Source organism: Pogona vitticeps, chromosome 9 (genome assembly GCF_051106095.1).
Source record: "Pogona vitticeps strain Pit_001003342236 chromosome 9, PviZW2.1, whole genome shotgun sequence".
NCBI classification, from domain to species: Eukaryota; Metazoa; Chordata; class Lepidosauria; order Squamata; family Agamidae; genus Pogona; species Pogona vitticeps.
The window spans coordinates 26,122,458-26,366,250 of record NC_135791.1 but is presented as its reverse complement, the minus strand read 5'-3'; the positions used below and the strand labels follow the sequence as shown (position 1 = coordinate 26,366,250).

Sequence of the window (243,793 nt, the reverse complement as noted above, 5' to 3'; positions counted from 1 at the left end):
ATTGAGACTGCCTGCATCCCCGCCTCCCTCCAAGCCCGCCTGGGGCTCAGCCCCCCCCCCCACTCAGCGTGCACGTGAGGACGGGGTGTTTCGGTCCGGGCGCAAGGATCGGGCGCGGGCCTGGGGGCGGGCGGCCGGGGGGTCCACAGGGGCCTCCAACCCGGGGCCCGGTCACCGCGGAGGCGCCAGGGAGACCCACGCCATCCGGGTGGCACCTGCGGCCCGTCCAGCCCCTCCCGTCCGGCGGCCGGTTCGCTGGCTATTGGCTGCGAGGCCGGAGGGGAAGGCGAGCCGGGGTGGGCGCCCATTGGAGGCCAGCGGAGGCCAGCCCAGCCCGGCCCGGCCCTGCGCCCGTGCCGCTGCCCCCTCGCCGCCGCCCCCCAGCCCCGCCGCCGCCGCCGCCTCTCGTCTGGGCGGCCGGTGCGCCCCGTCCACGGCTGGCAGGATGCGGCCACCGGCGCTGGGCGCGCTCTGCCTGCTGGGGACGCTCCTCCTGCTGCTGCTGCTGACAGCGGCGCTGGACGCCCGAGCCCCTCGCCGCCGCCCGGGGGGTTCGGCGGCTCTCCGCCCGGCCGCCCCGACGACCCCCAGCGGCCCTCGCGGCGGCCCTGCCCAGGAGAAGCGCAGGAAGAAGCCGGCGGGACGGGCTCCTAAAGCCGCCAGGTACCGGGGAAAGAAAGAAAGAAAGAAAGAAAGAAAGAAAGAAAGAAAGAAAGAAAGAAAGAAAGAAAGAAAGAAAGACAGAGAGAGATAGAGGGGGAGAGAGAGTGGGAGGGAGGGAGGGAGTGGGAGAAAGAAAGAAAGAAAGAAAGAAAGAAAGAAAGAAAGAAAGAAAGAAAGAAAGAAAGAAAGAAAGAAAGAAAGAAAGAAAAAGAAAGAAAGAAAGAAAGACAGAGAGAGATAGAGGGGGAGAGAGAGTGGGAGGGAGGGAGGGAGTGGGAAAAGAAAGAAAGAAAGAAAGAAAGAAAGAAAGAAAGAAAGAAAGAAAGAAAGAAAGAAAGAAAAAGAAAGAAAGAAAGAAAGACAGAGAGAGATAGAGGGGGAGAGAGAGTGGGAGGGAGGGAGGGAGTGGGAAAAAGAAAGAAAGAAAGAAAGAAAGAAAGAAAGAAAGAAAGAAAGAAAGAAAGAAAGAAAGAAAGAAAGAAAGAAAGAAAGAAAGAAAGAAAGAAAGAAAGAAAGAAAGAAAGAAAGAAAGAAAGAAAAAGAAAAGAAAAGAGCCTTGGTCTCGCCTGCCTGCCTGCCTGCTTCCCCTCCCGGTGCCTCCAAGGGTGCCCACGGAGAGATCCTGGCTCCCTTCCGTCCCGGAGAGGAGCATGCTGCCATCCCCTCGGAGCATCCAGAGCCGGTCCTGGCCAGAGACGCGGAGAGGTCCGGCGGCGTCCCTTGCTCCCGAGACGCGGCTGTGCCAGCCAGGGGAGCCGAGGTGCCCGGGCGGGGGCATCAGCCTCCCTCCATGACTGGAGGGCAGAGGCGGGCCGCCCCACCACCCCCGCCCCCCGTGGCACTGGCCGCGCGCAGGCACCTCTCCTCCCGCCCGCCCGCCCGCCCGCCCGTCCGCCGGCGCCTGGTCTTCTCATCAGGGCCGTGGCGGGGGCAGCAGGGGCTGGAGGCCTCATCTGGAAATGTCAGCGCAGGCGGGAGCGGAGGCAGCGGGTCCCCAGCCAGCCAGCCAGCCAGCCAGCGAGGCCGCCAGCCAGCGAGCCCGGCTTTCCTCCATAACCCCCCCCCGCCCGCCCGCCCCACCCAGCCGCGGGCCGCCTTCCACGCCAGGAACGAGTGCCGCCGCTGGGCACCCTTCCTCCGGAGGAGCACGTGCTGGCCCCCTTCCTTCCCACCCCTACCACGGGCCAGCCTGACTCCCGTTTTCCAGGTGGTGGGAATGGCGCCTCCGTCCAGATGGGAAGAGGCCAAGCGCGCAGCCTCCTGCCACGCCCGCCAGCCCTTCTTCTGCCAGGCTGGAGGTGCCCGCCCGCCCGCCTGCTGGCCAGGTGGCGAGGGGGCCCGCTTCTCTCCTCCCCGCTGCTGCCTCGGATCCGCTCCCTGCTTTCTACTGGGAAGGCTCCCTGGGAAGGCTTGAACTTGGGACCCCAGCGGTTCTTGGACTACACCTCCCAGAAGCCTTCACCTGCCCCCTTCCTAAAACAGCAGCCTGGGGCCAACGTCTCTGGGCTCAGTCCCGGAGCACAGTTGACCTCCCAAGGGTGAGAAAGGGCACGGAGACAGGCAGGCGGCGCCTTGTGAGTCAGAAGGCCTTCTCCAGCATGCTTGTTGTGGTGGAGAGAAACTCTGTGTACGCTCAGAGACTCGGTTACCGTTCTCGCTGATTCCTTCCCGGAGCTGACCTCTGGCCATGCCCTGGATCCGAGCCCAGTGAAAAACAGCTAGGGAGCCTAATTCAGCAGGAGCTGGAGGCCAAGGGGCTGGCTGTGGGGGGGGGTACTCAGGTCTATGGGGCAATCTCTCCCATAGGGCCTCCGTGGGGGGGGTTATGGTGGGGTGTCCCTCCCCTGCAGGCAAAAATGTCATCTGCTTCTGCAGATGCTGAGGCTGAAACCCCAGAAGGAGTTTTTTGGGGGGGGCTAGAATCTGCTCTCTTCTCCCAGCCCCCCCAAAAGATCCTGTGGGGGCTGTTCAGAGTTCTCTTCTCTCCCCCCCCCCGCAATACTTCCTCCAGCCCCTGCTTGGAAAGACCCTGAGAACAGATACTCTCACCCTGGGCTGCAAATCTACTTAGTAACTCAAGTCCCGGTCAGATCAAGAATGTGAGGAATTAGATGTCTGGGGTGGATTGGGGGGGGAGGGAGGAAAGAGGAGCCTGGACAGTGTGGGGGTGCGTTGCAGGGGGGGCAGGTGGTAGTGAAAGCACACTTCATGGCCTGGACGGAGGGCCAGCCCTGGGAAGAAAGCATTTCTCAGCACATGTGGGGACCGGCAAGAGAGCGGGAGAAGCTTTCCTCCGTCTGATCATAATCCTAGAATCCAGTGGGGTCCTCCGTTGAGGCTCGAGGGCGGGCGAGTCTGGAGGCCTGAAAAGAAGCTTTTGTTCACCCTGTGCGGGTCTGGACGGTGGGATTCACTGCCCCAGGAGGCAGCCAACTCGGCTGGCTTTGTGAGGGACAAGGGGCTACAGAAGCCCAGGCCGGGAGTTGTCCAGGTGGCTCGACCCCCCCCCCCCCAGTGGATCCCCTGGTTTGGTTTGGAGAGCAGTTTGGGACTTTTGAGCATATCCTTATTCCCCATCCAGTCTGGGTCCGCTTAGCTCTGGAATTGAATCTAGTTGTTTTGTCTGAGCCTGAAGCTTGTACAAATCAACCCGAATCAGGCTGATTTGGTGGCCTTTTGAGATTTGTCTGGCATTCAGCTTTAGTGCCCACTGATCACTTCCAAAATCAAAGTCAGCGTGCCACCGTATATATCAGCTGATGGAAAGCATGCTCTCTCTCTCTCGCTCTCTCTCTCTCTCCTCTCTCTCTGTGTATGTTGAGTTTGTTTTGCTGGTGGGGAACACAGTCCAGGGTTAGATGGAAAAGTCCTGGGGCTTAATCCTGCCTTGGGACTTCTCTTCTGCGCAATGCCTTTCCTTCCCTTCTTATAGGGAAGCCAGTGGCCATCCTATAGAGCTAGGGAAGAGGTGGGGCAGGGCCCTCCGGCTGCGGGGCCAGATTTCAGAGACCAGTCTGAGCTGGGGCCTCTGACTTATTCGGAGCAGGTCGCACACACAAAAGGGTGTGAGAAAGCAGAGTCAGTGTCTGAGAACCTGGAGGGGTGGGAAGGCCAGGAAGCGGGGGGGGGGGGAATCCTGCTGATACAACCTTTCAAATACATGGGATCCCAAAAAGACATGAAATAGAAGCCAGGGATGTGAGAAGTGTTTTGGGGGGAGAGCAAGACCTTCTGCTGCCTGTGTCAAAGGGAAAGGTGGGAGCCCCCCCCCCCGGCCCCTTCTGTGTCTCCCTCCACCCTGGCACCACCCTATCTGCTTTTAGCCCTGGTGCAGGAATGACATTCCCCACTGACGCAGGGAAGCCAGTTTCCCTGGCCCAAGGGCCGTCCACAAAGCATCCATCGTTCTGCCTGCCACCCTCCATCCTCTGCTGCCTGAGGGAGCCATCTCACTCCATCCACCCCGTTCCAGAAAGCAGCTGGGTCTGAAGCTTCCATGGACCCCCCCCCCCCCGAGTGCCAGGAGGAGCCTAAAACCCCAGAGAGAAAGAAGGTGGCCAGAGAGGCCCATTCGAAGAAAGGCAGGAAGACCTTGGTCTGGAAGATGTTGGCAAGCCTATGGACTCTCCTTGAGGCTGAGCACCTCTTTACTGAGCCCTCCGCTGGGCAGGAGGTGGCCTTCGAGAGCCCCCTGGGTGCCCTGCGGTGCCGTTTGCCTCCTAGCAGGGGTGGCGGTGGAAGGGGGGCTGTCAAGCTAAGAGGTGGGCAGGGGGAAAGGCCCGGCAGCCTGTCCTCTCTCTGTCCTGCTGCCCTCTGGGTCATTCTGGGAGAAGGGCACAACGGCCCTCCGGAACTGTTGGCGACATCAGGTGAGGCCGGGGAAGGCAACCCACTGCCCCCCCCCACTGTCCCACTGCAGTGGCTGCTTTGGTCTTCTTCTCCCTCCTCTCCCCTCCCTCATTGAATCCCACCCCGCCCCTCCTCCTTTTCCACCAATGGGATGGCAGCTTCAGAGCCATCCCAGGGGGAGTAAGGGAAAAGGGGTGAGTGGCCCTCCCCTCCCCCCCCAGAAGCCTAAATTCATTCATTTTATTAAATGGACGCAGACTCCGAGGTGTCTGCTGGTGGGGACCGTGCAGGCAAAGGATATCTCAATTTGGAGCTTGGCCCACGGACCACCTCTGCCTGTCCTGTTTGCTCCTCCCTCTCTCTCTCTTTCTCTCTCTCTCTCTCTCTCTCTGTGCGCACCCCTGTGTGCATGCACATGCATGTGGGAACCTCCCTCTCCACCCACACCCACCCACACCCCACTGCTTCTCCTGCTGCTTTTCCCTTCTAGACCCAACACCTGTGGAGAAGCCTGCTGCCCCGGCTGGGCCCTGGCGCCCAAGACGGCCAAGTGCACGAAAGGTAAGGTGCCTTTGGAAGGGAGGGGGCGGAGTGTGTCTCCCTGGGCAGGTCATTCTTTCCTTCTGCTTTAGCGAAGCTGCAGGATCCGAGAGAGGGCCAAGAGAGAGGGCCAAGGGCGGCTGTCTCCAGAAGGATTTCCAAAGGGACCCGGGGGGGGGGGAGAGACAGAGACGATGAGGCCTTTTGGGGGCCCCAGAGAACACCTGCATAGACTGGAGTAGGCGACCCCCTACACCAGGGGGGGCAAGGAAGCCAAAGCAGGATTCCTGCTGGTGCGGCTTCCCCAGAAGCTCTGGTTCGGGGCCAGCGTGCGGCTTCCCACGGGGTGCAGAAGGTCCCATTGTGATTCTGATGCAGCCGCAGGACTCCTCAAAGGATCTCGGGCTGCGCAGCCGGCACTCTTCCGACATCGGAGGCAACGGGCTGCTGTCCACAGAAAAGCCATCTCATAAATTAAAGCTGAAAAGTTGATTTGTTGGATGGGTCAATTATACCTTGAGAGCAGTTTCCTACGATGGGTTCCCCTGATGGTTTGCTTTGGCTTGACTCTGGTGACTTGGAAGGATTGCCCGGATGGAGAGAAAGAGAAAGAGAGAGAGAGAGAGAAGCCAATGCAAAAGAGAAGGAGGAAGGGCCCTGGGATAAGGGATCTGGCCCGTGGAGTTTGAGCTTAGGTGAGGCGAGCAGATGTAGGTGCGTCATTAAAGGGGTGCTGAAGTAGATACAGAAGAAGATAAAAGAGAGCGGGCGCACAAAATGGGAAGGTTTCTCAATGGATCCTCACTGGATCTGCCGCAAGAGCATAACACAGCTGCCCTTCTGGGAATTTTTCCCAAATGCAGGATGAGGCCCAAATGTCCTCTCTCTCCGCCCCCACCCCACTCACCCCCAGCCGCCTGCGCTCTCCTCTTCCCGGTGCCCTAAGCTGCCTTGCATGCCCACCTTTGGTCTGCAGGGGGCAGCCGTCGCCTACATCCCGGCCACCTCTTCCCTGGCCAAGGCTTCCCTCTGGAGAAAGGAGCAGTGTGAAGCCAGCGGCCTCTGCATACCCCTGCCAGGCTGCCCTTCCTCCAGCTAGCCTGGGGTTGTCAGCTACTCCTAACGGGCAGAAAGGGGTTCAGGGTCTCCCGGAAACAAGCTGGGCCATCTTTGGAGGGGCTGGCGACAGGCTTCGAACTCGGGGCCTTCTGCATGCTATGACAGTTGAGCTATGGCCCTTCCGCCCCCCAAGGACCTGTGGGCTCCTCGGCCGGGTGGCCAACCGGCGGAGGGTTGGAGGGCTCGGGGGGGGGTCTTTCAGAGGGACCCTCCTCCTGACCTGTCTCTTCTTCCACAGCTGTCTGCACGCCTCGGTGCCGGAATGGGGGCCAGTGCAAAGCCCCCCAGCGCTGCACCTGCCCGGCGGGCTTCACGGGTCCTCGCTGTGAGCACTCTGTCGCCACCACTGCTGCTCCCGCCACCCCAACCCAGCTCCCCAGGGCTCCCCTGGAAGCAGTGGCCGTTCGCTGGCAGCCCTTGACGTGAGTGGGAAGGGGTGGGAGGAAAGAGGCTGCCTGACTCCCTCTTCCCGCATACATCCCCGAGGGGACCCCTTAGCTTGCTTGGGGTGCCCCCCAGGGGAAGGAGGAGAGGAGAGGAGGCACTCTTGTATGGGCTGCTCAGGGAAGGTTCTCACTGGCAAACAAACCCAGAGACTACGAAGGACGGTTTTTGGAGCCGACCGGTAAACGGAACAACCAGGTGCCAAGACTGGGTAGCCTTCGCCTGCGGAGTTCTAAACAAACTTGGAAGGGAAGTGCTGCCTGTTTAAAGGAAAACGTGTGGCTTATTGCTACCATCTGCTGCTTGGCCGGAGGACTGGGTACGTGGGCTGCTCATGTACTCGGGACAGGCAGGCACCTCACCCCAACATTTCTGGGTCTGCTCCCTGTCCCTGTTGCAAGCTGTCCTTGAGTGAACATTAGCCAGTGGAAGGGGCCCTTCCTGGCCTTTTCAGCAGGGAAAGGGGGGGGGTTTCCTACCCCGTGACATCACAGACTCCTAACTCTTAACCCTTTCTCACAGGCTTGCTGAACTCCAGGTGGTGCTTCAGAGGCGCAAGGCTTTGGGTCCTTCAGAGAAGATGGCCACGATCCTGGCACAGCACCTGGCTTCCCGACCCGATGGCGGTAGCAACGGCCCTCCCGGACACGGACCCCCAGCCACACGAAGGCCCCATGGTACAGGGTGCAGGGTGAGGGGCAAGGCCCAGGGCGGTGGGGAGTGGGCTTAGGGGGTGTCAGAGAGGATGCGGGGGCCCCTGCTCTGTTAGGTAAAGGCGAGCAAGAGGGACACGGTCAAACAACATTTCTTGGGAGCTGTGTAGATGCTTCTTCTTCAAGGTGGAGAAGAAGTCTTTGATTCTGCCAAGGGCACCGAACTTTTCTAAACTTTGCAAAGGGGGGGGGGGTTGAAGGAAGGAAGGAAGGAATGAACTCAAAGTGCCATGGCTCTAGGCACCTGGAAAAGGACAAGCGAGCTCAGAGAGACCACTATGGTCTGTAGCCTTGTCATTTTAGTGGTGGTGGGGAATGTGCCCCCTTTGCCCAGTCTCAGGTGTGGGGAGAATCTGTGGTGTAGAGCTCCCGCCCAGCTGGCTTCCTCTGCCAGAAACTGAAGTATTGGATGGGTGGGTGGTGGGTGGGGTGTGGAGAGAGGTTGCCCCACAAAACGGCAAGTGAATGGAATTGCAGGCATGAGCTTTGGAAGACGTAGATTTCCCCCCCCCCCCCGTGCTTTGATTTCCTCCTCTCTCTCTCTCTCTCTCTCTCTCTCTCTCTCCTTCTTCCTTCCAGCAGTTCCAGTTTTTAGAAGGGTTCCCATGTCCGGCGCAATCCCCACCCCCCTGGATCCGGCAATTGTTCTGTGCACACCCCACCCCCACCCTTGGCCAGCTCCTTCCAGATGATGTCAGGCTGGGTTGAGATGAGAGAGAGAGAGAGAGAGAGAGAAGATGGGGAGGAACAGAGGTGGTGGATGGGGGGGGAAAGAGCTCTGCTTTTTCACCACCTCTTCCCCCCCCCAATACACGCACACACACCGCCCACAATCCTGTTTCCTCCCTAGAGAGGCCATCGGGGAATCTCCGCCTCTTTTTGCTGCCTGGGCCTGCTTTCCAAAGGCCATCCTGGCGGGAAGGGAGTGCGATGCAGTTTGCACACACAAACACAGGCAGAGACCCAACGTTTCGTGGAGTTCCCTGGGAAGGGGGTCCCACCAACAGCTTCCTTGCACCTCTTTCCCTCCCCCCCCCGTTACTTTTCCCATTTGGGGAGAAATCTGCCTTTGGGGAAAGGGGAATCATTTTGGGTCGGACAGGATTAGCCCAAGTTGGAGAAGCCCTCTCTGTCCGGCGCTGGGCACCCTCTGCTGAGCCTTTTCTCCCTTTGGCGCAGGGGCTGTTTCTCCCCACCTGTGCTGGCTGGGGTTTTGTTTTGCGGGGGGGGGCGGGAGGGAGGCTTCTCTTCGACTGAGAACAGCTGTTTTGGGGTGGGGGAGAGCGCTGGGCGATCTGGCCAGAGTCCAAGGGAAAGCTGCAGGGAGCGGAATCCTCCATCAGGCTGGAGGGAGGGGAGAAAAAGAGGGGGGAGTCCCTTCCGTGGCTCACCCCCCCCCCCGCTTTGCAGGGAGAAAAGTGCCTTTGAAGTCCCGGCACATCCCGTCGGAGGGGGGGCGTTTGAGGAGGGGCCTTCCAGGCAGCGACGGGAGTGGACCCCTGTTTTTCTTCCCGGTCCTGACGGTCGGTGGGGAGGCACAGCAGACCTTGGAAATGAGGATAAGGAAGGGCTCCCCGCAGGTCTCCGCCCCAGACCTTCTGCAATGGGGGAGTCGCAGGCAAAATGGGTGCAGGACCTGCGGGGGGGGGGGGAGAGACTGGACGGGACGGGGAGGGGAGGGGGCCGCCTCGGCAGCGCGCGTGGCAACAAGTGCAGCGGGAGAGCCCTCGCGAGCCACCCGGAGCAGGAAAGTTTGGCGGCTGGCGGGGCGAGGGAGGAGGGCGGGCGCGCGACCAGATGACCCCGCCGCCCGACGGCTTCGCCCAGCCTTGGAGGACGGGCGGCGTGGGGGGGGGGACTTCGGCAGAGGCCGCTTTCTCAGAGGGGGGAGGCACCCGGGTTTCAGGAGCGGAGCGGGGAAGCGCCCTCCTCCCCAATGCAGGGAGCCAAGGCAGGCAGAGCGGGTCGGGACCCTCTCCTTCGAGGGCTCCGGGAGGAGAGGGCGAGCGAGCGAGCGAGCAGGCGAAGAGTTAACCGTTCCCGGCTGTGGTCCCTCGTAAACACGGCTGTTGGCCCCGTGCCCGTCCCCCACCCCACCCCGCCCCACACGCTGCCCGGCGTCGCTGCTTTCAATTAGCGGTGGGTCCCAGCCTTGCTCGCTGCGGGCGCCGCGCCGCGCCTCCCCTGCGCCCTCTCCGCCGCCGCCGCCGCCGCCGCCGCCGGCTGGGGTTCCTGCTGGGCGCGCGGGCCGGCTTGCTGGGAGCCATGGACTGGGGCTGCCCCCGTTGCCGCCGCCGCCGCCCCCAACTCCCGCTGCTGCTGCTGCTGCTGCCTCTAGCGTCCCTCTGGCTGGGCGGGGGGCCCCTGCCCGGGGATGCCCAGCGGGTCAAGGTCCGCTTCACCCCCATGGTCTGCCGGGTGCAGTGCCAGGAGGGGCGTTGCACCAACCACTGTGAGCAGGGGAACGTCACCACCTTGTACAGCGAGGACGCCCGGCCTGCCGAAGGGGCCCCCGGATTCCGCGTCTGTGAGTATCGGGGCGCCTCGGGCCCAGGGAGGGCGCCCCACCTCCGCTGGAGCCGAAATGCTGCTTGGCAGAGCCGGGTCAAAAGGGGGGGGGGGTGGTGAGCCTCTATCCTCCAGGGTGGGGCGATGCCACAGGTCAGCATTTTTTTTGGGGGGGGAGGTAGTTATGTGATGCTGGGTGTGCTTTCCCTTTGGAACAAGTTCCCAGCCGCTGACCCCCCCCCCCCAGTTGTGCCAGTGCCTCGGGGAGTTTTCTCCTGGGTGAAAACCCATGCGACTTCCAGATGTGTCCAGTGGGGGCTTGGCTCGTCATATTTTGCCTGGGGCTGGGGTCACGGAGGGGACTTGACCTCCTGCCGCAGAGAGCTGGGGCTGGGGCTTTGACCCCTTCTCTGCTGCCATGCAGGGACCGGGCACGTCCCTCCCACCCTCCCACCCTGGCTTGCAATCGAGAAGGAAGAGGGAAGGCTTCCCTAGAGGCAAGGGGGGGGAACACCGACCCCCTCCCCTCCTCTGTTGATCTGGAAGGAGATTTCTGGGCCCTTCAGTATCCTGGCTTCTGGGGGATACCCCCCTCCCCTGGCTTTGCTGCTGAACCCTAAGAGTGCTGGTGCAGGAAATGTGGGTGAGGTCATGGCCCTTGCCTGTGTGTGTGGGTTGCCAAAAAATGTGGTTCCCAGGTTAAGGCGTGTGGAGGGGGGGGTTACACAAGAAACAGGCAGGCACATTCCAGGGAGGTCAGGCCAGCAGGCTGTCATTTCTCCATCATGCTTGGATGGAGGGTTTGCAGGGGGCCGTTCCGGAACTCTGTAGGGAATTGTTAGGTAATATGGTTTAGGCAGCGGGGAGCCGGTGTGTGACGGGGGTGGGGGGTGGGGGACGGCTGCTAGCCCTGAGATGCAAAGGGCTGTTGGCTTTTTCTTCTCCCTCCCCACCCCTGCTTTCTCTCCAGTATGGTGCTGCTCCAAGCCTTTTTATAGGGGGACGGATCCATCCTGGGAGCTGCTTGGGGTCAGGGCCGCTCTCCTGTCCCATCCCTGTCCCCCTGCAGGCTCCTCCTCCTCCTCCTCTCCTTCTTTGCATCCCCATTACTGACCTGGCTTTCTTCCGGACCCAGATCCAGCCAGAGCCTCCTTCAGTGCTGGGGCTGGGAACTCGAAGAATAAACAGGAGGCTGGCATCCTGCCACAGCCAGATGGGACCAGCTGCCTTGGGCGGGCGGGTGGGGAGCCGTGGGGGTGGGGTGGCTGGATTCCACCCCCAAGCCGAGCCGCCCTGTTGCAAGAGGACAGGGTTCGCCCCCGCCCCAGCCCCCTCCCCCAAATCCACCCAGTGGGAACCCCGCTTGGGGTTCAGGAGGTCACTAACATGGATGATTCTTGGATGAGATGGGGGTGTGTGTTTTCACCACCACCCCTTCCCAGTTGTGCTGTTTGTTCCACTTGACGTTACCCAGGCCTTGCGTGGGTGGGTGTGCAGAACTGGGAGTGCAGACAGACTTGCTCGCTGATACACACACACACACGCACACACACACACACACACACACACAGTGCTGTCCAGCTGAGCCATTCTTTGCATTTGGGTAAGGAGGGTGCCACAAGGACCCTGGGCTGACATATGCAGCTGGCACCCCACCCACCCATCACAACACACACACACACACACCCCAGATAACTGGGCGCTGCAGTTCCTTTTGATCAGGCTGCTCAGGAGAACTCAACGGGGCCAGATCTGCCTTCTTTCCTCGCTCTGGTTCCATCGTCCAGCAGTGGCTGCCGTGGCTGCTTGTCCTGGCCCTTCACTGCTCTCCACGGCCTGTCCAGAGGTGCCCCTGTTCCGCAGCCCACTCCAGCGCCATCACTCACCCGGCAATCTAAGCCATCTGCAGAGGGGAGCTCCTTTCTTTCCCATGCATTCACCCTCGCTGCACCTCCGAATCACGAACCACACCTAATAGCCAGATGCACCACTAAAGGGCTTTGGAGGGAATCTCTCTCTCTCTCTCTCTCTCTCTCTCTCTCTCTCTCTCTCTCTCTCTCTGTGTGTGTGTGTGTGTGTGTGAGGGGTAGAGGAGAGGGAAAGACTGAAAGAGCACCAAGATCTGGGGACTTGCTGTCGTCATCACCCTCTCTCCTTCAGCCATTAGCGCCTGAAAGCTCACATTTGCCTGGAAGGCTCCTGCAACCCCAGGGGGGGAATGTGTTCTGGGTGAGCTGGGACTCCCCACAGCTCCTTGGCCGGAGGGGAAAGGTGCATTTTTCCCCTTGGCGCCATCTCCAGACCACGTTCCCCCCCCCCAAGGAGGCACCCGATGAGCCTTTGCTCCATGAAGGGGAGCGGGCATTCTGGGCTCCCCATTAGGCTTCTGAGGTCCCCCAAACAGCATATTTTCAGTCTCACGTTTGGCAGACTCTGTGTGGTGATGCACCAGGAGAGAACAGCCCTCTGCCTATGTTTTGGGACATTCCTCACGGTCTGCTTTGGAAACCCGAATATGCACCAGTCTGCCATGCAGCTGCCTTGCTAGGCGCCCTCCCCCAAAGTTGGATCCAGACCTCATGGTGCTTCTTCTACTCGTCCCGACTTGAGCAGGGATGGGTCTGAGAACCCCCTTGGACTGGCTCACCTCCGAGCTGCCTCTGGGTTGGCCTCAGCGCCTGCTGTCTGTGCCCCAAAGGTGGATGGGGCGGCTGGGAGCCCTGCCTTCCACTGCTTTGAGAGGAAACCGATGCCTCTTCGGTGTGTCCTTCTGGCAAGCAGGTGGGGAAGCGAGCAGCTGGCGGGGCCTCAGCTGGACAGATGGTTGGAAAAGCCATGCACTCTTCTTTTCTGGAGGAGCAGGGAGGTTTGGATGCCAAACAGCCATCGCTTCTAGTGACGCAAGAGAGACGTCGGGAGGGGAACGCAGTGCTGCCAAGCTTTAAAAGTGCACGGGAGTGAGGAAGAGCAGTTTCACAGTAAAGGTCTAGCCTAGAAGCATCGGGAGTTAGATCTGGGCAGGGCAGGGGCCACAACAAAACAGGCCCTGTTGGCGGGTGGCGTGCAGTCCCCACCTCCTCTTGCAGATCTCTTTGGGTAAGGATGACTGGCCATATGCAGGCACCCTCCGTTGGCTCACTCTCCTCCCTGCTGGATAGCTGAGTGGCTTAGGTGCGGAGCCAGAGGTTGGGGGTTCGATTCCCCCAGGGCGCCTCCTTGACAGCAGCTGGACTCGATGGTCCAGAGGGGGTCCCTTCCAGCTCAGAAGTTCTAAGATGATGATTTAGCTCCACAGGCTATTGTCTGAATTTAGGCACAGAAAGCAGCGTGTTTGTTCCGGATTCAAGCTGGATAAGGTTTGCACAGGGATGTGTGCTATCTTTTGGATGCCCATGTACAGTAGCTAGATGTTGCTGGCATTCAAGGCAAAAACTCTGCCCTCTTTTCTAACCGACAGGGCCAGGAGCGGCTCCTCCCTTCCCAGAGGAAGTGGGACAAAAGTGTCTCTCAGTCAAGTCTCTGCTTGTGGGGGTGGCTTCGGCTTTTGCATGCCAGCACAGAGCCGTCACCAAAACGGAGTTAAAGGCCACTCCCCGAAGACTCCAGGAGCAGGATCTCACATTTTTAAAATAAACAGACCTTTAAGTGTTGAGCACACACACACACACACACACACACACACAACACATTTCCCCCAAAGGGTAGTGAACCTCCATTTCCTTCTCTGTTCATTGAAGGTCTCTGGAGGGGACCTCCATGTTTTCAAAAATGGCCCTCAGGCCTGCCGGATATCGTAGGCTCCTGGGGTTGGAAGGGCCCTCGAGTCAATGCCTTCGTGTGAGAGGGGTCCCTCTCCTGTCGGCTCGGGTTTGGGGGCGGCTGCTTCAAACCCCCATCCCATGATGGCTCCTGGATCCCTCAGACCCCGCTCTGCAGGGCTGGCTTTCCTCTGGCTGGCTTGGCCTTCCTCTGACCGTGACAGCCCCCCCCCCCAGGCTCCCTCCCGAGCGCCGGCCCGAGAGACCCACTCCAGGAAGCCAAGAACAACCGAGACTGTCTGGCCAGCTGCAGCCGAGCCTGAGAATGTGTGACAGGCGGGCTTCCCTCCAGAGGTTCTTGGCGCCTTCCCAGTCCCACAGGCCTGGCACGAGAAGGGTGTGTGATGAGGAGGCATCCTCCTTGGTAGTGGGGTGGGGGTGGAGGGGTCAGAGTGGGGCTGTGCAAGGCCAGCCCTGACCTCCATGGAGGTCTTTGGGGCTCTTGGTCCCCAGTGGGCAGGAGAGAGGGCAAAGGCTGATGCCAGTCTCTGTGGCATAAACCACACTTTCCTTCTTCTTCCTCCTGCATTGATTTATGGCCCCTCTGGGTATTATCTAAAAATGGGTTCTTCTCGCAACATGGTTATTCTCCCTCTGCCCAGGAGGTGAGGGGTTTCGTGGTGCGCTCAGCAAGAGAATCCTAAGGACAGTGGCAGTGAATTCTTATGTTTGTGCAAAAAACATTAGCATGCAAAACAACAAAGGCTTGGTTACATGGACTTTCAAAATATTCCAAGCACCATCTGCCTACCAAGGCCATTCTGGACAGTTCACATTTTTAAACATTTCGCCCGTCTTTTTTTGTGTTGGCTTTGTGTGTGTGGTTTTCTTCCTCAAGAGAAGAAGGAACACTTTTCTAGGTAGAAACTTTTCATGTTGGCTAAGGCTACCCTAGGGGTACATGTCTTGAAGTGATTTTTTTTTAATGGAATAATTAATTGTGCATCTGATAAAATAGGCAGCGATCCTGAAAGCTTATACTGAACATGACTTGTCTGAGATGGTATAAAACTGTAGGGTTTGGGTTTTTTTTTTTACATTGGACTAAGCTGACCCTCCTCCCCATTAGTCAATTGATTACTGTAATTACAGTTTGCTAAATGCGCTCTGTAGTCTTCAGTACCACCTTCAGTCACTAGGTGGCAGACTTCCCTTACCAAGTAAGAGGAAGCTGCAGTCAAGGCTGGGAGAGCCCTTCTTCCAGAGGGCCTCTGGGCAGTTCCATGTGGCAGGGAAAACAACATGGGAACCCCCCCCCCCCGTCTGATGCTTCTCTTTTCAGGGCCCCTGAAGAGAAGCAAAGAGAAAGAGAAATTTCTGTTGCCTGTTAAAAGGTGTGAAGACAGTGAGCAGAGACAAAAAAATGAAAGAGCGGCATGGTGTGGGGGAAAAGAGAGAGAGACCAGTGAGGAAAGACTAGGAAGAAAAAGTGAGGTGGGGGAATAGGGAGAGAAATAACAGCCGGATGGGTAAGGAGATAGAAAGAGCATTTACCTCTATGAGATGATGAGAGAGCCTGCATCAGGGTAGGTGGGTTGGTGAAAATAAAAGAGGAATGCCAGGGTAGCAGGAGGGGAGGGGAGAGAGACAGACCCTGGTGTAGCGGGGGGGGGCAGAAAAGCACCAGGGAGCAAAAGGATTTCCTACCTCCGTGATTGATCTCAGCACTTGCCTCCAGGCATGGCGATGCCCCACAAGAGTCCTCTCTCCCTCTCTCTCTTGCAGTCTTGTGCCCCCTCATCTGCCAAAACGGAGGCGTCTGTCTCAAGAAGGACAAGTGTCTTTGCCCCCTCCACTGGACCGGCAAGTTCTGTCACATCCCGGCCCTCCCTCGCTCCCACGGGCAGAGCCCCATGCGCCGAGAGACGGACGCGCCATCGGGAGGGAGAGCAGAGGCCCTCACCAAGTCGGTCTACACCCTCCCGATTGCCAACCACCGCCACGAGCATGACGGTAATGTGGGGGAGCAGGAGAGGGATGCTGGGCGTGCACAAGGTCGGGGAGGGTGTTAGAGGAACCCCTGGCGTGTGTGTCATCGGAAGGGAAAAACAGACAAAGGGGGTCTACCTGGTTGTGTGAGAGAGCAAAAAGGAGAGGGACCTTCTGACTCCCCCACCCCTTTTATGGCCCAGGGAAAGTTTGGGACTGCAAAGGCATCCCCGGGATTTATGAAAGAACTCTCCGTGTATCCCCTGAAGTGCTCGTGGGTTGAATGGAAATCCAGAATTATCCTGCCTCTTGGGGTTTTTTGGGGGAAGGAATGACAGGTCGGTGCCCCTTTGCGAGTGAGCTTTTCGGTTGTGGATGGATGGTTTTGCTGATCAGTGAGCTTCCAAGGGGCAGGTGATTGGATCTGGGGAATAAAACACCCAGCCGGTGGATCAAGGCCGAAGTGAGAGAGGCACAAAGCTACACTTTCTTACACAGAGTTCTTGAGGCAACTCCTTGCAGTGGGGCCCGATCCCCACTGGGCTATGCCAGCCTAAAGTCCTCTCCGTGAGTTGCTGGTGCTGAGGCCCCTTCCCTCGCCCTCTTCCTCTGCCCAACGACGATGTAGGATTGTGCCTCTTTATGCTCTTTGTTCTTGGCTCTTGATAATGCGAGGCACCATTGTACGTATAATTGTTTCACCCTTTAAACATTGTCTTCAAGGCTGTCGGCTGCCTTGGGTCCTTCTCAAGGAGAAAGGTGGGGCCAAAGTATTTTAAGTGATTAAATGAATTCTTACTCCCTCTCCCAACCAGGGTGATATTATGAGGAACGATGGAATCAGGGGTGTATGAGGGAGAATGAGGTCTGGGGTTGGCCCTGGCATAACGGGGGGGGGGGGACGTGTCTTTCTTTCTCCTTCCTCCATGCCAATTCTGCCCTCTTCAGGTGTGGCATCGATGGCAGACGTCCACGTGGAGCACCCACCCGAGGCCTCGGTCACGATCCACCGGGTAGAGCGGGTGAGGGAGGAGCTGCCGGGCGACACCAATGCCCTCCCGCTCTCCCGCCCTGCTCTCTACAGCGTCCTGGCCCAGAGCAGCCCCGGGGAGCCTGGCGGGGGCTACAGCGAGACCTCTGGCTTTGGCTACTGCTTCAGACAGCTCCGTGACGGAGAGGTACCCTTTGGGACACGGGCGGGAGGAGGAGGTGGGGGGGCGACCTTGGCCAGTGGCAGGTCTCAGCAGGGAGAGTGTGCACCCTGGAGTCTGCATGGATCCCGCCCTCTCTCTGCTCTCAAAGCTACCCGGCAGGGAGCGCAGTCCTGAAGCTGGGAGCCGCTGGGGGGCAGCAGACTCCTCTCTGGCCCCACCAGGGCTGGCTTGGCAGGAGGCAAGGGCTGGGGCGCCTTCGCCAGCGCTCTTAAACCTTGCCCGAGAGAGCTGCCGCAGGGATCTGCTAAAATCCGGAAGCCAAGACTCCCCCCCCATCGGGCGAAGGGGAGGACTTGAGCCCTTGGCTAGCCTGAGGCATCTGGGCTGAGCCAAGAAGCAAGCCAGCTGGCCGAGCGCTGGAGGCTCCCGTGCAGTGGGGCAGGGTGGTCCTCGTGGACTAGAGACCCCCAAGGGCGTTTCTCATTCTTCCCCACCCACAGACCAAGCCTGCTCCCAGCCCTTCTGGGCCAGAGACTCTTTTTTTTTAAGATGTCAAAGGCAGAGGGGTGTGGGTGTGCTCCCCTCTCCTCTCCCAGATCCCTTTGGATTGGGGGTGGGGGTGGGGAGTCCTTTGGGTGCAGTCCCCAGAAACCGTCCTTCTCAAACTGGGTTGGGCAGAAATGAAGCTGATGGGGTGGGGAATGGATTAGGGTGTCCTTCACAGGGTCAGCAGGATGGAGAAATGGGGAAAAAGTGCTTCTCCCCTTTGGCACTTGAATTATCCACGCCTGTGCCGAATCCAGCTGGCTGGAGAGCTCTGTGGCTTCCGTCTCTGGCTGCAGGGCTGGAGGCTGGGAGTTCGATTCCCCCACGGGGCTTCCTGTGAAAACAGCCAGCCCGGGTAGCCTTGGACAAGCTGCAGAGTCCCAAAATACAAACACATAGAAAGAAGAAGGGGGCGGTAAATCACTTCTGCAGATTCTCTGCCTGAAAAGGGTCGTCATGAGTCAGAACTCAAAACACACCCCTCTCTTGGCCAACTTTCTTTGGGGTCTACCTGGGCACAGAGCATGCTTGGATTGTCCTCCCCCCCCCCACCTCCTCAGGGCACTTGTACAAGCAAGGAAGTGAAGCTTTTGCACACACACCTGTGACACACCAGCCCAGGGAGGGGTGTTCTGCACATAGATGGGAGGAGTGTGTTGGTTTGCATTGGCAGGGAAATTGGGGGGGGGCGCTCTGGGAAAGTCAGGGGGCTGTCCTCACTCTGCTCCAGCTTGCTGTGCAGCCATGGGGCTTGCGCCCACAACAGTGCCATTGCCCGCTGGATGGGAGGGGAGTGACCCAGTGTTTCCCAGCCGGCCCAAAGGGGTGTGTGAGCTGCTCGGGGGGGGGGGAAGCGTCATGGCTGGGCCATGGTCCCGACAGCTCCCACTGCCTTCTGCTCTCTTTCAGTGCAGTGCCCCCCTGCCTGGCTTGCGCACCCGTGAGATCTGCTGCCGAGGGGCCGGCCTGGCGTGGGGTGTCCATGGCTGCCAGCCTTGCACCAATGGTGACCTCGGTAGGTGGGGATGCTGGGAGAGCCCCTCCCCTTCTGTCTGCCCCAGGAAGGGACGGGCATTCATCTGGGGGATGAAACAGGCGAGGCAGCGCCCCGGCTGGGGCCGGCTTCCCACTCTCTCCTGCCTGCCTTGCTCGCTGGGAAGCGTTTGCCCTCTGTCCTCAATTCCAGACCACGCCACTCCTTTTCCTCCTCCACCCTGGCCCATCTGCTGGTGCCAGATCTACCGAGGGTTGGGCATGATTCAGGGCCAAGCGATCCTGGGGGGGACTGGACAATTTCAGCCTATTGCTTTTGGCCCAGACCTAAACTCTGGCATGGGGCTCAGTGGGGAAGGATCACTCTGTGGGGAGGCGGGAGGTGTCACCCAGCGATGGGGCCTCCTTCCCATCCTGTGTTCTCTCTGCCCCAAGGAGATTCTGGCCCAGTGGGGAGGAATGAAGTCCCTTGCCCCAAAGGTTTCCAGCGGAGGAATGGTTCCTGCATAGGTGAGTGGGGATGGTCATCTCCTGTGGGGGGGGGGGGGTGCCTGAGCTGGGGGGGGTGGCTTCTCCCATGTCTTCCCTGGGGCTCCTCCTTCCTCTCTTGGGTGGGCTCACAGGCACCAGAATGCCCACAAGACCCAAACCGGTGCTGCTTTTGGGAGGGGGGGGGCGTCTCCGTCTCCCTGGCCCTAGAGGGCAAGCCTGCTCCCGTTCTCCAGCTCTTTCTGATTCCTCGCCGCCTGCCCTCTCCTCTCCCCAGACATCGACGAGTGCCAGGAGGGGAGCTTCTGCCACAACGGGGAGTGCACCAACACCCGGGGCAGCTTTGCCTGCGTCTGCCACGAGGGATTCATCCTGGACTCCTCCCGCAGCAGCTGCATCTGTGAGTCTTTGGGAATAATGGGGGGGGGGGGAGCCAGCACGGGGCAACGAGACCCCTCTGAGCTGGGCAAGAGGTTTAGATGCCAAGCTTCTGTTCTGGGGTCTTGTGGCCTTCCTGAAATACCTCCCCCCTCCTCGCTCACTTGTACGTAGGGTGGCTGGATCAGGAGCAGCCCAAACCCTGGGTCCCACGGGTGGACTTTTGCGATGCCAGCTCGGTTGGGTGGGTGGGTGAGGGTTGGGATTCTTTTCCTGCTGAGCGAGTGAAGGTGGGCTGCCTGGCATTAAATCCGCCTCAATGGCAAACATCCATTCATCTCTTCCTTTGGGGGCTCTTTGCCCTCTCCTGCGTCTCACGGCAGACCACCGCGTTTTCCCAGAGATTTCAGCCAGCCCACTGAGACCCGGGCACCTCGCAGCCTTTCCATGGGACCTCTGCCTTTGGAAATGACTTCTCTGTCCCCCAGCTCCACCCTTGCTGGTCAGTGGCGGTCCAGCCTGGCTAGTGCTGCCATCTGCCGGGCGTTCATAGTAATAATTTCTCGAAAGAAGGTCTTGTAAAGAAAGGAGAACTGTCACAGACCTGGTTTTTATTATGCAGCTACCTTGCCCGCTTATGTGATGCCGAGACACCATGCAACCCTCTTGCATTGTTTTTTCCACTGCTGCTTTCTGTCTTTCCCCTCCTCTTACCACGAAACACATTAAAGAGGGAAAGATGGGTATTAGGAGTCATCTTGAACTCTAGCAGGTTATGAGTCTCCATGCTTTCTTGTGTGTTGTATGAGTTACAAAGCGAAAATGTTATACCCTTACAGCCGTGGGATTACAGGGATTCAGTGGCCTTCTGTCTCACGATGGGTTGTGTCTGAGACAAGATGGGCCATCGTTGAATTAATCGGCCCAGCTGATTAAATTTGGTTCCTTTTGTCTTGGACAGTGGGAAGATCCAGGTCTGGGGAAAAGTTCTGCCATGGATGAGACACACCCATGGTGTAAAGGAGTACAGTGTATAGGGTTTCTCCCAGTAATGAGTTTCCAGGCACCTAGTGCCACCCCTGCCAAGAAGGACATCAATGGTTTGAGAGCTTTTCTATCAGATCATCCTCTGAGCCAAAGCAAAGTGTGGTGCTTATATACCACCCCATAGTACTTAAAGCACTCTCTGGGCAATGAACAATTTAATTATGCAGGTTACACATTGCCTCCCCCAATCTGCAAACTCAGTTTACTGACCTCAGAAGGATGGAAGGTTGACTCAACCTCAAGCCAGCTACCTGGGATTGAACCCAGGTTGCAAGCAGAGTTTCGGCTGCAGTGCTGCAGTCTAACCGCTGTGCCACGAGGCGAGCCAGCCCTTCATTCCTTGACCTCTGCCTGGCCAAGGGCTGGCCTCTCCCTCGCCCGGCATCCTTCTCTCCCCCCATCTTCTACCCACAGCCCACCACGTGATCTCAGAGGCCAAGGGCCCCTGTTTCCGGGTCCTTCGGGAGGGCGGCTGCTCCCTGCCCATCTTGCGCAACATCACCAAGCAGATCTGCTGCTGCAGCCGCGTCGGCAAAGCCTGGGGTCACGGGTGCGAGCGCTGCCCTGCTTTTGGCTCAGGTGAGGAAGGAAAAGAAGCCAGAGCAGCCGCGAAGGGGCTTCTGGGGGGCTTTGTGTCAAGGAGAGCTGAACCGAGGCCAGGGGCAAGTAGGCCTTTAAGAGCCTCCTAACAGAGATAAGGCTTCCCTTGAGCATGCGCAGACTGCTTTCTTGCCACTTTTTACCAGCCCCCATCTGGGATTTAAGAGGGAAATCTTGGAGGGCCCACTGGCTGCTTCCTCCAGGTTCAGGGTGGAATCAAGGGGAGAAGGGGGGCACCCCTCTTGCCTGCCTCTCTCGAATGCCCTTGTTCTCTCTGGCAGAGGGATTCAAGGAGATTTGCCCAGCTGGACCGGGCTACCACTACTCGGCCTCTGACCTCCGCTACGACACACGCTACCTGGGGCAGGACTTGCCGCGCGTGCCCGTCAGTCGCCAGCCGGGGGGACGGGGGCCTTCGGCCAGGCCTCTTCGGACCACACCAGCCCCCGATATCGGTACGTGCCCAGAGCGGGAGGATGGCACACCCCCTCGGTTTCCCTGGGATTTTGGAGGCCTTCCTGGCCTCCCGGCTTGGATGGAGGGGGAATCCTTGATAGTACACCATCCCCGAGCCAGCTTTTGCTTGGAGACCGCCTGCCTTGGGCTCCTAGATCTGTGGTGCTCAGGACCGGGGCAGTTTCTTTGTGAGAAGATCCCATCCTGTGGATGATGGACCACTCCCTTTCTGAGCTGAGGGTTGGCACAGCACGAAATATCAGCCACCTGCCGAATGGGTGGGCTGGCACCATTTCCTCTCCTGTAGACTGGGTGGGGCTGATGGGGTTTCCCCACCCTTGCCCTCCCGCCCTTCTTTCGTCACTTCTCTCTCTCTCTCTGCTTTGCAGTCCGTTGGACCCCCCCGCCCACCGTCCTGCAGGGGCGTCAGCCTCCCCGGCGTGTGCCCACTTCTCCCCCTGGCCCTGAGCCATCTCCATCAGGTAGGAAAGGGGTGGGCATCTGTCTGGAGGGATCGGAGAGCAACAGCAGCCGATACCCGGGTGGGGGGCAAGGGGCTCGGTGAGATGGGAGAAGGCAGGAAATGACCGGCGGGGGGGGGGCATCCCTCCTTCCTCCAGAGGCTGCGCAAGGCGTGTGTGAGCGTCGTCCCCAAGTGTGCGGGCCAGGGCGTTGCATCCCCCGCCAAGGTGGCTACACGTGCGTCTGTGACCGTGGCTACTGGCTCAACCCTCAGGGCACCCACTGCATCGGTGAGTGAGGCGGTCAGTGGCAAAGGGGGGCAGCAAGAAGGGAGGTGGGAAGCCTAGATGTCACTACTCTTGAGGAGGCAACCCAGGGCAACCCAGAGTCTCGCCTGGATTCAAGCTTCTCCCCAAATCCGCAGCTCATTATCCTATTTTTGGTTGGAAAAGCACCCTGCGGATATTCCAAGGCCATCTTATAAGCTGGCATTTTGCATGCTTAGCATTCAGACTCCCAGCACCTACCGGAGCTCAACGCGCCACCTGGCTCCTTTCACAACTAGAGATGGGCACGAAGCGATTCATCTCACTTCGTCAAAATCGGTATGAAATTCGTACGAATTTTGACGAAACGAGATGAATCGCTTCGTGCTCATCTCTATTCACAACTTGTTGATCCCCAGAGGTTGGAGTTTGGCTTCATCACCCTTTTCTTTCTAGCACCCAGTAGGTTTGGGCAGATTGGGGCCACGGGGACCACTTGGCTGAGCCGGATTGGGGCCCCGCTTGGTCCGATGAGGCCAGGACGTCAGCAGTGGGTTGCATTCCTTCCCTCTGTCTTTTGCTCCCCGGTCCAGATGTGGACGAGTGTCGGCGGAGCCCTCGCCCCTGTGCCAACGGGCGCTGCGAGAACACGGTGGGCAGCTTCAGCTGTCGGTGCCGGGCTGGCTACCAGGTTGACCCTTCAGGAGTGGAGTGCCAGGGTGCGTTTTGCAGGCCTATTGGGGTGCAGGAGGCCTCCATCAAAAGAAGGGATGAGGGGGGGAGAGGGGGCTTGGCTCACTTTGTCCTTCGCCCTGTGCCTGCATCTCCTTCTTTCCCTTCCAGACATTGACGAATGTGCCAAAACGCCCCCACCCTGTGCCCACGGGCATTGCCACAACACCCCTGGCTCTTTCAGCTGCTCCTGCCCCAGTGGCTACCAACTGGACCCGGCTGGCTTTGAATGCCGAGGCAAGCAGAGGTCTTTTGGAGGAAAACTGAGTGTGTGTGTGGGGGGGGGGGGTGGATGAAGAGGGAGGGGGCCGCCCCTTCTTTGCAGCATGAGGCTTACTGGGCTTGCATGCTTCCTGTGTTTATATTTGTGCCATGCCAGTTCAAGAAGGCTGGCGATGAAGATGTTAAGGGGGTTCCCAATCCACGTCTGCAGGAGAAGCACCCAAAGCACAGAGAAGACGCTAGAAGCCTTTCTTTGTCCAGCTTCTCCTGTTTCTGAGGTTGTTGCTGTAACTGATCGGCTGAAAGTGGGGGGCCCTGGCCGCCCCACTCAACTCCCTGCTCTCTCTCTCTCTTCCACTCTGCAGACATCGATGAGTGCGCGCAGAGCCCCCCGCCTTGTGCGAGGGGCCGCTGCCAGAACACCCCGGGCTCCTACCGTTGTGCCTGCCCCACGGGTTACCAGCCAGGCCCTACGGGGACCGAGTGTCTGGGTGAGAGCCTCGTACACCTTGGTGCACCCTTCTCAGGAGAGCTACCTGTGGTGGTCCTGCCTGCAGAGAGCTTCCACCTGTCCCGTTTTCAGTCCGTAAGACCCAGGCTGCCTGCTGGCCTGCTCAATAGTCAGCTGGAGCCCTCTCCTTTCAGGAAGGGTCTGGGCAAGGGGGCGGGTTGAGAGAGAGAGAGAGAGAGAGAGAGAGAGAGAGAACACCACAGCCATGTTGCATTTTTCCAGACGTGGACGAATGCTGGGAGAAGCCCCATATTTGCCAGCCAGGTCGTTGTGAGAATGTGCCAGGCGGATACCACTGCACCTGCCCGATAGGCTACCAGCCGAGCCCACAGAGGACCCACTGTGTGGGTAAGTAGGCCAAAGAAGGTGCCAGGAGGAGGTGGGCAAGGAGGAGGTCCAGAGTCTCTGGTGCTCCCCTTGCCGGACCTGTGGGATGATGGCCTTCTGCCCCCAGCCATTAACGTAGTTGAGATGCAGAAGGGGATCTTTCAGGGCCAAGCAGAGGGGCCAGGGTAGAGATTCTGGGTCACCAAATATATATACATACAGCAAATGTTGCCCTCTCTCTGTCTCTCCTCCCTCTCACCCCTCCCGCACAGATGTTGATGAATGCCAACAGAGCCCCCCACCGTGTGGCTCTGGGCGCTGCGAGAACGTGCCTGGCGGGTATCGCTGTCTCTGCCCCATGGGATTCCGCGCCAGCCTCACGGAGAACCAGTGCCTGGGTAAGAGATGAAGCTCCCTGGGAAGGGGCTTGGGGAGGGGGCTTCGGACCCCCCTCTTTCTGAGCCCTCCCTCCCTTCTCGGCAGACATCGACGAGTGCTCAGCGGGGTCCCCCTGCGGCCCCCAGGGGCGCTGCTTCAACACCGAGGGCTCCTACCGCTGCCAGTGCGGCCGAGGCTACCGGGGAGACGGGACGGGCTCCGCCTGTGTGGGTGAGTCCTCGGGGCCAGGAAGGGGAAATGAGCAAAAGGGGGTATGTGTGCACTTTCGAGAGAGATGGGGCTCCCCACGCATGGGGGCTCCTTTCTTTTGCTTTCGGGAGCCTTTCCCGCCAGCCAGGGAGGATTGCCAAGGAGGCACAGCCCTGGCCGGAGGCACTTCGGAAAGGTTGCCACGGGCACCTCCGGGAAACAGCCAGGTGCTGCTCGGATCGGGTGCAAGGGCACGCCTCCCCGCCAAGCCCTGGCCTGCCGGCCTGGCCTGGCCTCCAGGGCTGGCTGGACAAAAAGACCCCCTTCTCCGTCCCCTCCCTGTCTCTCCCCCCCCCCCAGATGTCAACGAGTGCCTGGAGGGGGAGTTCTGCTTCCCCCGGGGCGAGTGCCTCAACACGGAGGGCTCCTACACCTGCCTATGCGCTCAAGGCTTCACCACAGCCCCCGGCGGCGCCTCCTGTGTGGGTAAGGAACCTTGCCGGCGGGGGGGGGGGGGCAAAGACTCAAGCGTGGGAGGCAGGATGGAGCCACCTCCGGAGGCGGGCGCGGCACCCCAAGGCCAGGACCGTGGGTGGTTCTGCAGAGCCTGGGCATTTCCCCCCTGGGGCAGCCCCCCCCCCGGCTGCAGTGACCTCCACCCTTCTCTCCCTCTCGCTGGGCAGACATTGACGAATGCCAGGCCGGTGCCGTCTGTGCCGGTGGGCACTGTGCCAACACAGAGGGCTCCTTTGATTGCTACTGCCCGCCTGGTACCCGCAGCAGCTCCGAAAAGTCTTCCTGCGAGGGTGAGTGGCTGAGGAAGGGCCCCAGTGGTGCTGGGAATGGGGGGGGGGTGAAGGATGGAAGGGAAGGCCCCGGGGCAGAAGCCCCGCTTGGCTACAGGTTTTCTGAAAAGCTTCCTAACCCCCCCCCCCCCAATGGTTGTGATGAGTGGCGTGGTGGGTGGTTCTTTCACCCCATCCTCAAGGCACCGCTTTCCTGCTGTTCCAAGAAGATAGGGAATCCTAGGGACGTAGATCAGGAAGGGTTTCCCCTGCAAGGAAATCCCTGGCTCGCCTCGATCCCCCCCTCTTCTCTCTCCCCCCCCTGCAATCAGATATTGACGAGTGCCAGGAATATGGGGCAGCCCTCTGCGGGACCCAGCGCTGCGAGAACTCTGCCGGCTCTTACCGCTGCGTGGCCCACTGCCAGGCGGGCTTCCGAACCAGCACCACGGGGGACTGTGTCGGTGAGTGACCCCCTTGTTTTGCTTCTATCCAGAACACCCCAAGAGACGGACCAGTCCTGGGAGTGTGGGGGGGGGGGCTTGGACATTAATTTCTGCTCCTTCAATCTTCGTCTTTTCTCCTGCCCCCCCCGCACCCTCCCCACTACTTCTGGGGCCTCCCTGCAGACATAAATGAATGCCAGGAGTATGGGGCAGGGCTGTGTGGGGAGAAGCGCTGCGAGAACACCCCGGGCTCCTACCACTGCGTGTCCATCTGCCAGTCTGGCTACCGAGCCACGGCCACGGGAGATTGTGTGGGTGAGCGCATGAGCGGAGGGGGGGGCTGGGCTGGAAGGCAGCGAGCACCCCTGGCCCACCAAGCCGGGGTGTGTGTGTTCCTGGACCCCTCAAGGGGAGAGTGCCTTTTGCAGTGGGGAGTAGGGGCTGGAGTTCAAAAGAGGGCTCTCTCTAAGTGGCTGGACGTGGCCCCTTGCAGATGTGGACGAGTGCCGGAACAGTTCGTCGTGCGGTGCCCACGCCGTCTGCCACAACCTGCCCGGCTCCTTCCAGTGCATCTGCGACCAGGGTTACGAGAGCGCCCAGGATGGACGGCACTGCTTAGGTACAGGGAAGCCCGCTGGGTGTGGAGACAGCAAGGGCTTGGTTTGGGGATGTGGGGGGGGGGGGCAGGAATGCTTGAGACCATGTGCTCCCCCGGCAGGAGGAGGGGAGGTCGTTGCATGGGGCTGGCGTGAAGGAGGCGAGAGGGGGCAAGGGGAGGCCAGGGGGTCCCTCTTGTGACCTCTCTCCTCCCTCCTCCCCCTCCTCCGTGCAGACGCAAACGAGTGCGAGACGATGCAAGGGGTGTGCGGATCTGCGCGCTGCGAGAACGTAGAGGGCTCCTTCCTCTGCATTTGCCCCCGAGCGGGCGAAGAGTTCGACCCCATGATCGGCCGCTGTGTTGCTCCGTCAGGTGCCGTGAGAGGGAAGGAGGGAGCGCAGGGGGTGGGTTGAGAGACGTGGCCTGGTGGCAGGGAGCCTTTGGTCACAGGGGCCCCCATTCGGTGCAGCCCGGCCAGCCTCCCTGCTTTTGGGGGGCTGCTGGCCACCAGGGGTTGGGGAAGAAGAGTCCCTGAGGCCTGACTCTGCTTCCTGGACAGCTACTATGTCTCATTTTTTGGAAGAGCTGTAGAGATGCCGGCGGCTTCCTTAATGCCCCCATGGAGTTTGGCCCTTAGCTGGCGGCCTGTACGACCTTACTGTATGTCCACCCTGAACCCCTTCGGCCCTTCAAACCGGCGGGACTCGCCCCGAGGAGGCCTGGCCCTCCCCCTGGCCTCTGCCCCCCCCTTCCGATCCAACCTGTGGACTTCAGAGAGCTCTTGCCTTTCAGCGCATCTCCCGGCCTCGCCCCAGCGCCCGGATGCTTCGCGACCTGAGTCCCGACCCGCTGTGGCCAGCGACAGCCTCCGCCAGGAGTGCTACCACGACCCCAGCCACGCCCAGGTCTGCGACCACATCCTGTCCTGGAACGTCACCCGTCAAGAGTGCTGCTGCAGCCTCGGCCACAGCTGGGGCCTGGACTGCCGCGTCCAGAGGTGCCCCCTTCCGGAGACAGGTAAGGCTCGCCGGTGGCAGAGGAGGCTCTGGGAGGGGTCCCTTGCCTCCCCCCACACACATAGCAAGGGTTCTGGGACCAAGGGGGTTTGTGTTTTTTGAGGATTCTGCTGAGGCTGCTTCAGTTTGGAAACATGGGCTCTCTCTTCCCTCCAGACGAGTACCGTGCCCTGTGTCCTCACGGAGAGGGCTACGCACCCGCCATTACGGGAAGCGGCTCTTCAACCTTTGCAGGTGAGCGAAGTGGCAGCGCCCCCCCCCCCCGACCTGCAGGGTGGGTGGTATTCTGGACCAAAGATTTCCCCCCCCAGCAGTCCGTGTCCTGCCTGTGCCTTGGCGATGGGGTGGCTGGACACGAGGAAGAAGCCGGCTACGTCAGGGCGCACGCAGGACCGGAAACCAAACCCCCTGGGGATTTGCCTCTGCAGTTTGGACCTTGGAGGACTGGTCTGCAGGGGTCCCTTTCTGACCCCCCCTTTGTCTCCCTCCCTCGCCCTCCCCCCCACCAGATGTGGACGAGTGCTCCCTCTTCAGCAACCAGGTCTGCAAGGGTGGGGTCTGCGTGAACAAAAGCCCCCATTACACCTGCTACTGCCCCAATGGCTACTACTATGAGGAGCTACACCTAGTGTGCATCGGTGAGACTCCCCCTCCCTCCGTCCCTCCCTCCCCAAAGGGGGCTCAGCCTATTCTTAGCTCCGCTTTGCTGGGGCTCCTCGTAAAAGCGGGGAGTCCTCGGTTGGCCCCCTCTGAACACTGACACCTCCCCCCAGATAACGACGAGTGCCTGGACGAGGAGACAGAGCCTTGCGTGGGAGGCCGTTGTATCAACACCATCGGCTCCTACTACTGTTCCTGCGCTGCCCCGCTGGTGCTGGACGCCTCCCAGCACCGCTGTGTGCCCAATGACAGCCAAAGCTTGGGTGAGTAAGTGCTCGGGGCTCCTTCCTCTTCCTCCCCCCCTCCCCCCAGGAGAGGCTCACCCCCCCCATCTCTGGAGGTCTGCAGAAGGGGACCTGATCCTGCAAAAGCTCACATTAAAATGTGGCCAGTTAGTCTCCAAGGTGCCACCATGTTCTTGTCTTCTCTGCTTTATTTTGTTTTAATGTTTGTTCTGCTCATGCCTGACATTCTCAAACTCTGAGCTTTCCACCGGGAGATTTCTGGAGGGAGCAGAAGACGAATTCAGGGCGGCTAGACGTCCGAGACCTGAGTGAGACCCGTCGAGAGCGGTTTTGCGGGACTCAAAGGGACACCTTGTGCTGATGCAGACACGGGTCATGGTGGACGAGCTGGTGCTGAGATTATGGGATGGAGCTGGCTCATCTGGATCAGACGTGAACACCCAACTTCTCAGCCCCCCTCGGCTTCCTCTGTTCTTTCTCTCCACATTGCTCGTGCTGCCCCACCCCGGTCAAAGGTTCTCCCTTTTTCAGGGTACCTGTTCCACCTTGACGAGTTTAGAAATCCAAGGGTTTGTGAGCAGGCAGGGAAGCCCCAGGGCCTGCTTGCTCCCTGAGCCCCTCCCTTCTGCTCCTCCTCCCCCAGATGACAACCTGGCCGTCTGCTGGCAGGAGGTGGGGCCCGACCTGGTGTGCAGCCGCCCCCACCTGGACCGCCAGGTCACCTACACCGAGTGCTGCTGCCTCTTTGGGGAAGCGTGGAGCATGAGCTGCGCCTTATGCCCGACCCGGGACTCGGGTAAGTCCTCCGCTCCTCAGCAGGAAAAGGGAATCCAGTAGCTAACCCTAACCCGCCCTCTTCACCACACCTGCTTTCCATCCTCAGATGACTTCGAAGCCCTCTGCAACGTCCTCCGGCCGCCCAGCTACGGCCCCGTGCGCCCAGGAAGCCTGGGGCTGCCTTTCGAATATGGAGGGGGAGAGTACCTGCCCTACGGCCCAGAGATCTTTGCCCCTCTGCCCCGGCCCGGCCCGCGGCTTCCAGACTACGACCCTTTTCCCCGCGACTCCCTCTACGGCCCCTCGCCCTACGAGGCCACCGACTTTGAGGATCTTTCCTACACGGAGACGCGCCATGAGGACCCGGTCGAGCATTCCCGGGGTGGATACCGGCCTCGTAGCCCCCCGGAGTCAGACTGGCAATACCCGTCACGCGGACGTGGGGGGACCTACTTGGAACGGCCGGGACGGGCTAGTGAAGGTTACGGTGAGTAGACCCCCCGTGGGGTGGAGGGTTTGCAATGGCCTTCTTTATATATATATAAAATCCCAAGCAGGTTGAAGGCAAACAGCATCAGCCTGTTCCAGAGGAAAGAATGCCCAAGGGTCTTCTGGCACCTAAAAGGCCAGTAAGTTTTATTTGTGCATGGTAACCCGCTTCTTCGGATACGCCAGATTAAGCAGGCTGCTGCGCACAAAACTCTACACCAGATAAAACTGGCTAGGATTGAAGATGCCGCCCAACCAATCTTTGGATCGCTCAGCGGTTTAGGGCATCTCACTGCAGAGCCAGAGGCTGGGCGTCTGATTCCCCCCATGCTGCCCTTAGGGAGAAGAGCCAGCCTGGGTGGCCTTGGGCCTAAGTCAGAATGGATTTGACAGCCTGGGATCATTATGATTATTATGGGATGAGGCAAGGGAATGGGGGAAGCTGAGAAACAGCAGTCAATGGAGAGGCTTCTCGCCACTGCTGAGCGTGAAAGGGTTGGGAAGGGAACCTGAGGCAGGCATGGGTGGGGGGCCTCCTGCTTTCTGATCCCACCCAACCCCACCGCCTCGCTGCTTCCTTCCACAGGCCGTTTCGAAAGCTTCGGGGACCTCCAGGCTGAAGAATGCGGGATCCTGAGTGGCTGCGAAAACGGGCGGTGCGTCCGTGTGGCTGACGGATTCACCTGCGACTGCCACGATGGCTACCGCCTCGACCCAACCCGCATGGCCTGCGTTGGTGAGCGCTTGAAACTCCTTTCCAGCTCCACCCCTTACCCCCCCAGCCCTGGCTGTCTCCTCTGACCCCTTCCTTGTGGGCTTCGGCTGTGGCCCTGCCAGCTGCTTAGCCCACACCAGTGTCCTTGTCTTCCCCAGCCTGTCCTCTGCCCCATAGCTCCTGACCCCCCGCCTCTCTCTCTCTCTCTTTCTCTCCCCTCGCCCACAGATATTGATGAATGCAACGAGATGGAGGGACTCTGCCCGGGCGGCCGATGCCTCAACACGGATGGCTTTTACCAGTGCTTGTGCCCACAAGGCATGAGGCTCCTTGGCCAGCCCCCCCGCTGCGCCCCTGCCCCCCGCAGCCGGGCCTGAGCTGCAGCGGGTCTGGGGCAGTGGCGCAGAATATTTATTACTTTGTATAGACTGGGAAAGGGTAGGGAAGGGAAGGTGGGGCACAGGGCGCTCCCCAGTTCTCCCGTCCGTCCGTCCATTTGGCAGGCAGGTAGGCAGGCAGGCAGGTGGAGGGGGCGTGTGGACAGACGGATGGATAGATGGATGGGAGGTGCTGGGAAGGGAGAGGGAGCACCAGTGCCGAAGCAGAAGCTGGGGAAACACTGAAGCCAAAGGAAAGGAGGAGTGTGTCCCCTTGAGTTTGGAAAGGGAGGAGGTTTGGTCCAGCTTCATACAGATAGCAAGGTTGTGGGGGGGCATTGAGGGGCAGAGCATAGAAGGGGTCGGGGCCAGGGCAGCAAACCCCAAATGAGATCCAAACCAGGGTAGCTCATAAGACAGAGAATTGCAGAGAACGGGGGCCTCCCTTGCAAACTAAGCTGTTCCCCTCCCTCTCCCACACACACACACAGACACACCCTCCACGCACTACCCCCAGGATTTTATATGTATTTTTTACAGTATTAAAAACAAAAGCCTCCTGACACTCCTCTGACACTGGAAGACATTTGGCCTGGGGTGGGGGGGGGGGACACACAAGTGTGATTCTTCTCACCATCCCTGCCGTTTTGCCATTAGAGACCTTTTGCCTCATACGGTAGGACGGGGAGTAGAAAGGACTGGCATACCTTGCATGGGGTCTGTTGCCAACCCCTCTCCTTCCAGCCACCCAGAATATCTGCAACCTCAGAGTCCCCAAAACCTTTTTTTGCAGCTTCTCCCTGGATGCTCCTGTGCCTCCCTGCCTCCCCACCCCACATGTCCCAGGTGCAGGAGACCAAAAAGACACCAGCTACTTCCCTCTCCCTCTACCCCCTGCCCCCCCCGCTCAGGCCCTGCACAAATAAAGTGGCTTTCCCCACCCAGAGCGCCCCAGACACCCCCCCACTCCTTGCCCTCCCCCCCCCCCGTGCAAGCAAATGCTGCTGGGTAGTAGGAGCTCAAGAACGCCGCCAGACTCCATCCTCCTCGAGACAGACCCCCGAGCACAGCCCACTCCAGAGGGTCCACAGACCCTCCCCGAGGACCAAGAATTATAACTAGGGCAAGTGAGTTTGGCTGGGAAACCACCAGGATGTTTTTACCTGGGTTTGGGGAAAACACAATGATAGCCCTGCACCTTGTTTTATTGCAAAACCACCATTTTGCAAGGGAGGGAGAAATTAATTTTCTTTTTTAAAAATAGACTTTTTTATGTCTGGGGGGAGGGTCAGGGGGAGAGCCTACTCAGAGGCCACACCAAAGACGAGGGTTCTGCCTTTTGCCCTTTCCTGTCCCAGGCAGAGTTCTTTGCTGGAAGCATGGATCGGCTCAGATCCCTCCACCTCACCAAGAGTTCCCAGTCCCACCTCTCTTGGGAAGCTCCTCCCATTACACCAGCCAGGGTTTAAACCTTTCCCTGCCTTGCTTCCCCCCCCCCACCGGGCACCTCCTCCCCCACTGGAAAGGAGAGCCATCCTTTGCCAAAGGCAAAAGACACTCGCCACCTCCTTGCCAGTCTTGGTCCCGGGTGGGGGAAAAATGGGGCTTCCCAGATCCCTGGGATACGAGGAGGACCAGCGTGCCGTCATCACCGCCTCACTGCTGTTACTGGAACAATAAACATTTTCTACCAAAGAAGGGAAGATTGTTGTCTCTTGGGAGGAGACACAAGGGGGAACCTGGAGGAACCAACCGTCCATGGGGCCCACGTTGGGAATCCGAGAAAAAGCGAATTCAGGAGGTTTCTTCTTCTCCCACCCCAACCCTCCACCCCCTAAGAATCAGGACAGCGGCTCAAATATTGTTTTCCATTCATTCCACACAGTATTTAACCGTACACTTGAAAAAAAATGCTTTGTGTTGCTAGGAAGATTGAACACGGTGGACCTCTCGTCTCCCGCATGGGTTCCTGGCTTACTCCTTCATTTGTGTTACCCAACAGCAGCTGAGCTCCTGACATAGAAGGCATCAGCTCAGCTCTTGCAAAGCTTATCTTGCTTGGGGATCACTTCATGCAAGGATAAAACCCAGTTTTGAAGCTAGGAGAAGAGGCAGAGGTAGAGAAGAAAGTCACCCTCACCTGCGGCATCCTCTCCGCACCACCTCCCGCTAAAGACTCCAAGTGAGGAAACAACCCACCCTAATGAGTGGTGTCAGTGTAGTAAACCTTTCTGGCCAGCAACGCAAGTCACCCTTTAGGTCTCTGATCATCCCTCAGACTGGGGGAGAAGGGGAAGAGTTTATCCTGCCCTTCCACAGCTGTAGAACGGCCTGTTTTCCTCTTTCAGAATTAAACAATGAGAAGGGCCTGCTTCCATTTGCTTTCTTTAAAAACAACAACAACATTCCTGCAGAGATACCAGTGGAAGAGGTACAGGTGCCCCCCCCCACCAGTGAAATGGCTTGATTTTCTTCTGCTCTGAAACCCAGGTAGGATTTCACATCCCCAAAAGAGCAAGAAATGGATCAGTGGAGTCAGGCGCCTGGCCATTCCCTGAAGAAAAGCTGGTGGAAGAGGCGGAAGGAGGCCCACCGCAGGCGAGGGCCAGCCTAAAGTTAGTCACCTAAAAAGGTTCTCCCTGGTAGCAGCGGAGGCAAAGAAGCTGGCCCTCCACGGAGCTTTTGGGGCTCGACCCGTAAGTTCCTCTGGGCTGCTCGAAGGTTCCTTCAAGGTTATCTGTTGATCGAGGAGTAGCCGGCATGGGCCGTGGCGCTCGGCTGCACAGGCGTCTTCTCCGCTGGCCCTGGTTCGGAGGAGGAAAGGCTCTGTTCCTCGAGGATGCGGGCATGGTCTTCCTCTTGGGGTGGGTCCCGGGGCGGCAAGACTAAGTCGGAGAGGCCGTGTAGGTCGGCCAGCTTGTGGAAGGTCTGGAGCAGGAGCAGCATGGCCATCAGCCCCAGGAGCAGGTACACTGGAGGGAGGAGAGGGGAGAGTGTGGCCACAGAACCAAGCTGGGCCCCTCTGTTTTCCTCCTAACTGGCAGAAACCCACCCACACACCCACACAAGGCTGGTTACCCCCTTCCTTCCCTTTAACTTCAACCTGTGACTGCCTTTAGGACTTCAGCCTGAGAGCCGAACCCCCCCTTTGGAAAAGAGAAGAGCTGAATGTTGGGAGGTGGGAGGGCTGTGACTTTCCTTCTCCATCACCACCAGCATCACCTCTTCCTCTTTTCACTTCCTCACCCCTTCGTCCTCACAGCCGTAGCCCCAGGAGGCAGGGACAGACTGAGGGAGGAGGACCGACTCAGAGCCATTCGGTGTGTTTCATGGATGGGAGAGGTTAGTTAAGTCTCCCACTCCCTGGGGCATGAGGGGCAAAATCTGAAGGGGACAGGCTTCTGAGGTCATGAAAACCAGGCAGGCAAAAATAGCACCATAACCCACCCAACCCCCTGGATTTTTACTGCTGTTTCTGTGTTTCCACAAGAAGACTCGGGAGTCACGATGCTTGTGGTCCATTCCTTTCCCTCCTCCAAATGGCACAAGGAGACCAAAGGTTCGTTTTCCAGAAAGCAAGGGATGGGAAGAACAGCTGGGGGCAAACAGCAAATAAACCCTGGCACCCTCTTACACCGACACCAAGACTTCTCCTTTCTTCCAATACTGATGCTCCACCAGCCTAAAAACCAGGAAGAGCACAGCAATTTCACAGTCTTTGGAATTCCCTGAGACCCAGACACCCTCTGTCGCTCCAAGAGTCCCAATCAAACTTCCTAGCCGTACTCCCCCTCCCCTTTCTGTGCACTTGGGGTGCAGCAGAACCAGGCCTGAGAAGCCCACCTTTCCTATGCAAAGGAGAAGTGACTCCTTGTTCCTCTTACAAGGCTGGTGGATGCAGAGGTTGGTGGGGCAACACGGCCCTGCAGACCTCTGTGCCCAGATCAGGTGGTTCCTGCCCCAGCCGGGAGGCTTACCTGTGATGGAGACCTTGTAGAGGGGGCGAAGTCGCTGCCCCGGCTGCTCTCCGGGGACGTAGTCCCCAAGGCCGATGGTGCAAAGGGAGATGAAGCAGAAGTAGAAAGCATCCAGGTAACTCCACGACTCCTCCAGCCAGCTGAAGATGGCAGCGGGCACCAGGAAGAAAGCCACCAGCACCGCCGCCAAGAGCAGCAGCAGGTGCCCCCAGGATAGGGCCCGCCGGTTGTACCCCCACCGCCTATCCAGGTAGTCCAGAGGCCCAGAGGTGAAAGTACTGACTAGGCGTTGCACCGTGGCGGTCAGCACCAGCATGGTGAAGGGGACGCCCAGCAGTGCATAGAAGATGCAAAACGCTTTCCCGGCGTCTGAGAGCGGGGTGGTGTAACCATAGCCTGTGGGGAAGACAAGGGAAAGGGAGTGCCAGTTGGCATGAACGCCAAGAGCAGATGTGGCAGGAATCACAGGCAGGGAAGCACTGGGATCTCTAACCCCCCCCCCAATTGCCCCGGCTGCAGGGGGGGCCTTTGGCCTTCTCATTCCTTTAAAAAAAGAAAGAAAAATCAAAGTGTCAAGTTGTAAACCCAATTGTTGTACATTTTATAACAACTGGGTGGCACCTCTGAGAGCCAGGGTGGGGTGTAGGAGTCATGGGGGGGCAGGACTTAACAGTGCCTGGCTCCCCTCCCCCCCTGCAGTGGCTCACGGAAAGGGGGGGGTGGCTTTTTCTCCGAGCATCCCAGCACACAAAAGGCCCCCGGTAGGTGGAAGACCAGATCATATGAGGGAGCAGCTGAAGGAAGGGAGGTATTTTTAGCCTAGGAATGAACAGCTAAAGCTCACGGTGGAATGTGCCAGAGATCCTCCCCTGATCTCCGTTTGGGCTAAACGTTAGCAAAACTGTCAGGAAAGCAGGAAGCCAGAATTCCCTTTCTTTGGCAGATGCAATCAGACAGGGACCAAAGGGAGGGCTTTGCACGCTTCTCGCCTGCCATCTTGCTTAAGGGATTATAAACCCCTTTTCCATCTCGCCTGCTCCCAAGATTTCCAGGCCTTGGGTACCAAGTAACCGGACAAGAAGAGCCAGCGTAGTGGCTCAGTGGCTGGAGTACTGGCTTGAACCCGGATCTCCTGACGCCTAAAGGTCCCACTGAGTCCTGGAACTCATGGGGCAACCGTTTGCCAGTCACGGTCTCTCACCCGGACTCACATCATGGGGTTCTTCCGAAGTTCACGTGGGGAGAGAGATGAAAAGATGGGAAACCAGCTTGCAGGATGAAAAGATGGGAAACCAGCACCGGGCCTGACCCAGCGCCGTGGCCTTTTAAACTGGCCATTTCCTAACAGCCTCTGTCTGTCTGGGGCAGCCTAGGAATCACGAGGGACCCCCTAGACTCAGTTCTCATCAGGAAACACACAGCTAAGTTGGGGTCACCCCCATCTCGCAACTGTCCCTGCAGAAGCACTGGAAATTGCTGGCTGGTCCCTGCTTGGATGGATCCTGGCCCTCAGGCAGTCTGTTAGTTCCTCCTGCACCACTGCTGGGGATTCCCCTTCCAGCAAGCGAGAGAAGAAAGGGGAGAGGGTCCGGGAAAAGGGTGGGTGCATGCAGGGCTTCCTCTGGGCTGGCTGCAAGCCCCTCTGGCACCTGCCACCGCCTGTCGCCCAGCTCCTGGGCAGAGTTGACACTGTGCCAGTCAGGAATCCTTGATCCTCTTGGGGGGGGGGGAAACAGCCACGTGCCAACCTCAAAGGATTCAGCTGCAAAGACTTTCCCTGCGTCAGCAGCACTCAGCATCACCACTGACTGCACTGTATCCGGACGGGGCACCTCCCCGAGCCGCCGCTTCCCTCCTCTTCAGGCAGGACGTGGCACAGCCTCTCCCACAGCCGCTGAGAGATGGCAAGCCAACACAGCCTGTGCGGGCTGCCAGCAAGAGGCCACCGAGGCTGTCTGCTGACTCCTTGATGTTACGGAGGATGTGCAGGGAGAGGGAAGGAGATTTTCCTGAAAACCCTCTAGATTTTCCTGACCCAACCACACCAGGTCACAAAGGCTGTTCGACAGCCTGGAGGATATCTGGAAGAATGCAGTGCCAAGAGGAAGAAAACATGAGCTTTCTTCCCCTTCCAGAAAAAAGAAGGGGAATGTCATTTCCTCAAAAGAGCCTCAGAAGAAGAGCCTTGCTGGATCAGGCCAAGGGCCCCTCTAGTCCCACTTCCTGTATCTCACCGTGGCCCCACCAGACGCCTCTGGGAGCCCACAAGGCAACTTCAGATCAAGTGGAAATTGAGAGGCTGGATCCGGGGGGTTTAGCAGCAGCAGCAGCAGCAGGCCTTCGATTTTTCCAGTCACCCAACAGTTGAGAGAAGGGGTAGAGCAGAGATCACCAACGGCTACCCACGGTCAAGCATCAGAGCCTTATTAATCCAGGTGGAGCGACTGGGACGTTGGCGGTGGTGGAGGCTGTTGAGGAACAAGCTGACAACAGGACAGGAAGACAGGCAGACCCTTCCCTGGGCTTAAGGCCACAAAACCACCGTTTGTGTTTATGCAACACCTTTTTCTGTGAGCATACATTTCCTGCAAAAGGGAGAGGGAAGCAGAAGGAGAGGGAGCCTGGGCTAGGGTGTCTGCCCCTCTAAGCCCGAGGGCGAGCAAAATGGACATGCTGAAGCAGTGTCCGCTGCTCCCATCCCACCAGGACCATTCCCGTGGGGGCAGGGGGTCCATCCTTCTCTGTGAGAGGTGGCTGAGCTGCTTAGGAGGTGGGCTGCCCCAGACCACCTAGAGGAAGCCCTTCGTGGGAAACCAGCCAACACAGCCAGGGAGAGTATGAAGACCCATTTTAGGGCATGTTGCATTGTTAAGTGTCATCCAGATGAGTGGCAGGGTCTCTTTTCTGCCCCGTGTTGGTATCCCATCATTTCCCCCAACCCTGGTACCCACAGGACCACAACCTCAGGGCTTGAGCAGAGTCGGACCACCAATCAGCTCCATGCCTGTCCCACCCCTCTAGACAAAAACAGGATGCAAGTGGCTGGGGACGGCGGGCCTTCTGCTCAGCAGCAGCTGGGTTCCCTGGCAAGCGGATCCAGGAGAGAAAGCTGACACAGCCCTGAAGGAGGGAACTCCCTCTCTGCCGCCCTGTATACAAACACTCTCACTGCCCCAGCTGGCTGCAGTTAACCCTTCCAGAACATGAACCATGTCCCTCTGGAAGGTGGAGAAGAAGAAGAGTGTGTGCCGCCATCAAGGGCACTGATGGGGGGGGGGGACAGCAAAAGCTTCTGGCAAGGCAGACCCCAAAACAAATGTATAGGCCTCATTAACTCCATGTAACCAATGAACATTTAGATTGTGAAACCGATATTTCATCTACATTTCATTCTGTTTCTTTAGATCTGACGAAGTGGACCATGAAAGCTGACATTAAAATGCAATGGTTAGTCTTTAAGATGCAACAATGATGTTTCTCCTTTTTAAAGTGTCTTTGTTTTGTGTCCTTTTTCTGCATTTTGCCTGATACGCTTGCAAGGTAGAAAGCGCGTCAGAGGAACCACCTGCCAACCCTCTTTTCTACTGAGCCATAGCAGCCAAATGGCCAATCAGGAACCAGCAAGTTGGCCTTTCCTCAGAGGCAGCCAGTAAGGTGCCCCGTGGCCTTCAATGGCCAAAGGGCAGATACTCCCTGGGGATGGCACATTATCCTGGCATGTTTGCTTCCATCAGGGACTGGGGGGGGGGGCCTTAATAACAGTGCCTGTGCAAATTACAGCCCTCCAGATGTTCTGGAATTGCAACCCCATCATCCCTGACTGATGGGAGTCAGAGGCCAGCACATCTGGAGGGTCCTAGGTAGCCCAGCCCTGTACTGAGAAACATTTCCCTGCCAGATACAGGGGGAATTGAGCGCCAGGCTGGTATTCTTGTTTTTATCCAGAGCCAAGGGAAAATGCTCTTTAAGAGATTATCATTTTTCACATTTTTGCCCTCTTGTAGGGCAGCTTAAAATCTCCCCCAGGGGCTTCCTTAAACTGAAGGAAATGGAGGAGCCGTTTTCTTAAGAGGCTCCCCGTCCAAAGAACTAGTTAACAGAAAAGGAAGAAGGTGCCGGGAGGGAGGAGGAAAAACAACAGACCCAGGGACCCGGTCACATACATTACGATCAGTTCTTATGATCAGACAGACGGCTGAAGGGGAAACAGTCTGTGCAAGAAGAGGAAATGCCCGGTGAAGCCGAGGGCGGACTGGCGGGGCCCAGAGTCACCCCAGTGCGCCAAAAGCCGCCCACCGAACGGGTTTCTTCATTTCGAATACCCCGCGCACTCTCCCTCCCTCCGAATTTCTGCCCAAATCTGGGGCGCACCGGCGTTCGTCCCAGTCGGGGGGCGCAGACCCGGGTGTTGTGGGAGGGGGAGAGAACCGAGGAGTAACACACCGGGACTGAAGCGGCCGAGGGAGGCCGTCTCGCCGAACACAACCTCGGGGCGTCCTGCCAAAGCAGCCACACAACCAGGTCCGGGGAGGCCAGGGAGAGCTCCGGGCTCCATCCAGGAGGCCGTGGCCAGTGGGGTTCCGGGAGGAGAGAACCCTCGCCGCCGGTCAGGGAAGGCGCCGCCCCCGCGGCCGCCCCGGGTGAACTCCCTGCCGGGTACTCACCGACGGTGGTGATCAAGGTGCTGGAGAAGAAGAAGGCCGAGGCGAAGTCCCAGTTGGACGGGGCGGCCGAGCCGTTGCGCAGGAGAGCCACGCCGTGCCGGTTGGCGCTCAGCACGGCGCTCAGGAAGCGCTCCAGGGCGGCCTCGGGCAGGCAGGGGCTCTCGCGCAGGAAGGTGGCTTTGAGGGCCCGCAGCTCGGCCCGCAGCCGGCTCTCGTAGGGCCGCTCGACGGCCGAGATGATGAGCGCGCCCAGCAGCAGGTAACCCGCGAAGCCCAGCGCAAAGCACGCCAGCACGGCGCAGCGCCGCATCGCCGCCCAGGAGCCGGGCCGGGCCGGGAGCCTGGAGCCGAGGGGAGCCGCCGAGCTCCAGAGGCAGGGAAGCGAAGCGGCGCCGAAAGCCGCTCCACCCCGTTCCGGTCCGGCACAGCTGCGCCCAAGCCTCTTAGGCGGCCGCGGCCAGGCCCCTCCCGCCCGTCGGGCGGAGCCGGGACTGCCTCCGGCCGCACCTGGCCGGAGCCGGGGCCCCGCCGACGCCGCCCTCCGCCTTGCCCGCAGCCCCGACGGAAGCGCCGCTTGGGCACCCCCACCACCTTCCACAGAGATCAGGCACCCGGGGACCTTGGCTCAGAGCGAGTGCTGCTGCGCACTCTGCGTATGTTCAGGAGCGCTGGACCTGTTGCGGGTCTGAGTTTGGAGAAGCTGAGAGAAACGAGGTCGGTGGGTCGCAAGAGAGAGCCTCCCCGGGAGGGACTCTCTAAGCCAGACCCTGAAAAGGAGAGAATCCAGCTCCTGCGGTCCCCCCACCACACACCCTCCCGGAGTCCCACAAAGAGCAAGAAAATAGAATGGTGACCCCCACCCCACCCAGCTGGACGCTTGGGAAGATGGCCAGTGCCCAGGAATCAACACAAACAGTTGTGATGGAGCCACCTTATGCAAAGCCATTTCATGGGGGGGGGGCAGGGATGTCGCCACTGACCCCAAACCTGTGTTGCAGAGCAGGGTGCCCCAGACCCTCCCCAGAAAGACAGACTGGCCTTCCCCCTTAGGTCACTTGCTCCGAGAAAAGAGGAAGCCGCAGGATGTACCCTAAGATGACAGTGCAGCAGGCCAGAAGCCACTGTGCCAGACCAGCAGCTTCCTAGGCTATAATGAACTCAGAGGAAACCCAGCTTTCCTTGGCATGAAAGCTCCAAACCTTTATGCCAAGGGCACCTGGGGTAGTGAGAGACACACCTAGTCTCACCCTGGAACACCTGGCTCAGAGCAGAAAGTTGAGAATCTAGAGGTATGACTTGAAGACCCCTGGTAGGAGGTGGGCTGAGACCCAGACCCAGTTGCCTGTTTAATAACCACCTTTGTGGGTTTTGCACTATCCTGGATGCGCTTGATCTTGGTCGGGCCAGCTCTAGTTAGTACCACGATGGAAGGCCCTTGAAAGAACTGTCCTTGGATGCACTCCTGGGGAGGGTCCATGGCTTTGCTGGCAGAAGGTCCTAAGCCCAATTACAGCACTTCCCCCAGGTAGGGGGTAGAAAGGAACAGGTGGGAAGGACCGAAGGTCTGACCCAGTCAAAGGCAGTTTCCAGTGCTGCTACAGAATAGCTGTACTGGTGGCAAATAAGTGGATAGGCACAGGATAGGCAAGGCAGGTGCACCCTGGCATAGAAATAGAGGCCAAAATCCTGTTGCTTAGTTATGCCTGCAGAATGCAAACGGTATGACTTACTGCAGCTTCTTACCAACAATGAATGAGTCCCCCCTCCATCTTGGTTTTCAGGGGTGAACCCTGAAAAAGAATATCAGACTAGGGCTCACCTGAGTTTAAATCCCCTCTTCTCCAAGGACTCTCACCAGGGAGTAGCACCAGTTAAAAAACACACCATATCTCAGGTACCTTGAAAACCTTGCTAGGGTCTCCCTATGAATGCCATTATTCCAGCTTGGCAGCACCTGGCAGATATAGTGGACGGTGTGCTGCACTTACAGTTTGAGACTGGCATTCTTTTGTTATCTAGAGTTAATTTAGTTCTGCAGTTCTAAGATGATTCTGCTCTGCTTCACGGGCGGGGGGGGGGGTCTCAAAACCCACTGAAAGGCACTTGAAGGGTCCTTAAAAATTTGGTGAGAATTTTAAACTCCCTAATGCACCAATGAATTAGCGCACCAGGTGAGGAAAGCTGGAGTTCTCTCACAGAGAAGTGCTTTTGGCCACTGCCTCTTGCACAACCCCCCCCCAAGGCTTGCAATCCAGGGATCTTCCCTGACAGCTGTGGAGAAAAGGAACATTGAAGGAATCACGGAGCAGCCTCGATGTTTCCTACTGGTGCTCTGCTTTAGCTTCTGTCCTCTCTGGGCCCATGCAGATTGGCATGCACTGGGGAGCACAAGGGGTCACTAGCCAGGATTCTACTACTGTATGTAGAAAACTCTACAGATCATATTGGGGGAGGGGGTTTAATGCCAGAGACATTCTGCTTCTGGTCTTCTGGCCTGCCATGGGAGGGGGGGAAGTCACTTGAACACGAGACTCATCAGTTTTACAACTTGAGAGGTAAATCACGAAGATAAGCTGCAAAGCAGATGTTTGCATCAGATAATGATGTTTATCATGTATTAAATGCATCATTTATCATCAGGATATAACAGGTTTTTTTTGCCAACAACAGTCTATGCCCAGTGTTATAATGTCACCACTTTTATACCCACTTTCACCCTCATCCTATCCCCAACCAATCATGCACACTGGGCATAAACCCTGCACTTCCAGGGTTAAGCTCCATGCTTCCAAAGGAGCAGGCTGCAAGCCACAAATGCCCAAATATAGCTGCTGCCATAAAGCAGTTTTAAAGGTGCCCCCCTCGTCCTTGTTTTGATGCCACAGAGACTAACTCCCGGCAAGACTTTTACAAGAGCAAGAAAAGGACTCAGAAGGAGCTGGAGGAGAGGAGAGAGGAAGGAGAAGGGAGCGATGAGGAAGACGGAGGCCAGAGATAAGCAGTCACTGTGACAGGGTGACTGGCCCCACAGCCAGGACAGGAAAGCAGCAAGGAACAGATAATTCCACAGAGGCCATGGCCCTGACATGGCCAGGGTCCTCTTTCCATGGGACAGCACGGCAAAGAGGCTTTCGAGAGACTTTCCAGGCCAGGGGAGTTCGACAGTCCAACGTCTATTGACAAAAAGGCATCAGCAGAGGAGGAAGAGATTGGTGGCTCAGCAAAAGGGGGCACCAAGGGCGGCAGACAGAGCACAGGTACACACAAGCACAGCATGTTCCTGACACAGGTCCCCCAAACTGGGTTGCAGCTGGACTAGGGCACTACCCTTCACAGTCCAAGCCAGCGTGCTCCATGGAGGGGGACCGGCATGGACTCCCGACCCCTCCCTGTAGCTAACGGGACAGAAAGACATCAACAGTTAGAATTTCTACTATTTAAGAATACAATTCTCTCTTTTTTTGGAAGGCAGGGGGACGGGATAACCTGCCTAATCTTAGAGGCTATAAGGAGATAATGATGCCAGTAGAAATACAGGTTAGTAGAAGAACCTGGAGATATAATATGTTCCACTGGGGTAGAAAAACTGGCTGCTCACTCACTTGTGATGCGTCCTGTGTAAATGTGGGCTGTTTCTAGCTCCCTGCCTGAACTATTTCACCAGTTTGTTCTGAGAAAATAGTGAGGACAGACACAACCAGAAGAAGCTCCTTAGAAGATGAATGATACGGCAGTGATCAACTCCAGCATGCAAAGTCACCAGGGACCACAGCTGCTGAAAGATATTTGGGGTGGTTCTCTTCAGACCCTCTGGAAGAGATTTGAAACTGCCCAGGGGGTGTGAATAAAACAGGCCTTTTGTGTTTTCTTCCAAACATGTGCATTTTCTTCAAATGTTATCCAAGGTGAATTTACTGTAGTAACATATCAAAGTAAAACAAAAGCACACACACAAAATGTAACACAGCAATTTTTAAAAGCACATCAAATTATATTGTTGCAAGGATGCATAAACAAAGCGAGAGAAAAACAAACAGAAAAGTACACCAAGAGTAAAACAAAACAAAGCAAGCCCATGCAAGTTAACCCTACAGGGCTTTCTGAAGTTCTTTGTAGACACTTCCCAGGCTTTAATCAGTTAGGATTATGGGGCAAGATGGGGAGGGTTACTAAGAAAAACACACCCACCCACCCACCCACCAATCATCATCATCACCATGAGCCGCCAGGTTAATTTTAACTTATGGCAACTCTATTTTAATGTCTATCCTTCTCTTCTTCTGAGGGCGCCCTGGGACTGTGCGGTTCACCCAAGGCTACAAAGACTGGCTCTTCTCCCTGGAGGCCCCGGGGGGGGGGGGAACCAAGCTCCCAACCTCCACTTCTTCAGCCAGATACCTAAACCAATGAACTGCCTAGCCATCAAACAAATAAACAACCAGAGGTTTACAAGCCCTACCAGACTTCAAAAGAAAGCCCGAAGACTGAGTCACAAGACCAGACAAATGTGCTGTGATCAATTCCAGACAGAAATCTGGTGTTGTTGGGAAGTTGAGGTTATAAAACTACAAGTAGTGCAGGGAAATCACCCCAGAGGGAGACCACAGCTGCAATACAAGGATATCTGCAAGTGGGATCTGAAGGCCTTAGGAATGGACCTCAACAGATTGGAAACCCTGACATCTGAGCGCTCAGCCTGGAGGCAGGCGGTGCATCACACCCTCTCCCAATTTGAAGAGACCCTTGTCCAGCAGGCCGAGGAAAAGAGGCATTCAATGAAAGCAGCAAAATCAGGGAGCTAGACAGGGTACAGATTGTATTTGTCTTCAATGTGGAAGGGATGGTCACTCTCGAATTGGCCTTCTCAGCCATACTAGATGCTGTTGCAAGTCCTCCATACAGAGCACAATACCAGTGTCTCTCGAGACTGAAGGATGCCTAATCTAATCTAACTGTGGCCAGGAGATCATCCTGTCCGGGTAAGGGTGCCAGTGGCAGTAAAATGGCTTCGACATGTTCTAACTGGTGGTAGTTTGTAAAGCAGGCAATGAACAGCTTTTTTTGCTATGACAGAAGGATTACAAGTCAGAAGCAGAGGAATGGAATGCCCCCCTCATGCCCTAAGGCTTAAGTAAGCACACTCTTTCTCCCCTCCGCCCCCCCCATTTGAACTGGACTTCACCCAGCACAAGCATGGGGTGTGACAAGCATCTTTGGGCACAAAGAACTGCCTTGTTGTGTCCCATAGCTTCAGGAGCCAGTCCGGTTCCCTCCCCATCTTTCCCGGTAAGGAAGTGCTTCTAGGTAAACAAGTAGAACTGGGGAAGAGGTGAGCGGCTTGCTCCAGAAGACGAGGCAGGGCAGGATTCGAGGCAGGGCAAAGGCTGTAGGCCGGGCTGCAGATCGTTGCCCTGGAGGAGAAGGCAGCCAAAGCTGCTTGGCTTGCAATCATCCTCACAGGAAGAGATGGGGAAAAAAACAAGTCAGCAGTATCATGGCTGGAAGGGCAGAGGAAGGAACAAAACCTTACAAGCATTGCACACACTCCGTCCTTTACGCGTGGGGAGAGAAACATCGGCATAGAGCTCCAGTAGTCTCCTTGTTGGGTACAAACTGCTTTCCTCCTTCACACCCGGGTAAGCCAGAGCCCACACATTTGCCATCTTTCCCCAGGAAGAAAAACAACAGCAACACAGAAGCTGTTTAGCGCTAGACATCGAGTCACTGCCCAGACTGCCATTCTTAAGGAAAATGAGGGAAGGAAAGACCCCAATCTCTCTCCCATGAAGGGATGACAGTCAGTGAACTAATGAAAGCTGGCTCAAGGGACCACCTGGGCCTCAAGTAGCAAAGCTGCCTACCTGAGTGAATGGGAACACCTTGAAAGGCTTCCCATACATGGGAACAGCTCAGGAATTTAGGTCTCTGGCTGCAGAGCCGGAGGCTGGGGGTTCAATTCCCCCTTGGTGCCTTCTTGACGGGAACTGGGGCGGATGATCCATAGGGTCTTTCCCAGCTCTGCAATTCTAAGATGATGGTGGTGGTTAGAAACTCCTACCCACAGCACCTCCATTCAGCTTGGCATTCAACTTCGGCTTATTTGACCAGGCACCGGTTCAATACATGCAGGGAACCTCTGGAAACGGAGCTGAGTATCATCTGAACGCTGAGGCCGGACAAGGCAGAAAAGGTTAACCCTACATTTAATGCGGGAGGTGGGGTGGGGTGGGAGGAAGAGAACCCCACAGAATCCAGTCTCTCTGGGATCACACATGGTTTTTAGGTTTTCAAACTTGGGAGGGCTGAATTTTTCTGGCCCTTCTTGCCTTCTGAAGAGGGACTGGGGGTAAAGCTTAAAACCATCACACCGCTACCTAGATCCCCGGGAAGCCACTACTAGGGGTGGGAAGGCTACACGGGGGCCCTATCCTGCTGCCCCACTGCCCAACCCCCCCATTTCCCTCTTAACCCCCCACCACCACCAGGAAGCCTTGATGGGTCCGAAGGAAGAAACTGCAATCTGCAAAAGAGCCCTGACATAAACTGGTCTGTTCCACAAAACGTAGGCTTTCGCTCTCGTTCTACGCAGGGCGCCTTATTTTCAAGGCAAATCGCGCTTCCTGGTGTCTCAACCTGCTTAAAACAAGGCGCGTCACCCCCGAAGAGGAGACCCGAAGGACCCGAAAGCTTACATATTTTCCCTCGCCCTTTTTTTGCTTGGCCTAACCCTTCCCTAGACGAGCCCCGTGACGTCACTTCCGCCCAGCGACTCCCCCTCCTCCTCCTCCACCGCCGCCATTTCCCAGAGGCGAGCGAGGCACCAACATGGAACCGCGAGGGCGCATGCGCCTCACCCAGCCACCCTCCTGAAGAGAGCGTTGGACCACGTGACCTAAAGCTCCTCCTCATTCTTCATCTTCCTCTTTCCCTCGCTCTTTCTTTCTTTCTCTCGCTCTCTCTCTCACACACACACACGTCTCTTAGCAACCACCCGCCCAAGCCCCGCCCCCCCCGGTTTCAATTCTTCGGCGGCGGCGACTTAGGGAGCGGCCCGGCGGCGTTCCCGTGACGTCGTCACGCACGCGAGGAGACGCGGGGCTCGCCATTGGAGGGCCCGTCCGCGGCGCGCGCTGATTGGTCCTCGGACGCGAGCCGGGTGGAGGGCTCCTCCTCCTCCTCCTCCTCCCTTTCCTCTTGGCTGCTGCCGCCGCCGCCGTGAAGATGGCGGACGGCCCCGGCCCCGCCGCGGGGGTCGTAGGGCGCATGCGTGAGTGGGGCAGGGATGCGTGTGGGGGGGAAAGAAAGAGGACTGATTTTGAGGGGGGGGACCCTTGACCGGCTTAACCGTCCGGCTGCTCTGCTTCCCTCCCTCCCTCCCTCGGCAGCCACCAAGCGCCGCCCGCCGGCCTCTTCCGCCGCCCCGGACCCGCACCGGCTCTTCGAGGACACGAGCGCCGCCCGCCCGAGCGTGCCCGGAGGGAGCCCCGCCAATGCCGCTTCCCTCTCCGGCCCCCCGGGCCCCTTCCTGCCGGACCCGGTCTCTAGCCTCGCCGCCGCCTACGGGAGCAGCCTGGCCACCCAAGGGAAGGAGCTGGTGGACCGGAACGTGAGTGGATCGGGCCCCTTGGGGGGGGTGGAGAAGGAGAGCCCAGGACGGGCTGGCACCCCCTCCCCCCCCACTACCTCAAGACCCCCCCTTGGCATTTCCCCTGGGTCGACCTTTGCATCCCCCACACACACCCAAGGTGGTGGTGGGTCGGTGGGCGGGAGGGCGGGAGGGTGGAGGGGCCCCTCGGCCCTTGGACTCCCTTTCCTTTTCATACCCCCCAACGCCACTGATTTAAAAAAAAACATGGCTAAAATGCAGTCAACAAAAGGAGGAATAAAAAATCATACAACACAAATAAATGACTCTTCCCTCTGGGGATGGTGCTGGCATGGAATGCTGGCAGTCAGGAAGGGCCCAGGAGGAGAAGACATAAGACATAAGACATAAGACATAAGAAATTTATTTGTCATTGCGCTCACAAGTGGGTGCAACGAAATGAGGTGCTCTTCCCCAAGGTAAAACTGGACAACACTACAAAAAAAAGTTAAAATATACACAACGGACAAGAAGACGGACTTGTCAAAGTGAACCCCCCACCACCACCCTAGAACATGCGTAGAGTGCCAGGCGGGGCGACAGGACACATTTCTGGTCATTGCTCACTGCCTTTCATTGATTCTCTCTCTCTCTCTCTTTCTCTCTCTCTGACAGATCGATCGCTTCATCCCCGTGACCAAGCTGAAATACTACTTTGCGGTGGACACGGTCTACGTGGGCAAGAAACTGGGGCTGCTTCTCTTCCCTTTCCTGCACGAGGTGAGCTGGGAAGTGGGTCCCGCGGCTCAGCAAAAGGAACACAACTGCAATTGCAAAAACCATCACCGGTGTGCGTGTGTGTGTGTGATTTAGTCCACAAGTCTGAACTCACATCTCCTGCCCTACCTGGTAGATGCGGGGGGGGGGGAGAAACAGCCACCACACCCTTGAGCGCATGTGCCTTTCCCTTTTGCTCCCACCCACCACCGCTTCCCCGGTGCCATCTCACTGTCCGGGTGGCCCAGAAGCAACCGCGGCACACAAGACAGCAGCTTCCAAAGCTTGTCTGCCCTGTTCTTCACTAACGGCTGGCTCCTCTGGAGGCTGGCAGGTGTGTCACTCGGACTCTCTTTGGCAGGACTGGCAGGTGCAGTACCAGCAGGACATCCCCGTGGCACCACGCTTCGATGTCAATGCCCCCGACCTCTATATTCCAGGTACGGCATGTTGCCGTGGGCCGCCTGGAGGGAGGGAGGCAGCTGTAGATGGCTTTGCATGACTAGTGTTAATGGCTGCTTGGAAGCATGCCCTTTTGTGCTGCAATGTGGAGGAAGCATTAAGAGTGTTTTGTAGAGTTGTCTCTTTCACGAGGGAGTCCCTGTGATGAAGCTAATGGGTTTTGAATCTTCCACAGTCATGGCGTTCATCACCTACATTCTGGTGGCAGGACTGGCGATGGGAACACAGAACAGGTGAGAGCTAGCTGGGGACATACCTTTCCCGTCTGATTACCTGGGCTGTGACTTGGTGCCTTTTAAGCCCAAGGTCCCAGCTTCTGTCCCCTGGGGGCATCTCCAGGAAGGAACGGCTTCTCTCTTAGCATGGCCACCACATCTGTGCAGGTTCTCCCCGGACCTGCTGGGCTTGCAGGCGAGCTCAGCCCTGGCATGGCTCATCGTTGAGGTCTTGGCCATCCTCCTCAGCCTCTACCTCGTGACGGTCAACACTGATTTGTCCACCATAGATTTGGTCGCCTTCTCAGGGTACAAGTATGTGGGGTGAGTAGTTCCTGGGGTAGGTGCTGAGGACCTGCTGTGGCCAGAATCAGCTGGGGCAGTGGTGGCTGGCATCCTGCTGGGCTGTGGCGGGCCTCAGGGTAGAGACTGGCACCTTGTGTGTGACCTCTGTGGCCTTTTTTTTTCTCCTTTGCCAGGATGATTGTGGGCCTTCTGGCTGGGCTGCTCTTTGGAAAGACTGGTTATTACCTGCTGCTGAGTTGGTGCTGTCTCACGATTGTGGTGTTCATGGTAAGAGACTGGTAGTGAGAGAGGGTGGGTGTTGCACTTACTTTTCCCTCTCCTAGGGGAAATCATGGCATTGTGGGCACCGGGATGTAGTCTGAGGCTTTCCCCTAGGTTTATTAACATTCCTTCACACGTATATCCCACCTCTCCTCTACCGCACTGGCCGTCGTTGCAGTATTTTGGTGAGGGAGCCCCCTTGTATCCCTCCCAAGCTCAGTGCATCACCCTCCTCCCTTTTTTAAAACCTCTCCTTCCCTGCCACCTCTAGATCCGGACGCTGCGCTTGAAGATCCTGTCGGAAGCGGCGGCAGAAGGCGTGCTGGTGCGGGGCACCAGGAACCAGCTCCGCATGTACCTGACCATGGCTGTGGCTGGCCTGCAGCCGCTCCTCATGTACTGGCTCACCTTCCATCTCATCTACTGACAGTTCCTTTGGGGGCTGACCTGCTCCTCGGTCCACTGACTGCTCATCCCGGTGCAGCCAGGCTGGGAACAGAAGTGGTCCTGGGCACCTGCCACTCCAGCCAGACCACCGTGCTCTCTTGTGTATGTTGGCATGTGGGGAGGACCTATGGGCAGCGGGGAGTGTATCTGTTACGTCTGTGGGTAGGTGGGAAGGAGGTGGCATGTGAGCAAGCATGCATGTGGGAAGCAGGCATCTCTGGTGTAGCCACCCCTTGTTTCAAGAAAAGAGGGAGCAAGTGGTGCCTACCTTGCTCCCTCAGCTGTGGCTTGCCCCCTCTGCATGCAGAACACGCACCCTCCCGGGGCTGGCTTACTGGGCACGCCTCCCATTTGGTTAAACCACCTATGTAGCCACTGCTCCCACCTTCAGGACCGCTCTTGAGCCTATCTTAAGTACCTACTTGTGAGTGACTCAGTATTATTACAGTCAGGAAGGTGACTCAGTATTACTACAGTGGGGAGACATTGGGGGTGCGGGGTAGAGGGGAACCGATCTGCCCTCCCTTAGCCCTTAAAAAGTGCTTGCTTCTCTGTTCACTGTTAAGGCCTCCTCCTGTGCTGTGCCCACAACAAGCAAAATAAAAAGGTAAAAGCTGCATTGTGCCCTGTTCTCTGCCAGGCTGAGAGCTGACCCCACCCCAGACAGGAGCTGCCTTCTGGGCCACGGGGGTGGCGCTTCATCACTCACTGTCTCCTCCTGCTTGCCCCACAAGCTGTGTCTGTCTTTGGTCAGCATTTGTGCAAAAGGGGCCTGGCAAGAGCAGCCGCCTGGCCTCGCTGGACCACGGTGGGGTGGAGAGGTTGCAGGCAAGGTGGGTGCTCTGAGGAATGGGTCTGCCACGTGTGCATGCCTCCAAAGGAGAGCGCAAGCATGCTTCGCTTTTCTCCACCCTGCCTCTACAGCAGGACTGAATCTGTTGCACTGACTGCAAGAACCAACCCCACGCCAGTGCAACTGGTCTCGCTCCCGGCCCTCTTCTTCGGCCCGGCCCAGTGATCCATCACGGCATTGCAACGCCCCTAGTGTTTTATTGTCAGCAGCAAGATGCCAGAGCATCGCCCAAAATCAGTGCCAGTTCAGCCGCGTGGGGTCCATTTGCTTCCCCTACGGCTGGGATGGAGGCTCCCGGAAGGAGAAGTGAAGGGAAAGCGGGAGTGAACGCAACCCTCAGTGGCTTTTCTTCTTCATCTTGGGTTTCTTCTCCTTCTTGGGTTTGCGTTTCTTCTTGCGATCTGTGCTGGGGTCCTGCAAAGGGGGAGAAGAGAGAAGCACGCGTCAGGTGTGGATGGGGAGTGCTCCTCGGCCTGCCTGGGGAGTGCTCCTCCTGGCCCTTTGGGGCTGGAAACTCACACACACACACACACACCCAGTTCAGGCTCTGGGGTGAGCGACTCAGTCCCCTTCGGCAGAAGCCAAGGGCAGCCCTGGGGTGGTGGTGTTTGGGGATGGAAGGAGGAGGAAGGCCCCTCCAGCACCGTACAAGGCATTGCTCCCCCCCCAGCTTGGACAGAAAGTTACGGGCCCCACCTGGGATAGAGGAGGATTGGCTGATCTCTTCCCCTACAAGAAGGGTGTGGCTGGCCTGGAGAACAGCCTAGAGGGAGAGCTGCCTTGCACTCTGTACTCCACCTATTTTGCAGCTGCTTTTTCTTTGATCAAGGGGCTTCCTGCCCAGCAACAGGACCCATCGGTTGTGGTTTCACTACAGTTCCCATCACCCCTCACCGTGGGCTACACTAAGCATGTGGGGTAAAATCCAAAGAAAGGAAGACAAAAAACATAGGGCAGGCAGAAAGTCGGTTCCCCTCCCTGGTCTGCCCTCTGAGCTCCCAGCCAGAACCCTCCAGCTTCCAGAGAGCAAAAGCTGAAACGGGAGAGGGGGTTGATCGGGGTGGAACTGGACCCCAAAAGCTGCCCTCTCCCTGCCAGGTCTTACCTTTCCCTCCTGGTCACACTCGCTGGAGGAGGAGGACGAAGAGGAAGAGGAGGAAGAGCGGCTGCCGCCCTGCAAAGGGAGGGAAGGAGAGCTGCAGTTCCTGCCTGCAGTTCTAGGGCTGGGGAGGGGGCTCTAGGTGTCAGGGACCCCCGGAGCTTCTGGGGCAACGCGTCTTCCCCCCCCCTCCCGGGACTCCGGGACCTGGAAGGGGAGGGAGCCCCCGCAGCCTCCCCCTCCCCCGGCCACTTCGTCCCTACCTCGGGACCCTCGCCGGCGTTCCTGGCTGCAGGAAGGGCACTGGGGGCAGGAGGCTCTCCGACTTTCCCCTCTTGGGGGGCAGCCGTGGCGGCGGCGGGAGGGACAGGAAGGTCCGGCTTCGGAGCCTCCGGTCCGAGGGCTGCGGGCGGAGAGAAGAGCGTGAGCCGAATAGACGGCGCGGAGGACGGGGGTGAGAAAAGGGGGACCCGGGCGGCGGGAAGGGATGCTGAGCTGGGGGACGGGGCTCGAAAGAAGCCGAGGGGTGGACGCCCACCCCCTTCCCGGCCACAGCTCGTCCAGCGCTGGGTGTTCCCCCTCCCTTCCCCCAGGGACGAGACCCGAAAGGTCTCTCCAAGACGGCCGGAGGTGGTGCGCTCACTGGGAGCCTGTGCCTGGCGCCTAGGGGTGGGGTGGGGTTGCCCCTCTTCTCCCACCCTCGGCAGGGCCTCCCTGCCTCCGGATCAGTCCCGAGCGCGCCCCCCCCCGCCCTTCTCTCTCCCTCCGGGTCCCTCCCCCCCAGGGCTCGCTCACCCGCAGCCAGGTCGAAATCCATGACGGCGCCGCCCTTTCCCCTGCTCCGCTTTCGGTGGCCGGGCGGAGGCGGGCTGGAAGTGCCCCGGGGCAGGGCGCCACCCTTCGTGCCCGCCTTCCGAGGTGGAGGCTGGGCGGCGCTCCGCCTTTTCCCCCGCCTTTCCTCCGCCTCCTCCGGGCTCGGGCCGAGCTAGGAGCGCCGCGGCGGGCGGGGGACGAAGCCCCCCGGGGGGAAGGCGGAGGCGCGGCTCTGCGGGGAGAGGGACCCCCGGCCGTCCAGCCGGCCACCCCCTCGGCCCCGGGGCTTGCTGCTCTCCCCTTCCCAGCCCGCCCCCCCGCCTCTATCCCGGCGCCGCCATGGGCTGCGAGCTGCTCCTCCTCTCCTCGGTCTGGCTGCTCTTCGTCGTCTTCTGGATGGAGACCCTCAGCGCCTGGCTCTTCCTCTGCCACCTCGCCCAGGACCACCGGGCCGCCTTCTTCTTCCACGGAGCGGGCGCGCAGCGGTGAGTCCACCGGCGATCCGGAGGGAGGGAGAGGGAAGCTCCGCAGGCGCGCGGCGGTGCTCCGATTCCTGGCCTCTGCAGGCGCCCCCCCCCCGGACGCCTGGGTTCCCCCTTAACCCCGCCTCCTCTGAAGGACAAGCGCTGTCCTGCCAGCCCCCCCCCCCTTGCAAAGTGGGCGCAGAAAACCTCCCTTTTCGCCAGGACCGAACCCAGGCCACGGTTCCCCCCCATAGTCCTTTCCCTGATCCGGCCCTGGTAGCTGATGCAGATTTTTCCCCCTCCTTCCGCAGGGCCTCGGGCACCGATCCTCTCTACCCCTTCCACATTTTCGTCAGGTGACCCTCACTCGGAGCCAGAGTCTTGTGCCCTGCGCTTCTCCACTGAGACACCTCTTCGCCCAAGGTGACCCCCAAAGGTTGGAAACCCCCGAAGGAAAAGAATCTTCATCAACACTTCAACAGCTGGATTTCAGGCTGATCTCCTCCAGGAGGTCATCCTTTGCTGTAGCTGTATGCCTCTCTCCCTCCCAAGAGGAGAAAGCATGGTTTCTGCACATGGGTCCATATTCTCTCCCCTGGAGTCAGCCAGGGTGAACACAGCCCTGCTTCCTTGTGCTGGACCGGCCAGTTTGGGATCCAACGTATGCAGCAGGAGGAGGAGGAAGACCACCGCAGCTCAGCCAAAAGATGGTCAGTGGCAGCCACCTGAACAGTGAGGAAGGAGGACTTGGCCTCTGGCAAATGAATGGATCCTGCTTTTGGTGGTGGTGTTTCGAAGACCAGCTCACCTGGCGAAATGCTGTCAGCCAGGTGGACCCCAGTGGGCAGGCCTGGAGCCTGAGCATGGAAGAGCCTGCCTATGGCTGAAGCGCCTTAGGCTGCAGCTAGTCTTTCTCCCCTCCTTTTTGCCTGAGAAGGAGGGAAACCCCCCCTGCTCCAGAAGGGGTGCCCCTTTCGTCTTCCACATCTTACTCTCTCTCAGGGACATCACTCTCCCACCCAGAGGGAGGAAACGGCCGCCAGCATCTGCTCCTCTGCCCTGGAGGGGGCCTCTCCTTGGCTGGCCTGCACGAGAAAAGCTTTCTCCTGCCTTCAAGAGGCAGGGGGTCTGCATAAATAAAGCTTTGGTGGTTCAGCCTCCCTGAGCTTCGTTCGTCTCTCTCTGCCCTTGCCGTTGAGGTGGGGGCAGGCCACTGTATGCAAACAAGGAGGGGCACCGCAAGACTTGAGAGGGCACCTGCATGGGAGAAAAGCCCAGGGTGTGTGTGTGTGCGTGCATGCTCAGAGTCTTGTTGACCAATAGGAGAAATGTGGTCTTGCAGGCACGTGGAACAGGCCAGCATCCCAGAACTCGGCCGCCCATCCCAGCAGTTTAGATAGCTGTAAGGGTGCTCTGACAAATGAATCAGGTCAGCGGGCTAGTTTAAGCTGCCTAGCAAGAACTTCCTGGATGCACACTTACTCCCCCACCCCACGTAAATACATGTAGAGCAGAGGCCGGCCAGCACTTCGGCACCTGGTTGCCGCAGAGCGATAAAAGGTCAGCCTGACATTTTAGCCTGGCAAAAAGTTGCACTTTGGTCCCATCAGTGGAAGTTATGGGCAAGTCCCACTCGTCATCCCCACAGCCCACTTCTGTGTTTGCCCACTCTACATTAGCCTTGCTTCTACTCCTGCCAATGAGCAAACTTGTCTTCATTCGGTGAATGATTCACAACACAACAGGACCTTACATTTATTATGTTTTATTCAAAGTCTTTCCAATTTTTTTTAAAAAAGATAATTATTAAGAACCATTCCTGAAGAGAGTCAACACAATCAAGTTTCAGTGATTTGGAAAGTTTTTTTTTTAAAAAAATTTCACACATAGAATATCATACTCAGTCCGAAGGGTCGCTGCCCCTCGGAGGGGAAGGGGTCTGCCCCATAGAAGGAACAAAGATCACAGCAGAGGCACAGAACCAGGCCGCACAAAAACCTTGACAATGTGATTGGCAGCCTTCTGGGGTGGATGCTGGTCTCAGAGATGGGCAGGAATGGTTAAAGCAGCAGAAGGGAAGCGCCTCTAAACTGAAATGTACATGGGGCATAGGTCCTCTTTTCCAAATGAGATTCCGTCTCTGAAGACAACTTAAAAAGATGTCCTGGAGGGTGGGGATACAGGCACAGACCCCACTAGCTTTTTGGATATCCCCTTTGGTGAGGAGGGGCAAATCTGGGGCAGCCTTCAAATGCTGGACATGCTCCCCACCCACTGCTAACTAGCCCGAAGACAGGTGGGCAGGTAGTGCAGAGGCAGACGTTCTGCTTCCTTCTGAAGATACCCACCACCCATGTCAAGGAGAGGTCCACCTACTGCCAGTGGGAAACCCTTGCCTCTGTTAATCCCAGAGGAAACAAGAGGCTGGAGCATCATGGAGTGAAACCAGCTGAAAGGAAGCCTCTCGGAAGAAAGGGCAGGGAGTCGTCCAGAACAGCAGCCGCTCGAAAGGGAAAGAGGAGCAGAGGTAGAGATGCTCTTGAAAAAAGCATGACAAAGTTCTCCGAAAGAAGCTGAACCATGGGCAAAGCCTCTCCGTACAGCTCCCTCCCACAAACCCCCAGTGTGGAACAAGGTATCTTCACCACATTACAACTCTCTTGGAATCGACAGTTACCAAGCTACCCGGTGGAGCGTTTCCCGTGGCTTCTCCTGGAGTTCCCTGGAGCAATCCCATGTACTAGGAAAGGAGAGAGAAGAGGTGGGGTGGGCAGGAGAGGGGTTGCCAAAGCACAAGCTGTTGCCCTCAATGGCAGCAGATGCATCACACACCCCTCCCACCTGCCTTTTTCTCTTTCCTTTTGCCCCGATGTACAGCTCTGCCACCAAGAGTCTCCCCCCCTCCCTCCAGGATATCAGCAAAGAGGAATTAAGGCTCAGTAAAACACTCCGTACCGTCTGTTAGGAGGCTGCTGGATTGTTTAAACAGCAGTACCACACCCAGATACAGTGTCTCCAAGGAAAGCGTTTAGCTGGTTGCCAAGATCCATGCGAGCAGGCCTTTCTGCCCTCTCTTCCCCCCCCACCATCCCACATGCTTCCAACTCAAGTTGCACCAACAATCTGTTGGCTCACGGTTTGCTCTCTGATCTCCCCCCCCCCTCCTCCATCCTGGATTTAAAATTCTTAGCAAACTGGATTCCAGGGTGGAGATACAGAGACTTGAAAACATTACAACACCCTTCTCTCCCCTTTGAACTCTCAAGGAGAGAAGTCTTTTGACAATTAAAAAAAAAACCAATTTAAACAAACCACCTCCTGCTTCCGTGAGAATCTGCCTTAGCTGAGCCAGAGTTCATTTAAGCCTCAGTGTGGCCAGAGCTTGATTGGGGGAGGATGGCCGACAATGAAAGCTGGGATCTTTTTTAAAAAAAAAGGGGGGGGAGGTCCATTCTAGTTACAGAATGTGCCAGGAGATGGGGGTGTAAAAAAGGGAAGCAGCCCCACAACATCCCATCTCAGGGAAGAGGCTGAAGGAGCACAATTATTGGCTGAGTCCTGTTCAGGGTAGGGCTAGAGCCATCGCCAAAGGAAGCCAACTTGCACAAGAAGCCAAGCCCAGGGGACTAAGGAGAGGGGCAAGACCAGCCTCTCCATTCTGCTCCCCCCCCTCCACACACACACACACACTCCATCCTGCCTTTGGTGGACGCATCTGATAGCACGGTGCTGCCAACCCAAAGGGCACTGGGACAGACTGAACGCAGCCACCTCTTGAGGAAAAAAAAAGGACCCCCGACATGGAGGAAGAGACAATTCAAGACTTTTTCCTGCAAAGCTGGACCTACAGAGAGGGATGACCCAAAGTGGGGTGATTTCTGTCACTTTTCTATTATTTACATGCAGATGGAGCCCAAGTCGCCCTCCCAGAGATGGAGAGAGAGAGTGAGTGAGTGAGAGAGAGAGAGATGCCGTTGGCCGGGGCCGCTCAGAGGGTGTAGGCGTTGCTCATCAGGTACTCCTTGTCATCCAGGGTGTTCCACACGGTTCCCAATGAAACTCCCGGGCTCCTCCGGCACAGCTTGACAAAGAAGACCACCATGGAGCCCAGCAGGACGGCGGCCATGATGGCCAGGAGCACAGCTAGCACCACCGCTGGGGGAGGGAAAGGGTTAAAGCATCAGAGTGAGGCAGGGAGCCACAAACAAGGTGGGGTGGGGGGGCATGGCTCAATTTCAAAGGGCAAGGAGGATTCCCCCACCCCCACCCCTCTTTCATGGCCAACCAGGGGAAACCTGGACTTGAACAAGGTGTCTTTTGAAGAACGTGGGTGTCCCAGCTCTGCATTTTGCTCCTTTCCCCATGAACCGCAAAGAGGGAGGTAGGGAAGCGACAGCTCGTGGCAAAGTCCCCCTCGTTGCCACCACTGCCCGGTGGGCCTTCTCTTGGGGAGATCCGAGGGGGGGGGCGCAGCCAGCCAGGGTGCTTGCAACATCGGTGACAATTCTGACAGAGGCCCCAGTTTTGGAAGAAAAGCAAAATATTCCAAGTCCTCCTCTTTCTGAGCTATTGCCGAAGTCAGGAGGACCCAGTTCGGGGGGGGGGGGAATCTGTCTTCCCTCCATCAGACCCCCCCCCCTGTGGGCTGCAGCCCAAGGACCAGCCCGTTCATCTTCAGAGTTATCAACCTACCTCTGGTGGAGTGGACCAGGGGGCCCGCGAAGTGGTGGGAGTGGGTGTCCGGGTCCAGTTCTTCTGTAATCTCTGGAAGCCAAAGGCAGCACAGTCAGAGTTGGTGGAAGGAGAGGAGGAGGAGGAGGAGGAGAAGCCACAAGAGTTTCCACCCTGCATCTTAACCCTGACAAGTTAAAGAGGGCAACCACCCGTGGCCCCAAGGGACATCTGTGCAGGGGGAGTCATGGCATAGCAGCTGAACAAGGGCGTATCCCAGGACTCAGGCAAAGCTGCAGGTAAGGAAGGATCGGGGCCAGGTCCTTCGTGTCACCCCCCCTTGCTGGAAGTTCATTACTTTTTCAGCTCTCCTTCCTCGTCTTGGGCAAGGCGGGAAAAGTCTCCCGAGCTCCCCCCCCCCTCGAGAAGCAGCCTCCCCGGGGAAGCCAGCCCTCGGCTCAGCTCCTTCCAAGCAGCTGGCTCCCCCCCCTCCCAGGATTTGAGGGCCCCTTTCCTGGTCACCCTCCACTTACCCCCATGTCCATTGCACTGCTCCAGGCAGTGTTCCTTGAAGAGATAGTTGTTCTTGTTCCCGTCACAGCCCCCGTAGATGAACATCTTACAGGTCCGGGTCTCAATGTCGAAGTACCAGCGAGGGAAGGAGGCCCGGCAGCGTCCCACCTTATAGGGCACGGCGCAGAACTCTGAAAGCGGAGGGCAAAACACCCATGAGTGGCACACCTTGCACCTAGAGGAGAAGCTGCTGGACCCCAGAGGGCAGGAATCCCCTCTCCTCCCTCCTCCACCCTCCACCCAGCTAGCCCTGGTGGAACAGGGCCAGACATCCACAGCCGCCCCGCCAGGAAGAAGATAGTTACCTTGGAAGCCCTCCCGGAAGTCTCCTGGCTCAGGATGGGGCCCAGATTTGGACTCAGCTGTGGGGAAGTGAGAATACAGAGCAGCTGAGCCGGAGGTCAAACTAACTCAGCCTTGACCTATCCTAACAGACAGGGATGCTTTGCCCTGCCTACAAAAGGCTGCAGCCTGGAAAGAAAACCGTTGCAAGGAACAACACTGCCTGTCATTTCTGGGTTGTGTGTGGGGTGGGGGGTGGGTTACAAGTTCATATTAACAACATTTATTTGTGAAGCAGCACTAAGAACTGACAATGATGTGTGTTATCCGTTGCATTTTGAGAAGGGAACCGTATTTGGCTGTTTGGGACAATTTTCCATTTTTAAAGGCAAATTCTTTTAAATTATATATATTTTTAAAAACCCAACCCTAAGATGTCCCTTTTAAAAACCACGCATTCACTTTTTAAAAAGCAACCCTCCCCCAAAAAAAGCAAAAGCAAATTGTGCTGCTTCTATAGCGTCCCATAGTGCTTAAAGCACATGAATTGTTTAAAAGATTGTGGTTTAATTATGTAGGCGACACTTTGCCCACCCGCCTGCCCCCAGCAAGCCAGGTACTCAGTCTTCTAAGTTCTTCCAGCAAGGAGGGTCAAACCCAGCTCCTTGGATGGGAAGAGGCCACAACTTGTTTGAGTTCTTGGGATGGAAACTCTCCCAGGTGAACAGGGAGGTCCAGAACGTTCCCTGTGCCTCAAATTATAGCCAGGAAAGCTATGCGCTGCCCTTGGTGATGCTGAACATGGCCACCAAGCAATGGGTTTGGGCAGGGGCTGTCGGCCTCAGGATGGGTCTCCCAGGAGGCTTGCAAGCGAACCTACTAGAAGTAGTACCTGAACCTTCCCCTCACCCCAGAGCTTCTGGATGGAGGCCTTACCCTTTGTGGTGGTGGGTGTCACGGTTTCTTCTCCTGGCTGGTCAGGGGCCGCTGTTGCCTTCACATCTTCATCTGAAACCCAAGACAGTTTTGGTGTCAGGCTAACATTGCATGGATGACCTAAGAGCAGATGCACCTGGAGGCTTGGTCAAACCCAGAAGTGGGCCATTCCTGTGCATCTGCACAGGATCCAGATATGATGACATATTTTTTTTCCTTGTCTCTGGGCAACTTGGTTGAGCCAACGGCTGGGCAAGAGAGGCTTGGCCACACTCTCAAGCTCTCTTTAGCCTGATGAAGGGAAGGAGATGCTCAACCCAACCTTCATTCCTCAATGCTTGCACTGAGAGGAGAGGTTCCATTTATATTGGGGAAACCTTCAATTAGCTACTTACACTGTGGCTTAATCTGCCTGTTCTACCTGTCCGTGCACTGCACAGAGAACTGTTTAGCTAGGCAATCCATATGTGTAAAAATTGGGAAGCCACATGGGGCCAGTAACCAGACAGGCAATCCAGAGCCACCAAAGTGCACACAGACAGATGCATGGAAAATATTGGGCAAAAAACAGTCTTCTTCGATATCAATGGACAAGAGAGAACAGAAACCCCTCGAAAGCAACCACCTCCCATAAGTGACAGACGGCTGGGTGTGGAGAGCAGAGCAGCATGCAAGACAAGGAGACGCACACTCCGGGCTCGGTGTTCCTTTGGAGTAAGAGAGGAGGAGCAGGGAGTCCACTGCAGGCAGGGGACTTCAGCATTTGGGCAGAACCCCAGAAGGAGCTCCCCGACCACATCACAGCTGCCTCCTCAAAAATGAAACTGGCAGAAGGTAGCCAAGAGTTACCAGAAAACCATGGACATGTCTGGGCGCCGCGTGGTGCACCTTGAGTGTATGGGCACAGAAAAGAGTTGAGAACAAAAGCCCCACCCCAAAAAAAGAAGAAATGGGTTTTCCAGAAGGCCAGTCTGTCTGCCCAGAGCCTCGTGGCGCAGTGGTTAAAACGCTGTACTGCAGCTAAAACTGTGCTCACGACCTGGGGTTCAAATCCCAGGTAGCCGGCTCAAGGTTGACTCAGCCTTCCATCCTTCCGAGGTGGGTAAAATGAGTACCCAGCTTGCTGGGGGGGCAATGTGTAGCCTGTATAATTAAAATTGTAAACCGCCCGGAGAGTGCTTGTAGCGCTATGGGGCGGTATATAAGTCCAATAAATAAATAAATAAATAAATAAATTCCCTCCAGCGGAAGAACGGCAAGCTCTCACCTGGGACGCATGCTTGGCGGCAGTCCTGTTCCGAGAGGAAGTTGTTGAGGTTGCCTGTACACCCCCCAAAGATGAACTTCTCGCAGGTTTGGCTGGTGGCGTTGTACCACCACCTCTGGAAGGCAGCTCGGCATCGGCCCACGACTTTGGGTAGCTGGCAGGTCTCTGAAAGCAAACAGAGTCCATCAAAGAGAAGCCAAGTCCAAGGTCGCTGGTCAAGGATAGAAGGTCCCCATGCAGGAGATGCCACTGCGTCCACCTGTAACCATCTGAGAGCATCGGATGGGAATGAGCCTCAATGGGCCACACGGCCAGCCTTCCTAGTCTCCCTTCCTGTGGAAGCTTTGCTATGGGGGTGGAAAGGGAGAAAACCACACTCCCCTACTGGCAATCCCTAAGGACCCATCATCTACTCCAGACGGTTGATGGCTGAGTTTCAGCAGCCAAGGCAGCCACATATCCATATATAAACAACCAGAACTCCCAGCTCCTTTTGTGCCACCTCCAGAATGGCTGGGGGGGGGGCAAAAATAGCTGAAAAGGAATGCAATGATGTGTCTTTTGGGAGAACTGAAAAGCAAGACTCTTAATAAAGCTCCTGCTTCCAGAATCCCAACCCAATGAAGACAGATGTTCAATGTTACTGCCAAAAAAAAAATCAAGCAAAGAAATGGCCTAAAGTTGGGGGATCCCTCAAAATGCTTTCCAAGAATATTTGCCATCCCTCACAAAAGGAGGAAAGGAAGCAAGCAAGCAAGCACCTTATTTGTGGTTATGTGTAACCTGTATGTCCTCTTTAGTCCCTCTCCACAAAGGAGTATGTCCTCATTAGTATCAGAAATGATGCCCTAACATGGCTATGCTCTCTGCCTGGCCAACTGGCCTGTTGAAGCTCTGCTCCAATGCAAAGAATAGTGTTTTTTTGGCCACATGGGCACCCCAGGTCTAGCAAAGCACTTGCTTGGCTGGATCAAGACGTTTGCCCAACTAGTAAGTCAACGGAAGTTCCCCAAATGCAACAGCCAAGGCAGCTTTTGAGGATGACAAACCTCTTTATGGCTCACCATGGCCTGGCCTGGCGCCATTTCAGATCACATACCTCTCTAGGGTGAGGCCCATCTCGGCCTCAGGGTAGCCAGAGACTGCTCTGTTCAGAGAGCTTAAATTCCAGGAAGCTTCCTTGGGAAATATTTGGGACCACCCACAGGGCCTGAAAAAGCCTCTCCTCCCTGTCACTGCACCCTAGTTCTGCATCATTGAGGCCACATTTCTGCAAAGTGCTTTTTATCTTACAGTATTTATTTCTGGGGCATCTCCTTTAGGGTGATCACATGCATGGTATCAACCAGATGGCTTTACAGGTTATCAGCCACATACCAAACTATTCGTTGGATGGTTTGGGCAACTCACATGCACCCCCCCTTCATTAAAACAACTTCAAAATCTAATTAAATACTGACCAGGGATTCCTAACTCACTATATACAGCAATTCACAGTTATCTCTACCACCTAATGGACGGCCTAGATTATGGGCACTAATCAGCGGCTGCCTGATTTTACAAGGCTCTCCATGTTTTGACTCTCCATTGAGGCTCCTGCCACCAGTGTGGAGTTATCCCTTGAACCCAATATTCTTATTGATAATTATTTGGGACAACCATACTTGGTAACCCATCTCTCCTTTGCCTACATGTGGTCTGGCTTCACAAAGGCTCACCTTGAAATGGAACCGTACGTCTTTCAGGTGCCAAAGCTTCCCTGTTTTCTATTTTTATACACTTGTTTGTATTTTTGTCTGGAGACGACTGCGCAGACTAACACGGCTGCTTCTTTGGAATCTTTGAAATCAAAGGCAAGGCCAAAGTTGCTGGAGAGGCTTCTGCTTTGTGGCTCATTAACAGACTGCCCCAGCTGGTTCTTCTAAGTTGTGCAACCAGGGCAACAAGGAAGAACTCAGAAATCACTCTCTCCCCCCCCCCCCCTTGTCTCCTTCCCCTTCCAATCCATTATATCCACCCCTTCTCCGCTCTTATGAGGCCAGATGGAGTTGAAATTTGCTAAGTGGTGAATTTCAGCCAGAGAAGCAATCAGGGGTGAGAGAAGCAAAAACAAGGAGGGGAGGTTGACTATGAAACAGCTGGGAAGGGAAAGGGGACTGCTGTCTGGGGGCAAGGTGACCTTTTTAAACAAAAATCCAAGGAAGAGATCTTTAACATGTCTTACTTTTACTGTAACTGTTGGTTCTTAACTTTTTTCCATTGCCATGTAAGCCGTGTTAATGGGTGGCCTATAAATGGCCCCAATTAAATTCTGTGTTTGTAGCTCAGAACAAAGAGAGCTAACTAAACCCTGGGTCACAATTTTTCCAAAGAGGTTGCTGTGTCTATTTGCAAAACCAACATAGGTTCCTGCAGGCTAAGTTAAAAGGGGAAGAGAAAGGAGGCAAATGAGAACAGCAGCAGCAAAAGCCAAATCCAGTATCCGCTTAAAGACTAGCAGATTTATTCCAAAATCCACCATGATCTTGATTCAGGAAAACCCAGCCTTATTAAATAAATCAGCAAATCTTGGGAATCCCTCCGCACCCCCCCACCCCGGTCTTTTGTATTTTCTCTATGTCCTTTTCTCCTTCAATTCTGCAAGGCAGACTAACATATCAGAAAAAGGGGGTTGTGGCCCTCTTAAAGGGCAACAAGCTAAGCAACAAGCTAAAACATTTTTTGTGGCTTGAAAGCTCAGCAGGAAACTTTCCCTCAGCATCTCAAAGACATGAATGTTTTGTTTTGGCATGACTGTGTGTGAAAACACACTGCTTTTGTTCAGCCAGCTGCTGAACAAAGGGCTTTATTGAAGGGTTACAAAATCCTCGCCACCTTCCTTGTTTCAAGCATGCCAGTTTCAAGCAGGCCAGAGCCCCTCCCCTCAAAAGGGAAAAGATCCCCATAAGAAAAGTAATGGAGAAAGTTGTGTCTTCACTGGGGAGGGAAATGAATTCATGCAAAACATATTTACCCCGCCTTTCTCCTTTAAAAGGACCCAAGGTGGCATACAAGGAAAGACCATATTTGAAATTGAAAACAGTGAGTACACAATGGCGGTTAACATCATTAAAAGACAATATGTCAAGCTACAAACAATGAGTGAAGAACCATCTTACATCAATAATAGCAATAGTAAGCAAAGATCAATAAGTATGCAAAACTTTTTTTTAAAAAAGTGCCACTTTTGGCACACTGTGGAGATGCCCCAAAGTTTTGCATTTATTGCCTTTTCATTTTTCTACAAAAATGCAAGGCAAATCTTTTATCCTTCTGGAGACAATCCATAATGTCTCCAAGTCTAAACCAATTAGCAGTGGCATATCTACTATGAAACGAATGCAGTGTAAGTTCCCAAAAACATAGGTCCGGCACTGGTAGTTAAAAATCTCCTTCACAAACGGAAGGTGGCAACTAAACCACCACAACTGCTTGCCCACAACAGGTCTTGTGCTGTTCTCCATGATCCCAAAGCCCTTCAAAACCCTTCACATGGGCAGAGGCATTTCGGAGCCGATCCACGGGTCTGAGACTGGCTAACATTAGCAGAACCTGCTCCTGCTGCAAATCTGCCCTTTGAAACAATCTGCCTCTGGATGGTCTCCTCCCGAAGGGTCTCGTGGGCAATGAAGGGCGAGGAAGGGCTGCCCGTGTGGGTATGAAAACACGCCGCCTGAGGGGCAAGCCCTACACATAGGCAAGGAAAGCCTGGAGGGCCTTGGCTGCTACCTCCACCACCCTGGTCTGTGCCAAAGGCCCGGATCCTCTGACTCAGCCCTGGGTAACCATGGTGACCTCACCGCAAACAGGTCAGACCAGTCTGAGGCCGGTCACCCAACCCTGGGCGCACCCAGTTCAGTCAGGTTTCACGCTCCATCTAAACGGGGCCAGTTCAACAGGAGGGCAGTGAGTGAGCGTATGTGTGTGTATGTGTGTGTGTTTGTCACAAAGACCAACTCAGAAACATGCTCTCTCGGGCCCACCCGTGGGCTCTAGGGGACCAAGCCCCCCCCAACAGGCCCCCATTATCCACTGGGATGACCCTGCTTTTCCGAATCCAGAAGCAGAACCAGGCCTTCTCCCTCCCCCCCCCCATCTGATCCAGGAATAAGGAGCCTCTGATCTGCGTGGTTTGTTTTTTGGGGGGGGAGAGGGAGAGAGGAAGTCTTCCATCAGAACAGCTGGCTCTCGCCAGGGCAGGGGTCCGGCCACCCACCTCCTGATTTAAGCACACCGACCAAAGCCTTGGGGGGGGACGTTCTTCACCAGATGGGTGCCAACACTTAAGTCTGGAGTCAACCTCTCCCTCCGAGGTCCACACCGCCTGGACCACCACCCCCCTCCATCCAAGCCATCCTCAGGGCAGCGGTACTACACCGACCCCACCCCGCAGGCACCTCCACAGCAGCCTCGCAGCTCCGCCTGGACATCGTCCCAGCCGCCTTCTTTGGGGGGCCGGAGGGGGGCTCACTGCCCTGGGCAAAGCCTGGCCCCCCTCGCCCCCGACCAGAGGGCACCCCCTCCCCCTCCATCTTCCCAACGGGAAAGTCAGCCCGCCCCCCGGAGGGTTGTGTCCCTGCCTCTCGGACGGTGGGGGCGGGGCGGAGGGGGGCTGCGATCCGAAAAGGAATGCGCCTTCCGGGCACTCCACAGACGGGACTGACCCTGGGGCGGGTCAGCCCCCGCCGCCCCCCCCCCACACGCCGACGAGGGAGGGGGCCGGCCCTCTCCGCGCCCCTAAAGGAGGCCGAGCCGCGTGGCCAGGGGCGGAGGGCCAGGAAGGGGAAACCCCGGCCGCCCCCGGGCCCGTCCACCCACGCACGCGCTGGGTCGCTCGCGGGGGGGGGCGCTGGCGGCCGGAGCTTGACCGTGGCCCTCTCCGCCTCCTCCGGGCCAACTCGGCCTCCCGGGAGAAAGGGGAGGCGGCAGCGCAGACCTGGGGGAGGGTCTCGGGGAAGCGAGGTGCCCACAGCGCCCCGACGAGACCCCCGCTCCCCACAAGAGCCCGGGAGGGATCCGACCCACCGGCGGCGGCGGCGGCGGCGGCCTTCACGGGCCCGACAGGTGGGCGCGGCCGCCAGCCCGCTCCTCCCTCACCTGGCCAAAGCGGCGCGGGACCCGCGGCCCCAAACCTCCCGCTCGCCGCCCCCCTCCTCTCACCTGGTAGCTCCCCCGCCTCCGCACCCAGCACGAGCAGGGCCAACAGCAACGTCGGGCCCGTCATCATCCTCCACCTCTTCCTCCCGGACTCCATCACTTCCGAAAGAGCTCTGCCTTCTCCGCGGCTTCGGCTCCCGGACCCCCGCAGGTGAGCCACGCCTCCTGGCCCCCCGATGCCCAATAGAGGCCCAGGACGTCACAAGCACCGGGAGCCACGCCTCCCCCCCAGCCCCACACCTGCACGGAGAGAAGGAAGGAAAGCCGCGCCTACCCTCTTTGCATAAGCGACGGAGAGTCACGTGGTGGAGCAAAAGTTCGGACGAAAACACGGGACTACGCGCAGCCCTCGCGTCCGCCGGGAGGGGGGGGCGACCGGAGCCCAGAATGTTATATTTTGGACTACCAGTCCCAGAATCCCCCAGCCAGCAGTTTCTCCCCTCTCCCCGCTCAGGCCCGGACTTTATCAAGCCTCCCCTCTATCCCCATTCCGCCCTTCTTATTTCTTCTTCTTTCTCCGGTGGGTGGGGTGAGAAGGGAAAAGATGTCCCTCTTTTCTCACCAAGGGGCCCACGAAAATCGGGATCTCCACGGTTTGCGGGGAGGGGGGGAAGCAAAAGTGGCGAAGTCTTTTGTGAGCCCCACCCCTTTCCGCTTCTTAGTCGCCACCGCCGCGATCTTGGCTAGTTCGGAAGAGACGCAGGATCGCGCCTAGTGGCTACTCATATCGGGGGTCTCCAGGTGAGGGGGGGCGAGGAAAGGGGTGTTTCCCGTCTCCTGCGTTTGAACACGGGGGAGGTCCGAAGGATCTGCTTCTCCTGGCCGGGGGGGGGGTGGCGGAGGTCAAACGGGTCCCCGGCCTCTCCCCAAAGGGCTACAGAAAGCCTCGTCCGGAGCCAAATGTCGCAGGGGCCGGGGGGGGGGACTTCTCCTCCCGCTTGCAAGAAGAGCGTCTTCCGCTCCTGGTGTCGCGTTGATGCCTCGCTTGCTGGAACGAGCCCTCGGAGCGTTCTCTATCTTCCCGGCCTGGCTTTCCTTCCTCTCCGGCTATCTGCTCCGCTTTCCTGCCCAGTCGTGGGAGGCGTTTGTGACTAACAAGAGGTTAAACTTGTGGTTTAAAGGTTAAGAAAGGAGAGTTGAAAACAATATTTTTTATGAAATATGGGGCAGATTTTTTTGGAATATATGTTAATAAGAGGAAAAGGGGAAGCTCCAAATCAAGAATCAATGCAGTTCTGGAGGACAATAGAAGAAGAATATAGATGAAGATTACAGCAAAGGGTCCCATCTACGGTGGTGGGGAACACAGTAAAATTCTATTGTAGTTTATGTGTTATATGTTTATGTGTACAGTATAAGTATAGAAAATAAAAAAAATATTTTTTTAAAAAAACAAGAGGGTCATCATCCAAGCAAGGGAGAGGAGGCCCAGAGGGCGGCATCATCCTGCAAGACGCACACTTTCCTGCCCTCCCTCCTCCCCCCTCTGTGTGCGTGCGTGAAGCCTGAACAGTCACAATGGGGGGAGGGCGGCAGTGCCGGCCAGCCACGGGAAGGGGGCGCCTTGTGCCTGCCCAGCCTCGCCTGGACGGGGCGGCCGGGCGGAGGCGCTAGGGGGCAGGCTACCCGGCCGGAGCATCTCTCCGCCGCAGGGAGGGAGGGAGGGAGGGAAGGAAGGAAGGAGGGGCCGCCGCCGCCCCTTCCCCGCCTCCCGGCCGCTATAAGGCCCCGGGGGCCGGCGGGCGCTCCGTCTAGGGCGGGCGACTGGCCATGGCGGCGAACCGGGTGGGCAGGCGTCTGGGACGAGCTTCGCCGGCGCGCTCGGGCGGGCTGTCTCCGGGAGGGGTTCGCACGGAGCGGACGCCTAGCCCGGGCATCCAGCGGCGCCAGGCGCGAGTCACCGTCAAGTACGACCGGCGGGAGCTGCAGCGGCGCCTCGACACTGAGAAATGGATCGACGGCCGCCTGGAAGAGCTTTACCGCGGGCAGGTGAGACGCCGGCGCCGGCAGCCCCCTTGAGCCGCCCTTCCACTCGCGCCGGGGCCCCTCCCCAGGCCGGCCCGGGACCGCGGGCGCCTTTGGCGAGGAGGATGCGCGGCCGCGGTGGCCGTCAGACCCAGGCGTCCGGCCCGCCGACGGCTTCTTTTGCCTTGCAGCCGAGGCCCCGGCAGAAGCGGGAGCGAGAAGGCCGGCTATCCCCCTCTGGGTCCGGGTGGCTGAGGGCGAGTCACTCCGCCTAGGCCACCGGACAGCAGGCGCTTTGACTTTCCAGCATCGGCAGCTGGAAAACGGCCTCCCCCGCCTTTCTCTTCGGGACATCCGGGGTTAATTCTCTGTGGGGACCCCTCTCTCCCACACCCACACCCCTCCCCGGCCCAGCTGCTGCCTTACTGCCCTGGGGTTACCATCTGCCCTGCCTGGGAAGCGCATCTGGTGCCTTGAGCGCAGGGAGGAGACGGGGGGCGGGTTTGGGAGGGGTCTTCTGCTGCTTCTCTCTCTCTCTCTCTCTCTCTCTCTCTCTCTCTCTCTCTCTCTCACACACACACACACACACACACACACACACACACACACACACACACACACACACACACACACACACACACACACACACACACACACACACACACACACACCAGGTACAGTACACCCCTGAGAAGAGGCAGACTTCCGCAAGGCAAGAGGGGCAAAACCGCAGGATAATTTTGACCCTGTACACTTGCAATGGAGCCCGTGGAGGCGAGTGAGGTGGGGTTTCGGGGGGGGGGGGTCTAGACAGAGCAGGGGGTCTTCTGGTTTCTAAAGCCCGTTTCAGACCTGGTGATGCAGAGCCAGAAACCTGTCACCCCCCTGGTTCCTGCAACTCCCATCATCCCCAGCCATTGCCCATGCTGGCTGGGGTTTATGGAAGCTGTAGTTGAGGCTCCTGGGGTTACCATCTGATGGACTGGAGGGGGTTGCTATATCCTCATTTGGGGGGGCAGTCGCTCCAGTCACAGGTGACCCACCCCACTTCCTTTTGTCCCGAAGGAAATATTGGCTTAAAGGCAGTAACATTATTTCACTAAATAGAATTTAAAACCCATCAATAAAGAAAACAGAGCGTCCATTCAATCAAAAGTCCTCCCTTCTCTGCAGCTGTTACATTAATTACCAAGATCTTTCTCTTCAGGCAAGCTCTTGCCAATTAATGGGACGGTTGCATTAATAAACTTTGGCTGCTGGCGGAAAGAAACCCAAGTGAGGAAAAGGGGGAGGGGGCTTAGCCTGGCCTCTAGTGGCAGGGAGTTCCACAGTCTGCAAGCAAGTAGGCCCTCTCTTGGGATACTGCCAGGTGCATCTCTAAGGATGGCAGGAGCAAGAGAAGCAGCTTCCCAGGGGATGCCAAAACCCATCCCGGCTTATAAGGGTCTATATAGGATCACTAAGAGAGCTTATTAGGCAGGTGCATTAAGAGGTCTTTGTGCCTATTCCCCCTCCTCTGCTTATTTATTCTGCAAACTGTAACACGTTGCCACTGTACCCAGTGATACATGCTGTGGCACTGTTATCAGGCTGCTACAAGCGCTATTCAGCGCTCCTTGGACATTTCTGGATTCTGGATCATTTTTTAAAATGCAAAGCCTGCTTTTGATTCCCCCCCCCCCGCCCCCGCCTTGTATTTCACTGCAATATATCCTGAGACCATGTTTACCAATTCGATCGGTTGTGCAGGAACACGTCGGGCTCTTGGGTTCTCGTTGTCCTGTTTCGGAAGAGCCATATGGAGGAAAGGGTCTGTTTTACAGGGTTTCAGGAGGGCTGCCAGGCGCTGGTGCCAGATGGATGGTGCTGAGCACTCTCTGCTCCTGCCCGGCAGTTTTCTTCTCGGGCTGTGCAGCAGGAGGCGAGTGGTACAGGGAGATGGAAAGCAGGTTCTTAGTTTCTCTTAACCCATCTTCCTTCCTCCAACTCCCCTTCTCCCTCCCCTCCCGAAACCTTCTATGCAAGGGAAGGGACTTTGAAGCTGGTTCAGCTTAATCTCGCTCCGTTTTCCACCCCCGTCACTGTTGTCTTGGCAGCTCTGCAATCTTTCAAGAGTATCTTACTTGTCTCTTTTATCTGCAGTCCTCCAAGGATCTCTGTGGGTCCTCCCCACCATTCCCCTTAAATCTCCCCCTTAATCTTGCTAAGTCCTTTTTGCTTTCTCTCTGGATAGCTTGGGCTGGGTTAGAATTAAGGCTCTAACTCCCAGCTTGATCTCCTCTCTCCAGTTGTGATGGGAAACCGAGGAAAACGGAGCCCTTATAGCTCAGTGGTTCCGGCCTCTGGCTGTGGTGCCAGAGGTTGGGAGTTTGATTCCCCCATGGGGTCTCCTTGAGAGGGGCTGGAATCCCTGATCCACATGGGTCCCTTCCGGATCCACAGTTCAAAGATTGTTATTCGTACACTCCTTCCTTGCCAAGCTGTTTTCTCCTTCTGCCTCCCTATAGCCTGTTCTTCCCCCCCCACCCCACCAGCATCCCTGTGACTGGAACAGAGGCAGCGATGGTGGGGCTGCTTATTGCTAGCATGCAGAACTGCCCCGTCGGAGGTCCCTTCAGATCTTGACAGACTACTTTCTCACTGATGCAGCTCCTTAATTTCAGAGTCAGGATGTTATGATCTTCCAGGCTGTTAGTTCCTCCAGTTGAGAAGCACACAAGTGCTCTGTCTCTCTCAATCTCCCCTCCTCCTCCCCCCCCCCCCACTCCATGGTTTACAACTGCTATTACATTCCTGATACATGAAAGCAACAAAACCTGGTTGCTGGCCACAATTTTCTAAACAAGAAATATTTTGAACACATGCAGTTTCTCGTCTGAAATTCACTTGAACCCTAACAGCTTTATGACTGCAGGGATAAAATGGAAGTGAGCGTTGGCGGGCCCGATGTCACATGTCTGCTTGGGAAGAGGCGCTCTTTGCGATATGGGGGGGGGGAGAGAATAACAATATATTTGCAGTGAAAGAATAAAATGAAAATCTGTAAATAGATATATCCCTGGTGTAAAATGTTTGGAAAAAAAAGGAGAAGGGAAGGATGCTGCTGAGGGTCCCTGGAAACGCACACCAGCCCAAATGCTACTACTACCCCCCATTTTTTGGGAAAGGGGATGGACTTCCATGCTTGGCCCCCTGCTCATCATGCCATGACCTCCTGCTCCATGCTTGGCCTACAGCTCCTTGTCCCAACACCCTCTTCTTAGCTCTGCGATCCAGAAACAGGCGGGTCCTCGTGGCTAGGTAGTCTGCAGAGAAAGAGTTAATAGGATCCCTGGCAGGGGAAGGGTATTCATCCCCCTCTTTTGTCCTCAGGGTGGCCTCTGAAGTTTCCTCTTCTCTTCCTGCCCAGATAGGATTCCTTCCCGGCAACGGCGGGCAGGCGAGTGGGAGGACACGGAGAAGCTGGCTGATCTCTCTGGTCTCCAGCCCTTCCATGAAAGGAGCGAGTCTCCAGTCTGGGCTGCCTGTCCCAGGGGAAGGAGGCTGAGCGCGCTGGCCAGTCTTGCAGTGGCAAAAGCCGGTCTCAGCCTGGAGCACTTTGTGGCACACATCCCTGCTTCTGGATGCCTTGAAGGTGCCGGGATCCTGAGCCACGGCTGTTTTGGCCCAAAGGGGCCATGTGAAGGGCCACCCTGCCCCCAAAGGGCGCCAGTGGTGCAGGAGGAGTGATGCAGTTGCTTGCACCTCCCTCCCAAGGGCACCCTCTAAGCAAGACCCCTCAGATTTGGCCCCGGGATTCATGGAAAGGGGAACACGGCCTTTCTCCCACTCTGGGAAGGGAAGGGCTTGGAACACTTCCATCTAGAAGTTTAGGCCTCTGGGCTGCAGACCCAGAGGGTGGGAGTTCGATTCCCCGCTGGGCCTCCTTGACAGCAGCTGGACTCTATGATCTGTCGGGACCCTTCCAGCTCTGCCATTCTAAAATTGTGAAGAGGGAGACGGCTTATCAGATGCACCTAAGGGAAAGTGGTGAGGCTAGCCCTGTGGAGGTGGCAAACTCTGGAGGTGGCACCTGTCTGTCTGTGTGTGGGAAACTTCTGCTTAAAGGCTGTAGCTGCATGCTGCTTCAGTGACGTGCATACACTCCTGCCAGGATGCGGCAGCGGCCAGCGGGCGGGGTAGCCCCCTCTTCTGCCCTTTCGCTCAGAGGTAGAGCATAAGGTCAAAGGGTTATTGTAGCCAATCCTAGTTACGATTAGGTAACGAGTATCCTATCTGTTTCTCTAATAACAAACTATGTAATCATGCTAAGTCCATAGTCTCTCTTGTTCCGTAATCACCACATATGTGCAAGCTGGGCTTAAGTCTCTGAACCCCCATCCCCACCCCACCCCCAGGTCCTTCCCAGAGTGTAAAGGCTCTGCTGATGACGGGCACCCTGCGTCTGCTTCTAAGCACTGAAGACTCAGGCTTGGAGTGTTTTCACAGGTGCAAGCAAGTAGAAGCTCACAGTCATTCGCCCCATGCAGTAGCTGGGCCTCTGTTTGCAACCCTTCCTTGAACCTGGTTTCTGCAGAGCCCTGGGACCTGACCACCCCCTCCCCCCCCCCCAATTCCTCTTGCAGGAAGCTGAGATGCCAGATGAGGTGAACATTGACATCCTCCTGGAGATGGCGACGGATGAGGAAAGGGCCAAGAAACTGCAGGTGAGGAAATTGGGGGGACACCCACCAGGAAAAGCCCAATGAGGAGGTAGAGTCTGAAAAGGGCCCTGTTTGGGGACGGGTCGGGCTGGTCCTACCAGTCCAACATTATTGGGAATCAGAACTGAGGCAAACGAGCAATTCCTCAGAAGTTGGTGTCAGGGCCGTTATCTCCCCGCGGACCACTTTGGCACGGTCACGTCAACTGAATTGCAAGCAGCGTGAGAACCGAGCGAGGAACCCGGGGGAAGAGTGAGCTGCTGCTTCAGATCCGGGAGTCGGACCAGAAAGTCTGGATCTTGCCATTGAAGATTCCCAGGGTCAGAGGAGGAGGAACTTGGGCTGGTGATAAGTTTTCCTGTCCCCAACTCCTGAGCCAAGGGTATGGCTGTCTGGTCCCTGGCCTGCATAGAAGAGCTGGCCCTGAATTGTTCAGGGACCGAGGTCTAAAGGGCGTTTGCCTTTCGGTTTCAAGAAATAAATATCATGGGTGCGTAAAAGAATGTCTATGCATGCCATTGTGCGGTACCAAATGGGCTGCTAGGAAACGGAACGACGCCGGGGGTCCCTCAACGCTTCCAGGCAGACCGAGGGTCCAAGGAGGGGCCTTGGGCAAGGAGTCCAGAGAGCAGATGTTTGGGCAGGGGGTTGGGGCAGGGAGGAGGGCCTCCCGTCGGCCTGTGGGAGAGTTGATGGTGGGCCATCTTTCCACAGAAAGCTTGGGGCCAAGCCAGAGCCCAAAGACAAACCACCTCCCCCACCCAGCCCCTGGGAGAAAATATAAGGCAGACAGCTAGAAAAAACAAACTCTCTCGCAACTCTCTGTGTGTGTACCCACACCCCCCACTCCCAGGCTGCCAAGTTGGGGGGCCATGAAAAGGCTACCAAATGACTTGGCTTTTGTACATGGGGTGGGGTGGGGTGCGAGACAGGCCCCCCCGGCAGGACTACCCGCTGTGCCCTCAAAGCATGTTGCCCTCTGCCCCCCCACACACACCCACAGCCATTCCTCACTCTTCTCTCTTTTCCAGGGCATTTTGGAGTCCTGCCACAGCAACACTGAGGTAGGTGCACCAACGCTCTGGGGCTTCTCTGGCTGAGCCCCGTGTGGGGCGTGCGCATGCACCGTGTGGGGCAGAAGTGGGTGTCCGGTGAGTGGCAGAGCTTGGTGTTGCTCAGGGGTTCCTGCCCCACATTCTGTGGGGGATCGGGGTCGGATGGGGAGTTCCCATTCCATGCAGGAGACCAGCTTTCCCAGAGCCACTCTTCCCCTCTCCGGCCAGATGCTGAGCCTCCCAAAGGAGGAGGAGGAGGAGGGACCGGCTCCAGGATTCTTGGAGTTCCAATCCCAGCTGGTCATTTGCAAATAACACCACTGCCTTCTCCCATCCTGCTTGGCCCGAGAGGAGCCCGTTGGCTGAGTGGTTCTGAGTGTCCTTCCCTCCCTGTCTGTCCCACAGGGTCTGGCTGCTGATGGCACTCGGCCCTTGAAAGCCGTGGTAGCTGATGCCCACTGGTGGGGTACAGAGTGGGGCCCCTTCTTCCTTTGCATGGCATCATAAAATCATGCCATTGGAAGGGTTCAACCCCCTACTCAAGGCAGGGATTCAAGTCAACCTGCCAATTGGTTGTCGAAACGTCTCTTGAACGCCTCCAGCGTTGGGAGCGCTCACCGCCTCCTCCTGAGGTCACGGGGTTCCATCCTTGTACTGCTCTAACAGTTAGGAAGTGTTTTCCTGATATTCCATCAAAACCTGGCTTCCTGTTTCTTGAAGTGCATGGTTGCGTGTCCTGCACTCCGGGATGATCGAGAACCAACCCTACGTACGACCCTCACCCCCTGCTGTGTGGAAGGAGTGTTCAGAATTCATGAGGGGAGGGATTGTCCCATCGGCCCAAACTGTAGGAGAACCCCTTGCCCTCCAGGGTCGCTGGCCAGCTGCACGGAGCGTGGGCCCCACCCAGAACTGGGAATGCGGCCACCCAGCTCCCTGTTCAGGGTGGGTGGGTGGGTGGGTGGAGGGGACAGATCTGACTTCTCCTCCCCCCACCTCCATTCCTTCTCTGGCTTTGCAGGACTTCATCCGAGAACTCTTGGGGAAGCTACGAGGGCTGCGGACGGAACACGTCCTCCGAAGGATGAGCCCCGACAGCCGAGGGGATGCAGAGCCGGATGCTGACATCCGGGAGCGGGTGTGACATTGGGGGGGGGGTTTCGGGGGGCGCAGCACCAAGCCTGCTCCAGCAGGCAGAAGGGTGGGCAGCCAGAAGCCGCCGCTGCTGTGAGGAGGGACGGGTTTCCTTGCTAAGGGGTGCCTGGCTGGAATGGCGCCATTGGCACCAAGGGGAGGGGGGCCGTCCTGTTGCACCCCTTGGCCAAAATCCACAGCTGGACCAGGCCAGGAGGGTGTCCCGCTGGGCCTGCCAGCCTCGCTGGGCCCTTCCTGCCCAGCAGCTCGTAGAACTGGTGTCCTTCCAATTTGTGTAAATCTCTGTACCACGGACACGGTGTCTGTCTGCTTGGTTTTTCTCCTGTAATAAAAGTGTGTTGTCTTTCATGCTCGTGGCTTCACGGCTGCCTCCACCAGGGGCCAAGGGTGTGTCCCCCCTCCCCGCGCACCCGGGTTCTGGGAATGGAGACCTGCGGGAGGAGGAGGCCGACTTGCCCGCCTCTCGTCTCCTCCTGGGGCTACTCCTGGTTCAAGGCCTGGGTGTCCGAAGGAGAGTCCACAGGCTGGACTGGTCAGACCAGGTAGCTGAGAGGGCCTAATCTGGGAGCTGCCTGGGGCAGCCGGCTGGTGGAGCAATCCCCCTGGCTCAAGCAGGAGAACGTGGCACCTGAGAGAAGCACAGCCTGCCTTCCCGCCCCCCGCCCTCACCTTTTGGAAAATGCCCATCCATTGCTCAGGCCCCTGCTTGGGTCAGAAATGGCACCCTCGGCCAGTCTTCTCTCGTCTCCGACACGGCAAAGAGCACCTCCTCCAACCACCACTGGCCCAGCTGGTCCTTCCGTTCCGGTCCGAAGGAAGACCTTTCTGGACCACAGCCTTCGGCTCTGCTCGCCAGCCTTCCCTCTCCGTCCACTAGGAACTAGTGCCTGGGGAGGCTTGGGGTTCAAGGCCGGCCGGCCAGCTGGGACCTGCAAACCTCCAGCCTCTGACTCAGCCTCCAGCTGCTTGCAGGGACCCAGGGTGGCCTGGTTGTTGATGAGCGTGGGCTGGCGGTGGGGGCGGGGGGGGAACCCTCCTGGTAGACTTTGTTTACAGCCCAAGAGAAACAGCTGCATGCAAAGGATGGCTGTTGCTACATCTGTGGCCTCCGGTGACCTACAAAGGGAGGCGGCTTCCTGGCTTCCTAATGCTGTAATGGCTGGACAAAGGATGCCAGCTCTCTTTCTCACACACAAACACACAGAGACAGCTCTCCCAAATGGTCAGCACATTGCAATCCTCTTGAGACCTGAACGTTTTAAGTGCAAACGGTCCCTCGGTTGAGCCCTTGGGGCAGCAGACAGACAAAGGGTGGGGCTCGGATGCCCAGGGCCCCTGCCCTCTTGGGGTGCCCCAGGAGAGACCTTTAAGGGGGCAGAGTGCTCTGTGGCCTCCCAGGCTTCTCCTGGGCTTTCAGCTGCTCCTTGTTATTGCTCAACCTCCCTCCAGCAGCAAGGAAGGCTGGCTGGCCTTTATGGTCTCTCTCGCTTGTGTGTGATGGCCTGGCCTCATCGGTCATTTTTCCCCCCTTTCTTTCTCAAAAGCCCTTCCTTGATCCTTTCTGGACACGACCCATCTGGAAAGAGCGGGGCAGGCTTTTGGCGGCAGGAGCTCGGCGCTGCTCGCCCTTGGGAGACGTCTTCCTGGCCCTCTTTGTTGCGCTCTCCCTCTTGTCTGGGACACACACTGGCCCATTCATGCCTTGCCCCCTATTTCCCCCCCCCCTTTATTGTTTTCCTTGCCCTCAATGATGGCTTTGTTGGCCAGGCCAACCTGTGCCAGCCTCTGCTGGGATGACTCTCGCAAGATCACAGGGCGCTGAAGCAGCTCACCTCCAGAAGGACGAGCTCCCGCTTAACAGGGAGAGGCACGGAGACGAGGCTGTCCCAGTTGAAACGGCTTCTTTGCCCACCACCACCACCAGTGTACTACCTGTGGGGCCATCAGCAGCCCCCTGCCAGCCCTTGCCCCTTCCCTACAGCCAGCCTCCTCCTCCTCCTCCTCCTGCTAGAGCTTCCCATCGCTCCAGCTGTTGCACCCAGTTCTCTTGGGAGCCTGGCTTATTCCCTTATTTGGGAACAGCCAAAGGAAAGCGTATATTTCTGTTCTTCTGCACACAAGGGGGGCTGTGCAGCTGTGGGTGGGGGTGTCCCTTGATGGTCTCCAGCACCATCTTCCTATGCACACTTAGCAAAAGGGGCCCGCTCCCTGTGAGACCCCTCGCGTGGACCGAAGGGGCTGCAAGCAAGCATCCTCGCCAAGCCCCCAGAGCCCAACTCGGCCCAATGCCTGGGATTCCAGCACATTTCCATGTGGCGGCCAGTCACGAAGGAAGGGAGCAGGGCAGGATTGGAGGAGAGCCGCTGCTGAGGGAGGAGGTGGAGATGCCGTCGGAGCCATGCTTGCAGCCCTGCTGCTAGTTTGGGAGAAGGGCATGGCAGGGGGGGAGGGAGCCCACCAAGACAGACTCTGAGCAGCAAGGAGGCCAGGTCGGCAGGAAGGAGGACAGGAACATTTTCCAGAGAAGTAAACGCTGGGAAGATGCTTCCCAAAAACAAGGGCTTTGCATCCAGTCCTCAACCCCTGCAGGGGCCGGCATGCAAGTCTCTCTCTCCTGGCATAGGGTCGCTGTTTAGGGGGAAAGGAGGGAGGCAGCCACACTGTCTGTCATCCCAAGAGGATCAACGGGGGGGGGGGGGGGCTCCGGTCTGTGGCACAATAGCCAACCAGCGCTTGCCCCCTCGTGGCTTCATAAGGCAATGCAATATCCCACAAGAGGACAAGCAGGTGGAAGTATAACTGGAGACCCATTCAGCTGCCGGGTCAGCCTTGGCTGCTCTCCCCACCTCCTCCAGGCCTCCACTCCAGAACACAAGGTAGAAAGTTTGGGCAAAGTTCTGGTTTTTTTTGCAGCCCACACTCCAGAACAGTGGAGAGCATGAGCCTGGCCCAGTTTGCGAAGGAGCCCACATTATTTAGGGCGGTGAAAACAAAAAAAGGGGCAGAGAACATGGAGAGCGGATCCTCCCAGGCTGTGGCTGGATGGGCACCAAAAGAGCAAACAGAGTTGAGGGTTAAGCCATACAACTTCAAAGCTACAGTTTCACACCTTTGCTCATAGCTCCTGCCCCGGTGGTGGTTTCACGGCAAGGGCTCCTGGGACTGTGGTGGAGCGCCTGTTGTCAAGACAGCCACCAGTGAGAAAGGTAAATTCTACATTAAGATCGCGAGGAAAGGGTGCCATTTGCCCCGTCTGCACTAACTGAAAAGTCCCACAAAATTGTACAGGAAAAGACAGCCACCAAACGGTCAGCAGCCTGGTGGGACTCCCTAGAGAAGGAAGGAAAAAATGCAGCTGTTGAGCGGATCGGAAAGAAAGACAACGAAGAAGGTTCAGCAAGAGAGTTTTATCAAAGTAGCTGCAGTGTGTGTGTGTGTGTGTGTGTGTGTGTGTGTGTGTGGAGCAAAGGATCCTTTGCCCTTCCTTTTAAGGGCCGTCCAGTGAGGATGACAGCCACAGAAAAGCTAGAAGCTTTACACCAGGATGGAATTTCCTGTCTCGGAACGTCCTTTTGTCCCGCTGCTGCTTAGATGTCTTTCAGATACAGACCTGCAGAGGAGGAGTTGGAGAGATCACTCCTGCAGAGGAGAGTTGCCGTGGCTGGCCGGGTGGCACATTCACCGTCACCAGGGGACTAAATCTCTCTGTCGGCCAGACCCCGGGCAGGGGTGGGGTGCCCTGGGCAGCCCACGGATTCCCCAAGTGGGAGAGGGATCCAACTGGCCCTGGCCTGACGTGGCCACAGGGCTCCTCTCTCTTCGGACTCCTCGGCTGGAGCAATTCAGACCGGGCCTTTCAAAGGAGCCCCGTTTGGAGGAAGCAGCAGGCCAGCTCCCATGCACGCTCTGACTGGGGAGGACCTGGGATGGGGGCCAGAGCAGGTCTATTGAAACCTCCAAGCCCATTCCTGGGGGGCCAAGAGTTGACCCCAGGCCATGACTTCTTCCGGCAGTTTGCTCAGAATCCTTCCATCCCCCCAAACTACTTCTCCCTGGGGCTTCCTCGGCCCCAGCCCCATTCCAGCCACCGCTGGCATTTCTCCCCATGGGGCCACGGCCCTACGGACAGGGCCAGCCAAGAGGGAGAGATGGCGGCCCGGTCATCGCTACAGGGCTTTGGGGGTGGGCCGCTGGTACTCCTCCATGATGCGCAGGACATCGTCCAAAATGGAAGGGCCCAGATCAAGGTCCAGCCGGAGCAAGGACTCCGATCGAGACAGGTCTGACGTGCACCGGCTGTCGGCGCAGAAACTGCTGTCGTCGCCTCCCACGAAACTACCCTCGGGCAGAGCGGCCGAGGAGAAGGAGATGGAGGAGGGCAGCGGATCGTAGCGTGCCGTGGCCGAGAAAGAGAGGCCCCCGGCCCTGCTAGGGAAGCAGCCTTCCGCACAGCTGATGGACATCGAGCGCTGCTGCGGCAGGGGCTGCGGCTGCCCCCCACTCCTGGGCCTCTCCTCCAAGTGCAGGCGGGGGGGCTTCGGCGGGGCCTGCTCGTGGCCCTGGCCCCCGCCGAACACGGGCAGAGAGACGGCACTCTTGAGCAGGGTGCGGTAGCCGGCCCCAGGCGGACCGTGGCCGAACGAGGCTTCCACCGACCCCGACGGGCCACCTCGGCCGGACAAGCGAGGCAGGACGTCGTACCTGCCTTGCAGGAAGGAGAGCTCCCCAAACATGTCGCCCTCCCCATCCAGGCCGATGTGGGCGCTGTGCCGGAAGTCCCCCAGCGGAGGGCTGATCATGTCGCTCGACAGCACGTCCCGCAGGCGCAGCTTCCGGCCCCGCTTGGGGGTCGAGGTCTTCAGATAGATGGGGGTCTTGGCTGGCATCTCCGGACCTGCCAGAAGTCTTGCGATCACGGCTATTGGGGAAAGCCCAGGAAAGGGTCTCCTGGGTGCCAGCTGGGCAGCAAAGGAAGTGGGGGGGGGCAGCAGGTGCGTGGGCAGGCGTGCACACCAAGCCCCCTCTGCCCCAGTTGCGAGTCGCTCCCTTCAGCACCACCAGGAAGTCGCCATGGGCTGGCACTGAGCTTCTTTGCCCACTCAGCTGTCGCTGCGGCGCGGCATCCTGTGTCCCTGCTGGAGAAGAGCAAACCATGAGAGTCGCCCGTGCAGAAGAGCCTGCCCTGGCCCAACCCCACCCCATCGATGCTGCCAAAGGCTGAACACACCCACCCACCCCCGACCTCTTTGTGGTATGCAGAGATCTCTCCCAGGGGCCCTCGGCCACATCCTGCTCCGTCCCCTCACCACGAGCCACTTCCTGTGCAGGCTGGAGAGTGGGAAGAGGCCAGCGGTTTGGGACGATGGATGAAGCCCCTGACAGACTCCCTCTCTCGTTGCTCATGGAGGGTGGGGAAGCCTCATACCCCGCAAAGGGCCAAAGAGCACCCGTGCCCAAAGAGGGCCAGCTTTCTCTTAAAAACACGAGTGCAGTAGCATCGCCGCTAACAACGGCCCCAATGACAGCAAGACAGCCCTCCATGTAATCTTTTCCAACCCCTGTTTGCACCCCTTCCTGCCGTGCTCTACGTTATCATGTTTCTTTCCTATTCTGCCTGTTGTGTGGATTTCAACTTGCGTTGCAAACTGTCCTGCAGTGATTGATGATGAAGAACGGCTGATTTATCTAAAGGTTTTGAATAGATGCCGGCTCAGGTCAGGATGACACCCGTCTCCGGTACATCTCTCTCCACGTTCCTCCAGATTGTTCAAAAGGTTAGCTCAGAGGTGACCGTCAAGGGTTGCTAGGAGGAGGAGAAGGGGCTCTCGGGGGTCTTGGCACACAGACCAGGCTGGGCCAGCTCTTTGCCAACAGCCACCCACAGGCCAATGCAATGGCTGGACGAAGCCCCGAATATTCCTGTCCACCATCACAGGGAGGACCAGCTTGTACATGAGCCAGGGCGGAGCAGGACATCACGGAAACCGGGCTCCTGGGCAGAACAGGGGCCAAACTGGCCAACCGTTGGCTTCCCCTTGCCCTGGCTGCCAGTCTCCTCAAACGCCACGCCACTGCATTCCCCGCACAGACCCCTGGGATGCCATTCCCAGAAGAGAGACGGCTTGGCGTGCCCATTCACCCTTTGATGCCGGTCGCAGAGGCGCATCTGAATAACTGAAAGGGGCTGCACAGCGCATGGAATCACACACAGCAGGCCAGGTTTATTGGGAACCAGTCTCCCGACCACCTGCTTTCCCATCTCAACCGAATGCCACAGCTCCCCACTTGCACGGGCCCCAGGGGTGCTGCTCGCCACAGCCGCCTCTTGGCACTGAAAGGAAGATGAGAAGGAGGAGGAGGAGGAGGAGAAGCAAGGATGGGCTCCTTACATAACTGCTTATCCCATTTCCTCTGCCCTTCCTCTGCTCTTGCACTCTGAATAGCAGCTTCTTCACAAATCCTGAGTCTGGATGAGGCCCCTGTCACTCTGATATGTTGCATAACACCATGCAAGGCAGCCAGCCAGCCGGCAGGGCAAGGGAGCTAACGATGGTCAGGTCCGGCAGATGAATGCATGCATGGTGCAATTAACACTCCCACATCCCGCAACTCCTGCCTCCTTAGAGAGGTAGCCTTCCAGGGACTGTGCTTCCACCAGAAGGGTACATCTGTCCCTCTGCTCACCCCCCCCTGTGTTGCACCCCACCACCTGAGAGCGTACTTACCGGCGTGGCCACAGACGATCATTCACACCCCACAGGGAGGGGGCTACCCAAACCCAACTTTTCATCAACGAAACCTCCTGCTGCGGGACTTGGACTGGCATCTGTTTCCAGCACCGCCAGCTCTTCCCTCTGCTTTCGGGTTCTGCGTATCATCAACCCTGCCCACTTAAGCCACATTTACCTTCCCGACACCCCCACCCTGCAAAAACTCCAAGGGTCCCCGTCAACCCCCAGCCCCACCCTGCCTCGTTCAAGGGCCCTGCTATGCCAGAACCCGTCCCATTTCCCCCTGGCGGCCAACTCTTGACATGTCTCCATTCTCCCCCCCCGTGCGCCTGCACCCACCGCCCCTCTCTTCCCCTTCACGAACCTCACCTGCCTGCAGCTGCCTGGCCAGACGGGTTGCCTGCCTGCTGAGGGAGTAGGTGAAGAGAGGAACAGCCAGCTGAATCCCCAGCGCCCCCGGAGAAGCGAGCTGAGCTCCAGCCAGCCTCTGACGCAAAGCCCAAGCCCAGCTTAGCCGGCCTCTCTTCTCTTCTCCCCTCCCCTCCCCTCCGGGAGGCCTTCTCCTCCGCCCAGCCCAGCCCAGCCTCTCTCGCCTGAGCACAGCAGGGCCAGCGCCTGTCCTTGAGCCCGGAGCTATCAGGCAGGAAGCCCGAGAGGGCACGACTTCACCCTGCAAAGGAAGGCTGTCCTTGGGTACCTCTCGCCCCCCACCCCACCCCACCCCCCAATGCTTAGCCCATGGAACCTCAAAGGTGACCCAGGAGAGGGATGAGCCCCTGCTTGGTGGCAGAAGCAGAGATTCCAAACCAACCCTCCAAGAAACAGATCAGGGGGGCTCGGTGTTGCCATCCCCACAAGCTACCCCTTCCCAAGCTCTTTTTCAAGTCAGCCGACAAGCTCTCTCTCTCTCAGGTCCAGCAGCTACGGAGGGACACTTGAACATACGGATCTCAAGGGACCAGCCAGGCCAAGGCTTTCTTGACCTGTTTCATCGTTCGGCCTCCTGTCCGGCAGAAAACATGGCTCAAGCACAGGACGGTACACAATTCTTCTAGATTTTCCTGCAACCTTGCTCTGGGCCACTCGAATGGGGCTGGCGAGCGAAGCGGGCCCATCGGCTTGAATGGATGCAGGGGAGTGATCCGTGGAGCCGGGGCTCAGCCAACAAACCTTCATTAAACTGGAGAGGCTTCCAAAGACTGACACTGGAAGCCACGGCTTGCCCACTGAGCCATCCTCTCCTCCCCTCCCCCCCCCCCCGGCCGCCTGTCTCTGCTAAGAGCTTGAACAGGAGCTTCAAGACTTTGGGAAAGAGCCCAGCCTCCATTGGAACCAAACATACATTTATTGGGTAGCTGCCTTCGTTTCGCTCCAGCGAGATCCAAGACCAAAATGTGTGTCTCCTCTCCGTGTTATCCAAAAAGGGCCACCTCGGTCCAGGAGAAAGAGCCCAGACCAACGACCCCCCCCCCCCGTGAATTGCATGCCTCACAGGGGGAACGATTCATACCCTGGTCTTCCCCATGCGATGGGGATGGGAAGTGTGTTTCCCAGTATGTGCCGCCCCCCACACTGTGGCCACTCAGGATCTTAAGAAGCAAGGAGGCCCACTTCCTCTGAGTCAGAAGCCCCCCTCCCAATCATCCTGCCGAGCCATTTGAAATGGCTACTTTTGGCTATAAATTCCTTTGTACGTTATTAATATATTTTTAAAAAGCAGGCAGGCAGAGGGTTGAGTGGCTCCCACCTGCACCCTCAAGCGCAGAGCAGATGCGCCAGGGACTGAGAGGGCCGGCTTCCTGTCTGTTTGAGCCCAAGAGTCTTTTGTGAATCTTGCACGGGGATGGGGGGGCTGTGAATACCAACAGAGAAGGGCTAGTGGCCCACCCCTTTGCCTCATGCCAAAGGCCACGCCTGCCCCTCCCACTTCCAGGAAGAGCCATGGGCAGGGAGCAGATTACGGAGGACAATTTGACCCCTTAATCAGTCTCAGGAAGTAAGCCTCCTTACAGCCCTGACCCATTTCTGCCATAAGCAGATCAAGGGCTATTTGTAGCTTTCCTCTCATACACACAAGCTCTACACTCCAGGGGTGGCTCGGTTAGCCTAATGAGACCACCCACAAATGGACCGTGTCCCTGGTAAGAGAGGCAGACGCCGCCAACACACCAGAGCCTTAAATGCCCTGAGGAGGAGCAGGCACAACTTCAGACTTCTGGAAGGGGGGGGAGGCGTGACAGGGTTTACAAGTCAGAGCGGCTCCTCTGCAATTCTGCAGCTGCAGGTCACTGAACCAGCCTCAGTACTGTTCCCTCATAGGGATTTACGTGGCAACCCAGAAGCAGTAGGAAAGTGGCACAAAATAAGTTTGAGGGGTCTTCATCCTGAGGATGACATGCCACTCACCAAGGACACGAGAGGAAAACAACTGGCTGGCTGAAGATGCAAACCAGATGTTACAGACCACCTAAAGGCCACCCAGGAGAGATATTCAGCCAGAAGCTTCAGATCCCTCCCTCTTCCTGGGGAACCAGAGGAAGATGATGTGCACAAGCAGCCTTAAGAGCCAGATTGCCTGCTTGGGGAGGGGGGCCGGGGGGCTCTTCCAGACCTGCCTCATACACCAGCTGCCTTGTGAACTGAACTCCCACCTGCCTGTGGGAAGACCTTCTAGTCTTCCTGCTCCTCCTGTTGTCCTTCCTCTCAGCCCCAAGTACTCCACAAGGCCACGCCGGGAAAAAATAAGTTGCCCAGAAACACCACTCTGTGTCACATGATGTGCTTGGCCAGCTGACTGCCCCGGACCCCTGGGCCCACCACCACACAGGCTATGCAGGAAGAGCCATCCCATCCCACTAATCACTGCTGGGTAGGCTCAGGGGTTTAGGTCTCTGGCAAGCCAGAAGTTGGGTGTTCAGTTCCCCCTTGGTGCCTCCTGGACAGGGGGGCTGGACTCGATGATCCAGAGGGTCCCTTGCAGCTCTGCCGTTCTAAGATTAAGATTAGCCACGATCCTACTCAGAAGGCAGGGCAGGCGGCTGGACTCTCCCTTTGATATTCCTTGGCTGATGGAGCATGGCAGATCCTGGTGCCTCTCTTCCTTATATCGTGCCGACTGCTCCTTTGGCCGTCCCAGACCTTGGTAAGCCTTTGGTCCCAGAGTGAATCCTTCGGCATATGCTGTACAGAGCCAAGCACACACAGTGGGTGCCGAAGGTGTGTTAGGCTTGGCTGCTATGAATGCAGAGACTCTGCGAGGGGTCAAGGGCAGAGCAGATGCCATCTTCCCTTGCCACTTCAGAAACTCGCCAATGCGAACTTGTGCCCACCTTGGACCTCTCGTGCCAATGGGCACTCCTCTGCAGCTTTTCTCTCTCCTCCTGCTGAGAGATACCATCCAAAAGCAGTTCCACACCATAGCCACATAGACAGCAACCCTTAAAATCACTGCATTATTTAATGTCAGCAGTACAATGATAGGAGACTTGAGTCTGGATGACACTGTTGGAAGACAAATGTGTGATTAAAAAAAAGGAAGTAAACAGAGCCATGCAACCAAAAAAATTCACTGTAAAAATACCAGTACAATATATACAAACCCCTTTCCAAATAATATTTACATTTTATAGCGTTTTTTTAATATAAAGCTCCGCCAGAGGACTGGTCTCATCGATTAGTGTACGTTTTTAGTTTTTGCTTTCCATGGGCTACCAAAGGGATGCTTGTTTTTACAAAAGAAATCAATGTATTATACAAATGTCACTGAGCGTCTAGGTAAACTAAGCAAGCTCACAAAACAAGAGTATTTCACAAAGAACCTCTCTAGTTAAAGTTACACTCACAAACTTTACACCAGTTTAAGAGTCATAGCTTCACCAAAGGGTCCCGGTGGGAATGGTAGTTTTTGGGAGGCTGCTGGGATCCTGTTAAGAGAAGTGGGTGCTGGCAGAGCCATAACAGTCAAATGACTGCCCCCCCTCCTCACTTTGTAAGCAGACCACAGGCTGCTTTGAATTTCCACCAAGACAGACACCAATTTGCAGTTAAAGGCAGCTTTGCCCTCTTTTTCTTAAACCCACTTTTACCGTATACTGCAGAGTTCATGTTCCCAACGCAAGAAAGAAACTACAATTAAATTAAATGTGATTCTTGTGCTTGAACAGGAGATGTTGCAAAGGCGAGGCAGAAGAAAAATCCAACCAGTGAAGTAACCTGATCCCCGTTATTCTGTTAATTGAACACTGCTAAGAGTGGCCAGTAATCATGCCCACCTCATCCTCCCCTCCCTTGGAGTCCAACCTCTCACACACACACACACCCCAAGCCATGCAGACTCCTTTAAAATGACTTTTAAAGTTGTAAATATGTTTTCTAGGAGAGATGGGTCCCTCCATTTACACAAAGCCAGGATGCTGGAGTGCATTTTCTGGGATCTTCTGAGAACATCCCAGCTTTGTCCAGCAAACAAAGGGTCACCGTGCCCACCACTGTTCACAGCAGAAGGAAGGCTTGGGCGCTTCCTTTCAAATACTCCACAGCAGCCTTGCCGACATCCCCCCTAAACAGACACACTGGGCAGGTTCCTTGCCCAGAAGAGGAAGGAGCACCTGGTCTCTGTTATTCTAAATTTGAAAACAAAGCAAAACAAGACAAACTTTCCAAATAGCTGCTAACACCCTTGGTGTGAAATATGTTTTTTTCTCCCCAGACCCTCACCTCCTACGAGAGTGTTGCAGCCCCCGTGTTTCTTGCCTTAGGATCCTGCAGGGGGAAAAAGGGGGGGGGAACTGACAGCCAGGAAGGGTGGCTGAAGAACAGCAACTCTCCTGGCTCCCCACCCTGGGCTTCCCTAGGAAGGGCCAAGGCTCTGCAGAGACTCCATGGCAAGCAGAGCCCGCGTGGGGTGGGTGCTGCTAACACGGCTTCTTCTTCTGCTGGCTGGGGGACACTCGCTTCTGAAGGTGGGGCATGATTACACCAGGCAAGAGAGGGGATCTCCGGGAGGAGGGGGAGGAATGGAGGGCACAGGTCTGTTTACATCACAAAATGTTCAGGTTCTGCTTGGGACTCAAAACGGAATCAATTGGTTGGCACACGGCTATGGCACGGCCCACCTCTGCCAGCTGCTTCCACAGGCAGCCGGTGGTACACAAACAACACATCTCAGAGCACCTAGTGGGCAGAAGCCCATAAAGGTCGGCAGCAACTATAACCTGTTGGTCTGTAATTAAAGGAGTCTCAGGATCCTCTATTATTTTTGGAACCACGGCTTTCGGTGGCTCCTCTTCTCTGTGCCTACAGAAGCGGCTCTGCTTTTAAAACCTTACAGGATCCTTAGAACAATTAGGCTGGAAGTGTCCTATTATCTCATATTGGGTCTCTGGAACCACTTTCTCTTTAGGGGAGTAACAATCCTCAGACGATGTTCAGACACTGTCCATTCCTTGCTGATTTAGGGGAGAAGCACAGATGTACAGCAAAATCAGAGAGATTATTAATAATTTAATTTTGATACCACAAACTCTGTTCTGGCAGAACACATCACTTTCCCAAGAGGCCACCGACTTACACGTAGCACTGTGTTCTGGCCCAGCTAAATCCAGCAACCTCCAGGAAATGGCAGGAAAACAGGTACTTGAAACAAAAATCCAATACAATTACAAAAATAATCCAACATGGTTACTTCTCCATGGTAATTTCCACTGCACTAGATTTTTTTTCTTTTAAAAAAGGCTATGATACACACTTTGTTACAGTTTAGAAATGAAGATACACATATTCTACAGACCAGCATGGCTGTCGCTCTTTCGACCACCTCTTCTCCACCCCATAGGCGATACCTGAAGAGGGGAAACAGGTGAGATACAGGCGTGGCCCTTTTGTGCAAAGGAAAAGCCAGGGGCAGGTGAGATGAGCTGGCAGCCCAGCTTTCCGAAAGAATCTGAAGACACCAAATGATTTCAGGCAGACCTCGAAAAAAGCCCAAGAGGGAAAACTCTTGGCTGGGCATCACACAATACTGGACAGAACTACTTGAGATACTCTGATTACTTGCTTAACAATGTAGCTCGGAGGTTAACACACGGCGGCGGCGGCGGCGGCAGCAGCAGCGCTGTGTGAGGCCCAAAGGAAGCACAGACAAGGGACATGGTGAAAAGGAGCGTGGATGGCATAAAAAAGGGACAAGCACTGCTGCTTCTCTCAGACAGAAGGCTGCGCGTGCAAGTGTTTTAATACTACTGGCAGAACGGAGAGGCAGTTGGGTCGAAGCCTTTAAAAACGTCCTTTAAGGAGGCCGCATCCTGCAGGTCCCCTTCCTGCGCGGGGCTGTTGCCGGCAAACGGGCTGCCGGCCCCCGACTTGGCCGCCTGCTTCACCATGCCGTAGACGGGGGGCACGGGGAGATTGTGGACCCCCGGCTGGGTGGCTGTCTCTGGGGCAGCGGCAGGGGTGCTGGCGGTGGTGGAGGCCGCGGTGGAGGCTGCCGCCGCCTTGGGCCGCGGCCGATTGTAGCTGTTGTACCTGTCAGCGGCTGGCTCTGTGCTTGGCTTCTCTGCCTCCGGCTGGTCCAAGGCTGAGCGGTGCACAAAGAGGGGCTCCTTCCCTCCTCGGCTGTTGTTGCCGCCGCCTTTGCTGGCGTCCGGGCCCTTTGCTGAGGGGCTCCCCTCGCCGCCAGCCGCCGACTCCGCAGCCTTGCCCCCTGAGCTTGGAGTCCTGGGGTCATAGAGGCTGATCCCGCTCAGGACGCTGCTGCTCTGGCCGGCGCCTCGGCTCAGCCCTCCCGCCGTCAGCAGGCGAGGGTCATAAGGAGCGATGCTGGGCACTGTCTCGGAGCTGGTGGTCCCTGAGGCATTGGCTTCGGAGGGCTTCGAGGCCCCCGAGGAGGCCGAGTCGGAAGCTTTGAGCAGCCGCGGGTCGGCAGGGGCCTTCCGTGTCCTGGGGTCGCTGGGCTTGTCGCTCTGCCCGGGACTGCCGGCCGCATTCACGGTCTTGAGTATCCTGGAGAGCAGCTCAAAGTCTGGGAGGCTCGAGCTGCAGCTGGAGGAGGAGGAGGCCTCTGCCGGGGCTGCTGCCGCCGGGGTCCCCCGCTGCCTAGGGTCAGAAAGGCTGGCGTTGGGAGGCCGGTTCAGGCGGGGGTCAAGGGCAGGCAGAGCCTGGAGAGCGGCCGGGACTGGGACAAACTCCTGCTTGGGGACGGGCAGCGGGATCAGGTCCTCAGGGCTCCACAGGACTGTGCGGGCAAAGCTGGGCTTCAACAGGACAATGTCTTTCTTGATGTGGCTGAACTGCTGCAGCTGGCCGCGTGGGTCCCTGAGGACCTGGTTCGGCAGTGCCTCCAGGGGGATGGTGACAGGCTTGTCCCTGAGCGCTCTTTCTCCCTCCTCTTCCTCTGGGGTCGGAAGAGGCTTCTGGCCGGGGCTGAGGCTGGAATGCAGAGGGTCTGGTTTGGGGGCAGAGGTGGGGAGGTGCCGTGCCAGCCGGGGATCCATGGGGCCCGTGTCCCCGGCGCTGGTGGGAGTGGAAGTCTCCACGTTCCGAGAAAGCCTGGGGTCACGCAAGAGACGAGGGTCGGCCGGCCGGCTGCTCCCTGGAGGCTGGCTCTTTTGAAGGCGAGGGTCACCCCTGCCCCCAGCAGGGCCTGTATGTCCGGAGGGGTCTTCGTGGGGCCGGTTGGAGCTCTGCTGGCGTAACGTTTTCAGGATGGAGCTAACGCTGCTGCTGCCATCATCTTCGTCGCTGGAATACCAATTGCCAGTATCACCTGGGGGACAAAGAGTGAAAACGTGAGACAGGGAAGATGGGGTGAAGCAAATAAGATGGGAGACGCAAGAAAGCCTCGGGCATTTTCCACAAAGGGGGATCCACCTCAATGAGAAGTCAACTCAGCCCTTCAAAATCTTGCTGGCAACTCACAATCTTTTGAGGTAGAGAGACCAAGACCATCCTCAAAAATCTGCTAGCTAGGACGTGACAAATTGTCCAATGGAGTTGTGGGAAGCTTTTGCCCAAGGGGGACCTCCTCAGTCAAGGAAAGCTCAACACGAGACAAGCCTCCCTCCCAACATGGAGGACCAAGGGAAAAGCTAGGCAACCACACACACACGCACACGCACACACACATGAGCCCCTCCATATAGCCTGAAGAAAACACATGCTGCTTTCCAGCTTGTGTGATGATTACCCCAGAGAGAGGAATCCTCCTCCAAGATGAAAGCCCACCCGTTCCCCCTCCCCTCGCCAGCTGAGGATCAAGAGACCCTGCCACCACCACCACCACCACCACCACCACCACCACCACCACCACCAGACTTCTCACAGGCAGCAGGTCTGGAGCACGCCAAGGGAGGGACAGGACGGCACAGGAGAGGCAGGGAAACGGTGTGATCAGCTGCCAGGAGTTACACCCAGGACATACTTCTCTATAGCTAGGCACTATAGAGCCTGTGGCTGATCAGCTCCCACTTGCATGTCTCTTGGGGAATGGGAGAAACTGCCTAGCCTGAAGCACGGCAGACAGTGACACCAGCCCAGGAGGCAAAGCCCCCACCCCACCCCGCCATGGTCTTGCCTTCTTCATGATCCCGTTCCAGCTTGAAGCCTTCAGCCTGCCTGCGAGCCCTCTCCTCTTCCTCTTGCTGTTTGTGCTGGATACGCATATACAAGGCCCGCTGGGTGGATGGCAGGAAATCAGGAACATTGGGGGAAGGCTTCTGCAGCCTTGGGACCCCTCCATCACAGAAGTCGGGCTCCAAACTGGGATCTGGAAAGATGTTCTCCCCTGGCAGCTCATGCATCTCTTCGTAGCCCCCGTAACCCTCTGCAGTGGGTAGACAGAACGTGCAGGGAGACGGTCAGAGCAGCAGCAAACACAAGCACCCAGGTGATGATGGGAAAAGGGGCTCCTGGAAGTCAGTGGGCGACAGACCAGCCTCTACCCAAGTTTCCAGGCACTCACAGCCAACCCTCCTCTCCCAGCTGGCTCATCCGTGCCCATCGAAGCAGAGAGGACACGCCTCTGCCTATCATTCCTCACCGCCACCCCCCCACCCACCCCCTGGCACCACTTGCCTGGGCCTCCCATCATGCCTGGGTCCATCTCCAAGCCTTCTGGGTGCTGGTAAAAGTTGTCATAGAAGTCTGGTGCTGGTGGTCCAGGAGGCATGTCTTCGGGGCCAAAGGGCATCATTGGGGGCCCGGGGCCCATGGGAGGGGGTGGGTTCATTCCCGGACCCATCGGCATGTCTGGGCACATATCTGGGCACATGTCAGGAAGCATGTCCGGGGGCATATCTGGGGGCATGTCGGGGTGCCCAGGGAACCGGGGCGGAGATAGTCCTGGGTGCCTACCGAGGAAAAACACAGCAGGTGTCAGGGAAACCCCTTGAGGCCAGCAGAAGGACACAAGCAATGCTTTTCTGTCTGCTGGGGAAAGCCAAGAAGCAGCTCCCTTCAGCTTTTGCATGGAAGGATGGGGCCGGCTGGTCACCATAGGGCTTCCTGCCCTCCTGCAGGAAGCCGTGTCTGCCCAGGTGAAGAGGCGATTGGCCCGTCTCCCATGCTAGGCCTCCATCCCGACCCCACCACGAGACGGAACTGAATCCTGCATGGAACGGCCTTGTTGGAACCCTCCCCTTCCTTCTCTCACCTGCCCGCCCGCCTGCCCGCTCACTCCCCCCCTTCCCTTTCCAGTCTGCCACACACCCCTCCTCCTCACCTCACGCCCAGCTTCTCAGCCAGCTGCCCTGTGGGCCTCACCACGATCTCAAAGAGCGAGGGGATCTTCTTGTACATGTCTTGCTGTTGCTGCAGCTGCTGAGGGGAGAGGGGCTCGTGGGGCGGAGGGGGCATCTGGGGTGGTCCTGGGGGTGGGAGGGGCGGGGGCGGGGGAGGAGGAGCAGGTGGGCCTCCGGGCATTGGCCGCCCATTGGGAGAGGTTGGCGCTGGGGGTCCTGGCGGCCGAGGCGGGGTGGGCAGAAGTCCCACGCCGGGAGGTGGTTTTGGTAACGGATTGATGCCTTGCTTCTTCAGCTCTTCCACCTCTTTCTCATCTTCTGCTCCTGCTTCAGCGTCATCCGCTAACATCTGATGGGACGATTAAAACAAAACTATGGGTGATGCAAAGGGGGCAGGAGGATGTGTTGCTCAACTCACACGGACCTCCCCTCCTCTCTACAGACCCAAAGCATCCCAGCCTGCTGCCCCCTGGTCAAGGCCAGCGTCTGCCACACGAGAAAAGCCTGTCTCGGTAGCAGCAGCTGAATTAAATATGGCCCCCACTGTCTGCTCACCTTATCCAGCAGCTCCCGTGTCTCATCGGTGAGTGGTTCATGGGAGAACATGCAGTCATCACCATTGATGCAATTCCCTGTCGTGTGGAACAGCTTACAAGGAAAGTCTCCTGCGAGGCATTAAGGAAAGCAAACCAGCCCAAGAGCCCAAATGACCAAGGCCAACCTCTACTGGCCACCGGTCCTTTCTTCCCCTCCATTCAGGGCCTGGCTACCTTGCTGTGGGAGAGATCCCAAGACAGTCATCAGGAGTTAGTTGCATCCTGGATATACTTGGCAATTCCCCCCTGATTAGGCACTGAGCTCAGTACTGTAAGATGAACACTGGCCCAGATACCTGTGGCTAATCAGCTTGCCAAGTAATGAAGGACAGGCTGGGGACACAGAGTTTTTCCCTTCACCAATATCAGCCTTCGGCTATCAACACTTCCACTGAGGGATGCAGGGAAGCAGCCAGAAAGGATATCATGCATATAGGGACAGTTCTCCGCTCTGGCACAGTAACCGGTGATGTAAAACTTGCACAGTTCCCTCTTCTTTGGTAGCTCGATATCATGGCTGAAGTTGCAGTGTTCCCCCTGTCATGGAAAAAAAAAGAGAGAAAGGGTCACTTAGTCGCTAATGGGGACCTGCTCAAGGAGATCCTCAGACAACCCGGCACACAGAGGCTGCTCAACAGCAAACCTGGGGATCTGGAGCTCAGCTCAGCTCTCCAGACGTGGTCTTTTGACAAGGCGATGCCTCCCAGCAGCACTCTCATGGGTAGCGAAGGCTAGAAGAGGCTATATCACCAGAATGCCTCACTCTACCCCATCCTGTGCCTCGTACCGAGGTTAGGTTTGCTACTAAATCCCTCTGTGCCAAGAGAATGCAATAAAAAAACAGGGATCGGTTGGAACTCATGGGACCTTAAACCTGCTCAGAGGAGGACTTGCTCTGGCACTGGCATAACATCTGGCCCTGGTGGAACACACTGAAACCTTCATAACCAAGTCAAGGAGGAGCAGGTCTGTTACTCCGCCATATGCAATGCTGGCAAAATACCTGTGGGCCCCTTTTCCGTACAGGCTCAGAGCCTAAGAGCAACAGAGGGAGCAAAATTCCAACAGGAGATGGCTGAGCATTGCCTCAATTCCTATACGTTAACTGACCACTAACTGGGGAGAATTCCTAGAATACCTCGTGCACTCCCCTTGCTCCCTGACCCACCACTCACTACACAGAGAAACAGACCTCTCAGCCAGGCTCCCGCCTGCATCCCTGCCCTCTACCCTTGAAACGCCTGTCTGGTGTAATGCAGCCACCATGTCACTGAACAACAGCATGTGAAAGTTGGTAGTAAGCACTTACCCAGGTACACCTTCCTTCCACAAAATATTTGCAAATGACTTTTCCCTTCTTATCCGATTGCTGGTGGGATTTATCGTGGTCATTCCGCCGATAACCACCACCATCCTATAGGAATCACAAGAGAGGCCACTCAGGTATCTAACTGTGGCCATATGCTGCCCACTCAAATACAACTGCAGCCACAGACCAGCCTTACCACGGGGAAGACGGCTCCATGGCTGTCAGGCAGGAAGCGCTCTGGCCCCTTCAGGAGTTTCAATCCCCATCCAGATAAGCCAGTCACGACCTCCTGGGGGCCTGGAAAATCCCCACTTCACCCCCTTTCTTTGCTGGCCTATCATTGATTGGCCCTCAGCCCTTCTCAAGCACCAGTTCAGCCAAGAGCCATTGAAATAAAAGGCACACCTGCCCCACAGGGCCCGAGCCAGGCACGGAGCGCCCCCGGGAAGGCTGAAAGGCGCCTGGGCAAGGGCGCTTCCCACTCACCCCCATGTCATCATCATAGTAATCATCTTCTTCATTCATTCCCCCTCCTTTGCCCATGCCGCCTCCTTTTCCACGGTGGCCTCTTCCCCGGCCCATTCCTTTGCCTCCTCGCCCTCTGGAGCGGCCTCGGCCACGACCCATACCTGGAATAAAATCATTTTTCACAGTGAGAATACAAGTAGCACAACAACACTTGAAGTCAAGGCAGATCACTTAGTTCTGAGGACACCCCTTCCATGGGAGTGCAAGCACCGTCTGTGTCCTCCTGGCCGGCCAACGAGGCTCCCGACGGGACGGCAGCCTTGCTCCTTCAGGCCTGGCATGGCCGAGACCACCTACCTCTCCCCCTGCCTTCCTTGCTTCTGCGATACTGGTTCAGCTCTTTGGAATAGTCGTCATAGTCCTCCTCACCTGGAGGCTCCTCGCCTTCGCAGTACTGCCATCAAAAAAAAGAGGGGAAATCAGAACAAACACCCTCCTAACCAGGAGCTGCCCAGGTATGCGAGGCCCAAGTACCCGCTCACCTCCATTTCCCCTTCATAGAGTTCCTCCTCTTCCTCCTCAGGGTGGTCTCCTCTTCCCCTGCCACGGCCGCCCCTACCCATGCCTCGTCCTCTCATTCCTCCTCTTCCACGCCCACGGTAGCCTCGCCCTCGCCCACGACCACCTGCAGGTAACAAAGCAAACGGCTCAGACTCCACGCGTAGCCGGATATGGCATGCCACATTCTGTCAGTGTCCAGCGGACGCCAAGAAAACAGCGCAAACGCACCCTGTATCCCTTTTTGTGCATCTCGCACAGCAAAAGTGTCATCAAATGGCATGCAGCCAGGTTTCCAAGAGTATCTGGGCTCAGACATTTCCGTCTGTGTGGCTCTTGCTGTCATTAAGCAATCAAAGCATAACGGAAATATGACGAGAAGTGGCCATATTGGGACAAAAGGGCGTCAACTAAGGACAGTGAATAACTCAAAAGCTGATGCCATTTTGGCAGTAAAGCCGTTCTTAATCTTCACAGGCAAAAGCAAGAAGGCAAAAAGCCCCCTGGAAGGCTGAAGGGAACCTTGTCGGGAAGGACAGTGCAGGCTGCGGACACAGGGCTCTACGGTAGGATAAGGAGGACTCGTCGGATTGCCTTCCAACCAAGGCATCTAAAATGGCAAGGAAATGCCCTTCAACACCCAAGGACCTGACTTTGGGAAGCCGTGTGGATTTTCTTTTGAGGCCAACCACAACTGACAGTGTACTTAACTCCTTTCAAGATCCTTCTTCAACTTCTTTGCCCAATAACCACCCCAAGGCAATTTGGATGCCCACAGATTCTGGGATAAGAATCAGGGGGGGAAAGGACTCCTACCTCTCCCCCTGTGTGTCCCCTCCATTGCCCTTCGGTACTGGTTCAACTCCTTGGTGAAGTCATCGTAATCTTCTTTCCCCATGTCATCGTCTTCTTCCCCCTCGTAGTCACAATACCCTTCATTCTCATAACCCTCATATATCGGATAGCTCTTGCTCTCCATTTTGGAATAGGCTTTCTTTGGGGCACTGTGAGATGATGACGAGTACGGCGGGTGGGTCTGGAAACAAAGGAGCCGATGGTCAGGAATGAACAACGAGGCGGGAGCCGAGCAGGCACCTCCTCCGAAGTGCCAATGGGCCACTTCAAAAGGCCCCTGCAAACCAGCCAAGCCTTCCCACAGGGCTAGCAAAGTGCACTCACAACCCACCTGACACCTTGTTTTCCCTAACCAAGAGGTCCAAAAATCACCATCCTCCAACTCATGAAACCTTGGTTCCAGGTGGGTAAGGAACCGTAGCTGAACAACTGTTAGGGAGAGAGCTGCTGTTCCCACAGACCAAAGGACAGTGCCTGGCAGCGCCCCCGCGCGCACCCACCCACCCTTCCATCTCAATGGCCTCAGGGACTTACGGAAGAGTAGACAGGGCTGTACTCCCTGTACTTCCGGTGTCCCTTTTCACTTGGACTGAAGTCAGAGTCTTCACTGTAGTCTGAGAAATCATCGCTTGAGGAGGCATGACGCTGCAAGGACGAGAAAGAATGTTAGCAAACTTTCATACCTCTTCCTTCACTGTAGTTCCAATGACTGATGTGAGTCCTGTCCTAGCTCTTAGTTTTAAGGTGTACAGTGGTTCCGCCTTCAGTTAAGTGGGAATTCTACAAGTCCATCAGCTGCGAAACAGAACCTGAAAGGCGCACTGAAGGGTGATGCTGACAGGGTAAGGGTGAACTAACTCAACCATCTTGCATGTCAACAGCTGTAGAATATACAGGGGAAAAGCAGACAGGCTCCACTGCAGACTGATCAAGAAGGAAAGGGTATGCCTTCATGAATGAGGAGCAGGGAGAGGGAAACACAAGGAGGTAAGATTCTGAGAAAGAAATTTATTGTTAATTGGGACTCTGTTGTACCATGTATGGTACCCTGCTTTGCCAGTGAGGTTGTGGTTCTACGACTGGCAGGGGGAATGACATCTGACAACATCCAGGGTTGCTGGCATGCTGCAGAGGAGGGCTAGGCTGAGTGCAGGGACTGGCTAGGAGGCACCTGAATACCTGCCAGAGGGAAGCTGTGGCATTTCAGGGTTTTCTTCAGAATGCCTGGAGAGCTTTAGGCTGCTGCAGAGCTAGTGAGGATGGTGCCAACTTAACGCAGGTCCTTGACGACCTGTGTTAAGAGCTTAGGCCAACACCACAAGAGACTTAACTGCAACCAAGCAGTCTGTGCCACACACCCCAAGACTTCTGTCCCCAGACTGGGGCAGGATGAGGGAGGGTCTGAATCTGAAGGCTTACCTTATGCTTGGACTTCCTTTTCTTTTTTGATCTCCGTTTCTCCTTCTCTCGTTCTTTCCGGCGTTTCCTTTTCCTCCGGTGAGTCTTTTCATCGTCTGAGTCACTGTGGTGCTTCTCATTTCTTTCCTTCCGATTCTTCTCATGTGACTCGGAAGCACCGTGGGGCTCCTCACCTCCATCATCCTCCAGCTCTCCTTCTTCCAGCTCCCCATCCTCCCTACAAAGAGACACAGCCACAATCACTTGGCTGGAAGGAGCAGGCTGGGCGCGGCGGAGGAAAGCCTCACAGGTGGAAACTTCACGATCCCTTCTCAGTTGCCATTCAAATGTCACTGTCCCAGGACTTTACTGGGAAAGAACCCAGCCAAACCGGTTTCTCAGATCAGCAGCTCCCTCCTCTCTGGTGGATGCACTTTCTAAACACAACAGTGCCAACAACCCTGTTCCTTAAGGGAGACACAGAACATACACGTGCCCACAGACAGACAGAAGAGAAAATTTAACCAAAACACATAAATGCCAAAGATCCTCTTGCCAAAAAAAAAAAAGGCAGAAAACAAGGGCTGCTTTGACTGATTGTACCTACACAGAAACCAGGACTTATCCTGATAATCCTGTGACTGCTATCACTGAACAGAATATTTTAAAGAGAGATCCTTTGATCCTTGTATTCAAAAATGGCATACTAGAAGCTGAGAGAATGTATTATCTTTGGCTTCAGGACATTTCCTTGTGTCCCCTTTGAGTATAAAGATCAGGAGAACTAGCCACACTTCCATCTTTAAACCAAAGTCAGAAAACCATTCAGGGAGGAAAACACAGTATTCGATTTTACTGAGACAGACTTGGTTTCTCATTACCCTTGTAATGAGGGCTAGGATGGGGAAACCATGGGGAAGCCCGACAAGAGTTTCTGGAAAAGCCATGGCTCTAGCTCACCACATCTTCTCTACATGTGGAGAAAAACCTATGAGAATGGTGTTTTGAAAAGATTTTCAAGTGTTTTCTTGAATTCTTTGCAAATGGGATTGCTGTTTCCTACTCATGCCTGGCAGAGCAAGCCTGGAAATACGCCTTTGCCACCACGGCCTGATATTCTCAGACAGACAATGGGAGTGGAAAGCACCCCATGGGAAAGAACCAAGTGACGTCTCAAGGCACACCACTCTGCAACCCGGTGTTATCTTTGATGGCAGAAGCATCGCTGGCACCACCTCGCCTGGCTGGTTTTGTTGATACATTCACTCCTTTACCCAGGCTTAGTCATACTCACAGCAGACACGGTGAAATAGGTGAAATCAATGACACTCAGCCCAGTCACAATTAGAAGTATAGTAGGACTGTGGAATCAGGGTGTGTGTGTGTGTGTGATCGGTTGCAGGCCCCTGCTCCACAGATGCTGAAAAATGTAGAAGTATCCAACGCTATACATGGCATGGTCTTTGGCTCCTTCTAATGCCCAGTTCTGGTCATCATACACTCTGGAAATGCATATAAATACCTATTTCTGGGGTTTTAATATTTCGTATTTTCAGGCGGTGGATAAATGCATCAGTGGATCCCACACACACGGAAGGGGTGTGTGTGTCCTACTGTATGCAGATCTCTGTTTTGGATAGCAGCTCTCAGTATTTTCCAGGCAGCACAGCAAATCTGCATACCTCAAGACGTAACTAAATTAAGGACCTGACTTCAATTGGGCTTACTCTAAACACGACTCATATGGGCTTTAAGCCAAAGCTTAAAAACCAAGGGGGAAAAAACAAAAATCTTTTTTTTTTAAAGACTGACCCCATATCTACACCACATAGGGAGTCTTTCCAAGAGGCAGACTCCATGCAAGGAAAGGAATGCACTGCTGTGTACATAGACAAGTGTGGAAACCACAGAAATGCCTGTTACACCACATTTATCAGGGTACGGAAGCCTTGAATATTTGACTTCTAAATCCATCACCAGGCAAACTTTGTGATAAAAAAACAAAAATATATAATTTAAGTCCTATAGTTTAACGCAGGGACCTGAGGAACTGTCTGCCTTCACAGAGTTGAGCAGCTGAGGAACTCCCACAAATGCCTGCCTCCTTTCTAGAGAAAATCTGCGTACCCACAGGAAGCCAATGGGACTATGTGGATACTGCAACAGGCAGTATCTACATTCTGTTATGGACATGTGAGGTTTCTCTTCCTTCCACTCGCACCAAAAACCTAATGATATACTACATGTTCCTTGTGCAGGAAACACTATGAATGACTACTATTCATGACCATCATAGAATAATGAATTTGGAAGAGGCTATAAAGCCATGGAGTCCAACCCTCTGCTCAATGCAGGAATACATATCAAAGGATATCTGCCAGGTGGCTGTCTAAATTTCTCTTGAATGCCTCCAGTGTTAGAGCACTCACCGCCTCCCTCTGAGATCACTGGTTTTCTAACATCCTCACTTTGGCACTGTTCTATCACTAAAGAGAAGACGGTATTTGCTTGTGATATGGCACCACATATAGGGCAGTGTTGCATCTTGGGCAGGGAATGAGCTAAAGGTGGAAGAAAAACTCCAGAATTACTTGCAGCACTCCCACAAATGGAAAAGCCTGCAACTCAGGTTTCTAAAAACTCAACAGAACCAAATCCAGTAACAAAATGGACTAGCTCTAACTGTCCTGTTCTTGAAACAATTCAAAAGAAAAATGATAATCCAACAAATGTCTACAAATCAATTTTCTGGAAAGAAGGAATCCAAGCTAAATAGAAATATTTGGGGTAGAGAGGAGGCTGTGCCTATCTGGTATCTGGATTTTTGTCTCTGGCATCTATTCTTCGATTGTCCTGTCATTTAAATGTTGCCACTTGGGCACAAAAACATGAATTTTATCGTCACAATAGTGGTGGGGGGAGAAGGAGGAGGGAATGCCTTGAAAGCTTTGAATTGGAAGGCACCAGAATGCAATTCTGCCCATGGCCACTCAAGGGGGTACATCCTGCTGCATTCACTTTGGGGCTTACACCCTAAGGAAGTGTATTTAGGGCTGCAGCCATTTGACACTGTAAAAATGAAAACATTAAGGTGATCAAAAGCTTTGTGCTTCAAGACTGTATGAGAAGTCTTAATAAGCAAACGAGCAAAATTATTATTACTGAAAGTTACAAGGCTCTGCCAACTTCACTGTAGAGTTTGCCATTCACTCTGAGCATAGAGCAAAGCACCGCTGTTGCCATGTAGCTATGGGGCTCTCAGAGGACACTAGTGGAATTAGCTAGGCCCGTGGTTGGCTCACCACAGAACCTAACCTCTTTGCCGTCTCTGAGGAATGCTGAGTTTCAAGGAAAATATTACATCACAGTCGCCCTGTGTGACTTCACAGCTCATCCCATGACTGACCCCTGACAAAAGCAGACATGGCAGAGAATGGAATTCTCCCAGATCTGGAGCTAAACGCAGAGATACTCCTACTAATCTCCTGGGAAGGGGACATCATGGGCAAACAACCACTAGGTACTACTACTACCGTTACAAGCAGTAGTTTAATGCCAAGAGCGCCAGAGGTGGAACACAGTCTGGGCATGGAGGCTTCAAAGAGTGTAAGTTCAAGGAAAAGGTACAGAAAGAAGCACTGAAGACTGGAGCAGAGGGACTGAGCTAAGCCATGGAAGAGATCAGCTGAAAGGTCATGTCCTGGAAGCCCAGGGGAAGAAGGCTGCTCAAGGAGAGACAAGCAGGGTGTCTTGGAGGGCGTTGGGAGCTCCCCCAAGGAAGCCGGAAAAGACAGCAAAGGGGCTCGGCAATGACTGAGTTTGAAGATGGAATACAGGATGGGGCAGAAGGGGCACAGCCGTAACACAACATTCTGAGCAAAAACACAAGGATGCAGTGGATAGGTTTTAAGGATCATTTTAGCCAGAGGAGGCCACTAAAGACAAAAAAAAAAAAAATCTCAAGGATGGAAGGCTATCCAGAAAGGGTGCTTTACTGGATTAAGTGCAGAAGAACTAAGCTCCTATCTGAATAAATCATCAACCATGTCTCTCCCTTTGGGGAAATGAGTTCTGCTTTCTAACCTTGTATCTGAAGGAGCATGAGGTTTTCTAAAGAAAATCAAGCTCAGTGCCTCTGCTGCCTCCTGATGGTGAGAAAACCAGGAAAAACAACGCTGGAAACTATTTAATGGTGGATTATATTGCTCTGCAATTAAAAGGAACAAGGAAAGAGCTTCTTCCAGCCTTGCACCTCAGTAAGAGAGAGGCTGATAATCAGGTCTGTGACTAAATATGATCTCTACAGACTTGGAACCAAAGGGCCAGCTAGGCCTTGGATCTGGTGCAAAAAACTCTACAAACATAAGAAGAGCCCTGAACCAGAATGAGACCAAAGACAAGAGCCCTGAACCAGAATGAGACCAAAGACTCTCTAGCTCAATATTCTGTTCACACACCAGTCAACCACCTGTCCATTTGAAGACTGTCAAATATCAGCACATAGAGGTAAGCTGCTCCCTGTATTGGAGATCCTATAATGCAGTCCTGACCAGCACTAATGATCTTGACTTCCATGAATCAGGGTGGATAAAAATCACTGCTTTTGTGTGTTAGTAGGTTTATGTAAAAAAGAATTTTAAAAATTATTAAAAAATAAAGGCTTTTAAAAAATCAAACTGATTGAAATCTCAATTTGAATAAAAATTAAAATATTAAATATCTATTTTTAAAATTTAAATAGCAAAAAAAAAATCCAATTCTAAAAATTTAAATCATGGTTTAAATCCACCCTGCCATGAATTTATCTAATCGCCTGTTAAACTGTTCAAGGAAGTAGCTGTAATTATCTCTCAGGGAACTGAATTGAACACTTTAACTGTAGGAAGAAGTCCTTTTGTGTGTCTGGATCTTCCATCATTCCGCTCCAGTGAAATGACCTCATTGTATTCTACCATAATGAAAGAAACCCCCTCCTCTAACGCTTTCTCCATGCCACGCATAATTACACAAACATCTAATATGCGGTCTCATCTGACCTCTCTCTAAGCTAAAAAAAATTCAAAATGTTTCCTCACAAGAAGACATAACAAAAACAAAAACAAGTATTTTGGCACTTGCATACCAATACATTTATTTTACATTGAGCTCCTGTGAATTATCATCCACTTCCTCAGACATCTGAGGAAGTTAACTGGAAGTTAAGCAAGTCATGTTTTAAAAACTGTTAACCTCTGAAGTGCCATAATATTGTTTTTTACTTTTGTTTTGTTTCTAACACAGTTCCCTCTCTGAACACCTTATAAGGAAGTTCTTTCAGTCCCTTGATCATTCTCTTGTCCTTTTCAGCAAGATGCTTTCTCAGTTCCAAAGAATCCCAAGTGTGATTTCCATACCAGAAATTTGCTATAAGGCCAGTAGTGTATTGGCAATGTTACTTCCATTCCTTTTTGAACAATGCCAAACCAGTGTCCTGAAAAGCACTAGCTTCCACCCAGACTTGTGACAGGCGATGCCAACCAATATATTAACTTTAATCTTTAGGAAATTAGAAAGGCATGAGCAGTTCACAGCAAGAGTTGGCTGCTTTATCTGAACTGAACCATCAATACAACAAAACCAGGGTATCACCTAAAGTAACCATTCCACAAAATTAAACTTGCAACAGTATTTTACCCAAGCAGATTAGGTACGCAAAATATGTTCTTCTTACTTGTTACTGTATATGATCAATGCATAAGAATGCAAAAGAATAGCATAAACCTTGGCTTTTTAAAGACTGTGATGCCTTTTCAGACCAGCAAAATTACTGATCAACAAGGATTTAATTAAATAATCCAGACAAGTTAAAAAAGGAAAAAGGAAAACGTGGCATCCTGCTAACTTCCACTGGCATAAACAGAACCTTCTCACTGCTTTAGTCACCCCGATGGATTCAGTGGGTCTCCTTTCTGCGTTAAGATAGCCCCCTTCCGTCCACCTCCGTACTCAGCAATATCAGTTTTACCAGGAATCCTCCACCCAACTCAGCATGTGTATCTGCATACATGGCAGGGTTACAACACCCAAAACCTTTTATGAAGAACTCCCCCAAATGGTCACCGTACCACTGATTCAGCCTCTTTAAAGGTAGAAGCCTCTGGATTTTCTAGGGGGACAAAGATGAATGAAGACAGGCACTCGGCCACATGTTTCTCATGAAAAACCTTCCTGCAGGAATTACTGGGGTGAAACTGCTGCACCTGTCAGAAAACTCCAACAGCCCTTCCTGACCCAAAAGGAGCTTTTTGGGTTCCAAGCAGTCTGCACACCTCTCAAGTAAAACAATATCCAACAGAACTAATTGCCATATCACAGGGTGATGCATACAAGTATTTGGGAGGAAACAGTTATACCTCAACACAAGAATCATTATATTTCTGGAGAGAGACGGGACATACAATGCAGTTTTTTAAAAAAAACCCAAGAGTGGTGGAGTACACTGTATATTGTGAGCTATAATCATATTTCAGTTTATGTGTTTATTGTTAAGAGTTGTTTATTTTAATAATACTGTATAGGTTAAAAGAAGAAGAAAAGCAACTGTTGATGTGTTCAGGATGCTTCTACTCTGCATCTAAATTAAAGGAGCACCTGGGGAACTAGGCTCTACTGTCACAAAGTATTTACTGTACTAGGTCACCTAGCTTTGTAACGACAGCTCTTAGCTGCTAGCTAACGAAATTGTTTGTGTCTGAGCACCTGGCTTTTCCATATTCCTGCTGGTCATAATGCTGACTCATGGTAGTCTTGACGTCATGTGCTCAGACATGCATGTGCCAAATGCAACAGGGGACAAGGGATCCTGGGGGGCTCCAGGAATGGATCGGAACTGGAAATTTAGCAAGTGAACAGCCAGTCAGGCCTTTGCTAGCCAGAGTATTTTAGCAAAAGAAAAAAGAAGCTCAACCTGCAAAAATTACACCATTCTTTTGGCAGAAGTCTTGACAGGCAAAAGGACATACTCTGTATGGAATCTGTTGACTCTACCAACTTCAGAAACTATAGTAATAAAACATTCATATTTCCATTCCTTTTCCAGCAACATCACACAGAACTGCCAGAAAAATTATCAGTGACTTGTACATTCCAGGCAGTTCATCCTCTATTCCAAAATATGGAAAAAGAGGTTGCACACAGCCTACCTCCAACTTCCAAGCCCTATTTTGAATAAAATCCTACAAGCCTTGACTAATGCTAATACAGACACTACAAAGCACTGGCTGGTCAGCTGGCTTCCCTCCCTCAAACTCAGAAATTAAATCCATTAAATGTACTGAATATTACAGGAAAGCTCCAGATGAATCCTTACAATAATAATGATAAATTTATGGAAATAAAATTGCAGCAGTGAGAGATAGTAACCTGGATTCCAAGTTTAACCATGTGTCTCTATACACCTACTGTTGTTATCCTATTTAATTCTTTGGCTCAAGGAACAGTTACCTCCATTTCAGGGAGCACACTTCTGGTCAAAAATAGTCCAATCATCTCAACATTTTAATTTTACCGGTATTTCATATATGCACAAAATTTTAAATTGTGCAATGGCAATGCTCTGATATAAATAAATAAAGAAAAAATCATGAAGATGTTTTAGTTTGTGATTTGGATTCAAGCAGCCCATGACATCATTAGGAAAAATAAAATAAAACCCAAGTAAATTTCAAGAGTTTGCTGAAAGATCAGTCAGATGTAAAAGTGCGACATTTCAAATCAGTGGAAATGTGGACTTTCATAATGCAATTACTGTCAAACTCTTATTTTGAGATGACTATTGCATATATTGGTCACTTTATAAAATACAGGGGGGGGGGAGTTCTATCTCCTGACAAAGCTAAAAACACATTAGCCAAATGACTAAACCTATTCTGGCCAGCAGAGGAGGGCCAATGACTGGAGAATGACTCTGAGCAATTTCAGCCAAAGGAACAGTAATTGTAATTTGGAAGGGCAGACAGCAAGAAGCATACAAGCAGCAGTGTTTGTGTTAAGTTGATTTAAAAAAAACTGCAACTGTTACATTAGCTTGCAAATGTTTCCTGGGACACCTAAACAAAATCAGTATACTGTATTTTGATAGTGGAGGAAAGCATAAGGACAAAGAAATAGTCAAGCCAACATTATCTCAGGTCAATGAGCTGGTGTCCTTCCTAAACCATCTCCCCCTCCCCACTCCTCTGGAAAGCGCAGGGCCAGGGTGGATGGGTAGATGGGGGGCTGGGAATCAGCCTGATGTACACAACAGGGAGCGACTGGAATTTGGATTTACTTATTTTGTGTGATGAACAGACACGAACTTTTCACCGGTTTATACGGCTTACGAAAGGACACTGAAATCAGGGAAATAGAAGGTTACTCGTAAAGTGCTTACACCGTACTTGACTGCCTCTTAACACCAAAGGAACCTTCAACTGAGGGAAGAAGGCAGAAGAAGTGTTTTGATGACTTTGGGGGGGGGGCACTGTGATTTGTTACACTTTGGAACTGCTGATTGCATTTTTTTTAAAACACTTCTGCTGTTCATCAGACCAGATCTGCACCAAGTGCAGCGGTGAGACCACTTTTCACACAATGGGATGTTTGGAGACCACTAAGTGGAAGACCAGTTGGAAATGGACAGCACTTTGCTCAGGCAGGGCGATGGGAAGTCCACCCTGCGAACATTACAGCAAAATTTGGGGGTTTAAAACAAAATGATACATGGTCTTGGTTTCTTTTCTTTTTTTTTAAGGAAACAAAAATGATCACAAGGAGTGTGTGCTTTCGTGAGTACTTAAGTTACCATTGCCCATGAGCTGGGAAAAAGGATCACAAGGAGTGAGTGCTTCTGTGAGTAACTTAAGTTCCTATTGCCCATGAACCAATCCGATCAATAATGGGGGGGGGGGGGGACAGAATTCTGCATGTTGGCCCTCCATGAAATGCTTACTGACTTCTGGCCTTTTTTGTTTGTGGCAGGAAAATAAATAAAAAAAAAGAACAAGGTACAAATTCAATAAAAGAGGTTACTTACCAACCCAACCCCTGCATCACATATGAGAGAGAAAGAAAGAGGGAGAGGGAGGGAGAAGTCCTGAGGAAGGGGGCTGTGCATGTGTGCACTCACACGTGTGCATGCGCCCTAAGGTGCAGTAGTAGCACCAGCACCTCCTGCCCACCGACCCTTCAAGGAGTTTGGGGGGGAGGGAGGGAGAAAAAAAGGGGGGGGAAAGGCGGGAATGGCTCTCTTCCCCCCCCCCTTTCCGACTCACAGGTCTTCAGAGGCTACCCTCACTCCACGTGGGAGTGGGACTTTGTGGCCAACTGAGCCTTCCCACCCCCCCTCCCACCCCCCAAAAAAACACCACCCAAAAGGGGGGGGCTCACTCACCTTGGTCCAGAGAGGCAACGCTTCCAGAAGGGCCAGCCTTGTTGGGGGGGGGGGCTTTGCTGACAGAAAGATCCCTCCTTTCCCCCCCCTCAACCTTTCTATGGGGAGGGGAGGACCTGTGGGGGGGAGCACTTGCCTTCCCCCCCTCCCCTCCAAGCACGGCCGGCCGACCTGATCTCCCCCCCCCTTAACGGCCCCTGTCCCTTCCCCCCATCATCCTCCTCCTCCCTCCCCCCCCCGGAGAGAAGAGCGAGAGAGAGCGAGAGAGAGCGGCGGGTACTGGACCTTTCGTCCGGGCCGGGCCCGTGGTGGTGGAGGTGTTGTTGTTGTTGGAGCGGCCGGGCGCTGGCGCTGGCGTTGGCGCCGCCGAGGCCCAGGCTGCCGTGGGGGCCGTGGAGGAGGAGGAGGGAGGAGGAGGAGGAGGAGGAAGAACAAGAGGCGGCGGCGGCGGCGGTGGTGGCCGGAGAAGGGGACGGGGGGCTCGAGTGCGGGGTGCTGGGCGGGGGCAGGCCCGGGCTCTCCACCGCCATGAGGGGCGACCGAGGAGGAGGAGGAGGAGGAGGGCGACCGGGGCAGGGACGGGGAGCGAGCGGACAGACGGAGGAGGAAGAGGAGGAGGAAGCGGCGGTGGTGGTGGTGATGGTGGTGGCGGTGTTGGTGGCGGCGAGAGACGGGGCACAGTCACTGTACAGAGCGGGCCTGAGGAGGCCCCGCGCTCCGCTCGCTGCCTGGCTGGCTCCGAGGGCGCACCACACAAAATGGCGCCCGCCCGCCCGCTCGCTCGCTCGCTCACTCGCCGGACGGACGGACGGGCTCGGCGGCGCTCGCGCTCCCTCCCCTCCCCGCCACGCCCGAACGAGCGAGCGAGCCAGGCCGAAGCGGGGCCCAAAGCGGAAGGCGGAAAGGCCCGAGCGCTGCCGGAAAGAGCCGAGCCGAGCCGAGCCGAGCGGGAAACTCTCTCTCCTTCCGCCCTCCCTCCACCACCGCCACCACAGGCACCCACGCACGCGGACAACACGGGGCGGGAGGGAAAGGAAGGAGGGAGGGCGGGGCCAACGAGCGGAGGGAGGGAGGCGCGCGCGCGGAGGTCACGTGGGCGGGGAGCGGGCAGGCCCGGCCGCCGCCGCCGCCGCCATTTAAAGCGCGCCTCAGCCCCTCAGTCGGTTCGGGCCGCGGGAGCCTGGCCGGTCGGTCGGTCCTTCTCTCGCCATGGTGAAGAAGGAAGGCCAGGAAGAGCCCGGCCGAGGCGGCAGCGGCGGCATCAGCGAAGAAGAGGCGGCGCAGTATGACCGCCAGATCCGCCTCTGGGGGCTGGAAGCGCAGAAACGGTGAGGCGTCGGGGGCCGGGTCGCCTCAGCATCCCCTCCCGGGAGGCCCGCTGAGCCCGCCTGGCGGGAAAGGGCGAGGGTGAGGAGGCCTGATCTCCCTCAGGAGGAGGGTGGTTGCTGCTGCTTGGGGGGGGGGGAAAGACTCTCCGGACCCCCCCCCTCTCGCCTCGGGAAGGGGGTGGGGGTGAGGCAGCCGGGGAGCCTCTCCTCCCTCCCCTGGTGGTGATGGTGGGATGATGACCCCCGGGGTGAGGATCTCACCTGGGGGGGGGGCGAGGGAGGGAGGAACCATGGTAGGAGGGCAGCGAGCAGTTGAGGGGGAAAAGGAACTTCTTCCCCAAGTTCAAGGAGAGGATGGAGGCTTGGGGTGCTCGATCCCCTGGAGAGAGGGCTGGGGTTGGCTTTGGTCTGAGACCCCCTTGACCCCTTCTTTGACCCCTACCCTCCTGGCCATAGCGACGCCTCCCCCGTCCTAGACCCTGTCGGCCTTTGGGGTACACCTCAGATGCACATTTGCCTCCCTTTGCAGTTTTTGCCATCTGGCATCTCATCCCATCCTCACCAAGCCTGACCCCGCTCAACTTCCCGGATTCAGGGTGGCCTGTTCATCCTGCGGATCCCTGAAAATTGCACATGCCCTGTTTCCGCTACAGGTTGCATCTTGACTTGGCATATCTGGTATTCCCAAGATGACATGCAAGCAATTAAAAAAACACATTCCAACCCATCTTGGTTTGAGTTGGAAAGCAGTTGTTCTTGCTTCATTGGTTGGGCTAGGATGCAACCTGCCGATCTTGGATAAAGGCCGGGCTCCAGCACTGGGCCTCCTCTTTCTTCGTACCAGCTCTTGCATACTGGTCTCCCATTAACAGCCAAGGGTTTATATAGCTGTAACTGTAGTCATATATAGATCAGAGCCCCTAAAATTGGTCTTTTCTTCTTCAGCCTCAGGGCATCGCGGGTGCTGCTGGTGGGCATGAAAGGCCTGGGAGCGGAGGTGGCCAAGAACCTCATTCTGGCTGGAGTCAAAGCTGTGACTATGCTTGACCATCATCAGGTGAGTGGCCTTTACTTTTGCTGGAGAGACAAGGCCTGTGGGGCTTCCGGTTGCAAGGGTTATCCTTCAGCAGGTTCCCTTGCACAGAGTTTAATCCCCAACTGGTAGGACATGGGTCCTATTTCTTACTTCCCTCTCATTTCCTTTGGTGAGCTCAAGGCAGCGTATGCGGTTCTCCTCCTGCCTGCTTTATCCTTAGAGCAATCTGCAAGGCAGGTTAAGGCTGAAGGGGGAAATGACTGGTCACCAGTTAGTTTTCATGGCTGAGCAGGGATTTCAACCCTGGCCTCATGTATCAATCTTAACAGTTAAAAACACTTTGGCTTTGTGTATGAAGGCAGCATTAGTCCATTACAGCTTTGGTGTATTTTTATTTAATATGTTTATTGCTTTAATTACAATGGGTTGTGGGAATCGTTTTTGGTCTATATTCTGCCAACAGCTACCTTGAGTGTTGTGTATGTTACTAAGATAGGATATTAACTCATCAGGTAACTAAATATGTGTGTGTGGCAGTAGGGACAAATTCCCGTTCTGGATTGGTTGGTTTTTTTGGCAAACGATCTCTTACCTTTATCAGTATTTCAGTAGGATTGTGGTGTTGGGCACTGTACGTAAAGGGAAATGATGGGGACCTTCCTCTCAGGCTTCCCTAAGGAAAGGGATGTGGCGGGAGGGCACGAAACAGAGAGTGAAGGGAGCATTTGTGTGCAGTTGGGGCCAGGCTCCTCTCACCTCGCAGGTGGTGTTGCTCTGCTAGACATGATGTGGCAGCGGAAGGCCCTCCCAATTCTATTACTCCAGCAGTCTTGGCACAACTGGCAGTGGGAGCAGAGTGTTCTTTCTAATGAGAAGAGGAAGTCATCTTCTTCCAGCTCGCACACCTCTCTGGACACTGGCAGAGACCACGCGGATCATTTGCCTTTGCACTAGGATGCACAGCCTGGCCCTCAGCCTTGACTGGGAAACCTGAGAGGTCTCTGGGGCAAAGGCACTGGTGCCTGCTTTATTCTCTCTCTCTCTCTGCATGTGTGGCTGATGATGCCCCCCCCCCCCCACATTTAGAACAGGCTGTGGAATAGGTGGCATGGGAAGTAGTAGCAAGGGAGTGGGTGGGAGCAGGGAGGGGTAGAAACCTCTCAGCCAAGTACAAGGTATATGAGAAAGCTTGCTGGGGGTGGGCTCCCTTATAGAGATGCTTCCAGAGATGTTTGTCTGAGAGCAGAATCAAGGCTGGTTTTCTTGGGGGCAAAACTGCATTAATCTTGCTCAGGACAGAGAAATACGCACTTACGGGGCTGTTCCCATTGCTTCCTGTTGGCTGTTCCAACTTAGTGTTTATTATATAGTATAGATGGGGGGAAAATCTAAGCACACAGATTTTATAATGACCATTATGGGCTACAATGTAAGGTGCTGCCCCCCCCCCCTTTATTACAGTTTTTCAAACACATTTGTCAGGGTTGCTCTACTGGTGGATTTCCTGCACCAGCGGGAGATTCCTTCCAGGTCTATAATTCTGTGGCCTGGTGAGGAAGGGGGAAGTGTACCTATTACAGTGGAAAATAAACTTCATAATAAGTAGAGTTCCTCCTTCCTCATTAGGCCATAGAATTATAGAGCTGGACGGGATCTTTAAGGAATAGGACTGAGTTGGTTACACCATGACGCAACCTTTTCCCTGTAATGGTTATGTGTTGAAGTGGCCCAAATAAATGTTATTTGATTTTGATTTGATTTTTTAATTTTTATACCGCCCATCTGACTGCCGAGGCCACTCTGGTTGGTTTACAAAAACAGAATTAAACAATAACATAAAAAATAAAATAAACAGTAATGACCAAACAAAATATAAGAGCTACTAAAACAAAGTACACTAAGAACTCACATTAATAAAAGCATAATAAAGTGAAATAAAAGTTTTAAGAGTTGTGTGACAGATTTAAAACACTTTATAAAAAGCAGAAAAAAATGGAAGGCATGGATTTCTCTGCTTGAGAAATGCAAAGGGTGGAGAAAATGGATTTGGAGACAGAATTTTGTACACACATACACACACACACACACACAATGTTTACTACACTACATATGACAAAGCCGTGTGTGTGTGTGTGTGTGTATCTACATCTATATATGGCTTTGGATACATACACACAAGCGGAGGAAATATGTAACATATTTACCAATATGTCACAGATTACATTGTTGATAACAACTGTTTAAAAATACAGCAGTTCAAAGCACACTTGGCAACTGTGGGCCAGTTATCTCTCGGATTTACCTTCCCTTGTAGGATTATTCTGGGGGATAAAAGAAGAATGGGAATCTTGGCTGCCATCCCATATTCAGCAGAGAAAGGGCATGATAAGCATGCTTTAGAGAAAATCAGTGAACATAAACCAGGAGACATTCCCATCAGAAACATGTCGTCTTATCAAGACGTGTAATAGACAGTGTTTTGGAATGGCTTCTCCTTCTGTGTCCTTCTGCTGAGCAGGGAGGATGTGCTAAAAGAGGTTGCTATTGCCTGGATGCTATGATTGAATGAGTTCCCTGATTATCGCTGGTTCCCCCAAAGCGATTGAGAAAGGGTTCCTGCTTCCCTGCTGCTCAGGTTTTGCCAGAAGACACGCAGGCACAATTTCTGATCCCTGCTGGTTCGTTGGGCAAGAACAGAGCAGAAGCTTCTCTGGAGCGAGCTCGAGACCTCAACCCTATGGTTGACGTGAAAGCGGACTCTGAAAACATTGCCCAGAAGCCAGAAGAGTTCTTCACCTGTTTCGATGTGGTGAGTTCCAGAAAGGGCATGCCTTGCGCGGCAGCCAGGCCAGGAAACACGTTTAGGGATCTTCTTGCTTTCTGGGCTTGGAAGAGCCCCGGATCCCCTAATTTTCATTTCCTGATTGCCTGCTCCCGTGCCCATTACTGAGGGAGAGCGATGGGCCGGTTTGGGGTGTGTCTGTTTGCACTGGGGTCCCGGGGGGGGATGTTGCTCGCTTGGATCCCACCTTCCACCGCCTGCAAGAAGCTGACCCACAGCCTGGGTGGCTTTTGCCTTCCAGGTCTGTTTGACGTGCTGCTCCCAGGAGAGCCTTATGAAGGTCGAGCAAATATGCCAGAAGAACAATATCAAATTCTTCACAGGCGATGTCTTCGGTTACCACGGCTACATGTTTGCCAACTTGGGCGAGCACGAATTTGTGGAGTGAGTTGGTCTGGGATGAGGGGAGCAAGGCTGGATTTGGGAACTTGTTGGACTGGGGGGCACGTTTCCTGGCTTTGAGGCCTGGAAGCTGATGCTTGGAGGCCACCAAATCTCTTCTCTCTGGCCGCTGGAGGGAGCCAAAGGGCCACCTTTTTCACCCAGCAACTTCTTTCCAGCTTGCTCCCTGTCTGCTCTTTTTTGCTTTGGTGGAAGAAACCAAGTTCTAAAAGAGTTCATCACAAAGCCAGGCAAGTTGGAGGGTGGTGGGGGGAGAGGTTTAGGGTATTAACCTCTTTGCCTGTCCTGAAGGGAGAAGACAAAGGTCGCCAAAGCCAGCCAGGGGGTGGAGGATGGACCTGAAACGAAAAAGGCCAAGCTGGATTTCACAGAGACCACCCTGGTGAAAAAGGTAGGGGTGTGTGTGGAAACGTTGGTTCTTTGAAATCCCTGCCTCAACCTGAAAAGGCTCCCCATTTGCGTGGCGAAGTTGCCCGGCTCCTTCTCATAGGCGTGCTTTCCCAAAGTTCCAGATTAGTGGCCCAGCTGCTCCTGGTCTTTGTCCAAAAAAATGCCAGTGAGCTGAGCTATCTTCCTGCCTACCGGCAAGCCTGCCCTCATTCCCCTCTCAGCTGCCCAGGGCAGCGCTGTCATTGCTCGGATGCTTCTCATTCTTTGCTTGGCCTCCAGAGCCATCTCCGCCCCGAAGTGTTTAGCTAGGGATCTGTGGTAGTCTGAACGCTGCAACAATGCAGCAGAACAGGCCAGCATGTTGGGGGGGGGGGGTGTCCATGGACCCCCTCCGAGCAGGTTGCCATCTCTTGGCTGAAGGGGATTGCTTTTAACAGAGCTGTGCTCATAGGTTGGTGGTGTAGATAAAGGAAAGCAAAAACCTGCTGAAGTCAGGTGCTATTCAAGGGCCCTTCCGTCCAGGCTGCATGAATTCTATGCAAGGGAGTCCTTGCCTTCAGAACACTGTATTTGTTGAGTATATTTGTGTTGAAAAAAGACTCATGTCTTCAGGGCGCTTTGGGGGTGGAGGAAAGACCAACTGTGAGGCCAAAACAAAAAGCTTAGGAACTCCGTGGCAGGGCTGGGGGGTTGCTAGCCACTGGATGCCCTGTTCTTAATCTCTGCTCCATGCTCATGCGTATGTCGCCAGCTGATTTGTTTTCTTTGCCTCTTTCACACATGCACACACTTTTTTCCTGGTTTTGGGTGCTAGTTTCTGGGCTCATCTGTCAAGGCTGTTCGGCCGCTGCAGGTTGAAATGCCATATGTTCTAAGTCTCTTGTGGGTGAAGTTCAGTGCTAATGGAGGAGATCTCCAAGGACTGCATCCAAGGGAGAGCATGGGGCCTGCAGCATTGCGTACTCGCCCCTTGTGCTGATGCGCTTGCCAGGGTCCCCCTGTCACAGACTAAGGCCTCCAGAGATCAGCCCAGGAACATTGTTAGGCCTCTGGGTACATCCTGACAAGTCCATAGTTTCTTACCGATGGAGAGAGTCACACAGTCCCTATCAGTACTATAGTTTCTTAACCTTTCTTTGGAAATTTATTCTACTTGCTGAGATTTTCTCTCTGTGTAGGGATGGGGGCCCTTGGCTGGCTCTTGATCCAACCTGTGTGTTGTCATTTGTTCATTCATTCACTTCAGGTCTTTTTCGTCTCTCCTAGCGTGTGGCTTTCTGCCTCCTGAAAGAAGCACTGGCTCTCAGCTGGAGCAGCGAGAAGGCTCAAGCTGCTCTTAAGCGCACTGCCCCAGATTACTTCTTGCTGCAAGGTGAGGAGTCTCATTCAAAGCGGCAAGAGGCACATGCTGGGAACTAGCCCGTCTCCTGACTAAGCCGGGGAGCAGGGTTGCACCTTGTCACATGACTGTTTCTCAGTCATCACATGACTCCTGACCACAGCAGACAATGGAGCTGTGTCCAGCTGGCAGGCATGTGAGCTGCTTGTGCTCCTCCGGAGAAGCAGGGGGGTCCCAGATATGTGCAGCTGGGGCAGGCCAAGGGGCTTGGGCCCTTCTGCCTGGAACAGATCAGGCATTCATCTCTAAGATGCTTCTGCTTGGTGGCGCACGGAGCCTCCTCTTTTCCTTCTGGTGAGTGGGTGGGTGTGAATGGGCAGCAGTCAACGCTTCCCTTTTCTCTGGACGGGCAATGCTTCTTGGTCCCTAAGCAACAAGAACATGGTCCCTTGCTGTAATTTGGGGGTCTGGGACAGAATTGGTTCCCACTTCTAATGCAGAGAAGATGCCCTAATTCATGTGCAAAAGTGCTGATGTCATGCAACTAGATTATGCCACATATACAACTTTTGTCTGTAAAGGGCACACCAAGGTCTTCTGGGCTGATGCCCTATCAGCTGTTAACTGTGGGGCATCCTCCTCCTTCTCTTTATTCCAGTTAGCAGTTCTTCCCTCCTGCTCAAGCTATAAATCTCAGAAGGGACAACTCCCTGCTCCCCTTCATCAGGATGGCTATGAATGTCAGTGCAGGGCTTCCAAAACAAAAGTGCCGTGTCCCCGTGGGCAAAATGTTCCGGAGACACATAGCAGCCCTAATGAGGTTAATCATCTGGTTTCAGTGCATCAAACCACATGGGGCTTCTCATGCCATTTGCAGGGTTTTAGCAAATTCTGTGGACTGTTGGTTAGAAGAGCAGGAGCCTGTTCCCTGCTGGGATTGGGGCCCCAAGTGCTTTGATAGCTTTTGTGAAAGGGACTATAAAGGATCTTCTCTGGGGTAGTGGATGCTACTGTCTCTGCAACTGTAACCTTGCGAAAGGGGTGCCCAGGAGGGCAAGTTTGCAGGCTCCAGCTAAGCCCTGTGTCTGCTTTTTCAGGAGCTATAAATGGCCACATGAAGGAAATCTGCTCTTGGAAAGACATCCCCCTCTTCCTAGGAGCATAGAAGGTGTGGCTGCTGGCCCTGTAGTGCAATGCCAAGGGGCTGAGCTTGGCAGGGACTTTTCTGTGGTGCTGCCTGGTATTATGTCCCCCACCCACCCACCCACCACAGAGCTTAGAAATGGGCCCTGCAGAACCCCACCCCTCTTGAGAAAACTTTCTTCTGGCACAGTTGGATCAGACCAGCAAAGCTCTAGGTGAACTACTCTTTGGGAGCAAGTGGGCTGCCCTGTGTGTGAATGCATGTGTGGGCGAAAGAGGCTTGCTGATACATGGCAGGAAGGGAAGGCTCACAAAAGATTGTCTGAAGAACTACGTAGGAAAGAATGTTCTTGTCCCTCGCAACCAAGGGCTGCCTCCTGGGTAACACAACAGGGAGAGTTTTGTAACCTTTAAGGATGCTGTCAAGCATCCCTAAATAAGTCCAGAGGTACCAGTAGACGCACCGGGTGATGGGCACACAGGTTCCCCAGGCGACCTTGGAGGCCACATCGGTTCAGAAGCCTTGGAGTGGACTTCTGTGTGCACTGATGGCCTCATTCTCTCCCTCTGCCTTCTTGCAGTGCTGCTGAGATTCCGGACAGAAAAGGGTCGTGATCCTTCCCTGCAGAATTGTGCAGAAGATGCAGAGCGGCTCCTGCAGCTGCGCACTGAAGTGCTGGGGTCTCTGGGTGTGGCCGTTGACCTGCTTCCAGATGACTTTGCCAGGTGGGTGACCCTTCAGTTCTCGGTCCCGGGGGGCGGGGCGGGGAGAGCATATGGTCAGTGGAGGAGAAGGCAAACAGACAATCTTTCAACCCACACCACTATTCCAATGTGCTTCCATGCAGCCGGAACATGCTGGCCTAGTGTAGCAGGTACATCCAGTGCATCCTGAAACCCTTGGAGGGCTCTCCCCTCTTTTCACTCAGACACCCACAGCACTTTTTGAGTGTCTGGCCTGCAGTGTGCCACTTGCGGCCAAGGCTTCTGGGGAGAGAGGCACGGTGGAGCTGGGAGGGAAATGGTCCTGGGCTGCTTTTCTTAGTAGAACACCAGCCCCCACCTGCCCACTCAAGCTGGCCCTGAAAGAACAACCCACCCCTCTTCCCTGGGGGTCTGGATCAAAGACCAAAGAATCGGGGAGAGCCGTTCTGCATGGCTAGTGCTCTCGGTCGGCTCGCCCTGTCAAGCTGTTCTCCCGCGTGCTTGTCATTCTGTTCCGTGTCACTGTGGGGGCAGCTTGTCTGCTGGCAAGAACCCAGCCGTCTTCCCCTCCTCCTGCCCCTGGCCACCATATTTCATGTGTAACGGTTGCTGGATAGAGTGGGTGTTTTGTTATTCTGTGCTAAATCTTGCAGACACCCTGCTAGGGACCACGGAGGGCTTTGCTTTAGGTGGCAGGGGGTCAGCAGCTGCTGCCTCTCCCTCCCTCCTGCAGAAGGGAGAGCCAAAGGAGGAGGGTGAGAACACGAGCCCTTTTGCCCATCGGGGGGGGGGGGACTGGCTATGCTCTGCACCCCTTTCCATTGGCATGCTACCGCATGCCACGCACCGGGGGCCTGGATGCAATGGGGAGGGAAGAGGAATGTGGGCCTGCCTGGCATTGGGGGAGTGTCTTGGAGCTATCTTTAGCAGGGCTGTCTGGAGCATCTGAGGGCACCCAGCCGAAGCTGCACCGGAAGGCCCGCTCGGAATGCCCGCTCGCTGGCTGCACAGCGTGCGCTCACCACAGAGCCAGGATTAGAGTGCACTGGCCATACTGGACCAGGGATGCTGTGGTTTCCCTGATAAAGATTCTTGGTCTAACATCCTTAACTTATGGGGTGCCCCATTGCCTAAAAAGTGGCTTTCCTGTCCCTTCATGGAGCACACTAGCCAGTTCATACCTGGGGCCTGATGGCCACTTGCTTATTTCTCTCAGCTACTGCTTTTCCGAAATGGCCCCTGTCTGTGCGGTCGTTGGAGGCGTCCTCAGTCAGGAGGTGGTCAAGGTAAGGGAGAGGGGCTCACCTTGTCCAAAGCACAAGGGCCCTGGGTGGAAAGCCCTGGATTGCGGTGTGTGTGTGGGGGGATGATGGAAGTTTTTTTCCCTCTGCAAACTCAGTTCCAGCAGACTGTCTTTTGCTTATCAGCTGCACAGCTGCAGGTTGTATCTCGTATCTTTCCCTGACCCTGCCCAGGGTCTGAGCATTCCTTCGGGCAGGTCGGGGGGGGGGTCTCCATCTCTGGAGAAGCAACGCTGCCTGCCTGTTGGCTGTGCAGGTGCCCTGGCAAATCTCCTCCTCCTGGCGTTGGGGAAGGAAAGGGGCTGATCTGTGCTTGCCCTCTGGGCAAGGGGACACCCCTGATCAAGTCACACTCTCTCCTCTTTCTTCCTCCCCTTCTTAGGCCCTGTCTCAGCGGGATTCTCCCCTCAACAACTTCTTCTTCTTCAACGGAATGAAGGGTAGCGGGATAGTGGAGTCCCTTGCCCCCACCTCGGAGTCCGGGCCATGACCCCCCGACTCCTGGAGCAACGGCAGGGGTCCCACGGTCTTCTGTCAAGACTTTGTCTCACTGAGTGCCCTGACCCCACACCACCAAAGGTGGCCTCGGGAGACCTGGTCTCGGGTCCAGGCCGGCTTGGAGAGAAGTTGAGCGGCCAAGCCTCGCTTTCTCCTCCCTTTACCCTGTTGCCTCTGTTGTTTGATCTCTGAATAAAGCCTTTTTTAAAAAAAGAAAAAAAGGTCATCTTCCTCTCCTGCAATGAGTCTTTGGGACAGAACCTGCCACGACTCTTTAAGGCAGTGTGAAAGATGGTGATCCCATCCCTGCCTGTCAGTGCTCAGCATCCAAGGGGGCGGGGGTGGTGGTCCTTGTTGTCCTACTGTGAGAAAGAGGGCTGCAGGGGGCCAGTTTTGTGTTTCTGTAGGAGCAGGATTCCAGATCCCCCCTCTCTCTTTGGGGTGGCAGCTGCAGGGAGGGATTTAGCTGCCCTCCTGTTGCAGGAGGAAACCCCAGAAAGGCTTAGGGCTCTTGGTTCTGTCTGGGTTTCCTTGGACTGGGGGCACCTGAGAGGGTCACACTTTGATCTGGGCCACTGAGCTGGCCGCCTTGAACCCTGTCAAGAAGCCAAGGGCTTGATTGCGGTGGAGAAAACTAAACAAAGTGAACTGGAGTGTCTTGATCAGCCCCTCTGCTGGCTTGGGGGCAGGAGGGCACAGAAACACCTCAGACATGCAGTTTCAGACTTAGTCCAGTTTTTATTGAAAAGGAAACATAAAAAAGGTCTTCTCCCCCCCACACACACCCCACCCCCAGGTCCAGGCAACCCACCCCGTCAAGTATATACAGGCAGCACCAAGCCCTCTTCTGTACAAGAACAAAGAACCCGTATTTCTATATACATACAGCAGCAGCTGTACAGTTTTCCCCTCTGTACAAGGCCCGGGCCGACCCCTATTTATAGTGGCGCAACAGGTCCCGTGTGCAATGTTCCCCCTCTCCCCCCCTGCACCCCAAAATCCCTTCTGTACAGGCTCAATTAACAGTATTCACATAGTGCTAACTTGCCCCACGCCCACACCTATGAGCAGCTCTCCGTAAGGCACTGCCAGGCAGGGGGCCACATCACCCACACTCACGCGCACCCACACACCCCAAGGGCGATCCTGCCCCCCCCCTCCCGGGCACTTTTCCTTCCCGGGGCGTGGTTTCTTCTCCAGTCCAGCGGGGCTGTTTTTCATCCTGGCCAGCAGGAGAACTCCAGGGCCGCCACTGACACGGCGCCGCTGCTACCCTCTTGCCGGCAGGTTGTAGAGGACGCCCAGCAGCTGGAAGACCAAGTGGTAGAAATGGCCCCAGAGGGCACCCCTCTGCGGCCTGTGCTCCTGGGGGAAAGAGGAAGGGAGGAGAGATGGGAGTGAGAACCGGAGGAGCAGTGCGGGTGGAGTCCCCCCCCCCATGTCCGCCCCACCACCACCACGGCGGTGGGCTGGCCAGCTGTTCAACGTGTGGCATCCGGAGCCTCGGCCGCCCTCCTCTGCCTGCCTGCCTCCCGCGCCCGCCGGCTCCTGGCTGTGCCCTGCCTGCGCCTTATATCCCGAGGCTATTTATAGGCCATGAGTCAGCGGCTGGGCCCTGCCCAGATCCCTGAGCAAACAAGGCAGAGGGGGAGGCGCCCGCCGGGGTCTTTGTGGGCTTGGAGGAAGAAGTGAAGGGAGAGGCTGGGGGGTTTCCTCAGGGAGGGGGGAGGGAGGCCTCATCCAGACAGGCTCCCCCTAGGAAGCAGCCCCCCCACCCTTGAGCAAACGGCTGCTGCCAAAGCATCATCCTTCTCTCGCAAACCAGAGAGATGACAAACGAACCTGGCTCCCTGCTTTCTCTCTCTCTCTCTCTCTCTCTTCTGGCGGGGTGGGCACTCAACTCACCCTTTGCTCGTAGTCCTGCTGGAACTGGTCTCCCATTAGGCGAAGGCGGGCCCCGATGGCCTGCTCCAGGGTGGCGCGTGGGATCCTGGGGAGGTGTCCGTTAGGCTCTGCTGCCCCCTGCTCGGCTTGCGTGGGGGCCACCACCTCTTCTTCGCCTGCAAGGGGGGCCGTGGCTGGCGGTGGAGGCTGCAAGGCCCCCGCTGCGGAGGAAGGAAGAAAGGGAGGGAGGTCAGGGTGAGCAGTCCCTTCCCTTCTCCCCCCCCCCACGAAGCTTGGGGAGGGGGAGGGAATAGTGGGAGGAGGGGGGAGCGCGGGTCCCGTATCCTTGGCAACTGCAGCCTGTTGCAACCAGGGAGATCATTTCAGGACACAGATCCTGCTTGCCTGCCTGCCTGCCTGTTGGGAAAGCCGTTCTCTGCCGCTCAGTCTGTGGGCCTCTGCCCCACTCCCCGGGCAGGTTCTCCCTCACTCCCCCCACCCTGCGTTAACCCCACAGGTTGCAACACCACCCAGAGGTGGAAGTGTGGAGCATGGTTACTCCCTAACTCTCCCCTCCCTTCTGCCTCTGCTGGGGGAGGGGGGGTTGGGGGCAGGAAGGAACTCCCTACTGTCTACTCTGTTCCCCCCCCCCCCAGTATTTTCTGACATTGTAGGGGGAAGGGCAGGCGAGCGGAACGATCGCCTCTTTGGCCGGCAGGTCTTGAGAAAGCGATGCCATCCCCAAGCCCAGGAGGTTGCATCCGAATTGGGGGGGGGAGGGCACCACAGCACGTGGGGCTGCTCTTTGGGGGGGGGGAGAGAGGGCGCGGGCTTGGCGGGTCCTGGGAGAAGAGACGGTGCGGAGGGGCTGGGTTTCAAGCGCGCCCGGGGGTCTCGACCGAGGTGGCTCCGCTCGTCCAGCCGACCCCCTCGGGCGCCGACCCCTGCCAATAGCGGTGCTCGGGAAGGAAGGGAGGGGGGCGGTCGGAGGGCTGGTCTCGGCTAGACAAAGCTCTGCCTTGGCCAGCGAGTCGCGGGTTCCTCAGTCGCGGTGCCAGGCTAGCCTTCCGGGAGCGGTGCCCTCCACGAGGGTCGGCCATGCAGCCCAAGACCGGGGCGGGGAGGTCTCCTCCCCTAACCTCGCGTAGCCTTATTTTTCCTCCTTTCCCTGGAGGGGAACGTGTGCGATGGGCGACCCCAGGGGCGCCGAGGGACCCGGGAGGGACCCGATTCCCGGCAGCTCCTGAGCCAAAACGGCAGGGTCGGAGGAGCGCCGCAGAAAAGGAGGAGGACTGCTGCTCGCCGAGTCTTTCCCCAGCCCTCGTAGAAAGCGCCTGGTTACAGGGCCATGGAAAGTTTGGTGCTCCGGGGGGGTCTCGGGGGTGGCAAGGGTCGGAGAAGGGGGTGGGGAACCCAGCAGGACCAACCCACCCCACGGGGGGGGGGGGGAAGAAAGCGCCTCTTACTCACCGTGCGCACCGCTGGAGCGCCGCCGGGGGGGCTCCTGCCCTCGCCTGCAGCGAGAGACGCCGTTCAGCCCGGGTGCGAAGGCGAGTGGGGTCCGGCAGACGGAGGACGGCAGGGCCACCGTCCCCCCCACAGGGAAGGCTGGGCTCCCGGACACAGCTGCTGTCGACTCGGCGCGGCGGCTTCCGTCCTGCAGTGCTCTGGCCATGGCGCTCGGGGGGATCTGCCCGGGAGGGGGAACAGGACGAGGCGGTCAAGGCACCGGAAAGGCGCCCGCGCCAGGTGCTCATCGGAGGCTCCCGGAGTTGCGGCCACCCGGCCGGGCAGGGGTGGGGGGGCGGCGGCGGCGGAGGACCAAGCCTGCCGCGCCGAGCGCAGTGTTTGTAAACAAACCCGCTCGTCCGAAGGGGCCGCCCCGCCCCAAGCTGGGGGAACGCCCCGATCCAAGCCCCCTCCCCGCCGCCGCGGCGCCCTCCTTTCCGACGGCTCGGCAGCGGCCACGTGCGCCGCCCTGCCCGCCTCCCGCCTCGGACCCTCCTCCGCCTCCGCACTTACTGCAGCTGCATGAACCCTCCGGGGGCGGCTCGGGGGTCGCGGGGCAGCGCGAGGGCTCCCAGTCGGGCTCGCGGGACGGGGAGGAGGGCGGCGGCTCGGGCCGGCGGACGGGCGGGCGGGCGAGCAGGCAGGCGGGCGGGCGGGCGAGCGCGCGAGGTAGCAGGAGCTGCTGCAGCGGCGGCGGCGGCACGAAACTCGCGGCCAGCCCAGCCGTGGCGCGCGGAGAGCAGGCAGCCGCCGAGCCCGGGCAGGCCCCGCCCTCCGTGACGTCACCCGCCCCGCCCCCTCCCCAGGCAAGTTCGGGCTTGTGCAGGGGCCGGGGATCCCCCTGCGGGAAGGCAGGTCAGGGGCGGGGCAGAGCCGGGCTTCACGAAGCCCCCACCCCTTCTTGGCTCGGCCCGCCTCGCCTGGCTCCCGTGCGCCCTTCTGCGCCCCGTTGGCCGGGCGGGCAACTGAGGCTCCAGACCGCGACGCTCGGAAAAAAATCCTTGGAAAACACCGGAAGGATCGGGCCTGGGGGGGGGAGGTGCCCTCTTCTCGGGGCACAGGGCTTGCTCCTGTCGTCTGACCCCAAAGACCCCCTTCTCGGTGCCCCGGCCTCTGCCAGGACAGACAGCACCCTTCAGCGCAACCCCAGTGGCCAGCAGCCTTCTCCCAGTGAAAAGCCCCTGTGCATGGCCACCCTAACCCCCAACCCCCACAGGGCGCAATAGATCTTTAAATCAGACGCACACTCCAGCTGTCTTTGCCGGGGGGGGGGCGAGGGAGTGTCGCCCAAGACAGGAAACCTGGCAGCGATCATGGGGATCGGGACCCATCCGGATAAGGCCAGGGCCTTTAGTGACTCCGCTCACAATGGTCCCCGGGCGGGGGAGGCATTCCTCGGCCAGCCTCAGGCCCACGAAGCAGCGGAGAAGCCCGAGGCGGCGGGGCGGCGGAGCTGAGATAGCGGGAGTCGCGTCCTCCGTGATGGTGGGATGGGGTTGGGTTCAAAAGCCTAACCCCAGCAGGAGGAAAAGCAGCAAGGGGCCCGGGCGCCGTTTGCGCCGCGCCTGACTTTCCGGCCTGCCTTCAAGGGCAGCCCTAGGTGAAGTGCCGGGTGGCAATCTAACCTGGCTTTAGTGAGGCTGGGCCCCGATTCCTCCAAGAAAGGGCCGGGTGGAATTAGGGAAAGGGCTGTAAGGAAGGGTCGGATCCAGGCGCAGGGCTGGGTCTAGAATCTTAACTCCAGAGAAGGGCACCCACAGCTGCGGAGGAAAACCGTGCGCACGGCCTTCTCTGCCAACCGGCCCTGCGTCCGTTTCCTCCCTCCATCTCCTTGCGGTTTGCTAACCAGGAGGAGCCGGGATCACCCCGAAATGGGTCTCCTCAAAACTCAAGAGGCCGCTCCATCATCTGCGAGGTGGCTGGTGGCTGGAAGCGACGAGGAGGAGGCCTGGCCGACGGGCCAAGCTGGGCGGCTTGTGTTGTTGGGCGAGGCCGCGGGGACCCGGGCGGGCGGGCGGGGGGAATTCCAGCCGCTGAGCCTTTGTGCGCCGGCGGTGCGGGAGGGGTGGCTGCGGGGTAAGGCAGGGCCTTTCCCCCATCGCAGGGCCTCCGCGCAGGGCTCCGGGTCAGCGGGTCAGGCCGGAGGGAGAAGAAGAAGAAGAAAGAAGAAGGGGAGGGGGCGCCTGTGTTCATCATCTGTTGCCCTGGCCAAGAGAGGCAGGGGGGACCTCCCTGTCCGTGTGTAACCTGGGCATCGGGGCTTAGTAGTGGGACACTCCTACCTCTCAGCAGACCGGGGGGGGGGACGAGTGGGGCCCGGCGCCTGTCAACCGGCCGAAGACCCTCCCTGGGGCCTGGATGGAGGAAGAGCAGGAGGCGGCCGGGGAGGAGCACGTGGTTATGCCCACCCCGCGGTGCCCTTCCCGGAACTGCAAGGGCGCTCAGATGGCCACGCGGGCATCTAAAGAGCATCGCCCCCCCCTTTCCTCCGTTTCTCTGTGGACGTCCTGATGAAGGCCGCTTTGGGGCATGTGAAGAGTGTCTTTGCGCCCCCTCGAATGAGCGCCCTCCCTCCCCTTCTATAGCACGAACTTCTCCCACTTTGGAGGCATGGGAGGGAGGGGGGGGTTAAGAGTTTTGTAAATCTCTCCTGAACAGTTGATAATGCCTTCCTGCAACAACCCGAGCGCCGGGGGGGGGGGAGGCGGGGAGGGGGGGCGTTTTCTCCGCCGGGGGCAGCGGGGCGGGCAGGCGGGCGGGCTGCTGAGTCCCGGCCGGCCGCTCCCCGCCAATCCCGCGCTGTAGCTAGCTCGCTGGCCGGTTCTCTCTGGCTGGCTCGCCTGCCCACCGCCTGCCGGTTGGCAGGATCCGGCCGCGTGGCTGGCTGAGCAGAAACGCCGCCGAGCCAACGAGCGCGCCGTCGCCGGGACGGGCAGGCGGGCGGCGGCCAATGGCAGCGCGAGGCGCGGGGGCCGGGGGCGCGCCTCCGCCGCTGTCTCTATTGCACCCCCATCCATCCTGCCTGCCCGTCTTCTTCGCTCGCCCCCCCCCCCACACACACACACACCGCGCACTGACATCACTGGCTGTTGCTTTCGCCTTGCCAGAGAAGGCGCTCCACTTGGCACATGCGCGCGCGGCCGGGAAGGAGGAAGGCTGCTCTCCGGCGGCGGCGGCCGGGGCGGGGGGGGGCGCAACCAAGCGAATTTGCCCGGTGACAGCCACTCAGCACCTGCCCGCCTCGCGATGATGTCATCCCTCGGGGCGGCGGGGAGGGATGCCCGAGCGGGCGGGCGGGCGGGAGCGCGCAGAGCTGGACCAGGCGGGGGCGCGCCGCCTCCCCTGGCGAGCCGGGTGCGCGGCCAAGTTGCCCCGGGCCGTCCTGTGCAGGAACCCACCCCTCTCTCGCCCCCGCGCGCAGCCTCGGGATCCGCTCGGGCCCGGGCATGGCGGGGGACACGGGACGCTGCCCACCCTTGGCGCCAGGATGACCTTCCCTGCCCTGCTCCGGGTTCGAGAGGCGCCTCCCGCCTGGCAAGCCCGGGCCACCTTGCAGAACCCAGGGTGGGCCAACGCCTACTGTGTGCGCGCCGGCTGGCCCGCGGGCCGCTTCCACTTACACGTGCAGGCGACTACACGGGCCGCTTGCACATCGCGCCCAGTCCTAGCGCCACCCGGGCGCTGCCCAGGAGCCCTGGCGCGCACCCGAAGCAGACCTCTGGTTCCGGGCAGGGGCGCTCCTGTCCTCCGCAGCCCACCTTCTGGCCCCATAACCTCCAGCACGTGTCTGCTCTCCGGCCTCCGTTGGACCCCCGGGGCAAGGGCGATCCCTTCTAGGGCCTCCCGCCGGGACACGATTCCCACGATCATTAAGGCGCGCCAAGGGCGGCGGGTTCGCCACTGAGCCCGTTCCACGGGAAGTTCGGCGGCCACGGGAACAGGGCAAAAGATGGGAGGGCGGGGAACACGTCCAGTCTCCCAAAAGGGGGCAGAGGGATGGGGTGGGGCGGGGTGGCGTGGGGCGGGCTGCCGGCTGGGCGCCTCCCCGTGTCTAGGAGCGAGACAGGTAAGCAAGCCTCCCACGTGCTGGTCAGCTCTAGGAGCAAGGGAGCCCGACCCGGGGGGTCCGGCTAGCCCTGCCAAGCGGCCACCCTGGATCGGGACCCAAACAGCCTCCCCCAGCCCGGATCTGCCCCTTCCTTGCTACTCCTCCATCTCCCCCCCCCCCATGACGCGCGGCGCTCAGTCTGTTTTGCAGCCGGGGCAGCGAAGCGTGGCTAACCGCCCGCCGGATCCGCTCGGCTGCCTGCTGGACCCCCGTGTCCCCCCCCATCATCCCCCTCCTCGTGCCCCCCTCCTCCGACGGCTCTCCCCTCCCTCCCTCGCTGCCTCCCCACGCGCCGAGCGCCCTTCCCATTGGCTCGCCCGGCCCGCGCGTGGCAGCCACTCAGAGGCGAGCGGGTGCCTGTATCCAGCGGAAAGTGCCCGCCACGCCGCCCAGCGCCACGGCAACAACACGGCGCCCGAGCCGGAGAGCCCACTGCCCAGGCGCTGCTGGCGGAGGGGCTCCCCAGGCGGACGGACCCTCCCACCCCATCACGCCACCGCCAGGGCCCAGCCTCCCCTCCGCAGGGCACGGTCAAGGGCAGGGCAAGGGGCAGGATGAGAGCGGGGCACAAGGCGATGGGATGGGATGGGATGGGATGGGATGGGAGGCTCCCCCTGGGTGCCTGGACCTCTTGAGCAGGGCCAGGCACCCTCGGCCAGGTCGGCCTTGGCCGGCCTCGGTGGCCCTCCCGGATGCTGAAGGGGCTGCACCTGGTAGCTGAAAGATCCACGTCCTTGCCAGGAGGTACAGGCGATGCCACAATGGCTGGTGAGAGGTGTGCACCAAGTATAATGGTGCACCAGGGGGTGACTTCACACATACACCCTTTGACAGCCTCTCTGCCCGCACACCTCTGAGGGTGTCCTGTTCCCACTGCAGCCACTGCCTCCCTTCCCACAGCATGAGCCCCAAGGAGAGGAGCACTCTACCTGAACTGAGACAGGGAGATGGGAAGTGGCAGAGGCCCACCAGTGAGTCTTTAGAGGAGCTGAGATTGGTGCCAAGCCAGGGTTCTTCTGCCTGAGACCCCCTCCCCCCCCATCTCTCACTTGACAGCTTTGCCACATCAAGGCACACTGGATGTGCTTGGATGCTCTTCTGTAGCCCCCCCACCCCCACCCCCACCAGCATCACCAGTGCAGCCATCCTGAATGCTCCACAGTCATGGACCGGGACAGCTCCCATGCATCTGGCTGGCCAGGGAGGGTGCGTAGATGCTGGACCCTACTTGGCTTCCAAAACCAGACAGTTAAGTAGGTTCAAGGTGGCGCCGTGGTGATCTGTCAGGGACGCTCTAGTTGTGCCGGATGGAGCGGAGGGGGGAGGGTGGATTAGAGGGAGGCCAAGACTCCCAAGCCCCTCAAATTTACACACTTATAAGTTGGTTTAGTTACGACATAGCACAGTTTCAAAGACTGAATTGCCACAGATTCTTCACCTTGTTAGATGTCCACCGGGCCCCAAAAGGGACTTCCGCCCTTTGCAGGAGAGAGCAGTCAGGACTCCATCGGAGCATCTGACCGATTCTGGGGAAAGAGAGAGGAAAAGAGTGATGCTGTCCATAAGGTGAAAGGAAGCCTTTAATGCTAAGCTGCAAGTTATAGCTAGAGGATTTCACAAACTCCAGCCAGCATGTACTTGTCAAAGAATAGTTCAACCCCCTCAGTGTGGTGGATAGAGTGAGAGGCAAAGGGCTCTGGATACAAGAGTTTGAATTGCCACTCAGCCATGGAAACTCCCTGGATCGGGAGGGGGGGGGGATAGAATTCCTCAACTATCTCAACTTGACAGCCCTATCAGGATTGTGATACATCGGTTTGGACTTGATGGCACAGCCCTTACAGTTCGGGTGAAGCAAACCAGAGGGAAGCCTTGTGACTCTGGAGTTGGGGGGAGCATTTCAGAGCACGGGAGCAGGGCAGGGGGGGAACACTGATCCCACAGGGGCAGCAGAGTCTTTTTACTATTCCCAGGCCTGGTTCCCCCCCCACTGCACCCCATTGCCCACTTTCTTTGTTTTCCCAGATGGTGGTCTCACAGCGCCAGACAGCATGAGGCCAGGGGAGGCAGCTGGAAGTTACCTTCTATATAATCCCAGGGCCCACTCTGGCCAACTCCTTCCTTGGCCAACCGAGGCAATGTGGCCAAGGTTCTACAACTTCTGCCTCTCGCAAGGGGCCTTTTCACAGCGTTTATCTCTCACATTTCTGTGTGATAGTTGCCAGTCGTCTGTACAAGAGTTTGCATGTGCAATTCCACAACCGAAGCAGAGAGATGTTAATAAAAGTCAGTGTTTTGCACAGCTTTGTCCCCCACTTCCCCATATAATTAAATAAATTAATAGCCACATTTTTCCCCAGAACTGTTCGTTAGAATAGGGGCATGTGTCTGTGTTTCATAGATACAAAAGCATAGGAATACACTGATATTTTTAGCAACGAATCTTAGCCTAGTTGGGGTGGGAGGGATTACTTTACAGCCTGCAACAACATATACACAGAAAACCACATCAAAAGTACATGGCAGGGTTTATTCAATTAAAAATTGCTTAAACGTCTAATCGTTTCCTTCCTTTCTTTAAATATCTTCACCCTCTGAGCAGCCAATCAGAATTCTCGTTTTATCCTGTCAAGCCCAGAATTTGACCAATTATCATCTGTTTTGCTCCATTCCTGAAAACCTTGGCAGTTACTCGGTCTATTTGTAGAGCCGTTTCCTTCTACCCGTGCAATTGACTCTACTTGTGCACAAAGTTATCCATCTCAAGTGTCAATCAGAAGTTTTAAGGAAAGAACAGGGACATACAGGAGAGAAACCCAAGAAGTGCATTATTGGCTCTCCCTGACATGAGGATTATCACATTCCCTTTCCATTGGAACCACAACACCAGCCACGTTCCCTACATAAACCGCCACCAACCTCTGGGAACTGGGCTGTTAGTGGCTACAGAGATCCCACTCCACACGCTTCACCTGGGGCTCAGGTGCACCTGGCTTTGGTCTTGGCCCCACATGGCCAAGACATCTTGCCCAGTGCCCCAAGGATGACCCAAACATTTTTGTGTGACCGAGGACAGAGAGGGAAAGGGTGTTGTCTCCCTAGACGGGGTGTGTGGCACTCAAACCATTTTGCCCTTTCTTTTTCCAGAGCCAGGAATTTCCACGTCTGCTTCTTCATACTTCTGTCATAGTCAAAATGTCTTCGCTTGTTTCTAGCTTGGGATCACACACCAACTCAGGGTATGCTCCACTCCCATTGATTTCGGTAATGTGATCTGACTAAACCCGGACCCATTCCAACAAGGATAAATGAGCGACAAAAACTTCAATGCACTTCATGACACCGGCAGCCTGCAGTCTGCCTCATGACAGAGCCAGCCCCACCCCCGTTCAAAACTTCCTGGAGGGTGTAAATTCTCACCTAGTTCCATTGCAGGAGAATTGCTGGTTGGGCACTTTGAAAAGGGCACTCCAGAGATCCTTAGAAAGGATGATGGACTGGGAGCATCTCTCCTTGGGCGCATGTGGGGGAGATGTCGCTGTCTGTGTGACTCTAACCCTATAGATAAGCCAGGTCAGCAGTGGAGGGTGGGGGAAGGGCTGGAGGACCTCTGCTCCATTCAAGGGGCTGGAGGGGAATTCCCTGACCTCATCCCGGGGAATTTCCCGACCCTGCCTTCTCCCTCCCTCCCTGCTCCCCCAGCTGGCTTCTCCTCCCCTCTCCATGCCACCTGCTGTGCCTGGACCCCAAAGTTAAGTTTTCTCCTCCTGCCAGCAAATAAATGAAAGGCCCAGATAAACACACATGCATGCATGCGTGCGCGCGCACACACACACACACTTTATTACAGATGGAGAGGGAAGATGCCTGCCACACACCACCTCCACCAGCTCTCTTGCCTGGGCCCTCCCGTTGCAGCAGCAACAGCAACAGCGGAAGAAGAAGCCCACGGAGGAGCTGCGTTTGGGCCCGGCCTCTCCAACCACCTCTTCCATTCCGGCAGCGGCAGCCAATCAGGGCTCGCCATCCCAGCAGGAAAAGCAACTGCCATGGAAACAGAGCATCACTGACTCCGAAGCAGGCAACCAGCACCGCCTTCTCCTGCACGCCAAGCAAGTGCCCAGAAGGCTGGTGGGGGGCATGTCTGGGGCACTGGGTCCCTAGCAGCTGTGCACCAGCCAGGGGGAGGGCCGGTGTGCCATGCGGCAGCCTCAGAGCCTGGAAAATACAATTTTTTTGGTGGGGGGGCCCTCCGCAACAACCCATCACAAGGACCTCTGCTTAGCTCTACTGTTTCAGGCAAGGGAAAGGAGTCCAGGGTTGGGAGCTTGCCTGCAACTCGTTCACGAGTCTAAGAGGTACAGAGGAAAGCAGTGGGCACTCTGCTTGCGTTCAGAGGCACCCGCCTGTTCCATAGGTTTGCCATCGGCTGATAACTCCACACAAACTCTCACCGGTTGCTAGGCCCAGCATCTAAATCCCTGAATGGACCCCACATGTGGAAATGGGTCCTGGTTCTCTTCCTTTCTCAGGCCGCCCGCAAACTCTGTGTGAAAGGGAGAACGAGGACTGGAACACCATTCCGCCCCCCCCCCGTGCCCCAAAAAGCCAATTTTCTGGAACCTGGTGTTTTTTGATACTGCATCGTGGTGAGAGCCCTAACAATGGGTCAGGCCGAAAGGGGCACATGGGGTCCAGCACTTGGCTGTAAGGGGGCCAGCCGGATGCCTAGTGGGCTTCGAGGGTGCCTGGCCCCTGATGCTGACCGCAGCCACCTGGGGTCACCTTGGCTAGGGCGATTCGCCACCCTCGCAGCCACCGAGACCCTTTCTTCTGCTCCAGGACTGTTATTGCTCCCTTTGGTCATCCTAAGAAGGAACACCCCCTCCATCCCTCTTTTGGAAGGCACCTGCGTGTCCCCCCTGCCCCTCCCTTCCTGTTCAAGCAGCCTGCATTGCAAGGTGGGCCTTCACTGGTCCCCATTTCACAAGTGAAAAGTTAGGGCAGCCACAGATCTGGCAGGGGAGTCAGGGTTCGGTCTCTAGACCTGTGCTGGCAGAGAGAGGAGGGTCACACAAAAGACGGATCGGTGGCTCTCCTCTTAAAGGCTGAGAAGAGCCAGAATGGGCCCCAGACCTCCTGCTTTTTACCAAGCAAAGCACGCAGCTTAAAATGGCAAAAGCCTGCGTCTCGTATCTCCTCTCCAACAATCTTCTTCACTTCCTCCTAGCCAAGGCAGGAGAGGAATCCCGCCCCCCCTCCAAAAAAGGTGTCTGCTTGTGCTCATCTATAGGGGTTTGCGTGGTGTGCTCTGGTCCATGGGGTCACGAAGAGTCTGACACGACTTAACAAAACAAACAGGGGTTTCTGGATGGGAGGAGGTTGCCCTGGGACCCGTTGGTGTCTTTTGGCTCTCCTTCGCGAATTCATGGGGGGAAAGGTCTCCCTCTAAGTGGAGGCGGGGAGGGGGCTGCCCGGGCCGTTCTCCACGCCTGGGCCAGAGATGGGTGTCCCGCTCCGTCCCCGTCTCCCTGCCCGGCGCGCCCCGGGGAGAGCATCGCCCCTCGCCCTCCGAGGCTGCCATCTGGTGGCCCCGGAGAGGCAACCCCTGCTGGACCAGGGCCGCGGGGAGTCGGCCGCGGAGGGATGGAACCGGATCGGCAGCGCCAGAGAAAGTTGGGAGTGTCACGTTGCCCCCCCCCGCTCAAAAGAGGGCAGAGTCCCCCACCAAGCGCTGGCTACTGGCGGTGCAAGGTGCGGGATTCGGGCAGGGGGGGGGCTGGTCCAGAAACGGGGCTTGGCCGGTTGTGCTTCCCGGACAGCAGGCAGCGCCGAGGCTTCCCTCCCAGCGCGGTGGGGGGGGGGACTCTGGCTGCACGCACGGGATCCGTGGGGTTGCCTCGGTCCCGGCGACATCCCTGCGAGGTAGAGCAGCATCCGCAGCCCAGGTGGCGGAGAGGCGCGGGGCTTTGGGCAAAAGCGCTCCTCTCCGGTTCCTGGGGAAGAAGCGAGGGCGGCTGGCGGGCGGGCGGGAGGCGGGTCCGGTGAGGGGGGGGGGTGCCACGGTCCGGCTCGCCTCCTCCTCCTCCTCCTCCTCCTCCTCTCTCTGGGGAAGGAAGCGGAAACGGGACCCACGTGGTGGGAGGCGGACGGAGGGGCGGACAGGCGGGCGGGGCGCGTCGGTTGCTGTTTCTCCGGCAGGGCCCGATACGGAAGCGCCCGGGCAGCTGGCTTCTCCCGCGGTCCGACGCCTTGCCTGGGGATCGGTCGGAGCTTCCCGGGAGCCGAGCCCGGCTCTGCCCGGTCCCTTTCTTGGAGAGTCTCGGTGGCGACCTTGAAGGAGCGCGCCGCCCCCCCCCCCACCTGGCAGAGCGTCCGCCCGCTCCTTCGGGGAAGATGGTAAGCGGGCAGCCGGGGAAGGGATCTCCCCCCTCCTTGGCGTAGTCTTGGGCAGTAAGGAGGACCCTCACGAGAAATGGGGGGGGGGGGGCTGTCTCCAAGCCCGAGGCTGCTTCTCTTTCTCTCCCCCCCCCCCGTTTATCTGGGGCACCCTCGGGCTTCCGAATGTGGGCCCCGGCTTGCAAGGGGAGGGAGGGAGGCCGGGGCCCCTTCCGCCGGCCGGGCGCCTTCACCCACCTTCCTTGCGCTCTTTCGCCCCCCTCCCACGCTCCGGCTGCAGTCGGCCTCGGCGGACCTGAAGTCGAAAGAGGAGAAAGACGCCGAGCTGGACAAGCGGATCGAGGCCTTGCGGCGCAAGAACCAAGCTCTGATCAAGCGCTACCAGGTGAGGAGGAGGAGGAGGAAGAAGAGGACGGGCCGCGGGGGTGTGTGTGTGGAGGGTTGGGGTGCTGGTTGCGCAGCGCTCGGAGCTGGGAGAGGCCGGCGCCCTTCGCGGGGCAGGGAAGGAGGAGGAGGGCGGAGGGAGGGCCTTTCTCTCCGGGCGCTCTGGCTGGTGGGGTCAAGGAGCAGGAGGGGATCCTCGCGCCCCCAAGGGCCCCAGCCGAGAGAGAGAGAGAGAGGGACAGAAGGAGTGCCAGGCCAGGCCAGGCCGAGAGGGGCTGGGGGGGGGGACAGGCCGGAGCCTGGCCAGAGAAGGTCACTCCGAGGCGGCGGCCGCGGCGGCTTGATCTCCGCCTGCTTAGCGCAGGGACGGAGGGAGGGAGGGAGGGAGTCGGCTGGGCGAGGAGCGCCCGCGATGGCTAAGCCAATTAACACCGGTCACGTCCTCCAGCGAGGGCAGGCAAGCTGGCTTAAAGTGGCACAGGCAGGCTGGCCAGCCGGCCCTTGAAGGTAGAAAGCGGCCCTGCCCTGCTACAGGTGTCGCTTTCAAGAGCTCAGGGGCTCTGCCTGCAAGAGGCAGGCGGCCCTCCAACGACCTGCCTTCCTGCAAGGACCTGCCAGCTTCTCTGCCTGCAGAGGGATGAATGCTCCCCCTTGGGACTGCGCCCCCCCCATGCTTCCTCAGCCACCCACCCCCCGTGGGTTGCTGTGCCTCCAACCCCAATAGGCACCCCCTAGTATGCAAGGTTGATTTATTTATTTTTAAAACAGCTTGTGGCACACCTCCCCTCTTCTTCCCCCCACCCCCCCACCCCAGGAGATTGAAGAAGACCGGAAGAAGGCAGAGCAGGAGGGCATCGCGGTGACGGGCGGACGGAGGCCTCGGTCGGCAGAAGGGGATGTGCTGGAGAAGAGGCGGGGGGAGCTGGACTCCCCCACCCTGACGGTGCAGGTCTTGCTGGACCCAGAAGTGAGTCCCGCCTGGAGAAGGCAGGGTTTGTGTTTCTATCAGGGAGCAAGGGAGGATCTGCTTGAGGGGGGTGTCACCATTTCGGAGCTCTGTGAGAAGGCTGTGGGGCAGAGCTCCCCCCCCCAGAGCGTGGGTAGCGTGCTCTAGGGGTATCCCCGGAGGTGAGGCAGAGGGCACAAGGTCTCCACCTTCTGGTTTGCTCTTCCTCCCCAGGAGAAACGTGTGGTGAGCACAGAGAGGAAGCACATCCCTCCCCCAAAGGCTTCGCGGGGAGGTTCGAGTGCCCGCGACGGCCCCATCCGTGGGGGGCCCCATGTGCTCAGCCGCTCTCCACGAGCAGAGGGCCCCCTGGGGCAGCCCGGCTGGGAAGGAGCAGGCCCCGAAGGCCTGGGGGACAGCAAGCGAGGCCGAGGGGGGCGTGGACGGAGACCTCGAGCCCGTGGGGGCCCAGCGGGAGACGCAGGACCCGACCGAAGATCTAAGGTGAGGTGTGGATGTTGGCAGTGGGGGGGCGGGGAGAGAGGGAGGGAGCCAGTACAATACAGCTGACTCTGTGAGCAAGCCAGGATGCCCCCCCCCCTCCATCGCAAACTCTTTTCATCCTTCAGGAATGGGAAGAGCGCCGTCGGCAAAACATTGAGAAAATGAACGAGGAGATGGAGAAAATTGCCGAGTATGAACGCAGCCAGCGTGTGAGTGCCAGAGCGCTAGACGGACCCAGCTTGAGAGCAGCAGGGAGTGGGACGTTTTAGCCATGTTGGGGAGGGGGGTCCTTGTCCTGTCCCAAGTGGGGGGGGGTTCCAATGCTCTTGGCTCCCAGAGGGGGCGAGGGGACTGGGGTCCTGCCCCGCATGCTGCAGCTGCAGCCACTGATTTCTTCCCTCCAGCAGGATGGCCTTCAAGAGAAAAACCCCGTCCGTAACTTTCTGGACGACCCGCGGCGCAGCGGCTCCTTTGCCGAGTCGGACCGATGGGAAGGCAGCCGGCGCCACATGCGCAACTGGGGTGGGCCGGACTTTGACAAGGTCAAGACTGGCATAGAGCAGGGCAAGGAGCGGGGAGGCCCGGTAGGTCTTGGCATGGGACCTGGGGTTGACGTGCAGGGGTGGTGGGCCAAGGAATCTGAAGCGGTGCTTCCCCCCCCCCCAGCACCCTGATTCACTCTGGGTGTTTCGGTGAATGCAGCCCTTTGCTGCAAGACGGCACATCATTGTCCCCTCCTGATTCCAACCTGGTTGCTTTTTTTCCTGCTTAGGGTCGTGGCAGCGCCCGGCAGAGAGGAGGAGGCGGAGGTGGTGGTGGCAGCAGTGGAGGAGGAGGACCTGCAGCCTTAGACATGACGCTTTCCATGACGGGCCGGGAACGGGCAGAATATATGCGCTGGAAGCAAGAGCGAGAGCAGATCGACCGGGAACGGCTGGCCCGGCATCGGCAGCCCACGGGGGAATGGCGCCGGGAGTGGGACGCCGAGAAGATGGATGCGGCGTAAGTGCCCGGATGGTGAAGTGGCATGTGGATGCAATAGAGGGTGTATGCAGGAGACGTTTTGTTTGTGGGTTCTGAATTGGCATTGGCACTTCATTGATGAGCTTGCCAGGCGTCAGCCTAAGCTTCACCATGCCAGGGAAGGAGTTGGCTAGTTATGGTGTTGCTGGGCCTGCTGTCTTGAAGTGTGGAAGAAGAGGGTGGTTAGCATTTCCTCTAGCTTTCCTGAGGATCCCCACGGCTTAGTGGTTAAATTGCAATATTGCAGTCTAGACTCTGCTCACGACTAGGGCACAAATTTTAAAAAAATTCACCAAATTCATTCAAAAATCTGCTAATTCAATTTGCATTCATATGAATCAACGGCCCAATGAAATTTTTAGCAATTTTTGATTTGTCCTTTCATTTTGCTATGAAACGCCCTCCTCTTGGCACCCAGAGACACCAAAATTGCAGGGAAGCTTCATCTGACTCTCCTCTACAATCCCTCCAAGTTTGGTGAAGGTTGCATTTCCCCACGCCAGCTGCCAAAGGGCACTTTTCTAGGGGGACACAATTTGAGGGAGTATAACTTGGATGTCTGAAACCCAATCTTCACCAAACTTGGAGGGTTTGTAGAGGAGAGTTGGCAAAAGCCTTTCTGTGATTTTGGTGTCTCTAGATCCCTAGGAAGTACTTTCCTGGAGGAGCCCTCCTTGTGGATGTATAACTTGGAGATCTGAAACCCAGTCTTCACCAATCTCAGAGGGACTATAGAGGAGAGCCAGAGGAAGCTTCCCTGAAATTTTGGTGTCTTTAGGTCCTCGGGGGCCCATTTTATAGGGTTTTGAAATAAAAAAATAAATGGACAAATCAGTTCATCAATTCGTCAGAAAAAAATCGTAATTCGGGATTCATCGAACTTGACGAATCACAAATCAAAACAGATCACTATTTTTCTGATTCATGCCCACCTCAACTGAGTATGAGCCCTAAGGGGCTAAGGTAGCCATCTCAGGGCTGGCTCAGCCTTCCATCTTTCCAAGATGGGTAAATTGAGTACCCAGTCCGCTGGGCGGAGGGGGGCAGTCGGTAGCCTGCATAATTATATTGTAAACCACCCATAGAATGCTTTAAGCACCAAGGGGTAGCATATGTAAGTGGCACGCTTCCCACTGTAACCTCTCTTCTTTCCAGGTTTAAAGAGGGCAGCAAGCAGGGAAGCTCAGCAACTGGCAAGCAGGGTAAGAACTTTGCCCCGACACAACCATGGGGTGGGCGATGGAAGCTTTGAAGTATCCTGTGACATGGGATACAGGAGCAGGGAACGGGTGGGGGCAGGTGGGACTGGCTTCCCCGTGGTCTCTGGTTACTTTGCTAACCTGCTTGCAGTCTCCTTTTCCTGTGAGAAGCAAAGCACACACTCAGCGGTGTGCAACACACCCAGGGAGCCCAGAAGGGTTTGTTGATAGTTAAGGACAATGCAACGAACTCACCTAATGCTTCAGCTTCCTCCTCATTTTGGGTCACTTGTGTAATTGTAGAACTTTGCACAAACATGGCCAGTTCTATATAATTAAAAAAATGTTTTTGCAGTTTTTCCATAAAATATCATTTATTCTCAATGCAAGATCTCTGTTGTGAGTCCCGAAAAATTATCTCCCCTTCCTTGCTACGAGAAGGAACAGGTTGGGATGTCTGCCTTCTGCATGAAAGGACAAGATAAATGAGGGTTCCCATCCGAAATCCGGAGGGGTGAGGTGACGCACATTTGCAAAAAGTGAACTCCGGTAGTGCAGAATCAGGTTGAGCTCAAGATGGCTTTGCTCCCCGGCTATTGTGCCCGGCTGCGATTGGGGTTTGGGGGCAGCCCTCATCTAATTCTTTCCCTTCCCGCCAGCTGAGTCCAAGAGACCCCCTAAACTACCCACTTTTGGAGAATTCCTGTCCGAGCAGCAAACGGACCGGCGCAGGAAGGGCAGAGGCCGGGGGCGCCCACGGAGCGGGCCCTCCAAGCCGTACAGGTGAGGTGGGCGACAGCAGGACAGACTCCCTTGTGCAAAGGAGGGGGGAAGAACGCTAGGGGGGTGGCTTAGGGGCTGAGTTTTTAGACTCTGGGGTGCTGTTCTGTGTCCCTCTTAGGATGGGAGGGGGGCTCGGCTGAGGTTCTTCTGTGGCCGCCCCCCTCTTGTTTCCAGTTTTCTGGGAGTGGGGCAGACCCTTCCCCAGGCTTACCCTGCTTTCCTTGGGCAGCATGCATGACAATCGATGGGAGAAGGAGGAACCGGAGACGGTGCCACCCCCACCACTCCCTGTAGAAGACAAATCGGCCACTAACCCTGCGGAGCAGGTACGGTGGGTGGGTGGGAAGAGCACCGGTCCTGCTATACCAGGGAACCGGGAAACAGCTGAGAGAAAATGTATACCCATGATGGGTAGCCATATAAATGCATATAAGCCTAGGTTTTTAAAAAGTCATTGCCAAATGCAATATTCCTGCTCTTATCTTCTGCCCCTGTTATTTTCTTTACAACTACCAAGGCCGCCTCTCATCACAGGGCTCAAAGATGAAAACTGTCCACACCCCCTACATTAACACACACGATTCTTCTGCCATCTTTTTTCACCTTTATGTTTAATAGTCTCTTTTTCTCAAGTTTGGAGTGAATCCCCCCCCCTCTTCAACACCCTCCCCCATGCCCCTCCTCTCTTTTCTCCCCCCCCTCCTCTTTGCTCGGGCCTGGTGCCTGTTTTCTGTCTCCTGAGGAATGTTTACAACAGAGCCCTAAAACAACATAAATTACTGCCTGGAAAGGTCATGTACACCCAAGAGCCCACGAATATTTAGTATGAAACTGGTATTTCATTCAACGTTTCATTCTATTTCCGTATGTCTGAGGAAGTGGATGTGCCCAAGAAAGATCACATTAAAATATAATAGTCTTTAAGGGGCCACTTTTTTGTCTTCTTTTGTTTCGAATCTTTGGATTCTGCCTGATACACGTGCGGCCTCCTGCAGGGAGATTTGCCTGGTGCCTCATGAATAGCTCCAGGGCAGCTGATCAGTTCCCGCATTGGCACTGCACTCATGGGGGGGGGGCGTGGGGGCCATCCTGGCCAAGGCACCAACCTCGCTGTTCCAAGACAGGTGTCCCCCCCCCCCAGTCTTACGCCCACTGATGGCTGCTGTTCTCCCCCCAGGCCGAACCCCCTGCCTCCCCCTCTGTGGTGATGGAAGATGAAGAAGAGGAGGAGGAGGAGGATCAGTGGGAAGATGTCAGTGGAGGAGAGGAGGAGGAAGAAGAAGAGGAGGAAGAAGAGGAGGAGGGAAGAGGAGGAGGAGAGGAGGATCATGGAGCCAAAGGCCGAGGCAGCCGGGGCTCCAGGGAGGAGGGCCAGCCCCCTCCCACCGGCTGCCCCCAGGCCCCCAGGAGCAATGAGCAGCTCTCCCTGGTCATGCCCCCTTGCCAGCCTGAGACACCCACGGCTGAGGGGAAGCCCCTCACCCCCTTCTCGCCTGCTGACGGCTACCACCCTGTTTCGGACTGGGGGGAAGAGATGGAGCTGAGCTCTCCCCGAACGGACGCCTCCAGGAACCCTTTGGCCGAGCCGAGGGACGCACCTCCTGCTGCTGCTGCTGCTGGTGAGGAAGGGACGGGCCAGTGGGAGAAAGGGTGGCGGGGTGGCAGGGGGCCTTTGGAGTCCAACTGGGGCAGCCGAGGCGGGCGGCGGGAGGGAGGCGAGGACACAGATCCCCTTCCGAGCATGAAATGAGCCTGGTTCTGCTGCCCACCTGCCTGCCCTCCCTTCCTCCTGTTCCCCAGGCACTCTCTGCATGCGGGGGGGGGGGGGGAGCGGTGGTGGTGCTGGTGGTGGTTTTGAGGCGCCCCCCCCTTGTTCAGCCTGCGGTGCTCAAATCACAAAGCCGCCCGACTGGTGCGCCTTGTCGTCCAGCCCACCGAGAGGCGGGCACAAAAGGAAATGAGAGGGGAAAGTTTTCTTCCTTTGCTGCCCCCCCCCTTCTTCCCACAGGGACGGCCTCCCCCAAACCCTCGACTGAGCCTGAAAAGGAGGCGGCTCCCGCAGCCAGCGCCCCCGAGGTGCAGACCAGCACAGAGCCAGAAGCGGCCAAGCAGGAAGCAGGACTGCCTGGGGAGGATCCTGGTGAGCAAAGTGGAGATCCTTGAGGGGGGGGAGTGAGAGAGAGAAGGTGTGCCCCCCCCCAGTGCCCCATGTTTTGGTTTGTGGCTCCAGGAGGCCCTTCAACCTCACTAACCTTGTGGTCCTGTCTTGTCTTCCCAGCTGCTGAGACAGAAGTCCCTTCGGCTCCGGCCCCCGGCCGGGTAGAGATCACCGACTTCTAGCAGGTGCGCTTCTGTAAGCCTTCAGCCTCCGGTGATCCATAGCGGTGGTGCCGGCTGCTGTGGTTCTGCCTCTGCCGGGCGTATGGCTCTTTCGCCCTTCTCTGCTGACTTTCCCATGCATGCCCTTGGTTGGCCTCTCTCCTTCTGCCTCGCTCACCTTCTTTATTTTGGCCTGTCCGTTAAGGTGCTGCTGCTGTCGGCACGCTCTGTCTGCCTCTCTCTGGCTACCTCGGGGGGGGGGGGGCTTGGCAACCTTCCTCTCCTCTCTGCCCTCTGCTGCCCACCCGTGAATGCCACTGCCTTGGCATCAGCAAAACCCCGTAGGGCTGGGAACACTTCATGGGTCTTTCCGGCACTAGTGACGTTTCACTGGGGTCAAAAGCAGCCGCCTCCCCACTTGGAGGAAGTCAATATCACCAGCCTTAGGTAAGGGATGCAACTCAGGCCCTGGAGGCCGAGGGCGACCACTGGCATCCGCCCGTCTGCTGCCACTCGAGAGCCGGAGGAAGAGGTCGTTGACCACATCCTTGTTTGCCCTTAACTCTAGGTCTCCATCGTCTTTCAAGAAGATGGTGACAGCCCAGACTGGGCTTTGATATTGGCCAAATCCCAAATGATTAACCGAATTGGCCTGTTTTGGACCTATTGGTATGAGCTCCCGATTGGAGCAAACCGGCCAGGTTAGGTCTTTGATCCGAATTGAAACAAGCTGATGGATGGATTCAAATCTCACTGCATTTTGTAAAGCAACATTTAAAGGCACCTTATAGACTCAGCCCTGAGCGGGAGCTGTCAGGAATTTGGCAGGTTTACGGCCTGGCACACCCCCTTGCTGGTACAGCTGCTTTTTGAAGCAAAGCACCTTCAGAAGGCTTGCAAACAAATGGCAGGGGTTGGTTTTGGCTGGAAAAGCAAAAGGCACCGGACTGAACTGAAGGTGTTATACTGGGTTTTCCAATGTTCTAAGGTGGGAGAGCAAAGGCATCAGGGAATCCAGGAGCTGAGCACCACGGAGCAAGATTACCATACCAGCTTTTTAACCGTTTTTTTTCCCCTGTAGGTTTTTTTAAAATTTTGTACAATGTTTGAAAGCCAAGAGCATCCTAAGGACCCCTCCCCTCTTTTATTTTCTCAGCTCTGTGCTGTTGAAACAGGTGGATACTGCTCTCTGCTGGCGAATCCAGACACTGCAGAGCTTGTGCAACCTTCCTGCCATCATCCTCCACAGCTGACTCATCCCTGTGTAATTCACTGTTTAAAAACTCAACAGAAGGAGACGCTGTTGCATCAGCAGCTCTTACAAATGAGACGTTTTATTTAATGCGTTTCTCAATATCGCTCTGAAGTTTAAACAGAAAGGATGATGTCTTTTGACCTATTCTGAAAAAACAAATAAGAGCTATTGCAAATGCTAACTGACTTGATATTGAGAGTTAAAGACCTACGTTCAGAATATATGTATTATTGGTTTGGAGTTCAGCTTAGAAGTCTTCTAGTACAGCTTCATGTAGAGGCTGTTTTAAAAAAAAATACAGTCCCTCCTGCATCTTTGATCCCGAGAGAAAGGGCATGAAAGGAAAAAGAGAAGAGGAGGAAAGAGGAAAAGTGGGTCAGTTTGGGAAAAGCCCAAGATCTGCCCATTTCTTTTTAATAATTTAATCGATAAAAAAAGGGAAATTGCAAATAACAGGAAAAAAATTAAAGGACAAACTCAGTAATAACTACACACTACACACAGTAAACATTGCCTGCCCGTGTTTTTTTTACTTCTGCACCGGTCCCTGTGTGGTGTGTTTCTGAGCTGTGCTTTGCACGAGGGGTGTGTGTGTGTCAGATGGAGCCAGCGGGACCCCCTTGCGGCTGCCGCTTTCTCCCCTGTGATTGTGTGTCTTGCTTTTTCTCCTCTCCGCCAGGAGCAGCTGGACGCCTGAAGCCCGGGCCGGTGTTCCTGCTCACCCCTGCCGTGTAGGGAGAGGAGAGAGAGAGGCCAGCCAGACGGCTCCCTGGACAGCCGCTCACTCGGAATGGGAACACCTCCCTCCGCAGAGTCATGGGAGAGAGTTCGGATCCTGGCCCCACCTGCCCCCCCCCCCCAGTCTGCTTGCTCTGGTCTCTTTTCTTATGCGCGGCCTCTTGAGATTTGGGGGAAGCCCCTCCCCCAGCAAGCCATCGCCTGCCAAACCCTCCGTTAGTGCAGTTAACACTAAGGTCATGTGCAGATACAGATTGGGGCCTCTGCATGCCAGGCTTTCCTCTTTCCAGGCAGTCACCTTGCAACCAGGGGGGAAAAGGGGAGGGGGTGTGTGTCTTCGTCTTTTGTCCCACCCCCAGTCCTTTTGCTCCGTTGCTCCTGCCTCCTTGGCCCTTTGCAACAACAGGGCAGGGCAGGAGGGGGGCTGACAGGCCCTGTGGCCCCTCCCATTTGAGTCACCCAAGGCACCAAGCTGCCCCCACCACCCCTCCCTGCTCTCCTCTCCTCTCCTCCCCCCCCCCGCACCCGTTGCCTCTGGGGCAGCTGCATATCATTGACAAAGGGAAAGCTTTCTTGTAATAATAAACGTCCTTCCAGTGGTTGCCTGCCCCAGACTCCCTTTTTTTCTTTTAAATGGGGGCCGGGGTGGCGTGAGAACTGAACGGCCAGGCTGGCGTGGAGGGGGGGCTGGGGATGAGGTGGGCTGCAGCCCTCATCGGGGTTTGGGGGGTGGTGGTTTCACTGCCACAGGAGGATCGGAATCTCGGCCTCCCTGTCCTGAATTGCACCCTAAGGTGGGCGCAGAGAACGGCTTTGGGGGAAAGGGTCCCTTTGGCCTGGCGGAGGCTGACCCGGAGACGCCCGCGGAGGGACGGATTGCCCGAGATGGGTTCCGTGGCCGGAGAACGCCAGGCTGGCGCAGGGCAGAGGTGCGTCCAGACGTCCGAGGCTGAACGTGCGGAGGGGAAGAGCCAAGGCGCTTCCCACAGCCCCCTGGGCGTGCGCCCTGGGTTGCCTCTGCAACAAAGTGCGTGCTGCTGCCCGGAGGAGAAAAGGAGAGCCCCAGCAGTGAAGAGCCAGGAGCCGGCGGTGCCAGGAGGGCACGGCAGTTGGGGCTTCGTCTGGTTCCTCTGCACTGGCTGTGCCGGAGCTCCGTGTGTGCTGGCTGTGCTGGTGTCTGGCTGGCCGCCCCCTTGCTCGCTCTTGACCACAGCCTGCCCTGTCCTAGCAGCACCACCCAAGGCAGCCCCATCACTGCCTCTGGCCTGGCCTGGCCCCAAGCCATGGCGAGCGCTCCCTTGGCCCACCCACCCCACTGCCCTACGAACCATGTGTGGGGATTTCAAGAAACCCCCCTTCTTCTCTCCCTGGCCTTGGCTCGTTCTGGGCTGGACCTGGCTCAGTGGCTGGCTGCAAACGGGGGGGGGGGGGGAGGTGATTCTTCTTCCCAAGGGGCGGGACAAGGAGGTGGGCAAATGGGGTGCTGCCATGCAACCCACCCACCCCCAACCTACCTCGCTTTGCCAGCTGTGGGGGGGGACCCTCAGAGACTGCAAGGGAAGAGGCTGGTGGTGGCCTCTGCTTCTGGTAACCTCCAGGGACGTTGGGTCCGAGCCCCGAGTCAATGGTGCCAAGTCCCGTGTCCAAGTCCCTTATTAAAAACCACCTGTTTTTCCCCAAAAGAAAGGGAGGGGTGGCTTGGTTCCCAGTTGAGCCTCTGGAAGAAAACAACAACAACAGGGGAGTCATTTGTGCAACTTCAGACTTAATTGCAAGTCCCCTTACCTGGCGACCGTTGGGCATGGGCCCGGGTCAGCGGGCTCTCTGTCCCACTGTCTTGAGTGGGCATCCCTTGGAGGCAGTTGGCAGGGTCTATGGGTGCCCACCCTCAGTGCAGCACCCTTTAAAACCAACATTGCCCTGTTCGGGGGCGGGGCGGAAGAGAAAAGGGTCCTCCCCTCACGCACACACAAAAAAGCCTTATTGGTTGGAGCCGAAAAATTCCGAATTCCCCAGGCAGAATTTATTTCAATCTGTTTTATCTAAAATATTTTTACTCCGGCTTTCTCCTCGAAAGAACCCAAAGGAGTCCAAAAACAAATCCTCCATAGGTCTGCCCACTTCTAACTTCCTCCGTTTCCCCCATCTGACCAGCTGGAGAGAGGAGGAAACAAGGAGCAGATCTTCACGCACACCCTGGAGGTCAGTGAGGGAAGCCATGAGGCCAGAAGAGGCAACTGTGGCCTCTGTCTGGTTGCCTTTATTTGGTCCTGCATGAGAAGAGACCTGGATGAGAAGAGACCCAGCCCCCTCTGATCCACCCCAGTGGCCCCCCAGCCCCTGAGGAACACGTGGGTTTCTGAGGCAGGTGATAGCCCTCAAGGCAAATCCAACAGGGCAGCTTTTCTCCCGGGGACTATGCCCACCCCCCTTGAAGGCCATCTCATTCCGCCACCTTAAAAGGCACCCTGTGTTAAGCCAAAATTGGTCAAAAGTTTGGCTGCAGGGATCTGTTCCCCCTGCTGTTGCTGAGTCAGGAGGCCTCGTGTCCTTCAATGGTGTAACCTTGCAACAACTCTCAACCACATTGAGGGTTTCCACCCAAACCAGAGGTGTGTGTGTGTGGGGGGGAGTGCACAAAAGGAACAAGAAGAAACCTAAAGGTATTACTCACAGGTTTGGAGTGTGTCTCAAGACTTGCGCCACCTGGCCAGGAACATCTCTTTCTCCAAACAAACAAACAATCAAAACCCAACAATGACGCTTTGTCTTGCCTGAAAGCCTAACCCCTTTAGTGAACAATAAGCTGTGATAGATCTTGACCACTTCCTCATGTGCACGAGGCTGGCAGATTGATTAAAGAAGGGTCAGAAGAACATGCACCTTCCCAAGTAGCAACTGTGGTATCTCTCTCTCTCTCTCTCTCTCTTTGAATTACCACTGTGTTTTGTGTGCACGTGTGTGAGTTGTTGTTTTTTTTTTCCCCTTTTCTTTTCTTTCCTCTTTCCTCACCAGTCTGGGCTTCCTCTTTGTGACCGGACCCATCCCTCGGCGCCTGCCGCAGCGAAGAGAGACCCTTGCTGGGCTATTTCTCCACAAGGTGAGCCACCTCCGGGTGTGCACGGTGTCACAGGCGAGTCCGAAGGCTGCGGTGTGTGTGTGTGTGTGTGTCGTTCTTTGGAAGCCTGCGGGAATTTCTGAGCTGATGATGATTCAGTGGGAGATGGGAGGATCCGGGGCTGAAGAGGGTGGCTGTAGGACTCGCGGTTTGTGGGAAGTAGCATTGAGGTGGAGGGGAATTCACTGGGGGAGCAGTGAACATGTCTTCACATGTGCCAGGAGAAAAATCCGTACACCCAGTTTGAAGGCTGGGAGGGTGTGGAGGGTCTGGAATCATGGGGGGGGGGGCGTTGGAGCGATTTGTGGCTTCAGGTGGTGCCGATAGGGTTATCAGGGCACGTAAGGAGCGGATTTTTGCTAGTGCCAGACACCCTGGTTTGAGTTACCATGGTTGAGTGGGGATTTGAACTCAGGCCTCACAAGTCTTCTGTCCACCACACCACACTTCTAGAGTCATGAGACCTTCAGGAGGAATTTCTAGGGCAATTTCCGAAAAGGAAAGCTTGGTCACACAAGTCTCAGCGGAGTGCCTTTGCTCAGTTAAAACGGGTGCCCCGGCGGCACCCGTTCCTTGGGGTGCCCTGTTTGGCCCCTTGGTGCCGCATGCCTTAGCGACCTCTTGTCTGGACTGCCGCAATGTGCTCTTCGTGGGGTTGCCTTTGAAGAGTGTTCAGAAACTTCAGCTGCCTCCAGACTGCCGACCGGCACTGGTGTCACTCCCTTGTTATCCCAACAGCTTCACTGGGTTGCCAGTCTGGTTCTGTGCTGGGTCTTACCTATAAAGCCCTCTATGGCTTGAGGGTCCAGGCTATTGGCAGGATCGTATCACCCCATAGGAGCCTTCTCAGCCTTTGAAGACCTTCTGGGGAGGCCCTTCTCTCAGTTCTGCCCCCTTCCCGAGCTTGCTTGATGAGGACACGAGACGGGGGCCTTCTCGGTGGTGGCTCCCAGGCTTTGGAGTCCCCTGGCCTGAGAAGCCAGCTTGGCCCCTCTCCCTGTCCGCCTCCTGTCATCAGGAAAAGACTTTCCTCTTCAGGCAGACTTTGAAGTGGCTCCTGGTAACTGTCTCCATCATCACGCATGGGAAAAACTGCTGCTCCCGTTAAACTAGGTCCAAGCTAGGAGGCAGCCTGTAGTCCTTGGCTTTTGAGGCGTCTGTGGCAAGCCCCTCTGGTGAGCCCCGAGGACTTCTTCCACTCTTCCTGCCTTGATCCCGTGGTTTGGCTTCCTTTTTCAATACAGAAAAGTGCAGGTTGGGAAGCGCGCACAGGACTGGGGTGCCTGTGTGTGAGAGAAAACAAGAGGAGCCTCCGTTCAGCTTCTTGCAGGTCACAAACTCTTAGTGCTTGAGCCCTCCTCATGGTCCACCCATGGTGGGCAGAAGGGGCCATTCTCTTACAGATACCACAGGGAGGAATCAAGGCAGCCCCCCCCCCGGCCTTCTCCTTTCGAACCCAGAGTGAGTTTCCCCTGTGGGTGGAGAGACCTCAACTAGGTGAGCCTCCCTCATCTGCCCCCTTTTTCTGGACTTCTCTCGGTCTGCGCTATCAAAGCACTTCCGGCTTACAGGAAGCCTAATAAAGTGTTTGGCTTATTTTTTTTTAATCAGGGTGGGTCCACTGTTGCCATCTTCCTGGGGGTTTCCAAGGCTGAGTGGGAATGTGAACCCGGACTTCCTAAGTCCCAACAACTTGTGTGAGAGAGAGTTGCTTCTTCAAGCAACATAACTGCTTTGAGGGCCAGCCCAGGCCTGTTTCCCCAGAGATTTCGCCAGGAAGAACCAAACTGTGTAAGCATTTTTATTTTTTTTTGGGGGGGGGGAACAGTGTGTGGCCAAGAACAGTCTAAGAAGGCTACAAAAAAAAAAAAAAAAAAAAAAAGCAGAAGCCCTCGATCAGCACAAGCAAAGAAGAGGGGAAGAGGGACGAACGCAGGGAGGAAGTTGAGAAGCATTCCAGTTGTGACACCATTTCCGTCAGACGTTATAGCATCTGTCAAATCTGTAGGTTCAGCGCACATTCCTCAGTTTGGGGGAGAATTCCATGTTGCGATGAACTACAACCATAGTCATGTGACTTCAAATCCATTCCAACTTCCAGCAACCCTTTCCAGGGTCTTCTAGATAGAGAGTCTTCAGAGGTCGTCCCTTCCCTTCTTCTAGGGGTGCCCTGGGGCTGTGTGCAGCTTGCCCAAGGCCCACCCAGGCTGGCTCTACTCCCCAGCGGGGAATCGAACTCTCAACCTTTGGGTCCGCAGCCAGATGCCTTATTCACTGAGCTATCCAACCAGCCCCTTGCAGGCAAAGAAAGGGCGAAAGCCCCTTATGGAACCTGGCATGCAAATGTAGTTGATGAACACCACAAAGAAGTGTGTAGGATGCTCCTCTCCCTGCTTGCCTTTCCTCCTGCGCCAAGGAAGTCTCCGCAGGCAGGTTTGGGAGAATTCTGGGGTTCAACCAAGAAGGGAGTATGAGTCAGAAGGCAGGGAAGGTTGCCCTTGTATTTCCTGTCCCAACATTTGCAACAGAGAGCCAGGATCCTAGTGAAGGGTGGAGGAATAGTGCACTCCTGTCCACTGTGAACCTACAGTCATTTCGTTCAGGGGGGTGGTACATTTTGCAGGAAGAGGTTCAACAGGAAGAACTCACTGGGTTTCTGAGATGCTTCTCGGGCGCATTTCCTGAAGAGACTCAACTCAGCTGCTTGCTTCTGCTTGGTCTTCTGATTCTAGCCTGCCAAGTCACCCTGTGTTGCCACATTTCATAATAAATGAAGCTTTCCAAAGGGTGGTATCCTCTTGTCTAAGGACATCAGTGAATAATATGTGTTCCTATGCCTGCTCCATTTTCCATGTGCTCTCCTGCTAAATAGAGATATGGGTTTTCATTTTTTAAAATTAATTTTTAACAAAAACAATGAAGAATAAAAATAAAAAACACACACACTGAATGTGTTCTTGTTGAATATGCTGAGCTCATCTATATGGACTTGGTGGCCTCCCAATAGGCCACTTCCAACTTGACCGTTTTATGATTCTATGTATGGATAAGCCTCATCTCTGACCCCAAGCTGGACACAAACTGAATCATCTAAACACCAAGGGTTGTAAAACCTGGTTGCTGATGCTCTTCTCTGTTTTCCTTGGCAGGACCTCCACTCTCGCATCTCGGCCATGGACGAAGACCTGACAGGTGGTTTTAGTGGCTTCAATGACGATTTCAATTATACGGATTATAACCCCACTCCGATGACGGAGCTGCCTGAGCGCCTGCATCCGATCACTTGTGTAGCGCTGGTGGTCTATGCCCTTGTGTTCCTGGTGGGCACACTGGGGAACGGGGCGGTGATCTGGGTGGTGGGCTTCCAGATGAAGCCCACGGTGAACACGGTCTGGTTCCTCAACCTCTCGGTGGCTGACCTTCTCTGCTGCCTGGTGCTGCCGTTCTTGGCCATACCCCTGGCCTGCCACCACCGGTGGTACCTGGGCAACTTTGCCTGTAAGCTCTTGCCTTCCCTCACCATCCTCAACATGTTTGCCAGCGTCCTGCTCCTGACGTTCATCAGCATGGACCGGTGCGCACTGGTGCTCAAGCCTGTATGGTGCCAGAACTACCGTTCAGCCCGCCTGACCTGGATGTTTTGCTGTGTTGCCTGGGTCGCTGCCCTGCTCCTCACGATACCTTCCTTCCTCACGCGGCACACCAAATCCTACGGTTCTCACAACTGGACCACCTGTGGAGTGCAATATGCCTCCCACACCCTGGAGGTCACCGTGGCTGTCACGCGCTTCCTCTTTGGCTTTCTGATCCCACTTGCGGTCATCAGCATCTCCTACGGACTGGTGATCGGCCGCGTGCACAGCAGCCGTTTCAGGCACTCCAAGAAGACTCTGAAAGTGGTGCTAGTGGTTGTGGTGGGTTTCTTTGTTTGCTGGGCCCCCTACCACATTGTGGGGCTGATTCTGGCCAGCGAAATCCCACAGAGCCCCCTCTTCGAGGCCGTCAGGAACGCCGACCCGCTCGTGGTCTCCCTGGCTTTCCTCAACAGCTGCATCAACCCCATCATCTACGTCATTGTGGGCCAGGATTTCAAGACCAAAATGTGGCGCTCTTTGAAGGTGATGTTGCGCAACGTCCTGAGCGAGGAAGCCACGCTGGTCCCTTCTCTGGCCGACGGACGTACCCAAGCTACCGGCACGACCACCAACACCACTGAGGATCTGAGCGCCAGCACCACCTTGTGACGGGACCGGAAGAAGCCCAGCCTCTCGTGAAAGGTTTCAGCGATCCCTTGCAGCTTCCTGCCGGACTCAAGAAAGCCTGCTTCTACACAAAGCTGGAACTGGACTGAATTCCCACAAATCTTCCAATGCTGCAGCTGTTCCACACTGAGTTTGCTCTGTAGTCCTCCACTTCCTGGAGGACACTTCATGCCTGCCCAGAGATGAGCGGGTGGCCACTTACCTACCAATCAGAAGAAGAAAAGGCAGCTGTGCCAGGGGGTGGGGACACAGCTTCATATGATTTGTAGACAATGACATCTATTTAGGGATCCAAAATTGAACATCACAGTTACAATGTAAACAGAGAGACCATCTATCTCATCAGCAACTCCATGAGTTGTCTTAGATGTGGCTGAGGTCTAACTTTGAGGTCCCTGTCTTTCCTTCCTGGGATTTTTCAACTGAGTCTGGGCTGCAAAGGTTTCAAAATGGGCCGGAGATTTGTCTGTGTAGACGATGCTGATTTGCTCTGATTTCCTAGAACTGAACGGCTTTGGCAAGTGGTATTCAGAACTGGGCAGCTGAAATCAAGAAACCTGGGTGGGGTTGCAGAGTGAATCTTTGTGTGAATTGTAGATTCTTCAGCATCACCGCCCTGGAAAAGAACCACGAGCTTATCCCCAGGCATATCAATATTGTGAAATAATTCTTAAAATGTTACTGAAACTTGCCTACTGTTGCAAAAACTATGTAGCTCCTTCTCCAGTCAGGCTTGCTTTTGTTTCATCCTTGCTACATTTTTTAAAGCAATGCTTTTTACTAATTTTTCCAGGACAGGCCTTAAACAAACTGGTTAATAATTTCTGAGACTCTCTTTGCCAAAATGTTTGATCACGATTTTTGTCTTTAGCGTTAAGTTCCATATTTTTGTACAAAGACCAGCAATTTCATATATACAGTATGTTATTTAGTAACTCTTGGATGGATACCATCTGGGCCTAGTGATACAGTATTAGTTTTTAATTTCTTAATAAAGCCTAGAAACATTCTCTCTCATCATGCTATTGGCTTAAGTTGTCCAGATCTCTTTCCAGAAGAAGTAAACGCCTGGGGAGCCGTTCACCATCTTTTACAGTGAAAACAAATGTTAAACAATGGGTTCTGTTTCTTAAATATATAGTCTTATGGCATGCTACTAATGTTTAAAAGAGAAAAACAACCACGAAACAAGAAATGGAGCTGGTGAGACAAATGTACATCACAATAGTTGTACGTACCACCCTGCCAACTACACGGATCACCTTCCTGTTGCAGAGTTTTGAATTTCTTGGTTAAATTCCTCTAGTGGTACAGCAGAAGTATGTACAGGGATTCACAGACCAGAATATCTTCAGATCACTTCACCCCATTTTTCTCATCAACTGGCACTGACAGTCTCAATAACTCGCACTGAGACAGTAACAGTAAAAAGAATAAAAACATTTTCTTTATTTACAATTGTGAACACATGGAAACAGTAAACATGGCTGCTTTCAGCAAAACACTGCTGCAGAGTCACTCCATCCAACAGATTAAAAAAGAGGAAGGAAAGGCAGTGAGCAGAGAGGCGGGGCTCTCTTTGATTTCATAGGCAAGGAAGGAGTGATTGGTTAGTGCTGGATAGACTGACAGTCACCCCAGCCCAGAAAAAGGCCCCTCCCAGCCAAACCTTCTCTAGTCAGCATGCGAGGTTGCAAAATCTACATCCTCCTTACACTGGAAAAATAATGGGTGAGCGTGGGTGGCAGGGCCTTTTCTGTAATGGCACCATGATGGGAGAGCAACCTGCTGAAAAACTGACTCCTGGCTGTCTTGCCGATCTCAATCCAGAGCTCAGCCTAGGTTTCTCTTTATCCAGAAGGCTGGAAAAGAGGAAGGGCTGGCCTTGTTTCTCTTTTTTAACATTTGTTGTGCATGAGATCAAAGCATCAAAGATGTTAATTCACATTTCCAGCTCTTTCTGCATGGGAAAGCCTGGGTTAGATCCTTGTCACTGGTCCCGCTGTACAGACTTATTTGGAAGTTTACAGCAAGGGGGAAAAAAACAAGGCAGCAAGCTTTATGCCAGGAAAACAGAAAATCCCATTTAAGGCATCACACTAACTAAACACATCCATCTCAGTCGAAAAGCTCTGTCTTGAGAAGAGCAGCCTTGTGCAAAAGCTTCCCTCCTGGCAGAAAGTGAGCCAGGGTGGGGGAGTGCAAAGAGGGATGGGCGAGGACTGAGACGATCTGGGTTCAAGTCTCCTCTTAGCCATGGCAGCTCACGGGGAGGGGGCTGACACGACTCCTTGAACATCCCACAAAGTGTATTAGGGCTCCCGCAAATCAGAAGCAACTTGAGGACAACGACACGGCAATAAAATTTGTCTCAGAAGCGAAGGGCGTCATAAGAGTCCTGAAACGGCACCCGATCAGATACTGTCCACCAGCTGCCCCCGGGGGAGGGGGAGGGGCAGCTCACGAGCAGGACTTGACAGCCATGCCCGGTCTGCCTTTCCCACTTGCAACTGCCATTGAGGGGTACTCTGCCTCTGACGCTGGAGGCTCTACACGGCCATCAGAAGGAAGGTTTTTGAGTGTGTCTTCTCTTAGTCACAGGGCGGCACAGGAGTCAAGAGTCACCTTGAATGGCAGAGCTCCGGTGCTGTGTACCTGTATTTTATTAACAGGCGAAGGGGCAGCTGCTGAGATCTGGATTTGAGAAGGAAATGCTAACTCGGGGGAAATGAAATCCTAAGCTAATGCAACCAAGGCATGCATCTATCTATCTATCTATCTATCTATCTATCTATCTATCTATCTATCTATCTATCTATCTATCTATCTATCTATCTATCTATCTATCTATCTATCTATCTATCTATCTATCTATCTATCTATCAACTGGAAGCGTCCCAGACTGCGCACGAAAAGGGAAGCAACACGACGTGGGAGCAGAAGGAGTCGCAGAAGCGTGCGCGCGCGCTTCCCTCTCACTTCGTAGCTCTAGGTGCCACGCCAGCCCTCACTTTCTCAGGGCAAAGCTTCGGGGTCAGCTGAAGATACTGAGCATGCTCGCCCGCCCTGGCCCGGGAACGGCGCGTGCGCAGGAGGAGCCGGGGGCGGGGCTCTCACTCTCCGGCGATCCTGGCTGGTGGACGCAGACGGGTTGGGGGAAGAGACGCGTGCAAAAGTTGCAGGTAGAGTTGGGGTGCACGTGCGAATGGGGAGGCAAAGGGAGTTTGGAAGGAGGGCTCGGGGCCGCCACCACGAGGCTGCTGCTAAATCTTGGAAATCTTTGTTTTTTCTGCAGGTGGAGGCTTTCCTCGACGGCTGTTGCTGGTGGAGGTGCGGAGTCTGGGGAGAGCCGGGTCGCCCCTTTTGCACCCCCAAAAACACCCCCATCGCGTGCAGCTGCGAGAAGAGAAGGAAGAAGACAGCGAACACTAACCCCCCCCCCCTCGACGTGGAGATGTCACCGGAGGGGAGAAGAGGAAGAGGAGGAGGAGAGGAGGAGGAGGAGGACCTGCCTGGCGGGAAGCCCTGGGACTGGGGCTGCCCCACCACCCGGGCTCGCCTGGAGCCCCTCTTCCTGCAGGGCCAAAGGCCCGAGGAGAGGCAGGAGTTCTGGGCCTTCTTGGAGCGGCTGCAGCGCTTCCGCAGCCGGCGGGCGGAAAAAGGGCCCAAGGCGGCAGCTGCCCCCCAGGAGCCGTCCCGGGAGCCCCATTCCAGCCGGGAGGCGGTGGCGGGGCTTCCTCGAGAGTACGACCCCCGATACCGCATCAACCTGTGGGTGCCGATGCAGGAGGTGCCCGGCGTGGCCCCCGAACAGGTGCGGGCCTTCCGCCTGGGGCTGCTCCATTTCCTGGACTTCCGCCAGAAGCAGGGCTTGGCCCGCCTGGCCCGGCTGCAGAAGGAGCGGGCCGCCTTGCCCATGGCTCGCTACCGGGACCAGCTGCTCCAGGCGGTGGCCGGCAGCCAGGTGGTGGTGGTGGCCGGGGACACCGGCTGCGGGAAGTCCACCCAGGTGCCTCAGTACCTCCTGGCGGCCGGCTACGCCCACGTGGGCTGCACCCAGCCCCGCCGGATCGCCTGCATCGCCCTGGCCAAGAGGGTGGCCTACGAGAGCCTGCAGCAGTACGGCGACCAGGTGAGCCGAGGGCGGGAAGAGGAGCCTCCTCCCGGAGCATGAGCAGAGAGCCGGCGCGGTCGGAGTTTCCACCCTGACCGGTCATCTCCTTCCCCCCCTTCCCTCCTCCTGCAGGTCGGCTACCAGATCCGCTTTGAGAGCACGCGCTCGCCGGCTACCCGGATCGTTTTCCTGACGGAGGGGCTGCTTCTGCGCCAGGCCCAGCGGGAGCCCACCCTGCCCGGCTACTCAGTCCTGATCGCCGACGAGGTCCACGAGCGCCACTTGCACGCCGACTTCCTCCTGGGCGTCCTGCGCCGCCTCCTGCCCGCCCGCCCGGACCTCAAGCTGGTCCTCATGTCGGCCACCATCAACATCCGTCTCTTTGCCGACTACTTCGGCCGTGCCCCTGTGGTTCAGGTCCCGGGGCGGCTCTTTGCCATCACGGTGAGTCGGAGTGGCATCCAGTTGAACGGAAGGGGCTGATCCTTAACCGAGACCGGGTCTTGAGCTGTGGCAGCTTTGGGGGGGTAGGAGAGCTCTGTGCCTCCGTTTCTTGGCTTGAGACCAAACATTCTGTTCTTCCCAGAAGCTGGCACTGCTGAAGCCATTCGGATTAGCTGAATAAGTTGAGAAACAGGGGAGGACCCTTTTGGGGGGAGACTGGAAGGCTGAGGGATGCACTTGGTGTTGAAGGAGCAAAGGGGTTACCCAAGGGAGATCATTGCAGGGGTATATGAGCTTTCATTTAAAAATGGCTCCAATTTTGTGTGAATATTTTGTTGGGTGGGAGTATCTTTCTTGTTCTGCTAACCCACAAATTCCTTTTCAGGGTCAACTCCTTGTTGATCCTTGACTTTTTTCTTCGTCTGGATGGAAGGAAGGAAGGAAGGAAGATTTCGAGCTGTCGTGGCTAAAAGAATCCCACTCCCTCTTCCATGTAGGTCATGTATGAACCCCTCCGTCCCGAGGATAGTGCCGGCGAGCGAAAGGAGCGGCTGGACCCCCGGCCTTACCTGCGTGTGCTCCAGGCCATTGATCACAAGTATCCGCCCGAGGAAAGGGGGGACCTGCTGATTTTTCTCAGTGGTGTGGCCGAAATCGGGGCTGTGCTGGAGGCTGTGCAGACCTACGCCACGCACACCCAGCGCTGGGTGGCCCTTCCCCTTCACAGCACCCTCTCTGTGGCTGAGCAGGACAAGGTGGGTCAGTGTCTCGGAGGAGAACCTGGGGGTGGGACCACACACCTAGTAGGTCATCCTGCTCCCGTCTTGAGCAGCCTTTATTTGGAACCCCTGCAGAAAACATGGATCCTCTTGGCCTTTACTCTGCAAGCAGTATTAGGGTTCCTTCACATGAGCTAACCTTTAGTTTCTCTACCCAGTGTGGTGTAGCGGGCAGAGTGACAGGCTAGGAGTCAGGGGGCCTGAGTTCAAATCCCCACTCTGCCATGGCAGGGTGAAAATATTGTAAATAAGTCAATAAATAAATATATTCCCGGGCAGGTGTTTGACATGCCTCCCCCAGGCGTCCGGAAGTGCATCGTGGCCACCAACATCGCTGAGACCTCGGTCACCATCGATGGCGTCCGATTCGTCGTGGACTCAGGTCAGCGCTGGCAGGCACTGGGGCTGTCCGACCCCAGAGAGCCTCTCCACACCTCGTGAGCCTCCTCCTTGATTCCAGTCTGCCTCTGGCTGCGGCGTAAGGACTGGGGACCAGCAGCCTTCTCTCCGCCTGAGGCCCATGCTCGTCCCTGACTTCCCTGGTTTACCTTTCCAGAGCAAAGGTTGTATGCTGGGGCAGAAACCAGTATTCTGGGATGGCCCAGCCTCTTCTTTACAAAAGTAAGGTTTCTGAGCTTGCAAAATTTGGACGATCCAGAGCAGAAACGGGGCTGAGCCCAATAGTTTTGGGGGAAAAGATCAGGAAAGGGGAGGAAATGGAAAAGGAGTTAAATATTCCATCCAATGTTTTGTCTTTCCCTTGGGCATGATCCAAAGCAGCAAAAGTTAGGGTGTGCTGAACTAATAATAGACGGTTCACCCGAGGTGCAGATTTGACCTTCTCAAGGTTGTCTCAGGTGGCTTTCCTGTTTTGTGTTTGTGTCTCTTCTCAGGTGTCCTTCCAGGGGATTGGGGCCACTTCTTCTTCGAGCGTGCTTTCCTCACAGCCTTCTCTCTCTTTCCCCCTCTCTCCTGCCTCCCCAAATGATGCAACCCCCCCCCCCAGGGAAGGTCAAAGAACTGAGCTACGACCCCAAAGCAAAGCTCCAACGCCTGCAGGAGTTCTGGATCAGCCGAGCCAGTGCCGAGCAGCGCAAGGGGCGGGCGGGCCGGACGGGACCCGGCGTCTGTTACCGCCTCTATGCCGAGTCTGACTACGATGCCTTCGCCCCTTACCCGGTGCCGGAGATCCAGCGGGTGGCGCTCGACGCCCTGGTGTTACAGGTCAGTGTGGTGGGGAGCAGGGCGTCCTCCTGGACCCTCACCTCCGACTGCCGTGCTTTTCGATTCAGACCTCCAGGGCGGCTGCCCCACAGCCCGGCCTCGCCAGCAGAGATGTAGGTGTTTGGGCATCATCTTGGTTCAAGGTTCAAGGTCCTCGGCAGCTGAACTCCATCTGCTGAAGTCTTAGTTTTGATCTTTCCTGTTGTTTCCAAAAACCAGGGGCTATATAGGGTTCACATACGCACACACATGCACCAGTGATCCTGATGTAAAAACACAGCTGGCTGGCTGGATCCCTGGCAACCTCTGGCTGCCCTAGAAGAGATGTCCATCATCTGGAGAGGTTTCTAGGACAGGTTGCTCTTTCCTTTGGGTGCTGCAAGAGGCCAGCGACACTCCCTCCCCCGGCTGCTGGAGGGGGAAGGAATCTCCCCAGAACTTCAGTGATGCAATGCTGCGTGTATGTGTGTGTGTGTGTGTGCAGAGCAAGGCGCAGCGGGGTGGTGGTAGTGTTCTTGAAAGGCCAGGTGGGTGCAAATAAGGCATAGGCCAGGTGTGTGAAGGAGAGGTGTTGGGGGGAGAAAGTGTTTTCCCAAAGCATTGGCAAAAAGGTGATGCCCACCACCCTCTTGTCTTTCTCTAGATGAAGAGCATGGGGCTTGGGGACCCTCGCGCCTTCCCCTTCCTCGAGCCGCCTCCGCCGGCCAGCCTGGAGACCGCCGTGGGCTACCTCAAGCACCAGGGTGCGCTGGACGCAGCGGAGAACCTGACGCCCATCGGGAGCCTCCTGGCCGAGCTGCCTGTGGATGTGGTGATTGGTGAGCCACGGAGGCTGGCGCTGGTCTTCACAGGGCCTTTGGTGATGGGTCCGGGCTTGGCAGAGCGGCCGGGGGCAGAGTCCCCGTCTCTCCAGCTTTGCTCTCTTCTTTGTGCCGTGGTGTTGCCAGCTGCACGCCAGGGCGCCTCTGAGCATGAGCCGAGTGCTGTCCTCTTGCCGTTTGATTCAATTCAGCCGACACTCTCAGTGCAGGAAAGGTGGTGCCCGGCGGGGGTGGGAGAGGGTTATGGTGAAACCAAGTGGAAAGCCCCAGGTGGGGTATCAGGTGCTTTCCCAGGCTGGCTTCACCACCACCTCCCCATCCTGACGGGTCCTGTCCTTTCCTTGCAGGGAAGATGCTGGTGCTGGGGACCTTGTTTGGCCTGGCTGGCCCCACCCTGACAGTGGCTGCCATGCTCAGCGTCCCCTCGCCTTTCCTGCGCAGCAGCTCTGGGCGCGGCGATCCCGACTGCGCCACTGCTCGCCGCCCCTTGGAGAACCCCCTGGGAGACCCTCTGACGCTGCTCAATGTCTTTGACGCCTGGGTGCAGGTAGGTGGGTAGGTGGGTGGGTGAGGAAAGGGGGCGGGAATGGTCTCGGATGCTGCCCTGCATCTTGCCCCCAGCCTGTGGGTTTTCTCCTCCTCCTGCTCTTCTGCCTTTCCCCAAAATAATGTTAGAAAGCCACTGGCTTTGGAATGAAACAGGTAAGGGGTTCCTCGCTCATCTCTCTCTTCTGCTCCTGCCCACGCCTGCCCCTTCCAGGACGAAAGGGTGGCTTTGCTGGACATCCTTGATGGCCTTCAGCAGGTCGGAGGAGAAGGGCAGCTGGTACCTGGAATGAGCAGCCAGGTTGGGGGGTGCCCACTTGTCTGCACGCCATGCCCAGAAATGGGCCAGAGGCTGCATGACAAAGCAGGGATGTTGGGGGGTGAGCTTCTGAGCGTGATGGGGCACCCTGCTCACTCTGTCTCTGTTGTGTGCGTTTGTGCTGATAGTGTCGCCCTGCCTTCCCTTCTGACAGGAGAAGTCTGGAAACCGGGGGGGATCTCGCCGCTGGTGCCGGCGTCGTGGCCTGGAGGAGCACCGGCTGTACGAAGCGGCCAACCTGCGGCGCCAGTTCCAGGTGCGATGGAATCTGGGAGCAGGTGGGGACTTCCGGGGGGGGGAGCGAGAGCAGGACGGGGGGCTGAGGGCAAACCCTGCCAAGGCAGGGAGCAGTGCCAAGAAACAGAAACAGGTTTGTGCCCACGAACTGCAGCGGGACCTGCCCCTCCAGGTGAGCTGGCCTGGGCAGAAAGCTGTGAGACAGAGTGAGGAGCAGCGCCGTGGGAGGAGGGTCGGGCTGGTGCCGGCTGACCCCCTGCGCTTCTCTGTCCTTACCCGTCTTCTTTAGGAGCTCCTCCGCGACCATCAGCTGCTGGAGCCGGCTGCCCGGCCCAGCGATTCCTACGCCCGGCAGAGTCAGCGCCGTCGGCGCCAGGAGCTCCACAGGCTGAAGCGGGAGCACGAGGAGGGGGAAGGGCGGCGGCGGAAAGTGCTGCGGGTCCAGGGGGAGGAGGACGAGGCTGGCTCTTCTTCCTCGGGAGACGAAGGGGATGGAAAGCATCATCGCTTGGACTTCCAGGTGAGCCCCCCAGGGAGCAGCCCGAAGGGTGTCTGTGTGGATCAGAGTCCTGCGCCACTAATAGTTCGAATACTTTGGGTGTGTCAGCAAGGCGGGCAGGAAGCAGAGACTTTGAACAATGGGCATTTACTTAGATTTTCCCAAAGGCTTTTGGTAAGTAGACGTTATGAGCCCATGAGAAGAAAAGAGCCTCTCCTTTTAGCTCAAGAAGAGCAGGAAGGGAAAAGGCAGAATCATCCGATCGATTCTTGCAAAGAAAGTCTGTGAAGAAGGTCTGTTTCCCCAAGGATCTGTGGTTTTTTTGTTTTTTAAATGGTTCCAAACCTATCTGGCTTTAGGGATGACCAGTGAAGTGGCCAAGTTTATCAACAACCCCACATTTGGGGGGGGGGTGTTGTTACAGTCTAGGATCATCCACTGAAGCCACATGTTGGATGGTGCAGGGCAGAAACATAAGAGTTAAGCTATGGAACTCAGCGACACAAGATGTACGATGGTCTCCCAAATTATATGGCTTTAAAGAGGTGCTTTCGGGAATGGATCAAGGTTAGGATTACCAGCAGCTGCTCATCAAGGCAACTCTGTTGTCATCTCCGGCCTCAGAGGCTTTGGGGAACATGGTCAGGATGGCGCAGAATCAGATCCCAGGGGGTGCCCTGATCGGATCCTGCCTCCGGGCTGTCATTGCTCAGGCACTCTCTGCGTGCATGAGCGTCTCTACCTTTGCCCTCTCTCTGCCCCTTCTTGCCGTTAGCGCGTCCGTGCATCATCTGCTCTCCTCCCCCTTTTCCTCGCACCCAATTCCTCTCCTGCTGATTTTTTACTCCTCCAGGACATCAAATTCCAACTGCGGCACAACGTGGAAGAGCTGCGGGCGGCCTCTTCCGCTGCCCAGTCCCTTTCTCCCGGGAAGCTCTCCCTCCTGCAGCTGGTGCTGGGCCGCGGCCTTTACCCGCAGCTGGCGATCCCAGACGCCTTCAACCAGAGCCGCAAGGACTCGGACCAGGCAAGTGGGACAAATGTTCCCAGTCCCTTGTTGTTTCCCCTCCACCACGGCCCTCTTGCTTCCCTCCAGCTCTGGTTCCGGCTCCTCTGTCAAATTCCGGGTCACTCCCTGTGGGCCGATGAACACAGGAAGGGGTGGCCGGAGGCCAGTTATCCGGTGACTGGGTGGGTTGGGGTCTTAACGCCTTAAATGTACTTTGGCTGGATCTCACCCTGCTTCACCGCCCAACCCTGAGCAGTCGCCCTGTTCCGCCTTGCTCCCTAGATCTTCCACACCAAAGAGAAGCCTGGGGTGGTTCTCCACCCCACCAGCGTCTTCACCAGTTCTCCTGAGCTGCTGCAGCCAAGCCAGGACGGAGGCTCTGACTCTCGAGGGACCAGGGGTAAGCAGAAGGGCCTGGCTCCCTTGGGATAGGCAACGCCTACTGCTCAGGGGAAGGGGGCTTCCCTCGATTTGGCTCCAGGGAGAATTTTGGGAGGCTGTGGTCCAGAACAACAGATATGCACACCTCGACTCAGCATCTGCGTCCGTGTTTGGCCCTGCTGGATCTGACGCTGCCATCTTCTCCCTTCCTGCACGCATGCACGGGGAGAACGGGTGGGCGGGGAAATGGCGCCTGCAACAAAAGCACCCTTGCGCCCACACACGCTCCCCTTCTGCTAGCATGCATTTGCATTCAGAGCAGAGCTGTGCAGGGTTGTGTTCTTAGATTGCAACACCCCAAATCCTGCCTAGGGAATGATTAGAGAATTTTTGGGAATTGCAGTCCACTTCTGGGAGGTGCGGCCCCAAATTATGAATCTGCACAAACCTAATTCTCCCCACACTGGGCGCTCTACCTGTGTGTCACCGGGATTGGTTTGGGGGGTTCAGTTCGTAAATGGGAATAAACAAATCCAGATGTGACATTTTGTGTGTGTGTCTGTGTGTGTGTGTGTGTGTGTGTGTGTGTGTGTGTGTAGCCACCCCTGCATTTGTTGGTTGGCTTGTGGTGAACAGGGGTTCCCGTATTTTATGTGTAGCTTACCACACACACACACCCCAAAGTGACCTGTTTTGTATAGTTACGAAGCTCATCTCTGTGCCTTCATTTCTTTCTCATGGGCTTGCATTTCCAAGGGGGCTTTGGGGCAGGCATTGCCTGCAGCCAGGGATCAACTCGGGGAATCTGATTCAGGGATCAGATGAAAGGGGGTCAGGTGGGGGGCAAGTAGCCGAGGGGAGAAGCTGGACCCGTTTGGGCCACCACTTGAGCAGAGGCGGTGGCCCACCCAGGGTTGGCCTCTGGCTTTCTAAAAACCCTCTTGAATGGCTCGGTCCTCAGAGGGTGAGCAAACGGGCGTTGCAGCCGGCCAGATCCTGCCCTGTTGGCGCCAGGGACAAGAAGGGCTGACCTGCCTACCTGCCCGCTGCAGGGGCTTTGAGTGGGTTTCAGAGGAGAGCCTCAGGAGGTGGCCCTTCTTGATTCCCAGGGACCGAGCAAGAGGGGCTGAGCAGCCGCCACCGGATCCTCACCTTCGTCTCGCTCCTGGAGACCAACAAGCCATACTTGGTGAACTGCCTCCGCCTCCCGGCCCTGCAGGTGAGGGGCTCCCCTTCTGCCTTCTGCCCTCCCCACCCGGCAACATTTTCCCCCTCTCCCTCGGGGGGGGGAACGTTGGAGCAGGCCCAGCTTCCCGCTTGCCTCTCTCTCCTCCCCCCCCCCCGGGCAGGCTCTGCTGCTCTTGGCGCGCTCGCTGGACACCAACGCCGATGGCACGCGCATCGTGGCGGACTCGTGGCTGGAGCTGCTGGTGCCGGCGGGCGAGGTGGCCCTGCGCCAGCTCTGGACGGCCCTGCGCCTCCGGGCCTCCTGGGAGAAGCTGCTGGACCGGCAACTGGAGAGGCGAGGCGGCCGGAGGAGGAGGAGGAGGAGCGAGGAGGACCTGGAGGAGGACCTGGAGGAGAGGCGGCCCAGCGCTCGAGAGGTGGGGAGGCTCTCCCAGGAACTGCTGGCATTCCTGAAGACCGAGGTGGGTGCACTGGCCCTGCCTGGCCTTCTGGGGTGATGGGCAGGGGGCAGAGGGGTGGGCAAAGCTCCGTGGCAGGGGCCCCTCTTTGCCAGCCCGAGGAGCTGCTTTCTAACCAGCCTCCCAAGCGGGAAAGCCTCGGAAGCAGGGGAGGCCTCTGGAGGAACCTCCAAGAGGGCCACCCGGGCCGGCCTGACCCTCTCGGTGGATCTGCTCAGGTGCCGTACCGCCTCCGGCGTCTCACACCCTTGGAGCAGCAGAACCTGTACGTGGGTCCTCAGACCCTGGCCTCGACCCCAGACGGAGAGGGGCTGCCCCACTTCTTCCAGGGAGCTGAGATGACCCCCGACGAGGTCAAGGGAGGCTACCGGGTGGGCGACTGCCTGACCTTCAACTGCCTGGCCGTGAGTGAGGGGTTTGGGGGGGGGCTGGGGAAGGGGCTGGACAGCCTTGGCCAGGGAGGGGAGGAGGAGGGAGGAAATGGGGCCCCAGTGGTGGGTCAGAGTCCCCCTCTCCCTCCCTCCCTCCCTCCCTCCCTGAGGAGCGCTGGCCTTTCCTCCTCGGTGTCTCCCGCAGAGCGAGGGGGACCTCTACAGCGAGTGCTTGCGCAGCTTCTGGACCTGCCCGCGATGTGGCCTCTACCGGCCCTTCACGCCTCTGGAGCGCATGGCCCACGAGGACGCCTGCCGGGCTCCTGGTCCCGAGGGGGAGGAGCCCCCGCCAGGGGAAGGTGAGTCCCTCCAGAGGGGGAGCAAGCAGCCAGAAGGGGTGGCCGGGAACGTCCCGCCGTGGGAGGTGTTTCCTGACGGGCTGGACGTCTCGGGCCTGACAAAGCCACTGGGCCTCAGGGGCTCCGATCTGTGCAGAGGCCAGTTCACGCCTGCCTGCCTGCTAAATCGTTCTTAGTCCCAGCTGTGCCCACTACCCCTGGCTGCCGTGCCTTCCACCCACCGGGTGCAGGGAGCCTGTGGGCCTCGCCCGTGTTTGTCTGTGTACACACCCCTGTGCATGTGGGGACTTCTCACCCGGCTTTCCTTGTGCCCCCAGACCCTTCGGAGGATGCAGCAGGCAACCCCTCTTCGGGGGCCTCCTCGGCCCTGCAGCAGCTCTACCCCTGTGCCGTCTGCCAGCGGAGCCTCCTGCTCACGCCCACGGAGATTCTGCGGCACCGAAGGCAGCACCAGGCGCCCACCTGAGAGCGGTGGCGCCTGCAAGCACCTCTCCCTGCCGCCCCACCGGTGTGTGAAGCCAGGACGAAGGGCCTGGCCCCGCGTTTCTCCCACTCGGGGGAGCAGAAGACGTCGAGCGGTAGCTGCTGTTCAGCCGGCCCTGCCGTTCTCCCCACGGCACCCCACACACCGCCCCCCCCCCCCGGAGAGCTGCCTTAAAGCCTCCCCTTCCTTCAGCTGGGATAGAGACTCCCATCTTCTGCTGGCATAAAGAAGAAGGGGACCTGAGCTGTCAGTGGAAAAGCAGATGTTCAGAAGGCGGCTCCTTCTCTTCTCAGCGCTGGCCGTTCTTTGCCACCGAGGGGCAGCCTTGCCCCATCCAACCCGGGGCCAGCTTCCTTCCTGGCTCTCCGGGAGAGTCAAGGCTGACAGAGAGAGACAGGCAGACACACAAACACACACACACACGCACACACTCTGCTGTCTCTGTTCTGGGAAGGCAGGGGCCTTCATTTGGGCTCTGCCCTGTGTGAGCAAAAAGGAGCGCTTTGGATCTCTTTGGGGAGTGATAAAGCCCCAAAGGGGTTGAGCTTTCCTGAAGATGGAGTGGGATGCCGAGGCTCCCCCACCCCTCCCCTGCCTCACACACACACACACACCCCTCCCACACCTCCAGGCTGGTTTTAGATCAGCCTCACCTTGGGGGCGTCTGTGAGCGGCGCAGCAGCAACAGCAACTACTTCTCACAATCTCAAGACTTACCACTGTAATAAACCTCTTTCCAGGCATTTAATTTTGTCCTCTTTGTGGTTAAGGAGGAGCCCTCGCTGGAGGTGGGGCTTTCTGAGGGGTGTGTGTGTGTGCACGCGCCATTAAAGATAACGGATTGTGGTGGAGATTAAGGGCAGGTGCATAACTCACGGGCCGCACGGTGTTGCAGCTGGCAGATTTACAGAGGGGCTGAGATAAATCTCTGGCTGCAAATACGGCGTGTGGAGATGGGTCCCTAGAGAGATCACAGCCCTGGCAGAGGGAGCCGGGACCAGCGACGAGAGGGGCACGCACCACCCTGCCTTCCCTCTTGAGCCTAGAACGGGGGTTGACGCTCGACCCATCTTTCATAAGGCCTCAAGGGTGAGTTGAAACATCATCCCTGCGGAGCAGACCTCTGGAAGCTTCGCGGGAGGATTTTGTGGCTGTTGAACCAGGGCTTTTTCTGGAGGCCTCTCGTCCACAGAGTGTGACCAGACACAGTGTCCAGGGTGCAAAAAGTGTGTTTGTGTGTGTGTGTGAGAGAGAAAGAGAGTCTCTCCTGGGCTCTGAATCTGGCAGTGCAGGGCCAGGCCATTTGCATTCCGGTGGTGCTTTTACCTGAGTTGCAAAAAAGCCCTGCTTTGGAGCCTCCGATGTGGGTCACAGGCTCCGTGCAAAGCTTAATATAATACGTTGAAGCGTCGGCAGCCAGAGCAGGAGAGAGAGTATGTTCCCGGCCTGAGGGAAAAGGAAAGCAGGTCTCGGTTCCATGTGTGTCTCTCTTCCTTAGGGAGAGGTCCGTGAGCAGGTGAAACCGGAAGCTGCCCTCGTTGGCGGCACGCCCTCTGAAAGATGAGGTGAACCCTGGCGCTGGGCAAGAGCACCATCTGGCCCATCCGAGGCGGGCAGGGTGGCTTTTTAAGGCCTGCTCACTCCCCGCCACATGGAAAGGAGCCAGGCGCTCGGGAGAAAATGGACGGGCAAAACCTCGAGATGCCGAACGGAAGGCTCCTTCCAGGGCTGCCACAGTTTCAGATGCCGTCCTTCTTGAAGGGGACTGTTCTGCCGTCAGGATGCTAAAGCAGCACCATGGGTACTTGAGTGACCACTGCCTCCCTCTCCCTCACAGCAGGGCCAGCCAGTGTGATTGTGTTTTGTTTGGTGTAAACACTGGTCTCCTCGTGCGTCCAGACCCTTTTTCCGTCTGTTTGTTCGCTTGCTTGGTTTTAATGTTAGCCTTTCTACATCGGAAGGACGGTGGTGGTTTTCATGCTCCTTTGCTAAAGACACCCTCCCCCAGTCCATTCCTCACCAGAGAGACAAGGGGAGGGTGGCTCTATATGATCCCACATCATCATCATCATCATCATCATCCTCTGCCTATTCTCAGCAAAGAAACAATCTCCCCGAAGTATCCTGGCAATCACGTCTGCCCACAAACACACCTGGGGAGTCTCCTGACCTCTTCCCAAATCATTTCCCCTCCTGGCCTCAGGTTAGCACCCCTGCTTGGCTGCCTGAGGTACCACACAGCCACACGGGGGGGGGGGGCTAGGACCACCCTGCTTTCTCTCAATCTTCCCCCCACTCTCATTTTTGCTATGCTAAGATAACGCTCATGCATCTTTAATTAACATGTGGTGAATAATTCACAACAATTGATTTTGTATTAACAAACTCTTGTGAGGTGGACGGTCTCTGGATGTGTGTCTGGGAAGCTTCTGGGGAGAAGGGAAAGGGGGGGGGGAATGCTGGATTCTGTGGGGAAAGCTCTCTTCCTGCCGAAGGCCACGACACCAGTTGTTGCTGTCCCATTTCAAAAGTCTCTCCATCCACCGGGCTCAGTGGTTTTGTGGGCTGTCGGAGCAGGTCATGGGCGGGTTGAGGGACTCCCTCCGGGAGACCCAGCAAAATCTACTCCTCCGGCTGCCACCTGCGGGGCCTGCTCCTTGCGCCAGTCCCCAGCCCTCTCTCCACCTGCCTCCTCGCATAGCCTTCCAAGAAGTGAAGGGGGCCCTGAGCTCCTTAGTGACCAGCCAGCCCCCTTCCACCACGAAGAGGCTTCCTCTGAAGGCCGCCAGATCATGCCTGCCTGTTCAAAGCCTTCTCTCTAGTAGAGCTGCTTAGGAAATGGAATGAGCTCAGCCGGCAAAGGGGTTGCGTTGTGTCGTCCTGGTCCTCGGGAGAGCAAGCCTGGCCTGGAAACGAGGCAAGAGGGAGACATCCCCGGTGCCATTACCATGGACCATAAAGCGTCTCAGTGCGGCTGTTGAACAGGAGGGGAAGCCAGGTCTTCCCCGGGTTTGTTTTCTGAAATTCATTGGGCCGGGCAGAAGGCATAGCAGGAGCCCACGGCCTCTCTCCAGAAAGGAGCCCCCTTTCCTTCCAGCCGGCTTGGCTTGCAGGCAAGTGTGCTTGGGAACCTCCAGCCAAGGGGAGCGGAGGGGCCCTCTTTGCTCAGGGGCTTGGCAGCCGCCTTTCCGAGCCCCTCTGTCTCAGCTCCAGTCCCCAAAACCAACAGAGCAGAGACATCCAGAGCCAGCAACGTTCCTGGCATCACAATAGGCTGTATTTTAATTGACATAATTAAAAGCTACTCTGTTCAGTCGCATTTACAACTTCCTTCTAGCAAAGGATAATTATCCCAATTGCTGCCTGGGGGGACATTAGCGGAGCCCGTGGTGGGGGCCGCTTTCCCCATGGAGGCGGGAGACAGAGCCTGTGTACATAGCTTTAGGGTGGCGGGCGGGGGGGCAGCCCTTGCCTCTTGGGCCCTTCTTGCATGCCCTGGGGGTGTGGGAGTTAAGGCGTCTCTCTTCCCTGGTGGAGAATGGGACGTTTCACCTGCCGTGGCCAGGCGAGCCCCAGCTGGCCCCTGCAAGCAGATCTGGGCACCGTTGCCTAGGAAATCCATGCACCATGCAGTCTGTGGAAGACACATGCTTTCCACAAGTTTTCAGAAAGGTTAGACTCTGGGGGCCTGCTTTGCTTTTGCGTGGTGTCGTGGTGAATTTGGAAGTGCAGGTGCTCAGCTAAATTGTCCCCGTAGCCAACACCTCCATGGAGTGTCCAAAACACAGGCAGCAGAAGCGATCCCTATCAGCCAATGGGTATTTCCCCCAGGAGCAGGTCTTTTGTAGAATGAATGGCCCTGAATTGTCCATTCAAGATCTGCAACAAACACTTTGCATTAGAACAGGAATACTTTGCAACCGTGTCCAAATGATAGGAAAATTCATATCTCCCCCAGCTCCTGCGGGCATTGCAGATCAGATCAGAGGGAAAAGGGAAGACTGAGGAAAGGACTGGCAGATGATGCCCATGTCGTTGCTAATAAGAAAGTCCTGGAACTTCAGCCCCCTCAGCTCTGGTTCCACTAAACCCCTGCTTTGCATAGGCTGGCCAAAGTGAGGGTGCAAAGCTGCACGCACCCCACTACCCCACAAAAGGTGCATTGCTGGTATTGGCTCGCACACCGGATCCTACACTTGTGGGGTGCCCCCCATCCCCCTTTCCCCTGATCAGGCACCTGTATCACCCGCTGGCAAATTCCGTCAAGCCATCATTACAAGTGGTACGTTGGAGCTGATCATTACCTAGAGTGTCTGTCTTGCTGTTTTCCTGCTCATTAGAGGCTGTTTTGAGTTTTGACGTCTTACAATAAATTTTATTTTATTTTCATTTTATTCCCCGCTAAATGCTGAGAGGTTTCATGCCTCACCTGCTGGTTCGAATTTCACAGTTAATGTTTGATCTCATCTCTCACCTGCTGTCAGTGGCGTGTCTGCAATTAAGCTGGTGCACTAATTAGGTGGAATAAAGTGGGCTCTCCCGTCTCCAGAGTCAGCTCGGGCCTTTAAAGGAGTTGTGGCTTTCTCTCCTCCCCTGAGCAAAAGCGACAACTCCTGCAGCTGTAAAATAGTGCCAGAGAGATGCCTCCAACATCCCAGACTCAGCTTTCTGTTTAAAGACAATCCCCAGTTGTTGAATCAAAGCTCAAAAGACAGCCCCATTGCAAGTCAGTCTTGGCTCCGGATGAGGCCACAGAAGTGCCAGATCAGATGCTCCAACTCCACTGCCACTATAAATATACACTAAGAACTGTCAGAAAGTTTGGTGGTCTTTAATGCCTTGCCCCCCCCCCCAATCCAGGACCCTTGTGGTGCAGAGGTTAAAACTGCAGTGTTGTTGTTTAGTCACTAAGTCGTGTCTGACTCTTCGTGACCCCATGGACCAGAGCACACCAGGCCCTCCTGTCTTCCACGGCCTCCCAGAGTTGGGTCAAAGTCATGTCAGTGGCTTCAGTGACGCTGTCCAGCCATCTCGTCCTCTGTCGTCCCCTTCTCCTCTTGCCTTCACACTTTCCCAACATCAGGGTCTTTTCCAGGGAGTCTTCTCATGAGATGGCCAAAGTATTGGAGCCTAACCTTCAGGATCTGTCCTTCCCCTTCACGGATGGCTGCCTTGTCATGGAGAAGGGGCTTGAGTAATTCAGAGAAGCTATGGGCTATGCCATGTAGGGACACTCAAGACAGACAGGTCATAGTGGAGAGTTCTGACTAAACGTGATCCACCTGGAGCAGGAACGGGCAAGCCACTCCAGTATCTTTGCCAAGAAAACTTCACTAACAGAAACAAAAGGCTAAACTGCAGTACTGCAGCCAAAACTCTACTCCTGACCTGGGTTTAATCCCAGGTTTCTGGCTCAAGGTTCACTCAGCCTTCCATCCTTCTGAGGTTGATGAAATGAGTACCCAGCTTGCTGGGGGGCAATGTGTCGCCTACATAATTAACTTGAAAACTTACCAGAGAGTGCTTTAAGTGCTATGGGGCGGTATATAAGCAACACACATTTTTGTCTGATAGGACTGATTCTGCCTGGGGTAGAAAGATGCATCTTGAATGAAGATCCTGCCTTTTCACACCTGCCAAAAGGAGGGGGGGGGGGAAGCCATGAGATAAAAGTCAGAACAGAGGCAGCCCCAATGTGAGAACACAATGGGTAATAAAAACCTTAACATTTTATTTGAAAACATGGATTGTACCATGAAATGTATTCTTCGCTCCCTCGCCTGGCGTGGAAGAAGGACTTTTAATACAGGATTTATCTCCGTCTGCTTTCTCAGAATGAGAAGGTGACTAACAAAGAAGGCCTGAAGGAAATGAGTAATGACTAAGGAGTCGCAAAACTCACACAATGCAGAAGCGGCCAGAAGAATACTTTGGGCAGGTATTGAGGAATGGAAAATGCCGATTGTTACGGCCGGCCATTCAGGGTGAAATGAATGGAGAAAAGACGAGTGGGAAGGAGAAAAGCGCCTCTTGACGGCGGGAGGAGCCGGGCGAGCTATTTAGATGCGAGGCAGCCTGCTCCGGATTTTAGAGCGGACCTTCCAAAGCCTGGAGAGCCGCTGGCGGAGTCCCAGCTGGGGCGGGCGAGGAGCCGGGTTTTCAGCACCCTGGACAGAGAGAGCCTGACCGGCCGCGGCCGAAGGACCGAGGCAGGCGGTGGCGGGAGGCGCAGCCCTTTCGGGGATCTGTCCAGGGTTGGCCCTCACCTGAGCCACGTGGCGGGGGAAATTGCACACCCGAACGCCTGCCTTCCTAGTTTCCGGGCAAGCCAACCTTCCCCCCCCCCCCACGCAGGCTATGTCTGCTCCCTGGGAGGAGGAGATGGGGCTGGCGAGGAGAAGAAAGCGCGCCTGGGCGGACACGCAAGCACGTCTGAAGCCTTCCCCCCAAACTGGCTCTCGAGCTGCGAGGGAAAAGAGCGGTAGAAACAGCAGGGCTCCTACCCCCCTTTGGCCTTCCAACCGAGGGAGGCGGCAAGGGGTCCCTCTGTCTACCTGACCAAAAAGGCACGCAGAGCCTGGAAGGAGGAGCTGGAGGTCTGGAGGGGTTAGGATCCTGACTTTCTTCCAGACATGTCTGTTGCAGTCTCCCTGCTAACTAAGAGGAGATCCTTCTGGTGTAGGATAAGGGGCAACTGCATGAGCCTCTATCACCTCCAGGTCTCCGTTTAAGGCATCGACAGCAGCACGGATGTTGGATGCGAAGGAGCGACAGAGAAGATGCAGAAATGCCTCCTTCCATGAAACTCCCTGCCTCCCAGGCTTTGGAAATCTAAGGCACTTGCTGTGTGTTCTCCTCCTGCACAACTTCCCATTTTTCCCCCTGGGCAACGAGGGAGCATGGGCCAAGGTCATGGGTGGACAAGCCCTCCCCCCTCCCTCCTGTGCTAGGGGAGGGGGCTGGTGGAGAAAGGCAAGGCAGGAAGGCAGAGAAACCCTAGGGGGTCCCTCGGAGTGGGTCACTGAGGGCAGAGCTTCAGACCCCTAACTCAGTGCAATGGACCGAAGGGTCACTGGTAACGCGACATGAAGCTTACCCCTGTTTGAAACAGTCCAGATCCTCACTTTAAAGCAGGAACAGTGCAAAACAGAGGATAAATATAAACAGCCAGTTTCTAATCCCATCCATTTCTCCTTCTCAGCTCTTCTTTTTTTCTCTCTGCCTTCTCCCACAAAGGGAACGGAGGCTGACCTGAAAAAAAAAACACCACAGTGAATGATATAAGGAGCGACTTGCAGCCCAATAAAAAAGGGGTTTAGGGAAGACCTAATGACTTTAAATGAGTTTGGGTCTCCAAGGCCGGAGGAATTACTGCCAAAAGGAGAGAGGAAGAATTTTTCTTCGCTGGTTTCACAGTCCGCTCCTGCTGCCTTGGGAAAAGTGTTGTCTGAAAAGTATTTGGACTGGCGTTGGTTGCTATTCTATTTATAAAAGCCCATGCATGTGATTGCTTCATAGGTTATTGTGCATTTTCTACATATTGGACCATAGTTTGTGGCATTCATTGTTCTGTTGGATACCTCTGGCTGGGTTTTGTTTTTTTCTACAGATGCTGTAAATGCATACAGCATTTTAGATGTGGGATTAAACAGGGCTGGTTCAGATTATCTCCATGGTCCCTTCCAGAGCTCATGATTCTGTGATGGCTGTTGATTGCACCATCAACTTATTCCCAAATGACAGCAGCCCTGCAAACTAATTATCTCCGGAAGGTCCTCTCCTAACAAGCCCTGCTCAGGATTTGCAAACTAAAAGCTGTGATTTCCTTTATTGAGTCAGTCTATCTCATGTTCAGTCTCTCGTACTAGTTTCAACTTTTCCTAGCATTATTGTCTTTTCCAGTGAGTTTTGACTTCTTATGGCATGTCCAAAATATAACCTCATTTAATCATTTTCAGTCCTGATGAGAGTTTTGTCTTGTTGTGCTGTGTGTGCCTTTCTCTGTGATTCTTAGGGAGACTTGATGTAGGAACACTTCCCTGCATGAGATATGCTCCAGGTGTCTGGGTCCTCCAGGTTCCAAAGGCAACCCTTTACTAGCCAGGAGCAGTTCTATGGCTTGTGAGCTGAACCCATTAATTGGCACTGGACAGTTGAGCATCTTCAACAGAAGCTGCCCGTCAGTCTCTTCTTTTGCATGGGTCACAAAAGAGATGTTAGCTTGAACCATCTCAAGTTTCTTCCAGTATCCCTTCCACTGATATCCTGAGCAAGGAATGGATCAAGGGGCATCCCCTGAAAAGGCCCTGCGAGGGGGGAACAGGTCAAAAGGCTGCTGCTCTCTCACAAGGTCCCTGCAAGGGATATAGGCAGGGAGGACCACCAGGTATGGTGATGGGACCCAGCCCATTGAAGCCACCTTCGACTCTGGCAGGCTGGGACTTAAGCCAAAGATCCGTGGATTTCCACCTGGCTCATTCCACTGCTGTTGCTTCCTTTGGCCATGTGGCAAGAGGATCCAGGAAAGAGTTTGCTGAGACACACATGGGGTGATCTGCTCTCATTTGGTGGCAGGGAGAAGAGGGACTGAGGGCAGGAGATGTGGGCCCTTGTTTAGAGCCACTGGGGGGGGGGTAGGACAGAATGCTTAGGCTCTTGCATCCAGAACCCCTTCAATGAACTCCCTTAACCTTTAGAGGAAGGCTAGCACACAGAGACTGAAAGCAGAGAGCTGGGAGTGGGGGGGGGGGCTTGGCTCTCTCCCTCAACTCGGAGAACATCGCCCCCACCACCATCCCACTCCCATGCTGCTCCGTGAACCAGTAAATCACCCAGGACAGCCACTGTGCTGGGAGGTGAGGTGATAGTCCAGCCATGAACTGCCACTGGCTGAAATACAGCCCTGCGCCCCCCCCCCCCGAGGCTTCAGTAGGAACCGTATGCGTGGAGGATGAGAGAAATGCTCCAATGTGTCTCTGGTGAATAAGGAGTGTTGTATTCGCAACAGGAGGGTGGGAATCTCCCCAAAGCTAGAAGCCATTCACACCTGTTTACAGCTCCCGATATATCCAGAGGGCCTGCCTTGGCTGTCCCTGTCCACAGGAGAGTGAGCAGCAGGAAGCTTGGAACCCTTCCTTCCACCTCTGCGGCTCCAGCCATCCCAAAATATGCATCTGGAGGGGAGGAGAGTGCCTGTTTTGATCACTCCACCCATCACCCCATCCCACATGCCGAAGAAAGAGGGAGGCAGAGCATCACAGCAGAATGGGTGCCCAGGCAGGACAGGTGTTGCTCAGGACCCAGGTGTGCGATCGGTCCGCAGGGGCCAGTGGGTTGCCAAGCCAGAAAACAAGCCCTGCACTCCCCCTGCCAGGCTGGCCTCGAAGCAGGAGAAGAAGCAGCAGCTGCTCGCGTGTGGGTTTCGGCACCTCCCGTGGTTTCTGGCAGAGAAATTGGTGGGCAAGTGATGGTAGACTCTGGCACGTAATTCCTTTAGACAGAGATCTGAGAGGAATTAAGGGACGCAGAAGGCACCTGGGCATTTCATAGAAGCTTTTTCTAAACCATTTTTTGGAGCAAATAACTCTAATGAACTAGCATCAGCCATTCTTCCCCCCCTCCTGTCCTCATTGTTCAACTGAATCACCCTTTGTCTCTTCTTGTGGTTCATCATTCCTTCTTGCTCTAGCATGTGTACAGACACACACAGAGAGACACACAGACCTTTAACTCTTTTGTTCCTCCTTTCCCTGAGCCACCCCTTCCTCCTCCTCCTCCTCCTCCTCCTTCCTCTCCTTCTCACCCATCACCTTTCCTTCGGCAACCCCAGTCTCCCCCCAGCAACCGTTCCCTGGTACCTGTTGCCATGACTTTCCCTCTGCCCAATATTCCATTCTCCTGTCCTCCACAGCTACAGTGCATGCCCCAAAGCCTCATGTCTTCTCAGCCACAAAAGAGAAACTAGGTACTGTTGGGCATTGCTCTAAAGAGATCTTGGCCTATTTCCCTTTTTTTGGAAAGCATGTTGGCATTGCTTCTGCCTGAGGGCAGGAACAGACATTACAGATAATTCCTCGCTAGAAGAGCAAACTCCTTAATGACTGAAAGTATCTGAGTACAAAGCAGAAGCACTGCAACTACACATAGCTTTTATTCCCCCTCTTCTGCTTGAAGACTGGTGACCCCAATTTCATAGGCAGCATTCCTCCATTTCACAAGGGGCTGTGAATTGCTCCAATTTTTAGTTCAAACTTCAAAGGAGCTGCCTAATGTGATGGGCCTATTTGGAAGATTGCATTCTGCACCTTTGATAGGCCCTCTAAAGGCTGAACTAAAATCTGGAGTGGATTCATCACTCCAACAAACTAGGAGACACCAGCCTGCCCTTCCCTCTGTCTCTCCCAGCAGGCTGGAGATGTCAAGGAACCCCCCTGGCTGAGTTGCAATAGCTGCACGAATGCAGTGCCAAAGCAAAAGCAAAGTGTGCTGTTTATATACCACCCCACAGCGCTTAAGGCACTCTCTGGGCAAGGTACAATTGTACCTCCTCAGTGAGCAGGTACTCAATTTACTGACCTCAGAAGGACGGAAGACTGAGTGAACCTTGAGCCGGCTACCTGGGATTGAACCCAGATTGTGAGCAGAGTTTTGGCTGCAGTCCAGAGGTTTAACCACTGCGCCATGAGGCTTCTGTTGCTTTGGCCTGTTGCCTTGTGCGCATGCATACTTGGGCCTAGAACTTCCTCAAAAGCCCCAGATTCTTCCCCTGGACAAAGATCATTGTCTGCTCAGAGAAGTGAATCCAAGGGGTCTTATCCTGACTCCAAGGCCCTCCATGCTCACCAGTTTCATGTTGAGAGCCTGCTATAGCTCTACGGAAGGAAACAGAGCCAAAAGGTGCTCACAGGAAACCCCTAGAGATCCCTGGGCACCTGTGGGGGCACCAGACTCCCGTGGGGGGGGGAATTACATGGGGATGTTGGTCGGCTGAGCTTGCTGGAAACAATGACGTCTGTCAGGATCATCTTGGGCAATGATGGGGGACTTGAAGAGAATATGGGGGCAGTGAACGGTCTTCCAAGGAGGCACGATTCCTTCTGAAGGTGCCTCACCTTACCTAGGTTTCTGTCTGAAGTTTTCATTCAGCCTCATTGCTAGAGCAGAGCTGCCGACGCTGCTTTCTCCAGGGATTAGCCCCTGGGGATTTCTTGCCAGGCCACGTCCTGCCCTTCCTGTGGCCTTCTTTCTACCTCAGCTGCTTCCTTAATAAATTAAATAAATGGGCACGTCTTGCCGTCCCCTCACACAGGGGGCCAGTTCCTGTGAGTTTTCCCTCCTCCTGGAAGCAGGAGATCCCTCCTGGATGGCCTTCAAGAGCTGGGGATTTTGGTTCCATCCAAGGGGTCAGCCAGGCCCCCAAAGTTCTGCTGCCATGGAGGGGGGGGCGGGTTTGGCAGCATAAGCCTTTCCGTTCCTGGAAGCCTGCAGGAATGGTGGTTTTGCAATGAAACAAGACTGTCAACACGAACCCAGAGACATTCAGTTTTGACTTTTCCCCTCCTCCCTTGATTCTTGTTCAGGGTTGAGTCTTGGCAGGTAGAAACTTAACTCCCAGTTGGCCATCCTTGTTCCAGGTCCCTTAGCCCTCCCTCCTTCCTTCCAAGCCCTCTTAGCTCGTTTGACCCCCTCTGCTCCTATTCCGCTCAGGTCATGGGTTGTGTGTGTTTTGGGGAGCAAAGAACCCAGGATTTCAACTGCTCCTCTGCCAGTCCCACTGGGTGGGCCGTGGGGGACAGGATCCAGGCACGGAGCTGCCGGCACTGCTTGTTCGGAGAGGCGAGCAAAGAGGATTTTCGGAAATTATGTTTGCCTGCTAATTAAGCCCAACCAAGTCCTCAAACACTCTGTTGTCTGTGCTTCTAATTAAAGATTACCAAGTGAGAGAGGCCCTTCCTGGCTCTAGGTAATTATGTGTGCTCTACACGCCCTGATGAGCACCCACCCGACAAATAAATAAGCACCCGCACACTTGCGTGTCTTTGGACGTGCGGGGCCCACAGCTCACACACAGCCTGTGGTTCGCTCGTCCTCCCGGGATGTCCCTTGCAACCCGATCCATTCCTCCTGGCCCACAAGAGCGCCAGGACGGCCCCTCGAAGCGATTAAGATAAGCCTTCCAGCAAGTCATTTACATAACAGAAAATTAAATAAGGCTTCCTTGCCCATAAAGGACCGGGATTAATTTCGCCAGCACGATGCTAATGAAACCAACAAATTCCAACCTGATGCAATAAAAATGGACAGGTTTTGCTGTTTAATTAATCAGTAAATCTTGTCACCCTTTGTTGTTGTTGTTGGTGGTGGTGGTGGGGAGGCTTCAAACTTGCTGAGCTTGTCGAAAGGAGAAGCCTGTGCAGAAGGGGGGGGGGGGGAGAGCCAGGCTTGGCAACAACAAAGCCTGGCAGCCAACCCGACCCCACACCACCTGTGAATAGATAGGCAGGGTCTTATCCTAACCCCCGTGCTGCCTGCATCTAAGGATGCAGGAGAGAATTCTGACCCCTGCAGCTTCTCTCCGATCCATGCTGTGCCACAGGAGGACCTGCTCTAGCAGGAGACCCCGGACAGCTTCCCATCCCATCCTCTCACTTGCACTCCTTTAGACCCTGCCGAAGCAGGGGTTCTGTGGGTTCCCAAGCCATGCCCAGGCTGGAAGCGGACCAGGAACATTTGCTACCATTCAGAAATCTACCTCTCCATGTTTCCACCCCTTGGTTTTGCTAGGGAGACAGTTATGTGTTCACACCCGGACAGAGGACTGTGCTTCCGAGGGCAAAGGAGTGCTTGTCCATCAAACTCTCCAGAAATGCAGACAGCAGAGAATGCTTAAGCTGCTGTGGCTCTATCTGGTAAGACACTGGCATTTGCTGTTTAGTGGGGCAGGCTCAGAATTTTCTGCTGTAGCCCAGAGGAGCACATTTGACAGCTCTCTGCCGGAGAATTTGATCCCCCTTCCTGAAACTACACATCCCAGCATTCCATGGGGTGAAGCCCATAAGGGATCAAACTGCCAGGACTGGACAAGCAGCAGAAAGAGACCTCGGGTGCTCCACCAAAGTTTCCCAAGGCAGAGAAAGAATTTTCCCTTGAAAACTTCCAGAAATGCACCAGAGGGTGTCCTGGGAAACTGTACGTTGGCATTTCCCAGGGGCACCCTTTGCCGCTTTACTGCCTTCCCATGCTGTGGGTTGGGAAGTCCTCCTGTGGTTTTTTGGACTGCTGGCAACAGGCGAGCCAAAGTGCTGCATCAGAAGGAGGCAGGTGAGAGGGGACCTCCCCTGCTCGGCTGTATGTGCCACCGCTTCTTTGATGAGATGTGGGGAACGATGCGGAAGAAGCTCTCCTCCTCCTCCTGCCCTCTTCAAAGGAAGATGGAAGCAGAAGGAATCTCCCCCGCCATCCCACCCCCCTGCCCTCTTCCTCCGTACGAGGCAGTGCAAGGAGCCTTTGAAAACGGCACAGATTGTGCAACTTTATGGCCAAACACACCCGAAAGCAAATCCATGGCAACAAATCCACAGCCTCTTCAAAGAGAAAGCAATGGCTCTGCCTTCCTCTCTCTGGAGCCTGGTCTCTCTTTAGTCCAAAGCTAGCTAGCTGGCTGTGTGAAAGTGGGGAGCTGCTGAAAAGGGGCCTGGAAGCTGAGACGCTTCAGGAACTATGTGCGGGGGGGGGCAAGGAGCGGGGAGGAGAACAACACAGCATCATCCCCCTTATTTCAAGCAAGTGCCTTAGAAGCCTAAATCTGGAGGACTGACGTAGTTTGCCTCTTTGCCCCTCACTTTCAGTCAAATGCCTTCCTTACCAATTATGCCAATCAGTGTAAAGACGAGCTATGCAAACAGTAATTTTGATTTCTACCGTGCAAAAAATTTGTTTCAGCTGCAGAGGGAACCAATTGGCTCCTGCAACTCATTCGGGATGGGGGAGGGAAGCACAAGAAGTGTGTGTGTTTGTGTGTGTGTCTGTGTGTCTGTGCGCGTGTGTGTCTTTGGAGGTCTCTCCCCCCCCCCCCCCCGTCTTGCCCTATATTTTGATGCAGTGAGAAATTCTGCCCAAGGCATGGAAGGCTGTGCATGCATCATAATCAGAGTGTAGGAGGGGAGTGCAAAGGGGAGGGGCATCCTCCTCTCTCCCCCCCCCCATTCCCTACGCTCCTATTTGTTAAGCTCATTTTTAGCATTGGGAGGCTGAGACCAAAGGAAGAGAGAGAATGTGGAATGTGGAAAGGTCCATGATTGGGCACCAGAGCAGATCCGGAAAGGTTGAGTCCAGTCAAGCAGAGGCTCTTAAGATATAAAATATTTCCCAATCTTTTAGACTAAACAGCCTCAGAGAGAAAGTTCTCTTCATTATAGTTGCTTTTCTGTAGCTGTTTTTATTTATGTATTCCTGCACATGCTCAGTTGTTGCTTTGGAACTTTCCACGTGGAGCTATAAAACAGTTTTATTATTCGGGGAGACTCCCTTTACACATACAATGATTCTCTTACTTTTGAAAGCAATAAAGGTTTATTGTTATGTTACTAAGATTTGCTCTGTGTTCTGATTGCGACCCTCCAGCCGGTGAACTAGGCCAAGCTTTCCCTACCAAGGCATTACTCAGATGACCCACAGACTTAGTACTTTCCTCCAGGTCATCTACGTGTGGAGGACCCAGGTGACATGACAGAGGAGAATCACCTCCAGACTTTCTCCACCCGCTTGGACTTCTATGGGCCCAACACAGATCAGCTACCACTGATTCAGAGTCTTGGTTTCTTAGGAAGCAAGCCTGCTCCTTGCACCTGTACACTGAGGTGAAAGAAGGATGAACCATCTCTGCCTCAGACCTCCTGCCCAGCCCTAAATTGTGGGGGTCCCACCACCAAGAAATCCTATATTGTGCAAAGTGTTGCCTTTTTCTAAACCCAAATAAGTCAGTTCTTTCTGAAACAGGTAGCTGGTACCTGATGTGGGCAGATTGAAGAGGGGCTGTGGATGAGCAGTTCCTGACTGTGGTGATGTAGGTGTTCGGGGGGGGGGGGAAGGGGATGCCCAGATGGCAGTCCAACTCTTCCGTTTCTCAGTTCAGCCAAGTTACACCTGCCCAATTAGCTCAGCTCCCAAGTGGTGACGGAAGAGCAGGAAACCATCTGTTGTAGGGGTAGCAGCAGTTTCTAATGGGTTGAAAGAGCATCTCAGATCATTATGCCTCTTTCCCCCCCCCCCCCTTCAATATGCACGAAGGGAAGAATGCCATTCTGGAGTCCTGCCAGGTCTGTAAGTTGTTTTTGGTGGTCAGAAGGGGTAAAGTGTAAATCTTAAAGAGCAAAGGACATCATGTGATGGAGGGTCGGTCCTTCCCGGCCCTTCTCTATGAAATCCGGGTGGCTTCTGGAACCAGGCAGGTGAGTGAGTTTAGGGAGGTATGACATCTCGCCTTATTTTCCACCCTGCAGCCCAAATTCATGGCTTCCCGATTCCTTCATTTCCACAGTCATCCTCTCAGAGCTTCATGGTGCCTGGCAAGCAACCGTGGCTAGTTCTTGCTTCTTGAGTCTGGGAGGGCCAAGGTCTCTGACCCGGAGGAGTTCAGAGAAGGTGGGTCTGGCCACCTCTGGGGCAGCCCTTGACTCCCTCGCGGGCCCTCCCGGCTTGCCTTGGAGACGGAGAAACGCCTTCCTTTCCATCTCTCCCTCCCTCCCTCGCTCACTCGCTCTCGCTCTCTTTCATGGATGGCTTAATTGCCGCACCTCCTTTCCCCCTCCCACATTGTTTTCGGCTGATGTGACCCCACACAATGTTTCTGCCTCCGTGGATCGTCTCCCAAGGCTTTCGGAGGCGCAGCGGGAGAGCAATCTGGGGAAGAAAGCGAAAATAATAGCCAGGCCGAGTTCTATCCAGCGCGCGCGGGGAGAGCGAGTAACCTTGAGCAGACAATGCGCTCCCTCGCCTCTCCCGCACGCGCGCAGCTCCGCAGTCACGGAAGGGGCAGCCACGCCAGGGAGGTGGTGGTGGTGGTGGGGGATGAGAGAGAGAGAGAGAGAGAAAGAGAGAGGCGCCCGAAAGCCTTGACTCTTCGCTGGTTGCCCAGGGAAGCCGGCGAGGGTGGCGGCGGGGGTGGGGGTGGGGAGATTGGCTACTAGCCGCTACGGATGGCGAGCAGCCCTGTGGCGATCTATGGGGAAGCCTCTTGACCAGCCCCTTCTGTGGAGTCAAGAGAGCAGAAGGGCGCGCTAGGAAAGGGGGGAGCCCCTAAAGTGGACGCTCAAGGATTCTTTCTTCCCACCTTCACAACAGCCCTGCAAGGCAGTTTAGAGTGAGGACTGGGGCTTCCCCGAGGCCGCCTTCCGGGCTTCCTGCGTGGCTAAGGCAGGAACTGGACCCTGGACCCCGGGCCCTAATCCTGTCCGCCCCTTCAGCAACACCCCGCCTGGAGATTCCCCGCCCCAACCCCGCCACGACCACGTCCTTGGGAGCGGGCGCGCCCCTCCCCTCCCCTCCCCGATGTATTCTCGATGGGGTCCCAGCCTCCTCCTGACCACCCGCCAAGGAGCCAGCCAGAAATCCGAAGAGAGCAGCGGCGGCAGGGCAGCTCAAGAAGCGGCGGCGGCGGCGGCTGTTGCTGGAAAGTGGTTTTCAGTCGTTTGAAGTTCAGGGGAAAGGCTGTGGCGGGGAGGGGAGCCGACTGATGCTCGGCTGAGCTGCCGGGGCGCCGGGGGGAGGCGGGGAAGGGGGGCGACCCCTGCCCTCCCCTCGCTGACCCCTTGCCTGCCATCACGGTTGGCGTTTGGCCTTCCCTTTCACGTGTTTGTGTGTGTGGTGGGAGCGCTTTCTGCTGCCTTGCTTTGCGCCCGTGGGCGAGGGAGGAGGACCAGGGCGGGGGTGGGATTCCCGGAGGCAGGATCTCTGCCTTGCCCGCGTCGCTTCCCTTTCGAGAAGACGGGCCCGAAGGCCAAAAGGTCCACCGCCCATCAATGACAGGGGTCAAGCTTTCTTCCACGTCCTGCCTCGCCCTTTTGCTTCCAAGCATCTCGGTCTCCCTGGCCTTCGCTCTGGCCGGTCGCCAGAATAGCCCGGAGGGTTAACGCGGCTGGGAGTCAGCAGAGATGATGTTGGGGGTGGAATGGGGGTGGGGGGGTGGGTGGAGTGCTCTGGAGTTCCGCACAGCAGCTTCTAGGCAGGAAGCCGTGCTACACGCAGGACATGCCTCCCTGCCGGGTTTGAGGAGGCGAGGGAAGACCTGGCTGCTTTCCCAAAGCCTTTGGGAGTTTGCCCCTAATTAAGTAATTTATGTATTCCCCCCCCCCACCGCCGCCGCCAGCCTACCATTAAGTTTCGCTGTTGCTTTATTGTTTTAATCGTTATCCTTATTGTTTATGACCATGTGTCCTTCTGTTTGCAGCTTTTCCCAGTTTCCCCAATTGCTGCCAGCTCTCTAGGTCCCAAATGCCAGGTCTCTGTAATGACAGTGGGACCAAAGGCAAAGTCAGGGGGAAAGGCTGAGCACCCACCCTGTCTGAGTGAAATTCATCACCTGGGGGTAAAGACCTGAACATCTATTCCTGGGCTCCTTGTGGGGCAGGAGGGCATGGGTGCCTCTGTCCTATGACACTAGAGTAATCTGACAAGCTGGCATTCATTTACACCCATGGTTTACCAGTGGCACAGCCCCAAGGTGCAGCTTGTCTGTCTGCGAAGGAGTGGCGAGTTTGCTGAGCACCTGGGAAGAATCCAGTCCTCTCCCACCTGCCCAACCACCACTTCTGGCACACACAATTCCTGCTTGGGGACTCCACCACCCCATAGCAGGCCCAGCTTTCTCCACAGACAGGGAGGACGGAGGCAGAGAGGGCTGCATCTCCCACCCTGGCAGAAAAGAGAGAAACAGAGGTTCCCCCCCTCTCCTCCTCCTCCTCCTCCTCCTCCTCCTCCTCCTCCTCCTCCTCCTCCTCCTCCTTCTACTTCAGCCCTTTCAACTCCCTCCTGCTCTGAAGTCATAAGATTTCAGAAGGCTGAGGAGGCAATTTTGCAGGTGGCTGATTCTCCAGGCATGAAAAGAGGTGGCTGGGGCTCTTTTTGAAAGATGACCAGGCTCGCTTCTCACCTGGTGTACAGCTTTGCCAGCTGGGGTCACGGGAGGTCAGCCTTGCTGAGATCAGGCGCCAGGTTGGCCTCTGGTCTGGCCATTCCTTCCCCATCAGTGGTTGTTCCTAGTGAATCACCGAGCACTTCCACCTGATGGGAGGCAGATGGTCCAGCCAAAAGAGCTGATGTATCAGGCACAGCCGCAGGGTGGAGGGTGCCCTCTCCGCCATTAAAATGCATGCTGCTTCACCAGTTTTCTGGGGGCAGCCCAGGAGAACGGCACACTGTAACACCTCCCCCAGCATGCAACCAGCAGTGTGCCATACCCCTCAACAGCTTCTCTCCCGTAGCTGATTTATTACCTGCCATTACAGACTAATCAATCAATGAATTCTATTTAACTACATATGCATCTCCCCTGAATCTTAATATTGGTTCCCTTTCAACCCCTTTCGTTCTGTACTGAGAGAAGTCTGAGGACTCAGCATTTAATAACCAAGCATTAAGGCTTGGAGGAGAAAGATTGAGGGAAGCCCCCCTCCCCTTTTAGAGGTTCCTTTACACTACAGGGCCACAACATAAAAAGTGGGAAAGAGTAAGGAGGGGGGGGGACAACAAGGGAGCCCAGAACTCTCAGCCAAGTCAATACAATTTGCTTCCCCTGCTTAAAACTGGACTCTGCCAATTGATGAACATGAATTGCTGAGTGAGCTCATGGCCCCTCTCTTGCTGCCATGTGCTGACCATAGTAGGGGTGAGCTTGTTGTGCCCAGATGCTGCCCCCCCCCCGAGAGAGGGATCCAGTCTCCATCTGCATCACTGCATCTTGAACTGATGCGGTGTTAATGCTTGAAGGGTCCCTCTTTATCCATTCCTCTCCCCACCCTTTGCTGGGGGGGGGGGATTTAAAGTTCTTATTTGTAGGGTGAGATCCCAGGTCAGACGTTCATCAGCTCTTGGCATCTCCTTGGATCTGAAGGCTGGGATGGAAGATGATGTGTGTTGAGTTCCTGGATGTGATTGCTTGTGCTCAGTTTTCAGCAGAGGCTGCAAATCAAAGGATTTGTGGGTGTTTATGTGGATGACAAGTAAGCCCAAGCGAACGGCAGGTATTAGAGACGTCCTGATCATCCAAAAGGCTTGCCAGATGCTAAGAGGCACAAATTAACTGACGGTTTACCCCCATCTCAGCTCTGCTGCTGTTAAGTTAGCTCACATTTGACATTTACTTCCACATCTCCATTAGCTGCCCTCTAAGCACATGCTGGGGGTGGGGGAGCTGTGGGGGGGGGCATTGGGAAGACAACAGAAGTGTCATGCCACGAATGTTTCTGTCTTCAAGACCAGAGCAGCTGAGCACCACAATCCACTCATTCTTTGGACCAACTAACAGCTTAAAGTAAAGCATGACCTTATAAACCACCTCAGAGTGCTTAAAGCACTTTCTGGGAAGTTTATCATTTCATTATGCAGGCTTCATGTCCCCCTCCCATCCCCAAAGTGAGCAGGATCCTCAATTTAATAACCTTAGAAGGATAGAAAGCTGAGTGAACCTTGAGCTGGCTGGAATGAAAGCAGAGTGAACCTCATGACCTGGATTGAATAGAGTTTTGGCTGCAGTACTGCAGTTTAACCTCTGCTCCACGAGGCTCGTTCTTAGAGACTGCATGACTTTTCAGATCCCAAAGAGATCCTCAGCAGAGCATCCTGAGAGCTGAATTAGAGAAACATGTACATGTCCTGTGGTTCTGTTTTGATCGAGCAGCAAAGTCTGTGAGGTTTGGCTGTTAATTGTAGCAAAACAGACACCCTGTTATGTGCACAATTAGTAAAGGCATGGATGGTTCTTCTGAAGAAAAAAGCAGATATGTCTTCTTGGTTTGGAGCAGGATAATGGCATACTGGGAGTACGAATGGGTAGGTTAAACCTCTGCCGATGCTTGTTTTCTATTCCTAACTCATAATTCCTTTGCACAGCACCCATAAGCTTAATTGTCCAGGGACCCAACTTAGCCGAAGATGCTGTCTTGACTGGGGCCCAATCTAAAACCCTCTCTTTTGACTGGCAGGGAATCTCTCCTTTCTGTGAAGACTGAGGGGAGACAGGAGAGCACTTTTCAAATACTTGGAAGGCTGTCATTTAGAGGAGGGGCAAGATCTGTTCTTGATCATCCCAGCATGGACACGTCATAATGGGCTCAAGCAAGAAGAAGCCAGATTTCAGCTGAATATCAGGAAAAAACTTCCTAATTGTTAGAGCAATACAACAATGGAACCCATCACTTTGGGAGATGGTAAGTGCTCTAATGCTGGAGGCATTCAAGAAAAACTTAGAGAACCAGCTGGCAGATCTGCTTTGATTTGTATTCCTGCCTTGAGCAGGGGGTTGGACTGGATGGCCTTAAGAGGCCCCTTCCCATTCCATGATTCTATGGTTCTATGTCCTCAGTCCAGCAAGAGACTTTTGAGAGGTGCCAGTGCTTCTCTCCTTCTTCTCTACAAGTCACGGGATGGTGGGTGAGATGGGGGTTCTCTGCTGTCTGTCTTTTACAAGCAGTAAATGGTGGATGACCCTCACCATCAGCTCCTCGGGAATGTGAGACCCACACCGAGGATAGGAACAGCTGCGAAAATGGACTGCTTTCAACATTCATCTGCGAAATGGCTGTTGTGTTAATCTCTTTGCAAATGGGTGCAGACGCCCACCCACGCAGGCATCCACTAGTCCCATTTCTGAGTGGGCGCTGGTTCCCCCTCTCCAATGTGTTCCTGGCATTTCTGAATGGATGAGGCTGAGCAGGGGAGGTTCAAAGGAGGAGATCTCCAAAGTGAAGCAGTTAAGAATGAATCGACAGAGCCACCTGAAGGATCCTTCAGCGGTAAACTGTGTCGGGAGGAAGCTCCCTGGTCTGCGCATAAGGCTCAAACAGCAACTCAAGGCAACAGCAGCGCAATGAGGCAGGGTCCCTTTGACTGACTTAAAGCAAAGTGTGCTGCTTTTATACCACCCCATAGAGCTTAGGACATAATTGCAACATACTTTTGCAAACAATAGCTTTCCCCCTAGTGAGCTGGGTCCTCATTTTACTGGCCTTGGAAGGACAGAAGGGTGAGTCAACTTTGAGCCAGCTACCTGAGCCGATCGCGATCAAACTCTGACCGAGATCATTAGAACGAGCCATGTTCCTCCAGGGACAGTACCTGGGTTCAGCGCCGCATCGGTGTGCGGGAGGTGAGCGTTGGTACAGAGTTCATGGCTTCCACATGAGAAGCAAGATGGGGAGAGCAAACGCCTTCTGAAACACAGCGCCCTGTATCAGTGAAACAAGGCCCAAACCTAGCACCACAGCCAAAATGGACCTTAAAGGATTCGGCCCTCACACTCCACCACCCCTCTAACCACTGCTTTGAAGCCATCATTAATTTATCTGAAGTCTGCTGTGTACCTCAATCACTCATCCTGTTGGCCAACTTGTATCTTAAACGAGAATCTCACACACTCACACATGCCCTGGCGCTAGCATGGGTCTGGTGCTCCTTTGAAATACAACATTGGTATCTCAACAGCAGGATAATTTATAGCCCCTGGTAGGCATTTCTTGGCACTTTCTCCAATCCCGTGGATCGCTGCGCTTTCAGAAGATAAATCTGAAATCTTCTTGAAATTAAAGATCAATCAACAATTTAACTTTCTCTCTTCACTTTGATATGTAGACTCATGTTGGATGGGGAGCAGAGGGGGGGGGGAGACAAAGTACCAACTCTGAGCAGAATTGAATTTGCTTTGCAATTTTTCCACCCTGCCGCTCCTTCCTGCCAATACTCTCCAGGGAGACCAAACTCCAGAAGAAGAGAGACCCATGCTAGGAAGTTTTATGCATAGATGGCAATTAATGTCCTTGAAGGCAAGTTGATGGTGCTGCAGGTCTCCCAGTGGCCAGAGAAAAATATGGAAGCAAGTGCTACAGCTCTGATTGTCTAAGGCAGTGGTTCCCAACCTGGGCTCCCAGAAGTTCTTGGACTAAAACTCCCCAAAGCCTTCATGTTTAACTCCCAGTGACCAATTGCAACACAAAGCAAGCTGCAACCCAGTTTGCAAGGTGCAGGGGGATCAGGCAAGCTCAGGGCAGGACATTTAGATATCTTAATAAGTGAGGACTTCCCGGCTTGTAACAACAGACGTCTTTGTAATGCCACCACAGCTCCCTGTCTCTAATTTGGCCTTAATGAGGCTCAGAGCCAGGAACTGTAGATCTGCTCTCTCTTTGCAAGAGAAGAACTGGCCAGTGAAAGCCTCATCAATGAATCCCGCTACCCGAAGGGCAGTGGCACAGGTGGGCCCTCAGGTTAGTTTTCAGGAAGAGCAGCAGTGGGTCTAAATGCTGCCCCCTCATTGAACTACTGGGCTAATCTGGGGAGGCCTTGGAGGAGGGAGAGTTGTCTATAGCCCAGCTGGACCATTCTCCACCATCACGGGCATGAACCTTTCTTTGGAGATCCTTTGTCTATCTCTGTACTTTGCCCCAGTATCACCAGCCTCCCTCTTTTCTCAGCATCCTTTTCCTCCATGCTGGTTCTTTTGCAGCCGCATCTCCTGAATTTCTTTCTTCAATTTCTCGCTGCCACTGGATAGCAAGAACCTGGAATGGCTTGGCCAAGAAGGCAAGGAATACCCAGCTTGGCAGGAAAGGACCCTCCGTGGAGGTCTTGCAAAGCCCACCTGCCAATCAGACCTTTGGTTACATCGATAGATCTGAAGCTGAAGCAGCGTCTAATGAGTTTTCACACCGGCGACTCAGGGGAGGCGTGCGCGGAGTGTGTGTGCAGTCATTCATTCCCCTGTTGTGTCCGCCAAGCAATGCAAACAGAAGATGAGCTTGTTTGTCTTTGAATGGCTGAGTTTCTGAGCGAAGGCAAACGTCCTAATTACCACCTTCCCCACTTTCCATTGTCTCTGGCTCACTTCATTTTCACGTTTATTGGAGCCCTTGGCCTGCCATGTTCCAGAAGCATTAGGCTGGCAGCCATACATTGGTAGGTATGACACCCACACATAAACACCCACAACTCTTTCCATGTAATAGCAATGATCCCTCCACTGAACAGGCTCCAGTTCTTCCTGGGCAACGAGGACCTTGACACGTTGACCCTTGCAGTGTGAAGGGCAGCAGCTGCCACACAGCTGTATTCCCTTTGCATTCCGATGTCTCCAGGTGTCCTAGCTGGCTGCATCTCCAGGTAGAGCTGGAAAGGTAGACCCAGGTAGCACTGGGGGTGGGGTGGGAGAAGAAGGGGAAGCATGGACTTTTAGAGAGCTCTTGGTTCCAGTCAGCAGAGACAAGGAGAGGCTTAGATAGACCAGGAGTCTGAATCAATAGAAGGCAATTTTGTACGCCCTTCTGTAACCCCAGACAGGACCAACTACTGTAACAGACTTCATCTGAGGCTACCCCGGGAGAGGACACACAAGCTTTAATAAATGCAGCACATCACTGCCCGTCTCCTGATGGTTGCTGGCGAGCAGGAACACATTTCAAACGTGCACCTGTGCTTTGCAATAACTGCCTTAGGTTCTCATTAAATGAGGCACATGTTGGTCCCTTGGAAGTTTTCAATAAATTGGGGGCAAAGGGGGGGGGAAGCATCTGCTTTCTTATGGGCCAAAAGCCTTTTCTGAAATGACCCTCATCCACAGGGAGATTTGAAATTTCTCTTTTCACCTGTCTTTTCAGAGACAATGAGAACCAGATACTTTTGGAAGACCGGCAGCTGCTGCGTGGATGAAAAAGCCCCAGTTGTGCTATGATGGACACCCCTGCATTTATTGGTGATTGCAATAAAATGGCTATTATTGCATAGCCATCGGAACCCGTAGAGGAGTACAGATACCCCGCTTTTAAAACAGCATGTGTGCATGAGATTCCAGCCTTGCACATCATGATGGCTTTCCCAGGAACACGGTTTGTGTTCATCCCCCAGATTACAACAGAGAAATGTGAAGAAGGCTGGAGGAAGCACTTGCCTGTAGGGTGGGACTGTGAGGGTGGATGCTTCTTGCTCCTGCAGCCCCGGAGGCAGGATCTGGTGGGGACATGTCCCTCCCTCCTCTCCCTGGCATGGCCCCTGCCTTTTCCTGGAGGCCTCTGAAATTGGGCCATGGCCAGAGAAGGGACCGGCTGGGAGTCAGGCCAACCCTTTCCATGCAAGTGGTTTGCACTTTGTAGCCTTACAAGAGAAGTGCCACCGAGGCTTGCCAAAACGACCCCACAGGGAGATGAACAGGGCAGCCGCTCTTGAATGAGGAATCTGGGGGAGGCTTCCACTTGGCCCTTGTCTTCAGAAAAGTTTTTTGGATCACTCTCTCTCCCCTACTCCCAAGCTCCTTCAAATCCTCTGCCTCTGATTTATGACCTATACCTATAAAAAGCACTGCCATGTTCCCCACACAAGTTCTCCTCCTGCCCCAAATCCAGGTGAGGGTCAGTGGGGTGGGGGGAGGGAGCATCCACCCGCTCTGCTCTCTAGTGGCGCTCCTCCCTCCCACCTGCCCAGAACTGTCCGGCAGACTTTTCTGGTGCCAAGGAAGAATAATTAGGATTTCTGCATCTTGGGCTAAATGCAGGCCTGTGAGAAGCCGGGCTAGGCTCTCTCTCTTGGCTCCCTCCTGGGATCTGTTGTGAGAGGTCCTCGACCTCTTCCATCTGCTTCTCTTTGCTCCTCCAGGAGAACCATCCTTTCCTCCCAGCTGCCTCTTCTCTTCCGTTCCTCCTCTCCACCTCCCGTGAAAAGACTCTGGCTAACCAGTTTCTGGAAAGGGTTCTTTCACTGCCACCATCAAGCCAGATTATCAAAAGTTGACATCATGCCCGCCTGGGGCTTTTCTGCATCTGAGCTGATAAACAAGGCCCGTCTGCCAGTCTCCTCCTCCTCCTCCTCCTCCTCCTCCTCCTCCTCCTCCTCCTCCTCTTCTTTCTGCTGCTGCTCCTGCTCAGAGGCATTCGCTAGTGTAAAAAATACTAGGCGCCTTGACTTCATACAATCAACGTCATAAAATAAAGATGCCGTGGGAAACCACTGATTGTTGAACATGGAAAAAGCTCAGTTTGGAGAACCTGGGGGCAGATATAAGGAATCTGGGATACATGCATACACAGACACCAGCCTCGTTTCCTGAGACTGAACGACGTCTTAGAAAGACAAAGGGAGTTCTCGTCTGCTCTCCTGGAGTGTCTTCACTAACTTCTTTCTCCAGGACTTGCATCAATGGGCTTTCTTACCTGTTGGGCACCTGAGCGGGGGGGGGGGGAGCATTGTCCGCCTCATCCCCAGGGCTTCTCCCAACCAAAAAGCAAGAAGGAGGACAGATCATCTACTTAGGATGCAAAAAGGAACAATTGGGGTAATAATAAACTAACTGTGGGCATCAGCCACCACTGTGTGGGGACTAGATATTGAAAGAGGGAGTCTTGGCCTTCCAGACCCCCGTCTTCTTTGACCTGCTGTCAGGGATCCTCATGCTTCTGCTGCACCCCAGCTGTTGCCAACCAGGTGGTTTGCTGGTTTGCTTGTTTGTTTTGACCACAGAATTGCTCATGAGTTCTTGGCAGGGAGGGACAGGGAATGCCCAGAACCCACCTACACCACCCCCCCGCCGCCACCTCTACTCCCAGCCATGCTGAAAGAGCTACAAGGAGCTCAGTGGATAAAAGAAAAAAAATAATAGAAAAAATAATAGTCTGGCTTCAGCAGCAAGGAAGGTTCAAGAGCAAAGTTCAACTGCAAGCATTTTTGATGTGTCATGAATCCACAATGGATAAATCCTTTCTCTCTCTATCTGCTTCTTGTTCTCTCTCCCTCTCTTCCTACCTCCCTCAGTCTCACTCATGCTTTCTCTCTGCATTACAATCGGATTCTTAGCTCTGTGGATTGTGGGGATGCTTGTCAGCATATTTTATCTTTATTTTGGCAAAGTGCTTGACAAAGTCCCTCTTGATGTTGGTAATCTGATTTAAAATTATCTAGAGTGGTGGTTCCCCAACCTTGGGTCACCCAGGTGTTCGTGGACTGCAATTCCCAGGAGGCTTCACCACCAGCTGTGTTGCCCGGGGCTTCTGGGAGTTGCGGTCCAAGAACATCTGGGTCAGCCAAGGCTGGGAACCACTGGTTTAGAGGTCAACTCTGTGGATTCCACGATGGCTGGAGAACCATACTCAAAGTGAGCTCATCAAGGCCATGAGATAAATATGGTAATGTCTGCAGTCCTCACCAAGCAGGGACTCTCTGTGACGGTTCCCTGCTTGCCTTCCGATAGCTTTTGTGGCACCAACAGAAGATCCTCTGCTGAAAAATAAGCCCAGGGGTTCATCCTTCCAAGCAAACTGGCTCTGTTATAGCCCGTTGCCCATTTCAGGGGCTGTGGATAGGGCACATTCCTAGGTTTCATGCTGCTACTATTGCATCCAGAGTGGAGCCACATGGAAATAAGATGGGGCTAGGAAGACATGCAAGCCACCCATAGATCTAAATGGTGTTTCTTCTCCTTCCCCACTGCTGTTTTCTTCTTTAAAAAGAAAAGCTACCTTGAAAACAATGGCAGCATGCATCACCTGCGCATGCGTTGGCTGGTGCTCCTTGCAATAAGGCTTGAAGCTGATATGAGTCACCTTGGATTGGACCTTGAATTTAAGCTGGAAATTTGCCCAGCTGAGTCCTCTTGAAAACATCTCCTTGTTTGTTTGTTGTGGGTGGGTTTTCCTCCCCCTTCTTCACCTGGCAAAGGGGATAGTTTATTGCAACTGAAGAGGTTTTGGGAGGGAGCAGGCTACTCGCTCATCCTACAGAGATGTTTACTGCCTCATATCTTGCCAAGGCAGGCTGAGTTTTTTCCACTGCAAGCTATTAACAGATGGTGTTTGATAAAAGTCCTGGTTTCTGCATGATTTGCAATGTGGAAATGGGGTTAGGAACAATTTCTTAATCTTTCGTTCGTTGGTTCCTTCTTTTGTGGTCTTAGGAGTGAAGCCCTGCTGGAGTCTGATTCCACGTTTCGGCTTAAATCCCATTGGGAGGCGGGCTTAAATTTACATTTAATAATTAATCTTGCTTATCTAAGCATTTAAGGTACCAATATGTTGTCTTGTCACCACGTTGTCACCTCGCTTCCTGTAACTGAATGCATACAGACTTATTTCACAGTTAGCAGAAACACAGATGGCTGGTGTGATGGCAGAAAATTCAGTGCGTAGATGAACCTAGGGCATGACAGCTGTGGAAAAGGCAATTTTGTGTTAGGAACTGTTAGGAAATAAATATATGTGTGTGTTTCTTTTAAAAAAAATTGTAGTCTCAGTTGTTAGAAACTTTGTAAGGGAGATATTCCAACCCTCTGGTTATTTTTGATGTCTTTTTCTGTGTCTTTCCTAGCTCTAAAAGATTTCTTCGGGTTTGTTTTTTAAAAAACAATGTAAGATGTGTGTGTGTTTGTGTGTTTGTGTGTGTGTGTGTGTGTGTGTGTGTGTGTGTGTATGAGAGAGAGAGAGAGAGAGACAGAGAGACAGAGAGAGACAGAGATGATAGATAATAACGCACTACAGAGTAAGTAGACCGAGAGGTCTTCTCTCTTTTTCACCCTAGAACCGAAGGAAGGTCATCCTCCAAAGCTGAGGGGATGGGTTATCCTGGAGATAAACATCTCTCTGTGGCTACGAGTTGCCAAGGCCATCCCTTGCTCTCTCCTAAGAGTTGGAGGCCATGTGTCTTTCCATGCCAGGGGCCTGGGAGTTGCAGAGAGGGCCATCGGTCTTCCTTGCCTTGCTTGATGGCTTCTCACAAGCACCTAGTCAATCACTTGGAGAAAGGGGAGGCTGGAGCATCAAGAGACAAGCCTTTGACCTCTTCCACCCTCAGAGCTTTTTCTTTCGCCTGTGCAAAATATATATGTATACACACACACAAACATGAGAGAGGGAGGGGGAAAAGCACTAAGTGAGTGTCTGGAACCATTCCCTCACAAGATGAGGGAATAAAAATAACCTTGCAGTGTTTTTTTGGAATGTTTTCAACTTGTCACTGTTCATATTGTTTCCAAAAACAACTTACTTGCTGGAGGAATCACTCTGCGGGAGGAAGGTGGGAAGCAAGGGTGGCAGCAACAAAACTAACGGGTGAGTGAAGACGTAGTAGCTAGAACAAACTGCCTTCGAAAGACGCGCGGGGGGTGGAGTTGACGGAAAAAGCTCTTGCTGTCTCATTCTCCTCCTTCCCCAATCTTTCTCTCTTAAACGGAAGCCATTGATCGATGGGATGGTGGCTCCGGCCACTTCCCAGACTATTCCAGCCCCCATCCAGCTGCCGTGACTTCCTCTCTGACATTTTGCAGGCGGAGACGGCCACTGTAGCAGCCAAGCCACCTCTGGGGCCATCCCTGCTTGACACCAGGAGAGGCTGAAATGGGGTCCCTGAACTTTCTTTTACGGCCGCGGAACCGGGACGAGGGCAGAGAAGAGTCCGTAAATGTGCCAGTGCTGTGAAGAGCAGCTGGCAGGAGCCAAAATTATATCCTCCTAACTCCATTATTAGATCAATAAAACGTTCTAATATATTGGAAGAGCCTCGGCTCTTTTTCATGATGGCTGAATGACCACAATTTACTGGAGGGAAGACAGTAAAACCTCAGATTTGTGGAGGAGAGAGAAGGAGGAGGTGGGGGGGTCGCAGGAAAGTAGGCTTCTGGTGCCTCGTCTGGCAGGGGTGGCTTCCTCTTCATGACCTGCCTTTTTCAGATCCGCAGGGTTCATGGGGAGACTCCCATATTGCTCTCTCCGGCCCCTTCTCCCAGTAAGGATGCTTGACTCATCAGGCCTCAACTTCTGGACGGTGCTTTTTAGTCACCCATTGAGTATGCGAGGAAAAGTCAATGTCTGGCCACTGCTGGGGGGCAGAGGAGCTCCCCATCAGCCTCTTGGCACCCCCTGAAGTGTCTTTTTTTCGGAGGGGGGTCTGGGCCGCCACCTCTGGCTCCTTGGTGTCCACACACAGGATGGTATGCACCAGGTCACAGAGAAGACCAGCTATGTCCCAGACTCTTACACCGCCTGAGAGAACATGACCCCTCGCAGAAAGACCTTTGGTCGTGGGAGAGCAGGCCACCCCGTGCAGGAACTCAAGCCTGCCAGGTTGTGAGTTTTCCAGCCCAGCTGAGATGCCTTCCCTGGGGCACGTCTCTCACGCATTGGCTTTTCCAGCTGTTCGTCGGACCTGGACTCGGACAAAGAGATTTCAAATGATGGAGAAGCAGCACCGTTACTTCTTTCACCTTGCTGGTGCTTCAGGCCCGGTTGCCATGGAGATCTAAGGGTATGCCTTGCTCCTGCAGTCGTCTCCATCCATGGTGAAGGGTTGGCCTTTTTTTTGAGGTTGAAGTGGAAGATCTCTCTCTTTTTTTCTTCTTTTTCCCCAAACACACACATGCACAAAAATCTCTGTAATTCTGGAAATAAAAGTTGTATGATGTCAGGGTTACAGGATTGCTTCACTGCATGGGTGGCTGCAGTGGGGAGAAGGCGTCAGGGCCGGCCCCACCAAGAGGCAGAGTGAGGCGGCCAACTCAAGCAGCCCACTTAGGGTGTAGTTACTGCCTGTGTTAACAATTGCATTTCTTGATGGCTAGAAGTGGGGAGACGTACTGGAGGAATTTTCCATCTCTTGAACCCAAATAACTCAGCTGGCTTAGAGAGTGCATGCACCCTGGGCCATGTGAGGGGCAGACACGTCTTTGACTCTCTGCCTCAGGCAGCAAAATATCTTGGGCTGGCCAAGGAGAGTCGAATTCCAGACACCCCTGACTTTTGTCTCTATGGGGCCATGATGAGAGCCCCCCCTCTATATATCCTCTTCCTTGAGGTGGTCAGCCTCTTTCTTTCTTCAGCCCCCTCTCAGGCTGGGAGTGGGAGGGAGAGAAAGACCCTACCCTGGATGGAACGGCGAGGGATCCTCTGTCCCACCTGTGTCCCCATCTGTGGCTCGCCGTGGGGTGGCCCAGAGCAGAGGGGGCAGCCCAGCCCAGGGAGAGCCATCCTTTATTTGCTGTTCGTCTCAGGTCTCTCCTTGGCTGTGTTGGCTTTTTGTTGTTGAATATTTCATGCCGAGCGGCTCCCTGCTGGGGGAAAAAAAGATTCCCCCATTATTCGGTTTCATTAGACTTGATTGTTTCTTCATTATTCCGGGCGATATGCCTTGAAGCAGAACATGCTCCTTTTCTCCCGTGCCCCAGGCGGTGGGCAGCGGGGGCAAAGCTCTCCTCCAGGCAGGCGAGGATGGCACAGCAACGGCCCCTCCTTCTCAGAACCGCTCCACTTGCTACAGACTGGCCACCTTTCCTTCCCCAGGAAATCCAGCAAAGGAAGAGAACCTGGAGGAGTCAATGATGTAGAGATGAAGAAGGATCCAAAGGGACCTGCCCCCTAGCAGGTGGGCTGCAGCGTGGAGGCTAATTCACTCCGAGCCCCCTTGGGCAACCCAGACCAGTTTCCCCTTACCAGCCTTTGCAACTGGAGGATCGGGATGAGAAGTCACCGCTTGTTGATTCCCGTGTGAGCTTTGTCTACCAAGGATGCTTTCTGGAGGGGCGGGGTTTGCGCAGGATGGCTCTAAAGGAGAGAAGCGCCAGGCAGGACTGCGGTAGAGAAGCTGCCTCTGGACCCACATTCCACTTACTCACCAGTAAGTGTCGGACTGTTCCACATCCCAGAAGCTGCCTGAGTCCATTGAGGCAGGTGACTCCAGGGTCACAGGTTGGGGTCCAATCCATTCCGGGTTTCACTTCAAATTAAAGGAGCGCCTGGGACCTATTTTGGAATACTGAATTCAGGACCTTGGAGAGCTCCTGGAATCTCCAAAGTAAATCCCACAATGGATTGATCCCTTCTGTGACCTCAGAGCCACAACCTTCACTGGCTTGACCCTTTCTCCTCACTCATGGGGACCAAAAGAGTTTCAGTCACCCATGGAAAAGAATGCCTCCTCTCTCTCCTCAGCCCATGGTCCATTTTTTCCCCAGATTATTTTAAAATCTCCCCCATGGAGGGATTTCTACCTCCAACACAGAACGACAACGAGGACTGCATGAAAGGGGATCCCTCTGTGGTTTTCTCCTCCTTTTCCTTTGGGGGCTTGCGTTGTTCTGCTCCCCCCCCCCTCATATCTCTCTCTTCTCTAAGGAGAAGGCCAAGCCGCTACTCTGGGCTTTCTATTCTTCCTCCTGATGCTAAGGTGAGATAAATGCTGCTCCATTTCATTACAAGAAAGCAACTCCTCTATCAGCAGCTGCATCAGCCTCCCTCCTACTCATTGTGGGCTTTCAGCACGCCGTCGGCGCAAGACGGAAAAGTTCAACTAAGAGAAGACAGACTATCTGCAGCCCTGAGAGCCCCCCCCCCCCCAGTGGTCCTCCCCATCAGCTAAGGATGGTCTCTTGTGCAAGTAGCCGTGCAGGCCACGGGGTGGAAGCCGCAGAATATTACTTAGCTCATGATGTGCCACCAAGTCAGAACCAATTTACGTTGACCTTAAAAGGGGCTTTCAAAGTAAGTGAGATGTTTAAGGAGCCGCTTTGCCAGTTCCACTCCCCAATGAGTTTCCATGGCTGAGCAGGGATCCGAACCCTGTTCTCCAGAATCCTAGGCTGTCACTCTATCCACTCCACCACACTGGGTAGCTCCAGAAGAAATACGAATGCAAAAACTATAGTCAGAAAAAAAACTGCTCAAAAAGTGGTCATAAACCAAACAAAAGTTCCATGCAATGCATGCATAAAAATATCTCCATATATGATATATAAATATAACGCTCCTTTCCTGCCTTTTTGCTGGTCACCAGACAGCCAGGACTATGCTGGGTTTCCTATGAGGTGCTAAAAGGATGCTCAGCATCGAGGCTTGTGCACCAAGTCTTGGGGGGCCCTGCTCCACTTGCAGGGATTAGGAAGGGCTGTGGGGTGGGACTATTTATCCATGGATAATCCAGCTCTTTGGGGCTTTGGAAGAAGAGGGTATAGTTGGCATGAGCGCTAGCTCTTCTCCTAGCCTCTGGTTCCATCCCAGCCCTCGGCTGGCGACGTGTAAACAAGCAAAAACATCTGTAGCTGGTAACAAAAAACAAAAAAAGCTCAGTCCTCTGGCAGTGAGTCAGAAACACACGAATTTGGAGCGTCTGCCATTTAAATGGTCTTAATCTCACTGGTGGTCATTTTCTTTTATGATGATTTTTTCCCCACCCATGTAAATGATTTAATCCTTCCCCCCAAGAGAGAAGGGCACTAAAAGGCAGAATCCATTTGTTCCTTTCTCCAAGACCACTCTAATCTTTTTAAAAAGCCACATTATTAACTCCTGCTAATGAGATATAATTGCGTCTGCGACTCCGGCTCACATTAAGTCAGCCCTGTCTTCTCTCTGTCCCAGCCTTCCCAGCTGGCCTCGCTTTGAAGCCCGGCTGAAAAAAATGAGCAGCAGAAGCACGGAAACAAATTAACAACTGGCAAGGGGCAGCCATCAGCTGCTTTCTGCTTTCTGCATCCGTCTGCAAACTGCTTCCAAATCCTGGGTCTATTGGTGGAGGTCCATTGGTGGTCTGTGGAACCTGGTGCTAGGAATTGTGCAGAGTGCAAAGGAGACCATTCTCTAACCCGATGCGCCATGGGTGGCCACAGAGATGGGTGAGGCAAAAAGGAAGGACAGGAGGAAGAGGAGGTACTCCAGGGGAGGCTGAGTGGGCGAAGCTGGTTGGAAGATCAACAGGAAAGCATAAGATGCTTACCTTATATTGAGTCTTGGTCTGCCCAGCGCAGTGTTGCCAGCTCTGACTGGCAGCCATAGACCTGCAATTTCTCAGGCAGGAATTTTTCCTAACTATGGAGGCGGTGACTCCAGTTTTAGGGGTGCTGTGGACTTTGTTCTGCCCTTTACAGGAGTTGTGTAGGGAGCTGGGTCCTTTTCATCAAAATGGACTCAACACCTTGGATAAGTGGGGAGCAATGCTAGAGCCACTGAAGAAGAAAAAAATTGGACAACTGACTGTCTGATCTGCTTTGATTTAGATTCTTTAATTGAGCAAAGAGGGCTAGACTCGATGGCCTTAGAGGCCCCTTCCAACTCCATTAGTCTGTAATTCTATGATTCTTAGTGCACCTTCTGTAAAGCACAAACTGAAAAAAACATGGCAAGAATGCACAGTGCCTCCCAAATGGAGTGGAGTGTGGGGTTTATCAGCCACCCACCTGCTCCTCACCCCACCTGGAGACCCTGGCATTCTCTCTGAGTCTCCCATCCAAAAACTCACCAGGCTCAAGTCTGCTTAGCTTCTGAAATTAGATAAGATCATGTGCATCTGGGGTGACACAATGAACAGTCCTGCAAGGGAAAGATGCTTGTGTGCATGTGTAAATGCAACTTGTGCCCCTCTGTGTGCGTGCGTGCGCATGTGCACATGCTTCAGGAGTTGGTACAGGTCCACGGCAAGAAGGCCTTCAATGGAGTCACCGGCGCTTCCCCAAGTCCAGTGGTGGTCGGCTGCAATGGCGGCAGCCACGCATGGCTTGTTCCCCAATAGCTTCTGTAAAATGATGATGGCTTTTAAACTGCTTCTTTATGAATGGATCTGCGCCAGGCAGAGGCTGGTGTGTGTTTGTCTCAATTTCCTCATTGATTGCTTCCCCGATGATGATGACTGGCTGGTTGCCGCCAAGGGCGGTGATGTATCTGCCTGCCCAGTTCAACCAAAGCAACGCCACTGCCCGGCCCAGCCTCTTTCCTCTCGGGATCTGAAGGATGAGCTGAATTCGCCTGGAAGGAGGAGGAAGAGGAGGAGGAGTGGAAGGAGGAGGAGGAGGAAGGGGGATGAAGTAAGTTGAGTCACAGGCCATGATTCAATTTCACCATCACTTGAACAGAGGCATATGCGTGGCCAAGAAGATGGATGCCACGTTCTCCCGTTGCCCTTAAGGGGTTCACAACTGATGCATCCTTCCAAAGCCAGCTGGACTTGTCTCTGCATCAAGATGACATAGAATCACAGAATCACACAACAATGGAGGTGGAAGGAGCCTCTAAGGCCCCTGAGCCCCGTACTCAAGGCGAGGATCCCAATCAAAGGAGATCTGACAGACAGTTGTGCAATTTTCTCTTGAATGCCCCCAGCATTGAAATGCTCACCGCCACATGAGGCCATGGGTTCCATTGTTGCACTGCTCTAACAGTTGAGACACTTTTCCTGAAATTCACCCCAAAACACGGGCCATTGGTCAGAGATGCTTTCGCTATAAATTACCTGCATTGGAAGCCAGTTGGGTTAGATCACCCTTTGGGACTCCTTTCCAGCTCCCTGGCTCCCTAAAGCCCACAAGAGCTTGTGTAGTGTGGTGGACGGAGCATCTGCCTTTGACTCAGGAGTGGTGGGCTCAAATCCCACTCAACGAGGGAGAAACCAATGCAAAAGCTCTTCTTGCACATCTCGTAAATGCTCAAAATCCTATCCGAGTTGCCGTAAATTGACAGCACAGAATGGCAACAAATGAAACGCACCCAAGCATGTTCCTTGTGGGTAAACTGGCTGTACTGCAAAAGACGGTCAACCCTTCAGTCTTTCATTCACCCAGAAATTATCAGGATTCCTCTCTCCTGGCTCCTGGCAGTTATTCTCCATCAACCTTGAGGTTGAGCCAGCCAAACTGAAGTAGCCAGCCAAGAAGCCCCCTCCGTTTCCCTTGAAAGATCCTCCAGATCTCGAAAGGTTCACGAGAAACACTCTCTTGTTTCCGTGTCTTGCAAGGGCTGGCACCTGACAGATGGAAGGAGGGCAGACAGACAGTCCCAGAAACACCCTTGAGAATTTGTACACTTTGGCGAGTTTGGAGCAAGTTTAAATTGGGGGCATGTTTACGCTGCCATTCCCTGCGCTGAATGCTTTGTGATGTGCTTTCGCCAATGTTTTATTTTGTATTGGTGGGGTTTTTGTTGTTGATGTTTTTCTGTGCATTGGATTTAAAGAAAAAAGGATGGATAATAATCTCTTAAGCAAATGCATACATAATCGCTTGCAGGGCTACAGAAGCGCTGCCGAGGGTGGTGATGGGGGTGGAGGAAGGAGGCCGGATCCACAGCTGGCTGCTTCATTTGAAGAGCTGCTTTCCATCAGGGAGATAACATTTGATCTGGATTAGCGTGGTTATTAACAAACTCCACTAAGCTGAAGTGAGCCCAGAAAACACAAGCAAACTCTGTAGCCCCCCTCCCAGGGGTGCACCCTCCCTCTGGGGTGCTTGGCATCGAAATTGTACCTCTCACGTTTTTTTCTGTGCATTTGCCTCCAGCGCCCGGGCGTGATTGGTTCTGGTCCAGCACTCTGCAGCCGAAGGCCTCAACATGTGGAGGTGGCAATGGGTTAGGGTAGGGGGTGCAAGCCACAGCATTCCACCCCTACCCCACCCCACCCCACCCAAGCTAAGGCCCAATTATTGAATAGCTCAGCTAAGACTTTGAGGCCTGCAGCAGAGGTTGGTTTAAAAGGTCTAAAGAAAAAGGAGATGAGCCAGAAGAGGGAGGGAGGTGGTTCACAGCTGTTGGTCGGTCTAGCAGGTATTTGGCCCCTGAGATCCACTGAGACCCCCCATCCTCTTATCCCTCTCTGCTGGTCCACAGTCCCCATATCAGGAGATCGGCCCAACCTCTGGGCTTGGCAATACCTTCCCGGCCTCCTGATTCTTCACATCTGCCAAGACTGCCCATGGGGGGGGGGGGGTGGAGGGTTCAACAGCTCTTTGTAGGGAACGTAGCAGCTTCTCCTTTTGTGCAGCAATGGACGATGGGCTACAACTCACTGAGCACTCTGGGAACTTCATCAGAAAGGAGGAAGGTCTCCGGGCGAGATGCAGGGCATAAGGACTTTCCCACCTCTACATGAACACCCCACGGCCTCGTTAGAGGAGGCCCCAAGTCCCTGGACAAGCAGCCTGTGCTGCTCAGGACCTTTTTTGGGTTACTGTTCCCAGCATGCCTCATCATTGCCATGCTGGCTGGGGATAATGGGAACTGGAGTCCATCAGACATCTGGGAAGCCACATCTTAACCACCCCGGCTGCAGCCCTGGCTCTCCCAGTTGAGAGGGAGAGGAGCTGCTGTCCATTCCAGGGTTTACCCAGGCCAGGGGGGCACATGGGGATTGGAAAGGCAGACGCGGCTTGTGCTTTTGATGTACCCCCTCAGTCTTTTCTCTTGTGCATGATGGGAAGCAATGGGCTACAGGACCAAGAGGCTTCCATGGCTTGATAACGTAAGAGAGGGGGCATCCACCCACCCCGTGGATATTCTGTTATCTCTCCCCTATCCTCTTTCCTGGCCACACATGGCAGGGCTTAAGGGGACATGGGAGGTGGATTTCGGAATACCTGTTCTTTGTAGATTTTGCCCATTAACTCACTTTTCAGCTCCTACAAGACAGGGCGGCCCGAGGGAGCTGGCTAGCACTTGTAAGGGTTCAAAACAAGAGGCAGGCACAGATGCCCTGGCTTTCCTTTCTGTTGACCAAAAATGGTTGGAAGTTTCCCCATATGTTGAATGGGGAGTGGGGGGAGGCATCATCTCTCCCTCGTCCTCCTGCGGCCAAATGCCTCGGGCCTGTCCTTCCGTGGGTGCCTGCCCCTGGATCCTGACTTTTGGCTTGCTTCAACAGGATGGATCCCTTTCTGCCTTTTCTCTCTCTCTGTATGATCACCCTTCAGCACTGACCTTTGCTCGCCTGCTGGACCCCCTAGGGCGCTGATCGCTTCACATCTTCAGTCAATTCTCCTTCTGGTACATTTAGTGAGCTTCCTCTTTCTCCGTGTATCCATGCTCTTGACGTGTTCCCCCTGATTACCTGCCTTCCTCGGGAGTCAGATCAATATATAAATAAACCATGCCATTTACTTATTTATTTGACTGTCGTTCACTCTGGTGCAGCCTGGACCTGCAGCAGCAGCATCATCTCATTGAAGAGTCGCTGGCAAAGAAAAACCCAGAGAGTTTAAGGGAGAAGAGTATGGAAATCGGCACCAGCCCACCCGCTCATCCATATCCACCCCTCAACTCCTGTAAAACGCTCGTTCACTTTGTTTAACTTTGGTCTCTTATTCTTTGCTTTAAAAGTGTCTATGTTTGCAAGAAAACTTCTCCTGAAACTGATCAGATGGGAAATGTGCTAATTTCAACATTTAAGATAACATCAGAGGAAGGGAAAAAAGTAGGAGAGAAATTAAGGGCAATGGGAACATGGAAAATATGGAATGCAGAGAGGCTGCCTGCTTTTGCCTTAATATTCTGGCTTTAATGCCATTCTCCTGCTTTCTCCTGGCCTCTTTCTTCCCTGAAGGCCACTTTTGATCACTGCTAGCCAAGACCGTTGTAGGAAGGAGTTCAGGACCTATAATGTCACCAAAGGCAGGCAGGTAGGGGGGGGCAAGGAAGGAAGGAAGGAAGGAAGGAAGGAAGGAAGGAAGGAAGGAAGGAAGGAAGGAGTCATTTCTAGGCTAGAGGGTCACAAAATGAGATACAAAAGACTCCATAATGGAGATATTTCTGGGAAGGGTCAAGAGCAGAGGACAAGAACCCATGTGCCACTTCTACTCTTCTGGCAATGCTGTTGATGGCACATATTCTGAACACCCACAGAGCAACCTGGAGTTAGACAACATGTTTGAGAATAATGCTATAGAAATGCTTGTGTGTGTGTGTGTGTGTGTGTGTGTGTGCGTGCGTGCGCGCGCGCACACACGCACACACAGAGAAGATGGATTTTGAAATCATTCCATTGTTACATGTGTATTTATATTCCCTCTCTAAGCAACACAAAAGTGTGCCAAAGAGGAGAGAGAGAGAGAGAGAGAGACTCACAGTTTGCATCTCTCAACAATCATTCTGTGAAGCACCAAGAAAGGGTATTTGTTGGTGAGCTGAATCAAGAGAAGTGGTCATCTCCTACAGTATGCTATGCTTGGCCTAATTTAGGGAAAACAATACAGCTGAATGCTGGGCATGTGGATTGAGTTGAGCATGATAGGTGGGCTCCTTGTGTAGATTAATAATAATGATGTGCCAGCAAGTCAATTCCAACTTATGGCAAGCCTTTCCAGGGTTTTTGAGGTAGGGAGTACTCAGATGTGCTTTACCTTTTCCTTCCTCTAGGGGGCGCCCTGGGACTGTGTGCAGCTGGCCCAAGGCTACCCAGGCTGGCTCTTTTTCTTAGGAGGCCCAGTGGGGGAATCGAACTCCCAACTTCTGGCTCCACTAAACCATTGAGCTATCCAGTTAGCTAACAAGAGCCTAAGAACAGCCTAAATCACTGCTCCCTACAGCTGCTATGGGATGTGACAGATCATTTCATAATAGTTTTAAGAAAGAAATTACAGTAAGGGGCAACTGGGGTGGATGCACCCCTCTAAAGTCTGCATGCCACCTCCAGACCACTGGAAATCGACTGCCTTTGGTTTAAACTGTTGACAAAAGTACTGTAACTCTTGGAAATTGTTTGGGTGAACTACAAAATGTTCAGAAATAAAGGCTGCGTGGTCCTTACAGGATACAGATGCAAGAGCAGGTGATTCTTTTATTAAATAATAACCATGTGTCATCAAGGCAATTTTGACTTATGGCGACCCTGTTCCGGGTTTTCCAGGTAGAGAAACAAAACTGCCTTTGGTATATACTGTTGACAAAAGTACCATAACTCTTGGGTTTTCTAGGTAAAAAAGTGATCAGAAGTGGTTTCCCATTCTTTTCTTCCTGCGGGGGAGGGGTGCCCTGGGATTGTGTGCAGCTTGCCCAAGGCCACCCAGGCTGGCTCTTCTCTCAGGAGACCCAGAGGGGGAATTGAACCTCTGGCTGCACAGCCAGAGACCTCAACCACCGAGCCAGCCAGTTAGCCTTGCCTAGATTAGTATACCAAATATTGATTCCACATTGTTCTGGTTGAGAAGCGCAGAGGTCTGTTCTTTTTGTCAGGAAGTTACCAGGGGTGTAAGCATTACAGAATTCTATGTTGTGGCACCCTATAATACTGTACTTAATTTCCTTGATGGAAATCCGCCATTATTACGAAAAGAACCAGCACCCTGGAGCATTCAGCATGTACAAGCCCTGCCTTCTGTTTCCTCATCCCATCTCTTGATGCCCCCTGAAACCCTCCTCCAGGTAGGGGACAGGTATGCAGGTATGCAGGTGCTGCTTTAAATGCAAATGAACCAGCCATTAAAACCCTTGGCTTGCTCCCACTTTGGCCCTTGAATCCCTAATAACGGGCCAGAGCTCAAAATGAGATCCTGGACACCTTTCTAAATACAAAGTAACATTTCATTATGTCACTAAAGGGGTTTTAATTTCTGAGCATAATTGCTTTGCTGATGCAGCCAAGCATTTATGTTTATTTTTATTTTATTTTCTTGTAACCTGAGCTGATGGGAAATTTCTTTCATTTAATTTAATTACAGAGCCAGAATAATATATTAAATATGCACCGGCTTTGTGTTTATGCTTACGATCAAGGCCTGGAATTAATTAGCTCTTAACTTTGAAAAGAAATATCAGCTCCACAAACACTCCAGTGTCAAGCAGCAGGCGGCCCCGTGCTGCAGAAGTGGCCGGTTGAGCCACCCTTTCCTCATTCATGGGCCGGACAGATTTTGGATTTGGGAGCTCCCTGGTTCTCGCAGGCTCTCTGGGAATGCAGGAGTGCCCCCACCTCCACCCGCACCCTGCCCTCCCCTGCAAAGAAAGGGCTGAGCTGGTCCTCTGGCTAGCCTCTGGAATGGCGTTGACGGACAGAGCCGAGTGGGGTGCAGCTTACATGGAAATGATCCGAGCAAGGAGCACGCCTATTACCAGCAGGGACTGACATGGCCGCCTGCTTTGTGAACAGCTCATTATCGGGCAAGCAAATGTTTGATAACAGCGTGTGCTCAAGGTCTCCCTTCCTCGTTCTTTTTCTTCCTCCAGACAATTCAAAGTGGGCTCACGTTAAGGATTTCACTTTGCTGCTTGCGTGCAGGGCTTTGGCCCAGATCACCTTCCGGCTTTCCAAAGGCCTCTCCTTCCTTCTTTGCTTTTATAAGCAAAGGCTCAGCCGCGGCCGCATCTCACCCACACCTGGGATAGGAGAAGATTTTTCAAGGAATGGAGCTTTTGGAAATGGGTGAGAAGCCACTGGAAGCATGTTGAGGGGGTTCACCCAGCCGTGGTTCAGAATTTCCAGAAAAGATCTCTCTTGGGTGCAGGCAGAGGGCTTTCATATCATCCTTCTAGCCAGGTGTCAGAAGGCAAAGCTCCTCTTCCCCACCAGCCCTCCCTTGCCTGCATCTCCAGGTAAGACTCAGAAACACCTTTCTCTTCTGCCGTAGCCCCCCCCCCCACTACTCACAGGAGGACATAACCTGGCTCAATGGACTTGTGGCTCAATAAATGTGGTGCTGGAAGAGAGTTTTGCAGGCACCTGAACTGCCAGAAGGACAAACAAGTAAGTCCTAGATCAAATCAACTCTCTCTGGAGGCAGAAATGTTGAAACCAATGCTGTCCTCCTTTGAGCACATCACGAGAAGGCAGGATTTCCTGGAAAAGACCATCAGGCTGGGAAAGGTGGAAAGCAGTAGGAAAGGAGGAAAGACACAATGCATGATGAACTGACTCCCTAAAGGAAGCCATAGGGCTGAGTCTGCAAGAGCTGAGCAGGGCGGTTGAGGACCAGACGTTTTGGCGATGCCATGGATTCACTGTCACTTGAGGGTGACTTGACAGCACATGGCAAGAACCATGGGGGGGGGGGGTCTGGCAGCTCCTCAGGCTCCCAAGTCAGCCAGAGAACACCTTCATGAGCCTGCCAAGGTGTAGGTGCACAGGTATGAAGGGACACCTTTGCAAGTGCAGTGAGTCAGGGCTAAAGACCCACCAATGTTTCCCTTCTGGGACCACACTGGTTTTGGCACCTTCTTCCAGCTCCCCTGGGTGAAGGTCTTTGCGCCGACCGCAAGCCAAGACATGCGTAAGCAAACCAGGACAATCGAGGTTGCTAATTCTTCACAACCGGCTTGTAAAGCTTCAGGCATTGTATCCTTAAGCACTGGAATGTGTGTACAGGTGTGACTTTTCTCACCTTAGCCATATATCAAATGTCAGACTGCTCAGAAAACTGTGGCAGCAAAGAAGAGCTAATAAGCTGAGTCGCTTGAATGCCAAGACAACGACCTTCCTTCGGCAGGGAAGAGGCCCAAGCGGTGCTCCAGAAGGAGAGCAGCGCCCTTTCCAGCGAGGCCGGGAGTGCCGGCTTCAGCCGACGGATGGACGGGTGGGCGAGGAACATCCTCCTCCACCAGCTTCCCTCAGCCACTGAGGTTCCCTATATCTTAGGGGTTCAATCTACGGTGCTTATGGGGTGGCGGCCCTTTTTGGCCAGGTGGTGTTCAAGTCACTTTAAGATAACCTGAGCAACTGCTCCTGTCGATGCGGAGTGGACATGTGCCTCTGTGCCCATCCAGAGAAGGGCAGCTGTGAAGACCTTGGGTGCTGCTGGACACCTTCCTTGGCAAAGAGCGGGGGGGGGGGTTGAGCAACGATGAGGTGGAAGCAGAGGTCACAGGGTCAAAGCCCCAGTCCTGGTAGGGGAAAGTGGCCACCTAGACTAGTAGCCATGGAGAGCGATCACGCCAGCACACACTCAAGTACACACCACTCAAGCACTGCTGGCCTTCATCCCAGCCTTGCTAACCAGAGAAATGGGTCTCTGCCTCTCCAGGAGTGGGGCCGCCCTGAGGGGAGGGGGAAGGAGAAGGTGAGGTTGAAAGTCAATTTCAGGGCCCGATTAGAGGAGCGCGGCAGCCTTTAATCCGGCGCCGTCACCTTTGCGCCCAGCTGGGACGCGCGCTCCACGCTCGTACATTATTGCTTAATTACTTAGAAAGCGACTCTAGACACTTTCTATTAAGCCACAGCATGCGATTTAACCCTCAGGCAAGGGAGACAAGACGCTTCCGTTTTCCAATTAAATCCAGCCTCAATTTCCCACAGCAAAGCTGGCAATCTCAGTAATTAGAAACCTAGCTGGCCCTCACCACCCGGCCCTGGATTCACTCCGGATAGGGAAGGGGCGAAGGGAAGAGAGCCCTTGGTGGGGGGGGGAGGCCCCAGTTACTTTTCGGGAGACCTTTGGGACCAGCAGGTGGGGAGAGGGCCCCACAGGGCCTCCTCAACTCTCAATCAAATCTCCTCTGTGTGTCTGTGTCTGTGTGTGTGTTTATTGCACTGATGTGATGCGCTAGGTATGTTAGTTTCATCAAAAGAGGACCGCATCCTAGCAAACTATTTGCGCTGCATCGCAAGATGAAACTCGACAAAGTATTGGGTCCAACTGCTTAACCACCACTTTTAGGGTTTACTCCTGAAAAAACGGTGAGGGGTTTGTTTTGCCAACGAGCGGGAGAAAGGTACCTGGGTCCCCAAGGAGAATTAGCGTCTTCCTGCGCACGCCTGCTCAGACATGAGTTTCATAGGACTGACTCTCAGGGAAGAACGGAAGGGGCAAACCAAGCAGGTCCTAGATTAAATCAGCCCAAACTGTCTCTGGAGGCAGAAACATTGACGCTGAGGCTGTCTGGCTTTGGGAACAAACCCTAAGGAGGTCCGATTGCTTGGAAAAGTTGGTGGCAGCAGGAAAAGGAGACCAAATATGAGATGGACTCGCTCTCTAAAAGAAGCCACAGGCTTGAGTTTGCAAGAGTTGAGCCGGGCGCATGGGGACGGGTCCTTCTGGAGAGGGCTCATCCATTGGGTCTCCAGAAGTCAGAGGCCACTCTGTGGCACATGACAACAAAGAGGATAAACAGGACCAGAGCCTTCAACCCTCCTTTATAGAATAATAATAATAATAACAATAATCTTCGAACTCCAGAACTGGAAGGGACCCCCCCCCCCAGGGATCATCAAATCCAGCCCCTCTCAAGGAGGCCCAGTGGGGGGAATCGAACTCCCAACCCTCTGGCTTTGCCACCACCGAATCAAGGGATCCCTGTCATGTCAGAGGAACAGCCCAGTTCCGGTGAAGCGTCTCCCACAAAGGAAGTTTGAAAAGCACAAGAATTTGTTTTCACAGCGGCAGTTCTCAGCAGGGCTCAAGCGGCATAGTTTTTCTTGAGAGGAAACAGTGTGTTAGCCTTGTTCAGCTACTCGAGAGACGGAATTTGGGGCTTTGTTCATTGGCCGATGCAGCTGCCTCCGCTTTAAACCCCTGCTTGGGCAATCCTGGCAAACTCTTTTCGTTCCTTCCTCAATCAGTGCCCCTCTCATTCCTGGGTATTGGCACTAGGAAGCACCCACCCTGACCTCCCTCTCTCTTTCCCCAGCTCGATGTCCTTCTTCTCCCCATGCCCTTCACCCTTGAGTTCGTGAACGGTGGTTTTCTCCACCTTCTGACACACCGCCGAAATCGGCAGCCCTTTCAGTAAATTGTCTGTTACTGGCTGCCACGGCCCAGCCCCATTCGGGATTTGGGGAGGACAACTGGATCAATAAGAAAATACAGTACTAAGGATGGCCAGCCGGGCGGCAAGCAGAGAATTAAAGGACGAGGGTTCCTAATTGACCTTGCGAATAATGAGAAACCCCTTTGCTATACAAATGAGCTGTGACAGGAATGCCAATATGCGCTCTCTCTCTCTCTCTCTCTCTCTCTCTCTCTCTCTCTCTCTCTCTCTCTGTGTGTGTGTGTGTGTGTGTGTGTATGTGTGTGTGTACACATGCACAGGCAACTCCAGTGTCGAATGCAAAGTGCTTAGGAGTCCAGGAAAAGCACAAGAGGTTTTTCCACAGTCATTGGCTGTTTTCCTGCTTAGCTCAAAGTCTACCTGTACTGACGGGCATCCACAACTCTCCAGAGTTTTCGACGGAGTAATTCCTGCAACTTGGGATACGTTGCTGGGAATTTAAACTTGCCACATCCTTCTCGGGGGGGGGGGATTCTCTGCCACCGAGATATCGCCCTTCCCCTTTCCAAACGCCCTCAACTGAATCCAAGCAGGCCTGTCTTCCTTTCCAGAAATACCCGCCGGCTACGTCTGGGAGCTGGTGGCAGCGTCCACACCACCGCGCGCCATCTCTTTGAAAACTGCCCCACTTGGACGGTAAAAAGCCTAGGCAGAAGACCCACATCCTTGCCTCCCCCTTTCTGCCAGCGTGTCTGGAGCTGATTTGCTTTTGTGGCCCCCTCCTCGGCCCCAAATCGTTTTCCTGCCCTGTCCTTTGCTTCAGGCAGCAAATATACCTGGGGCTGAACCCCCCCCCCGAGAGATGCTGCTTCCCCCCTCCCCCCGGCCTCTCTGTTGCTAGCTTCGCCTCTCCCTCCGCCATGTACTCATTATCCACCAACCGATCTCCTGAGATGGATGCGCCCCGTGCGTGGGTGGCAGGCCGGCTGGGCGCCACCGATCGATCAAGGAGCAGAGGAGGGGTGGGGGAACGGCCGGCTCCGGTGCAGAAGAGGTCTGTCACCTCCGGTCAAAGCAGATTAAGTGGAAATGAATCTTTTCATTACCTCGCTGATTGACACCTTGTCAGCCGGCTGAGGCCAAACATTGATTTGCTTTCCACGGAAAGGGCAGAAAGGGATGCGCTGGCCACGGCGGCGTTGTGCCCCACCCGTCTCTCAGCCTGGGCGCAGCAGGAGACCTGCGTTTCCCCCACCCGGGGAGGGAAAGCGCCCTGCCCCAGATCAATGGCGTGGCCTCTTAGTCTCTTAGCTGCCTTCCTGGCGTGAACTTGGGAACTGGGTCTGTTAATAGGTACAAGGTGGGCCCTCTGCAAGAGTCAGAGAGGGGTGTGTGTGTGTGTGTGTGTGCGTGTGCGTGCGTGTGTGTGTGTGTGTGTGTGTGTGTATGCTGAAAAGAAAGACTACACCTTCAAACGGCTGGAATCTGAAACAGCCTTTCCTTTATTCTCGAATGCGAAAGAGAGGGGGGTCCTAACATTCTCCCCCCCCCCGCACGACTAGGATATGCCACTTGGATGTGACATGACAAGACACACCCTCCTCCGGGTTTTTTGCACAAGTCGGCGTGCACATGGGATCGTCCCGCAGGCTCTTCCCTGCACTCCGAGGGCCTTACGCGCGCTCTCACCCCCTCACCCACATCTCTAGATAAACTGCACTAACAGGGGAGGCTCGCCCATCCATTCTTCCCCGGTTGCATAGCCGGCTGCAGCCACTTCTGCCTCCCTGCTGTGGCTGACAGAGGAACCCCCCTCCCACTCCCCATTGCGAACCCATAAAAGTCAATCATTTCCGCTCCACATAGCCTAGAAAGATTTCTCCGCCCTTTCAAAATATTCTCCCGAGGTGAGTATTTATCGAGACTCAGACAAGCAAACTGTAGATATTTCTCGGGGCTTTTACAGCACTAATTAATGGTGCCATTAAGCAATGGAATTAGACCTACTTATTGAGAGAGATGGATTCACTTCCTGATCGGCACCTACGTGCTTGGGATGAGTAGTGGCCTATTACGTGTGTTCCAAGATGGGTAAGGGGATAAATTCTCCCCAAGATAAGGCAGAGCTTCGGCCTGGGAGCGGATTTCCTGGGCATGTTTACAGACATTGGGCGCATCTTTTCGAGACAGGTGGAATCCTCTTAGTCTTGCAAGGAAGCTCTTTTTATTAAGATCCCTGGAAACAAGGGGGCAAAATCAGGATTCCAAGGGATCTACAGACGAATGGAGGAAAGCGGCATTCCCTGGTGGCGGGTGCCGGCCCCCTCGGAGGTGGAGCGGTCTTGTAAATCAGTAACAGCCCATCCTGGTAACCGTCAGCAAAAGAGGGAGGCACTAAAAACATGTCTGGAAAAGGTGAGCGTGTAAGACGGTTTGCTTCCCATGTGATGGGGAGTGAAAAATGAATTTGAGTTACAGGTGCAAGTCAAGTGATAAGGAGAGCAATAAAACCCCAGGGATCGGCTTGGCTTTAGAGGAGTACGTTCTCCTCTCAAGGTGCTGGCTTCTCTATTATTATTCTTTAAAGGGAAACTGCGAGTAGGAGAAGCAAGGAGAGAGAGGGAGCCGGTCCCTTCTGTTGACCTAGTGCTCGACTGCCTCCGGGACCGAGGAGGAGGAAGAGGAGGAGATGACAATGAAGAAGAAAAGTGCCAGCCAGAACCACCGGCCCCCTTGAAAAAAGAGGGTGACGGTCAAGCCCCGAAGAGGAAAAGACCATGTGCACGTGAGATTTTTCCTTTCCTTATGGCTTTAGTGTGAATAATAAAAAGCAGGAGAATTAGCAGCAAAGCTGATTGAAAAAACTATTGATTATACCCCACAGAGAAAAGAATGGAGAACTGCCATAATTTTGTTTTAAAAGCATGAATAATTTCTTTGGAAATTAGAAACCAGCATAAAAGTCACTTTACACCCATGGATCTCAAAGTCTTTCGGAGAGACTAATTAAGGCCCCCCCCACCTCCCTCCCAGGCAGAGAGGGAAGGAAGGAGGGAAAGTATGGAATGGAAAAGCAGGACAAGGGGAGAAGGAAGGTGGACACCGTTGCTTGGCCCGGGAGTCCACAAGGAGATTAAGCAGCTCTGGGCCTGGCCTTGGGGTGGGGGAGTCAAGGAACTGGAGCCACCCATGCTGAGCAACACAGCAAGCTGCTTTCCAAAGCCCTGTGAACAGCAAGGGCAGTATCTCCTTCTTTCAGCCCTGCAGAGGGTGAGGGGAGGAAGCCAGAGTGCCTGCCTAGACGTTTCAGCCCAGCCACTTTTGAGCAGGCCACTTTGGAAATGCAACTTCCCCAGGCTGGGCCAGGAAGCAAACCGTGCACAGCTCCCCTGTTAGAAAACAGCGCTGCAAGACCCCGCCACAAAACACCTCCAGACAAGACACGGAGGATTCAGAGAGAGAAGCAGACTCAAAATGGGGAGCCTGGTTGCACGGACGTGGCTGCCTTCCTGCAGGGCGGCTTTTGCAGGGGCCGGGAGGAGCCCCAGCATGGGAAGCGGAACAGGGCACAGTGGAAGGTGCGGGCGGGACCTGGCTTCGTGGGTTGGACATTCTTTCCAAGCTTGACGGACGGATGGAGGTCAGAGAGACGGGCTTCCTCCCCGTATAGGATCGAAGGCACCACGCCCAGCCTGCTGGATTGTGCCCAGACCTCCCCCCCCTCCATGTGTGTCAGTGGGGAGCCGACGCTCCTCCTCCAAACTAAGCAAGAGGTTTCTATGGATCCGGCCCCGCGCAGCTGCTCTGCCCCAACTCTGTCCTCCGTGATGTTTCCAAACAGCTTTCAAAAGACACCCTAACCCCCTTACAAAACATGGCAGTAGCCAGTGCCAGCGGTGACCCATTCTATCTCCGCCGAGGGAAGGTTGCAGAGAGAGTGTGTGTCGGGCTCCGGGTGCCCGGAGGGGTGGGGGGGGGGAGAGCTGACCTCTCCTTTCCCCCATGGAAGCCTCCAGCCGATGCGGCGTGGGCTTCTCTGACACACAGGTGTGCTTGTGCATCTGCCCCGACACACCCTTTGCACGGAGATCCAGGGATCCGTGGGGTGGCGCAAAGGGGCGCCTTCCGCTCAAGCCCCCCCCCCGGCCTCACCGTTGCCCCCCCCCCGGACCTCCTGCGCTCTGGGCACGCTCTGCCTTCCTTCCTTCGGCTCCACAACAACACCCGCAAACAGTGGTTCAAGGAGACCCGGCTGTCCTTGGCCATTAGCGGAATAAAGAAATAATCTCACTCCAAAGAGCTGGCGGGGGTTGGAGGTGGGGGTGTGTGTGGCGGCGGCAGAGAACCCATTAAAGCCCACAGAACGGCGTGTCTTCTGTGTGCCCAACATCACTCCAGAGGCCTCAAAAATCTCAACCCTCCCTCTCCCCCAGACAGCACTTACCGCCTCACAAAAGGGGGACAACCCATGTGTATTCATAGATAATTATTATTTTTTCCAAACAAGCTGATTGGTTTCAGCTTTTTCACCACCTGTCAGGGAGGGAAAGAAGAAAAGAGAGGCAAAGGATTGTGAGAACCTGCAGGCACACAATGGAGTGACTCTGGGTGGGTGGATGGGTGGCATTGATAGGTTGTGCTCAGGTCGGGTTGGGGGGGGAGGTGAGTGCTGCTCCTGGTCGGTCGGTCGGTCGGTCGGTCTGTCTTTTTGAATTGACCCATCCAGCCACCAGAATTTTTTGGAATTGAGTTGAGGGGGGGGATAGTCTACGGGGATTTTCATGATCAGCGCCTGCCCTTCGAAAGTGACCAACCCCCCCCATTGCTTAGGGTTGTCCCTCCCCAGACATACCACAGCATGCCCATACACCAAGCCTTTTCACGGAGGAAGGGGGTCAAGCTGGGTCCTTGGGAAATGTGGGTTCCTTTCTTCTGGCACCCTGCCCTCTTTCCCCCCCACACACACCTTTCCTCCCCCAGAAGCGGCCGTCACAGACCACCGAAAAGAGAGTCTTTCCCACTCCTTACAGATGCTGCCCGGTTGGGGGGCTTCTTGGGGGCAAGGAGTTCTCTCCTCTCTCTCTCTCTCCTTCTGCTTGATTTAGTTTTCTGGAAGGGGGTGGAAAGCAGGAGGCTTAGAACCTTTGCCCCCCCCCACCTATTCACAGACTTTTTTCTCCCCAGAAACAGATGGGGGGAAAAATCAAAGAGGGAGTTCTAAGCAGCCCCCCCTCCTCTTTCAAGTCACCCCGGGGCCTTCAGAACATCTTCTGTGGTGTGACATTTTAAAGGGACAGTCTTGATGCTTGGGGGGGGGGGAAGTGTTTACACTGTCTTGATATTGAGAGACGGACAGAAAGGGTGGAACCACAAAAGGAGAGTTTCCTCCCCACCAAAGTTTTCACAGGGGCCAAAAAAACCCCTCCCTCGTTCCCCCGCCCTTCAGGGCTCTCTAGCTCCAACCCCCCTTTCTCTCCCCCCCCCCCGTGGCCCAAGGGAAACCCGGGGCCGGGATCCCATCCACCTCAGCTCTTGAAAGCCAGAGGAGGGCGAGCAGAGGGGATTGCGGGGGGGGGGGGCGCGGAGAGAAGGGGGAGATTTCTCTGCCCTCCAAACAGTAAATGTCACGGCGTTTTATGCTGGAGATAAAGAACCCTCCTCTTTAGATGCTAACGGGATCACGCCCCATAAAACCCTTGAACGCTATTGACAGCGTGATTGAGGGAAGAGGGACGATGCATTCAGCGAGGCCGACCCCCCCCACACGCACACAGGTCGTCCGCTGCTTATTTTTAGGCACCTTTTCATCGGGCGGAAAAAAAGACCCTTGCACATCCCTTTTTTAGGCTGAAGGCAGCGGGGCTCAGGTTTAGACACGTGTCTGGGCAGGATGTGACACGTGTAGGGAAAGATCTGCTTCGCTCTCGCAAAAGGAACGACCCGGCACGCAACCCTCTCCCCTTCTGGCGAGTGGGGCCCAATCCTGTCGCGATCGCCACGGTCCCATGCCAAATGCCCCCCAGATTCAATGCTCCCCCCCTCGTCCCATAGGTCCCTTTCTCAGAGCGTGGGAAAGTTATTACAACTCCCATAATCCCGAAAGGAAGGAGTTGGGTTTTTTTTCCGGAGGGAGCGGGAGAGAAGGTGCCTGGTGGTACCTTTCCATAATGAAAATATGTTTAGGATAAGGTGCAAGCGACCCCCCCACTGCCCCCTACCCAGAAAGAGATAAGGGAAGACACGGTTGGAGGCTGCGCAGTAGAGACAGAGTGTCCTTTCGCCCCCCCAAGGACTGGGGGGGGGGCGGTCAATCTCCCCATCGGGAAACCTCTTTAGTTTGCCGGCTCAAAGGCAGCGCAGTAGAGTGGCTAGCGCACCAGCTGCGTTGGGAGCCATGGCGAGCGACTCTCGCCATTGGCGAGCGACACACCGCACGCCTGTGCGTCGCCGGTACGGATTTTGGCTGGCTTCAGGCGCCGGGTTGCTCCCCCACCAACGCTAGTAACCCCCCCCCCAAAAAAAAAACATTTGGCACAAGGGCTTCAGCCCGGCAACGCCATTCCGGCCACCGGGCTCCTTCTACCACCTCCTCCGCCTTCTTTTCCACGTGGAGCGAGCGAGCTTCTCACTCCGCATTCAGAAGCCCCCCACACCATGATGGCTTCTCTCGTTTTGGCAAAGGCTGGGGGGGGGGTTTGAGAGGGCCCAGACGGCAAAGACAAGCAGAGTGGCTTAGAAGAGGAGGTCCCCCCCCCCCCGATCTCGAGGCCAGGGCCCAGAGGAAGGCTGGGCCCCTCTGCCCTCCTTCCCTCCCTCCCACATTGGGTCTTCCCTGTCTGGGCAGGTGCCTCAGAACATCTCCAGCTTCAGGTGGGTGGTACCTGGGGGTGGGGGTGTCTCCGAGTCTAGAAGCACCTGCCTGGGGAGTTCAGACATCACAGGCTTGTGGGCCCTCCTGTCCCTCTTCAGAGGCACCTCAAACATCAACCCTCACCCCCCCACACACACACAGGGAGGATGACATGGGTAGGGCCAATATCACAAAGAGAGGTCTATCTGTCCACTGGGACAGCTACACCAGGCAGCCTGACCAGTGTCTCCTCTGCAAACATTTGTTATCTTCCATTCATCCAGCGGCAAGTCAGAAGGGCACCTCAATGGGAGTATCTCGGCTCCTCCAGATTGGGGTTTCTTTCCTCTCCTGTTGGAGGTTTTATCTCTCGAAGCAGGTGGAACAAAATAAATTGGGAAAGGCAGAGCCAAAAAAACCCCCAACATGATTACAGCCACTCGGCATCTCCACTGCGTTTTTTTTTCTCCCCTTCCTCCCTGCCTCTCCATCTTTTTCTCTCTTCATATATTTTAAAACATTTATGTCCTTTTATTCTCTTTAGATTCAAAATTCAAAGCGAAGGGACACACACACACACACACACACACACACACACACACACACACAGAGAGAGATAATAAAGACTAGCAATAGAACAAATGAAACAACAAACCAAAGCTAGGAAAAGTGACGAGAGAGAAAAAAAACACACAATGAAATGCAGAAGCAAAAGCTAGGCTCTTACAGGCATTCTGTCTGCTTACTTCCCTCCAACACACACAAAGAGCCACCACGAAGTGATAGAAGCCCCCCTCCCTCAGTGAGCTTCTAGGGGAAATTTAAAAGCATCAAAGCCGAGGCCCGATCAGTGGTTCAACATGATGGGATGGCCAAAGTGACCTCTTAGGTTCCGTCTTCTGAGCTCTTCCGGTCATGCGGGGCTTTGACAGGTTGTAGGACATCCTTGATCAGCAGAGACCAAGGCCTCCTTCACACTCTTGTATTCACAATCATCACATACGGGTGTGAAAGCTGGAGAGTAAAGAAAGCTGACTGGGGGAAAAAATTGATTTGTTTGAGATGTAGTGCTGGAGCAGAGCTTTGTGAATACCTTGGACTGCCAGGAAAACCAACAAGTGGGTCCTGGAACAAATCAAGCCTGAACTATCTCTGGAGACAAAATGATGAAATGGAGGCTGTTCTATTTTGGGCAGCGCATGAGAAGGGGAAATTCTCTGGAAAAAAAACACAATAATGCTGGGAAAGGTGGAAGGTAGCAGGAAAAGAGGACGATGAAATATGAGATGGATTGTCTCCTTAAAGGAAGCCACAGGCTGGAGTCTGCAAGAGCTGAGCAGATTTGTTAAGAGCAGGACATTTTGAAGAGTGCTCATTCATAGGGTCACCATGGGTCAGAGGTGAGTTGGCTGCACATAGAAACAACAAGAAGAATGGCCTGCTTTTGGGAACTGAAAAAAGGAATGGCGGCATCGCCCAGTTTTTGTGGCATACGGGATGCTTTCCACCAGGCATTTCCTGGCATCCCCACACTTTGCTGGCCAAAGGGGGCAAAGTTGTAGCAATGGGATGAGGGTGCCGCCCCCTCCACAGTTTTGTATTCAAGGTACGCTTGCTGTGTTTGGCAGAAACACTAATTATTTTGCTTGGGAATTATAGCGTAATTATAGTTGGGGTGGGGAAAGGAGCCATGAGTGTAGAAAGGAGAACAGCCAAGAAAAGCAGGAGGAGCAAGGGGCTGCACTGCGTTCCCTTCCTTTGGCTTTTGTCTCCCACCCAGTTGGCCATCAGGTGGGCTTGTAAGGAGAGGAAGGGTCTCCAAGACCCAACACCCTTTAGGTGAAGAGTGAACCAACCTGCAGTGCTCAGCCCCAGCTGTCCTTTGGGCTCCTTTGCTCTCCTCTCTCTGGGACATCCATCTTCACCCGTTTCCTGAGAAACCGGGCTCCGGAGAGATGGTTCAGTTCTACCGGGGCCTTTGTCAAACCACCTCTGGGTCGTGGCTTTCCAGCTACAAGGAGGAGTGGGAGGAAGCTCTGGCGGAGAAGGCCTCTTCTAGCAGGAAACCCCACTTTGCACCTTTGCACCAGGACTGGGGCAGAAGCATCCCCTCTCCTCTCTGCCCTCTAGGCCAAAATGCCTTCTCCCTGTTCTGCCTCTCCCTCCCTGCTCTCTTCTGTCTTTGCAGCTTCTCACTCATTATCCCAGCAGTATTTTGCTTTTGTAATTGAGAAGCAGCGATCACAAAGAGAGCGGTGGTTTAAAAATAGGAGCGTCAAGCAGCCATGTGTCAGACAGACAAATAGGCTCCATTCACATCTGTCTTGGAGGCCAGAGCTCCTATCATCACCCAGTTCCTCCAACCCCTGAAACAATTTTCCTGCCATGGCTGAAATTCCCTCCCTCCCTCCCTCCCTTCCTACTTTGCAAATGCAAAAGGTAGACTCACCCAACTCAGAACCAGGCATTGCTAAGGTCATTAATAAAACACCTTACCTTCCTTGTGCCTTCAATACCAGCGATATCAAAGGTTCATTCTTCTCCTCCACCCTGGGAAGAGCAGGGGTAGTATCCATGGCAGGGATTTTTTTTTCCAATTTGAATGGCCGGAAGGAACGTCCAAGGTACCCTTTTTTGGAAATGCTAGTTCCCATGCTCCTGAGTAAAGAGACTGATCACGTTGCCAACAGGATCTGCAGGCCAAGGGACCCAAATGAGCTGGGCTTTGGCATTCCTAAGGCCAGTGCATTGAAACACGCCAACCCACCTCAATCAGCTATTCTGCAGAGAGTGGACAAAAAGCAGGCACCTGGGCATGCAGGTTGACACCTTGTTTTGCTTTGGAAAGAGGTTATCCCAGCCGGGAGGGGAAGCCTATCTAAGCCTTATTAAGCCGGCTGGCAAGACCTGACAAGAACCGCCAAGGACCGAAGGATCTGGGTGTCTCTCCAGCAGGTTCTAGGTGTGCTTTTGCCACCTCTGACTTCTGCAAGGTTGAGGCAGAGAAGGCCCTCCCAACGTGTGGCCGGGAGGACCATTCTCTCCTCCTTTGAAGAAGGGGCCTGACCTTCCCGTTTATCAGAGGGTCAACCAGGGAGAGCAGACGATGCTCAAGACTCAGCATCTCTGTGGGAGAGAGCCAGCCGGGGACACAGTGGGGCAGGAAAAGGCCCAGAGGGCCAGGAGCTTCATGCAGCGAAATTAGCCAGGGCTGTTTGACCACCTTTTGCCCAACTTGGTGTTTGCTGGACCTTTACAAAAGTGCTCCTCTAGGGAGAACTGTGTCCGGGCAGGGACAACGGGCGTATGAAAGGTTCCAGATCAAGAGCCTTCTTGAGTAGCTATTGCAGCATGAATTTGTTTTTTCGATACAAGGAGGGGATTTTCAGATAAATGTAGTGCTACAGGAAGTGGCGTGGGGAGCCATGGTTTTAATTCTACTCCCCGCTGGTTGCTAAAAATGATGTCTTCCCAGTGGGGGGGGGCTGAACACCTGGTGGGTCAGAAGCCCCACCCCAGGGAAGGTGGCAAAATGCCAGGGTTCAGGAAATCAAAAAGCTGCTTTGCTAACTCATTCCCATTCCTCCACCCTCCCACCCACACCCCTGTGGTTTACAACTATGATTCAGCCGTTCTCTGTTTACCTCCTCGTTAGTTCATCTTATTTAAAAACAACAACAAACATTTAAACATCCATCACGCCTGGAGCCGATTAAAAGCCTGCCTCACCTCATACCTATAATTGGGAGAGAGGAAGCATCCCACACCCGCCTGGCCAAGCATCTGAGCTGGGTTTTAAATACACCCGGGTGCGTGCACACACTCTTTATAGCAACCTGGCAGGAGTCCAAGCACAAATCGGTAGAATTAAAAAAAAAAAACAGCTGTAAAACTCCACAGAGGAAAGTCAGTTAAGGTAACTGAGGCATGTCGTTTTCTCTGGGTAAACAGGAACGTTTTCCCTTGACAAACATGACGCCCAAATGCTTTGGTAACCAACCAGTCTTTCCTTGTGGCTTTCATTGTGTACATGTGTGTATGTGTGTGCCTTCCTACACCCACAAGATGCTCTACCGGGCAGGGCTGAGTGTCATCTCTGGGTAGCTCCATGGTTTAGGCATCTGGCTATGGAGCCAGAGGTTGGGGGGTTCGATTCCCCTCCTTGACATCGGCTGGACTCAATGATTTGTAGAGTCTTTTCCAGCTCTGCTGTTCTAAGATGATGATGATCATCTCTCCAGAAGGGACCTGTGAGTGTTTTCCCACATACCCCTTCTTGAACACCATCCTCCAACCATGGCCATCAGCTGGAGGCAGGATTTTCCCAGTCCAGGCACAAAAGCTTCACCAGCCAGGTTTTAACTGGGGGGGGGGGGGGCACCCTTAATTACAAACAGCCAAGAAAGGGGGTGGGTGGGCAGCATTTGCACACAGAACCAGTGAGTGGATCTAGAGATGCCTGGAAGAGATGAGCTAGGAAACCAGGGAGGGGGACCTAAGAAGATGCCTAAGAGAGACGCCTAAGAAAAGAACCCGGTCCGGTCTTCCTCATTTTCCTTAAGCAGCTGCAGCAACAGATGCCAAATGGAAAGGTGGGAGAGTCATTAAAAGGTGTGTTTTGCCAGGTCTCAGATAGCTCTCTGCATGTGCTAATTGGCCTTCCCTTCCTGCTGAGAGAGAGGCAATCTCAGTCTGCAGGAGTGGAGGAAAAACAAGGAGAAGTTGGGTTTGCAGTAAAATACCTGCCCTGCCCACCTGTGATGCAAAAAGGAAGGAAGGAAGGAAACCATTTTTGCATCAGAGAGGCATTCTCATTCAGGTGAGCGGTCCTTAATGATCTCATGCTGTCAAGTCAATTCTGACCTATGGTGACCCTTTTCAGGGTTTCCCAGGTAGAGAATATTCAGAAATGGTTTTGCCATTCCCTTCCTCTAGGGGGAGCCCTAGGACTGCACAGCTTGCCCAAGGCTACCCAGGCTGGCTCTTCTCCCAGGAGACACCAGTGGGGGAATCTCCTCAGCCAGTTGCCTAAACTACTGAGCTATCCAGCACTTCCATGATGCCATTTGCATAGATAGATGGGGGTTCGTTTTCCTCTCCGTCTCTTTTTCCTGTCCTGGGTTTGTTTCGTTTTTTTGTTTGTTTTTTCATGTTAGAACAAGGGAGCAAAGTACCCTTAGCTTGATCTCTGTAGACACAACCAGCAGATGGCCATGGGAAGGGGTGGGCCTGCTGGGCTGTCTTTTCATGACACACAAAAGCGCAGCCTTGTCAGGCCCTGAGCCTCAGCGGGAGGGAACGAGCAAAGGCTCACGATGCAGAGTGAGCTTTTTTTCTGCGTTTGACAGAGGCTTTGAGCGGAGGTTCAAAGGGCAGAGCGAAAGGACCCTGCCCTTATTAAGAGCTTTCCAGCAGCCACAAAAAATGTATCAGAGATGGTCTAAGCTGGGCTGCATCCCACCCACCCTCACCTCCTGAAGCTCTGCAGCTATTGTGGATACGGGTGGATTCTCGAGTGAGCCATCCGGGAAGGAGCTAGACACTGGTGCTTGACCAGTGAGCTTGGAGAGGACTCTGGCCTTGTGTAATTTGGGCAAAGAGGTTCTTAAGAGACCCCAGCATGGATGCAAGAGAGAAAAGGTGTTGACCAAAGAAAGGCATCTAGGACAATGAAAACCCTGGAGACCAAAAACAGCCGAGTGGATGAGCAGGAAACTTGCCCCCATCGTGATATTCCTACCAGCTTCTCCAGGAATTGTCTACTTAAAGCACACTCGCTTGGGGAACCGCAGGAGGAGAGGACCACAGCACCCCTGACCCACCTCTGGGCATCCCATGGGGCACCCAGCTGGCCGCTGGGGTGGAAAATGAGATGCTTGAGAGACCGGATTTGATCTGATCCGCCTCCAGAACTCTTCAGAGGTTCTCAGGTGTGTTGTCATAGGATGGATGCTTCTGCCTGAAGTAGGAAAGAGGGAAAGAGTCACCTTTCGTGCAGGTGCAAGGCCACAGAACAAAGAGGCCCTTCCAGCTGTATCTTCCACCTGTCATGTCCCAGGGCCCTTCTCCATCCCAGGGATCATTTCCAGGTTGCTCTGGAAATGCTCACTTATGGGCAACGTCTAATTCTTGGCCTCTATGAGGCATCCAGAGGAACACTGACCCAGTGAAAGCTGCAACTCCAGTTTCACAGGAACAGTGAATCCGGTCCAGGTTTAGCATGAACCTTTGCAAGAGCTCTCCAAGGTACTGAAACTCTGTCAAGGAAAACGTTCAGTGTCTCCAATAAATCTTCTAAAGTTCGCACAAAAACCTAAAACAGTACCTTAGATGATCTCTTGTAAGGTCACAGTCAAGTGGCAATGAGTAGGTCCTGGAAACTGCCTGAAAACTGCCTTCTTGCTCTGTAGAACATCAAAAAGGCTAGAGCGGTTTTCCCGAGGCAAGAAGGATGGGCTTGTCGACTGGCCCTGATGAGAAGGGGCACCAGGCACAGCTTATTTATTTATTTACAATATTTTTTATTTATTTATTTACAATATTTTTTAGCCGCACCATTGCCAGTGGCTTAGTTGTAGCCTCCCCAAAAAAAATCACACAAAGCAGCCCAGTGGGGTGTCATCAAGTAGATTCCAACTTATGAGTGACCCGTACCTTAATTTTCTAGTCATGAAGTTCTCAGAAGTGGTTTACCATTCCCTTCTGCTGGGGCCCCTTTAGGACCCTTGTGCTGCTTGCCCAGGGATCCACCCGCAGGATGAGTCTTCTTCTGGATTCAGAGTGAGGAATCCAACTCCCAACCTCCTGATTCCACAGCAGGGTATCCCAACCCACTGAGCTATCCAGCCAGCAGAAAGCACCCTGCAGAACCTTAAAAAAAAAAAAAGAATCACCTTTATATGGGACAAACGTTTGGGCTCTGCATTTCCCTTCATCATGGCTGGCATTTGATGAAGGATGCTGCCGTCCATGGACCTCTTGGCCAAACTGAACTTTCTCAGTCTGTATTGTGCCGCCAGGACTCTTCCGAGATCCGTACCGCACAACAGCCTCTCTACCTTTGCAGTGCGGGGGGGGGGGGGGGGAAGAGGCTTCATTTATTTGTTGCCAAAACATCTACCTCGCCCACCTGTGAAATATTCAAGGCAGCTTACAATAAAAACCAAAAACAACCTGCATGAATAAATAATGCGACCGCAATTCCTGTCACAACAGTCAAAATGCATTTTAAAAGCTTGAAACGCATGCTTCTGCAAATCTGAATGGCTTTCAGTCAAACTGATTTAATGGGGATGTAAGGGGGGGGTCCTCCAGGAGCCCTAAGAACCCCACTGCAAAAGTGGCTTATGAGGGTTGGCCTAGGCAAAGTGGAGTAACTACTGAATCTTACTTTAACAACCTCTTCCACTGTTTGTGATGACAGCTGACTTGTCTCAAGGTAGCACACAGAGGGGGGGCTGGGGGGCTCTGAAGCAGTGGATATATCCCCCTTTTTTGCCTACCAAGGGGCTAGTTCACTCCACCCAATGACAGAGATAGGCTTGGTGCCCCTGCACAGTGGAGACTTAAGGCCAAGGACCATCGTAGGCTGTTTTCCTTGATCCATAACAACGGCGCTGCTTTCTCAATGGCTTAGTCCCTTCCCAGCTGGGAGAACATTCTGTTTATTTTATTACCTGACAAAAATATTATTTTTTTAAAGCCAAACAAGCATTTCCTTGCACTCCTTATTTTGGTTATTTATTTCATTTTTTGCATAAATGTATATGGCATCCTTCAGCCCCTCAAGAGTTCCTAGAGCACAGTGGTTGTGGGTTTTTTGGGCTCTTTGGCCTTGTTCTGAAGGTTGTTCTTCCTAACGTTTCACCAGTCTCTGTGGCCAGCATCTTCAGAGGACAGCACTCTCTCCTCTGAAGATGCCGGCCACAGAGACTGACGAAACGTTAGGAAGAACACCCTTCAGAAAATGGCCAAAGAGCCCGAAAAACCCACAACAACCATTAGATCCCGGCCATGAAAGCCTTCGCGAATATATATTTCCTAGAGCAGCTCACAGATTATTAGAAAGAGAAGTAATAACAAGTGTACCTCAACCCTCAACCTCTACAACCTTAATCAAATGTATTTCATTTCCTATTATAGTTTAATTGTTTTTGTTGTATAATTTATTATGTTTTTAAATTTTTTATCTTGTTTAACACTGTGAGCTGCCTTGAGTCCCCCCCCCCCAATTGGGAGAAAATTGGCCTATAAATGAGACAAATAAATAAATAAGTAATAAACAAAACCTTAAGGATTTTCAGGGGACTGGAAACCAATCTCTATGAGGAAAGACTGAAAGTGCTGGGCATGTTTAGCCTTAAGAAGAGAAGACTGAAGGGAGAGAGGATTGAACTTTTCAAAGGCTTTGAAGGTCATCATACAGAGGAGGGGCAGAATCAGTTCTCAATCACCCCAGAGGACAGAACACGTAATTATGGGCCCAAGCTACAGGAAGCTAGATTTCAGCTGAATATCAGGAAATTTTCATAACTCTTAGACCAGTGCGGCAATGGAACCTATTACCTCAAGAGGTGATGAGTCCTCCAACGCTGGAGGCATTCAAAAGAAAATTGGACAACTGTCTGTCAGATCTGCTTTGATTGGGATCCTTTCCTTGAGCGTGATGGTTGGACTCCATGGCCTTAGAGGCACCTTCTAACTCAATTATTATAATTAATGGACAACCTTACACATTGTTCAGAAGCTCCTGGCAAATAACATCTAAGTGACCTCAGAGGAACCCATAAGCAGGAAGGTTCCCTCCATCTCTGGCGGGGTGGAAGGGGGCCATGATGATTCTTCTAGTGAGGTAAACCCCCCAGGATAACCAGGTGGTTTTCCACCAATGCAGAGTTGTCAGATGTGGGCAGAAATCCAGTCTCCTGCTCCCCATCCCCAGTCATTAAGGGATGGGGGAAGACCATCAACAGCTTCCAGATGGAGAAAAGCATTTTAGTCACACACACACACCCAGAGAAGGAGAGCTACTCCCTGGTCATTCTTTTCTCCAGGAGAAAACATTGCTTCAGCATGGCTGAATAAATGCAGCAGCCTCGTCTTCTGCCAGGAGGAGGTGATGATGGAGAAACAGACCACAAGGTGAAATGGGTGTCTTGCCCTCTTTCGATCTTGCAGAGGGTTTCCTTTAGATCCCTTGCATATTTTCAAGGAATCCCATTCAGTCCTTTGTTTCCCTTTATCTCTGAAAGATGGCCAGCCATGACGCTCCTTCGCCACACCAGCCATCAACACGTCAGCCACCCTGTTCCCCACTCAGGTTGGTTTTTGTCCTCAGTGGGTTGTCGGGAACACTGAAACAAGCTTTCTCTCCCCCCCCCCCCCCGTTACCCTTATCATGAGCATCCTGAGTAATTGCTTTGAATTCATAGCCCTCGGTTCAGCTAATTAGCCTGCTGTCCTCAGCTGGCATAATCACCGAACTCTCCTACGGGCATGGGATGCTGTTGCTTTCACCTACTCAATTTATTTTGGCTCCTAGACATCTGGGAAGCTTTTGACTTATTTCAGTCCAGGTCTGCTCACCAGCCTTCTCTCGTTCAAGCTTCCTGAGGAGAAGCAAAGCAACTTGTTTTGGGATCGTCCAGTGGAAATAATTGTATCCCAGATGATTTTTGGCCGTGCACGAAAAAGGCCACAAGAGAGAGACATCAGTGAGAAAGCATCCCTGGTTCATTAGCCGCCAGCAAGAAGATACCCGTAGAGGGGACAGTTCAGGGAAGAAATAGGATTGATTAACCTAACAGACAGCTCTTGTATGGACCTGCCAGCAGAGCCTGGAGATCCCACCTGAGGAGTCAATGCAGCTTGGCTCTCCCTCTTAAAAGCTTCTCCTTCCTTGTCCCCCTGCCAGCACAAAAGAGGCTCTGCTGGCAACTGGTGCTGAGCACCTCTCACATCTCCAAACCCCCACCCCACCCCACCTTCACCCCCAGTCTGGCTGCCAGCTCATATGCTGATCATTACTCCTGGACCCAAATGTTTTATGCAAAGAGATTTCCACTCCCCAGAGAAGCTGCGAGCAGGAGCCATCTTTCTGGAGAGGAGTGAGATTTTCAAATCCATGAATCACAGGGCCACGCTTCTTTCCTTTGGCAAACGCTGAAATTCAGATGGATGGCCTTCCAGAACCTCTGTTCCCTTCTTTTACCTCTGATTAATGTGTTTGTTTTTGCAATTTCACGATCTGCAATTCATAACTTGTGGATTTGCAGTTTAATAATTTACACTTAGTGGGTATGTAAACTCTTTTTTTAAAAAAAAAGCAAAAAAAGGGCAGCCAGTTACCATTTGGCTTGCCTGAGGTTTGGCGGGGAGCCTAACCTCTTACTAAGGAAACATCCTCCTTCAAAAAGCCCTCAGCTCTTCCATGAAAAGCCTTCCGATTTTGCTGCATTCACAGAAAAAGAAACCCATCGCCTCCCGTTGGCTCAGATTCAGCATCTTCGATAGTTCCTGTAATGTTCGGAGAAGAGGAACTTCACTTTGCTTGAGGTCCCCAACCCTCAACCTCAGTGTTGACCAGCACCACTGGAGGAAGGGTCTCTCCCCCCCCCCCAATCTAGTACATGGACCATGAGCTTCAAGTGAGTTCTACACCCCTTGAGATGCAACTTGTTAACTCTTCAAGCTGGCTCAGCAAGCTCACTGTCTCCATTTTGCACCCCAAGTAACAGCAGCTACCATGAATGTAACATCTACCCAGGATCAATGTTGAACTTTAAAGCATGTCCCCACTAACTAACCTAGTCATTTTTACGAGGCCCAAGGTGACAAAGAATTATGGCAAAGCTAGAACCTTGCTCCTTCTGTTTCTCCATTTCTTTTTGCATCGTGGAAGCAGAATTTATAATAATAATAATTTATTGTCATTGTAAGTATATACACATACAACGAAATTCACAGACACCCAGAGACCAGACACATGCACACACATAAAATTCCCCAAACACTCCCCACCCACTAAAAGTCCCCCACTAAAAATACAAACATCTACACCGCAGGCCAAGTAACACAATTTCACCCTATGAACGGCTAGAGATGCACTTTGCCCTGGCCGCTGTCCTTCCGTGCATTCCCAAGACAAGTTGAGAAGTTGTAAAACACCCAGGGTTCCTTTCGACCCCATCCTCTTTGGTGCAAATACCCAGTTGGGTGCTTCAAAGGTGGAGGTTAAGGCAGATGCTGCAGCGGTGTGGCCCTAAGGGGTTTGCACCCGACGCCGTCATCTCCTGAAACACTCTTTTCCACTCCTTCTGTCCCTTCCTCTCTCCGTCTGCCTCACCTTGACCCTCAGCATGGGATAGCTCTTCCACAAACTCTACACCAGCTCCATAAATGCTGAGACTTAAAAGCACCATCTGTTCTTTTATGTTTTCCTTCCATCTGGGCACTTTATGGAGAGATTTTTTAAAAACCGTGTTTTGTACTTTTATAAGCTCTTTTCAAAACATGTATGCTAAACAGGCGGTCAAGGCACCGAGATATTTCTGCAGGGAGGGCTGGAGCAAAGTTTTCAGATAAAGCCCTGAAAGACTGCGGCACGCAGGGAAGATCACGACACTCCAGACACCTGCCAATTTCCTTTCCTTTTTTTGTTCTGATGGCCAGATGACTTGGCACTGAAGAGTGGGCAGCGTCTCCTATTAAGTAAAATCTCATCAGAGAAGGGAAGGGCAGCGGCTGCCAAGGCCAGCCAGCCTGCGAGCCTTTCTCGGAGCAAATATTGCCTGGGCTGTGAAGAGAAGAGGTACGTTCAGTTGCTTTTCATGTGTAACCAATCCAAAAGTGTTGCCCCTCCCGCCTCCCCCCCCCCCAATTAATGGAGTCATTTTTGTATGAGTGAATTTATGTAAGTGCATCTGCATTTAGCATTCTGCCTTTTGACCCAAAATGTGCTAAAAGCAGACAAGGTTGTTCACAAAACCTCCAGAAGGAGTACGAATGGCAAACACAGAACCATTTCTAACCTGCTTTGTCCCCCAAACCATCTTCCATGTTTCAGGCAGAGCAAGTGCAACATCAAAGCCTCCTCTAGAAGCCCTGGAGATTCAAAACAGGTGCCTCTACCTCCAGGCTGGTCACTGTTTACTTGTGTGTAAGCAGCGGTCACCTCCACAGTAGCCCTGGGCAAGAAGCCCATAGGTTTCCGGGTCCTGAACAAGAAGGTCATAGGTTCCTCACACCCTTACTTCCTTGCAGCAAAGGAGCCAGAGGTGCTACCCTATTGAGCTCCTGCTTTCTGGTGCAGGCATTTTCTCAGAAGAAGACACCATCTGCTTTGGGGTTCTCCCACATCCATCTCCAGAATAGCAACCCAAGGTGCCTGGGGATTGCCTGAGGTCAAGCGATGGCAACCTTCTCCTTGAGATAGTCTCAGATGATGGTCGCTTCTACAGTCAACCAGAATCCAGAGAAGGTGAGTATTGGTAGATAGAACAGGAGAGGGGTTTCTGTGGAGATGTTCTTGTGTTCTGGAGATGATGTATCATTTTAGGAACTAGAAAGAGTGAAAGGTAAATCCCAAACTTAGGATGCAACTGTCCATTTTATCAGCTCAGCCCAGATATGGGGAGGAACATAAAGTCATTCTCAGAAACATGCAGCTTCACTTTCTGTTTTTGTGTTTGTATGTGCAGGAATGGGTGGTGGGTGATGCCTTTTGAGTTACATGCTTACTTAGAGAAATTTTCCTCCTGTGGAGCGTGACCAGATCAGAGTGTATGTTTTGAGTCTTACTTGGGTCCTCAGAAAAGGCGGGATCGGAAAATGTAGCATGCTGAAATGTCAAAAGGCCCTGCAGCTATTGATCACTCAAACCATCCATTACATAAAGAGAAGACGGAGGAAATGATTCTTTGATGTATTTGCTCCAGTGCAAATGAATCGAAACCAACTTCTCACTTGCAAGTCTACTGTTGTTCACTAATAGAAATGGCTTTGAGTTGTTTGAAGAAGTTTGTTTAGTATGTGAAACTGCTGTCACCAGATAGGCACAATTTGCTTTCTTATGAATAGGGATGCTCAAAGGCAATCAGGGCAGGAGGGTTAAATGCTCTGCTACATCTCAGCTCCACCCCCTATGTATGTATGTATGTATGTGTTGCTGTTTAGTCGTTAAGTCATGTCTGACTCTTCATGACCCCATGGACCAGAGCGCGCCAGGCCCTCCTGTTTTCCACTGCCTCCTGGAGTTTGGTCAAATTCATGTTGGTAGTTTCCATGACACTGTCCATCCATCTCGTCCTCTGTTGTCCCCTTCTCCTCCTGCCTTCACACTTTCCTAACATCAGGGTCTTTTCCAGGGAGTCTTCTCTTCTCATGAGATGGCCAAAGTATTGGAGGAGCCTCGGCTTCAGGATCTGTCCTTCCAGTGAGCACTCAGGGTTGATTTCCTTCAGAACGGATAGGTTTGTTCTCCTTGCAGTCCAGGGGACTCTCAAGGGTCTCCTCCAGCACACAGTTCAAAAGCATCAGTGCTTTGGTGGTCAGCCTTCTTCATGGTCCAGCTCTCACTTCCGTACATCACTACTGGAAAACCATAGCTTTGACGATGCGGACCTTTCTCGGCAAGGTGAGGTCTCTGCTTTTTAAGATGCTGCCTTGGTTTGTCATTGCTTTCCTCCCAAGAAGCAGGTGTCTTTTAATTTCGTGGCTGCTGTCATCATCTGCAGTGATCATGGATCCCAAGAAAGTAAAGTCTGTCACTGCCTCCATATCTTCCCCTTCTGTTTGCCAGGTGATGGGTCCAGTGGCCATGATCTTAATTTTTTTTTATGTTGAACTTCAGACCATTTTTTGTGCTCTCATCCTCATTAAGAGGTGCTCTAATTCCTCCTCACTTTCTTTCCCTATTTGTAATATTCAATTAAATAAATCTTTCTCATGCCTGTCTAGAACTTCTGAAGGCATCTGTTTCAATTATAAAAAGATTCCTGTGTTCTTGGTTGCGAAAGTTGTGAGGTCATCTGTTAATCACCATGACTAAATTGAAGCATCTAGTAATGCTGCCATGGAGTTGGTTTTAAACTGAAGAACCTGGGAGGATCGGTCTCGGCAGGAATCCATCATTATCATCAGATCTCCTGGTCTGTGTCTGAAAATATTCTCAGGTCTGTTGTTGCTGTTCCTGTACAACTGAAAGACTTCCTGGAGGGGTGGTGGTGTCTTTTTTGGTGCAGGACAACGGAATTGAGTCTTACTTCTAAAGAGCTCTTGAAGATATCAAGCCGGTTTTGAAGGATAGACTTCAGGACCCTGGATAGCTCCCATAAAAACTCAGAGTCAAACCACATACAGATGAGCTGGGCTGCCCTGGAATAAGTGGGAGCCACCACCTTCCAGCTTTACAGGGCGCAATAACATCTGGAGAGATGCACAGTGTGCTGCCCTGAGCCCTCCTGTCCTCATATATGTCAACATCCTGTCCAAAGATTTGTATTTCTAGACAGACATGGCACTCCAGAGCATGGGTACACATGAAACACACACTGGATTCTGAAATATATTGGAGGCATTGAGCTCTTACTAGTAGCAGGACTAGCTGTGCCTCCATCCAAAGCCTTGAATGTTATAGTTTTTCCCTCCTCTCTTTATCCCTAACTCCTGCCCACACAGAGAGAAATTATGGGACTTGGAGAGCTTAAGAGATTTGCTAGAAAGGAATACATAAGTTTGTGTGCCTCTTGAATGACAAATTTTAGAACACACCCATAGTTGGTTCCAGAGCAGGGACAAGAAGAGGCAGAAAAGGGCTAACCCTGAGTCATAATTTTGCTGGGTCCACATTAACACTCCTTCTGACTGGTTCTAAGAAATCTCCCCGGATCAGGGCAGGGAGTACATAGCTGCATAATCAACGAGTCTCCTCAGATATATACTGCACTTTGTTTCCAGGCTCTTTCTTCATGCTAATGGCACTGCAATTTGGACTGTTCCCCACTCCCCTGGCTTTTCTGGGTACACACAACTCTGGAGCCCCACTTGGTTGGACTGGAAAGCCAGTTCATTGAAAAGGCAGGTCCCAGGTGCTGCTGCAAATGCAAGACCATCTGCTGACATGTCTTCAAGGCCAATGCATATTGGTCTAAGATTCTCAAGGCTCAGGAAGCCAAACAGAAAGCACTGGGTTTTTTGTTTGTTTGTTTGTTTGTTTTGCAGAAGACGCTTAAGAAGGAGCAAAAAGAACACAATCCAGCTGTCATCTTGCCATGTATGTGTGTGAGAGACAGTCTCAAGCACATAGAGACAAGAGTCAAGAAGATGATGTTTTTAATGTCATTGTAAGAATGTGGCATTCATCCTGTGCCCCAAATATTAATACAGCTGGAAAAAGCACAGTCTGGTCTCCCACAGGCTCTTGGGAGCATTGCCAGATGAGAAGGCACTGGCCAAAGTCCCAGGGATCTCTCCAGGTCTCCAGCTACATAGGGGTCAGGGTGGGCTTGGGGGTAATAATCTTAGCCCTGCAGGAGGAGATAGCTTGGTAGTTTGTGTTGAGGGCTCTTTCAAACCTGAGCACCTGTCTCTGCCCATACCCAGATGGTGCTAGGGTTCAGTGGCTCACTACGGAGGTGGTTGCATGCTTGTTTCTTCAAATAACATCATGTGCCCCAAGTACACTCCACCCGAACAGGAGAAGCCCTCTTGGTATGCTGCGAAGAAGCTAGTGGGGTTCATGGCTCATCAGAAGCAAGTCAGATTGAGACAGGTGCCAGATGACATGACTGGGCAGAAAAGACACTAAGGGGGTGGACAAGGAAGGTTTGTATCAGACCCTGCCTAGGTGTGTCACCCTAAGTCTAGCCCTCCACCCTAACTTCACCAGGGGCACCTCCACCTTGAGGAAGGGCCTCATGCAAGACACAAAGCTGGACCTCTGGTCAGAAATGGGTTTAGGGCTGTCCCTCCTTGGGCTCCCAACTTACTTTGCTCCCCAGGGTGGATGCCTTTCAGCCTATCATGGAAGGAGGGGACCCCCTATCCCAGCCCTCCTCCTGCTTCTTCTAACTCAGTGCTTCCCAACCTTGGGTCCCCAGATGTTCTTGGACAACAACTCCCAGAAATCCTAGCCAGCTCAACTCGTGGTGAAGGCTTCTGGGGCTTTTAGTCCAAGAACATCTGGAGACTCCTGTGACAAACCCAGACCTACTGGGATATGTCACACAGTTACACTAAGCTGCCACCAACCATTCCCTGTAAGAAGTCACACAGACCAGGGATGGATTTTTAAACAATAAAAAGAATAAGGTTTATTTTAAATACACACAGGGAAAAATAAACAATCAGGTGAATAGGATAAAGTAACGTGGCTTATTCTCACTCATACAAGCATACAGTTTGGTTCACCCAGAACCCTTAACTTGAAGCACAGACCCTGAACCTATCAGTTCTGGCTAACCAACAGACACCTGAACCTATCAGGTTGGTACTCTGACACACAGTAGTACCCTGTCTGACACACAGACTCCCACACCAACTCCTTCTTCCCAGCTGCTGCTTCGTCTGCTTAGCTTCTCCACACACGCATCACATATTTATACAGTACAGCCCCTCCTCCTGATGTCCCGCCTTCCACTCCCCATAGGATGGAACTTTCCCTCCAAACCCATGACAGACAGGTAACATCAGTGCTGCATGTAACACCTCCCCTCTTTATAAGTTGTTTTGTGGGGGGAAAGCTAAGGTGCTTTTCACCAAAAAAACAACCTGTATAAAACATACAAAAACAGTTATACATACCATATAATACTTACTTATCCTTACATTCTAAGTTAAACATTTCAATTGGGCATTTAAACATTTACCATATACATTACATCAATTTACCTTTATTTATACAAACCAAATTCAAAAAACAGGTACATTTAACTTTTGTCACCATTATATACATATAGTCCATGTTCTTTCGCCGTCTTCATTCTTCAGGTCTTCTTGATAAGGCGTCAGCAACACAGTTCACTGACCCTCTGACCACCTTCACTTCAAAGTCATAGTCCTGTAGGTTTAAAGCCCACCTCATAAGTTTGCTATTGTGGGTTTTCATTGTCTTTAACCATTGCAATGGTGAATGGTCAGTACACAGAATAAAATGTCTTCCCCAGATGTAAGGCTTGGCCTTCTGGATCGCGTAGACTATGGCCAAACACTCCTTCTCCACGGTTGCCAAATGTCTCTCACCTTTTTGAAGTTTCCTACTCAGGTAGGACACTGGATGTTGGTCACCATTCTCATCCTCCTGGCACAGAACTGCTCCTACCCCGCTGTTAGACGCATCGGTGTAGATGATGAACTCCCGGTCGAAGTCTGGAGCACGCAGGACAGGATAGTTGATTAACGCCTCCTTCAACCTCTGGAACGCCGCCTCACAGTCGCTGGTCCACGGGATGCGGTCATCAGCCGTCTTCCTCGTCAGATCGGTCAGCGGAGCCGCAATCTCGCTAAACCTCGGGATGAACTTTCTGTAGTAGCCCACCAACCCAAGAAATGATTTGACTTTTTTCTTGGTGTTGGGTCTAGGCCAATCACGAACAGCTTCTATTTTGGCCTCCAGGGGTTTTATCACTCCTCCCCCTACCATGTGACCCAAGTATTTTATTTCTGGGCTACCCAGCTGACACTTGCTGGCCTTTACTGTTAGCCCTGCTGCACTTAACCTCTGCAGCACTAACTCCAGGTGTAACAGGTGATCTTCCCAGGTATTACTGAAGATCCCTATGTCGTCAATGTAGGCCACTGTAAAGTCACTGAGCCCTGCCAAGGTCTGGTCCATCAGCCTTTGGAATGTGGCTGGTGCATTTCTGAGACCAAAGCTCAGGACTCGAAACTCATAGAGACCAAAAGGGCTGCAAAAGGCAGTCTTTTCTTGATCCCTGGGATCAATTCTTAATTGCCAATATCCCTTTACCAGGTCCAATGATGAGATGAACCGACAACCCCCTATGGTTTCAATCAGGTTGTCTAGCCTGGGCATTGGGTAGGCATCAGGAGTGGTTACACGGTTTAATTTCCTGTAATCAACACAAAACCTAATGCTCCCATCAGGCTTGTCCACAAGGACTATCGGAGAGGACCAAGGACTAGAAGAGGGGACGATTATGTTCTCCCTCAGCATTTCGTCCAGCTCCTTCCGCACCTTGTCCCTATAGGGTCCCGTTACTCGGTATGGGGATACTGCCTGCGGGGGTGCATCCCCTGTGTGGATCCGATGCATCACTCCCTTCACTATCCCCGGTTTGTTGGAAAACACCTGTTGATATTTACTAAGCAGCATTTTTAGTTCTTGCTGCTGGTCTTGGGTGAGTGCAGGACTGATCTCTACCTCCTCTGGGTTGTATTTTACTTCCCCTCTACCCTCCCAGAAGGGTAATTCAGCTTCCTCACTCTCAGCTGCTTTTATCGCGAACAAAACCCTCTGTTCCCCTCTGTAGTAGGGTTTTAGGGCATTCACATGAACCACCCTCCTTGCTTGGTTCTCCTCCTGCTCTATTAGGTAGTTCAGGTCTGACATCTTGGAAATGACCCTATATGGTCCTGCCCATTTGAGCTGCAGTTTATTCTCTCTGCAGGGCCTAAGCCAAAGCACTTCCTCCCCTGGGTCAAAGTGCCTCTCTCTAGCTTTGTGGTCATACCATGTTTTCTGTCTGACCTTCTGAGCTTGCAGGTTTTCTGCTGCCAGCTCTAGATTTCTCCTTAGGTCATTCATCAAGGTGTCTATGTAAGTCACAACGTCTTGTGGGTCATCCTGGGTGATCTGCTCCCAATTTTGTTTGATCAAATCAAGGGGCCCTTTCACCCCTAAGTGTGCAGCAGACATGCCAGAGTGCCCCCTTTGTAAGATCATGGGGCGATACTTTTCAGGTACCACCAGCTGACTTCTGATCCCATCTCCCCCTTTTGAGATATTCCTCAGGGTTTCTCTATATAAAATCCCCTTTTTCTCCAGAAATCTCACTGGGGTTTCAGGTGTTAGCTGGGCGTCAGTCACCTGTTCAAAACACTTTTGGAGAGTGGCGTCTGCCTTTTGCTCCTGTCCAAATCTGCTGTCTGTGGTTAAGGTTTCCACCACCGCTTCTGAACTCCCCTCTGCTTCCGTCTCTGGCTCACCACTACCCCCCTGAACTGCCCCCGTGGTGGCTTGTGAGCGTGTAATCACTAGCACCCGTTTCACATGTTCAGCCAGGTCATTTCCCACGAGCACGGCTGCTGGCAGAGTTGATGAAATCGCTATCCGCCAATCTCCCCTCCAGCCTTGAAAGTTGACAGGTACCTCTGCTACTGGCAGAGAGATTACCTGCCCCTCAATCCCTGCTACCTTCATGCTCTCATTTGGGATTATAAACTCCCTAGGAATAATATCTGGATGGCACAGGGTTACCTGGGAACAAGTGTCCCGCAGCCCCCTATACTGACGGTCAAGTATTCCTACGTCCACCCCTGCTGTCTCAAACAACTGAGAATCTGTTTTTATCAGCAAGCAGCGCTTTACCTCTATAAGAGGACCAGTTTCCTCAGCCTGATCAGCAGCGGTAGCTGTTCCAGACTGAGTAGCCATGGCAACAGGCTCCCTCTGTGACACTGAGCCTTGCTCTTTCTGGACACAGAACACAGCTTTTGGCTTGGTCCCACTAGAATTCTGAGGCACCATTCCTTTTAGCTGCTTTAATTTCTCACATTCTGAGATTAGATGACCCTTTCCCTGACAGAAATAGCATTTTCTGGTGTATTTTGATTCTCTCTCATCTTGTTTTGGTTTTCCCTCCAAAATCTGAGGTCTTGGTTTCATGTCTGAGGGCTTCCCTTCACCATGGGCCCCTCCCCCTTGCTGGCTTTTCCCTGGTCCCTGAGAGTACTTGCTGTAGGTTTCTTTGGGTTTACCTACAGATTTCCCCTCACCCAAGGGCTTTCTTATTTGGGAGATAAAATCTGCGATCTCTGCGGCTGCTGCCACAGATTTCGGTTTCCTTTCCCTCACCTGGAATTTCAATTCCCCATGCAGGACTGAATAGAATTGTTCCAGTGCTATCAAGTCTTTAAGCTGCTCATAGGTCTCTGTCCCCTCCTGCGATAGCCATTTCTCAAGCAGCCTCACCAATTGGGCCCCCACTTGGGTAAAAGTCTGTTCTGGCTTCTTGGTTAGGGACCTGAATCTTTGTCTCAGCTGCTCTGCATTTATCCCATGTCTGGCAAACACCAGTTTTTTAAACTCTGCAAAATCTTTCATCAGTTCCTCAGGCATCTCGGCATAAACCTCAGCCAGGCTACCACTGATTAAAGATCGCATGATGGTCATCTTCTCAGTTTCCCTCACTGAGAAGTCCACAAACGCTCTTTCCACTAAGGAAAAGAACACCTCAGGACAATCTCCCTTGTGGTACACAGGGAATTTCTTCAGGTCAGCCTTAGACAATTGGCCTCCCTCAGAATCCCTATTGTTATTATTGTTCTGGTTCATCATTTCCAGTTTTCTTAATTCAAACGCCATTCTTTCTTTTTCCAGAGCAATTTTCTCTCTCTCCCTCTCCATTTCCATTCTCTCTCTCTCCAATCTTTCTTCTCTTTCCAATCTCTCTATTTCAAATTGCCTTTGTTTCTCTCTTTCCCTTTCCTCCATTTTTTCTCTCTCTAACCTTTCCTCCACTTCAAATTGCCTCATCCTCAGTTCATGCTGTTGGGCTATGAGCAATTTTCTGAGTTCTGGGTCTTGCTCTCCTGTGCTGTCACCTTGCACTGAGCCAAATTCATCCTCAGAACCTTGGTCAATCTGGGGGTCTTTCACTTCACTCATGTCTGCTACTTTGCTTCGAGTCAAGGGCATAATCCCCCCTCAGAACAGGCTGCTTTAAAAAGTCAAGCCTCAAAATAAAACGACCACTTTTTTCCTTCTTGCCTCAGAACCAGCTCTCCCTAGAGATTGCTGCTGTTCTTCAGCACTAACTTGCAACAGTATCGAGTCAGAGCCTACCCCCCTCTGCTGGGCCTCTCAGCTGGCAAGCTATCTCACTGTTGCTACGCAGTTTTGCCTCAGCTTTTTCCCGCCAAAACTCGGCTGCCTCAGAGCACCTTAATCTAAGTCTCCCCAGTTGGCACGTTCTTCTACTAGCGCACCTCCCCGTGAGGTACACCTAGAAGATTACCTACGCGCCTCAGACTGTCCCTGACTAGACCCCCCTTGCTCTGGGCACACCTGCCAAGGCTTTGCTGGACCACTGGACAACTGGACCAGTCGTATCCCACACGCTGGACACCAATCAATGTGACAAACCCAGACCTACTGGGATATGTCACACAGTTACACTAAGCTGCCACCAACCATTCCCTGTAAGAAGTCACACAGACCAGGGATGGATTTTTAAACAATAAAAAGAATAAGGTTTATTTTAAATACACACAGGGAAAAATAAACAATCAGGTGAATAGGATAAAGTAACGTGGCTTATTCTCACTCATACAAGCATACAGTTTGGTTCACCCAGAACCCTTAACTTGAAGCACAGACCCTGAACCTATCAGTTCTGGCTAACCAACAGACACCTGAACCTATCAGGTTGGTACTCTGACACACAGTAGTACCCTGTCTGACACACAGACTCCCACACCAACTCCTTCTTCCCAGCTGCTGCTTCGTCTGCTTAGCTTCTCCACACACGCATCACATATTTATACAGTACAGCCCCTCCTCCTGATGTCCCGCCTTCCACTCCCCATAGGATGGAACTTTCCCTCCAAACCCATGACAGACAGGTAACATCAGTGCTGCATGTAACAACTCCAGGTTGGGAACCACTGTTCTAACAGATCATAATGGTGGTGGGGATGATGGGCATCAGGAAGAGAAGAGGCATAACAACCCACTTAGGATGGGAGTGGAGCCTTCTCAGGGACACAGGTCTGTTGGATTCTTTTCTTCTCCATCTGCAAACCAGCCAGGTAAAAGAGGAGGTGGAAACTCAGCCTCTACTGCTCTTCTTGTTGGTACCTTGATGACGATTGCTGAGGCCTCACTGGATACATCAAGGAACAATCAGGATGTCCTTGCCATGTATCAAGGTGCTGCTGCTTGGAATATCAAGTGTCCCATCTCTCCCTAGTTGGAATGCAAATCTTATTTGACAACCGGGGGGGGGGGGGGAGAGAGAGAGAGAGGCAGGAGGGGAGAGAGACTCTGCACACAAGCATGCTTCAGAAAACCATCCTGCTTCTTCAGGAAGAATTCATTTCAGGCATGCCCATCACAGCTGCTCTCTCCAGGTCTGGCCCAGCAAAGGGAGCCTTTCTTGCCTTCTCCAGTGTAGAATTTCATCAAGTGAACCCGTCTCAGCCTCTTCCATTGCTGTGAAACAGAATCATCAAGGCTGCTTCAGGGCAAAGCAAGCCGGGCGCCCAAGTGGGGCCACTGACATTTTAGGGACAGCCAAGTCAAAATCTTTTTCTCTCTCCACCCTGAAAGAATCCTGGACTTTTTTACAAGGAAATGCTGGGAAATGGAAAACAATCACAGAGGCTCACAGAGACAGGCCAGCAGGCAGAGTGAGAGAGGCAGACGGACACCTTCTTAATCAGCCTTGGAGAGGTTTGGCCGAATGAAGGCTTTCCTTAATTTAATTCAATTGATTTCTTAGCCCCCTTTCAAAGCTGTTGTCTCCCAAGGGAAGCTGGTCATTAGGGTTGCCAGATCAGTAGCTTCCAATTCCCTGAGAAGTCAGGTCAAAACCCTGGACATCTGGGGGCAGGTCCCCGGGGTAGCACACAGAGGAAGCCGGCAACAAGAGGGAAGGAGACGTGTCGGGCTGGCAGGACGGAAAACGTTTTTGCTGGAAGCAGAGAAGCTGGGCTCGGATTGCCAGCTGAGCCATGTGAGAAGAGGCTGAGGCAGTGAGATGGAGGGTGTGATCCCACAGAGAAATAGATTGCCTGTTGGACTGCTTGTCAAGCAATCCTCAGCAATTGCACAACAACCCCGGGAAATTCACTCCAGCCTGACCCCATTCGATGTCCAAGCTGAACCTTTTTGGTCCAGCCGTAGAGCTGCGACTTTAGGGACCATTCCTCCGCAGATGGGAGGTTGTTTTAAGGACGATCCTTCTGTGCAAAGTGACTCTGGGGCACCCAAGGGTGTGCCTTTCCAACTGGCCGATCGCACCCTGAATGTGTCCCACTCATGGGTCCAAAGGCAGCCTTCCAAGAAACATGAGGCACCGCCAGGGTCTTTTACTCTAATCCATGCCATGCCTTGCCTGCTCTACTCCAATGGTTAAATTAATCATTTTTTTTTTAAAAAAAACCTATCCTAATTACATCCTCTTTTATTTTTAGCTCCGCCAAACCCAGTCTTCAAGGGGAAAAGCTTGACGCTCATTTAAAAAGGGAACGAAATACGAGACTGGAAGACAAGTGTCCATATCAGTGCCTCATGGGGAGTGAATAGGAGGGAGCAGAAGTGCCTCACACACACACACACACACACACACACGGGGGGGGGCACAGTCTGGGAGCTCAGATTTAGACCCCCGGATTCCAGTTCAGAGCTAACTTACGAACAAAGAAAGAAAGAGGGCTACCTCCCTGCTCTGTATTTGAGTTCCTACCAAAGCCAAACCGAGATGTCTTCTGCTCTCTCGACACCTCTAACCCACCCACCCAGCGTCAGGCAGGAACCCTATGGCTCCCTCTCGCCTTCTATTCCTGTTAATCTTTCATCTTGCCATCAATTAAGTAGAAGGGGGGGGGAAAGATGCTTCAAAGCTGGAGCATTGTTAACAGGGAGCTGAAATCTCTCACATCAAAAGAAACGGGTGGGAATATGGGGTTCCCTGCCGTTTGGAAGGAATTAACTCTCCATTTCATTTTAATTTATTTTATTTTTACTTCCTTTAGGCTTCTTTTAACCAAAGAAGCAATAATGTGGGCCAAACGTTGTCCAACTGTATGAGCCGCTGTGGCTGGTTTATGTGTTTTGGAATAATTTTGTGAGTAGACATGTGTGATACACAAACACAGACAAAGGCATCTCTTTTTTTTTAATTTTTCCATATGCCAAAATATCGACCTGCCACCAGGAGCTCCTTCTTACTGCCTATAGATTTAGTGGTTTGTTCCGTGCTGCCCAGCTGCTTCTGACTGGCCGCCGTTGGAACCTATTTTTCAAGGTATGTGTTACCAAGAAGTGATTTACTCTTTCCACCACCTGGGAGTTTCCGTGGGCCACACGGGGATTTGAATCCAGATCTCCAGAGTCTTAACCTGACATCCCTGCCACTACGTCACAGCCGCTGTCCAATTAGAACTAGACTCTCCCTCTAGCCGCCTAGAGTGGTCGTATAGACCAGATGGACAGGATACAAATCAAATAAATAAATAAATAAGTTCATCCCGGCGAGAAAGGGGGTTCACGCACAACCTCCTTACTTAACGGCTGCTGCAGATAAGGCGGCTTTCACAGTCAGCCCGGCTCCTTCCCACTCACAGCACTTAGAAAGGGACCATTGATGAGAGGCCAGACAAGTCACTTCCATTTGCTGAGTGTAAGAAATGGAAACTCTTGGAGTTTTCTGGATTTAAGAGCTTCGGGCAGAGCCATCAGCCTCTGAGAGACCTGGAACTGCAGGAGGTGAATCATCAGACTTCTCTCACCGGAGCATTTAAGCAGACGGTAGGGGAAGAGCTCTATAAAGCCTTGGAGTCAAGAAATTCGGTGTGTGCGAAAATACTTCGCAAGTACCTGTATTTGGAAGAGTGCTATAGCTGTGTCGGTGAGTGCACAGGTGTGGCCTAGCGGCAACGTGGACCTCTTCTTTGAATGGGGCCGATCCCTGCTCTTCACACACAACCTTATTCTGGTGCTCTCAAGGGTGGAACAGCTTAGCTTCAGCAGCAGGACTGTTCCCTGCACAGGTAGCTCATGATCTCACCTGCGGGACATGTGTGTCAATACAAAAGGAAGGGTTGAGAGGGGCCCTTGGCTCGGACCATTGGAGAGCGATGGGTCCATGCATTCGGCTTCCCTTCCCAGCCAAGCAAAAGAAAAACCTTCGGATCAAACCTGTGCATACCTGGGAGAAATTTATGGCTGTTGGGCAGCTCCAGAATTATTCCTTGTTGAAACATTGATTGGATGTAAATATACATGTCGGAGTGCTTGGAACAGCCGCCATAAGCTGAAATCAGCTTGACAGCGCATAATAATCATTAGGGTGATGATGATTACCGAAACCTCAGTACAACACCTTGATTAGGAGATGCTGAAAGAAATATTGCACAAAATCTTCATCAGCACAGGCTATCAGTTGAGTCCTCAGTGGAAAAATACAGGGGAAGAAAAAGAAAGGGTCACAACCCGGAGATGTACAGGGAATGTTTACCACCTGGCTCTCCTTCTCCCGACTTTATTCTCACAGCAACCATGAGAGGTAGGTCAGGTTGAGCAACAGTGGTCGGCCTGAGTTGTTCACTTAGTGAGTTTTGTGGTTGTGGAGCATTCAACTCAGATTTCACAAGTCCATCATTCTAATTACCAACACCTCCCCTACTTCTCCCCCTTTCCCTCCCCCCTCCATGCAAAGAAATTTCCTCACCTGCCTAGACTCAAATCGCTCACCCAGACTCTGGTTTCCTTGTCTTACTCAGAGAGCCGCTTGGGCTCTCCTGCTTCTAATACCTCTCTCTTTGCCATGTCGTTGTCAATTTCGAAGAGAGTTCCCACAGCAACCACCACCCACATCAGGAGCATTCCCACAGCCGCCACCCCCCAACCTGCAGGGAGAGTCTTAAAACACAAACCACAGGATCCATCCAGAATATCAACCCATGGGCTCTACTAGTTTTTGCTTCCCCTAGGCATGGGTCTTTTGCAAAGCTAATGGCTTCTAATTGCCCATTCAAGGCCAAACCACCTTCCAGTCTTTTGCACTAGAACAGAGACTGCTGGCAACAAGAGAGGGTTGCAAAGAAACTCTCTTTCTCCTGCGGCTGCTGTGGATTGCAGCGAAGCTCAGAGGGGAGCCGGAGGAAGCAGTGGGTGGGGCAGACGATGTGATCGCTCCGTATAATTAGAAAATCCCACAGCTTTGACCCTTTGTGCCCCGGCTCCACTACCCCACTGCTCTTCCCCTAGGCTACTGAAAACCAAACACGAGAAGGGGAAGGGTAAATCCATCATGCAGCTTTACAGCAATATGATGTGTTATTTAATTATAATTAAAAATCCCTATCACGTCCACATCAGCATTTGTGAGAAGATCAAAGCCTGACGAAGTCTCTTTCTGCCTCCAGGAAAATAAGATCAGAAGCAGGCTGAACCCGAGGCCAAACTGTTTGCGAATAACAAACCCCACAAGGAAACAGAGTGCGGCCACTTTGGCTGTTCAGAAGCTGAGTGCTTCTCTCCTCTCATGGGCAGAACGGCAAGCTTACCTATCCATTTTCATCATTATTAGGGAAATTAAATTAGCTTGTAATAAATAGGACCATATGCTCCGAAGTGCACCCTAATTAAAACCTATTAAAGTTATCATCAACAAACAGAGCTATAGTGGTGTCCGGCCACTTTATTATTTATTTAAATCTGCCATCTTTATAGGGCCATGCATGACTGTGTGTTCTCTGAGTGCTGTATCGCGAATCTAATCCAATCCTGCAACTCAACAGAAGGCAGCGAAAAGAGGCCTTATAAGTGCAGCCTCAAAATGTCCCTTTTGAATCGTGGAGAAGAAAGTAACAACTGTGCTTAGAAGCTTTTAAAAATCAAACCCAAAGAACACACAGTTCAGGACGTGGGTGAAACACAGAGGGGTTTTGGGGGGGGGGCTTGGCAGTGGGAAACCAATAAAAATAAATGAAATGGTCAATAAAATCAATTAAAATATGCCATATCGACAGACCTGGCTACAAACGTCCATTTGGCCAGGAAGCTCAATGGACCACTCGTACTGTCTCAGCTTGGCCTACCTTATAGGGTGGTTGTGAGGATAAGGTGGACAACAGTGTGATAATCAATTGGGGGGGGGGGAAATAACTCTTTTGCCTTCATGACTGGATCCAACATAGAGGAAGCCCAATAGTGGTCTTGGAGCCGTCGTAGATCACAAGCTGAACATGAGCCAACCTTGTGATGTGGCTACAAAAAAAAGGCAAATGCTATTTTAGGCTGCATCAACAGAATTGTAGTCTCCAAATCTCACGAGGTACTAGTCACCCTCTATTTAGCACTGGTGAGGCCTCATCTTGAGTTCTGTGTTCAGTTCTGGACACCGCCCTTCAAGAAGGACACTGACGAACTGGAAGAATTTCAGAGGAGAGCGACCAGGAGGATCAGGAGGCTGGAAAGCAAGCCCAAGGAAGAAAGGAGGAAAGAATTTGGCATCTTTAGCCTTGAGAAAAGAAGACTAAGGGGTGATAAGGTAGCACTTTTCAAAGACTTGGAAGGCTGTCGTTCAGAAGAGGGGCAGGATCTGTCCTCAGTCATCCCAGAGTGCAGGGCATGTAACAATGGGCTCAAGTTACAGGAAGCCAAGTTTCGATTGAATATCAGGAAAAAGTTCTTAACTGTTAGAGCAGTACGACAAGGGAGCCGATGACCTCGGGAGGTGGTGAGTGCTCTAAGACTGGAGCCCTTCAAGAGGAACTTAGATATCGGATATCTTTTGATTTGTGTTCCTGCACTGAGCGGAGGGTTGGACTTGATGGCCTTTGAGCCCCCTTCCAGCTTCATGAATCTACAATATACTGATGTCTTCCGGCGTCCTGCAGAACCTCCCATGGAGATATTCAGAAACAGAGAGGGAGACAAAGGAGGCAAGTGGCCGCGGCCATAGTGGGCTCCTTAGCCACCCTAATGCCACAATGAACTCTTCTGGGGTGACAACGGATCGACCGCTTGTTTACACACAGTTCAGGTGCAGCTCGGCTCTGAGACAAGGCCCTCATTCCCTGCCAATCCTGGATTTGTAATGGCCCGCACAGCTTTTTGTCTTACTAATGCTCCTGGTCTCCTTTCAGCGATTTGTAAATCTTTCCTGCACAAGTTTAGGCTGCCACATGGAAATCTTTAATACACAATACAATTCCCCCGCCCCCCCCCTTTCCTCTTTATAGCCTGTAAAGCAGCTCCTTCGGTGAGTAACGGATAGCAGTTGGGACTGTTTTTATGGCGTAAACAGAGATTAAAACCATTCAAGACTCCGTTCCTTCCCATTGTTTTGTCTCAGGATTGCTAAAACCCATCAGACTCCTGCAGAGTGGAAAACGCTCCGGGTGATCTATGCCCAAGGAGAAATGGCGAAAGGTGAGGTGTTAATAATAATAATAAAAAAGAGAGACCGCAGACGAGGCTGCAGGTGGTGGGCACCCATCCATCACGCGAAGGGGACTTGATTTGTGGGGGGGGGGAGTGATAACCTGATCAATTTCTGTCCCCACCTAGCATTTGCTGAAGACAAACAGGGCTGTGGGGGATGAGGGAGGTGGCAACCAGGGGGAGGACCCCCCCCCCAATGAAATATAGCTCCTTTCCCCAGTTTCATTCCTTCTAGGTTACAGAATGTTGCCTCAGCCACACATGGCTATTGATTAGAAGCTCCACTGGTCTTCCTTCCTTGGATGCTGGCCATCTGAGCATCCTCATGGCAAAGGGAGGTGCAGCAGATCCAAAAGCCTGTGAATAATGATTGGTGGACTTTGCATGGCAACCAGCAGCTCATGGAGTCAGGAAAATGTCCTGTGACCATTCCAACAGGTAGAGACATCAGATGGGAATGGCCCCCACCTCGGATATCGTAGGCTGCCCTGGCAGGTACAGTGGAAATGACTGCTTCTTATAAATGCCACTTATTAACCTGCACAATAAAGCAGCAGTAACTGCAATATTAACATGAAACTGTTTCTTGAAAATGCCTATTAAAAAAACAAGAAAAAGAATAAGAATACAGATTTATTAAGACTTCAAGGGGGCCTATTGGAGCAAAACAGTGTTTTGAAATTATGTCTCGTAAACAGAAAGAGCTTTCACCTCAGACTTCTGCTGACTTGGACTGTTTTTCATGGTTTGTCCTTCCTTCCTTCCTTCCTTCCTTCCTTCCTTCCTTCCTTCCTTCCTTCCTTCCTTCCTTCCTTCCTTCCTTCCTTCCTTCCTTCCTTCCTTCCTTCCTTCCTTCCTTCCTTCCTTCCTTCCTTCCTTCCTTCCTTCCTTCCTTCCTTCCTTCCTAACTCTGTGGCCATGTCAGTTGCCGTATCAGCAGCTTCCCGTTTCCTGAGATTCCTGAAAGAGGACCTAAGATCAGGAGGCAGGCTCCAGTGGAACAACTGAGAAATAATGTGTGGGCAAGTGTGCTTAGGGGGAAGGAGACAGGCAACATGGCTCTCCTGCACTCCCTCTTAAACAAATGTTGTGTGCATGGTACACATTCAAACACCTTCCTGCAGAGCCAGTAAGCTGTGCTACCCATGGGGAGCAAGGAGAAGAGGGGTGCCCATGCATTAGAGTCCCTGTGCATGAGAAAAGCCACATTTCATCTCTCCTGGCTCTGAGTGATCACCCTGAGACTGAGATCTCTGCCTGGAGAACGTGATCAACCCAGCAGTTCCCTGAAATGTCCTGACATCTGGAAATCTTGGGAGTGAGCCTTCCCAAAATCGATGCATGGTTGTTTCTGGGTTTTATTTTGTTTTACTTTGGACTAATAATGGAATCCTGTTTCATTCTGAAGAAGGGATGGGAGGGGAGAGCAACCCTTGAGGGGGAAGAGTCAGATGCCCGTCCAGGGCTTGTCTCTTGAGGCCACCCTTTTGATGGAAGAGCATCACCTGATTTCCACCAGGATCCTTCCTAACACACTCCAAGTCTTCCTTCCTTTCCCCTGTCAGCCGTTTGCTGCTGAAAGATGACAGGGATCAGCCTCAGCAAGCCCAGGGAAGTGCATACGCCAAGAGAGTGAGAGAAACCAGTTAGAGAGTGTGATGCATCTCCCCTTTGTCATTTGAAGGCCAGCAGCTGAGTCCTGTTCTAGCTCCACAGCGCGTAACAACCCTCCTGGCTGCTGGCAGGTCCTTCTGCTCTCCCCTCTTCCTTGGTAATTCAGTCCCTTTCCTCTTCTCCCCTGAAACAGGTAAGGGGGTGGATCCTCCATCATAACAAGGATGAACCATCATCTCCTCCTGCCGCCACTCTAGAAAGCTCTCGTCCCATCTTAGACTCTGCCTGGACCAACTTTCTCCAGCGTTTCGACACACTCTCTCTTTCCTCAACAGCGGCAGCTGATTTAAAAGCCAACACCGCATATGCAGAGTTAGGATTATTTTCCGCCAAGGAACATCACTTTGTGCTTATCCAAATTGAATTTCATCAGCCATTTTATTGCCCAATCACCCGTTTTTGCGAGATTATTTGGCAGCTCTTCCATCACGGCTCCCTGCTCAGACACTCTGAATAATTTCTCATCGCCTACAAATTTTATCACTTCACTGTTCACTCCTCCTTCTGGCATTAAGTTACATGGCTTGGCCCTTTCCTCAGCAGCCATCCTAGAAGCGACCTTCACCCTGCCCCCCCCTCCATTTTACATCCAGCACAGCCTCTAAAGCCATGGGCCTTCTGCTCCGGACTGCGGGTTCTCTCTTTCCTCCTGCTTCCAAAGACTTTCCCTGCCATGTCTAAGGACAATTCTGATGGGACTGGAGGGGCTTGCTGACAAAAGCCCCTCCCCATTCTCCCCCAGACAAAAGGTGTGGGGCAGGGTCCTTTAACACGGTGATAAGAGTCTCAAAGTTGCTTGAGAAACAGGCCTGCCTCCCAGGGCAAGAGAAACGTCATGAGCTCAGACCTGCAGATTGTTTGAAAGCCATCCCAGGACTTTTCAGAGCCTGTCTTCCTCATGCCACCTGAGACTAGACGCTCATTAGCCCCTTGGTGGAGCAGAGGCAGTCAACCAGGGTAAGACCCACCAGCAGTGAAGTCAACACCCTTTGGGCTCATAACTCCTGCCGCGCCGTCACAGCCGAAAAACCGACGCCTCTTTCCAGTCCAGGCACGTTTCTTTATAAACAGGAGATGCCAATTCGGAGACTAGACTCCTTGCATTTCCCACGGAATATGGAAAGGGACATTACTTTTGACTTAATGCACAAGGCTGGGCAGGGAATCTTTTTCTTTATTGCCTTTTTAACATCAAAAGAAATGACCTTGTAGCCTCTGATATAATCCAGCGATAAGCCTGTCATATCAATGAGACGCTGAGTTCTCAGGCACACTCTGCTCAGAAACTGCGTCTGCCATGCGATTTCGGCAAAAAGAAAAAGAGAGAGAAAAGAAAGGAAAGGAAAGGAAAGGAAAGGAAAGGAAAGAAAGAAAGAAAGAAAGAAAGAAAGAAAGAAAGAAAGAAAGAAAGAAAGAAAGAAAGAAAGAAAGAAAGAAAGAAAGAAAGAGAGAGAGAGAGAGAGAGAGAGAGAGAGAGAAAGAAAGAAAGAAAGAAAGAAAGAAAGAAAGAAAGAAAGAAAGAAAGAAAGAAAGAAAGAAAGAAAGAAAGAAAGAAAGAAAGAAAGAAAGAAAGAAAGAAAGAAAGAAAGAAAGAAAGAAAGAAAGAAAGAAAGAAAGAAAGAAAGAAAGAAAAGGGGGAAACCCCTTAATTTCTTTAAATCACCCTCATCCCCATCCATGGCACCTGATGGGCCAATATCCCTCTCTCTTGACAATTCCCTGAGGCGGTCAGCCCTGGGAAGCAAGAGGCCCTGATGTAAAGCTCGTTTCAGCAACAGGGTCCATAAAGCATCAGTAACTTCCCCACCAGGTTTAGGACATCAAGACCCTCTACCTGATTCATATTGTTCCCCACCACCACCTGCAGTGCCCTCTAGAGCAGTGGTCCCCAACCTTGGGCCTCCAGATGTTCTTGGACTACAGCTCCCGGAAGCCTTCACCACCACCTCTGCTGGCCAGGATTTCTGGGAGTTGAAGTCCAACCTGGAGGCCCAAGGTTGGAGACCACTGCCCTAGAGCACCAATCCTGGGAAAGAACTCAAATGCAAGTGTGTGCACCTCAAGAATAATAATAATAATGATCTGATTGCAAGCATTTAACAAGAGGCCGCACTTCAGTGGAAGCAATTCGGAATTGGTGCCCTAGATAAACCCAGCTCTCCCATCCGGTCCGGAGAAGACGCCCCCCCACCTTGGAGACCCTGGGGACTCAGTCCTCCACTCCCACAGCGGACCCCTGCCTCTTCCTGAACCCGCCTGTTCCCCTAGTGAGCCAGCTCACAGACAGTCACTTTTGGGATTACAAGCATCACTGATGTAATCGCTTCAGCTCCGCCGCTCACGACAAAGCAGATTCCCCGCCGTGGCACTTCGTGCCCCTCTCCCACCTCCTTCCGTGGAGGGGGGGAGGCTCAGATGACAGCAGGGCAGTGAACCTGAACCGGATTTTAATCCAAACTTTACAAGAACTCTAAAAGGTCTTAGACCCCATCCCACAAAAAGTCCCTTTCCTGCAAGTGAATCAGATTCTACAAATTCAACCTTTCCACCACTGCTCAGCCCTGATGGGAGAGATTTATGCACCTGCACAGTTGAGACAGAAGGATTCGTGCCCTGTTTGTCTTACCCCCCCCTTTCCTCTCTCTGAATTTTCCTTTCCTTCTTAGCTGACCAAGGAGGCGAAACCGCAGCATCACTCAATGTATCTTGGTACTGCAGAAGCCAACGGCAGGTCCTGGCCTTCTTCAGGGGCCATTTTCAGGTCCACAAAACAGTGATAAAACAAATCAGCATAAAGTCAACAGCCAGAGAGATAAGCATGTCAGTTTGCTGTCGTGCTGTAACAAAACCAACAAGGAAACCTTGTGGTTCCTTGAGAAATAAGGAGCCTTATTTGGCATTTATGTTTGGGGGCTTTTTTCTATTGCATTTGAAAACGAGCGTTAACAGTTCACACACACACACACACACACAAATTCAGCAAATAGAACTCGTTACCCTTTGAGATGCCACAAGGTCTTCTTTGCTGTTTTTTTATCACAACAGTTGATCACAGCTAGCCCTCTAATAAAACACGAGATAACAAGGAATTGATGGCAAAAAAATTTTATGCATTAAGAAAAAGCAGGAGATAAAATCAGTAGCAGCAGCAGCGGGGATAAAACACAGTGAAGATCTAAAAGCACAGCAACGATTCCTAAAATGTCAGGGGAAATAAAATAGATAGGTCTTTAACCCAACATCAAAAAGACCATAATCAGAGAACATCCCATAAACTGGGCTCATCATTGAGTGACTCCCACAGTTTTGGGAGCCATCTATTAGTTCAGCACACCTACCCAGATGGGAACTGAGGGAAAGGGTTGCTTTAACTTGCATCATCATCATCATCACCACCACAGA

General features: G+C 54.3%; 13 protein-coding genes and 2 long non-coding RNA genes across 23 annotated transcripts; 9 read left to right on the top strand and 6 right to left on the bottom strand.

The window, feature by feature from the left end:
- Positions 1–329: 329 nt before the first annotated feature.
- Positions 330–32,160, top strand: LTBP4 (latent transforming growth factor beta binding protein 4). Of its 3 annotated transcripts, XM_072979809.2 has the most exons (33): positions 330–663; positions 5,003–5,073; positions 6,410–6,593; positions 7,138–7,292; positions 15,380–15,607; positions 16,532–16,761; positions 18,193–18,298; positions 18,712–18,786; positions 19,043–19,165; positions 20,605–20,769; positions 21,072–21,245; positions 21,636–21,728; positions 21,867–21,998; positions 22,568–22,693; positions 22,818–22,943; positions 23,294–23,419; positions 23,662–23,787; positions 24,039–24,164; positions 24,250–24,375; positions 24,715–24,840; positions 25,038–25,160; positions 25,472–25,603; positions 25,769–25,900; positions 26,079–26,204; positions 26,418–26,555; positions 26,976–27,200; positions 27,356–27,433; positions 27,709–27,837; positions 27,973–28,122; positions 28,748–28,900; positions 28,988–29,368; positions 29,957–30,106; positions 30,314–32,160. In XM_072979809.2, the coding sequence occupies exons 1-33, from the start codon at positions 446–448 to the stop codon at positions 30,460–30,462; spliced, it is 4,902 nt and encodes a 1,633-aa protein (XP_072835910.2). In that variant the 5' UTR covers positions 330–445; the 3' UTR covers positions 30,463–32,160. The 3 variants fall into 3 exon arrangements, with proteins under 3 accessions (XP_072835910.2, XP_072835911.2, XP_078236152.1); XM_072979810.2 differs by lacking the exons at positions 330–663; positions 5,003–5,073; positions 6,410–6,593; positions 7,138–7,292 and adding an exon at positions 9,013–9,855; XM_078380026.1 differs by lacking the exons at positions 330–663; positions 5,003–5,073; positions 6,410–6,593; positions 7,138–7,292 and having other exon boundaries at positions 14,685–15,607; positions 18,198–18,298.
- A 161-nt stretch (positions 32,161–32,321) lies between these two features.
- Positions 32,322–39,970, bottom strand: KCNK6 (potassium two pore domain channel subfamily K member 6). Its single transcript, XM_020787107.3, has 3 exons — positions 39,104–39,970; positions 34,440–34,835; positions 32,322–33,434 (listed from the first exon to the last, which is right to left on the bottom strand). The coding sequence occupies exons 1-3, from the start codon at positions 39,411–39,413 to the stop codon at positions 33,196–33,198; spliced, it is 945 nt and encodes a 314-aa protein (XP_020642766.3). The 5' UTR covers positions 39,414–39,970; the 3' UTR covers positions 32,322–33,195.
- Positions 39,971–46,121: 6,151 nt separating this feature from the next.
- On the top strand, positions 46,122–49,773 carry YIF1B (Yip1 interacting factor homolog B, membrane trafficking protein). The gene is made up of 8 exons (XM_072979811.2): positions 46,122–46,370; positions 46,489–46,709; positions 47,364–47,468; positions 47,827–47,905; positions 48,103–48,160; positions 48,311–48,466; positions 48,622–48,715; positions 48,981–49,773. Exons 1-8 carry the CDS (start codon positions 46,325–46,327, stop codon positions 49,134–49,136), a joined length of 915 nt encoding a protein of 304 aa, XP_072835912.2. The 5' UTR covers positions 46,122–46,324; the 3' UTR covers positions 49,137–49,773.
- A 413-nt stretch (positions 49,774–50,186) lies between these two features.
- Positions 50,187–52,077, bottom strand: C9H19orf33 (chromosome 9 C19orf33 homolog). Its single transcript, XM_072979944.2, has 4 exons — positions 51,904–52,077; positions 51,372–51,511; positions 51,115–51,183; positions 50,187–50,423 (listed from the first exon to the last, which is right to left on the bottom strand). The coding sequence occupies exons 1-4, from the start codon at positions 51,923–51,925 to the stop codon at positions 50,346–50,348; spliced, it is 309 nt and encodes a 102-aa protein (XP_072836045.2). The 5' UTR covers positions 51,926–52,077; the 3' UTR covers positions 50,187–50,345.
- Positions 52,078–52,081: 4 nt separating this feature from the next.
- LOC144584265 (uncharacterized) lies at positions 52,082–53,545 on the top strand. Its single transcript, XR_013538397.1, has 2 exons — positions 52,082–52,406; positions 52,697–53,545. It is a non-coding gene; the product is annotated as an uncharacterized LOC144584265 (long non-coding RNA).
- A 589-nt stretch (positions 53,546–54,134) lies between these two features.
- Positions 54,135–65,472, bottom strand: SPINT2 (serine peptidase inhibitor, Kunitz type 2). Its single transcript, XM_072979812.2, has 7 exons — positions 65,314–65,472; positions 60,115–60,279; positions 58,848–58,919; positions 57,935–57,991; positions 57,590–57,760; positions 57,078–57,149; positions 54,135–56,540 (listed from the first exon to the last, which is right to left on the bottom strand). Exons 1-7 carry the CDS (start codon positions 65,405–65,407, stop codon positions 56,374–56,376), a joined length of 798 nt encoding a protein of 265 aa, XP_072835913.2. The 5' UTR covers positions 65,408–65,472; the 3' UTR covers positions 54,135–56,373.
- A 1,479-nt stretch (positions 65,473–66,951) lies between these two features.
- On the top strand, positions 66,952–74,536 carry PPP1R14A (protein phosphatase 1 regulatory inhibitor subunit 14A). The gene is made up of 4 exons (XM_072979813.2): positions 66,952–67,299; positions 71,901–71,981; positions 73,010–73,042; positions 74,055–74,536. The coding sequence occupies exons 1-4, from the start codon at positions 67,081–67,083 to the stop codon at positions 74,175–74,177; spliced, it is 456 nt and encodes a 151-aa protein (XP_072835914.1). The 5' UTR covers positions 66,952–67,080; the 3' UTR covers positions 74,178–74,536.
- Positions 74,537–76,045: 1,509 nt separating this feature from the next.
- Positions 76,046–81,623, bottom strand: LOC110075722 (cdc42 effector protein 2). 2 transcript variants are annotated; one of them, XM_072980061.2, is made up of 2 exons: positions 81,284–81,623; positions 76,046–79,323 (listed from the first exon to the last, which is right to left on the bottom strand). In XM_072980061.2, exon 2 carries the CDS (start codon positions 79,072–79,074, stop codon positions 78,355–78,357), a length of 720 nt encoding a protein of 239 aa, XP_072836162.2. In that variant the 5' UTR covers positions 79,075–79,323; positions 81,284–81,623; the 3' UTR covers positions 76,046–78,354. The 2 variants fall into 2 exon arrangements, with proteins under 2 accessions (XP_072836162.2, XP_020642870.3); XM_020787211.3 differs by having other exon boundaries at positions 81,289–81,623.
- A 2,734-nt stretch (positions 81,624–84,357) lies between these two features.
- Positions 84,358–106,201, bottom strand: ZC3H4 (zinc finger CCCH-type containing 4). The gene is made up of 14 exons (XM_078380025.1): positions 105,532–106,201; positions 95,859–96,075; positions 94,974–95,084; positions 94,401–94,620; positions 93,569–93,711; positions 93,384–93,480; positions 93,045–93,187; positions 92,559–92,663; positions 91,663–91,786; positions 91,209–91,318; positions 90,635–91,002; positions 89,989–90,263; positions 89,489–89,737; positions 84,358–88,681 (listed from the first exon to the last, which is right to left on the bottom strand). The coding sequence occupies exons 1-14, from the start codon at positions 105,774–105,776 to the stop codon at positions 87,156–87,158; spliced, it is 3,933 nt and encodes a 1,310-aa protein (XP_078236151.1). The 5' UTR covers positions 105,777–106,201; the 3' UTR covers positions 84,358–87,155.
- Positions 106,202–106,334: 133 nt separating this feature from the next.
- Positions 106,335–116,451, top strand: SAE1 (SUMO1 activating enzyme subunit 1). Of its 2 annotated transcripts, none has more exons than XM_020787209.3 (9): positions 106,335–106,574; positions 107,520–107,631; positions 110,246–110,419; positions 110,694–110,836; positions 111,146–111,245; positions 112,511–112,616; positions 114,308–114,452; positions 115,648–115,717; positions 116,115–116,451. In XM_020787209.3, exons 1-9 carry the CDS (start codon positions 106,456–106,458, stop codon positions 116,220–116,222), a joined length of 1,077 nt encoding a protein of 358 aa, XP_020642868.3. In that variant the 5' UTR covers positions 106,335–106,455; the 3' UTR covers positions 116,223–116,451. The 2 variants fall into 2 exon arrangements, with proteins under 2 accessions (XP_020642868.3, XP_072836160.2); XM_072980059.2 differs by having other exon boundaries at positions 106,378–106,653.
- A 497-nt stretch (positions 116,452–116,948) lies between these two features.
- On the bottom strand, positions 116,949–122,640 carry BBC3 (BCL2 binding component 3). Its single transcript, XM_072979805.2, has 5 exons — positions 122,534–122,640; positions 120,137–120,851; positions 119,585–119,804; positions 118,136–118,335; positions 116,949–117,595 (listed from the first exon to the last, which is right to left on the bottom strand). The coding sequence occupies exons 1-5, from the start codon at positions 122,638–122,640 to the stop codon at positions 117,500–117,502; spliced, it is 1,338 nt and encodes a 445-aa protein (XP_072835906.2). The 3' UTR covers positions 116,949–117,499.
- Positions 122,641–129,849: 7,209 nt separating this feature from the next.
- Positions 129,850–139,880, top strand: CCDC9 (coiled-coil domain containing 9). Of its 5 annotated transcripts, none has more exons than XR_013538436.1 (15): positions 129,850–130,130; positions 130,411–130,515; positions 131,329–131,481; positions 131,695–131,964; positions 132,090–132,173; positions 132,369–132,548; positions 132,737–132,966; positions 134,143–134,189; positions 134,846–134,969; positions 135,199–135,295; positions 136,147–136,588; positions 136,978–137,118; positions 137,248–137,312; positions 138,445–138,552; positions 139,223–139,880. XR_013538436.1 is itself a non-coding variant. In XM_078380127.1 (14 exons), exons 1-13 carry the CDS (start codon positions 130,128–130,130, stop codon positions 137,307–137,309), a joined length of 1,935 nt encoding a protein of 644 aa, XP_078236253.1. In that variant the 5' UTR covers positions 129,851–130,127; the 3' UTR covers positions 137,310–137,312; positions 139,223–139,880. The 5 variants fall into 5 exon arrangements, 3 of the variants coding, with proteins under 3 accessions (XP_078236253.1, XP_072835633.2, XP_078236252.1); XR_012080978.2 differs by having other exon boundaries at positions 129,851–130,130; positions 136,978–137,109; XM_078380127.1 differs by lacking the exon at positions 138,445–138,552 and having other exon boundaries at positions 129,851–130,130; positions 132,372–132,548.
- Positions 139,881–142,308: 2,428 nt separating this feature from the next.
- On the top strand, positions 142,309–146,878 carry C5AR1 (complement C5a receptor 1). Its single transcript, XM_020787177.3, has 2 exons — positions 142,309–142,381; positions 145,549–146,878. Exon 2 carries the CDS (start codon positions 145,573–145,575, stop codon positions 146,641–146,643), a length of 1,071 nt encoding a protein of 356 aa, XP_020642836.2. The 5' UTR covers positions 142,309–142,381; positions 145,549–145,572; the 3' UTR covers positions 146,644–146,878.
- Positions 146,879–149,719: 2,841 nt separating this feature from the next.
- DHX34 (DExH-box helicase 34) lies at positions 149,720–160,637 on the top strand. The gene is made up of 17 exons (XM_020787277.3): positions 149,720–149,843; positions 149,957–150,793; positions 150,908–151,219; positions 151,717–151,974; positions 152,278–152,380; positions 153,005–153,222; positions 153,866–154,040; positions 154,391–154,590; positions 155,063–155,164; positions 155,435–155,665; positions 156,498–156,671; positions 156,936–157,053; positions 158,144–158,253; positions 158,384–158,683; positions 158,899–159,084; positions 159,257–159,410; positions 159,728–160,637. The coding sequence occupies exons 2-17, from the start codon at positions 150,116–150,118 to the stop codon at positions 159,874–159,876; spliced, it is 3,468 nt and encodes a 1,155-aa protein (XP_020642936.3). The 5' UTR covers positions 149,720–149,843; positions 149,957–150,115; the 3' UTR covers positions 159,877–160,637.
- Positions 160,638–182,620: 21,983 nt separating this feature from the next.
- Positions 182,621–189,281, top strand: LOC144584275 (uncharacterized). Its single transcript, XR_013538413.1, has 3 exons — positions 182,621–183,057; positions 183,756–188,186; positions 188,402–189,281. It is a non-coding gene; the product is annotated as an uncharacterized LOC144584275 (long non-coding RNA).
- The last annotated feature ends 54,512 nt before the right edge of the window (positions 189,282–243,793 follow it).

Coding starts and splice junctions, on each gene's coding strand:
- DHX34 (XM_020787277.3), top strand. CDS start 150,116: ATGTCACCGGAGGGGAGAAGAGGAAGAGGAGGAGGAGAGGAGGAGGAG. Junction 156,672..156,935: donor GCCGCAAGGACTCGGACCAG/GCAAGTGGGACA, acceptor CTTGCTCCCTAG/ATCTTCCACACCAAAGAGAA. Junction 158,684..158,898: donor TGGCATTCCTGAAGACCGAG/GTGGGTGCACTG, acceptor GGATCTGCTCAG/GTGCCGTACCGCCTCCGGCG.
- ZC3H4 (XM_078380025.1), bottom strand. CDS start 105,776: ATGGCGGTGGAGAGCCCGGGCCTGCCCCCGCCCAGCACCCCGCACTCG. Junction 96,076..105,531: donor GGGCCCGGCCCGGACGAAAG/GTCCAGTACCCG, acceptor GTCTCTTTGTAG/GGAGGATGGGGAGCTGGAAG. Junction 91,003..91,208: donor CACGGGAGCTGCTGGATAAG/GTGAGCAGACAG, acceptor TCGTCCCATCAG/ATGTTAGCGGATGACGCTGA.
- LOC110075722 (XM_072980061.2), bottom strand. CDS start 79,074: ATGCCAGCCAAGACCCCCATCTATCTGAAGACCTCGACCCCCAAGCGG.
- C5AR1 (XM_020787177.3), top strand. CDS start 145,573: ATGGACGAAGACCTGACAGGTGGTTTTAGTGGCTTCAATGACGATTTC.
- BBC3 (XM_072979805.2), bottom strand. CDS start 122,640: ATGGATGGGGGTGCAATAGAGACAGCGGCGGAGGCGCGCCCCCGGCCC. Junction 120,852..122,533: donor GTCCCGGCGACGGCGCGCTC/GTTGGCTCGGCG, acceptor TCTGATTTAAAG/ATCTATTGCGCCCTGTGGGG. Junction 118,336..119,584: donor GCGCTCCAGCGGTGCGCACG/GTGAGTAAGAGG, acceptor CTTCCTCCGCAG/CGGGGGCCTTGCAGCCTCCA.
- LTBP4 (XM_072979809.2), top strand. CDS start 446: ATGCGGCCACCGGCGCTGGGCGCGCTCTGCCTGCTGGGGACGCTCCTC. Junction 24,841..25,037: donor CGGCGGCGCCTCCTGTGTGG/GTAAGGAACCTT, acceptor CTCGCTGGGCAG/ACATTGACGAATGCCAGGCC. Junction 28,123..28,747: donor CAATGACAGCCAAAGCTTGG/GTGAGTAAGTGC, acceptor CTCCTCCCCCAG/ATGACAACCTGGCCGTCTGC.
- PPP1R14A (XM_072979813.2), top strand. CDS start 67,081: ATGGCGGCGAACCGGGTGGGCAGGCGTCTGGGACGAGCTTCGCCGGCG. Junction 67,300..71,900: donor AAGAGCTTTACCGCGGGCAG/GTGAGACGCCGG, acceptor TTCCTCTTGCAG/GAAGCTGAGATGCCAGATGA. Junction 73,043..74,054: donor CCTGCCACAGCAACACTGAG/GTAGGTGCACCA, acceptor CTGGCTTTGCAG/GACTTCATCCGAGAACTCTT.
- CCDC9 (XM_078380126.1), top strand. Junction 131,482..131,694: donor AGGTCTTGCTGGACCCAGAA/GTGAGTCCCGCC, acceptor CTTCCTCCCCAG/GAGAAACGTGTGGTGAGCAC. Junction 132,549..132,736: donor GCAAGGAGCGGGGAGGCCCG/GTAGGTCTTGGC, acceptor TTTCCTGCTTAG/GGTCGTGGCAGCGCCCGGCA.
- SPINT2 (XM_072979812.2), bottom strand. CDS start 65,407: ATGGAGTCCGGGAGGAAGAGGTGGAGGATGATGACGGGCCCGACGTTG. Junction 57,992..58,847: donor GACACCCACCACCACAAAGG/GTAAGGCCTCCA, acceptor ACTTCCCCACAG/CTGAGTCCAAATCTGGGCCC. Junction 57,150..57,589: donor GCAGTGCAATGGACATGGGG/GTAAGTGGAGGG, acceptor TTTGGCTTCCAG/AGATTACAGAAGAACTGGAC.
- KCNK6 (XM_020787107.3), bottom strand. CDS start 39,413: ATGCGGCGCTGCGCCGTGCTGGCGTGCTTTGCGCTGGGCTTCGCGGGT. Junction 34,836..39,103: donor CACCTTGATCACCACCGTCG/GTGAGTACCCGG, acceptor TCTTCCCCACAG/GCTATGGTTACACCACCCCG. Junction 33,435..34,439: donor CTACAAGGTCTCCATCACAG/GTAAGCCTCCCG, acceptor TCCTCCCTCCAG/TGTACCTGCTCCTGGGGCTG.
- C9H19orf33 (XM_072979944.2), bottom strand. CDS start 51,925: ATGGATTTCGACCTGGCTGCGG. Junction 51,512..51,903: donor GGATTTCGACCTGGCTGCGG/GTGAGCGAGCCC, acceptor CTCCGCCCGCAG/CCCTCGGACCGGAGGCTCCG. Junction 50,424..51,114: donor AGTGTGACCAGGAGGGAAAG/GTAAGACCTGGC, acceptor CCCCCTTTGCAG/GACCCCAGCACAGATCGCAA.
- YIF1B (XM_072979811.2), top strand. CDS start 46,325: ATGGCGGACGGCCCCGGCCCCGCCGCGGGGGTCGTAGGGCGCATGC. Junction 46,371..46,488: donor GGGGGTCGTAGGGCGCATGC/GTGAGTGGGGCA, acceptor CTCCCTCGGCAG/CCACCAAGCGCCGCCCGCCG. Junction 47,469..47,826: donor TCTTCCCTTTCCTGCACGAG/GTGAGCTGGGAA, acceptor TCTCTTTGGCAG/GACTGGCAGGTGCAGTACCA.
- SAE1 (XM_072980059.2), top strand. CDS start 106,532: ATGACCGCCAGATCCGCCTCTGGGGGCTGGAAGCGCAGAAACGGTGAG. Junction 111,246..112,510: donor AGACCACCCTGGTGAAAAAG/GTAGGGGTGTGT, acceptor CGTCTCTCCTAG/CGTGTGGCTTTCTGCCTCCT. Junction 112,617..114,307: donor AGATTACTTCTTGCTGCAAG/GTGAGGAGTCTC, acceptor GCCTTCTTGCAG/TGCTGCTGAGATTCCGGACA.